The sequence below is a fragment of the Myotis yumanensis genome, unplaced genomic scaffold (assembly GCF_028538775.1).
Source record: "Myotis yumanensis isolate MYYU_CA2020_CCGP unplaced genomic scaffold, mMyoYum1.0.hap1 SCAF_10, whole genome shotgun sequence".
Taxonomy (NCBI): Eukaryota; Metazoa; Chordata; class Mammalia; order Chiroptera; family Vespertilionidae; genus Myotis; species Myotis yumanensis.
Genome location: NW_027223761.1, coordinates 78,556,044 through 78,810,916, shown reverse-complemented (window position 1 = coordinate 78,810,916; position 254,873 = coordinate 78,556,044). Strand labels below are relative to the sequence as shown.

Below are 254,873 nucleotides of genomic sequence, written 5' to 3'. Positions count from 1 at the left end.
ATCAATTCAGAAGAAGACAAAAACTGAGAGAAAAAGAAACACAGACCTGTCAGAGCAAATACAAAGTATAAATTAAGAAGGTCATTTATTAAAACAGACAAAAACATCAGTAAATATATGTAACAGCAGGATTGTTTAAAATAAAGTATAGTTAGCAGACAATATTATATTAGTTCAAGTGTGCAACATTTATATTCCTTATGATGTGATCACCACACAAGTCTAGTAACCATCTGTCACCATGCATAGTTATTATGATAATATGGTACTAGAGGCCCAATGCACGAAATTCATGCAAGAGTAGGCCTTCCTTCCCCCGGCTGCCAGCACCAGCTTCCCTATGGCACCCGGGACCCAGGCTTCCCTCCGGCCATTGGCAGGCACCCGGGACCTGGGCTTCCCTCACAGCCCTGGCTTCGTCCAGAAGGATGTCTGGAAAGATGTCCAGTCTAATCAGCATATTATGCTTTTATTATTCTAGATTGACTATTTTCCTTGTGCTTTGAATAGCAGCTTTAATCAACTTACTTAATGGACATACATAAAATGTTGCATCCAACACCTACACATTCATTTCTAAAATATAGAGGCCATTAATAATTACTATACTGCTCATAAAGCAGGCCTCAACATATTTCAAAGGAATAAAGTTATATAGAGTATATCCTCTGACCAATGCATTTAAGTTAAAAGTAAAAATTAAAAGATAACCAGAACAACCTTATTTGTTTGGTACTCATAAATAAACCATGGGTCAAAGAAGAAATCATATTGAAAATTATAAACCTTTTTGAACTGAGTGATAATAAAAAATACTACATATCAAAATGTGAAGCGAAGGCAGTATTTAAAGGGAACTCTATTTCTCAAATGTGTATACTACTAAAAAAGAAAGATTGAAAGTCTATGAGCTTATGAAGTTATGAAAGAACAGCAAAAAGACATATGTAGAAAGAAAAAATAATACAGAACAGAAATTAATGAAATAAAAAGCTAAGATACAATAGGGAAGATCAGCAAGGCCCAAAAGTTGGCTCCCCGAAAAGACTAATAAAATTCACAAGTTTTTGTTTAGAATGATCACCGAAGAAGAGAGAAGGCACATATACCCAATCTTAGGACTTGAAAAGGGAACCTCATGGCAGATGCTGCAGACAGTTACAAGATAATAAAATATTATGAATTACCTTATGCCAATGTATTGAAATTTTAGACTCACAAGGTCCTAAGTAAATGTATAACACTTACAAAACCCGAAGAGACCATCAAAGAATTTAAACTGAAAATTGTTCCTACATAAAACCTTCAGGGCAGATGGTATAACCTATTATATATACATATGCAGGCAGCCTACCATAGAATAGCTTTTATTTAGAATTCATAACCTTGTTTAGATCAGTGGTTCTCAACCTTCCTAATGCCGCGACCCTTTAGTACAGTTCCTCATGTTGTGGTGACCCCCAATTTCACTGTTACAAATTGAACATAATTAAAGCATAGTGATTAATCACAAAAACAATATGTAATTATATATATGTTTTCCGATGGTCTTAGGCGACCCCTGTGAAAGGGTCGTTCGACCCCCAAAGGGGTCGCGACCCACAGGTTGAGAACCGCTGGTTTAGATTAACCTGTGAACTCCTTTAGGCCACCCTACCCACATCCTGCAATTTGCTCAGAGTTTAACAGAAGGGCTGGGACTTAAACTTTCCTCCCTGACAGATGCCCTCCCTGACATTGACGAAAGCCAGACCTGTTTTTGTTTTGTTTTGTTTTTTCTGGGAGAAGCCAGGAGGATTTGCAGAACCGGGGGGCTAATCTGGCTCCAACCAGCCGTGGCTGCCCACAGCGGCCTGCAGGAGTCTACACTGACCTCTGCATAAACTTTTCTCATTACACCCTCATTACAATACCCAAGTCTCCCCCCCCCCGAGCAGAGGTTTTCCGCCGTTTCTGACAGGTGATGTTTGCATAGGCATGTTTCTAACTGCGCATGTGATGACGAAGTTCTGGACGTTTAGGCATAGTTTTCTTGGCTAGCAACTGCTGAGTAATTGGCCCGGTTCAGTTTGGTAACAATAGCTTCACAAATGAGTTCTGCCATATAGTCAAGGAACCAATAATTCTAATCTTACACAAAATCTTTCAGGGAATAGAAAAAGAGAAAACACCTTTCAACTAATTTTAGAAGTTTAGCGAAACCCTAATTTCAAGTTAATTTATGAGAAAGAAAAACTGTAAGTTGAAATCACTCATGAACACAAGTACTAACTTCCTAAATAAATTATTGTGTAGTCAACAAACTAGCAAACATGTACATGGGGTCTACTTTGTTCTAGGGACAGCCGTGGGCAAACTGCGGCCCGTGGGCCGCATCCGGCCCGTTTGAAATGAATAAAACTAAAAAAAAAAAGACCGTACCCTTTTCTGTAATGATGTTTACTTTGAATTTGTATTAGTTCACACAAACACTCCATCCATGCTTTGGTTCCGGCCCTCCGGTCCAGTTTAAGAACCCATTGTGGCCCTCGAGTCAAAAAGTTTGCCCAGCCCTACTCTAGGCACTGGTTTAAGCATTTCGGACTTATTCCTAAAGCTGACAGCAGTTCTGTGGGTTAGGTCCTATTGCCATCCCTGTTTCAACACATCAGGAGGCTGAGGCAAAGAGAGGTTAAGTAACTTGCCCAGGTCACCCTGCTAGATGGTGGGACAGCCAGGTTTCATAGGTCTGACTTAAGCGGTCTAACTCAAAGCCTATTCTTTCAGTAACTACACTATGACCACAGTGGGTTTATCCCAGGAATACAAGAAGACTTAACATTTAATAATCATCAATTAATATGTCATCACATTTACATATTTAAAAAAATACTTTTTGATCCAATCAATAGATATGTAGAGGAAAAACTCAAGTTCAACATCCATTCATAATAAAAACAGCTCTTAGTAAACTGAGAATAGGATGGAACTTCCTTAATGTGATAAGGATTATCTACAAAAACTTGAACAAACATCATACCTTATAATGACTCATTGTAAAGCTTTCCCTTAGACTTGAGGACAGAGACAAGAATGCTAATGGTTACCAGTTTTATTCAATATTCTATTATAGTCTGGCACAGCAGAGTAGATAAGGAAAATAAAAAATATAAGATTGGAAAGAGAAAAAGATAAAACTATTATGATAAGCAGATAACAATGATGGTATGTATGGGAAATAAAAAGTAATCTATAAATAAATTACTAGAATTAATATTAGTTTAGCAAAGTTTGTGGATATAAAATCAGCATAAAAATCAAATTCATTTCTAACAGGCAACAGTTATAAAATGAAATTTAAAACAGACTTCACTCAGAATGGCATTAGAAAATATGAAGTATCTACGAATAAATCCAACAAAATATGTACAAGACATTGATGGAGAAAATTGTAAAATTTTATTGAAAGACATTAAAGAAGACCTAAATAAATGGAGAAATATACCACTTCATGGATTAGAGTACTCAACATTGTAAAGATGTCATATCTCTCCAAATTGATTTATAGACTCAGTAAAGTCCCAATTAAAATCCCAATAGTTTTTTGTTGGAACTTGACAAGCTGGCTCTAAAATTTATATGTCAGTGCCAAGGGCCAAGAGTAGCTACTCTTGAAGAAGAAAAATAAGGTAGGAGGACTCGCTCTATCAGAAATAACACTTATTATAAAGCTAAAGTAATTAAGACTGTGTGGTATTGGCCCAAGGACTGACAAATAGACTAATGGAACAGTAGAGAGCCCATAAACACACCCACACCTTTATGAGCATCTGATATCTGACAGAGGTGATATTCCAGCTCAGCGGGGAAAAATACCTTTCAAAGGGTAGTGCTGCAATAACTGAGTATCCATAGGGGAGAAAATAGAATTAGAACCTCTCTTCACACTATACACAAAAATCAATTCAGGAAGATTTAAAAACTACATATGAAGGGCAAAACTCTTAGGATTTAGAGGGAAATATAGAAGACTATCTTTGTGAGCTTGGGTATAGAAAAAGATTTCTTAAACCAGATACAAAAACCAATCGTGTAAATACATGCTTTGTAAATTTGAGTATATTACAGTTAATGCCTGTCCAACCAAGGACGCATTCAGATTGCCAAGAGATAAGCCAGCGTGGGAAAAGATACTAAAACACATAAAACTGACAACGGACAAGGATCCAGACTCTATAAAGAAGTTCTGTGAATCACAGTGAAAATAAAGAACAACACAGAAGACCTGAACAGACCCTTTATCGGAAAGGAAATCCAAATGACAAACAAACCTATGGGAAGATGTTTAATCTCATTAGTGAAATGCAAATTGCCTCACAACCATGAAACGGACAAAAATAACATCTGAGCAGCACCACACGCCTGGATCACAGCTCTTCCCATGTCTGGTGGGCGTGTGGATCAGTGCACCATTCAGGAAAACGGCCTTAACTTGTGGTGTGGAGTCTGTGCACACTCTGAGCCCAGGGCATACCTAGACCGAATCGGCACCCACACATGAATGTTCTTACCATTACTGATTGCAATAGCCCCCACCCAGAAGCAATCTAAACGTCCAGTAGAAGAAATAAGTAAATTGGCGTATACAGTGATGGAAATGAGCCAATTATCACTATAGATATTAAAATACCTGATTCTCCAAATGATGTGAAGTGAAAGCAGCAAGTCATAAAGAAGACCTACATTTTTATTCCATCATGTAAAGTTCAAAACAGGCAAAAGTATACAATATGATTTAGTGAGGCATAAGCGAAGAGTAAACTGTCAAGCGAAACAATGAAAGGATTGCTTAGACATCAGGACAGTGGTTGCTTCTGGGGGGATGGGGTGTGCTCCACCAAGAACAGTGCTGCTACGATCTTTTGGGTTCTGCATCTCAGCTTGGGGGCGGTCACCTGGTGTTCACTTTACATTACTCTCCACACATGTTGTGAATGTCTTATGCTCGCTCCTTCACATATGAGCTGCCTCACATTCACAACAAGCTCCTGCCTGTGCAGATGCGGTCCCCTTTGCAACAAGCACAGATGTGACATCACGCACTTGATCACGGAGGTCTTCCCTCGTTTCCTCTGTGAGCAGCCCCGGCACCGCGCTTCCACTCACCTTTATCCAATGGGGTTAAAGGATAACCGAGTAGCTCAACAGAAAGGTGGCAAGGATGGCGGGGAGCCCGATAGAAACTGCCACTCAAGTTTCCCTCCCCGAGCTCCTCTTCCGGGCCTGGGAGAGGCTTTCTGTGCGCTGGGCAACCAGGTCTGCTTAGGTCAGGGGCCCGGGAGGTTCATGGGACACTCAGACCTGACTCAGACCCCAGCAGACAGCGGCTCCTCTGACTCTCCACGGCTTCTGCTTACCTCCGAGAAGGAAGTGTGCGCCCAGGCACACCCCAGCCAGCACAGGGAGAAAGTGTGCGCCCAGGTGAACCCCAGCCATCACGGGGAGGAAGGGCGCCCAGGTGCACCCCAGCCATCACGGGGAGAAGGGCGCCCAGGTGAACTCCGGCCATCACGGGGAGAAGGGCGCACAGGTGCACCCCAGCCATCACGGGGAGAAGGGCGCACAGGTGCACCCCAGCCATCACGGGGAGAAGGGCGCCCAGGTGAACCCCGGCCATCACGGGGAGAAGGGCGCCCAGGCACACCCCAGCCATCGCGGGGAGGAAGGGCGCCCAGGTGCACCCCAGCCATCACGGGGAGAAGGGCGCCCAGGTGAACCCCGGCCATCACGGGGAGAAGGGCGCCCAGGTGCACCTGGCGGTGGAGCCGCTGGGCCATCTCTCCCTGCGGCGTGGGGCCGGGCTCACACAGCACAGCACCTCCCCACCGGGCTTCTCCCCAGTTCTGGGCTCGCACCAGGCCTGAGGCAGCTGTGAGCCCAGGTCAGAACCCAAGGCCAAGCCAAACGAAGCAGCCCCTGGAGCCTGAGGACCCAGCAACGGGTTCCATGTGCTCAGTAATTAATAAAAAATAAACAAAAACACCAAGCCACGTGATGCCACGGGGCCTGCTCTAGATTTTAATGAATGCCGATGGCGCGTCCAGGGGACTCAGCGGAGCCTGATTGCAGGGAGAGGGGAGCACTTTCTGGGAGTCCACAACCCCTTGGCTTCCTCCTTTTCTTAGGCGTCCTGGCGGCTGTGGAGAAGAGAAGAGGCTGGGCCACCAGGAGAGGGCGCTGTGTGCACACAGCTGTGCTCCACGTGGCTCCCTCCAGCCGTGCACAGCCTCACAGAACGCTGGGTTGAACCCGTGGCCACACAGGTACTGCTTCAGCCAGAAACTCTAGTTACCTGGTTATGTACATGCAGGCGTCTCCAAGTTTTAAACTGGCCACCGAATCCACTGCCCAGGCCTAAGGATGGGAGGATGCTGAGGAGGAGAAAGAAAGGCAGGGCATAAGGTGGAGAACTGCTTGGCTAAAGAAGAGTGATGGGAGGAAAGAGATAGTGGGGGTGGGATGGCTAAGGGCTACTTGGAAAATAAGGCCAGTTCCATGCTCCCGCCAAGAGGTGAGCAGCCGCAGCCCACCCACCGCATCGCAGGTTTTCGAACTGCAGGGACATGGCATCAGGGCCTCTGGCGAGCCAGGAACGGGGCTTTGGGGTGGCAGGCGGCCAGCCTGCGGGAGATCAGAGTGTGCCCAGCAGATGTAGCAGCAAAACCCAGTGGGAATGAGCATCAGCGTGGAGCCTCCGCACACCCACGGGGCAAGGCTGAGAGCTGAGGTGGCTCCTGTGCTGTTTGGATGCTTTGCTTGGTTTCCTTCCCTGCGGGGTGGGAGGGTCCTTTGTCACATGCTCACTTACACTCAGGACCTGGTCCAGGGTCCACTGTTTTTTTTGTCTTGTTTCCTACTAGTCATTGTGGTGCTATCTTATATATATTTAGGATATTTGTGGCTCATAATCCTGTACAAATATAAGGATGATGCATTTCACTCTTTTCTACATCTGCTTATTATATATCTAAAAAGCATGTAGTGTTATGTTCTGAGCAAAAGCTGTTTGGACTAAGATTGGATCTTTTAATTCTGTTCCTCTTTTATTGTTTCGTGTAGTTGTTGAAAAAGCATGAGGTCAGGCAATGAAAAGAGACTGCGTCTGGAATGGGAAAAAGTTGAGGGTAGCTGTAGCAGCCGCCCAGGACTCAGCTTCCGGAAGGAGACTGGCCTCAGGCGGAGACTCGGAAAGAGGAAAGCGTAGGGCCAGCCTGCCTGGGGGAACGGAGCATTCATTCAACCCCCTTTTCTCTTCTCCCTCCATTTCCACTCTCTCCCCACCTAAGCTGCTGAGTGTCGACTCTTTATGTATAGCTTTGTAAAATGCGTAGTGTGGGTTTGCATGCATATGTTTTTATTTACGTCATTTCCACTTTGCTTTTAAGGCCCATTCACGCTGCTACGAGTATGTGTGGCCCACTGCTTGCCACTGCACATCCTCCATGGTGGGTATGTGTCCCCCTCATTGACTTATCTACTCCCCCGGGAAGGACACCCAGGTTGCCTCTAACTCCCCAACACAACGTTTCTGTAGCTATCCATGTCTCCTCTGTGTAGACCTGTGTGAGAAGTTCTACGGGGTATATTCCCAGGAGTAGAATTGCTGAGTCATAAGCTATCCATGTGTTTAATTTTAGTGAGGACCCCAGCAAGGCTGCATCAGTCTACATCCCACAAGCAGCACCTGTGAGCTTGGGTATAGAAAAGATTTCTTAAACCAGATACAAAAACTCCCCTATGGATACTCCTTATGGGAGTTCCTATATCACCACACAACCCTTTCCACAATTCTTGCAATTTTTCGCCAGTCTGATGAAAATAAGTGACGTTGTACCCTTTTGAAGTTTTGCCTGTCTCAGGTCGGTTTGGAACATCTAAGCATGGGCATTAATGAGGCAGGCTAGGTGATGTACCAAACCCCAAGTGTCAGGGGTTTTACAAAATAAATGCTTATTTTCCAGTTACATGCCCGAGGCAAGGGGCTGAGCAGTGTTTAGCTGTGTGCCAAAGAGAAGACATGAAAGTGGTGACGCGTTACATCATCTCTGCCGCAGAATATTTGCTAACTTTGGAGTTTTCTCTTCTGTTGGTTTTATCCATTGCAAACATTTCTCCCACTCTGTCTGACTCACGCAGGCATCTCACTTTTACGTGACCTGGTTCATCAATGTTTAGCCTATGGTTTTTGTCTTTAGAATTATATTTTCTTATTTGTTTACCATCTTAACCTCTAGACTCCTCCTGAATGAAACCATCACTAGCTCCATTGTCAGTTTCCCCATCAGTCCCCAGTTTGAAGGGGAGTCACTTGCGAAGGCCCAGGGAAGAGGAAGGTCCCCGAAGGGGAAGTCCCACCAGAAACTAATTGCTCAGCCGCCAAGTCTCCCCTTCCAGCATCCAGCTTCCCCTAGTCCTGGAGACCCTCGTCTGGAAGAACTCGGTTCCCCAAATCTCCTATGCAAATGGACAAAACTGTCCAGGAAGCTCTTCGAACTGCCCGCAGTGCTAGGCAAGAGCCAGACCACGGAGTGTGAGCCTATTAAAAGTTGCAACATTAAAGGTGTTGTTAGAACTTTGTCAGATGCAGAAACTTTTGATCTCCCTCCTATGTTGCTTTAAAAAAAATTTTTTTTTAAATTGATTTCAGAAAGGAAGGAAGAGGGAGAGATAGACACATCAATAATGAGAGAGAATCATTGATTGGCTGCCTCCTGCACATCCCCCACTGGGGATCAAGCCCACAACCCGGGCTTGTGCCCCGACCACGAATAAAATCGTGACTTTCTGGTTCACAGGTCCATGTTCAACCAGAGCCACAGCGGCTGGGTTGCCATGTTGCTTCTTAACTTGGGTCTCTTGCTCATACTGTTAGCCTTCTCTACCTTTACCTGGCTATACCCTTTTATCCTCAAGACACAACCTTAGCATTACTTCCAGGAAGCCCTCTCTGACTTCCCTCTACCCCAACCCGAAGTCTAGGTTAACACACCTCATCTGTGGTCCCCAATATCCTACACATCTCTCACTGGACTTACCACACTATATGGCAATGCCAGTGGCCATTTGATGGTGAACTTTTTGGAATCCACTTCCCCTTTGTACTCCTACTACTACAGGGGACCTCACACACGCACGGCCTTCCTAGCTGTGGACCTGATGGCTGGCTATGCCCCCTCCATTGCACTTGGCCCTCTTGCCCCAGCTTCCTGGGCTCTGGGGAGGTTTACACGACAGCAGTCAGGCCCAGAGAAATTCCCTCCGGGGGCCAGCCAGGGTCCCTCTCCCTCTGTCTGTTTCTCATCCAGGCTACTTAACAGCCGAGTCTCCAGCGTGGCCCTGGGGCAGGCAGATCTGGGCTAGCTTTCCTGGGCCTGACTTCCCTGTGGAGGGGAGGGGCCGTGGCTGAGTGGGGGGCAGTGGAAACCAGGGTGCTCTGTGCTGGCAGTGGCCTTCCTTTTCCTGACTCCCCCGTGCAGATTCCAGCTTGAACAGGAGGGAAGCCTCAGGCAAAGGAGCAGGAGGTAGACCAGCCAGGTTGAGAGAAGAGGCCCTCCCACGCTGGCTCTGCGGATTGCCAAGACCAAGGCTCTGCTGCCCCCTTGTGTCCAGAGAGAGAAGCGTTAGGGAAACATCAAACAGGTCTCCACTGGTCTGGAGGGAGCCCTCCATGGACTGCATCCCTCCTCCTGAAGAGCAGGCAGGGGCATGTGCTCTCTCTCTCTCTCTCACCTCACACACACACACACACACACACACACACACGCACACACACACACGCACACACACACACACACACCGAGATGCCTGCCTTGTCCTCTGGGATGTGCCACCCATCCCACTCATGCCCAGTATTCCCCCAGGTCTGAGTTCCTGGGGCCTTCTTTGGAACGCAGAGGGGGCGGCGGGAACATTTCCGAGGGCTTCCCCACGGGAGGTCCACAGGAAGAATGCAAACTGGCAGGGAGCAGCCCCCTCTCCCGCAGGTTCTGCTCCCAGGGGCCTCTCCAGGCCAGTGTTGGGGAGCACGGCCACAGGGAGGGCGGCTGCGGGCTTGGCCCCTGCCCAGCCCCTGCTCACACACCATCTGGTGTGCAGGTCCCGGTCTCACCTGCCCATCTCAGCACCTGCCAGAGCCACCGCCTATGTCCTCTGCCCTGCTCTCCATAGTATCACCCTGTTTATTTCCTTCTTTTATTAATTTTTTTTAAATCCTCACCCAAGGATATGTTTTTATTGATTTTTTTTTCTTTTTAGAGAGAGGAAGGGAGAGAGGGAGGGAAACATGGATGTGAGAGAGAAACATCCATCAGTTGCCTCCCATGTGTACCCAGCCGGGGATGGAACCCACAGCCAAGGTATGTGCCCTGGCTGGAATCGACGGCAGCCTTTGGTGTAGGCCCTACAAAATACCATGTGCGGGCGCGCACGTACAGTGCAAATGAAACTTCGTGGCCTATGCGCAGAAGTCGGTATTTTGTGGAAGAGCCGGTATTCTGAGCCACACCCAAGAGGCCAAAGAGCCGCATGTGGCTCACGAGCCGCGGTTTTCCGAGCCACAGTTTGCTGACCACTGGTGTAGGGGAACGACGCTCCAACCAACTGGGCCTTATTTCCCCCTTAAGGCTCCTCAGGCTCCGACAGTGTCCCTAGCTTGTCAACTCTCACCTGCTTCCCTGCTCCTCCCAAGTGGAAGGAAGGCAGGGCCTTGGTGGACTCCTCAACTGCACCCCCAGATTACAGAAGAGGCCTGGCACCGGGTGGTCACTCGGTCCATGTTTCCTGATAAAGTTCCCCCAACGTGCCTGGTGTCCTCCAGGGCTCCCACCTGGGCACTCGCCAGCCCACCCACCCACCCCCCTCACTGTCTGCCTGGTGCCCGGCACGTACTGTTGGTTTAAGGGCCCTTGAAACATGGCCTTTTTGTGAGCCAGTCTCCCCGCATTAGGCAATCCCTTCTGCGTGCCTCACCTCCCAGAACACTGCTGTCACCACTGCCTGTGGCCGAGCAAGGGCAGGGGTTGAGTCACGTCATGCTCACATTCCCGTGCTTGGCAGATGCTTAGTAAATATTTACTCATGAACTTGGATTACCCCCAGAGAGGCTCTCGGTGCCCAAGGCCCTGAGCTGCCTTCTATCCCCCTACCCCCTCCTCTCAGAGGGAGCCCACCCTCCAGGCAAAGGAAGCATCTCCACTCCCCCAGGTTTGCCCACGGGTGTGTTTTTGGCAATTCCCCCAGGGCAGGCCTCTCCAGCCACCTCCTCCTTGTTAACACATCTTGGCTGCCTCTTCCTCCGGGAACCATCCCCCGTGGTCCCCGTCACCGCTCCTCTCCCAGCACATCCGCCTGGTAGTGGCGCCCGGGCTGCTCAGTGGGTGCTTACAAAGTGTGTTGCTTATGACTTCAGCACATTGTGAGCCCTTTCTAGACGCCAGCCACGTCTCGCATGCGTTGGGTCTGACTCCCAGACACAGTGCCTCCTGTCGTCGACCCACAAAGTCATCTGGTAACTTGGATATCACATAGAGGAGCCAGTAGCTCCCCGGTGTGAATGCCTGTGTGACTCTAACAGGACCCCCGAAGCACCCACCCCAGGCTGCACCCACGCTGCACACGGGGCAGTGGAGCACTGGGCAGCCCAGCCCTGGGGGAGCACCTGCCCTGGCACCCTCCCTCTCGGCCCACCACCTGCTCCTTTGCTTATGTTTCCCAGCCCGTTCCAGCTTCCTGGCCACACACCCCGGAGCCCTCCTTGGACGGGTGTTGACACAGCTCTGGATCTACCTACTGCAGGCGGCTCCTGGTAGCGAACCCCTGATCTGATCCCAGCCTCCGGGAGGCAGCCTCACCTGTCACTCCAGTGGTGGGACTGCAGATAGGGCTGGCCCACCCTCTACTACCATCACACACACACACATGTGCACATGCCCACATATACGCACAAGAATATACACAGATGCACACATGGGGTACGATGTGATCAAGGGCAACTGTGTTTAGCGTGAGGGGCAGAAAGGTTCTGACACGCAGTCCATGCCCGCTTTGCTCAGGCATCAATAAATATTTGTTGAACGAATAAATGACTTGCTTTCCCATGTCCCACCCCCACCATTGTCACTGCTCGGGCACTCTCTGCCCACTTGGCACGCTGGCCCTTTTACCGCGCCAGGTGACCTGTGTGTTAGCAGTGCCCTCAGGAACAGGGGCCAGCCTTTGTACCCAAGCGTCCTCAGTTTTCTTTTTCTTCTTTTTTTTTTTTTTTATTGAATTCTCACTCAAGGACATGATTTTATTGATTTTAGAGAGTAAGGGGCGGGGGGCGGGGGGGTGTGGTGGAGAGAGAGAGAGACATCTATCAGTTGCCTCCCATACATGCCCTGACAGGGGATCGAACCAACAGCCTCGGTATGTGCCCTGACTGGGAACTGAACACACAACCTTTTGGCTTCAGTTTTTCTTGAACTTCACCAGACACAGCCTGTTGTTTCCCCTTGGGGTCTCAGCACATGCTACTGGCAACTCCTGCCCTTCACCCCACCCACCCTATTCCTCTGCCCGGCTTAGTCTTGGTCCCCCTTAGAGACACTCATCTGCTGCTCCTTCCACCAGAAAGTCTTTCCCAAGCTCCCCATCCATCCAAAACTGGTCTAGGTGGGCTGCATGGGACAAAAAAAAAGGAAAACCACTTCTCTACCTCTGTTTAGAATTGCTTGTCACATACATATAAGCTCAGCCCAAACTGATACACACAGCATTGCACATGTAGTTATTTACCAAGTGCATTCACCAAACCCTGGGGAGACGTGTTATTATTTCCATTTCAGAGTGGGGTGCTGAGGCTCTGAGATATTATGCCCCCCTAAAGGCACAGGAGCAGCTAGGCCAGAGAGCCGAGGATCAGCAGGGGTGAAGGCTGAGGGGTGAGCGAGCACAGAGGCTGGGCAGCTTCAAACTGCCTAACATAGGGGATCATGGGGCTCCACTCCCTTCCCTCCGTACAGCCCCAAGAAGCCTGCAAAACTACGGGTGGCACAGCTCTATTTCTCTGGTCCAACTCTCTTTGCCAACTCTGAGCTATTAGTGGAATCCTATATAATAAAAGCCTAATATGCTAAGTGTCCAGTTGTCTGGTTGGCCATTCAACCAATCAAAGTGTAATATGCTAATGATATGCTAAGGCTGCTCAACCGCTCACTATGACGTGCACTGACCACCAGGGGGCAGACAGTCAACAGGTCCACCAGCCTCTCTGATGTACACTGACGGCCAGAGGGCAGACTCTCTCACTGGTAGGTTAGCTTGCTGCTGGGGTCCAGCTGATCAGGACTGAGTGAGACAGGCCGGACAGCCCTGGGCCTTCCTGTGGTCCCTCCCCAGCTGGCCAACCTCCCGTGTTCTTCCCTGGCCCTGATCATGCACTGGTGGGGTCCTTCAGCCTGGCCTATGTCCTCTCACAATCCAGGTTGAGGGTCCTACCCCTTCCCCGCCCCCCGAGTGCATGAATTTTGTGCACCGGGCCTCTAGTATATTATAAACCCCTCTGTTTGAGATAAACTTCCCTATTTACCTGGCAATCATCTTTAATAATAAAAGTGTAATATACTAATTAGACTGGACAGCCAAACGACCATCCAGATGTCATTCCGGATAAAGTCGCTGCAGCAGGTGCCGAGGCAGAGGCAGTTAGGGGCAATCAGGCAGGCAGGCGAGCAGTTAGGGGTGATCAGGCAGGCAGGCAGAGTGGTTAGGGGCAATCAGACAAGCAGACAAGCAGTTAGGGGTGATCAGGCAGGCAGGCAAGAGGCTAGGGGCGATCAGGCAGGCAGACAGGTGAGCGATTCGGAGCCAGTGGTCCCGGATTACGAAAGGGTGCAGGCTGAGCTGAGGGGAACCCCCCCCCCCCCCCCATGCATGAATTTCATGCACCAAGCCTCTAGTGTATAATAAGACTCTAAAAGCCTTTGCTGGTAAGGGTTCTAAATAAAACCAACTAAATACAGAGGAAATCGAATGAGGCGGCACAATGACAGCAGGAGTTCTGCCCTGAGCCTCCTGCTCCTTCTGAGTCTGCCACCTGAGTCCCTCCTCTGGGCCATGAGGAAAAGCGTTTGTCCAACCTCCTCCCACAGGAAATTTCTCCCCCAGGGGCAGTGCAGAGACCTGGCTGTCCCCAGCCCTGTAGAAGCTGGCCTCAAAGCCCAGGTGGCCCCTGGGCCCGAGCAGGGTTCTGAGTAGCCCCAGGGCAAGGCAGCAGCCTGGAGGCACAGGGAGGAAGTGAGGCCTCCCCCAGGGGCCACTCTTTCCAATGTCACCCTTGAGCCCTGCAGACAGCCCCCTAACCACGTCTCCTGCTCAGCCCCCTTGTCTCTGGAAGAGGGAAGAGTGGCTTGGTCATGCTCATCACGTGAGATGTGTACATCACTCCTGGCCATTCTTTGCCTTTCACACAGGCTTCCAGAATGGCAAGCCACTGGTTTTATGGACAAAGAAACTGAGCCTCTGAGAGAGACACACCATGAAGCCAGTTGTTGACAAAGTGAAGCCTAGGACCTGCCTACCCTGTGGTCAGTACGCATTCCAGCCGCAGGCCCCTTCGACAAGGTGCTCCTGGTGTTCACCCTCTCTTTCTGCTAGGCCCATGCTGAACACAACCCAGGCAAGTGCAGGGAGACAGAGGGAGTCCACCTGGAATCAGCCAAGCTAGACTACGGAGCAGCTCGGTAGCCTTTCTGGCACATCCAGTTTCTCCATTTCCTCTCCCTCCCCGTCCATCCCCCCCCCCCCCCCCCCCCGCCCCCGCAGCCGTTCCACTCCACCTCCTCACTGCCTCAAATTCTCTTCTCACCTATACCTGATCTCAGCATGTGGGGCTCCTTCCTACTGAGCTATGAGGCAGGACTAGCACTTAAGGCTTCCTCTTTGCAGTTCTGTAGTTTAAAAGTCGTAGTCTTAAGCAAAAGGAATAGGACGTAATGGACAACTGCAGCCATCTTATCTAACTAGGAAGAGGGCTGTTTGGGGAGTGGAAGTGTTGGGGGGGACCTTCCTGGTGCCCTGACATCACACAAGGTAAGTAAATTCCGTTCCACCTGCGGGCAGGAGTAGTCTCAAGTCTACCCCCACCTGGTGTGATCCCAGAAAGATCCCACAAGTGTGGAGCCACCTGGAGGTTGTTACCGGAACAACAGGGGCACTAGCCAATCAGAATGGACGCCTGCCATGACCCACCAGTTGGCCGCCAGGCCTGGTTTACATCACGTGGGCTCACACCGAGGCCTTCTGGGTAGACTTTTGTGACAGTTCCCTGCTGGCTCCCAGGCTGTCTCTGGCCATCTATTCCTGGTGCCGCCTGTGGTCCTCACAGATCTCACGTCTCACTTTTCTTACTTCTTCTTCTTGGGGCCACACTGACTTTCTTCCTTCTCAGTCTCCATTTCCACATGAACCTCACAGAAAATGCTTGATGCAGAGAGGTCAACGAGCATCAGGAATCCATGGAGATCCAGCTCCAACAACACACCGACCTCCTCCCCCAAGCACTGAAAAATGGCGGGCCCGGAGCCAATGCCCATCGGGGCTTTTCTTCCCCATCCCCTGCTTTAGAACAGGGACATTCTAAACCATCAGGACCAAGGCTGGGCTCTGGGGCCATACTTTCCCAGGCTCTACTCTCTCCACCCCCCTTGGAGAGGCTGCAGGGAGCAGACCCCCTGGGCCTGTCACTCCAGGATGAGGACGCTGGCCTGCGCGAGCAGCCTCAGGCACCACTTTGCACAGTGCCCAGCACTGGGAGGGGGAGTTAGCAGGAGAGCCTGTTGGGGAGGGTGGCGTTTAGAGGGCCAGCTTTGTCCTTTCAACTGCCAGAGAAGGAAGCTGGCCACATTCCTACGGACACGGGTTTCCCGATTCCAAGCACTTTTCCCTGAAGTGCACTGTGGCCCGCGAGGCCACCTATAACGCTCCAAAGATCGGTCAGCAAATATTTCTTGAGAACCAGCTGTCTTTCAGGAAACTTGCTTGGCAGTGCGGGGGCTGCGGGGAAATGTAGGGCCTGCTCAGTGTGTGTGGCCTCCCCCTCCTGTCTTGCCTTCTCTCCAGCCAGGGAGAAACCAGGTTGACACGAAATATCCGTGGGGTTGGGACCCTGGCAAGGGGCTTCCCAGGTAAACAGCAAGACAGCGAGGGGAGGAGCTGGTGGGCCCAGGGGTACTGCCCAGCTGCCGACTTTGCCCGCTCATTTGGTCCTGGGGTCTGCTGCCTCACGGTGGCCCGTGTTTGCGGTGTATCTGTAGGGTCTGGTGGCAGATAAACTGAGGTTGACATCAAGAGTTTAAGAAAATGTGATAGCACAATATTTTAATGGGACATTCTAGCTATTGGGTTGTATTCTCCTGTGAAAATCATGGAAACACGCCCATTATTTGTTTTTTACGGTCCAACCTGCCTAGCACTAGTTTCCCTGGAGGCGAATCTGAGAGCCACCCCATCGCAGTGAGCCACGGGGTGGCGGGGGTTGTCAGGCCAAAGAACAGAGGCCGCCCTGACTTTGGACCAAGGCTTCCTACACGTTCTGGCGCCCCTGCAGCTTCTTTTGCTGGGGACAGGGGAGACCGTCCACCCAGGACCTTCAGAGACCACGGCTCTTAACTCTCTGGCAGAAGACAACCTTGACCTTGAAGACCTCAGGCACTTCGAGGGGGTCCCCCGTGCACCCGCCATCAGGTGTCTCTGAACCCTTCCTGCCAGGCAGCTCAATGTACCCCCAAGGTCCAAAGTGCCTGTCAGCCGCCTGGCCACCCCCACCCCAACCCCAAACCCACCTCAGGGTGGAAGGAGACCAGCATCTGATTTAAGAGCAGGAATTCATCACCCAAGGGACTCTGGCCCAACTCGAAGTGGCCCAGGAGAGCTGTGGGTCAGAGCCCACCTGACAGAGGGCGGGCGCCATGAATTCCCGAGGAGCCTGGAGAGCAGGGAGCTCTGCCCGGAGAGAGCAAGCAGTCTGGTTCCCCGGGCCCTTCTTCTCCATGGCCGCGGGCTCATGCCCCAGCCCTTCCCGATGGCCGCGGGCTCATGCCCCAGCCCTCCCCGATGGCCCCAGGCTCAGCCATGCCCAGCCCTTCCCAATGGCCCCAGGCTCAGCCATGCCCAGCCCTTCCCGATGGTCCCAGGCTCAGCCATGCCCAGCCCTTCCCGATGGCCGTGGGCTCAGTCATGTCCAGCCCTTCCCGATGGCCATGGGCTCAGCCATGCCCAGCCCTTCCCGATGGCCATGGGCTCAGCCATGCCCAGCCCTTCCCGATGGCCACGGGCTCAGTCATGTCCAGCCCTTCCCAATGGCTATGGGCTCAGCCATGCCCAGCCCTTCCCGATGGCCATGGGCTCAGCCATGCCCAGCCCTTCCCGCTGGCCACGGGCTCAGCCATGCCCAGCCCTTCCCGATGGCCGTGGGCTCAGTCATGTCCAGCCCTTCCCGATGGCCATGGGCTCAGCCATGCCCAGCCCTTCCCGATGGCCATGGGCTCAGCCATGCCCAGCCCTTCCGGATGGCCGCAGGCTCAGTCATGCCCAGCCCTTCCCAATGGCCGCAGGCTCAACCATGCCCAGCCCTTCCTGATGGCCATAGGCTCAGCAATGCCCAGCCCTTCCCGATGGCCACAGGCTCAGACACTTGGGTGAAGACCAGCCAAGAAAAGGCGCTCCCTGAGCCCTCCTCCCCTGGGCCATGCACCTTGGCCACAGGGCCTCCTCCCACCCCCTTCCCAGCTCCCTCCCAGCAGCAGTCACCAGCCTCTGCCCCACCCCGCCCCAGCTTCTCAGGGGCATTGGCTTGTCTAGAAGGGTTTCTGGTTTCTTCTGCTCCACTGTACCACATCCCCTGCTACAGTGATCTCGCAAATATTTAGAAAGCAGCCTAATTTTTATTTATTTTTTAAAAACATGGAAGAAGCCTTTAATTATACTCTGATTGCTCACATACAGTATAAAATATTTACTCTGCTAAATAAATACAACATTATTGCAAATGGAGCTACTCCCCCCCCCCCCCCCCCCGCCCCCCGTCCCCAGATATGCCCTCCTTAGCCTGGGGCTCCTGAGATTCGGTGCCAGATCCCCCAGCACAGACACGCCCTTGGGGCTGAGACCGTCAGAGGTTCCAGGAGCCACTCTGGCTGCTTCTGGTCCTGAAATAGCCCCAAAGAGAGGCTGTGAAGCCAGTGGGAAAAGGTGGGGGTTAGTAGCTCCTTCCTCAAACCAGCCCTAGAGAGAGCAGAGGGGAGTGGGGCAGGGCAGGCGGGGGAGGGGGGAAGGGGGGCAGGAGAGGAGGGGAACCGAGGGAGGCTGCTGAGACCAGAACCCCAGCCTCCGCCTTCACCCAGCTTTGGGTAAGAGGAGTTGGGGTGAGCAGAGTTTCTGGGTTAGGCAGTTTGGGGGCCAGACCAATCACCCCAGGCCACGTTTAGCCCAATAGCCAGCCACCTCAGGGGACCCAGTCGGTGGGGATGTCACCCCTAGACATGTTTAAAGGCCTGTGTCCCTGTGATGGAGACACAGGGGCAATGAGCCGTGTCCTGGTAAAACAGGGCTGGGGGAATCCGCGGAAAGGCGGTCTGTGGGCCAGGTGGTGTCCCCCCTCCCCTCAGAAACCTGCCCCCATACCTTCAAATCCTGTGGAGGAGTTTCACACTAGAGCAACACTGGGGGAACCTACAGGATATGGGGGCTTGGAGAGGGGAGCCCTGGCGGCTGGATTGCCCAGCTCCCCAAGGACCTTCTCTTGGTATGTCTTGATCAGCACCCTAGCTCTTACCCCTGAGCCTGGGTGACCCCGCCTGAGTCCTGAATTTCATTGCACGGTGCTAGCTAGTGAAGCACCCTGCCCTTCTCTCCCTGTAAGTCCAGACTTAGCCCATTTGGACTCAGCCACAGCCCTGAAGACAGGAGAGGTGGGAGGGAAGCCGTCTCTGTGCCGCTACGCACGTTACTGCCATGGGGTGGCAGCAGAGAGCCACACCACTTGGGCAGCAATAGACACTGGGAAGCCAGCCCCACAGCCTTATGGGACCCGTGAGGCAGGCCCTCCCTCAGTGGGTGGGAAGTGCTTTACACGGAGTATTTGGCCAAGTCATCCTTGTCAATTACTACCCATGTAGCAAAGTAGACGGCAATCAGACCCGGGCCTCGGCTGACAGGCAGTGACAGACTGGCCGAGCTGGACGATGGAGCCAGGGACCGGGCCACCTGGGGCAGCAGGAAGGCACTGTCAGGATGGCGAGGTGCAGAGGGAGCAGGCCGCTGCCTCCAGCACCCACATGTCCCCTGCGGGGAGGAGACCCGGCCGTGGGGCCCAACGGGAAGCTGGCCATCGGCTGCCAGCACGGGCACCCCCTCCGGCATCTCCTCAGCACGCGGGCAGGAACACCTGCTTCTCCTGGTGGCAGAGAGAGGCTGGCACGCGGGGCAGGATCTGTGGGCGGAGAGGTGAGCTCAGTGATGCCGAGGCGGTCACAAATCACACTGCAGGACAGGCGCGTGGCGCGGCCCCACACCGGCCAGATAGACTGCCCGGGTGCAGAATTGCTGCCCCGGCTGGTTCATGGTCCGAGGGAAGAGCAGTGAAGTGGCACACTGCATGGGCTGCCTGTCTGGACTCCTGCATCGCAGTGTCTCCCGGCCTTGGCGCCTGGCTCAGCCCTGGGCACACCCGGTACAGCCCCTCACCCACAAAGTCCATGCAAAACAGCATGAAGGTCATGAATGCCACACGGGCAGCAGTGGGTGGCCTGGAGGGACCGACAGCCCTTCTGCTGGCTCGGCTGGGCCCAGAGCTGTCTCCTGGGCCACAACAGCGCGGCTGCCACGCCAGTGAGGAAGATGAGAGTGAGCAGGCCAAAGAGGCACTCTTCCTGGGGGCCCAGGTAGGGGCCAGGGCGCTGGCGTCCCAGTCAGTGGCAGGCAGGAGGCAGCCCACGCAGCCCCGGAGGCTGATCATGAAAGCACAAGCGAGAAGGCCTGGTGACAGTGGTCTGGGTCCCGGAAGAGGTCAGAGAGCAGGGCCTCCAGAGGAGGGACGCACACCTGGCCGCAGGCGTCCAGCAGCCCCACGCCCAGGACCGGCAGTGCCAACCCCAGGGGCCGGGTGTCCGGGCACAGCAGCCCCGCCAGCCCGCTGGCCCTCGGGTGGAGGAAGAGGCTCAGCAGGACGCCCAGGGACAGGGCCCAGATGAAGGGCCTCCAGGGACCATAGCGCCCACGCAGTGGTCACTGGCTGAGCCTAGCAGCGGGACTGAGACCAGGCCCAGCCCTGGACAGATGCCCGCAAGAAGGGCAAGTAGTGTGAGCCAGAGGCTGTGGCCCTTAGGGGCAGGGGCAGGGGCAGGGAACCAACCTCCTTGGGAAGGATGGAAATGACCGTGATACTCTCACAGGGAGGACCGCTCCTGTCCTGGGCACCGTGCTGAGTACTCAGGGACTCTAATTTACTCCTCACAGCTGGGATCACTAATGCCCCTTTTTCAGACGGGGAAACTGAGGCATGGAGCGACTGATGAGTGACACTCGTGTCCAGGCACAGGGCTAGGAGGGCTGCAGGCAGGGCTGCGACAGGCGGTTGGACCCAGAGCCTGTCGTCCTGGCAGAGCCCCTTCCTCCTGGCAGTCGCCTGAGGCTGCCACTTGCTCTGCGGCTTTCACAGGATTCATCTGCGGCCGAGAGCCCGGCCCTGACCGCCAGGTGAGCAGGGGCCCTGGCGGGGACCCGCCGCCCAGGAGCTAGTGTGCAGCTGCTGGGCTCAGCCGACTGACAGACCCCGTTCTCTTCTCTGTGGAGCAGATGCCCGCAAGGCCTGCTGCAAGCGTGAGAGGTGATAGAGAGAAGTTAGAAAGGGCCAGCGAAAGGAGAAGGGCCATTCCTACGCTGCCTCCTAGGAGCCAGTCATGATGCAGGGCCGGGGGTATAGTGGGGACCAGGGCATGTCCCTGTACCCTTTTCTTCCTCTTAGGACCCACTCAGCCCAGGGTCACCTCTGTCCCCAGCAGACAGCCACCTCTCCCTCCAAGCAGCTTTCTGGGCAGAGGCACTGCTGCCCTGTGCCCAGGTGGCATGCATCTGGAACAGGAGGAGGTGGTGACCCACCCAGCACCATGGTCATGACCTTCTCTTCTACTCCCCTTTCCAGCAGCAGGGGTGGCACGGAGGTGATCCTGCGGCCAGACACACCTCCAGGCCGAAGGTCAGCAGGTTAACCAGCAGGAGCTGGTCTTCCCGATACCGCAGAATGTGGCTCCCCCACACTCTCTGGACCGTGGTGGGCCAGGTGGGTAGGACTCCAACCCGGTCACTCACTCCAGAACTGCTTCATCCCTGCCCCACTCCAGACACCAGGCCTCTCCTGGCTGCCACAGACTGCCGAGGACTCAGCCCGGAGCCCATTCCTGCCAGCCCGCCGTGCAGGCCAGCTTCTCAGCCCAGGCTGAATGCCTGCTGCCGGGGAGTGCCTGGGTGGGGACATGTCACTCAGATCCTGGCTTCGGCAAGTGGCTGTCACTGGGGCCAGCACGACTGGGGTCGACTTGGCTTCCCCCTGCCCTCATGTGCGCCAGCCGGCAGATTTTAAATCTCCAGGTTAAAAAAACAATTAAATATATGTTTCTATCAATTTCAAAGAGAGAAAGGAGAGGTAGAGAGAGATAGAAACATCAATGATGAGAGAGAATCATTGATCAGCTGCCCCCCTACTGGGGATCGAGCCTGCAACCCGGGGCATGTGCCCTGACTGGAATCAAACCGTGACCTCCTGGTTCATTGGTGGTCACTCAACCACTGAGCCACACAGGCCAGGCGCTTAGTTGGCTTTTAATCTTCAGCGTTTTTGAACTACACCCTGCCCCACCCAACACACGATCCTAGAATCCGCCCTGAACAACTGGATGTTGACAATATGTACTAAAGTCAGGGTGCGGAGGATGAGAAGATGAGAAACAGTGGTTTCGTTTTGAGCATGTTGGGAGGGAGGCTGAGAGATCTGACTCAGACACAAGTCTAGAACTCACAGGAGCTCTGAGCCGAGCTACAGATGCCTGGGCCGAGTGTGCAGGAAACACTCGTTCTCTAACCGAACTGAATTTCTGCTTCAAGTCCCATTCAAACGGGCGGGGACATCAAATCCCAACCTCTTAGTCTTCCTTCACCGGGAGGGCGGGGCAGGCGCAGGCTGGAGGGTGGCCCACCTGGTGCCAGGCATGGGGGTTGGCATTTGCCTGGCTGCTGGCACCTACTGAGATTACATTGTGTGATCTGGTTAATTGTATAATCGCTGCTTAACAAGTGTTGGGACACCCCCTTGACTCAACCTCCGTGCCTGTATCTCTCTCTCTGCCCTATTTCCACACTTCACCCTGGAGCAAAGAAACCCCGCTCCACCACTCAGGGCGCCCGGCTGGCGAGCACCACACTCGCGGCTCTGCTCCGGCCGGCGCTGCGTGATGGTAAGGACAGGCTGCCTCTCACACTTCCTAGCCCGTTCTCAGGGAGGCGCACAGGCTTCTTCTGTTTCTTGGTAACCACTGAAGTGTTGGCGGTCCCAGTGCCTACACTGTATGCAGCAACACCCTTACACGCCTGTCTGCACCCATCATGCAAGAAGGGATTCCCCACGCAGGCGCCAGAGGAGAAGGAGGAAAGACTGAACAGGCTTGTTTCTGGGGCAGAGGAGAGAAATTAAAACAAAACTTAATTCACGCGTGTCCCATGGGTGAGCGGGAAGGAGCAGCAGCAATTGTGGAAAACATATGAAACAAACCGCTTCCTCCATTCATTTTCCTCAGTAGGTTAATTTTTTAAAATATTCAAAACATTTATCATGGTTTTCATATTTTGAAAATGTACATTTGTAAGAGCGAGGGAGATTGTTAACTACTTCATGTCGGGCAGACCTTGCTATCCAGAACCCTCGTTATCCAGAACGCCTCCAGCCCACACATTCATGGTGCAGAGCACACATAAGTACCCACATGCACACACCCACACCCACACCCACACCCACACCACACACCTACATGCATGCACCCCCACACACACACCCACACCCACACCACACACCTACATGCACACACCTACATGCATGCACCCCCACACACACACCCACACCCACACCACATACCTATATGCACACACCCACATGCATGCACCCACATGCACCCACACACATGTACCCACACCCACACACCTACATGCACACACCCACACACACACACACACACACACACCACATACCTATATGCACACACCCACATGCATGCACCCACATGCACCCACACCCACACCCACACCACACACCTACATGCACACACCTACATGCATGCACCCCCACACACACACCCACACCCACACCACATACCTATATGCACATACCCACATGCATGCACCCCCCCACACACACCCACACCCACACCACATACCTATATGCACACACCCACATGCATGCACCCAAATGCACCCACACACATGTACCCACACCCACACACCTACATGCACACACCCACACACACACACACACACACACACCACATACCTATATGCACACACCCACATGCATGCACCCACACACATGTACCCACACACATGTACCCACACCCACACACCTACATGCACACACCCACACCACACACCTACATGCACGCACCCACACACCTACATGCACACACCCACATGTATGCACCCACACGCATGTACCCACACCACACACCTACATGCACGCACCCACACGCATGTACCCACACCACACACCTACATGCACACACCCACACGCACGCACCCCCACACACTGCCTTGGGGGCCAGGGAAGACTGAAGTTACTGGCCACACGCAGTTGGCCTCCGGTGAACCTGTCCAAATTGCTCCCCTGGAGACACTGCCTTCTGGTCTCCGCCATTACAGAGACCAAGGACCCTAAAGCATAGACTCACATCCGACTTTTCCCAGCAGGCGGCACTGTCTGAGCATGAGGGTAAGCAAAGTGGGAGCCGGGGAGCTAAGAACACCAGCACTTGTAGCTGGAGTTGTCTGTCACAGCAGGGGCCGAGGGGCTGGCAGCATCCACAGTGAAGGGGAGATGGCGCTGAGCATGGCTTAGGGTTCCCCCATAACAGGGTGGGACAGGAACAGGAAGTGAGGATTTGGGGGCGAGGAAAGGGCAATAAGAAAAGATATACATTTGGGATTTTTACTTTTTTTGCCTCTCTACACGGCGTCACTAAATACATCTGTGCACATCGACACACTCTCAGCCAGGGACGCTCCAGGCCCCCGATGCACACTCCCTCACCCGCCTGCACAGCCCCCACATCGGCACTGGTGCACTGGCCTCTGCAAACATTTCCAGTCACACTCTTTGTTTTCAGACTTGAGACAATATAAATCTTGTCCAAAATGTTATGGAAAAATATATATATCTATAATAATAAAAGTATAATATGCTAATTAGACCAGACGTCCTTCTAGACAACCTTCCCGACCAAGCCAGGGCTGCGAGGGAAGCCGGGGTCCCAGGTGCCTTACGATGGGCTGGAGGGAAATTCGGGCCCCAGGTACCAGAGGGAGGCCAGTGCTGGCAGCCGGGGGAAGGAAGGCCAACTCTTGATCAAATTTCATACATCAGGCCTCTAGCATATACATGTTTATTCAGGCAGGTTGTGGCAGGACACTGGGGGACGGTTCCTCCTCTTTGGGTGGCCCCATATCTGTCTCTCTATTTCACATTGTTTCTTATGCTTACATTTGCCTAAATAAATAAAAATGTAGAAGGAATAAAAATGCAATTAATAATATAAATTTGGCCCTAACCGGTTTGGCTCAGTGGGTAAAGCGTCGGCCTGCAACTGAAAGGTCCCAGGTTTGATTTCGGTCAAGGGCATGTACCTTGGTTTCGGGAAGATCCCCAGTAGGGGGTGTGCAGGAGGCAGCTGATCGATGTTTCTCTCTCATTGATGTTTCTAACTCTCTATCCCTCTCCCTTCCTCTCTGTAAAAAGTCAATAAAATATATTTTTTAAAAATAATATAAATTTGGTTAATTTATATATTGAACTCTGTAATCAAGAAAACAAAAGTAATGGTGTTTTTTTTTTTCCAGCCAAATACAGGCAGATTTTACTCCAAGTAGGGAGGAGTTACGCCAAAGGACGGCTTCACTGTAAACCAACCACAGGACATCTGTCGTGGAGGAGGCAGGAGGGGAGGTGACGGTGAGCACAGGCCGGTTCTGCCCCCAGGTGCATGACAGAAGCCCAGCTCAGAGCAAACACCGGGAAGTCCGAAGGCATGACCGCCTTCAGGCATGGCTGGATCCAGGGGCCAGATGGTGCCTTGGCTTCACCTCCAGTTCGGCTCCTCTTGGGTGTGACTTTACTCCCAGGTGGTTTTCCTCCGGGGAAAGGTGACCGCTAGCAGCCCCAAGCCTCCTTCCTTTCAACACCCATGGAAACGGCAAAAGTAATGGCTTTTTAAAAGCTATTCATAGGGCCCTAGCTGGTTTGGTCTCAATGGATTGAACGTTGGCCCATGGACTAAAGAGTCACAGGTTCAATTCTGGTCAAGGGTACGTACTTGATCCCCAGCCAGCCCTGGTAGGGAGGGAACCAATCGATGTGTCTCTCTCACCTCGATGTTTCTCTCTGTCTCTCCTCCTCCCTTCCACACTCTCTAAAAATAAATGGAAAAATATCCTCAGGTGAGGATTAACAAAAAAAGACAAAGAAAAAAAAGCTATTCATGGAATATAAAAAAACTGACTGTATATAAAACCACATAGAACACTGGCTCTCAACCTTACTAATGCCGCCACCCTTTAATACAGTTCCTCATGTTGTGGTGACCCCCAACCATAAAATTATTTTCGTTGCTACTTCATAACTGTAATTTTGCTACTGTTATGAATCGTATTGTAAATATCTGATATGCAGGATGTATTTTCATTGTTACAAATTGAACATAATTAAAGCATAGTGATGAATCACAAAAACAATATGTAATTATATATGTGTTTTCTGATGGTCTTAGGCGACCTCTGTGAAAGGGTCGTTCGACCCCCAAAGGGGTCGCGACCCACAGGTTGAGAACCGCTGACATAGAAATTATAAAACCTCCCCAAAGTAAAAATAATATAAAATAGCATACTTTGGACAGAAAGCAATATAATAGCTATTAATTACAAAACCAGAAAACAAAAGACTGCTACTCAGAAAGTTTAAATTATCTCCTAAACACTTTTGTATCAATGAGGAAAACAAACCAAAATTTAAAAATCTATAGAAAAAAATCCCATAGTTAAGAATCTATAAGACAAATAAAGCAGAGAATTCATGATCTTAAATGCTTATATTAATAAATAGAAAAAATGTATTAAGCATCCAAATCAAGAAGTTAATAAGGAATAACAAACACTTTTAAAGAAAGCATGAGGATGAAATCAGTGAAGCTAAAAGCCACATTAGTGAGTGAGGGAGTGAAATAACGAGTACAGAAGCCAGATTGGGGTGACAGAGTGAGCTGCAGGTGAGGGGGAGTGAGGTCGTGCAGACAGACGTAAACACTTCCCAAAGCTCGGCTGTGAAAGGGAAGAAAGACATTGGGCAACAGCTAGAAGTGGGTGAGCCTTTGATAGAGAGAGAAACACTATTTGTCAGAAGGCTGGGTGCCAATACATGTCAAATTTATAGGAATGAGTAGGAAGCTGAGAGTTCACAGCTGGAAATTGTGTTTTTCCTGAAAATAATGAGATTTGAGATTTGAGGTGAGAACCAACAGCAAATGGAAGGCAAAGATTAGGGAAATACAGAATTATTAGGAATTTTCAGAGGCCCCAAACCTGGAAGTTTTCTCCAGCATGCTTAAAAGTCTGAGTGAAGGAGAAGTGAAGACAGTGGATTGATGTGATGTTGGGATTTTCCTGTGTGAGTGGACCAGAAGGTAAATGGCCAACAAAGGTATAAGAGACAGTATCTATTTAATTATTCAAAATGCATTCCTTGAGCACCTATGATGTAAGGTGATAGGTTAAAGTTTAGGAGCATAGACTCTGCAGCCAAACTGCCTACACTCGAAATATAGCTCCACCATTTATAGATATATCTTTGGACAAGTTATTTATTTATGGCCTCCATTTTTTGTCTGGGACTCATGTGGACAATAACCTGCCCTCGCAGAGTTATTGAGAGGATTACTTCAAAGACTTTAGAACAGAAATGTCATTTATGGCCACTATGGAGTAACAAATACTGGGATTGCCTTTCACCATAAACAACTATAAACCTGAACAAAGTGTACGACACAACTGTTTCTGGGTATCAGAAAACAGGCAGTGCACTGCAATCTCTGAGAAAAGGGAACACATAAAGCAAGCCCAGCATCCACTCGCTGAGGACTACTTCCTGGTTACAGCAAAGATAGGTGGAGCCCAGGAAGAGTCCAGCAATCCTACTGAGCTGAGAAAACAAAGACCAGAGCTTGGAGCTGTGAAAGCAAATGGAACTCGTGGGGTTGGCTGCAGGGAGAAGGGAGTGATATAGTGAGGACCCCAAAAGTCCTCACTATATATGTGGATGTATATTCATTTTCTAGGTCTGCTGTAACAAAGTACCACAAACTGGGTGGCTTAAATAACAGAAGTATATTCTGTCACAGTTCTGGGGGCTGGAAGCCTGAGATCAAGCTATCAGCAGGGTTGGTTTGTTTTGAGAGCTGGGAGGGAGAATCTGTTCCATGCCTCTTCCCTGGCACTTGGTGATTTGCAGTCAATCTTTGACATTCCTTTGCTTGTAGATGTATCACCCTGATCTCTCCCTTCATCTTCACATGGCTTTCTCTCTGTGTACATGTCTTTGGGTCCAATTTTCCCTTTTTGTAAGGACACAAGTTATAATGGTTTAGGTTAGCTGAATGACCTAATTTTATTTTAAAGACCCAATTCCCATATAAAGGTCACATTTTGAAGTATTGGGGATTAAGACTTCAAAGTATATTTAAGGGGGAACACAATTTAACCCATAACAGAAGTTTCCCATTGGTTTTGGTCAAGAACTGGATTGCATAGGTACAGGCTCAACCTTGTAAGATATTGGTTGCTGGCAGAAAGGAAATATTAGAGGTCGCCCAGGGCCAGGAGTCCCTTCCAGCCAAAGCAGAGAAACCTCATTGGCACAGCACATATCATCTCAGCATTCACCTGGGGAACCAGAAAAGTTAGGCTTTGGGGAGAAGAATCCTGTCCTAGATAAAGGCGACTTTAGACTCATCCTAAAGAAGCCTAAAACCGAGATTCCAAAACGGCGGCAGAGTAAGTAGAAGCTACACTGACACAGTCCCAGGACCAAAGTGGAAATACAACTACAATAAAGAAGAACCACTCTGAAAAATCAACTGAAGACTAGCTGGAGAGAACCCTGATAACCAAGGACACAAAGTGGAGACCACATAGAGACTGGTTGGAGGGGCAGAGATACAAGAGGGCTTGCTGGGCTCCCATAGGCAGCAGCTAAAGTTCTGGATGGGTATCTCAGTTATGGGGTCTTCCCACTGAGAACTCTGGGGTCTTAAACCCCAATCTCGGCTCCCCAGCCCAGAGCACCAGAACTGAGAAAGGTGCACACATAACATCTGGCTGTGAAAAGCCAGCAGGGTTGTTGTCTGCAAGCAAGAGATGGATGGAAATGCAGGCACCCTCTTAAAAGGCAAATTCACAAAATTTGATGTGTAGCCACTCACCTTGGGCTCTGGCAGAGGGAGGGCAGAGTGGACTGGAACTGTGTGAGTAGAAGCCATGATTAAAAAGTCTGAGGTTAGAGTTTGGAGGGCAGCCACCTGGTTTCCTGTGCTGAGTCACTCCCTTACTCTGTGGAGGAAATCTTTCTCTGGTGGCAAAACTTTGCTATCCAGATGGTTTTTGCCTGGGAGGAAGGCAGTTGTCCCACCCTATTGGAAGGCCTTTCACCCCACCCTGTGGTCGATAGCCTGAGGCTATTCAAGTCTGAGTGTCAATAGAACTACAGGCAGAGGCAGGTCTCTGGAGGCTTTGAGTTTTTGCCTAATCTAATCCTGGGAACAGGGCTAGAAAAAGCAGACTCTGGTACACATCTTGGTCCTTTCCCCCAGCCCCAGCAGAGGGAGCCACAAGCTGTGGGTTGCTGATAGCTCCAAACAGGGCACTCAGGGCCAGTACCAAACAGCATCTGACATTGTCCTGCACTCAACATTGGGAGTCAAAGAACATCTACCTAAAACACAGACACAAACCCAATCAGGCAGCCAAAATGGGGGACAAAAAAAACAAGCCCCAGTGGAAAGGACAAGAGAATTCTCCAGAAGGAGAGATAAATGAAATTCAGATAAGACAATTTACCAGACATAGAGTTTAGAATAATGGCAAAGATGCTCAATAGCATGAGAAAAGATACAGTAACTATGAAGAATGACATGGCACTAATAAAGAACACAGTGGAAGAATATACCGCAGATTAGTGAATCCAAGGATCAGATCAGTGAATTAGAAGACAGGGTACAAAAAGTCACTCTATCAGAGAACAAAAAGAAAAAACAGGAGAACAGCTTAAGGGAGCTGTGGGACAACATTAAAGTGAACAATATTCGCATAATAGGTGTGACAGAAGGGGAAGAAAGTGAGCAAAGGATAGAGAATGTGTTTGAAGAAATAGTGGCATAAAACTTCCCTAACCTGGAGGCAGAAAACATCCCTAACCTGGAAGGAAAAAGTTATACAAATTCAAGAGGCACAGAGAATCCCAAGCAAGAAGAACCCAAACAGGCACATCATAATTTAAATGCCAAAAATTAAAAACAAAGAGAGAATCTCAAAGGCAGGTAGAGAAAAGCAATTTGTTACCTAAAAAGGAGCTCCCATAAGGCTGTCAGCTGATTTCTCATTAGAAACTCTATGGGCCAGAAAGGAATGGCATGAATTATTCAAGGAAACAAAAGGCAAGGATCTGAAACCAAGATTACTATATCTATCACTCAAAATAGATGGTGAAATAAAGAGCTTTCCAGACAAAACAGGCTAAAGGAGTTTATCACCACCAAACCAGCACTGTAAGAAAAGCTAAAGGGACTGCTATAATGAGAAGAATAAATATAGAGAGAGAAACCTAAGCATACAGAATTAAAGTGGCAATAAATAAGTACTTATCAATAATAACCTTAAATGTAAATAGATTAAATGGTCCAATCAAAAAGACAGGGTAGCTAAATGGATAAGAAATCATGACCCAACTATATGCTGTCTACAAGAGACCCACCTCAGAATAAAAGACTTACACAGGATGAAAGTGAAGGGATGAAAAAAAATTTTCCATGGAAACAAAAATAAGCTGGGATAACAATATTCATATCTGACAAAATAAACTTCAAAATGAAGGCCATTGCAAGATACAATAAAGGTCACTACATATTACTAAAGGGATCAATCCAATAAGAGGCAATAACTCTGGTAAACATATATGCACTAAATGTATAGGAGCATCTAAATGTATAAGAAAACTTCTAGAGGACTTTAAGGGAAAAATCGACAGCAATATAGTCATAGTAGGGGACTTTAACACCCTGCTGACTTCACTGCATACATTTTCCAGACAAAAAATTAACAAGGAGATAGAAACTCTAAATGACACACAGATCAGATGGATTTAGTTGACATTTATAGAATATTTCACTCCAAAGCTGCAGAATATACATTCTTCTTAAGTGCACTTGGGTCATTCTCAAAGATAGACCACACGTTAGGATACAAAACAATTCTCTACAAATTCAAAAAAACTGAAATCATCTCAAGCAATTTATCAGATCACAATGGAATGAAATTATAAATCAACTGCAGCAATATCACTCAAAAACACTCAACACATGGAAGCAAAATAGCATGTTAAGAAACAATGAATGGTTTAGCGGAGATCAAGAAAAAAATAAAAATTTTTCTAGCAACAAATGAAAATGGACACAACATAGCCCAAAATCTCTGGGACACAGAAAAAGCAGTCCTGAGAGGGAAGTTCATAGCACTACAGGCCTATCTCAAAAAATAAGAAAAATTAATAATAAACTATCTAACCCTACAACTTAAATAATTAAAAGGATAACAAAAAGAAAAGCCCAGAGTAAGTAGGAGGAAGGAAACAATAAAGATTAGAGGAGAAATAAATTACAGTGGCAAAAAAAAAAAAAAATAGAAAAAAATCAATGAAATCAAGAGTTGGTTCTTTGAAAAGATAAACAAGATGGATGAACTGCTAGCCAGACTCATCAAGAAACAAAGAGAGAGGACCCAAATAAGTAAAATCAGAAAGAAAAGCAGTGAAGTAACAACTGACACCACAGAAATACAAAGGATTATAAGAAAATACTATGAGCAACTATATGCCAACAAGCTGGACAATGTAGATGAAATGGGAAAATCCCTAAAAAAAATACAATCTTTCAAAACTGAATTAGGAAGAAAACCTGAATAGGCCAATAACAACTGACAAAATAGAAGTAGTAATAAAAAAAACTCCTGGCAAACAACAGTCCTGGTCCAGACAGCTTCACAGTGCCGTTTTACCAAGCCTGAAAAGAATAACTAACACCTATCCTCCTCAAATGATTCCAAAAATCCAAGAGGAAGGAACACCTCCAAGTTCTTTTTATGAGACCAGTATTATCCTAATTCCAAAACTAGATAAGAATACTAAAAAGAAAGAGAACTACAGGCCAATATCCCTAATGAACGTAGATACTAAAATCCTAAACAAAATATTAGCAAATTGCATCCAGCAATATATTAAAAAGATCATACACCATGACCAAGTGGTATTTATTCCAGGGATACAAGGCTGGTAAAATATTCACAAATCAATAAACATGATACATCACAGAAACAAACTGAAAGACAAAAATCACCTGATCATATCAATAGATGCAGAAAAAGCATTTGACAAAATACAACACCCATTTTTAATTTTTTTTAAAAAAATATCTCAGCAAAGTAGGAAAGAGGGATCATATCTCAACACGATAAAGGCCATATGTGACAAAACCATAGTGAACATCATATTTAGTTTCTATGCGCAGAAACTAAAAACATTTCCCCTAAGAAAAGGAGCAAGACAGGGATGTCCGCTTTTACCACTCATTCAACATAGTACTGAAAGTCCTAGCCATAGTGATCAGACATGAAGAAGGAAAAAAAGGCATCCAAATTGGAAAGGACGAAGTAAAACTCTCATTATTTGCAGATGACATGATATTGTACATAGAAAACCTAAAGACTCCACCAAAAACTACTAGATTTAATAAAGGAATTAAACAATGTAGCAGGATATAAAAGTAATACTCAGAAATCAATGTTCTTTTTATAACCAATAATGAATTCCCAGAAAGAGAAACTAAACAATCCTATACACAATTGCAACAAAAAAAATTAAGATACTTAGGCATAAACTTAACCAAGGAGGTAAAAGTCTTATACTCAGAAAACTACAGGACGTTGAAGAAAGAGATAGAGGAAGATATAAACAAGTGTTCACGAGTTGGTAAAATTAACATCATTAAAATGTCTATACTACTCAAAGCAATCTACCAGTTCAATGCAATTCCTATTAAAATTCCAACAGCATATTTCACAGAACTAGAAAATATACATCAGAAATTTATATTGAACCCAAAAAGACCCTGAATAGCTACAGCAATGTTGAGAAAAAGAACAAAGTTGGAGGATTCACAATACCAGATATCAAGTTATACTCCAAAGCCACTGTAATAAAAAACCCTGGCACTGGCACAAGAACAGGCATGTAGATCAATAAAACAAAACAGAGACCTTAGAAATCGACCCAAGCCATTACACTCAATTAATATTTGACCAAGAAGGCAAGAACATAAAATGGAGTCAAGACAGTCTCTTCAATAAATAGTGTTGGGAAAATTGGAAAGATACATGCAAAAAAAAAGAAAGAAAGAAAGAAAGAAAGAAAGAAAGAAAGAAAGAAAGAAAGAAAGAAAGAAAGAAACTAAATCACCAACTTACACCATACACAAGAATAAACTCAAAATGGATAAAAGCCTTAAATGTAAGTCATGAAACCATAAAAATCCTAGAAGAAACCATAAGCAGAAAAATCTCAGACATCTCTTGTAGCAATATGTTTACGGATACATCTCCTAGAACAAAGGAAACTAAGGAGAAAATAAACAAATGGGACATCAAAATAAAAACTGCACAGCAAAAGAAACCATCAACAAAATGAAAAGTGAGGCCCACTGTATTGGAGAACAGATTTGACAATGACATATCTGATAATGGGTTAATATCCAAAATATATAAGGAACTCATATAAGTTAACAAAAGGAAGACAATCCAATTTAAAAAAATGGGCAAGGGACCTAAATAGACACTTCTCCAAAGCAGACATACAGAAAGCCAAGAGGCATATGAAAAAATGCTCAAAGTCACGATCATCAGAGAGGTGCAAATTAAAATAGCAATGAGGTATCATCTCACACCTGTCAGAATGGCTACCATCAACAACTCAACAAATGACAGGTGCTGGCGAGGATATGGAGAAAAGGGAAACCCTAATACCCTGCTGGTAGGAAAGCAGACTGGTGCAGCCATTATGAAAAACAGTATGGAGTTTCCTCAAAAAATTGAATATGGAACTGCCATTTGACCTAGTGATCCCACTTTTAGGAATATATCCTAAGAAACCCAAAATACCAATCAGAAAGAATGTATGCACCCCTTAGTTCATAATAGCTAAGATCTGGAAACAGCCCAAGTACCCATCAGTAGATGAGTGGATAAAAATCTGTGTTACATTTATATCATGGAATAGTATGCAGCAGTAAAAAAGAAGGATCTCTTACTGCCCGGAGCCGGTCCATCCTTGCTGTTCAAGGGACCTGGCGTATATGGCATACTGTTCTTAATATGTTTGCTCCCTTTAGCACTATGTGTTTTAACCAAGGTCACCTCTCCGAGAAAGGTTGTTTTCCCAGGTAGGGATTTTTCCCTGAAGTTAAGGAGGGGATAAAACCTCTTAACTAAGTGCCAGGAGGGTAGTTAATCACTTTAACTACAAACAATCACCCTTAAGCTACATAATCTTTACTCCCTGGAATGGAGATAAGAAACGCCCTAACCTTTGCAATAGAAATTGACAGGATTAAAATCAACTGGTATAAATACAGATGTAACAAGACAACAAGACAGAGAACCTAGAGAGAGAACCAAGAGACAGGACTTGGCTGGAGATCCTAGACAGAACCTAGGGAGAGAACATGGCAAAAGATCCTGGACAGAACCTGGCTACAGAACTTTGCTGAAGAACCTAGACAGAACATGGCAAAAGAACCTGGTGACAGAACCTGGCTGGAGAATTTGGAAACCCTGGCTGGAGAACCTAGCAAGAGAACATGGCTACAGAACTTGGCTGGAGATCCTGGCTAGAGAACCCAACTCTGCTGATGAACTGAACACTGCCTTCATGTCATTCCTTCTTCGCCGACTCTGTCCACACCTTGGGGAACCCCTGGACCCGCTGGGGTTGGACCCCAGCATCTGGCGCCCGAACAGGGACCCCTAGGTAAGCTCATCTAGATGTTGAAATTAGCAGACTAGGACCTTATTTATTTATTTATTACCATTTTATTGTCCATATTATATACTATATATGTTAATCCTCACCTAAGGATATTTTTCCATTGGTTTTTAGAGAGTGGAAGGTATGGGGAGAGACACAGAGATAGAAACAATGATGTGAGAGACACATCACTTGGTTGCCTCCCTCACACACACCATTCATGTTTTTGAATAAGGCTTATTGTTCATAATTTTGATCTTCATTTCTTCTTCTTCTTCTTCTCCTCCTTCTCCTCCTTCTTCTCCTCCTCCTTCTCCTCCTCCTTCCCCTTCTTGTTCTTGTTCTTGTTCTTCTTATTCTTCAAGAAGACCCTTCAACGTTTCATGTAATACTGGTTTGGCAGTGATGAATTCCTTTAGCTTTTTCTTATCTGTGAAGCTCTTTATCTGACCTTCAGTTCTAAATGATAGCTTTGCTGGGTAAAGTAATCTTGGTTGTAGATCCTTGCTTTTCATCACTGAACATTTATCTGGCCTGCAAAGTTTCTGTTGAGAAATCTGTTGACAGTTGTATGGGCACTCCCTTGTAGGTAAATACCTGCTTTTCTCTTGCTGCTTTTAAGATTCTCTCTTTTAAGTTAAACCTTTGGCAGTTTAATTATGAGGTGTCTTGGTGTGGGCCTCTTTGGGTTCACCTTGTTTGGGATTCTCGAAACTTCCTGGACTTGTAAGTCTATTTCTTTCACCAGGTAGGAAATAGTTTTTCAATTTCTTGCTCCCCCTCTTCTCCTTCTGGCACACTTGAAGTTGTCCAGAGGCTCCTTACACTATCTTCGTAGCTCTGGATTATTTTGTCTTTTTGCTCTTCTGATTGGGTGTTTTTTGCTTGATCATATTCCAAATCACTGGTTTGATTCTCGGCGTCCTCTACTCTACTATTGATTACCTACAAATTATTCTTCATTTCAGTTAGTATATCCTGCATTTCTGATTGGTCCTTTTGCATGTTTTTGATGGTCTTACTGGTACTAAGTTCATTGAAATTCTCATGAAGTTCCTTGACATTCTCACTAAGTTCCTTAAAGTTCTCATTAAGTTCCTTGAGCAAACTTATAACCATTTTTTTAAACTCTGTATCTAATAGTTTGCTTGATTTCATTTCACTTAGTTTTTTTCCTGGAGATTTCTTCTGTTCATTCATTTGTGACATGTTTCTTTGTCTCTGCATTTTGACTGTTTCCCTGTGTTTTTTCTATGTATTAGGTATAACTGCTATATCTCTTGGAATGGTAGAGTGGCCTTGTATAGTAGGTGTCTTGTAATGTCCAGTGGATTGGCCTCTCTAGTCACTTGAGCTGGGCACCCCTGTGTGGGCTGTGTGCACTGTCTTGTTGTAGTTCAGCCTTGATTGTTGTTGGCCTCACTGGGAGGAATTGACCTCCAGGCCAGTTGGCTGTGAGGACCAGCTGTGACTACAGTGGAAGAGCTGCTGTGCAGGAACTGATCCAATGGAGCAGAACTCAGTGCAGCATTGCTTCAGTGCGGCTTTGGTGCTCACTGAGTCTGGTCCTTGAGTGTGTCTCTCATGGATGCATAGAGTTGTAATCTGGCATGGTCTGAAACTGTCTTCCAAGTGTACTGGCTCTGGGGCCTTGGGGATATGCAAAGCTAGCCACTGCCTGTGCCCTACCTGGGGCCACCCAGCACCAGCTACAGAGCGATCTGCAGATGCCTGCTACTTGTGTTGGACTTGGAGATGCCCAGGAGAGGCCAAGCTGTGAACCTTGGCAAAATGCTGCTAGAACTTGTCCTAGAGCCACTTATTGAGAGGTATGGGGTATGCTGACACCAGCTGCTGCTTGTTTGAGAGATTTTAGAAAAGCCAGAAGCCTGAGCCAGGATAGGCCATTCATATGGAAAAGCCACGACAAACAGCTTGGATGGGGCAGGTCTGAGGGAATCACCAGGGTGGGATGAACAGTGTAGACCTGGTTGATGAAGACTCAGATATGGCTGACAGTCAGTTCTGTTGAGGGGAGGTCCCAGCACTTTTATCTGGGAGAAAGCTGCCCCTGAATTCTTGCCCTAAAGCCAGACAACTTAGTTCCTCCTTGTATGTCCCTGGATCCTTTCAAACTGCTGCCTCAGTGGTGGAGCTCAGAAGGAGTGAGTTCAAGTAAGTCTATGTGCAGGCCCTTTAAGGGGAATTGCCTGGGACTCCAGCAGCCTCTGTGTCACTCAGCCACAATCCCCACTGGTTTTTACAGCCCAAAGTTACGGAGACTTCTCTCCCTGGCACTGGAACTCTGGGCTGACAGTTCTGGAGTGGGGCTGTGACCCCTGTTCCTCACAGGAGGCCTCCTCAGCAGACTAGAAGATATCTCTCCAGATTAAAAACATGACACATGTGGTGTCAGACCAGCCCGATTCAAGCCCCCGCCCCTCTTACTAGTCTCAATGTGCTTTCTTCTTTACTTCTCTAGTTGTAGGACTTCCAGTCAGCCAGATCTCAGGTGGTTCTGAATGATAGTTGTTCTGTATTTTAGTTGAAATTTTGATGTGGTTGTAGGAGGATGTGAGTACCAGCATTTACTTATGCTGCCTCAGCAAACTAGGACTTTAAAGCAGTTATAATAAGTGTGTTTGAGTTAAAGAAAAATATATTAACAATTTTTAAAAATTTATTTTAGAGAGAGAAAGAGGGAGGGAGAGAGAGAGAGAAATTGGTTGTTCACCTTATTTACACATTCATTGTTTGATTTTTCTATATGCCCTGACCAGGTATTAAACCCACAACCTTGGCTACCTGGCCTGGGCCAGGAAATATATATCTTTTCATGAGAATCAAACAGAAAATCTTAACAGAAAAACGAAAACTATTTTGTAAAATATATTTTTATTGATTTCAGAGAGGAAGGGAGAGGGAGAGAGAGAGAGAAATATCAATGATGACAGAGAATCATTGATTGGCTGCCTCTTGCACACCAATCGAGCCCACAACCCAGGCAGGTGCCCTTGACCAGAATTGAACCTGGGATCCTTCAGTCCGCAGTCTGACGCTCTATCCACTGAGCCAAACCAGCTATGGCTGAAAACTATTTTTAAAAGGAAATTCTAGACTGAAAATACAATGTCTGAAGTGAAGAATTCACTGGATGGCTTTTACAGCTGGCTGGAGATGGCAGAAGTAAGAGTCCATGAATTGAAAACAAAACCATAAAAACTTATCCAATCTGAAGAACAGAGAGAAAAAGGATTGAAACAAAATAAACAGAACCTCAGTAACATGTGGGAAAATATAAAGCTGTCTAACATATATATATATATATATATATATATATATATATATATATATATATTTAGAATCCCTGAAGGAAAGGAAGGAGAGAATTGAGTAGAAAGAGTTAAATGAAGATGAAATGGTCAAAACTTTCCAAATTTGGTGAAACACATCAACCTAGGGAAGCTTAGCAAACCCTCAAGCAAAAAAAGTCACATCAGGCACATCGTAGTCAAACTTCTGAAAATTATGAACTCATCCAGAGAAAAATGACATATTACAGATATGAGAAGAATGACACAAATAATGGCTGTGCTCTCATCAGGAACAGTGGAGGCCAGGAGATAAAGGATGACATCCCTAAGGTTCTATACAAACAAAGCAACTGTCAACCCAGAATTCCATATCCAGCAAAAATACCCTTTGTTAATGTGCCCTGACCAGAAATCAAACCAGCGACCGCTTGATGCAGCAGACAACCCCCAACCAGAGCTACATTGACCAGGGCTCAAGCATATTTTTAAAGAAGTAAAATAAAATTCCATGACTTTAGGTGCACAGCTGGTCTGGGAACCATGGTAAGTACAATGCATGAGGACTGACCTTCTCCTAACAAGCTTCAGAGGTAGCAAGAGGAAGAGGGAATCTTGTGAAGATGTGGGAGGGTTGTACAGATGTTCTGCCCACCGGGGGGGGGGGAGGCTGGCAAGTGACTAAAACAAAAGAAACAATGAGCCGATTTAAGGGTTCCTTTCAACTGTCATACCAGAGACCCTAGGAGAGGGAGCAAGGTCCCTCCCCACTGCTCTTGTCACTCCTGTGTCTCGAGCAGTAATGACGCCATCCTAATGCCTGAAGCAGCATCAACCAAACGACTCTACTCAAGTGGTCTCTTCAGACTGTTTCCTCCTTTTCATCCCCACTACCCAGTCCCCTTTTAGACCCTCGTCATCTCAGCTGAGTAGTTCATAATAATCACTCCTTCCTTCAACAAGTCAACAGCTCAGGAAGGAGACTTAAGAGAAATAACAGATGCAATGTGTGGACTTGGTCTGGCTTCTAATTCAAAGAGACCAACCAGGAAAATCTGAGTACGGTTGTGATGGCACTAAGGGGCCATTGCTTATTCTGAAAGGTGCAGGAGTGTCTTGAAATTATAGAAACGTTCATTTAAAATGCACATATTAAAGTATGAATGGCAGGAGGCCTGGGATTTCTTTAAAATATTTCAACAAAACAAAGGAAAAAGAAATGAAAGAAAAAGAAGGAAGAAAAGGAAGAATAGATGAAGCAAGTGTGGCAAAATCTTGATAATGTTGAATCTGGGTGATAGATTTTATGAGGAGTTTATCATATTCTTTTTTTTTCTCTCAAGAAAAATGATTTTAAATATAATAATGTTACATGTTATAAACATTAATATTTCAAGTATCATATTCTACTTTTGTGTATCTTTGAAATTTTTCATTTCAAAAAGTTTCCAACAAAGAACTAAAGTTGTGCTGGGTACACGGCATTATACAAGTATCGGCACATTGTCATAATGACTGTGTAGCAAGTAGCTGCCACCAAGACACATTTGCAAACAAGACCGAAGGACTGTGCTCACAAATGTTCCATGCACGGGGAACGGGACATAGGCCACCACAGGTACAAATAAAGAAGATAGAATCAGGTGGCAGTAAATGCTATGAAAAAATGAATGAGATGGAACGTCCGGGGGTGGCCATGTTTGAGTGGAGACCTGAATTATATGTGAAGGGGGATCCAGGCAAAAGGTTTAGGGTCAGAGAGCTGTTGGCAGAGGGACCAGCACCTGCAAGGCCTGTGCTGCTGAGGAGCAGGTGGAAGGCTGAGGCTGGTACAGAGGCAGAAGTGGGTGGAAGGAGGTGGGTCAGAGAAGTAGGCAGTGGCCACATTACTTAGGACATTTGCTGGCAGCAAGGAGTGCTTGGCTAGAAAAATGACTAAAACAAAGAGTCCCAGGGTAGGCAGGAATAACATATTTAGGGAAACTCTTGCAGTACCTTGAAAGGCAGACCAAGTACCCACTGGGCCATAGCTCTATGAGAAACTGAGAAAGAACCAGAATGTTAGTGTATGTTGATTGTTCTCCAGTGTCTGTAGCAAGATATTATTAGTAAGAGATGAACCCTGGCCAGGTGGCTCAGTTGGTTGGAGCGTCTCCCCATACATCAAAAGGTCTCGGGTTCAATTCCTGGTCAGGGTACATAACCAGGTTTTGTGCAAAGTTTCTCTCTCTCTCTATCTCCCTCCCACTCTCTTTCTTCCTTCTTCTAAAATTAATTTTAAAAACTTTTTTAAAAAAAGAGATAAGTTCAGGGGGAAAATGACAAGTTTCCAAGAAGAAGTGAAAGAAAATTGGGGGAATCTAGACATTAGTGTTCCCGTGGATATAGGAAAGCTGGCTGCTTCTCTGCCCTAAATTACAGGAAGTAAGACTGAAAAAGGCTTCAGGCAATATCCACATGGGACTCAGTCCTGTGGCAAACATCCAATCAAGAGAGTTGTCTTTCCTACTGAAGCTCCTTCAGATGCCCTCAGGGTAACCAACAGGAAGATGACAAAGAGGCTTGGATCTGAGGACGAAAAAATCAACAACAATAACAATAATAAAAGTAGGTCTGACAACTGTGTGCAGGAAGGAACTTTAGCTTTGGTTACGAGAACGAGGAACGGATTGGAAGCAAATCGGTCCAAAGGCTGTTTTAGAAGAAGTGGGATTGCCAAAAGACCCACACACGTGGCTAAATAAAGCCTTGGGTTGTTGGAGCCGAAAGGCACACCCGGTACCCCCCAACTTGCCCAAGTAGGAATCAGGCTAACGGTGGAAGCTGTGCAGTCCCAAGGGAGGCCCCACCCTCAGGATGTGGCCAGGACAGATGACAAGCAAGAAACTATTTCCTAGGGACTGGAGCTGGGGACTTCAGAGGACAATAGATAAGAAATTCCTCCAAGACAGATAGAGTCTAATTAAATGACTTTCTCTACTACCATGCACGGGTCCTCACAAACACCTGAGAACCAGCGCGTAGACTAGGGACTCGTACATGTGCCCCATTCTTCCCGTTGCCAAAGGGGGATTTTTATTGTACAGAGAGCTCTAGTATATTGGATAGTGTCTCCCAAAGATTCATGTCGGCTGTAACCTCAGAATCTAACCTTACCAGAAACGGGGCCCTTGCAGGTGTGAATAAGGCAAGGACTAAGATGAGAGCATGCTGGGTTGTGGTAGGCCCTTTACGAATGAGTGTCCTTAGAAGAGACAGAAAACCACACACACAGACATGCAGGGAAGGCCAAGTAACGCCAGAGACAGATGCTGCCACAGCAGGAAAACCAGGAGCTGGAAGCGACAAGAAAACATCCTTACCCAGAGTCTCCAGAGGGAATGTGGTCCTACCAAACCGTGGTTTGGGATTTCTGCTTTCTGCAACTGGGAAAGAATCAATTTCTGCTTTAAGCCACCAACTAGTGGTAATCTGCCATGGCAGCCTTAAGAAACGATGCGGGGGTATGTTGCCTCTTAAGGCCTTTGCCTGCCAACGACACACACGATTCCTGCTCACGCGTGATTGTTAGAAAGCAGACCCTGGCCACACTTAACTACAAGGAAAAGAATCTTAATTTGTCCCGAAGGAGAAGGGAAAACGGCTGCAGAAAGACGTTTTGTGAAATGGCTCACCATTGCATAGCATGGGCCATCCATCATTTTAGTAGTTTACTCAGTGGATGGGGGAGGGTGCAGATAACTTGCTCTTAGTTCACAGAGCTGATGGGGGCCTGCATGTCACCCGGATAGCCTACATTTTGGACCAGATGCAAGGACAGGATAGAGTTTGGGTCAGTTCTCTTTGGGAGCCAGCCAGGGAGACGGCAGCAGCACATGGCTGGGAGACGCCTGGCGAGTGAGTATCTCCAAAAGGAGCCAGTTACGTGCAAGCTGCTGGGAGATCAGGTACGACAGCAAAGCAGCCACTGTGTTCGGGAGGATGGAGCTACTGCCGCACTTGACAAGACGATTTCAATCGGGTAAAACAGATAACACCCTGGCCGGAAACTGCTGTAAGGAACACGAAGAAGACGGTGCCTCTACACAGCTCTGCCTAGAATTTTGCTGTCAAAGGAGAAGGGTTTGGATGGTAACTAAAGGGGGATGTGGGGCCAGGGGAAGGTTTGTTAAAATAGATGTGTGTATGCTGATGGGAGTAATCAGGCTGAGAGGGAAAAACGGATGCAGCTGAGAGAAGAGAAAAGTGCAGGAGCAAGAGCTAAGACATAGGGCAGTGGTTCTCAACCTTGGCTGCGCATTAGAATCACCTGGGAATCTTTTTAAAATCTGATTTCTGGGCCTCATCCTCTGGAAATTCTGTTTCTTTGTTACTCATGTTGTGGCCCCACCCCATAACAAAGAAACAGAATTTCCAGAGGATGAGGCCCAGAAATCAGGATTTTAAAAAGATTCCCAGGTGATTCTAATGTGCAGCCAAGGTTGAGAACCCCTGACATAGAGGGTGAGATCCAGAGCCCAAAAGACCTTCAGTAGGAGGAAGGCCACGAAATTCATCAGACAAGTCCCTGTGGGCCTCACTTCCTGGGCTCCGTGCTGGCTGGGATGAAAGAGGAAGGCAGGCAGAGACTGGCTGCTGTTCTGCTGTCCTTGCTGCGTATTTTCATTTGTTGTCCTTGATACCAGAGAAAGTGAATTCCGGTGTCCCAGCCTGCTCTCAGCTGTGCTCTGGGGAATCAGGTAAAGGCCAAGTACCAGAGGCTCTTGGGATAGGATGCTAAGGAGGAATGCTAATTGGCAAGAGACTTCAGAGAATAAGTTGACTATCAGTCAAGTCAAATTTGTGAGGTCCCGCCCCTCCCACCCCCTACTCTGCTCCTGCCACTTCCTGACTTCCTGCCTTCCCAAAGCGGGGTTTATCAGGGAGGCCCCTTCCTTCCTCTGTCCATCAGAACAACCTTCACTCATGCAGTCCCCTTTCTCACCAGCGGGTGTCATCAGAAGCCCACTCTAAGCAGCAGGCCATGCTGACCCGGGAGGGGAAACGGTGACTCCCTGCTCTGCAAAGAAGTGCTAGCGGGTGGTATGGAGCCAGAGGTACTCTTCGCTCTGAGGATCTTTGCAGTTGTCGAGAGTCAGAATCTTAGACGTTCATCGATGAGAAGGGTCTTCCAAACCACTGAGTTGCATCCATTTGAAATGGCTGGAGGTGCCAAGAGGCAAGAGAGAGACAAACGATCCTTCCTAAGACCGTTTCCACCCAACAGCCCTTAGGCCCACTGCCCACGGGAACGGGGAGCCCCCTGTCCCCGGAGAACTCAGGTGCTGGCTGGAGCATCCAGTGTGAGCAGCCGGAGGGGGGCTGTGGAGGGCTTGGGGACAGGCACGAGGCTCCCTCCCTACATTGGGAGCGAGTTCTATTTTAGAGGCAGGCTCTGGCTTTAGCAACCCTCCACTGTGGCTTTCCCAGGCTCTCAGAAGTTTCTCCGGAGGAAAGAGATGCTCCATGGCCTCTGGCCCCTCGGGTCACCTCTCAGGGCCCCCAGAGCCAGACTGGGGTGCTCTGTGTGACCCTTTCTCCATGGGCCTGCTCCTCTCCCAGCAGCAACACTTTTGAGGGGCTGGGTTCCATCTGAGGTTGGTCTTCCCTCAGTAATATGAGGCCCCAGGGATCCCTGGGGTCCGGCCTGGCTGACAGCAACTTCAAACCCAGCCTTTGGGGACCGGAGAAGCTGAGTGTGACAAGGCCAGTTAGTCCGGGGGGTGGGGGGGTGGGGGGGAGAAAAGGGTCAGGATATTAACTCAGGAGAACTTCTAGAAAGTCCGACTGAACTTCCTACCATGTGGTTTAAGGCGTTTCTTCTCTGGCATAAATCTGGACCGCCTTCTCCTCTTACCCACCCACCTGGTGTAGCAGGGAACCGAAAGGAAGATGTGCTTTCCCATTTCCAGACCCGGCTGAGTGGCAGGAGCACCTGCAGCCTGTGCCCACCAGGTGGCGACAGAGTCCCGGCGATGCCAGCAGAGGCCGCCTCCACTCCAGACCCCAGGTCCCCGGGTCCTGGCTGAGGGGCTCTTGCCCTGGAAATAAGTGTCTAGGCCACCACCTCCTCTCCCTGGCCACCCCTGAGCCTGCCGCCATTTACAACTGTCATGGTTACAGCACCGCGGTGTTTAGAAAGCTGATTCTTGTGCCTTGTGTTCCCGTTGGTGAGTGTCCTGAGGGTAGAAGGGCAGGCGTTCCTGCACCCATTGTACGGCTGAGGAAACAGAACCTGAGAGCGATCCTGAGATGTAGTCAAGGCCACACAGTCAGTGCAGAGCTGACCTCAGACCAAGGTCATCTGGATTCTGAGCCCCAGGTTTTCTCTGCCAGACCCCACTGCCCCCCTTTCCTTAGGAGTCACTCATGCTATTTCAACTAGAGTGGAGCCTGGGTGCTTGACCCCATGGATCCATCCGTGGCACCCTTCATGGGGCCCCTCTGGTCTCCAGAATGCTGTCTTGGCCTCAGTGCAGGGCCCAGCCCGGCCACGGGGCAGGAGGACACTGAGGAGGGGCAGTGCCTGGTTGCGGGCAGGCATGGCCCCTGGAATGAAAGCATAGGCAGGACCTATCGCCAGGAAGAGGGAGGTGGGGGTGTGGCTAAGGTTGGACTTGGGTCTGCCCCGGGAGAGGCTGCTGAGCATGAAAAAGGCTCCAGTACCTGAATTTCCAGCAAATTCTGGCAAGCATGTCAGCAAGGCAGACAAAGCTGGGGGATAGAGGTTTTGCTTCAACATGGGACCTCCTCCTGGCACAGAGCAGAAGCTATGAGAACGTACAACTAGCAGGCAGTGGGCAGACCTGGGTGGGTGGGGCCAGGAGAGGGCAGACAGCTCCTGGGCAGGCAGCGTGCAGAGAGGACAGACAGAGCTGTTGGAATTCAGTCTCGGCTGCAAGTCTCACCGTCAGCACCAACAGCTCTGGAGTCCCAGCCCCAGCCCCCCAGTCTGTAAGAGGTGTCCGGTGCGCACCCCTCGCAGACGCTGTGGGCGCCCAAGGGCGACTGCAGAGTGTGCTCCGCTGGGTCATCCTGGCGGGCGGGCTGGCAGAGAAGCAGCCCCCTCCCTCTGGTCTGGAGTCCGTGTGGACAAAGGCAATGATCTTCTCATTGTTGTCTGGCCCCAGGGACTCTGGCAGATTCGGGGGCTCTGTGCCAGGCTGCATCTCTGCACCCCAACTCCCTGGGGGGGTGCAGAGGAACGAGGTGCAGCCAGCCGGCACACAGGCGGGAGCAGCGGCGTTGCCGTTAATGTAGTCGGTAAATAAGTAGAGGAGGGCTTAAGCTCCGTGCACCGCAGTCAGCTTAGAGCCACAGGGCAATTAGCGCAGCGGGGGCTGCGGCTGCCAGGCAGGTTGAAATGAGTGAGTTCACTTTCACTGAGGTGCCTGGAGAGCAGAAAACACAGCCCAGAGAGGAGCCCGCCCTCCTGCAGCTGGGAGGGCCAAGGCCCGGGAGTGGGGATGGTGGGCCCAGACTGCCGAGACCATCGTGGCTGGGGACCAGGTGTCCGCATGCATCGTGCACACACACACACACACACACACACACACACACAGCGATGCCCAGGGAGCACCCTGCCTGCGATGAGCAGTGTCCTGTGCTGGCTGCTCCTCCCTTTGCACATGGCAAACACCGTTCAGATGTCTCTGTGCACTGACATGACACGTGTGAGGGAAGCAGGAGTGCCCCGCTGTGGCCTCCGCAGCCGGGGACGTGCATGCACAAGGCCTGGGCGGGCGCGGCATGTACCCAGAGTATCCGGTTCCACCATCCTTGGCAACTGCAACCTCAGCCCCGGATGCGCGTTGCCTCTCTCCTTCCCTCCCTCTCCATTCCCTTCTTTCATTTGTTTATTCAGCAAAGGGTTACTGGGTGTGTACCACATACCCGGCAGCGTTAGGCTCTGAGGACAGGAAGACGTTCAATGCACAATTCTTGCCTGCAGGAAGCTGCCAGTCAGGCAGTGACAACAGCTGAGAAAGCAGGTGATGCGTGCACAACAGCAGGTGCGGCCTGGAGGCACCGCCCAGCTCGGGCAGCAAAGGTTTCCCGAGAGAAAGGTGTGAGCTGCAACCTGAGTAACGACACGTGAGGTGGCCAGACGAAGGGAGGGGAGTGTGTGCGTTGCAGCGTTCCCCCCAGAGGACACAGCATGTGCAAGGCCCAGGGGGGCGGATCTCCGTGTCTTCAGAATCATCTGTGGTCCAGTTGTCCAGACCAGAGTAGGGGGTGGCCGAGGGACATGCGGGTGATTCTGAGAAAAGGCGGGGCGGGGAGCACAGGGCCCTACCACCAAGGGTCATGCCGGCCTCGTTAGGAGTTCAGATTCCATCCTGAGTGATGAGAAGCCACCGGGCCTTTAGCCCAAGGACCGATACGACGCTGTGTGCATTTTTGGAGGATCCCTCCTCAGAGAATGCAGAGGCTGGGACAGGGGCAGGCAGAGCAGTGCGGCCAGTGCTCCCCAGCCCGCTCTCCTGTGGGGGCCAGGGGAGCCTGGCAATGTTGAGCTGGATGGAGAAGGCCGAGGCCTTGGACTGCTGCCACACCGTGCTCAGGCCTTCAGGCCTTCAGAAAGCCTCTGCTGGCTCCCTGCTCTGGGCAGAGGGGAGCCCCTCAGAACGGCTGGAAGGAGAGCTGTTAAGGCTGAGAGGATGCGACCCCAGGGCCCACCTGAACCCAATCGGCCCTGGCCAGAGGGACATTGTGCACAGGGGGCTCCCACTTAATATCCTTGGAGACACGTTCAGGAGGAATGTGGCCCCTCCCCTGGCTGCCTGACCCCTCCTCTGACCCCAGCAGAGTGCCCTTCTGGCAAGTCCTGTCCGGGAGGAGGCTGCCCAGGGCTGCGGGCTGGGGCAGAGGGCAGCTGGGCCAGGGCTCCCGGGGGAGGGAGGACGGAGCGGGGCCACCGAGCGTTCTCAGGCTGGCCCGGCCAGGGCCCCTTTCTCTCCATGAGATCATATCTGGGTCAAAGAGCATGTAAAGCAGGCAGACCCTGGCAGCCACACAAAGCCCATTCAGCCGGGGCCTATTCACGCACGTCCTCTCCCCCCCAGCCTGCGCCGCCGCGACCCCAGCGCAGCGCCTAAGCCCCAGCTTTGATGTCCAAGAACAGAAAACGGCGATTAAATGTTGTTTTAAAGAGGCAGTGCTCCCTCCCTCCCATCTGTCAGGAGAAAGCGAAGGCCTAAGTAGGGAGGAGTGTGGGGGAGGGACGGGAGCCTGCGGGGGAGGGGTGAGGCCTGGGGAGCGCCCAGGACCAGAGAAGAAAGGGATGGATGGACGGCGTGGAGACAGGGGCTCAAAATCAAACCCGCTATGTTTTTTGGCAAAGGATTGTTTCCAAGATGAGAAATATGGGGAGAGGAAAATGAATGTGAGACAGAGACACAAAAGCAAAAACAAAAAGAGGACAACAAAAATTACACAAGAGAAAGAAGGAGAAAGAAGGAATGGAGACAGAGAAGAAAGATTAGGTGAAAGGAAAAGGGAGAGATGAAGGGAAGGGAAGAGGAGAGAGAGGAGCAGAGAGAAAAGGGAAGGAAGTAGGCAGACCGATAAGCCACAGGCTGGACAAGGGGACGAAAGGCCACTCTTCCAGTCCATGCCCGAGCCGGGCCTCCCTCACAGGCTGCGGTGCCGGAGGGTGCAGAGCGATGGCTCCTAGTGACCCCCAGTAACCAGGTCAGGTGGGCCCTGAGCACTGGTTCCCGCCCCCCCACGCCCCCCGGGCCTGCAGCCATCAGCGCGGTGTCCTGGGTTTTAGTGGAGATGGGTTATTGTGGTCGGAGCAGGGCAGGCAGGAGGCTCTGGGCAGAGGCACTGAGCCAGCAGGCCTCGGACTGGGCAGAAGTGGTTTCCTAGCTCGACAACAGGGCAAAGCTCCCAGCCCCAGGGAGGGGAAGGAAGGCCTCGAGAGGACGCCTTGGCCCAGAGACAGGAGCAGAGGCGGGCGGGTGCCCCCGAGTTCTGCGGGAGGGAAGGCTGCACTCATCCTGCTGCCGTGACGCTGGGCTCGCACACCTCCCACCTGAGCCTTCCCCGGTCCATCTCCCTTCGCCATGGGCTTGGCTGCCACGGACCCAGGGGCCTTACATGGGGTGGCAGCTTCTTGCTGAGAAATGTGTGGCGCTTGCTGAAGCTGAGAAGTAAAAATGTCTCTATTAATAAAGACCAGACGACAGCCCTGCCTCTGGAGTCCTGGAGAGACAAACCCAATTTGGTATCAGGAGGTTTGGATGCAAGTTCTGACTCTGCGACTCACTCATCAGCCGTTGTGATCCGGAGCAAGCTGTGCGGACACAAGCCCAGGGAGCCTCACGGCCACCAGACGGCCAGCTCCCCGAGGACAGGCACCCTGGTGCTGCCCAGCGCTGCTCCCGCCTCCCGCAGCCACCCGGCCGGGCAGCCATCACGGCCGGGCTGAAGGAACGATGACCCCGCGCCTGCTTCACACGCTGTGCCACGGGGCCAAGCGACAGCAGCGTCGTGCACACCGTTTCCTTACCAGTGTTAGAGAAATAAGTCGTGGGGTGGGTCTGTGCCGGTAAATAGGACACAGAAGTGACGCACGGATGAGGCTGAATGCGGGGCCCGGAGCTTTCTCTCCCCCTCCGCAGACGGAAATCTCAGTTCCTCTACGCCCCCTGCCCAAGAAACGGCAGAAAAGACAAACCAGTTCTTACAAACAGCGACACTTCGAGCCGGAGACAACTGAATTAACTTTATTCTCTTCTAACTGCAGATTCAAGGTATACAACTGAACATTGCTATTTTTCTTATGAGACTTATAAATAAAAATACAAAAAAATGTTCACTACAAAAAAATCTACTGTTAGTAGGATGTAAAAAATATTCTCTTTGCTATAGAAGGCACAACTTCACTTAGTGACACATGGAGAGAAGACCTGCAGCAGGAAATTCATTTTTTTTTCTTTTAAATGTCATCAGAACACTGGAATTACAAAGAAACGCATCCATCTACACGAAACGAAGGCAGAGGCGCAGAGCTCACCCAGGACCGCACAGCTTGGCGGGGACGGCTTCGGGGCAGGGGCAGATGGGGCTGGCAAGCACACCTGGGGTCCCCAGGCTGGGGCAGGGGCAGGGGCAGGGGATGGGGTGGGGGGGGGGGGGAGTGAAACAAACCAACAGAGATGAAAGGGGAGGGAAGAGGGACGGAGCAGGGGAAGGGAGAGAGAAGGAGAGAGAGAGATTTGTACAAAAAAGTAACCAGTATAATTGAAGAAACAAAATTGGGCAACCTCCTAAAATTAGGCTAAGAGGAGGTGCTGAGGTAGACATGAACTAGAACAGCCATGAATTAAAACACTATCTGTAACACAGAGCGATCGGACCGGCACTTGACAAAAGACAAGCCACGAAAACAAACAAACAACGAAACGCAACAGAAGACGCCCGCGCCGAAGGCTGGGCTTTGCTTGGTCCAGCAGGGCCGGGGCCCCAGTGCTTCGCTTACATACATATATATATCTCTATATATTTATCTTTATATAGACGGGTCGGAGGTCACGGCGCCCCGCCCCGGCACCGCCACCTGACAAAGGTCATGCGTGACACCGTGTGAACAAGTTCCAGGACACACGCCAGGGGGCGGGTACCCCGTCTGCAGAGCGGGCACCCGGGACTTGGGGAGCAGGGCTGCTGCCTACAGGCCGGTGGGGCCTGTGCCCCTCTCCCCAGCCTGTCTCCTGGCCCCTCCTGGCTGGCTCTGCCTCCCTCGCTCCCCCCGCCGGCCCCGCACCCATCGGTTTCCACGAAGGGTTCGCCTGGCCGTTTACTTCCTGCTGAAATATCCAGGCAGGTGCCGCCAGGAAGCTCCCCAAAGGAGGAAATGAGGCGGGAGGGGAGAACAGTGCCACAGGCCTCGGAAAATGAACGGACGGCTTCATCTTTTCCTGCTTCTGACGTCCCGCACTCTCACTCCTGCTGGGCTGGCCGGACCGGGCCACAGATCCGCCCCCTGCCGCTCACTCCCCTGGAGGAGGGAGCCCGAAGGCCCTCGCCCTCCGGGGCCTCCTCCATCCGCAGCCAGCAGCACCCCCAAGGGCACCACACACGGTGCAGAAAACTGCAGCAGGTTTTTTTTTTCCCTTTTTTTTCTTTTTCTAAACATGGAACACTGTTCAGGCACAAATATTAAACAAGTCCACATTGCATCCCTGGATTGTACTGAATCACTGGGTCCCCCAACCCCCTACCCACCCTGCACCCCAGACCCACCTTCCTCACATCCGTGGCCTCCTCCAGAGCAGCAACGATATTTACTATTTATATCTCTCTTGCTATATATCTCTCTCTATATATATCTGTCTATCCTACACACATAGGATTTTAATGCTTTGAGTGAGTGAAGGAGTGACAGGGAAGGAGCACGAGTGAGGGGCAGTGTCACTGGAAGCAGCGGGGACACGCCTGTGGGCGGGAACACAGGGGAGGGACTGTGACCAACCTGGACCCTGCAGACTGGAGAGCATGAGACGCTGGACAAGGCAGCAGCGAGCAGGGCTGTCCGCAGTCCACAGCCAAAGGCAGCAGGTGGCCAAGGGCCGGATGTCAGAGAGAAAGGGGAGTGAAGTCACTCAGACCTCACCTGGGGGGGAGCAGTCCCTCCCTCCCCCTGTCTCCAAGCCCCCTCTATCCAGACACAGCAAAACCTCCAGATAATCCCTGGCCCTCACCTTGCCCTTAGGCCTGGCCACGCGGCCCTGGCAAGATCGGAATTCTCACCTTCGTGAGCAGGAAGCCGGAAAGGAGGCGCGGTGGCCTCTGTCCAGGGTGTCTGAGGCTCTGTGGGGGCCAAGACACAGGTCTCCCACCCAGCGCCCGTCAGAAACCGCAGTCCGCCCCTCTCCCTGCCTCCCTACTGGGCTCCCTGGGGCCCGAGGTTTAGTACCATCCAGTGCTGCCCAGCAGACGCCACGCTGCCTGACCTCACACACCACACACAAGCAGCACACACACACACACAGAGGGACGTTTTGGTGGTGGTGGTGGTGGTAGTTTTTTTTTTGTCTTTTTCTTTTTCCTAAGCACATTACAAAAGGAAGGGCAAGGTCCTGCAGAACTGACGAAGGAACTGACAAACATTACAAAAATATCACAATTTGTAAGATTAGCTCCACCCTCTCAGCTTTTATGCAAAGGGGAGGAGACCCTGGCTGCTGGGCGGTGGGGCCAGGTGGGTGTCAGCCAGGTCTATGGAATAGTTTGATTTCTTTTCCTTCCCCACCAAAGCTCAATGACATCTTGCTGTTAACACACTGTCTCCTGGGACTTACAGATCTCGGGGCCTGCCAGTCCCCCTTTCTTCCCAGACTGGGGGGAGGAAGCCATAGTGCACAATGAATTCCTACAGACTGCTCCTCCCCAAAGATTTCCCTCTTCACATTATAAATAAAACTGCTCTAGTCACGGATTTCAAGTTTAGCTTTTTCCTTTCCCAAGCACTAACTCATTATTATAATTGCAAAGTAGCATCCTCCCTACTTGTCACCCCAATCAATAGTCCAGCGACACGGTCCCCCCAATGCTATACCCCCAACACAGTTTTTAAGGCCTTCAGATTGGGTGGGCAAGACTGGAGGGATGGGGCCAAGAGACGGGGTGGTCACAGCAGCACCCATCCCTCCGACGTCCCTATTCTCCTCACAATGCTTCTCCCCAAAACCGCTTCCCTAAACCACTTTTTAAAACCTAAGATAAAAACGCAGCCACAACTTTCTCCAAGAGAGAAAGGAAAGAAAATAACTTTCACAAATAAAGCATGAGACGAAACCGAGGGCCCATCCCACAGCGAACACAAACATGGCAAATGTGCTTTCCTAAGCTCGGGGCGGAGGCTGGGAGAGCGGGCAGCAGCGCCGCAGACCGGCAGGAGGGGACAAAGGAACCGGACGAACCTAAGAGGTAGCTTTCAGAAAACAACACCCCACCCCGGGCAACAGAACCCCGACTGGCGCATCTCTCGCAGCGGGGAAACAGACCGATTTGGGCAATGAAAATGCGCACAGAGGTGGGGTCGCACAGACACAAGGATCTGAATAGCACAAGCTCCCAGACCCAGCAAACTATAAGGAAGTGGGGGTCGTGTCCAGAGCGTTTTAGGCTGAACCGATGCTGGGCATGATGAGTTCATGCTCTGGGCAGAGCCAACACAGTGACTCCAAAGGCCCCCAATACACCCCCCTCCACCCACCTTCTGGGGACCTAGCCCCCCATTCAGGTCCCGAGGACTCGATCCTTCTGTGCAGCTCCTTCCAGCGGGGGAGCTGGTCGCTCAGGGATGGGGGGCCTTGGCCAGCTAACAGGTACTAAACCAACTATTAATTTACATAAGAAACAGAAAAGAACTCCCTCCCCATTCTTCCAACCCCCAACCAAAGAGAGAGATGCAGGGGTACAAAAGCTCACGAGGTCACGAAAAACTGAGGTAATTCAAGCACAACGTGCTACAGGGGATCCCGGACACACAACAGAAGTAACACAAGGCCGAAGCGCTTTCAACAACTCCCCCTCTTCCTGTGGCCTGGGGGGCGGAGGGGGCGGGTGGGGGGCGTGAGCCAGGAATTCTGTGCCTTCTCTGGACCTGGGTTTCCCACCGCGCTCACCGGGTCTGGGGTGTTTAAAAGGTCCCCAGAATGACTCAACAGCACCCCCTTGGCCAGTGCCCCGACTGCTGGCAGGTGCCCCCTTCTCCGGGGGAGGGCACCCCTGGAGAAGGACATCCACGTCTTCCCCGTGGACAGCAGCCCTTTCACGGATGCCTTCTCCCAGGGCCGGGACCAGGGGTGGCAGGGAGCCTTGTCCGGTGTTGGTGGGACCCATGTATTCGTATGTATTTAGCTGTTTTTCCAACTGGGAAGCAAGTCTCACTCATGGACAGGGCTTTCTGAGGGTGGGTCTTCCATTGGCTTTGTGTTCTCAGAGGCTAAGGGTGGGAGTGGGGCTCTGGGGTCGGACACAGATTCCCCATTAAGGAGCTGGGAGGGGGGGGGGCTGGGCACTCCCTGAACTGGAGGACAGGAGGCAGGGGGAGGCGGGGACCAGGAGCTGGGGGAGGGGCAAGAGCCTTGAGGCTCCTGGAGACCAGGAGGGACATGCAGATCGGCAGAGCAGAGGGAAGCAACAGGTGAAATGAGTGATGGGAGCGGAAGAGGCGCCCTTCCCCACACCAATCTGCCCCCAGCAAACCAGCTGCCACTCTCAGTGTCAGCCAGCGACCCAGTCCAGCCCCACCATCTGCAGGCCCCCCACCCGGGCCCCCCAGAGCCTCTATCTTCTGAGGAGGCTGAGGACGGCAGGCAGAGAAGGGCTCTGACCAGAGCACCCCTCGCCTTCTTCCCAGACTCCATTTCTGGACATAAAAGAGGGTCTGAGCAGAACAAAATCCCTTCCACCCCCACCCCAGAAATCCAGCCAGGAGAGGAGGGACGGAGGCCCGGGAAGGGGCCCGGCGGGGCGTCCTGGTCACCTGGAGCCCCAGAGAGACTCAAGGCCAGAGAGCTACCAGGTTTCCTTTTTCTTCCTTTTTTCCCTTATGTATAGACATGTATTTTTTGCACAATCCTTCCTCGACTTCCTCCTGCTCTAACTCCTCCTCTCGCTCCCGCTCCTCTGCCCCCGCCCGGCCGGCTTCACACGTAGCACAGGTACAGGTACGTCTTCTCTATCCTCCAGTCGGGCGGGATCTCCTCGGGCTTGTGGCCCTTCATGTGCTTCTGCATGGAGGACAGGCTGGGGCAGTACTCGGTGCAGATGGTGCACTGGTAGGGGGAGGCGCCGTTGTGCGTCCGCAGGTGCTTGATCATGGCCGAGTAGTCCCGGGAGCGCTGGTGGCACAGCTTGCACTCGAAGGGCTTCTCACCTGCGGGAGGAGGGAGAGCTGTGAGGGCCTTCCCTGGGGCACGCAGCCCTCGCCCACCCCGGTCACTCTTCCCAGCACCGTGGATGCACCTAGGATGGTAGCCCTAGTCACACCCGGCAGCTGAGCGGTTGAAATATGCCAGTGTGACTGGGGACTAGTCTTCAAGGTATTTCCTGTCACTGATTTAACAGCCGCATGCAGCCCACGGTGGTGGTATGCAGCACAGCCCTAGTCCCTGGCCTTCCTCTTCTTCATTCTCCCAAAGGAGCGGCATGGGGGTCTGGAACAGGGGCAGGGAGGCCCGAAACCTCCTTGGGGATGGCCCTTCAGCAGTTCCTTCCGGGGGGCCGGGCTACAGATGGTGGGGAGTAGGGGTGCGGTGAGATGAGGGACCTCACCCTTCAAACATCTGCATCTGGGCTTGTGCATCATCACAGGCTCTTAGAACCTGCGCCGGCCCCCGCCTTCCCTCTGGGGCTGGAATGGGGGACAGAACAGCTGGCGGCCTGGCCCCACGCTAGCTGGCGCCCGGCCTCCTGTTGGGAGTCCCCTGGAGCTGAGCCGAGGAGTGAGGGAACCTCGTTTCGATACAGTAATTAACTGGCCAGCCATCTCACTATCAATACTCCTCCATGCAGAGGGCCCAGCAAATAATGGAGTAATGAACAGCCAAAGTGATCTAACTATCGACCTGCTATTTACAATAGTCACTGCCAATGCATTTAATGATCCACCTGCCAGGCCCCATCCCCGACAAGGGCTAAGGAGGCCCAGGCCTCTGGGGACTGACTCTCTGGGTCACTCTGGTGGCCAGCAACGAGCACCCCATCTTCTCCTGTGGCCAATGCAAGAAGCAGAGCGATGACGACACGAGTCCTCTGCTTCCTGTCCCCTCTACCCACCCTCCCCACCCACAGAGGTCACCTGTCCCCTCCTCTGAAAGGGCAGCTACCTCCCCTCGTCACAGGAGGCTCCCCAGGTGGCGAGACGACCTTCCACTGCGTCTTATTCTCAGAGGAAGCCCTTCTGAGTGGCTACCTTCCCCCAACCAGTGATGGGCTGGTGACAGAACCTGCAACAACCGGTTCCGTGCAAACCTGGGTCTGTAGCATTTGCCATGGCCGCGCTGTGACTACTCCCACCATGGCCAATGCTAAGCCACCAAGGTGAGGCCACTGAACTTGCAGTTGGGAAGGGATGTGTCCCAGCACCCACCGCCCCCAGCTGGCAGTCCTGGGCACCGGGACGCTTCTGCTGGTCTGCCGAGGACCCCAGGGAAAAGCGTAGCTCATGTTTCTATTATGTAAAAAGGAACGTGAAGTCCCTTTGAAATGGCAAGACATTCTACACTTGGGTGTTTTTAATATATCTGCTCCTCCAAGCTCAGAACCCAACTCTAACTGATGACTTCTCAACCCGCATCGTAAGCCAACCCAATGCCCTCTAATTCCTACTCTGCCAAGTAAAAAACCATCCCAACCTTCACTCTCAGCTACTTGGGGAACCTAATCCGGGATCCACAGACAGACGCCATCCTGCGTGATCTGGGACCCATTGGCCGGGGCTGCCCGCAGGGCCGGTCTGGGCTCCCGGGAAGGGCTGTGGTTGAGTAGCAATGCCTGCCGCAGTCTTGCGAGGGGCAGTGACACGCAGGTCAGCACACAACCCTTAGCAGAACCTGCCCGACTCTTTCCTTCGGCCCTGACGTCTCTGGGAGCACCTGCCCGCCACCCCGCTCAGGTTCCGGAGCCGCTCCGTCCTGCTCAGGCCCTGGGTACCTGTGTGCACCCGGTAGTGCGTCTCCAGCTGGTGCTTGAGGCTGAACTTCTTGCCGCAGCCGTTGCACTCATAGGGCTTCTCGCCCGTGTGGATGCGCTTGTGGCTTTTGAGTGTGCTCTCATCCCGGAAGCAGCTGCCACAGAACTCACACTCGTACGGGTGGTCGCCTGTGGGGACAAGGGGCTGGTTCAGGGCTTTGCCTATCCCGGCCCCCACTTCAGGGGACAGCAGGAGGGTGAGTACCTGCCTTCACCACCTGCAAACGCCATTTAAGGTCAGACCCCCACCTCTGCCGGCCCCCAGGGCAAAAACAGGGAGACCTGTTCCCACGTGTCTGTACCTTATTGTGGCCCAGTGGGCACCCACGGACCAAGGGTCAGTCCCAGGGTAAGAGAGCCCATTTGCTTGAGATAAAAAGCAGTCCCCAGAGAGCAGGCCCCCACGAGGCTAGAGCAGGCATGGGGCTCTGAGACCTGGCTGTTCAGCTTCTCACGCTACCTTTCCTTCCTTTCCTCTAGGTCAGGGGCAAAAGCCACTCCCACCTGAGGACCTGCCCTTAAGAAATCCCTCCAATTTGGGAACAATGAGAACATTATTCCAAAATGCCTTCTGCCCCTTCCCTCCTCCACAGTTCTTCATGACTGTTCTCTCAGCTTGATTTTCTCTTCTCTCCCCGGAGAACTCCTAGTCATCCTGCAAAGCCCAGCTCAAAAATCACTGGCTTGGAAGCTTCTCTTTAGTCCCCTCCCCCAGCTCCCCAAGCAAAACGAGGTTTCAGTTTCTTCTCTGTCCCCAAAGAGAAAAAATAAGTCCCGCATTTTGTTCTTTTAGCAGCAGTGGCATAATTTTTATGACACTTCCTGATGAAAATGGCCCACATTTTTGAGCGCTCACTACTCCATGAAAACCTTCACGTGGCTCGTATCACGTAATCCCTACAAGAACATTACGAGAAAGGTACAGTAGGGCCTTGACTTACGAGTTTAATTCGTTCCAAGACCGAGCTCGTTAAGGAGCTCGTTAACTCAAATTACTCTATCAACTCAATGAAAAAATCGGCCGAGAGACAGCTGGTATCTCAAAAAACTCGTTAGCCGGGACACTCGTAAGTCAAGGCCCCACTGTATTACTATTATTCTCATTTTACAGATGAGAAAACCTGGATGCTTAGAGATGCTTAACCATGGTCCCCAAGGTCGAAGAGCTAGTAAGGAGTTGAATCAGGAGTCAGATTCCGGTCTGTTCCAGTTGGACATGGGACCGTCTCCGATGGCTAAGTGACAGGCTGTACTGACTCCACCGTCACGCCCACCAGGCTTCTAAATGGAAGCGCATCAGGCAAAGGGGAGCTCCGTTCACCCTGTGGCCTCAGTGCATCTCTGAGGACGACCCCGAGGGGCCCTGGGAAACGCTGGGCACACGAACCCCGGGAGAACTGCTTCTCCTCGCCTGGAATCCACGCCTGTCAGCCTCCTTCTGGGCATCCCAGGGTCCCCCCGAAGGTGAGAGGTTGGGTGGGGTTGTGGGGGTTAACAATTTTTCGTTTTGTACCCGAAGTGGGGGCTTTGGGGCTGCAAGGTGAAGACTCCAGCTACTTATTTATTACAGGAGCGAAGGCACAGACAATAAAGATAGATTGATCACCCCAGACTTTGTTCATGAATATTTAAATATCGCTGATTCGTCTTGTCACTGTAATTACAATTTCTCTGGGCTGCATCGCCAACAACCACAGTTTATGGTAAAGGATGGCCCACTGTATTTCACTTGTCCCCCTGCAGATGTGCGGGGCTGCCAACCGTGTAATGTCCTCTGCATTTCATACATTTTCTTCAGCTGCTGAAGGTTTAAGTCATCCACAATGACCTACGTTTTTTCATTATCCCCATGTCAAACTGCGTGCGTGCCTGGGCATAAATTGTCCCTCTCGTTATAGACTCGCATGCCTGTGCCTTCACTTCCTCTTTAAAATTATATTTTACTTTCTTCTCTCTCTCCCCTCCTCAGGCCGCTACCCCAAGCTCCCCCCTCTTGAATGCAGGCCCCTGTACCCACATAAATTCTCATCGGTTCTGATGGCTCTGAAGGGTTTTTTAAGGCTCTATGGGGAGTGGATGCTGCGGTCTGCCCACTGGCGAGCTCTCTCATGGGTGAAAGATTTGCAAGAAGCCCCCAGGGCATAGAGGGGAGTGGGGGTGGGAGGGGGAGCAACTCCACGGAGGAGCCGGATTGGAAAAGCTCAGGGACACAGCCGGCCTATGGGGCACGCCCGAGCGAGCAGGTCCAGTGAGGCCCTCGCACACAGACCTGGGCGGTTCTCAGCACCTGCCTGTCGCCAGCCGCCCGCCCCATCCGACCCAAGGGGAGGGCACGCCCACCCAGACCCTGGTCCTCCTTAGCTGGGTGAGGTCAGTCAGTGCCCGTGCCCGCGTGCCACTTCCTGTGCAGACGCTTCACATATCCGACTGCCCCTCCTTACTGAATCAGCAATGATTACGGCTTTAATCAAGGATTCAGAATCCTCATCAAGATATAAATAAATAAATAAATAAATAAATAAATAAATAAAGCCAGGGCCACGGGAGACTTCAGCCAGAGCCGGTAATTAAAGCGTACACCACAGCCACCCGGATGGGAAGCCAGTGTCTGCGCCGTCCCCTGCAGGGGGGGCCCTACGCGTTTAAAAACAGGGGGAAGACAGAGAGGCTTGTTTGATCAGATTTTTATGAATTTAATTATGAAGGGGATCACACGTTAAGTAAGTTTAAATAGGAAATCTCCAGAGTCAGCCAGGGAACAGAATCAGAAAAACTTAGAAGACACACACACACACTCCTTTGGGAACATGGCAAGGACCTGGTCCAAAATCCTTACCCTGAGAGTTAATTGTGACGGTGTTGCCATAATGTACACAAAACTGGCTTCACAACTCCAAATCCAATTTGTGGTGTGTTGATTAACTCTGTAGCCTCTTTAATGAGCTTGACATTAAGTACAGGACAAATGAGACTAATTAGGGCCCCCTCCGGCCTGCCCAGTGCACCTGTGACCTCAGCGGCCTGCCCTCACCTGCGGTTTCCCCGGCACCGGCAGGCCCTGCGTGATCCTCCCTATCCCAGCCCCTTCCCAGCCCCACCCCACAGCTCCTCGGGCCCCTCCACGCAGCACAGCTGAGAGCGTATTATATGACGAGCCGCGTGAATCAGGGATCCATCAATGCCAAGAGCGCGGCTGGACTAACTTACCAAACACAGCTGCGGATGCTAAACACCAGGCCCCAGCAGCAAACGGGCCAAGAACAGCGGAATATTAATGAGGCATTGTGTGGCTGTGCTCCGCTCCGCCTGTGTGCGGCTGTGTGTACAGGGCTCGCTGGTGGCCATCACTGAGTCTGTGCGTGTGCACAGGCGGTGCTCAGGTGCCATGTTTCCGAGATTAAGCAAGTGCTTCTCCCAAACGATGCCTCCTCCCCACGGGTCTGAGCCCCCAACGACACAGAAGCTTGCGACAGCTGAGAGCCAAGCTCTCTGAAGGGGCCTGAGCAGAGCTGGGCGTAACCTGGGTAGACTCAGTGGGGCTGGATGATTCAGGCACAGGAGGCTAGTGGCTGGAGGTGACTGGCCATCTTGAGACCTCAGTGGGGTGGTGTTGGCGGGAAGGTGCATGGATCTGCAAGGCATGCTTACGAGGCACCACACAGTCCTGCCGGCATTCCTTCCGCCTGAGCCCTTCTCGCCTGGCCCCACTCTCTGGGACCTCCCTGTCCTGTGCCAGCAAATGTGGTGATGCTCGGGCCACATGCTCCCCTGAACAGAGTGGCATCCAGAAGCGAGAGCCCAGGCAGGCTCTTTGGTGAGCATGCCCACGGCTGACAGGACCGGCTACTCAGTCCACGATAAAGAAAGCCCCTCCCTTGTCCGCTGAGCCCGTCGCCATGGAAGGCCTGGCCTGCACACGTAGTCCCGGGGCTGTGACAAGACTCGGGAGTGAGGAGAGAAAGTGCCCAACCACCTGTCTGTACACAGTTTTTGCGCCCTGTCCGACAGACAAGAACGTACACCCTGTCCCGATATAGAGCCTGCCTGCCTGTCGCCCTGGCCCCGCCCTCTCATCCCAAACCCAGCAGAGAACACACACAGCAGAGGCGTGGGCAGTCCTTTATCCAGTACGGTCAGCAGGGACCCGATTTTGTCTGAGAGAAAGGAAAGAATTTAAGTCACCCATCGCCTTACGATGGGATCCGGGCCGGTTGCAAGGAAGCAGACGCTCTTGGCCCTCAGGGACCAAGCATGCCACCCCCAAACCTACAGTGTGTAGCCTCGCTGACGGACAGCCTCTCCCCTCCCTGGCGTCTGGAACTGGCTAAGCAGAGACATGTCATGGCTTATCGTTTACTCCCCTAAATAAGGTTAAGGCCCCAGGATAGAAATGGCTTCTGTTATTGTGGAGCAATTGGGACCACTTCTGCAACATTCCCCTTGGAGCCCAAGGCTGACTTGGGGAACATGTGTCCACGGGGTGGGGGCCAGGGAGAGCAAAGGGGTGTGTGGCAGAGAGAACCAGAGACCAAGCAGGTAGGTTTTTCTGAAAATGTGTTTTGGGTCCACCTGCCTCAGAATCCCTTGGGAATATTTATTAACAACGCTGAAGTCTTGCATCTCAGCCCGTACACAATGAATCAAAGTTTCTGAGGGGGACCCGAGACTGCGTCTCTAATGAGCACACCCCTCTGTTGAGCAAAGAGAGACGGAGAACTCAAGTTCCCCAAGGTGGATGGGGAGAACCATCAGCATTTACCTGCACCGTGGAACCACCCCCAGCCCAATCCTTGAGCAAAGAGCTGGGGGCTAATTCTGCCCAGCACCTCCACTTCATGTGTTTGGAGGTAAAACCAGACACTGGTTCCCTGAGACCCTGGCCCACCCATCACCTGGCTGGCCTACCTGTGTGTGAGCGCAGGTGGCGCTTGAGGGCGGTGTGGCTGGGGAAGGTGCGGTTGCACTCGCTGCAGATGTAGCTGCGCACGCCCGCGTGGACCTCCATGTGCTGCTGGAGGGCGCTCTGCGCCTGGAAACGCTTCCCGCACAGCAGACAGAAGACAGCCATGTCTGTGCCTGCGGGAGACAGAGCCGGGAGAGCCTCAGGAAGCTGAACGCAAGGCCATTCTCTACCCATCGAGGCTAGCGCAAGGGCCCGCGTCAGGACTGGTGCCCTCAACCCCCGCGCTCAGGGGCAAACCCAGAGGCGGCCCAGGACAAGCAACGTCGATGGAGCACCCAGGATGTGATCCAGTGGGACAAAATCAACTCCCTCCCGGTACCATGACACCCAAAGTCTAGTGGAGAAAGAGAAGCATTGATAAAACATGTCGCAGTAGCAAATGGGAGTTGGCAGTTCTATGGAGTGCTGTCGAAGGCATGGTACCGAAACCACATCTACCAGAGGGCCTTTGCGGAGTCTGGGGCAGGAGGTGGGATGTCAGGGTGGCCTCTGTGAGGATAACAATAACGGAGATAACATCTGCCAGCCATTGCTCAGTTGTAACTAATTTAAAATCGCATCACCAAACCGTAGGCGCTGCATCCTCACCCTTCAGATAAGGAAAGCGAGGCGCGGCGAGAGAGAAGCGCTTGTCCCGAGTTCCATGCAGTTCCTGAGCGGCAGAGCCAGTGCACCCGGCACCGGGAGGGGGTCCCCTTCCCCTTCCGATGCCGCTTCTATCAGACCCGATGCTGCAGTCATTAAAGCACCCATCTTAAGGGTCCATTCACTCAGCAAAGACTATTTCAGTGCCTTCAACAGGCAGGGCCCTCTTTTTGGCACTGGGGCTGTCACCATGGAAAAGGATACAAAGCCCCTGCTCTCATCACAGATGCCACCCAGCACACGGGGGGCGGGGGGGGGGGGGGGTGGCGGAGACCATTCCTGGAGGACACAATAGTAGCGTGAACGCTCCAGGCTGGAGAGAAGCACGCAGGTCGGAGGACCAGACAGACGAGCGGGGCAGCTGGGAGGCAGGGAGAGGGGAGGGGAGCCAGAGCAGCAGGCAGGGCCAGGCCGTGTGGGGTCTTGAAAACCATATTAAGAGCCTTAGGTTTCATCCCAAAACCAAAGGGAAATTTTCAAAGGATTTAAGCTAATGAGGAACATGAGATTTTCGTTTAACGCAGTCCAGCCATTTCTGTGCGACCCGGGGCACAGGTAGGCAGGCACCCTCGGTAGGTAGGCCCTCCGAGACTGGCCGCCACTTCCTGTGTGTTTGAGCCCCTGCACAGTGCTGCTCTGAGCCACGGCCTCTCCGGGTGCAGCAGCCCCTGAGGAAGCTACGACCCGTCTGGGTCCTAACTGGTGGCTCACTGCCCACAGCAGGCATTCGCATCCCCTTTTTACAAATGGGAAAACAGGTGAAAAAAACTTGCCTAAGGCCACACAGGGAGAAAGAGGCAGAGCTGAGGTCTAAAAATGCCGAGGTCTGTCTGGTGTCAGAAACCACAGGGCTGGGCCCATGTCTACCTCTGAGGCTGCCACCTGTCTGCCCGGGCTTCTCCGGGAAGACAAAGCAACACCAGCAGCAGCCAGCGCCAGCCCGCGGGTCCAGGAGCTCCATGCGCCCAGGGCTCGCCCAGCAATGCTCAGGACCTGGGCGGGAGGGGTGGCTGGGGCCGAGTCACAGGCATGGCTCTCTGCTGGACCAGGGAGATGCTGAGGTCAACCAGAGAAGGGCACCCAGGCTATTGGGGGACACCAGTCAACAAGCACCCCGAGGACAAGGCAGGGCGGCCTCGAGAGGCTCTGAGGCGATCGGAGAGACTTTCTCAATGGCTCTGAAAAGTGAAGAGGATTGAGAAGCGAGGACTAGGAGGTGGGGCACTGGACTCGGGCTAAGGAAACAGCACAAGCAAATTTCAGGGCAGGCGGGGACAGGAAGAAAACGCAGCAGAGCCCCTCCCGGGGCCTCCCCACCCCCTTCCTGGGACATCCAGCAAGGCGTGGGGCTGCCTCTGGCCACTGATTACACTGCTCTAGGCCCAGAGACACAGACCAGGAGGCTCTCAGGCCCCGCATGCACTCTCCCCAGCCTTGTGTCTGGATACCAATAGCTGAAAGAATGAAAAAATATCTGAAAAGAAAAAAGGGCAGGGGAAATGTGGAGGAGACACCAGGAAAGCTGTCGGTGCAGCAAGTTAAAAATCGAGACCAGATCCGAGTTATTAACCAATTTGCTATAGTTTCTGCCTAGCTGGTTGTCCGCATGTATGATGAGTCAGGGCAGATTCTATTACACTGGGAGATTAAGCAAATAAATGCTGGCTTTTGGAAACACATTAAAATGTGGGGCTATGAAAATAAAATTATCTAGAAAATTATATTAGCAATTCATTAGCTGCCGGGTGATGTGCGGCGGGGCAGCGTCAGAACACGGCTCCAGTCCACGCGGGAGACGGAGGGGGCGCGGGCATCCTGGCTCTGTCACATCCTTGCCCTGTGACCTCAGCACGTCCCTGCGCTCCTCTGGGCCAGAGCATGCCCACCCCGTGCCCTGCTGCCCGTGGCTGCTGAGAGCATCCAATGAGATACGCGTGTGAAAGAGCTTTACAGCTATAAAGCGGTGGCAGACCGGTGCCAGCCCAGACGACGCCTCCGTCCGAATTAGCAAGTTGTGCCTCTTGCTCTGGGCAGACACGGATCCTCGCTCGCCTGGGCGCACAGCTCCGCGAGCGCAGCGGGCTGGATGCCAGCCGCCACCCCCTCAGCCCGGCGTCCTCAGGCCGCGGCCTACCTGGCCACGGCGCACGCAGCCTGCACCGCACACAAGCCCAAGTTGTTTTATCCACTCTGGGCTGCTTCTTCCAGGAAGCTGACCCTGCAGAAGGCGTCTTGGCCGAGTGGCACCATTTAGCACTCGGTGCCAAGAACACCTTCCTGGGAGCCCTGGCGCTGACAGCACGTAAAAACCCCGCATTGCATTTGTTTCTGACAGGAGGCTCTGCCTGTTTGATTGTGAGCCCTCTAAAGCATGAACTGTTCTCTTTATCTTTACAGAGCACAGGGCCTGGCAGAGAGCGGGCACTCAAGGCGTGCCAGGAGCAGGAAAGAGCGAGGAACTGTGGGGCGATCACACAAGGCAGAGGGGCCTGGGCGGGAGGCATGGCACGGAGGCAGCCGCTAGGGCTGGCCGAAGTGCAGACCCACTGCCGAGAGCTTCCAGCCAGAGCTTCCATTCCTCCTTGGAATGAGTAACGCAAAGCCACCCACAGGCGCTGACCGCTGGGGCCCCTCATGTCCGCGTGGTGTGCTGGGTCGGACGCCCAGTTCCGGCTCCACGTCTGACTCTACTGCTCAGGCCGCAGAAGGACGGGTTTTACATATCACACAGTGAGGCAGCGGGAAGCCCCTGGTTCCGGGCCCGGGGCGGCCCTCCCTGGCTCCGGGCAGCTGCTGCCGGGCCTCCTTCCCCCGTAGAGGAAACAACGTTTGAAACTAGCCAGCCCTTTCCAGCACCAACTGCTCAGTGCTGTGATGAGGCAACTGACGGACGTTTCTGGGTCCGCAAATCCTAGAAGAGAGTTGTTTCCTATCAATCTGTAAACTTCAGTGTAAATCAGATACGTAAGTTAGCCTTGGCCCCAGGAAACCATTTACCAGGTCAAACCATAGCACTTCCTGCGCGGGACTCCGAGGGTGTCTGCCAGGAGGGAAGCTGGACGAGGAAGAGGAAATGGGGGTGGCAGGTTGAATCAGGGGCTTCTAGGTGAGGTGGGCAGGGTCATGCAAATGCCCACCCCATTTGCTTCCATTCCCGCTCTGGAGAGGGCGGCCACCGCACTCCCCCCTCCCCCCCCGCCCTCCACGGGCAGCAGGCACAGCCAGCGTTGGCTGCATGGCATGTACGGCTCACAGACTCGCAATTGAAAACGAGTTTAATTTTAGCAAAAAAACATGGGAGAAAGCCAAGGCCCGGGTGGAAGAGGAGGCAGGAGGGGGTGACAGAGACCAGGGTGCTTATTTCACCCAGGTGATGACTGGGTCTGAAATTACGAGACACAAAACCCCTCGTGTTTATACACCTGTACGATTTCCATACCAATTAGCTCTCTCACAGGAAGGAAGGAGCAGGAGCAGAGGCACACAGCTGGGGAGAGGCTCAGGTGCTACACCTTGCAGCAAGGCTCTTATTATCTCCAGCTAGAAGCCGTTTCTTAATCAAAGGAGCAGAGGAATCTAAATATACTCTGGCTTTTTTTGGTAAGCCGGCAGTGACAGTGGTGTGTGTGTGTGTGTGTGCGTGTGCTGGAGCATGTGCGTGTCCATGCACGTGGACCACCACGGGCTTCCATGTCCGACCCCCCGACCTCCCCCACCAAAGGAAGAGCTGCTTCCCCGCCAGCCCAGGAGCTTCTCCTCCCAGAGGAAGAAAGTATCAAATTTAGGGGTGTGAGAAGATTCACACTGCCACCTCCCGGCTCCTCCCCGGGCACTGCTGTTAAAGATGAGGTCAAGACGCAGGCACTGTCCACTGCGTGGGAGAAAGAGACAGACAGAGACAAGCAGCCTGGGGCTGACTCACACTGAAGGCAGGAGGCTCTGTCTGCATCTCAAGAGAATGGGGAGGACAGGCGGTGTGTGTGTGGGGGGGTACTTGGGGGGGGGGGCAGGGAGGAGACAAAAATGAACCGAACACCCAGCCCATGACACCTGGCCTGCTGCATTTGGCTCCCCGTGCCATTACGTAGGGACTACCCGAGAAGGGGCCAAGAGCACCCCCTCTGGTTTTCCTCTTGGACATAAGTTGCGCTCCTGCACGTCCTCAGAAAGCTAGCTACGTGCACAGTGCGGGCCCAGACTGCCAGCCCAAGAAGGTGTCAACCCACTGACCCCTGGAGCGACGGTTGGTAGAGTTCAAGCCAAGTCCTGCTGTTCCATTACTGCCCACTGCCTCCCTCCCGGGAGGGGTAGAGAGGCCGAGCAAACACCTCGAGAGCTTGTCTCAAACCAGCTTAGCTGTAAGCCTGTGCATGGTGCCTGTCTCCTGCATACAGTCACTTACTGCTGGGCATTTTCCCATGCCCACCCTGATCGGGGCTCACACCTGCAATATGGCTGTGCCCCCTGACCGGGAGTCGAACCCGAGACCTTTCCGTGTACAGGATGACACCAACCAACGGAGCCACACTGGCCAGGGCTGCTGGGCACCTTGAATCAGTTACATCTTTCCAAACCAAGCCAAGAGCTAAAAACCTGAGCATTTACCCTTCTCGACAATTTCAGCCTTGTCAATGCCAGTCTCTTTACCCAACCCTTCCCACCCCCTTTTCCTTTCATTCTTATCTGCTTAGAATCTTGGAAGGCACCCTATACATGCACATAGCCTTCTATTTCCTCAAGGGAGAGGGGGTGGGAATGTGTTCCTAGGCAGAGAACTCTTTTTTTATTTTATTTTTTATTTTGATGTATATTTTTACTTTTTATTTATTTATTTATTTTTATTGCTTAAAGTATTACAAAGGGTATTACATATGTGTCCTTTTTTTTTTCCCGCCCTTGACAATCCCCTGGCTAGGCAGAGAACTCTTAATGAACAGCCAGAAAGGGGAAGAGTTGGAGCAGCTGATTCAAATTTGTTTTAATACTAAGCCTTGGATGGGTGTGTGATTACGTCTCAAAGCACACACATGTAGGCATGCAGGCGCGCGCGCGCACACACACACACACACACACACACACCTCAGTCTCTAGGGAACGGGGGCTCATCCTCAGGCAGCAGCTAGCGACTGGCTCCCAGAGACCGCATTTGTTTAGCAGCGAGCTGCAGGCACCAGCACTTTCATTACTCGGCACCTCCAGCTACAGTAAACAAATCTGTCAGCTCGCCAGCTCATTACGGTGCACCCGGACACGCGGGATTTATTGAGACCCGCACAATAAAATAACATGAATGGATTTGCTAATTTTGTCAATCACTCCCACAAACCAGCCAGGAGGGAAGAAACTGGAGGAGGAGGACAAGAAATGGGGTGGGAAGTCAAGGAAAGGGGGTAAGAAGGAGGGGAAAGTGGAGTTTGGTTCGCAGGAGAGAGTTCACGGTTAAGGTGGAGCCCGGTCTAGGCTTTGCTGCCCGGTTACAAGACCATCTCCCCAGTTCCACCTACTTCCAGCCAGGACACCTTTTTCAGGTGAGGGGGCAGGCAGCCCTGGCCGCAAAGGGGCCAAAGGCAAATTCAATTGGGAGGTGCCACACCCTGGCCTGGCTCCCTGGCCGGCCTCACTGATGGGACTAGCTCCTTGGGTCCTGTCGCTCTGCGTGCGGGGGGGGGGGGGGGGGGGGGGGCGACACACTAAGGAATCGAGGGTGGGAAGCCCCCCAGGGAAGCAGCAGCTCCTCCACATGAGAGACTAGCCTCTTGTGGTACCTCCCACCCACAGCCCCTTCCAGACACATTCCAGAATGAATCCAAACTTCTACCAAGAGAGCAAGGAAGGCAAGGGCGTGCGCGCATGCGTGTGCGTGCTGGAGGGGCCGGGGTGGGAAGTAAATCCGGAGAAGTATGCGGGCCTATGGTCTGTAACTTTCAAAATGACAGCAGGACTGGGGCAAAGGTCACGAGGTCCCAGGCCTTAAGCACCTCCGCCAGCTGTGGCGGTGCGGCCAGGAGCCCGCAGGATGCCCGCCTGGATAAATCAGCGGCACGCAGCACCCGCTGGGGCTGAGGACAATGGGCCCACTGGGGTTGGGAGGCAGGACAATGGGGCCCAGCCAGCGCGCAGGCCCGGAACAAATGTGCCCTGGCACCATGGGGCCCCATTTGTGAAACTAATTGGCCCACGATTGAAAGACTGGACCCACTTGAGCAGGTCCGGGAGGAGAAGGCGCCCACAGTCACCTAACCTGGCCTGTCCTGGGGATCTGCATCAGCTGCTGCTCTCAGGTAACTCCCTGTGCGGAGGGGTCAGTGCCTCTGAGCCGAGGCCAGTCTGGGAGAAGATGGCTGGGGGGTGGGTATCCTGCTATATTGGGGGACCCACTTCTCCTCCCAAGATGGAGAAGAGAACTACCTTCCTCAGAGTCTCTACGCTGCTTGCTCTGCAGGAATCAAGTTCAGAGGAGAGAGACCTGTCTACTTGCTGGGTTCCCAAGCCAATTGCTCTGCTTCCCTCATTGGGGGGAGGTGGGAGGAGCAAACAGAGCTACAGTGGGTTCCTTCCTCAGTGCCCCTCCCTGGCGTGTGCCCAGCTCCGCCTGTGGAGGGTGGAGGCCTACAGCCGCACTGTAAGGAACTGGGTCCCTCGGTCTCTGACTCAGCTGGTCCCCAGGCTTCTGGGGAAAGAACCCCGAGTGTGAGGTGGGCAGTCTGCCTGGCAGGTGAAAGGATCAGCGAGGGAAGTCATCCCGCTGCTGTCCTCTTCCCCGTCCTTGCCCGTGACCTTCACTACAGGCTCCAGCTGAAGGGGTGAGAAGCATGGAAAGCACTGGAGGCTTCAGCTGGAGACCTGCCTTCAAGTCCTGGCTCAGTGACTAGCTTGCTGTGCATTCTTGGGCAGGTTACTAAACCTCTCTGGACCCGCGTTTCGGCACTGGAAAAATAAAGGTGAAGGAAATGATTCTTAAAGGGCCTCCCCCAGGCACACTCCCGCAGCCAGTGGTTCTGGGCCTACTGAAGGGGGCGCTGAAGACGGAAAGGTCCTCTCTCCCACCGAGAAGTCTGCCTTCTACGGCCTTCCTTTAAAGAGAGACTTCAGTGGGAGCACCATCAAGCTCCCAGAGGAACAAAGGCAAGGCAAGAAAGATTGAACTTCTCTGAGCATCTGCTAGGGGCCAGTGGGGTCTCACTCCGGCCCTTCTTGGCAGCTCTGTGAGACAGGGGTTTCGGGAAGATGGAGAAAGCAAGGCTGGACAGAACCTGCCATGCCCTCTCTCCCAAGGAACCACCTGTTACCTGCTAGTACCTCCAAGAGCTGGCCATACACCCAGGACAATCCTTGAGTCTCGGGGTCTGAGGGTACTTGCTCCCCTCTCTGTGCTGGGGCAGGGCCTGGCTGCTGGGGTGGGGATGGGGAACAGGGGCTTTCTCTCTCATAGCCCCAACACCGGGGTGACAGACAAGACACCCAATGACCAGGCATAGAGGGTGAGCCGAGAACCAGCCCCTCCGAATCCAGTGTCAGGTCTTTAACGTAGTGCCTGGCACATAGTAGGCACTTACATTCTGAGCGGTGGGAGGGCACAGAGGGTCCCCCTGCAGGTGAGCTTCAATTTCCTTATCTGCACACTAAGTACCAGCAGGTCGCTCTCCTCTCTTGTACTGTGCACAGGGTATTTTCTACAGACACTCGCTGTCGCCGGTTCCAGGCACCCACCGTCAGCCCGAGGCCCCTGGGGAGGAACTGGGGCCCAGAAGAGGAGTCTTTGGGGGAAAAATGAGGCTGGGGTCTTATTTAAGATTTCTCGTAACCCCCAGTGTGTTCCCGAGACTGTGAGGTGAAGGCAGAGGGGGGCACATAGAAGAGAAGGGACAGATGAGGACAGACAGAGGCAGGACAAAGACCCCGAGACAGAAGAGGGTGGGGAAGGGATGGGATTGGGGAGATGGAAATTCAAAATAAAATGAAATACGGATTGTTTCAGAGCCATTTAAAGATCTGACAAACATTGGGCAATGAGAAGAAAACCTGCCCCCTATAAATATAACGCAACCAAACCAAAAAAACAGAGAAGGGCGTGTTCATTTTACTGACATTTTAATGGTTCCTCTCCTTCCCCCCCCAGAAGATGATTACAAATTAAGCAGCATTTAAACGCTTTTTACTGTCAACAATTAAAAGCAGGGCGGTGAGCCTGAGAGTGTGGTGGCCATTCATTCCCACGGTAACCAGGCTATCAGAAGCACCGCCAGACCTTCGCGTACTGTACCGCACACAATGGCCAATCGGGGAAAAGTGCGCACTCCGCTAATTTTGCAGGAGATTCGGAGCAAATTAAAATATGAAAAGCTCCCGCACAAAGGTTGGTACCAAGAGTGAGGGCAGGTCAGGTCAAGCTTGCAGAGTTCAAGTCTTAGAAGCCACCCCATTTAAGCACAATCTGACCACACCTGTGTATGGGGTGGGGGGGGGGGGGGGGAGAGAGAGAGAGAGAGAGAGAGAGAGAGAGAGAGGAAGAGAGCTCTAGGCCTGACCCCCGGCCTCAAAACTGGCCAGGGAGTGGGGAGGAGGACAGATACACCAGCCGCCCCATCCTGGGCTTCAACTGTGGGCCCCAAGTCCAGCAACATCCACCCAGGTGCACCCTGCCAGTAGCTATTTCACGGCCTTCCCTGCTGGGCCACAGGTAGAAGCGAGGTGATTTTAACGTCACTCTGCTCAGAGGAAAGGATTTCATTGTAGGGTGGACCAAAGGAACAAATTTAATTTTTCAGAAATCAACTGTTTTTTCACCGTCTACACGGTCACCACCAATTCAAGCCCAACCCTGCCCAACAGCACCAATCCTCACGTCTTTCTGAAAGAAAGATGTAACAGCACCCAGTCCAGTTACATCCCAGTACATTTTATGGCTAGGACTTTCTGTGAGCCAACTTAATATGGGTTCTAAGAACCCAAATCATCGCAGGTACCTTTTAGAACAATGGAACCATGAAATCTCACCCCCAGATAGAGGGGAGCGAAGGATTGAAAAGGAAAAGGAGCAGAGGGGGGTGCCTATGGGATGTAGCTACCAATTCCCTTTCCAGTTCTTCAGAGGGGAAGGTGGAAAGCAACAGAAGCGAGCGGGCTACCAGGCGGAGAGGGAGAGGCTGGGACTGGAAGCAGCGGGTGCATTTCTGTGCCGTAAAGTTTAATATGCAGGAGGGACGACGGAGAAATAAAAGAGACACGTCCCCTTTAAAAGGAAATATAATTTACAGTGTGCAGCCAGGCGGCCCATAGTTTCAATCTCGTTTACTATAGAGAAAACTCTGCTAGCTGTTCTCTATCCCACAAATCCGATTTAATCAGACAAGCCAGCCAGCGTGGCTTGGAGTAAAAACGGATAATTAGTAAACAGAGAGCTACTCCAGTGCTTCATTGGCATTCGAGTTGGGCTACTGTGTCGCATTTAAAATGCAGTCTGATGAAGTTTACAAAATCAAACCATTTGTTACTCCTATTGAAGAGGCTTCAGGCCACTTGCAATTAAATTGGAATTAGTGCTCAGAATGAGACACAGCAAATTCATACTAAAAAGGGGTCTGACTTTGAGACATTCGCCTTCAACAGTTTTCTGTGAGCGTGTGGGTGGGTGTTACTAAAAGACTCCTCGCTCACCCTGACTCGGCAGGGCTCCCCGACTTGGTGAGCTTGGCCCCCACAACCTTCCGCTCTCTGGGGCTGGCTGTGGGGGAGGAGGCAGCGGGGAGGGGAGGCCAGCTGACTGGGGAGCCAGGCCCTGCATCTCCCCGGGAAGATACTGTACCCGGGAGAATGTGTTCCACAAAGGACCATATGGCTTCCTTCTGCATGGAGCCTTTGGACAAGGGGGTGGGAGGGGAGTGGGAAGCTGCCAGAAGGCACCCTTCCAGGGGCACTGGCCCTGCCCCCCTCAGACAGCAGGCTGGCGGCTGGGGGAGAACAGGGGCACCTTCCCCCTGTGGTGGTGGTGGGGGGGGAGTCCTGCAATGCTCCTGCCTCCCCTCCCTCCACAGCCTGTGCACAGGGAGGGTTTGTGTCACCGAGTGCTACTCCTCGGTGCACTCCTGGCCCCGCACACGGTCCTCCCAGCAGAAAGGGTGGGCGAGCTCTGCCCCGAAGGACTTGTTAACCCAGAGCCCACACACCTCCCACCTGCCCAGGGTTAGGGTCCAACACGGCGGTGAACTCGAGGGAGAAATAATCACCTCTTTATTCCCACCAACCTCTAGCTGCGATTTAGCAGTTTCTTCCGCGGGGAATGAAAGCAGCAAACCAGTCATACAGCCTGTACTTGCGACTTGGTCATCGATATTTTCATACTGCATTGGAAAGGTTGCAAGTATCTCAGAATACCTATGCAAACCATCGACATCCGAGGAGCGGTTAACAGGATCACACATACTCACTACACATGAAAAGATATGTTGGTACCTGTAGTCCAGCTCTCCATTGACAATCACATGTCTTTCACTTTACATATTCGGAGAAATTACTCCGAGGAGGGGCTCACAGATTTACAGACCTCCCCAGGGCCCAGGCCACAGCTGCCACAAACCCTGCTCTCCACGACACAACCTGGTCTGGGGGCTGGGGGTTGGGGGTTCTTGTTTAATGGGTACAAAGTTTGGGAAGATGAAAAATGTTCTGTGGATGGTGGTGATAGTGATGGGATTGTACTTAATACTACTGAACTGTAATCTTAAATATGGTAAAATTGTAAATTATATGATACATATATTTTACCAAATTAAAAAAAAAAGGGATCCTTAGTCTGGTCAAAAGTCACTTGTACCTCTCCCACCCCTCTGCTGCCCACAGGTGTGGAGCCTGGACTCCCGTTTCATGGGGCTCAGCTTTTCCGCCTGCAGGGGGACAGCACTGAAGGCGGGGCTGTCCTGTGTGGGTCCTGCGGCAGGAGGCTGGGGGGGCAGGAGGCTGGGGGACAGCCAGGCGCCTGGGATCTGAACCGCCAGCCTGGGGAGGGGCAGTCGCTTGGAGGCCAGCGGTTATGGTCTCCTCCTCCTCCGGCATGAAAGGCACCTGAGAGCAGGGACCGCATTTCTTTTCCAAACCCTGTATCTCGTGGATCCGACAGGTGTTTGGTGAGTATTTCCCGGATGGAAGGACGCTCCAATGGGCAGAGGAAGGACTCAATAAAGGAATTTCTCTCTTTAGACCCCAATCTCATCTGTACCATAAAGAGGGGAGACTCTGTGATCTTTTAAAACCCCCTCAGCCCTCAGGGGCTCGCCATGCTCGGCCGCTGCCGCCCCTGACCCCGTGTGGCCCCCAGAACTAGACAGTGGGTGGGGTGTACACAGGCGGGGGACAGGTTGACTGAGGAATCCTGAGGGTGGGGCCATGGTCCTCAGGCCCAGGACTTCCCTGTGGACCTCAGGGGTGGCCGCACTGGCTCACAGGCCTCATCCCTGCCACCCCGGGAGGGTGAGCTGGGGGTGGTAGGGGTACCGGGACAGTGAGCGAAGATGCGCTGAGCACACGAGCAAGGAGAGGCGGCCACGGAGACCCAGACCCGAGGAGAGGCTTTTCCGTGGTGTCAGGCGGCCGGCAGTGACTTTTACCACCTGAAGGGGAACCTGCTCTTAGGGGGGCGGGAAAGGGAGGAATCTGAGGCAGCCTTTCCCATTCCCCCCAAATCTGAACCTTTCCCAGGGAAAGGAGGTGGGGCATCCGACAGGCATGGCCTGGGCCGCAAGGCCATGCAGGTGGGGGGTGCCCTCACACCACTGAGGGCACTGGCCCTCCCCTCCCATGCCTCACACACACACGTGCACACGCCCTTTACATTCTGAAGGCGAGTCTGAGAGAAGCCCCAGCCTCAGGCTCTAAAAAGGAAAGAAGCTAAATGTCCCCTAGTGGTTTGGGTTCTTTCCTGCCCTGTAGGTTTGGTTCCTAAGTACCTCCCCTTTCTCGTCCTCCTCTGGGGGGTCTGGGCTGCAGCCAGGCTGGCCCCAGAGCAGATGGGAAACCTTATGGTTCACGCTCTCATGCCACGTGCACCCCGCACCCTGGCCACAGACAGCAGCCAGAGGACACACCTCTGTTCTCTCTCCCCAAAACCAGGATCACTCGATTGCAGAACCTTCCGATTCTGTCTTCCCCTCCCACTGACCACGGACCTCCATTCCTCTCTCTGGGGGGCAGCACTTTTACTTCCCTTGGGAGATTGTACGGGAGTTGCTTGTAGCATCGCTCACTCACTCACTCATTTACACACCTAGCATTTCTTGAGTTCCAATTCTGCGCAGGCGTCAAATGCCAAGGCTACAATCTTAAGAAGACACTTCTCTCTTCCCCTCCCCCCCCCCAGAAGCTTACAGTTTAAAAAATATAGAGCAAAAAGCCAGGACTTTGAAACCAGACAAAACCTGGGTTCAGATCTTGGCTCTGCCATCTATTTACTAGCTACAGAACCAGATGCAAATTTCCTGCTATCTCTGTATTAGTCATAATATCCACCAGGCAAGGCTGCTGGGAAGATTATAGATAATATATGAAAAGTGTCTACCACAGCGCCAGATGGCAGGGGATCGAGAAATGGCAGCCATTTTCAACCTTTTTCATCTCAGGACACAAACTAATTACTAAAATTCTGCGGCACACCAAAAATTTTCCTTTTTGCTGATCTGACCAAAAAAAGGGGGGGGGGGTGTATAATTTTGATTTATTCATACCAGATGGCTATTGTAGTGTTGGCTGTTGTCATTTATTTAAATCTGACAATCTAAGGGAGAAGAGGTCAGTGCCCCTGACTAAGCAGGTATTGCACGTTGTGAAGATTCTGCGGCACACTGGTTGAAAATCGCTGATCCGGTGGAAGGGGCGAGCCGTGGAGTCAGGCATGTAGGAAGGGACCACGTGGTACTTGAACGCAGGTGCCTTGACCTAAACAGCCCCCTCCGGGAGGTGCTTCCAGAGAACACTCGGCCTTTCACCACCAGTGAGAGCAGCTCCTCTTCAGTATTAAACTTAAACCTCCTCCCCACCCTTCAAGTTCTCCCATGCAGTTACTCTCACCAGAACCATTCTTGGATTTCCTAACATCCCTCTCAGGCCCTTCCTTTCCTTACTTTCTTCATTCAGTCCATAGCTCAAGGCCCATGTTTCAACCGCCAGCGGCCGCCTTGTGGATTCCTGAACTTCTTGCCCATTATCCTTCCAATGCTCCCGTCCATCCTGCCAAACCCTAGCTTGGGTCAGTCTCACTCATCCCCTTCTCCACTCCTGGCTGCCCACACAGGTGGCCTTTGCTTCCCAAGCACTATCCACTCCCTCTGCCTTCCATGACCTCATTCCTGCTTCCATCCTTCCTCCAAGACCACAACTGTTTGCTCCGATAACCAGTGATGCCCATGTCACCAAATCCAATGAACATTTCCTAGCGTTCCTCTGAGAAGACTTCGCAAAGCATTAAGGCTGTTTCTTTCTGAAACCTTCCTTTAGCTTCCATGACCCCATGGTCCTCTCCTTCCTCCAGTGACCGCTTCTCCTTCTCCGAGGTGGGTTGTGATTGTTCTGGGGGCGGGGGAGGGGGAACGGGCAGAATCTGTTGGAGTTCCTCTGAACTCTGTTCTAAGCTCTCTTCTCTTTCTACACCTTCTTGTTTAGCAAACTCACCCGCTTCCGGGGCTTCACGGATCATTTATAAGCTGATGATTCTGAAATAAATACACCCAGCGAGTGTCTTCTGAATCCTACACATAACTGCACATCCACATGCCTCCTGACTCGCTCCTCACCGATGCACACACACCTCATCGTTGCCATAGCAAGACTGCTTCTCCTCTTAGCAGTGATAACAAAAAAGCTCTGCCTCTCTCTTGTTCCCACTTCAGGAAAAAGTACCCCCGTCACCCCAATACCCAGGCAAGTGAAGGGGCCATCACCTGGATTCCTTTCTTCCTCACCTCTCAGAACAGATCACATTTCTTCAGCCTCGTAAATGTCCTGAATCCTTCCCATTCCTTTCCCATCCCCACTGCAACCACACTGCTTCGAGCTACCATCACTCCTACCTAGGTTATGGCAATATTGTTCTAACTCATCTCCCTGCCTTCAGTTTAAACCCCTCCAGTCTATTCACAACCAAATAGTAAAAGTCCTTTTTCTAAAATATAATCTGATGTCACCCCCCTAAGACTGTGCATGGCTCCCCACTGCCCTCAGGAAAAAGAACTCCTTCCAGTAACTGTCGGGCCTTTCGCAGCAAGGCCGTTTCCCTCTTCAGTTCCAGGCCGTGGCCCCCTCCCCCACTCCCGTTTTCAGTGCCAGGACCTTGCCTTAACCTCTCCCAGCTCCAGACGCTCACCCATGCTGACCTCAGCTGGCATTCTTCCTTTTTTCTCCACAACACCGCACTCTGTACTGGGTAACTTTTTCTCATCCTTCAGATGACAACTTAGATGATACCACCTCCAGGAAGGCCTTCCATTCCCCGTCCAAGGCAGAGGCCTCCCGTGTGCTCTTGTAACATCCGACACCTCCAACATAACAATATTTGTCCTGCGTGTGACTTTTTTACTGACCTGTGTGTCTCCCTGTACGGCATAAGCCCCATGAGCACAGGGGTTCTGATTTGCTCACCATTGTATTCCCAGAGCTTAATATACTACTAGGTACATAATGGATATTCAATAAGTATTTCCTGAATGTATAGGTAAGTAAGTAAATAAATAAATACATAAACATTTAACCTATTAGTACCTCTTTGGCAAGATACGCTTTCTAGAGCCCAAGACGTTACTATTTGACTCTTACCAACTCCAAGTAAACACACCTCTTTGCCTTCTCCAGCCACCCACCACCAGCCCAGCTTCCCAGTGAGCTGCAGGCGCCGGGGCCCACAGGCGCCTGTACCCTTCACACGCGTGACTGTTAGGTGTGCACTCGTATCCACGTGCTACAGAACCAGGACGTGGCTCGCCGGAGCTGTGTCCCCTCCCACTGGGAAGGGCTGGTTCATGTGTACAGGACCACCCAGACATGTCTCCATGACGGGGAGCCATCCACACCCCGGGAGGGCTTCCGACTGCAGTCACCAGACATCACTCCATGGCCAAGCTGTGAGCCGGCAGCTGGCGAGCACCGGCAGTCTGGTGCCTGAGGTCAAACCTGGCCCCTCTGGCACCGGCAGAACAGGGCCAGGCTGCAGGTGCCTCTGCGGCACACGTCCTACCTTGTCCTCCTCCAAGACCACGGTGGGCCCTCAGCTCTTCCTGCGACGCCTACTGTGAGCTGCCCCCAGGCGCACAGGCTGGCCCAGCCCCCGAGCCCTCCATGCCCGGGAAATGGCTCCCTAGAAAATCACACTCTTGATGGGGTTTCCTCCCTTTCCAGGTAGTGATTACATATAATAGACTATTCGGAGATTCAATTTCTACAGCAGATGGAAAACCTCTAAAACAGAGCTGCTTCTGGAAATGCCCAAAGCCACGTCACCAACGTGCACGTAAACTGTGTCCTCCAGCCATCCTGCTAGGAAAATAAAGATTGCTTTTTCTTCAGGAGTTGAACAGGCTTTTGCAAGATTTGGGGCCAGTGTTGTTCTCGGCCTTGGCCAAAGACCCTACCCAGTTCTTGTGGATTTGGGGATGAGCTGTCAGGGGTGAATGCAGTGCAAATGTGACAGGACCGGCAGCCCCAGATGCGCTAGCTCCCATGCAAAGGCGTCCCAATGCTGCCCCTACCCATTTAGGTCCCTTCCTTTGTCCAAACACCAGGCTCACTTCTACTTGCCGATTCCCCATCTCCCAAGTCAAAGAACCCTTACAAATGAGAAAGGTAAGCAGAGTTTTCTCAATCATCTTTATGCCTCTTTCCTAACTTGTTTTTTGGAGGGGAGGGAGCCGTGATTTGTGTTTAGACCAGTACAGGGGGCCATAGAGAATTAGAACACACTGATGGTACGTCCTGTTCATTCTGGTTAGAGTAATTGGGTATTTTGTAGAGTGATTGGGGGGTTTTGGAAGAAGCCAAGAAAGTGGGAAATCTTCAAAATGTCCCCGTTGAGCCCAGATGGAAGCGCTGTGGAGTTTCTGAAGCCTCTAGAGTCGGTGTCAAACAAAGGTAAGCAAAAAGGACCCCCTCCTTCAGAAGACGCCTCCCTCAGACCTGCTGCCACCAGCCCTCCCCACACGGGGGGTGTTTCCCGAGTGTTTCCCATGCGGGAGCGTCAGCTACAACCTGCACAGACAGCTGTGGTCACGGCCACTTCTCATAACGGGCGTCTGCCCTTGGCACCAGTTCCTATTTCTCCTCGGCTCCTCCATCCTCTAAGCACTCCCCCGGCCACCATTCACCCCTCCCTCCTTCCCCTCTCCCTCCTGGTGTCACTCACTGCCCATGTTTTTCTGAAACAATGTCTGTCCAGAGAAGACTGGTTTCCTCCTAATACCAGCGTGGTTGTGGTCAGAGAACGCTAAGGCCACCTACCTCTTCGCCGGAGGGGCCTGGAGAACTGAGCACGAGGAAAGAATACCCCCAAACCTCCCCCTGGGGCGCTCAAGCCTGGGTCTTCCGAAATACAGGGAGGGCGGCAGAGTCCTTTGTTTAGTATGCACTTAATTTTAGAAAAATCAACTTCTTATTAATTATTATTTTAGTTTCACCCAGGGACAATTCCCCATTGTTTTTTTAGAGAGAGTAGAAAGGAGGGAGGCAGGGGGAGGAAAACATAGGTGTGAGAGAGACATACTGCTGTTGTCTCCTGCACGTGCAACCCAGGCACGTTCCCGTGACCGGAAATTGAATCTATGACCCTTCAGTGTATGGGCTGGTGCTCTAACCACTGAGAACACTGGCCAGAGCAAAATCAACTTATTTACTCTGAACAGCAGGGTCTGACTTGATTCCCCTAAAGAAGCTCATTGTCCCAAGGATCAAGACCCAACACGGGATCGGCAGCCACGTGCAGTCTGCGCAGACAGGACAGGGCGTTCATATTAATTAACGTCTTCCCAGAAAGTAAACTGCCTCCAGGGAGGATCTGCGTGCTCGCTCTTATTTACTCAGCGAGCCTAAGCGGCTTCTGCGAAGGAAAAGGAAACCAGGCAGCGCTGGACAGAGACGCAGGGCGAGGAGAGAGGCCTGGGCCTGGTGCCGCCTGGGCCTCCCTGCACAAAGGCTGCCCGGGCACTGTGACCATCACATCTGTGGTCCTACGTGCACGGCAACCTACAGCCAGGGACCAGGGCTACAGCTGCCAGGAAACGCTGGAGAGAAAGCCCCGCCGCACCCCAAACGTTCTAAGTGGCTGTGGTGGGGTGTCCCTACCTCCTCTCATCCGATCCTCCCAACCGTCCCCAGATGGGAGCCCTCTGAGGATACCTGGACTCTCCGTTGATTTACTTATGTACTAATTAGTTAATTAGTTTAACGAATGAATGGGCGGTTACCACACGGCAATAAAAATTAACATGTTGCTAGAGCTTTCTTCCCGTTTATATTTACTAAATAAGCACCGTTAGGAACCGGCCGCTGAGCGCCATGGGGCCTGGGGGGCACGGGTGACTCCGACAGGCACAGGCCCTGCCCCGAGAGCTTCCCACCCTCGGAGGAGACGGACTTAGACAAGCGACTACCTGTAAGACTCTCCAGCCCGGAGCTAAAGTAGAGAAGGGATGAGGCCTAAGTTCCCCTCACAGCGTAAACCCTTGTACACTCTTCTGGAAGAATCGGAGGCTATACAATGACATGTTTACACGCACGCATACGCCATCCCCGGTTCCGATACACACAGGAGGGAGATGAAGGGCTGCCGGCCGGGGCCGGGGCTGGGGCCAGGGCCCTGGCTATGTCCCTGCAGAACAGCGGGCAAGCGGTGGCTCCAACCTCCTGGTCCTGGAAGTCTTCTGCCTGAGCTGATTTATTCCAAGGACCATCTGGGCACAGCGAACAATGTGCTCTCCTATCTGAATGACCGGCCGTATTAGTCATACCCTCTTAACTCGACCCCTCCGTCCCCTAATCTTCACACTTTCCCTCCCTCCCTTTGACGGAGGCCAGGACGGGCTTTCGCGCCTCTCCCTGGGCTGGAGAAGTTCGCCCGGGACAAAGAGCTCTGCCCTGGTGCCTGGGGTCCAGCAGTCAAACCGGGACAGGTGGCATGAAAGGGACTTGCGGCCCTCAACCCCCGCCCCACCCCCACAGCCCAGACGGCCCTGGTTGGACATGGGATGGATCCCCCTGACATGCTCAGCCCAGCTTCCAGGCCCCAAGCGGGTGGGCTCGAGAATTAGCTTAAGACAGTTTACATCCTAAAAGCTCTCCCTGAACTGGAGACACCCCACGCGAATAACCCCACACTCGCTAGCACTTCTGCGGATGGCTCATACACCTCCACACCCCTATTCACACCCGCCTTCCACTGGCCTCCAGCTGTTTAACACAGGGAGCCTCGTATCTGTTTTATCTTCAAGATACAGTTCCTGCAGAGCAGGGAAGAAAAATGAACGTCTACTTTTATCTCCCGCACGCCTAGCATGGAGCTAGGCCCAGCGTCCCACTTGATTTTTGCAGGAGGAATTAATGACCCAGAAACCTGGGATCTCTGCCGGAACTAGAGGCTAGGATGCCGCTGCACCCACCCCAGCACTCACTCTCCCAGAAGGCGGGGCTTTCTCGGGGGTGGGGAGGAGCAGCACCTGCTCAGACCCCCTTGGCCAGCATCACGCACCTGCTCTGGAAATTCCCTGTAGAATTTCACCGGGATGCTGTAAGTGGCCGCTTATGTGGATGACCCGGGGGTTTTGTTGTTGCTCTGTTTTTAATGCTAAACTACAAAGAGTGAAGAAAAAAGAGAATTCTGATTCATGGGGATGGACCAGTCTTCAGCCCTTCCTTCCCCACCCGGGCTCCCAGGAGACGCAGCCCCTGTTGTCTCCGCCATTCCAATGAGGTGGGTCTCAGTGCATCTGCCACTCTGCCCCCACCTACCGCGCGTGCGTGTACACACACACACACACACACACACACACACACACACACGGCTCTCACTTTATGCCTCGCCTTGTGCCAAGACAGAATTGATGGTGATGAGCGACGGAGATGGGAAAAAACTCAAGCGGACGATTAGCTGTTAGGTTTATGGCAACAGGGAGCAAACATTCATTTCATGTTTTGCAGAATATAAAAGCGCTAAAACATTTTAATTTTAAATTCTTATCATTGAATTTACTGCTTTTCTCTCGCAATGATTTGTGTTGCTTTTTAATTTTTACAGTCTCCACAGAAGCCAGATGCGACTGCCTAAGGACAAAATAATAAAAGCCTACTGCAGCCATGAGTTACAAAACAAAAAAGAAGCAGGCAGTTGACAGAAGTTAATATCTCAATTTAACAGCGCTGCTTTGCTAATGATCCTTTGATATGTGTTTATTTAGAAAGGTCTGATCTTGACCTTGAAGGCAAACTCAACCACAAAGTCTTTATGAGAAAAGAAAAAGACTTTATTTATAGATTGGCTTTACGTCAATCATTCTGGCAGCTGGTCCCAAATGCCAGGCCCCTGGAAGAGGGCGCAGAGGGAGGGTGGGGCACGAGTCCCGGAGGAAGTGCTGGTGTGGGCCCGTGTGGGAGAGGGAGAGTGGAAGGAGGGCTTTTAGGGCAGGTGGCTTCCAAACAGGGCAGGGTCCAGAGGCCCTGCTCTCTCCTCCTCTGGAGGAGACAGTGTGCTTACACCCCCTCCAGAAAATAAGGCAGACCGGCTTGCGTACCTGCAGGGAAGGAGACACGCATGCAAAGGGCTGGAGTGCGAGGCCACGGGATCCGCGGGAAGTCACCTAGGAGATAGGCGTGTCTTCCAGGAAGGTCCTTCTCTAAGAACTTTCCGGAACTGCATGGACGACCGACCATCCAGGCCCCGAGAAGCAGGAGGGTCGACGTGTAAGCCCTGAAGATCCCAGCAGCCCTGAGGTTGCTCCTTCACCTGCCAGCTTCTCTCCTCCCACCCCAGGCCTGGCCCTGGCCGAGGGAGGTCCCGGGGGTTGAAGGCTGCTCAGAGCTGGGCCATCAGAGCACCTCTCGCCCGCAGAGCCCCCACCTGTCTGAGGGCGTCCCTGCAGCAGCCCAGGCCTTCAGGTTCTTCTGGAAAAGCCCTCTGCACAGAGGCCGGCGCTTCTGTCTGCGAAGCCGGAGGGCCTGACAGGCTGAGGCCCGTCTCTGCTGAACAGGGCCCCGCACCCCACAGCGTCCTGCCCTCCCCGCTCCCACCCCTCCTTCCCTGGTGGCCTCTGTTCCCAGGGTCCCAGTGACCACTCCAAGGCTAACACCACACCTCCAGCCACACTGCTCTTTTGAGCCCCAAATCCATAAGCCCAAGTGTCCCTGGATGTTCCACAGGCACCTGAAGCTCAATGTGTCCAAACCCAAAACCACATCTTCTGCTCCCAAACATGCTCCCCTTCCTGGATCTTTGTCTGTTATTAGCACCCACATCCACTCTGTCACCCAAGCCAGATGCCTGTGTCACCCCAGAGGCCCAGCTCCTCCTCCTCACATTCCAATCCGGCTCATCTTTTATTATCTAAGTTCTTTCCCTTCCTCCTCATTCCAGGAAGGCACTGCCGCGTCCAAGCCACCAGCATCCTCACTGGGATTCCTGCGAGAGGCTCCCAGACACAGCCCAGCCCCTCAGTGACCCGCACACAGCCGCCAGGGTGGCCGGTCGGAAACCGATCTGACCTCGTAACTGCCTTTCAAAGGCTTCTCAAGACTCCCCATCACTAAGAACGAAATTTAGGGGCCTCCCGATGGCCTAACAAGACTCTGTGGTCTGGGCCTGCCCACCCCTCCTCCATCATCCTCCGCACCTGCCTCAGATGTGATGCTACGCCATCACCACCGTTTCCGCTGCTGAGGTCTCCCTTCATTTGGCTAATTTCCGATCTTCTTTAAAAACCTCACGTTGTCCCCTTCTCCAGGAGGCTCAGCATTCCCGGGTGTCTGCTATGCACTCCCTTCCTTCGGGTCCCCACATACCCTGTGTACAAATCTCACCAGCACTGCACTCGGTGTTGTACATTATAACCCTGCCTACGTGTCTGACTTCCCAGCTCTGAGTGCCTGGAATCAAGACACCAGGATCCATTCATCTTTGTACGCCGGCGTTTAAGCACCTAGCAGGCTTGCAATGAATGCTGAGTGAATGAATGGCCAGTTATCCTGGTTCTTCTGAAAATAACAGGAGTGGGTGTCATTTAGTGACATGCCAGCTCAGTGAGATTCGGATTTGGGGTGTGTGTGTGTGGGGGGGGGTCTTATTCCCCTCCATCTCCAGCCTTTTGTAAGCCTAGGAACTGTGTGTGCTCCAGGCTGCCTTCAGTGTAGATATTTTGAGGCTGATAGCACCAAGTTTTGTCAGGTTTTTCTGAGGCCCAAGTAGATTTTTCCAAACCAGCTGAGGGGGCGTACCCTGCACAAGTCCATCCGTCTCCAAATGCCAGGCTACAGCGGTAGTCATCCTCCCCGTCCTTGTCACCAGCCTCCTCTGACCAAAGCTAATGGCCAGGTCAGAGCCCCCATCGGTTAACACCAGTTCATTAGCCGGTGAGGGTGGGACAAGGGAGAGGAAGGTCCGCCAGCCAGCCCAGCACAAGGCCAGCTGGGGCAAGACTCACATCAGGGCACCAGGAGTCCCAGCCCACCCCCAGCTCTGCTCGGAAGTGATGGCACCCACTCAGGGACACGTCTGCACGACCCCCACGACCCTCCACCGAAGCTGTCTTTACAGGAGCAGGTGTGCTCGAGGGAGGAAGGGGCCGGGAAGAGAGAGAATGGGGTTCCACAACTCCTCCTCTCAGCTCAGCAGCCCCATGCACAGGCTCAGGCAGGGCTGCAGGGCCTGTTCTTAGCCGCGACAAACAGGGGAAGGCGATGACAAGCGGATGCCACAGCCTCACCCGGGCCTTCCTTCGCCGACGCCCCCACACCCACCCTGCTGCTCTGTTCAAGGGCTCCCCTCTGCCAAAGCCCTTCCACTCCTGGTTGCTACCACGGGTGGGGGACCGGCCTCAAGTCCAGCCCCTGCCTCTGACTCCCAGGTGGGCAGAGCCAGCCTTTCTGAACCTGTATTCATGGATGATGCTTATGTTTTGTGTCCATCTATTACTTTTAAAGATCTGCAATCACAAAATCATTCAAATTCCACTTTTAAAAAAATAAAAGACGACGAAAATCTGTAAAAGCAAAGGGTGCATGTTTACATGCTCAACAGCAGCAGCTCCAGAGCTGAAGGCTCCTGTCTCGGGGACAGCTTCGTATCAGCAATTCTCAGCAGCATCTAACCCGAGCTTCCTTCTCTCTCTCTCTCTCTCTCTCTCTCTCATTGCCTCTTGCTGTTGGGCACAGATAAAAGGAGTTCGTTCTCACATCCCTGAACGTCTTCCTCTGCATTCCTGTTCTCTTCCCATCACAGCTGGCAACATTGAGGTGGGATCAGTTTCCCCCCTAGAGAGACTGAAATGAGCCGCCGTGTCCTCCTCCCGCTTCTGGGGAGAGCCGGTCCGAGAGGTGAGTCCTTGGCATCCTGGGTGGGCAGGCCAGGCGGCCCTCCTCCGTAACCCCCGAGTGCGGCCGGGACCTTCCTCTACCAGAGGAGACAGGCGAGGGGAAACACTACCCGGGGCCGCTCCAGAGGAACAAGACGGCAACTTTAACACAAGTTTTTTCACCGAGGGCAGCCAGCTGCGGGCCGGACTGAGTTACGAGTCCTTTGTGTTGAACTACTACTAGCTATCAGGTAAGTCATAAAGATCATTCATAAAATTAGGTCCACCACTTGTTTTTATAGCACTCATTAAGGGACATAAAAGACCGTTCTTTCCAGGATTTGGGTGCCGAATTATAAATTCAATGAACTGGACACGGTTAACATCACAGACCCAGAAATCCTTATATAGAGAGGCAGCTCCCGACCACAAGCAGAAAACCAAGGACTCCGGGCCCTGGTGCTCCAGGCCCCCCGGCCGCATTCAGGGCCTGCCACCTCGCTCACTCCTGCGTTTCTCCCTTTCACCCGGGCCTTCTCCTCTGCTTCGGGGAAGAAAGTGGGCTTTGAAACCAGGGGAAAATAGAAGGCTTTGAAAACGTGGGCATGACACAGAGCCCCCCGTTTACTCCGGGGGAATGATAGCCAGGGGACTGTAGCAAGGGCGAAATACTAGTACAGCCTCAGGTACATATACCCACTGAGCACCTGGCACCGGGTCAGCACAAAAGGAAGGGAGAGAGTTTTCAACATCATTTTCGTCAAACTTGCATTCCGTTCAACCCCATCTTCCCCACTAAACCTCCCCAGCAGTTAAACCAGCATGACGGGGACACCTCATGTGTACTTGGCCCTGGGAATGGAGAGAGGAAGGAGGAACCGGGCCCTCGCTGTGGCTTCCAGAGGTGAGACTCCACACTGTCCTCGTTAGCCTGTCCCTCCTCTGAATGCCTCCCCACACGCCACCTTGGCCGCCACCTGGTTACACAGTGGCCTTCTGCTGGCCGCCGGCTGATTTATATGTGTCTCTGTGTGGCGCCCAGCATGCTGATGTTAGGATAGTGGGAGAAGACCTCAATGTGAGCGCTGGCATTACAAAGCCTTGGGTCCCAGCCGAGCTCTGAAACCTAGAGGCGGAGTGTAGCACAGTTAAAGCGTGAACTGTGTAACCGTTCACTGTGGCTCGAATCCAGCTGGGCCACTTACTACTGCTGTGTGGCCTCAGGCAAGTTACTTAACTCCTCTGTGCCCATTCCATCCTCTGTAAAACCATGTTACTAACAGTACTGATCTCACTGGGGTTTTATGTGGATTCAAAGAGATTAACAATACCTATCATAAAGCAATGTTCAATACATATTAGCTATAATGGTTATACATACTCCATCTTCTTTAACTGGAACTAGAATGTTCACCTTGCAAAGCTGATATATGGACTAAGATGATCTCAGTACAGCATGGGCGCAGCGCATGGCACTCAGGAAATTCTGTAAGAACTCAGCACACAGTGGCCTCCCCACTCAGGAGCAAGAACCAGATCTCACACAGTTTCCGCATCTTCCTCACAGTGGTGCCCCTCAGTCCAAATGAGCATTCACTAGTTTAATGTGAAAGGGAATGGCAGGGACAGAATGGACTTAGGATTTCTAAACATATCCATCAGGAGAGGATTCTGTGTATTTTTTTTTTTTTTTTTTAGTGGGAAAGGTAGGAAGGCCAAAATCAGGAATCCAGGGAGTGTGAGTTTCACGTGACTCCGGCAAATAAATCCGTCTAGGAACTCACTTCTCTCCTCCTGGTTTCCACCCGTTTGAGAGCTGAGCGCCAGGGCAGAGCCCCCACCCAGGTCTCACTTCCCTATCCTGGGGCACCACCCAGGGAGGAGGAGCCTCGGTGGGGTTTTCAAGGATAAACACTCCCGGGTGGCTATGGGGGCGGTGGGGAGCAGCACTGAAGAATGAAGTGTCCTGGCCTGTCCCAGCTCTGGACTGTCCCCTACTGGTGACCAGAGAGAAGGCTCCCCTTCCGCCACGACTGAGCCGCAGGAAGTAACTGAGTTAACTGTTCAGGACATCCAGACGCTCAGAGCGACAGGATTTGGGCATGGGGTGCCGGTATTTCCTACAAGCAGAGGGCCTGACGCCCCCTCGCTCTGTGGACGGGGGCACAGAGCAAGTCCCCTGGGACCCAGGAGCTAGGGCTGCCTGCTCGGGGCAGAGGGATGAGCTGGGTGGTCCCTCAGGAGTGGTTCCCAAGTCCCCGATATCTAGGGCCTAAAATCAACAACAGTCACAGCACGTTTATCTTCACTTGGCGTCCCAGTCTTGGGACACAACGCCGTGTGCAAGACGGAGCACGAGCAGGCAGAGGGGGGCGGATCCTGGCCCCGACTTGACCACCAACTGGCTGCCGGACTCCGGACAGTCTCTTCCCCTGCTGGAGGCACCGTTTCTTCATCTACAATAAGCGAGAGTTGGACCAGAGGGACCGAGGTCCCTTTCTAACTGTTATGGCTAGGCCACAGTGAAGGACTGCCTCTTTCCTCCCGCTCCCCGGAGCAGGGGCCACACTCGGGCTCCGCGGAGCTTTGAAGATGTCTGGGGAGGGGGAGAGACTCAACAAAAACCCTTACACTCTTTTTCTGAAAGTCACTCCCAGCTTCTTGGGACACAAAAGTATCTGTTAAGGTAAGTTAAACCTTCTCAAGATGAATTTTCCTTCTACTTTTAATTAAAAGTTCTTTAGAATTAAAAGGACACTATTCAGGAAAGGCTGAAAAAAAATTTCATTGACACGCCCCCACCCCTCCCTCTTTTCCCCGAGGCAAAGAAAAAGCTGTTTTGTGCACAGCTCGCCCGTCCGCACTGTACAAAAGGAGGTGGACTGGCGGCAAGACACATGAGATGACCCTTTGACCCTGAGCCGCTGACAAGTCCTCAATGGCATAAATACCAGATAATCAATCACATGCCAGGAGGGCACGTCCCCCTGCCCTGGCCCGGGCGGGTTTATGAGAGATACACTGTAAATAGACACTGGCTTCTTAAGAGGCCCCCGGCATTCCAGGGCCGCCATAATCCTGGGGCTGGCCAGCCGGATCCTTGACCATCTCGCTTTACAGCTTTCATCGCGAGCTTATAAAGCGCTTCCCTCCCAGGCCCCACTGCAAGTTGGGCTCCTGGTAGGAAATGAAGCCAAGCGTTCCTCCCCCTCCCGCATCCACGGGGAGACTCCAAAAAGCACTGCAAGGGAAGCTGGGGAAGGAAGGGGCAGGGGATGGGACAGGCCACCAGCAAAGGCCCACGGGTGGGGTCTCGTAGGATGCATGCCTGAGGCAGGAGCCAGCCCGGACCTGGAGAGCGAGGAGAAATCAATAATGATGATACCGATGACCACAACAATAATAATGACAACAGTAGCCAGCAGGTGCTAAACACAGAGCGAGTGCCATGTGCCCTTCTAAGCGCCTCATGTGTATCCGATAGCAATCCTCGGAAAGCACTCCAAGAGGCGGCACTATTACTATTAGGCCCATTTTACGGATGAGGAAGCTGTGGCTCAGGTTTCCAATGACCTGCCCGAGGGAAAACGAGGAAATGACAGGGAGGATGGGACTTAAACCCAGAAAAATGACCCAGGTCCGGACACACCTCCACTCGACCCCAACCTGTTTGCCCTGCAGAGCAAACAGTACTTTGGGGCCACGCAGCAGATGGGTGGAAGGAGACATTAAAGAAAGTTCTGAAGAATAAATATCACCACAGCCTCTGAATAGACTCCAGTTTCCAGCACAGCCGAGAACGAGGCTGGGTCAGAAGAGAGAGCGTTTTAAAATCCAGCCCATAAACTCCGGCCCCACTGCAGGGCCCGGTTCTGCCTCTGCCCCCGGCCCACCTGGGACCAGCCCGAAGCCCCTTAGGCAGCAGCATGCTTCTGGACCCAGGCTCTTACTCAGAAGAAGTTCACCAAGATGCTAAACCAGCGCCGGCCAACAGGGACAAGGGGGTGGGGAGAGGAAGACAGAGCCTCTTGGTGACTAATTTGGATAATGCTTTTGTGTTGGGGTCAAAGGTTAAATATGGCCACACTAATCTGCTTCTTCCAGAATTAACACACCAGAGAGACTTTCTGTAGCTTAGCAAGAGGGCTTTTTTGTACGGCTGGGGAAATGGTACCGACCAGGTCCATGAGACACACACTCGGTTCATCTGGACCGAACATCCCGGGCCGTGCAGTTAGAGTTATTTATTATTAGGGCCAAGGCAAAAGGAATGCCAAGTGGCACTTTAAAAAGGTAAGAGTCCCTCGGTCACCTCTCACCCTCTTCTGAACAGTGCGCCCTGAAATGCATTAGGAAAAGGAAGAGGGGAGAGAATGCTTGGCAAGCCCACACTCGGAATGGTGGGCTCACACCCAAGACGCAGCCTCGGCTTCGGGGGAAGCAAGCCCGCACGATGCGCCACAGTGCATCCACAGCCGCTCAGGAGTTTGCCGCGGTGCCAGGAAGTCAGTGTAGTTTTTCAACCCCCGTCCACCAAAGGGGAGACTGACCGTCTACCAGGGCAAGCGACCTGCCCGAAGTCTGGCACTGATCCGCCTAAGCTACGCCCCTAATACGTAGCAGCGCCAGGACTAGCGATCGTCTCTGCTCCTGTGGCTGCAGGAGACAGACAGGCATCCTCCCTGGAGACACACGGGCTCCCAGGAGAACATGGGGAGGGCGTGCTTCTGAGCGGACAGGTGAGAGGAGTGAACTGTGGAGAACGCTGGGGAAGCTAAGCTGCCTGGGGGGCTGAGACTGAGGAGCCCCCTCCTAGCCTCCCACCCTGGCCGAGAGCTAATTTCCCTCCTCCCTCACCACCCCCCTCCCGGCTGGGGGAACAGTCACCACCCCAAGGCAGAGAGAACTCCCGAGGGAGGCAGTTGCCTTGCAAGAAATGATTGTCCAAGTGTCAACAACCTGCTGCTTCCCAGAGCCTCGGGGTCAGAGGCCAGGATGGCGCACAATGGCCTTCTGGAGCTGAAGGGTCCAGGGAGAGGGGCCCCTGGGGGGTCTCTGGAATGCGGAGGCTCTGAGTCCAAGCACCGAGTCTCCTGTCTTGCCCTTTTATATCCTCCCTCCCTCCCTCCCTCCCTCCCTCCCTCCACAAAGCCAGGCATCACTAGCCCAGAAACAGGAACCCAAGAAAGGAAGGGGATTAGTAACACACAAAGGTTCCTTCTACAAGACTCGCGCAGAGCAAAGCATTCACCACCCCCACAAAATAAGTGCACCCCAAAGCAGGAGAGACGAAGGTGAGAAGCAAGTTCTGTTTGAGCCTCCCCTTCGGCCTCCAAGCCTCCCTGCATGCTACCAGGGCACGCCTGTCACAGCCCTCTTCCAAGTCTCTGCAAGCTCGGGGGGGGGGGGGGGGGGGGGGGGGGGGGGGGCGGGGGCAGCAGGCAAGGCAGGCCATTTTGGATGCTGGCACCGATGCTCTCGGTTGGTGCTCAAATCCTCGCTGACAAATGAGGAAAGAGTGATCTAGGGAATCTCTTCCTTCTGAAACCTTCTCCACACGAGAGGTTATGGACATGGAATGGTTTGCAGGTGGAGGCTGTCTCACTGTCCTACCCCGATCACATTTAACCAAACATCCTAGGATACCCCTCCTCCAAACTTCTGCCCATCAGGTGACTGGATAGTTAACTACTGAACGGACCAACCTGCTTCCGTTTATTTCCTCTGTAACGAACAATATACTATAATGCTTTCAGACAGCATTCCTTGTATGTGCAGGGGCGCACGGCAGGTGCAACAGGGGAAGCCAAAGAAGGGGAGGGCCTGAGAGGGCAGGGAGGGAGGCGGTGCAGAAGGCACAGGCTGGGGGCACTGCATAGTCGGACATCTGGAAGCCACAGCCCCGAGGGCATCAAGAGACATCGCCATTATAACAACACCTTCAATGTCACTTGTACTTCACACCTTGCAAAGATGTTACTTCTGACCAAGATCGTTCTGGCCCCCACATCCACCTTTGAGGTCTATAGATAAAGTGTGGTGCTCTAATGTTTCAGACATGGAATGCGAACCTTGCAAATGTTGAATGGATTGTCCAAGACCACACAGCTGGCTAGTAAAGAGCAAACATCGGAATTCAGACGAGAACAGATTCCACTTTCTTGCTTCCAACCAGGAAGCTCCCTTTACTGCTTTGGTTAAACTCACACAGATATTTATTGAGTGACTACTTATTCTAACACAGTGCAAGGGCTCAGGGACCAATGCTCTGGACCCCAAGTCCTGGAGCAGCAAGATGGCCCAGTGCTCCAAGTGGGGTACATTCATGGTTCGGGTGACCAAAGGAGGAAACGCATTCCGATGCTTAGTTGTGGGGAAAAGTGACCGAGAAGGACACGGTCTTGCTCTGCTCCGGCTGCTGTAACAAATACCATGACGGTGGCCTAACCAACGGACCTTTCTCTCTCACAGTTCTGGGGGCTGGAAGTCTGAGATCCGGGGGCCAGCGTGGTTGGGTTCTTGGTGAGGCTCTCCTCCTGGCTTGCGGACAACCACGTCCCAGATGTGTCCTTGCATGGCAGAGAGAGAACGCTTTAGGTGCTTCCTCTTCATATAAGGGCACTAGTCCACTGAGATGGCTCCCCCCTCACAACCTCATCTCCATCCGCCTACAGGCCCCACACCTGCAAATCCATCCCACTGGAGGTTAGGGTTCAACATGAATGGAGGGGAGCGGGTCCAAACACCAGTCCGTCACGGATACAACTGAGCTACGAATATGGCAGGCAGACCAGGCACATGAGAGAGTGGGGTGGGGAAGACATGGAGGAGACAACAGACAACATGGAGGAGACAACAGACAACAGTAGCAAAGAATGGGAAGTTGTACGTGGCTCTTGATGAACACACTGTAGGGGGCGGCAGAGATAAGGCCCAACTCTGATTGTGACACACTTTCGGGGCCACACAGTGGCCTCCGATCTCCCCCATCAGAAGTTCTCACCTGGGCCAGACGCCGGATCTCCCGGGAGCTGAGAAACACCGCCTCTCGCCTGGGGCCAGATTCTGACTTAACTGGTTTGGGGTGGGAGCCCTTGGTTGTTTTTTCAAAGCTTCGCCAAAATGATTTCAATGTGCAGCTGGGGTAAGACAACGAGGGATATTTCGAAGGATAAGCGTAGGAGAGGCAGCACTGGTTGGGCACATAAGATGCCAGCGACATCTGTGCCTAGAATCTAGGGCACGAGGCCAAGCACTCACCCTGCCTGGGCCCACTGAGTTAGCATCCACCCTCCGTGGCCACCTCGGTCTGGTGGGAATGAGGCGGGAACTGGAGACAATGGGCACTGCACGCCACCAGCCTGGGGTCTTAAATGTCAAATAAACCTGTCATCTGGGGCCCTTTCCAGAGTCAGCTGCCTTCAGACCAAGGCCGCAGCCATCCAATGGCAGGTGCCCAGGTGATCGGCAGAGATGCCAGGTGGGCAAATGTGGGACCAGGGGTTTCGGGCGGCAGAAGGATCTCAGGTTGACAAAGGGACGTGTCCCACTACACTAACCCCCACCGCACGCCATTTTTGGCTGTCCTGTAGTATTGCTTATCTTTTTAGGTACATTTGTGTTTTCCTCCCTGGCATTGGTTAGCAGTCTGAAGGCAGGATTTGGGCCTGATTTTCCTATCCTATCTAATAAAGAGGGAATATGCTAATTGACCCTCACGCTGTCACAAAGATGGCGGTGCCCATAGCCAATAAGGAGGAAATATGCTAATTGACTGTCCCGCCCTCAAAGATGGCGGCGCTCACAGCCACAAGATGGCGGCGCCCAGTCCCCTCAGCCCTGTTGGGGCTCCACATGCCTGCCTCCAGATTCCCCCAGTCCCCTCAGCCCCCCAGCCGCCCAGGGCTGCCCGAGGCTCAGGTAACCAGGGCCGGCCGAGGATTGCGCTGCCGGCAGTGGCAGCAGCAGGGGTGTGACGGGGCGTCACCTTCCCGATTGCTGGGTCGCCTCCCGCCCTGAGAGCTCCCGGACTGTGAGAGGGGGCAGGCCGGGCTGAGGGACCCCCCTTCCAGGGCATGAATTTTCATGCACTAGGCCTCTAGTTTTGAAATACTTCAGCGTGCTCAGAACAGCACGGCTGGTAGACAAAGGTCTGAGGTGGTTGAGTGTCAGTATTGGACTCGCTCTGGGCTCCTCAAGCCCGCAGAGGCCCTGGCGGCGCTCTCTTGGGGCGGACCCTGACTAATGGGTTGCCAAGGAGACCACAAGGGACAGCATCTCCTACTCTGGAGATTTCCAGAAAAGATGAGGTTTATTGTCTGGGGGACAGGCGGGATGGTCCAAGACCAAGACTCCTGGGATCCAGTGCACAATGTGTCTCTCGAACTTGCGGTGTGACCCTGGACAAGTCCCTGGACCTCACTGAAGCTCAGGGTCACCCTCCCTGTGCCCTCTGCTCCAGCCATGAAGTCTAGGAGCCTCCCCATGTTAGAAGCCTAGACCATGAATTAGTCTTTCCCAATCTGAATAGAGCCCAACACCGGGCCTGGTATATGGACATGATCCTTCCAGGTGGAAGGTGGATGAGCCAAGTCCTCTGAGTAGCACCAGGCCCCCTCCTGGCATCCAGGAGCATAAAATGGGAGCCCCAAAGTATTCCAGAACGAGAATGCAAGCTAGGGGGCCTGCTGAAGTCAGGCCCAGACCCCGCCTTCTAGACAACCTCTCTGGAGCCGGAGCCATTTCAAAATAGAAAAACATTGGGCACTCATTCATTTGTCAAAAGCCTCAAGTGTGCTCCCCAGAGGAGGGAAGTCCCAGCGACTCTCGGGCCCAGGGGGCAGCTTTCAGATGCCAAGTCCCCCCCTTTCCAATTCCTGTAACTAAAATGAATATGGAAAAGATAATTACCTTTAAAACATACTTAATACTCCAACACATTATCTCTACCTGCAGAAAAAGAATGCTATCTGATGGGATCTCCCCCATAAGCTTAATCAAATTGCTATCTTAAAACTCTCTGGAGTCCTGTGAAACAGTAATAGAAAATTCGAGCCGGGCTGGAACATGTTATATTTGTTTGGTTGAGGGGAATGAGCATCCCATCTGACAACGGGCACTTAGAGACAAAGCCATTTCCAATCTGAAATAGATCTTCTCCTAGTGGGGAGCAGGGAACATTGCGTCTGACCCACACCTGCAACCCCTCCGTTCAGTTACTTTCCCTAACGTTCAGAGAAGGGAATTCGGAAAGAAAAGCCCTTTCCTAACACCTGTTGGGTGTCCTGCCGGAGAGCTCCCCTGGTTGGGCCTGGGACACTTAGCATATGGAGATGCTTAACTTGATACTTAACTCTGGGTTTGAACTTGGCAAAGAAATCGATGGGCGTATTTCAGGCAGTGCCATTCCTTAGGTTAGCAGAGGAGATGAATTAGCTGCCCAGGGCGAGTGGCCATTTGCAAGGCTGGAGAAAACCACAGGGGAACAGAGTCTATGAAGATGGAGTAGGAGGACCGGGTACATTACCAGCACCTCCAGCTTGCCTAGAATGGCCGCGTGAACGCTGCCTCCAGCGCGCCCGGCCAGCACAGTTGGTCTTGTGGACAGAGCAGTGGCAGGTAAGAGGTGGTATGGTGCTGCCTCTGTGAGTTTCCGCTCCTGCCTGCAGTCCCTGGCAGGTCCTTCAGACATGAGGCCTAACCCCCCGCCCCCCAAAGCATGGAGGGCAAAGGGGCGTCCCAGCACTCAAGTAAGCACTCCAGGCCTACAGAAAAAAGTGAACGGGGCTGGGGAGACGGCTAGGAAACCTCTAAAATACACCAGCAAGGCCCAGGTTTGGTGGCACTCGAGGAACAGATTACAAAACAGCGATCACCTGAGTTTTGTTTATGAAAAAACTGAAAAAGATGGTGGGACTTCAGGGGACACATTTCTTCTGTTTGCATGTACTTTCTACGTTCTCTACACGAAACACGTTACTTGGGTGAGGGATTCTTTTCTTAAAACCGGCCCAGACTGTCCCGTCCTGCCTTTGGCCAGAGCGCTCCGCTCTGAGGAGGGCTGGCTTTTCTCCCTGAGACCTACGTGTAAGGCAGCTCCTGCCCCCTGGCTTTGCGGACGTCAGCGGCACATCCTTCTCCGGTCTATGGTCCTGACTGGTTCGCTCCTCCTTCCCAGCTCTGAAAATGGAGGACTGGGGTACCTGAGCCACCCTACTTCTTGCTGCCTGTGAGGACAGACTGGTTCCGAAGGCCCCATACTGGCTGGAACGTCACCCCCGGTACACAAACCGCCCCGTCCAGGAAGTCCTGTGGTGCAGCAGCGCTAGGGTTAGGGTCAGGCTTGTGCTGAGTCTGTGAAATCCAACAAATACCTAGAATCTGTTTATTTTAGTTGAAATACAATTCACAAATCATAAAGTCCACCTTTTTAAGTAAAGTATATGGTCCAATGGCTTTGAATGTGCTCACAAAGTTGTACAAACACCAGCAACACTAATACCAGAACATTTTCACCCCAAAAGAAACCACACACATCCGTTGTCACTCTCCATTCTCCCTCCCCTCCACCCTAGCAACTACTAATGTGCCGCATCTCTAGAGCATTGCCTCCTCTGAACATCTCATACACATGGAATCATATGGTACGTAGCCTCTGTGCTCAGCTCCTTCCATGTTGGTTTCAACATTGGTCATGTTGTAATATGTATCGGTACTGGGCTCCTTTTTATGGCTGAACTAGAGGCCTGGTGCATGATATTTGTGCACTGGGGGTGGGGTTCCCTCAGCCAGGCCTGCTCCCTCTCGCAGTCCAGGACCCCTCAGGGGATGTCCGCCTGCTGGGAGCTGGCCTAAGTCAGCAGGCGGGCATCCCTTGAGGGGTCCTTAGTGCTGCCGCAGAGGTGGGAGAGGCTCTCGCCACCGCCACTGCGCTCACCAGCCGTGAGCCCAGCTTCTGCCTAAGTGGTGTCCCCCCCTCCAACCCCGTGGTCAGTGCATGTCATAGGTACCGGTCTTTCTGCCCTTGGGTCGATATGCATATTCGCCTTTTATTATATAGGATAACATTCCATTGTGTGGATAGACCACATTTGTTTACCTGTTCATCAGCTGATGGAATTTGAATAGCTCCTATTTTTTTTTTTGTCGTATTATGAACCTATGAACACTCAGGTATAAGTTTTTATGTGGAAGTATGGTCTCAATTCTCTTGGATTGGAAGTTGCTTTAAAAATAAAATAAAATCTTGTTATTAGGTTGTCATTTGTCTTTCACATTAAAAAAAATACAGGGTATTTAACAATGATTTAAAAAATCTGAGACTTCCAACTACTTGGGTTCCCAGTAACTGAGAGTTGGCTGGCTTTGTTGCACCCCAATCTCATACACATACTTTTACTGCAAAGCGTTATTCTATTGCAAAGTTTTCTACTCCTCCGCCCCTCTACCCGGGCTCTACCATATCCCCACCCTTACCCCACGGTCCTCTACGCAGGAGTCTGAGCTGCAGCATATGAAATATTTAAGGTGCTTTTCTAAATATAAACATATTTAGCTTACAGTCTATAAAATATTTACCTTGTTGCCCCTTACGGCCCCAAACACCTGCATTATTTACAGGACCATCATGGCAACGGTACGCCTTGCTCCCGGACTTGCGCACTTTCCCGTCCCTGTGTCCCTGGTGTGCACCAGCCGTGAGAAGCAATTAGTGAGTTCTCTTTGCCCAAGTCACAGAACAGGCCCTGGGATGCAGGAGAGAACATGGTGTCCACAGCCAGGCAGACAGGCCGCAGCCACACCTGCCGCCCACATGGGGCCAGGGGACCTACACCACAGAATTTCTGGGGGGTAGTTTTAGATGCCAAGCTCCGTGACATTTGGCTGCTCCCAGAATCCCCCATTCTGAGGAGTGGGAGCTCACTGCTCTTTACCCCAGGCCTGTCACGTGTCCAGGTGTGACCTCAGGCCTCACTGAGGGGTAAGGACAGTCTCTGCTGCCCACTCCCTCTGCCAGGCCCTCGGTGAGCCGGGACAGCTGCTGGGACCTGGGAATGCTGGCACGGGCCCATCCCCAGGGCACTGAGTCCTCCCTCTGGCATGTACCTGTCCTCACAGGGGGAAACTGAGGCGCCTGCCAGTGGAACTGAGATATTAATGTGCTGGAGCTCTCTCTCAAAATCTCTCTAGTTGCACTTGTAGCCTTTTCTTTTAAGAAGTCCATCTTTTTTCCATTTTTTCTCATGGAAAAAAATGAGACTCAAGGGTGATATTTTTCTTATTTATAGTGTGAACTTGCTTTTTAAATTTATATAAATGATACATGTCTATAACTAATGATTATATAACAAATAAAAATAAATACCTATTATTATTTTTTGGTGTTTTTTTTTAAGCCCCACTGGAGGATATTTTTTCCATTGATTTCTAGAGAGAATGAAAGGGAAGGAGGAGAAGGAGAAAGAGAAGCATTCATGTGATAGACATATTGATTAGCTGCCTCCCGCAAGGGCTGGGGAACCTGCAACCGAGGAACGTGGCCTTGACCAGGAATCGAGCCCGAGACCCTTCCATCTGTGGGCTGACAGTCTAACCACTGAGCAAAACTGGCCAGGGCAATAATTATTATTATTATTATTCAGAAGTAGCTCAAGCAAAGTAAAACCCTCTTTGCTCTATAATTCCATTCTCTAAAGATAATCACTGTGAACAGATACAGAGCCTTACATAATCTTACAGGAAGGCTCCCGTATTTTATATAACGGAGTCACACTATGTAACCTGCTTTCTCTAACCAGCTTTTATCACCCAAACATCATGGGCATCTTTCCAACTCAGGTACCATAATGAACAGATTCCTTACCTTTGGACACGTGGGCTGTTCTCAATGTGTTGTAATTACGTCTCATGTTGTACTCAGCATCCCTAAGGGAAGCTAGAAAATTCGTCTTTGGTACCTGAAGGCCAACGCTGGGAATGAGAGGACCACCAAGGAGTTCTGGGCACCTGCCACACGGGCCCAGGGCCGGCCCAGCTCTGCAGCACACCCCTGACCTCAGACGCACCCGTGCAACGCCAAGACGGAAACCAACCCTCACCTCCTGTGCTCCCACTCAGGAGGGGCTTCCCTCCTCCTCCTCCCCTGCCTCCTCCCACCACCTCCACCCCCTGGTACCTCTACTTACCCTGCGTCTGTTTTGAGTCTCTAAAATGATGTGACAAGTTAATGATGGTACAATTATCTAAATGTTTAACAGACATGTTATCTAAGTGAGTGGGAGCGAGATTCCATCCCGCCGACAATAAACATCAATGGCGGAGCAGAAAGCGATAGGCAAATTATAGCAAACCCTGCAATTTCAATGCCATTAAATTTGGAGGAATAACAGCCTTGAGGCCTGTAAACTCTGAATAAAATAGGCCCTTGTGTTTGTCCAACTATTAAATCAAAATGCTACCAACATCCTAGAAAAAACAAGGCGATTTATGGGTTTTCAAGTTTCGGTTACACATTGGTTTTTATTAACTCCTTTCTGTCACGGGGCAGCAGTGGTGTCTCGAGGGAGAAGGGGGGCAGCGGGGAGGAAGGGGCAGGAGCTGGAAGGCAGCGGAGAAGGGAGAAGGGGAGCTGCGGGCCGGGCGTGGGTGCGGAGAGCGGAGCGGGCTGGCGTCGGACCTGAGGACAGATGGGACTTGGGGCCAGGACGATGCTGAGAGGGAAGGAGCAGCTCTGGACAGCGAGGACGATGGGTGCCCAGGAAGTCCCACTGGACTCACCACTGTCCCCAAACCGGGAGCCCGCTCCTTCCGTGAGCCCCCCGGCCGGCGTGGCTCAGTGGTTGAGCGTCAACCTAGGAACCAGGAGGTCGCAGTTCGATTCCTGGTCAGGGCATGTGCCCGGGTTGGGGGCTCGATCCCCAATAGGGGGTGTGCAGGAGGCAGCCGACGATTCTCTCTCATCACTGATGTTTCTCTTTCCCTCTACCTCTCCCTTCCTCTCTGAAGTCAATCAAAATACATAAAAAATAAAAGGCAAAAGATCTTCGTCTTTAATCCCTTCGTCACATACAGTGTGCACTCCAATTTTTACTGAAAAAGCTTCTAAATACAGTGAAGCAAATACTTACCTGTTGAGGAGGGACAGAGACTGAGACATTAAAAGTAATGACGGAGCAGCCGCACTGAAGGCGGGTGAGCTGCCCCCAGCCGCGGGGCTGAGCTCTGTCCACACGTTATTTAACGCGGTCCTCATAACGGACACACACTGTTAACATGGTTTACAAACGTGAAAACTGAGGCTGAGAAAAACGCAGACCATCCACACAAGGTCAGGATCTCAGGCGGTGCTTGGAACCACAAAACCCCCACACAGCATTTCCCTCATTCCGACACCCAGCATTTGAGGGGCAGATAAAAGTATTTTGTCCCACGTCCTAAAGCAGGCCTGTGACAGGGCCAGGGTAAGAACTCAGTTCTCCTCCTTCTCCTCATTCATCACTGTTTCCAAACGCCGCTGCCCCCGCGGCAACATTCGTGTCACTTCTGCTGCGAAGGGCGTTGGTGAGGACGCGGCTGCTGGACCTCTGACCGCCCAGCACACGTCTGGCGCAAAGCAGACACTCGTTTCTATGCGAGCAGGAGTTACAACCTTTTCGTAACCAAACCCGCCTGGGGCCAATTTTCCTCCCCAAACCACCGATGCCCAAAGCAGTGACGCTTCCCATAAAAACCACTGGGGTGGTGAACAGAGCAAGGAGGGTGTTCAGGACAGCGGAACTATTCTGTAGGATGCAACTATGGCAGGTACAAGACGGAACCATAACGTAAACTATCGACTTAGGGGGGGAAGGATGTGCGGAGGATGCTGATGGCAGGGAGGCTGGGCAGAAGTGGGGCGGGGCCTGAGGACTCGGCACCTTCTGCTCAGCTTTAGTTTCCCACACAGGAGCAAACTTAAAATTGCTCTAAAAATAAAGTTTATTCACTTAACAACAGCACTAGGGACCCATCCAGAAGGTGGCTAGAAGGGCCTGGGAGCCACTAGCATTTGGGCCAGGCCTTGTCTGGGCCAGCAGGTGACAGCTGGGCTGTCCGGACCTGCCTCGCAGCAAGCAACTCAGCAGAGCCGAGCACCCCATGCTGGGGAAATAAAAGTCTATATTAGGCATGAAGCATGCCTGTATGGCAACAGCATCAAACGAGGTCAGGACTGAGTCTGCGGTGCACACGGCCGGCAGCACATGACTCTCCCTCCCAAAGCGCCTCTGACGTCCCCCGGCCGCCCCGGAGCTCCGGCTTTCTCAGGTTCGATTTCTTGGCGCACCACATGAAACGCTATACAAATCACCCTTGATATTTAGAAAAGTCAAATGCTATTATGCTTTCAATGAGGAGGTCACGCCGACCTGCATGGAAGTCCACGTGTCTACGGATGACCTTGTCCTCCGGCACGGGCAGGGGAAGCCCGCCCTGCCTTTTTCTCCGCGTAAAGTTTTAAGTAGATTAACTTGTTTCTCGTCCGCTGGCCCCTCTCCCTTCCCCAGCTTTTCTGGGGCCGGGCACCAGGAGGCTGACCTTGGGAGGAGGGGCCAGAACAGTTGCTGGTTTTCCTCCTGCTGTGGGACCGGGGCCAGCCACCCTGAAGCAGTTGCTCAGTGCCAGGGCTGCCCCTCATGCCAGGGCCTGGGCAGGAGAGGAGCAAAGGTGGCAGCCACGCGGAGGGAAGGAATGCTACTGCTACCCTTTAAGTCCCCTCCCGCCTGCTGCTCCTGCCACCCCGCCCTGGCTCACCTCCACAGAGAGTCCTCCAGGCAAGGACTTCACTCTCCACTCTGGAGTTCGGGGCCAGACACTGGCCGTGTCAGGAGAGAGGGGGGTAAGCAGGTAGCGCCCCACAGAGTGGGGTGCAGCTCTGCACCTTCCTCGGGGCGGTCACACAGCTGTGGAGTGTGTGCCTGCCGCCTCCTCCTTCCAGGGCTGCGGTAAGGGCCTCCCAGCCTCCCTCGCAGGGGAAGGGTGAGGGCCCCGGGCAGGCTCCCTCCAGCCCCTGCTCCCTGCCCGAGGGGCAGCAGATCCCACAGCACAGCTGCTGGCCCTCGCCAGGTGTCTTCACTGTTTCTGGTCTGCAGGACCCTCTTGCAGCCAACAAAGAGAGGGGGAGAAGCAGCACCTCAACATTTGCATCTGCCTGAATGGCTTCCTGTGTGACACAGGATTGTGGGGACTCAGCAACTTTTTCTAGGCCAGTAAAAGAAAGCCCTTACTTTGTAGTCAGGGTGGAGAGACTCTTGGACTGGAATAACTCATGGGTCCTAACTCTTGCTCGGCTTGTTCTTAACCCCTTTTGCAAATATGGGCTTCTGAGCCCTGGTTTCCTACCTAGACTGTTGGCCGGGCAGAGTTGACCCCCTGGTCTGCACATTAGGTTCAATGCTCACACCCCATGGGGAGGGATAACATGGGCTCTGGGGTGCAGGAGCCCGAGACCACTTCCTAGCTCCCTCCTGGGCTGGCCTTCCTTAACATGTCCAGGTCTGTTTTCTATAGAGAATAGGAAGAAGAGTATCTATGTTTTAGGGCTGTCGTGAGGCCTTAATAAATTGTAACTCCTAAGTGTCCATGAGAGTATAGCTATGCACTATCTGTTCCCAAGGCAGGGTCACCCTGCACGGTCATTTCCCTCACAGCACTGTAAACCTCGGAAAAGCAATTTTGTTCACCATTAGGTATTGGGTTTACCAAGTCCCTTGCACATAGTAGGTACTTTGAAACTTGGGAAGTAAGTGAATGAGAAATGATGAAATGAACCAGCTGCATAGCCTATTCTGATGGGCAGCAAATCCATGTCGCTAACTGTGGGCCAATGGGGCAAGTGAGGGGCTGGAGGAGAGAGCGGAACTGCTTTGGGGCAAGTCTACTAGAGATCCAGTTCCACCCAGTGTCCGGGGACTCCAAGGTTTCCCTGAAGATTCCTGGCCCCAGAACCCTTAACCTGGGGTGACTTTAGCCATCTGCCTCTTTTCCTCACCTGGGCACTAGGGGAGAAGGCAGGAGCCTCAGAACACACAGGTTCCTGACGGTCACAGACACAGGCCAGGCACCAGGGAAGAGTCAGGATGCCTGAGCCTTCCTTCCAGGGCACCACCCGAGGCGGCCTCCTGTGAGACATGCTTCCGGAGGGCAGACATCTGCTCAGTGCTGTGCTGATCCCAGCTCCTCAGCATGTCTGACCTGGGTGTCTAAGGCATCGGTTTGGGTGTTGGTAAGGGGTGGTCCCCCTGGGCATTCCAGGCACCAGAGCCTTAAAATAAGAATCTACTCTGTGAGATTGTTCAACCTGTAGAAGAACTTCATTCTGCCCTCACCTCTCCCAACTGCACGTGGATGGGTCCGGTGGCTGTTAGGTCTGTGGGCACAGGGGAAATGGCCCAGTCAGAGGACAAGACAGGGATCCTGGGGGAATCCCACCGATCCTGTTCCTCCACCACCATTGCCACTAACCTGGCCCCTCACACTCCCGCCCCCGGTGGTGGGGAATGGGTGCCCTCCAAGGCCGCCAATGAATCACGATGATACCACCACACCAGTGTTTACTCTGCACCAAGCCTACACTGAGCGCTTCCCATGAACTATCCAATTAACCCCCACAATACCCCTTACAGGACAGACGACATCATTGCCCACGTGACGAAGAGGAAACCAGGGCTTAGAGAAGTTAAGCCACCTCCTCAAGATCATACAACGTGAAAGTGATGGGGCTAGCATTTGCCTAAATGAGGTACAGGCTCCCAAGTTCTGGGTGTCCCCACGCACAGAAAATGTGAACTTCACACTCTGACACCAGCTCCTGGGTCCCTCTTCCCTGAAGCCTGCAAGACAAACCTGCTCTGCCCCATTAGGGCCCAAACTTGTCCGGGAGCAAAGCGCTCTAGAGACCATCCTATCCACTCCCTTCCTTTGGGCCAGTCCATCGTCCCCCAGGAGCCGTGTGCACACCTGTCTCTCCTCCTCCATGGGCTCTGGCCTGGCCCACCACCAGCACTGGCCCATCTCCCCATGTTCATATCTCAGGAAGGTGGCTGCTCTGAGTCACCTGCATATGGGTTAAAAGAGTTGAAGGCTCCTACAGGTCACCCCCAAGGCCTCCTCATTGACCCCCCCTCCCCCACCACACAGGGCATGCTGAAGATGGCCCCAGCACCTCACGTTCACTCAGCAGCTAAGGGAGCGCCCCTGCCCTCTAATTCATGCCACTCAGTCCGTCTGCTGCCCCCAGGTCTGTTCAAGTCCCAAAAGGGGATGTACAGTGGCCTAGACAACGTTATGATTTGTAAAAACCACTCCTCATTAGCTTGACTTTGAATAAAGAGGGTAATTATTTTTAAATTTATTAACTGCTGCCTGGCCAGAGAAGTTTCCAGATCAAATGACATGGAGAAGCTATTTCTGTGCAGTGATGCAGCAATTTATATTACTGACCGGTCATTAAAACCTCTGGCACAAACCCACTTGTGTTTCCTGAGCCAAGATAGTGTCCATGTGTCAAATTTCAAACCCAGAGTATAAATTAAGCCATTAATGGTATTTATCAGTTTATCTGCACTTAAAGAACTCCTTACTAATTTAAGACCTTCCTGATATAGCATCCAAGTGGTGCCTTGGGCGTGTGTGTGCGTGCGTGTGTGTGCGCGCGTGTATGTGTGCTTTCTCACTTTTTATTTTTCTGGAAAGTGTAAAAAAGTTCTGATGTGTGAATGAAGTACAAGCATCTCGGGAGCTGCGTAGCTGCTAATTCCTCGCTGCTCTGCCACCCAAACATTTTGGAAGCAGCAGTGTTTTGCAATATGTATTTGTCATAATATAAAAGGTGTAAAGTGATCTCTGTTTATCTCCTCAATGTCTTCCCTGTACCAAAACAGAAAACCGGAATGTGGCAACAGAGCCTGAGCCCAGCCCAACCACAGCGTGGCCTCCCAGGGCCCCGGCTGGAGCTCACCAAGATCCTGGAGGGAGGAGACAAGGTGGGTCACACACCGTGACACATGTCCAGGCTAGGTGGCGTCAAAAGGGTCAGATGTTGGCCCTGGCCGGTTTGGCTCAGTGGATAGTGTCAGCCCTCAGACCGAAGGGTCCTGGGTTTGATTCTGGTCAAGGGCACGTACCTGGGTTGCAGGCTCAATCTCTGGGGCCACCTGTGGGATGCAACCAGTCAATATGTTTCTGTCTCTCCCTCTCCCTTCCACTCTCTCTAAAAATCAATGGGAAAAAATATCCTCAGGTGAGGATTAACACAACAACAACAACAACAAAAGGGTCAAAAGACGACAGTTTTAGAGCCATCAAACCTCAGAGGGAAGGTAGGGGAGGGTGGGGGTAAGCAGGAGAGATCAACCAAAGGATTTATATGCAAGCATATAGGCCTAACCAATGGACACAGACAACAGAGGGGTGAGGGCATGAGTGGGATGGATGGGGGGTAATGTGGGGATAAGGACACATATGTAATAACTTAATTAATAAAGAAATTTTAAAAACCCCAAAAATGAAAGATGGCAGTCTTTTGGCTAAAATGGAAAAGGAAATACTTTTTACTAAACTCACTTTCCAGTGTCAAGAATACCTGTACAGCCCACCATCACCCACCTGACAATGCTACCCTAGCTCTGTGACTTCCCCCGACGCCGGCCTTAGGCAGGCAACTCCAGACCCGGTCTGTTTCAGGAGGGGGACATGGGCATCAGGGTGCTGAGGATTCTTTTTTTTTTTAAATCCTCACTCCAGGATATTTTTCCATTGATTTTTTAGAGAAAGTGGAAGAGAGAGGGAAAGACAGAGAGAAATATCGATGTGAGAGAAACATTGATTGGTTGCCTCCTGCACACACCCCAATCAAGGCCCAGGCTGGGGAGGAGCCTGCAACTGAGGTACGTGCCCTTGACGAGAATCAAACCCAGAACCCTTCCGTCTGCAGGCCCTCGACACTCTATCCACTGAGCAAAACAAGCTAGGGCAGTGCTCAGCAAACTGCGGCTCGCGAGCCACATGTGGCTCTTTGGCCCCTTGAGTGTGGCTCTTCCACAAAATATCGACTTCTACGCATGGGCCACGAAGTTTCAATCGCACTGTACGTGCGCACCCACACGTGGTATTTTGTGGAAGAGCCACACGCAAGGGGCCAGAGAGCTGCATGTGGCTCGCGAGCCGCAGTTTGCCGACCACTGGGCTAGCCATGTTGAGGATTCTTAATCAAATGGACCAGAGATCAATGAGCTAAATGGTCTCTGACATGTTCTCTTTAAACAGTAAATCAATGTGCAGGCAGCTGAGGCGTCATGGGAAGAGCACTGAAGTTGGGTCAAGTTCCAGCTCTCCACCTCCTAATGGGTGGCTTCTAGACCTTCATTTTCTCATCTGTTAAATGGGTATAATACAGGAAGGAGTTTTATAAACTGCGGTGTCAGAAGTGTAAGGTGACACTGCCATTACTTTACTCTCTGGGGTCCCGATTCCTCCTTTTCAGAGCGCGCTCCCTGCTCTCTTGCTGGCTCTCCACAGCCCGGGCACCCGCTGGCGCCCCCTGCGCTCCTACCAGCACTCCTCACATCAGGCCTCTCCCGCCGTGGGGTCCCTTTCTGAGAACAGAGATGACAAGCGGATTTCAGTTGCGTTCGTCCAATGAGTGGTCATAGAGAAGCCGGAAGCCCCGTGTGGGTTCCGCGGAAACAGCGCTAGAAGTGAGCGTGTCAGGCAGAGCCGCCTGGGTGCCAGCCCTCCGCTGAAGGTGAGGCTGCTTTTGCACCTCTGCCAGGAGAGCCCAGCCCGGTGGCACCGGGAGGCGCTCCTCTCTGCTGGGGGAGCTTGCCCACCCTCACACCAGGCAGGGAGGGCGCCTTTCTCAAAGCACCTGCCTTGGTCTCTCGTCCTTAATTGGGATTCAACTGTTTTCCCCTTTCAGGAGCTCCAAGTACTCAGCTTGGAGGAGCAAAAGCAAGGCTAGGTGGGCTGGGCCCTACCTGTGCCACAGGAGGGACCGCACTGGGCTCCTTTCGCAGGTGAGGGGACTTGAAGGGCAGAAAGACGAGTAACAAGGCAAGGTTACTCACCTATGGAGTTAGAGCCCCACCCCAGACTTCTGGCTCCAACTCCAGGCTCTTCCAAATCATCTCTCTCTAAACAGTCAATCACCCTTTTCGGGAAAGGGTTGACCTCTGTCAAGTTCTCGTTACTTCATCAATCCTAGAAAGTCACTGGTAGAGGACACGTCCTGACTTTCAAAGCCAATGCAAAACCCAAACTCTGAAAACAGGCCGGGGTCATTAATATCACCAAATTGTACAATTAAAAACGGTTAAAATGGCGAATCTTATGTTGCACATGTTTTACCACTGCCTTAAAAATTAACAGACTAATATACCAAAACCGCTGAACTGTACACTTTAAACAGGTGAGCTGTACAGTGAGTTACATCTGAAGAAAGCTGTTGGGGGGCGGGGGGTGGGACAGGGAGGTGGCTGTGTTGGTCACGGTCATGGCCCTAGCGAGTGCCAGGCCAGAAGGTGTGGGGTCTGCTTGCGAACAGAGTCCCCTCTGCTCCCCCCGAGGGACTGTGCCTCTTCCCAGGCCTGGCTGAGTGGCAGCTCGCTCCCTGCTCTGCACATGAACCTGATGGACAGAATGAGCTGCCTGGCACACTGGCCCGCACGCAGCCTCTCAGCCCCGGAGCAGTTCCAGGGTGGGATCCTCGATGACGTGAGGTCTAGAGCTGGGCCGGGGAGATCTCCTCTGGCTCTCAAGACAACCAGCTCTGGGGCCCTGAGCACAATCATCTGGTCAAGTTCCTGTCTCCAACGCCGGCAGGAGTGCCAACTCGCCTAGAAGGCTCTCCTCCCACTGCCACAGGCCAACGCCCCTGGCACCAGCCCGCTCGGGAGAGCAGACCTGGTGAGGAGGCAGGACAAGGACATACCTTCGACAATAACTGTAACGGCAGCAGCGCACTGGGCTCCCTCTCTCTTCCATTGCAGTTCCCTCCCCACCCCCATCCGCCCCGGGGTGGCTCAGCCCTGAGACTGCCATCAGTTCCTCTTCCTGTCTGCCTGCCATCCCTCCCAGAAGGGACTCTAGTCGGCCGCCCGGAACCTGGGCTGACCTGTGCCTGCTGTGATCACTAAAGCCTGGCGGAGCGATGCCGCGTCCCCGCCCAGCTTCAGGGGGGCTGCCCGGCGCTGTCATGAAGTCCAGCTACTCGGCTCTGGAGGGCACATGGGGGAGCGCCGATAGCCCGAGTGGGGCCGAGGAGGCCACTGGACACCCAGGCCGGTCGAGTCTGCAGAATACCCCAGGCAGACACTCCCGACTGCAGCCCCACGCGAGGCCCCAGGTGAAAACTGCCCGGCTGAGCACAGTCAACCCACACAACTGCCCAAGAAAAAAAGACACCGTTGCTTCAATCAACTGCTGTAGAGCAGCTGACAACGGAAACCCTCCTGTGGTCCCGAGCAACCCAGGGCCCAGGGCACTCGCCCAGACACATAAGTTGAGTCAGGCCACCCTCCCATTCTAGCCCTGTGGTGAGCTACTGTCCCCTTCTCTATAAATGTGCGTGCACGTGCGTGTGGTATGCATGTGTATGCAGCGTTACTGAGATATAATTCGGGTACCACACAATGTGCAATTCATGTTTTTAAAGCACAGCTAACCTCTGACCAATGGGGGATTCGGGGCGCTGGCCTCCCATGCAGTTGAAAATCCGTGTATAACTTTTGACTCCCCCAAACTCAGTTGTCCCTCAGTACCCACAATCCTTAAGTCCCCTATATAAAATGGCATAGATCAATGCATACGGCCAGCCCTCCGTATCCGCGGACTCCCAACCACAGAGCACAAACAGTACAGGTATTTCCTGAAAAAGATCCGTGGGTAAGTGGACACGCACAGTTCCAAACCATATTAAGAGTGACTGAAGACAGTTCAATCGTTTCTAATGCATTCAGAGTTGTGGAGCCATCACAATTTTAGAACATTTTCACTTGAAACGAACCCCCATTTCCTTTCTGTGTATGGATCTGCCTCTCTGGGTGTTTCCTGTAAATGAAACCATACACCGTGAGGCCTTTTGTGTCTGGCTTCTTTCACAGAGCGTGAGGTTTTTAAGGTTCACCTATGCTGTGGAATGTATCAGCACCTCATTCCTTTCCGAAGCTGAATAATATTCCATGGTATGTTCATCCATTCGTCAGTGGGCAGACGCTGGTTAGGGCTACCTTCTGACTACCATGAATAACGCCGCGATAAACGTGCGTGCAAGTTCTTGTGTAGCTGCATGTGTTCATTTCTCCTGGGTACATCCCTAGGAGTGGCACTGCCCTGTCATACGGTGACTTCGTTTAACCTTTTGAGGAACTACCAGACTGTTTCCCAAAGCGCCCGCGCCATTCCGCACCCCCACCAGCAGCGTGGGGTTCTGACGTCTCCACATCCTCGCCAACCCTTCTCGCAGTCGTATTTTTATTACAGCCACATCCTGCCCCGGGTGAAGCAGGACCTCACTGAGATTTTGATCTGTATTTTCTGACGGCTCACGATGCCAAGCCCCACTCCCTGTGCTATTTGTCTATTTCTGGAGAAATGTCTATTCAAATCCTTTGTCCATTTTTAATGTTGGTTGTTTGTATTTTTATTATTGAGACATAAGAGTCCTTTATATTTTATAACTCCAAGTCTCTGATCAGCTTATGGCAGTGGTTCTCAACCTTCTGGCCCTTTAAATACAGTCCCTCATGTTGTGACCCAACCATAAAATTATTTTCGTCGCTACTTCATAACTGTAATGCTGGCTATTGTTATGAATCGTCATGTAAATATCTGATATGCAGGATGATCTTAGGCAACCCCTGTGAAAGGGTCGTTCGACCGCCAAAGGGGTCGTGACCCACAGGTTGAGAACCACTGGCTTATAGTCTGCAAGCATTTGAAAACGCTGTGCTGCTCACTCCCTCCCTTTAGGACTCTGCTCAGATGCCACCTTCTCAGAGAGGCCTTCCACGACCATCTGATTAAAACTCCACTTTCCCCCCTCACTCTCTACCCTCATCCTGCTTTATTTGTTCTTACCAGCACTTACTATAATGTAGCAGTGTGTATTAGACACCTATTTGCCTATACTCTCGCCGTTAGGATCACAGTTCCATGAGAAGCGCTGTCTGTCACCTATGTTACTCTACCTAAATGGCCCAACAGTGCCAGGAATGTTGTAGGGACTCAACACATACTTATTAAATTAAATACATCTACTACTATGTATTGAATGCTTACTAAGAGCCAAACATTCTGCCAATCACCTCAAATAAAACATCTTATTTAATCCCTACAACTCTCTAAGCTATGAGGTAGGTACTATCATTACTCCACTTTTCTAACAGACGAGGAAACTGAAATTGAGGGAGTTTAAGTAACTGATCCATGGTCCCGCACACAGGAAGTGGCAGAGCTAAAAGGTTAGCTGGGTTTCATCCCAAACGGTCTAAGCCAGGGGTGGGCAAACTTTTTGACTCGAGGGCCACAATGGGTTCTTAAACTGGACCGGAGGGCCGGAACAAAAGCATGGATGGAGTGTTTGTGTGAACTAATATAAATTCAAAGTAAACATCATTACATAAAAGGGTACGGTCTTTTTTTTTTTTTTTTTTTTAGTTTTATTCATTTCAAACAGGCCGGATCCGGCCCGCGGGCCGTAGTTTGCCCACGGCTGGCTGTACCACTCCCGTGCTCACTCACTCAGGCAAGTCACCTTCTGTCCCCCGTGCCTCAGTCTCCTCATCTGTGACATGGGAGTCGCCTCCTACCTTACACGTTTACTGAGAGACAGGCCAGGTGAGGTCAGGGACACTGAGACCAGTCTAAGGAGTGTCCAGTGGGCGGGAGGCACACCCATGACAAGGACAGTGCCGAGCACAGTGATGAGATGATGCTGATGCTGTGAAATCAATGCTTTGAAGTCAAATAACATGATATCGTTGCTTGTTCACCCTGTGTGCAGACTGCTTTCTTTTAGACTATGACTCTACCCTCGAAGATGGGGGACCAGCCACGGGCCACACAAGGGTGTCAGAGTTGGTCACAGGGGATAAAGGATGTCCTGACCCTTCAGAGGAAGGGGATGCTTAGACAACATCCCGGACTTTTAAAGATCCTGACAAGAGAAGACGGACCTCGGTGGCCTGTTAGAGACAGATTTAGGCCTGATCCAGGGCAATGCTCTTGGGGAGCAAAGTCACACCTGCCCAGCCACCCGCACTCGCAGGTCCCCAGGAGATGACTGGATATCGCCTTGCTGAAGGGGTGCGGCCAAGATACCTCCCATCCATGTGCTACCACACTGTGGAGGAGCTGGAGAATGGGGATCGAAGCCGACTCACCTGTATGGGTCTGCCTGTGTGTCTCCAGGGCATCCTCCTTCGAGAACTGGGCACCGCACTGATCGCAGACGAAGGCTTTGGCGCCCGCTGAAAGAAAGGGGAGTCGGTTACTAACTTCCCAGAGTGACATTCCATTAGGAGGCGGGGTCCTGGGCCCAAACCGTGCAGGTGGACCTGGGGCAGGAGGTGAACACCTGTGACGTGTCAGGGAGAATCCAAGGCCCCAGCAGCCAGCCCAGCTCGGCCCTCCTTCAAGGGGTAACCACCACCCACATGAGCTCCAAATGCCCCGTCCAGGGCCCTCCCAGCGAGAACAGGCTCCCGATGAGACGCCTGGTAAGAAGGGACTTTGTGGGCTGCTCCAGGTGCGGGATGGGAAGGAGTGAGTGATGCGTGCTCTGCTGCCTAGATTATGCTTCAAGGAATTACTGACATACCTCTATTTGGATAAGCCCCTAGCTCCGTGTGTCCAAAACTAAACCACAGTTCCCTCCAGCCACCTCCTACAGCTGACCATTCAAAAACCGGAATGACTCCCTAGTGCCTTCTGGGTAAAGTCCAAACCCCTCCTGATAGCTCACAAAGCGCTTTTTTTGTTTGTTTTGTTTGCCTGTTATTTCTCACCGAGGACATCCTTTCCCTTGATTTTTTAGAGAGTGGAAGGCAAGGAAGGAGGGGGAGAGAGAGCAACAGTGATGTGAGAGAAACCCATCAATTGGTTGCCTCCCGCACACTCCCTGACCGGGGCCAGGATCGAATCTGCAACCCAGGTACGTGCCCCTGACTGGGAATCAAACCACGTGACCTTTCAGTGCCCTGGCCAGAGCTCTAACCAATGAGCGACCGGCCAAGGCACAAAGCGCTTCTCGGTGTGCTTAGCAGCGTCCCTGCTTTGTCTCTGCTTCCTCACTCCTGCTCCCCAGGCTCCAGCCCTGTGAGGAGCTGCTCTGGCTGCGGGAGGAGCCGCATCTTCCCTCACCACCAGGTCTCTGCACACCCTTCTGTACCTCCAGTCTCTGACAGTCTTGCCCCTCACCCTGGCCCCTCGGTACAGCCGGTCTCTACTCCTCATTTACGCATCCGCTTCCTTACCCTTGTCCCGCTGTCTGGGGGAGGGAGCCCTCCTTTCTGCTCTGGCGCACCCCATACGGTCCAGTTCACAGCCGAGCATGCTCCTTTACCAATGCCTGTGGGTCTGTCTCCATCTCCGGACACTTGGCTACCGAGGGAGGGAGCAGGGCATCTGCTATGACTACATACTTGTGGAATAAACTAATCAATTCAGTGCAATTCAATTTGGTAAACTTTTTCAGAACCACTATTCACAAGGCTCCAAGCGACAATTTCACAACGTCAAGTTAAACAGGACGACTTCTTACCGCTTACTCATCGTCTTCAAGATGTTATCTCATCCAGGGAGCACCTGTGTGAGCCCTGGCGGTTTTCTTTCAAATGTCTACTAGATGCTTCTCTTCCTCCGCATGTCCCTAATCACTGTCCCAACCAGGCCCTCGTGGGGGTGCGCCCAGGACACCTAAGACCCAGGACGGCCGCCACACCACCAGCTGCCCTCGGCGCCAACCAGCAGACGCAGGCCCCTCGTAGGTCACGTGACTCCTCACATTTCCTTGCTCAAGAACAGGGGTCCTCAAACTTTTTAAACAGGGGGCCAGTTCACTGTCCCTCAGACCGTTGGAGGGCCCGACTATAGTTTAAAAAAAAAAAACTATGAACAAATTCCTATGCACACTGCACATATCTTATTTTGAAGCAAAAACAAAACGGGAACAAATACAATATTTGTATTTGCATGTGGCCTGCGGGCCGTAGTTTAAGGACCCCTGCTCAAGAAGATACAGTGGCCCTCACTGGTTCTCCATTCTGCTCCTCAGCTTCAAGGCCTCCTCAGGGGGCTGTCCTCACTGGCCGCTGTGCAGCACTCGACCCTCCCTGAGTCTCTGGGCTTGAGTGATGCCTGGTCTCACTCCTCCTCTATTCCAGGCCCTTTCTATTTTCAAAACTGGAGAAAGCATGCACCGATCACCCCAGCCCTCGCGGCTCTGCCCTCCCCCGCCGCTGCCTCTGCTCCCCTCGGCATGACTGAGCACCTCCCTGAGGGTGCCTGTGCTTTCGTTTTCTATCAGCGCTCACAGAGGCAGAATGCTGTAGCAGAAACAACCCAGTGCGTTTTCAAAGCCTCTCAGATTTCCTGAGACTTTATCACACACTGCAGGACGCTAAGTCCTGAGGACATACCATTGCATTTGATCCTGAAACCCTTTTAAAGCGCTTACCATTCCTACCCCCCTTTAGCATATGAGAACCTCAGGCTCGGGCAGGTTCAGCAGCTGGCCCAGGGTCCCACAGGAGCAGCAGAGGTGGAGCCGAAGCTGGCAGCCGATGTCAGAGCCTCTGCTCTGCAGCCCAGTGCCCTCCAGCCTCCTGGTTCCACCCGCAGAGATGCCTCCTGGGTAGGCTGCCGTCTCTCAAATCAAAGAAGTGAAAATCCAACTTACCCCCTTGAATGCATCAAGGTTTTGTGTAAAATTCTATTTGGAAAAAATGGTTCTACTGCTCTTTAAAAGTTTAAAGTATTAGCACACCCTTAAGGGCTAGAACTCAGAATGTAAGTTGTAGCATCAGGCTTCAATTAAACACCAATGACCAGTTCTCACCAGGGAAGGGGATAAGGAGCCCAAGTAGCCTGGGACTGTCCGGCCCTACAGGGCACTGACCTTTAGTAGGTGCTCAACAAGTATTAGTTGGCTGACAGAATAAACAAGTGATACAGTGCCCCAGGAAAGATACGAAAGAACTTGCCCTTAAGTGCTTTACAAGCAAGCACTGCCATCTGTTCTAGGTGGCTGGAGCCGAGTTCCGCAGGAGGCAGGGAGAACAGCTGACCCCTCTGGGTTTCCCTTCAAGCTGGAGGGCATCCCTGGGCTCCAGGGCCTATGAGGGGCTTACAGACCTTTGAAGAAAGCCAGGAAGCCTGACGTCCACACAGCCACCCTGTGTCACAGAGGTGGCAGACATTGACCCTGGAGGTGCAGCGTGAGCCTCAGAGAGTAGACGGGCCAGAGCGGGAACACCGGGGAGGGGCGGCTCCGGCCCTTCACATAGAGAAGCTGCCCCAGCCCCAAATCGTTAGCCACGATGATTTTCTGTGGGTCTGTAAGGGATCTGGTTTTAATTGTATTTCTTTCTTTGGTTCTATCAGTTCTCATGGCTCCCTAGAGAAGGGGAAGGGGCCTGAGGAGGGAAGTGGGGACTAGAAAGAAAGGGCTCCCTGTAGGGCTGGGAAGCCCCAGGAAGCCAGAGCTCCGCTTCAAAGGGATGTGGTAGGAGGAGTTCCTAGAAGACAGCCCTGGATGTGGTGTCAGGGCGGCTTTAATGGCCGAGAGAAGGGAAGGAGGCAGGTAGGACATCAAGGGCCGGATGTGTGCGCCAGACAAGCGCAGAGGAAGACGGCACATCAGCACTCGCTGCCGAGGCAGCTGCTGGCTGGGCTCAACCTGACCACAGCTGGTCGTCCTCCAAGCCCGTCCCCTCCAAGCCTGTCTGGCTGAAGTCACAAAATTGAGCCGAGGGTGTGCAAGTTCCTGTCCTCAGCCACTCGGTCAGAGCCTTCCTCACACATGGATGCCCCGGACATCAGCTCCCATTCATCGAGCCCAGCACACCCCACCCCAACGCCAGCTCCCCCCAGGGTAGCCCAATAGCTCAGGCAGGCAGTCCCAGGACACACGAGCCAGCAGAGACAGGCAGCAACCCCCTCTCCCAGGGGGACATGCACCTTTAAATTGTCTCTGTAACGGCTGGCTCAGAGGCAGAAATATTTGGCATCCCTGAAATTAAAAGTGATAAATTTCCTCGGCCAGCTCTGATCGATAATAGAGGCCTCATCTGTTAATCAATAAGACAGTCTCTGCCTGTTTACAGTGCACATGGTGTTCGCTGCTGCCTTCGGTATGATGTCAGGCTTGCATTGAGAGCAACTCGGGTGTCTGTGAACCACATGACGATTCCCAAAATGCATCCCGGTGACATCACTCAGCCACTCTTGCATGGACACAGCCTCACTGTGAAGGTGCTGGGGGGAGGGAGGAGGTCGTGCCCGCGCCACACAGCGGGTGCATTCACCCCCACAGCACTGCCGGGGGCTCCTCCTGGAGTGGGCGAACTCCCAGGCACGGCTCGGGGATGGCCACTCCTGGCCACATCCCCCCTATAAGCAGGGGATGTGTCTTGGGGCCCATGGAATATATGCCAAAGGGGAATTACAGTCACGAACGGAGACAAATTCCTGTCTGCAAGGAGCTTACATTCTAGAGAGGAAGGCACATTTTGTAAAGTAAAAGAAACAAAAATAGGTGGTGACGAGTGATAAATAAAAAAGAAAAATAAACTAAGTGAAGAGAGACCAAGGTGCCGGGGGTGCCACCTCACACGGCGTGGCCAGGGAAGACCGGTGTGAGCTGATGGTGATGGAGAAGTGCAGGCAAGGGACACACGCACGCCACTGCACGCCACTACGTGGGAAAGCCCATTGCAGGCACAGGCAGGGCGAGGGGGCCGCTGGAGGGAAGGGAGCCGCTGGGAGAGTGAGAGACGGGGTGAAGTCAGGGATGGGCTGCAGAGAGAGAAATTAAACAGGAAGGAGGGAGAAGCACAGGATGAGGCGGGCTAGACCCCTGCTCTCCTCCCTGGCAATCGCAGAGCTTAGTGAACGAAAGGAGATGACAGCAAGTTCTGGGTGGGGAGGGCTGGGCCCCAGGCCCGGCTCAGCCGTACTGCTGTGGACACCACACTGGTCATCACACTTCATGAACTAGCTCCGTCCGTAAGAGGGATGGCCGTCCCTGCCCGCCCTGCTCGCAGCTGGGGTACGGATGGCAGGAGGTCACGAACACGAGTAAACACACCACACGGTTCCTCCCAAGCACTCGCAGATGTAAGAGCCCGGTGTCATTTCTACCTCAGGAAACAGCAGAGTCTGGCTAAGGTCTCGGATTCAGGTCAGACAGATCAGAGTTCAAATCCCAGCCAAGCTCACCACCAGTGTGAGCCTCAGCCAGGGCCCTCATCTCCACGGGCTGTCGCTTCACCTGGGATGTGGGAGCAGCAGGAATCAGCCCCAGAGGGCTGAGCGAGGTGGGAAAGGGCCGGGCTGTCTGAGGGCTGATGTGCAGAGCCCGGAGCAGCAGCCCTTCTGCACCACAGGGCGCAGGGCGCACGGCTCCTGGGAAGAACGCCGCTCTGCACGACTGCTCCATGGACACTCGATGTACCGTTATTTGGGGGTCATTTATCTTCTGTGAGGTGAGGCTCACATTTGTAAAGACATATTTCACTATAATCTCTCACACACACCTTGTCCTCTGACTTAAAGGTGAGCGGCTGTCTTGTTGAGGGAGCAGGAGTATCTGTCACAGGACCAACCTGTCAGCACTGGCAGCTCCTCAGCACCGGCCACGAACAGCGCCGAGCCTGGGAGTCCCTCGGCCGCCCTGCCTGCTGGGCTCCGCTCCAGCCTCCCAGCCTCCCGGCAGACGGCAAGCTCCCTGAGGCCTGGCCCCTGTCATGCTCGCTCTCTACCCCCGGTGCCCTGCTTCATGCTTAGTTTCTGCCCAATAGTGCCTGATAAACAAAGAAACCCTCAGCCAGGCTCCCGGGAGCAGAACTGATCAGGGAAGGGACAGTGGCCATTCCGGGCACTGCCAGGCTGTCCCCTAGGGGGTGGCAGAGTCCTTCTTCTACACACTCTCCCGGGTTCTCTACTGCCCCCTTCTCACAGCTCAAGGTCCACAGCCTCTGGCTGGAACCCAGGCCATTGAGCAGAGAAGAAAGGAGAGGCTGGGAAGTGGGGCCGTCTGCCTCGTCTGGAGCAAGACCTCCCCCTCATCAGCCCCTGCCCTACCCCCCCCCCCCCCCCGCCCGCCCAGTTGCCCAGGACTCACGCCCTTGCAGCAAAGAAGCAACCCCTCCCTCCAGTACACGCAGGAGTCACCTGTCCAAGGAGCCCTCCTGCAGCCAGAGTGGACCCTCACCTGGTGGGCTGGGGGCTGCTGTGACCTCCACTCTCAGCCCGGGCACTGAGTTTCTCTGAGAGTCAGTGTTACAGAGACAGGCAGGTGGCTCGGTTGGCTGGAGTGCTGCTCTGAGCACCTAAAGGTTGCAGGTTCGATGCCCGGTCAGGGTATGTATGGGAGGCAACCGATCGATGTTTCTCTCTCTTCCCCCTCTCTCTCTAAAAATCAACAAAACATACCCTCAGGTGACTTTTAAAAAAGAGACAGAGAGACATCTTTGCCCCTGCCAGCTCCCAGGGGTCTGCAGGTGAGGGCTCAAGCGCTACACTGGGGGGAGCAGGCACCACCTGACCAAGTGCATTTCCTAGGCTGCTACGTCTCCCTTGACTTCCTGATGCTTCCAGAAAGCTAGACAGGGGCTAGAGGAAGGAGGGGGTCCCAGCAGGTGAAGAGGAAGGAGGCGGTCGCTGCAGCCCACAGCGAGACTGGAGCTGGTCTAAGGCCTCCTTGTGTGGCAGCCGCGTTCACGCCGGGCTCAGGATCACCCGACTCGCAGGAATCGGAGGGACAGGCCAGGAAAGCACTTTCAAAGCCATAAAGCTTTCTCTAAATGGCCAGCATTCCAAGGGCAACAGAGCTGAAATCCAGCAGAAGGCGGGGTGTCGAGCTCCCCGCACACCCTCCCCGCACACTCTGGCCTCCCCTTCTTGGCAAAGGACAGCGTCCTCCTCCTGCTTGCTTCCCCACTGGAACCGGGCGGGGAGGGGGGGGGGTAGCCAAACATCTAGGAAGGGAGAAGATGCTGAACGCAAGCAGATGTGGGCCGCTGACTCTCTATAATAAATAAGGCAGAAGCCAATGAGAGAAGAAAAAAAGCTCAAAACCCCTCCCTCTCCAAAACCTTCCCCTCCACCCACCCCCCTAATAAAAAGGGGCGGGGGAACCACTAAAAAAAAAAAAAACACCCAAGGTCTGCCAGCATCTAATGTTGAGTAATGTGTCCCTTTTCTTTTAATTCCTTGAGATTTTAAAATAAACATCTTGAATGTTCTGATGAGATATGCATGCCTGCTTACATAAGGAAGTACAGAGTGTACCAAAACAGCAGACCCAAAAAAAGCATAAGCTGTCAGAACAATGAGTACAGACACGGGCATTCTGCGGCGGGCCGCGGCGTACAGTTTTATTTACAGTACCTCTTATCAGACAGAACACCCGCCGGCTGCCAGCTCCAGCGAGGCCGGCACTGCGTGTTCTTTCACGCAGGGAGGCGCGTGCCCCGGGAGGAGCTGGGAGGCACGCTCTCCCCGACACACCCCTCTCCTTTATCAGCAAAACAAAAACTGATCAGGAACCAGAGTCTCCATAAGGTACACACATTTGGGGACAGGGGAGAGGGAGGCAGGCAGGCAGGCAGACGAGGGCTGAGTGGAAAACAGCCGGCCCTGTCGATGGGCCCAGGATATGGTTGACAACAGAGTGGGAGACAGGCCCGCGCCTGGCCTCCCTGCGGGACGGAGGGCGACGGCGCTCAGGTGCAGGGCCCCCATCAGAGGCAGGACTGAGAAAGCCGCCCGGACAGGCTCGGCCAGCCGGGCAGTAGAGATAGGGAGTCGCCGGGGCTGCAGGCGGCAGGGTTTCAGATCTCTAGAACCGCATTCCCATCAGGGAACCGGTCAGTGGCTGGATACCTCACCCTGGGCGGAATGTCCATTCTGTAGAAGATAAGCCCTTGGAATGGATCAGAAGACAACACCGAGGCAGCTCTCGTGTGAGAGAACATTTCTTACCCAACCTAATAGCCCTCGTTCTACCAGGCGGTTCCGTGCTGCCCTGGGGCGCTGGCTATCCCTGCTCTCCTGTCCCACAGAGAAAACAGAGGCCCACCTTGTCCCTGGTTCCTGCACTCAGTTCTCAGCCCGGAGAGCCTTGGGGAGCTCCCCTGTTCCCACTTCCAGCCCCAGCAGTGACCCAATCGGCTTAGGGACACAGCCCTGCCAGCGCGCCCTCTCCAGCAGCACCGGCAGGAAGCTGAGAATCCTCCACTCAAACAGACCTGGGCTCAGGCCCTGGGTCCAGCATTTCCAGCTGCCGCCCTGAGCAAGCTCATTCTCTTCTCTGGGCCTTTCTTCACCTGTCAAATCGGCGCACAGTAGGCACTTCCCAGGGCTGAGTAATGACGAATTCCAATAGCACATGTAAAGTCCTTACCGCCGCGTCTAGTACACAGTACCGCTCACTAAGTGCTAGCTGTCATTAAGGTCATCATTGCCACTACCTTCTCCCCCAGTGTCGACGTCTGAGTCCCTCGTGGCCATAAATGCGTGCAATAAACACAGCATTTAAAACATTCTCACCACCCCAGCCAAACCACAAAGAGAAAAAGAAGGGAGGCAAGCCACCACCCTGGACACGTCTTCGGCAGGTCTCCTCTGGGGGTGGAAGCTAAAGAAAGGCAGATGACACTACAACTGCCCCCCCACAAACACCTGTGCACAAACCAACAAGGCACAAGTAAAGACGGGCCCGCGCACCCTGCCCTGGCCTTGGAGGAGATAGAAGAAATGACACCTCTCCAGCCAGCACCCAGCACTCATGGCCAAGTCTTGATGGCATTATCCTCCTACTGAGATGAGTCCGAACCTATCTAAGGTGAATTATGTTGAATAAAATACAAGTAGGATGGTAAACTTGTCGCAGTGAAAACAACAACATACAGCCCAGCTGGTGTGGCTCCGGTGGTTGGGTGTCATCTCAGGCACCAGGAGGTTGCCAGTTTGATTCCCAGTCAGGGCGCATACCCGGGTTTCAGGCTCCATCCCCAGTAGGGGGCATGCAGGAGGCAGCGATTGATGTTTCTCATATTTCTCTCTCATCAATGTCTCTTTCTCTCTCTCCCTCTCCCTTCCTTTCTCTGAAATCAATAAAAACATTAGAGAGAGAGAGAGAGAGAGAGAGAGAGAGTGAGAGAGAGAGAGAGAAAGAGAGAAAGAACACACAACATACAAATCTTCCTGAGGTCTGAGCACTGATTTGGAGGGTCTCCTTACCACTGCCTATACCCATCTCTCCCCAGCTACTTCTGTGACCAGCGAATCAGGGCACTGTGGTATCAATGCCATGGAACAAAACCTCTTACAATGGGATGAGCCCTGCGTGATGGACTCGGCTGGCTCCCGGACACTCTGGCCAACTTGGAGACCTCCCCGAGAGGAAGTCCTACAGCGGCTTGGGCTTCTGCCATGGGTGGTATGGCCCTGGCACCAGCTTTGTGGCCTCACTTCTTCTTAAAATGGGGTTATGACTCCTCAACAGTTTAAACAAGAACCTATATGAAGTTCCCAGCACATACTAGGTGCCTGAATGGTGATTACGAAATAATTTCACTTCATCAGGTTGATAAGCTCTAGGAGGCCAGCCTCCAGCCTGAACTCCAGCCCATAATACCCCTGCCCCACAGCTCCTGGGGAAAGGTCCCCCCGCAGTGAGTAAATGGCCGGGGAGGCAGGAGCGCCCGCTCCAGGGCTCCTGTCCCTGTGTTATTCAGCTGTCTGGGATGACAGAGGGGTCACCGTCAGAGGAGGGAGGTGGACACCTGGCTCAAGGAGGGCTCTGCTCTAAGGAGCACCCAAGAGTTCCCGAAGCACCAAAAGGCTCAGCGCCCCCACCCACCCACCCACCTCCACCCCTGCCCGAGAGTGTGGCCTTGGCTGAGTCAATTCACCTCTTCATCTCTAAATGACAAGCTTTAAGTCGGGACAACTCTAAAGCAAAGATGAACGGTGTTGTGTATGAAGGAGCTGGAAGCAGGCGACGAAGACGGTAACAGCGGCTGTACAGGAGCTCAGGGGCTCGCAACTGGGTGATGGGAAGGCGCTGGCTGGACCGCGGGGCCGGGCTCCTGGCTCAGCAGGGATTGCTCTCAGGCAGGCAGCGGGGAACAGAGTCCAGCTGCTGGGGATCCTCAGCCAGATGAGCCACGCTGAGCCCAGGACCTGCGGCAGAGGCCGGCCCTGAGCTCCTGGGAGCGGTGACAATCTCCGGTCTTCGCAGCTTTGCTTTGTTTAAAAAAGGTGGCGCTTGGCATTTGAAAGGAGACTAGGTTAAAGGGCCAGGAAAGCCCCAGGCGGGGCTGCTGCCATGATTTAGTGGGACATCCCCTCAACCCATGGGCACCAACAATCCTCTCCCTCCTGGTCGAACGTGGGATTCTCAGATGAGAGGTTCAGCATGTAGCCGTCTCCAAGCTGCTTGTTACCTGAGCCTCTGGGTCCCCTCCTGTCCACCGCACTTTCCCTGCTCCTTTCTCCCCAAGCACCTCAGAGTTCTCTGTCACAGGCCTTCCCTGGAATTGGGGGGGGGGGGGGGGGCTCCCACATGAATATTGAACCGTGGAGAAAAGCAAAACCAGGCTGCGGGGGTCGGGGGGGGGGCGGGGGGCGTAGAGGGAGGAAGGCCAGAATCAAAACCCTGCCAACCCACAAAATTCAAGCTAATGTCTGCCACTGCCTGGCCCCTAACATCCCCCAACCCGCTTGCCAATTGTTTTCACTGGAGGCATCTGCAGAGGGAGGGGGCCAGTCCTTCCCCAGCCCACCTGCCCTCTGGGACTCCCTTTCTCCCGGCAGGAGCCTCCTCCCTCCTGCTCACTGACCAAAGGTGTGCCAAGTCTCCTCCCAAGACTGGGATCTCTCTGGGGTCCCTGTGGTGACAATTCCCCCCTCCCCTCTTCTCAGAACCTCCTGCTCTCTCTCCTGTTCCTAGCACGTCTCTTTAATTCCACTTCCAACCATGGGTGTGTGTACTTTGTCTTTAAGTTGAATCACCATAAGTAACCATATGTCTTTCTTTTTCATTTTTAAATGTTAGTTTCCAATTAATTGGACATAATTTCATGTTTGTTTCAGGTGTACAACATGGTGGTCAGACATTGATATAATTTACAGAGTGGCCCCCGATTCTAGTATCCATGTCACTTTTCAACAAGTGACAAGAAACCAAGCGTTTCGGGGCCTCAATGCTGTCGCGCGTGTGATGACAAGTGCGCCTCCTAGGAGCTGGGAGCAGGGGTCTGCATGCCGTCTGCTGGCCGTTTCTACGGCTGTGAGCAGACAGGAGCTCCTATGCCTGCTCCCCCGGGAAGCCACACGCAGCCCCCTCCCAGACACCCGGGCCGGGCTGCTGGCGAGAGGCAGGGCCCTGTGTCAGCAGAGGAGCCTCACAGTCAAGCCCATCGCTGGCTCTGATGTCAACAGATCCAAGATTTCAGCTCAGAGACCCACCAGCTACATCAAGAGCGTGAGCAAGCTAACCGCTCTGAGCCTCGGTTTCCTCGCCTGTAAAGAGGTAATGGTGCACTTCCCCTCTCCTCCAAGTGGGACTTGGAAGCTGCACAGCTCCAGAGAGCAGCACTCACTCAGAAACGAGGCCGCAGGTTGTCAGGGGGTTTAAATGAGGAGCCGCACATGAAGGTGCCTTACCATGGGAACTGGCAGGAGTCTCTGCACCTTAACGCTTTCCTTCCCAGGGCCCTAGGGGTCCCACAAGGGCTGCCCTGTGATGAGGATCAATGCTGCTGCTGCGTCGATAGTAATAATGAGTATTAATAATATGTATTGAGCATTTATTATGAAATGAGAACTGCCCTGCTTTACACACAATATGCTATTTAGTTCTCCCATTAATTCTAAGGTTACGCTCGTTTTATAGATGTGAAAATTGCTGTTGGAAAAGCTTGGTTCACTTGTCCGAGGTGTCATAGATAGTAAGTGTCAACAGTAAAGAAACTAACTCAAACAGGTGGAAGCAGGGGCAGCCCAGCTAACTAGAAGGCCCTTTAATTATATAAAAGGTTAACGAGTAAGAAGTTCATAGTAAGGGGAGTAGGAAAAGGTCCCGAAGGCAGTGTGCCCGAGTCCTCTGCTGTTCTCCACACTCGGGCTCACTCCTTGGAGCCAGGGGATCATTCCCCAGGCTCGGAGGCCACCCTCCGCAGTGTGTACCCTCTTCTCTGTGCACTTCACTACTCAGAACTCTCGCCTCTTGGTCCAGGAATGTAACATCACTGTCCATGAGAGAGAGTCTGGACTGGAAGCCAGCAGCACAGGGTCTAGATCTGGCTCTGCTGTGCACTTTGGTGTCTTCCAGAATCCTGCTTTATTGGCCTCCATTTATCCATCTGTAAATTGGCCATCATTTTCCTAGCCACTTCCTACCACCTAAAGCTGTTATGGAGAGGAATGAGTTCCAGGACATGAAAACATGTAGGGCTTTACAGAAGAAAAGACACAGTCAATCTTCAAAACTGACTTACATCACTCTCAACAGTGGATAGATAATCCAAATAGAGAATCAATAAGGAAACAGCAGATCTGAACAACACTATATAGATCAAATGAACCTATTAGACATATATAGAACATTCTATCCAACAACAGCAGAATACACATTCTTCTCAAGCACACATGCAATATTTTCTAAGACAGACCATATGTCAGGCCATTAAACAAGTCTCAACAAATTCAAGAAGACTGAAATCATACCACGTATCTTCTCTGACCATGATGGCATGAAACTAGAAACCAGTAAGAGGAAAACTGGAAAATTCACGAACACATGGAAATTACACAGCATGCTTATGGACAACCAATGAATCAAAAAAGAAATTAGAAGGGGAAACAAAGTTTCTCGAAACAAACAAAAATAGAAAAGCAACATTGCAGCAAAATTATGGGATGCAGCAAAAGCCGTTCTAAGAGAAAAATTCATAGCAATAAATGCCTATATTAAGAAACAAGAAAGATCTCATATAAACAACCTAACTCTATGCCTTAAGGAGCTAGAAAAAAAAAACAAGCCCAAAGTTGGCAGAAGAAAGGCAGAAATAAATATTAGAGCAGAAATAAATGAAATATAGAATAGAAAAGATTAACCAAATTAAGAGATGGGTATTTGAACATAAACAAAATTGAAAAACCCTTAGCTAGACCAAGGAAAAAAGAGAGAAGACTCGAATCAACAAAATTATAAATGAAAAAGGAGACATGACAACTGATACCACAGGAATGCAAATGATGATAAGAGGGTACTATAAGTAACTACATGCCGACATACTGAACAACCTAGAAGAAATGAAAAAAATTCTTAGGAACATACAACTTACCGAGATTGAATCAGGAAGAAACAGAAAATCTGAATACACCAATTATTGTAAGAGGATTGAATCAATAATAAAAATTCTCCCAATGAAGCAAAGTCCAGGACCAGATGGTTTCACTGGTGAATTTTACCAAACATTTAAAGAAAAATTAACACCAATCTTTATCAAACTTCCAAAAATTTGAAGAGGAGGAAAAATTCCAAAACCCATTTTACAAGGCCACTATTCTGATACCAGAACCAGAAAAGGACACTACTAGAAAAGAAATTACTGGCCAATATCCCTGATGATATAGATGCAAAATCTCTCAATAAAATACTAACAAACTGAATACCACAGCACATTAAAAGGATCATTCGCCATCATCAAGTGAGATTTATTCCTGAGATGCAAGGATGAATCAACATATACAAATCAATCAATCGGATACATCAAATAAATAGAATAAAGAATCATATGATCATCTTAATAGATACAGAGAAAGCATTTGACAAAATTTAACATCCATTCATGATGAAAACTCTTAACAGATTAGGCACAGAAATAACATAATAATGTTATCTTAACATAATAATGGCCATATATGATAAGCCCAAGCTAATATCATATCAACAGTGAAAGGTTGAAAGCTTTCCTTCTAAGATCATAAACAAGGCAAGGGCACCCTCTCCTCATTCCTATTCAACATAGAACTGGAAGTCCTAGCTAGAGCAATTAGTAAAGAAAAATAAATAAAAGATATCAGAAATGAAAAGGAAGAAGCAAAATTGTCTCTATTTGCAGAGGACATATAAAACCAATAAAATACTTAGAAATAAATTTCACCAAGGAGGCGAAAGATCTCTCCTCTGAAAACTGTGAAACACTGATGAAAGAAACTGAAGACACAAATAAATGCAAAGATACCCTGTGTTTATGGACTGGAAGGATTATATTGCTAAAATGTCAATACTACCAAAAGCCATCTAGAGATTCAATGCAATCCCTATCAAGATTCCAATGGCAAGTTTTACAAAAGTAGGAAAAAACACTCCTAAAATTTATATGGACCACAAAGGACCATGAATAGCCAAAGAATTCCTGAAAAAGAACAAAACAGGAGGCATTACATTCCAAAAACGGACAAATAGATCACAGGAACAGAACTGAGAGCCAGAAATAAACCCAGGCATATATGGTCAACTAGGATTTGACAAGAGAGCCAGTAATACTCAATGGGAAAAAGACAGACTCGTCAATAAATGGTGCTGAGATCATTGAATATTCACATATGAAAAAATGAAACTAGACCCTTATCTTACACTATTCACAAAAATTACCTCAAATTGGATTAAAAAAAAATAAGACCCAAAGCCATGGAAAAAACAAAACAGGAATAAAGCTCCTTGACATGGGCCTTGGAAATAATTTTTTTATATGACACCTAAAGCACAAGCAAAAAAATCATAATCAAACACTTGGGACTACATCAAACTAAAAGCCTCTGTACAGCAAAAGAAACCAGCAACAAAGTGGAAAACAACCTACAGAATGAAAAAAAAATATTTGCACACCATGCCTCTGATAGGGGATTAATACCTAAAATATATAAAGAACTCATACAACTCAATAGCAAAAAACAAAAAAACACCCAATTTAAAAATGGGCAAAGGACCTAAAAGAAGAGATATGAAAAGTCACAAGTACATGATTGGTGCAGCCCCTATGGAAAACAACAGTATGAGGTTCCTCAAAAAATTAAAAATAGAACTACTATATGATCCAGCACTCCCACTCCTGGCAATATATCCAAAGGGAACAAAAGCCCTAACTTGAAAGATATCTGTGCTCCCATGTTCACTGCAGCATTACTTACCACAGCCAAGAGATGGAAACAGCCTAAGTGTCCGCCAGTGAATGAGTGGATAAGTAAGGAGGCTGTGGTACACACACACACACACACACACACACACACACGCAATGGAATACCATACAGCCATAAAAATAAGAAAATCCTATAATTCTCGACAACATGGATGTAACTGGAAGGCATTAAAGACATGTGAAGTAAGTCAGGCAGAGAAAGACAAATGCTGTAAGATCTCACTTCTATGTAGAATCTAAAACCAAACTCGTAGAAAAACAGCTTAGACTTGTGGTTACCAGAGGTGGAGGGTCGGGGAAGGGGAAACTGGAGGAAGGTGGTCAAAAGGTACAAATTTCCAGATATATGATAAATAAGTACTAGGGATGTCATGCACAACATAATGACTGAAGTTAACACTGCTGTATGGTGCACAGGAAAGTTGTTAAGAGAGTTCTTGGCACAATAAGAAATTTATTTTCTTTTCTTCTTTCATCTCTTTATATCGAACCTATATGAGATGATGGATGTTAGCTGAAGCTATTGTGATAACATTTTACAACATACGTAAATCAAACCATCATGCTGGCCCTGGCTGGCTGCTCAGTTGGTTGGAGCATCGTGCCATACACTGAAATGTTGGAGGTTCGATTCCTGGTCCGGAAGCACACGGGATTGATGTTTCTCTCTTACATCAATGTCTGTCGTTGCTTTCTCTTTTTTCCTCTTGAGTGAGTATAAAAAATAAAAAAAAAACCACATCCTGCGGTATGCCTTAAACTTATACAGTGACGTATGTCAATTATTTTGCAATAAAACTGGAAAAAATATACTTCCAAAGCAAAATACAATGAATTCTTTTTGCTCACACACATACAAAGACTGACTTACAACAAAACCCCAATTAAGAACACCCTTCCATGACTGGCTCTCTGACTTCTAAGCAAGCATCTATCACAAAAAAACAATCAATTGTATTCACTTAAAGTAGAAAAAATGGACCCTCATATTGATGAATGACAGCAGACTACAAAGATTGAAACAGACAAGGTTCTTGGTTGACCTTCAGGTAACCAAAAAGTCCCCCAATTCTGCTCTCCTGGAGCAGCCTAGCTAACCATGGGTTTGCAGAACAGACACTCAATGGGCTCTGAGAGTCTCCTCCCTTCCCCACCTCTCTCTGTAAATGCCCCTTATATCTGGCCTTTACTCCTGCCCAAATTGGACCTCTCTCCCCAAGAAGAGCCAGTAAATATAATTACTTTGGGGCGAATATGTAAATTTTAGGCTGAGGTGTCCATCCTAGTCTATTGCGTTGTCAGTTAAATTCATTAATACACACACACACACACCCTGGAGGTTTCTTCAAACTGAGGCAGAAGCGACCCATCCATAGCTTCCACTGACACTCCATTCTTGATGACAGCTCTGAAAGACACCCGTCACCTGGCTCGCTGTCACATCTACCAATCACCCCACCTCACTCAGACCCAAGGGACCCGCCACCTCCCTCCCCTCCGCGGTGGCACCTCAAGGCTTCGGATCGCTCCAGGCCTGCTGTGGCTTTCTGAAAACAGAGCATTGCTATTTTTAGCCCTTCTCTGCCCAATAATGCTCCCCACACCCATTCAGCTTAATCACTTTATTGAGGACAAGAAGCAGGCGCTGCAGCCTGGGCGCTTCTGATGTTAGGAAGTAGTAAAATGTTCAAACTGGTTAAAAATGACACTCATTGGCTTGCCTTTGGTGTTTCTGAAACCGTAATTGTGGCTCAGGCTGTGGATCTAAAGAACCTCGCAGGTTTCGGGGCCTTTCTTTCCTACCCCTGCACCGTAATTGAGGTGTTACATTACAGCTACAGCACTGACATTTTCAGGTTCAAATTTCAGAAGCATTAAGACTCCACACTTTTCAAAACAGAAATACTGCCTGTCACGTGTAATGCCTACTCTTAGCACGAACCATCCTGTCCGCGGAAAACAAAAACAAAAAACTGATCTTTTCTGGCTGACCTCAAGCGAAAGACTTCCCCATGTTAAGCGTTATTAAAGCGCATCTAACAACTAAGATGACATTGGATAGCTGCTTGGAAACAGGAAGGTCTGTCTGGTGTAGGTACGGGACCAGAGAGCAGGTGTGTGCAGAAAGTAGTCCGTGAGCAGGTCTTCTGCACGCACCTTTGAGGCATAACTTTGAAAGCTTCCAGGTGAGTGTCTGCAAGTGTGCACTGTGCCTGTGGGCTGCCTGGGAAGGGATGGAAGCAACTCTGCCTCGGGGTGAAGACCAAGGGCTTTGGAGGCAGGCAGCCCAACTCTGCCTCTTACTCGTTGAGGGATCTGGGCCAAGTAAACTCAGTTTCCTCATCTGTCAAATGGACACAGTAACACCAACCTTACCGAGGTCTCGTGGGGATCAAATGAGACCATGGGTTACAGCGCCTGGCACCTATACAGGATGGAGAGTGACAGGTGCGGGCTTTGGAAGCCTGGGAACAGCTGACCGGGGGCAGGGAGACTCACAGGCCAGTGTCATCGTATTTGACCAACACGCTGAGAGCAAGGGGTACAGCGGCACTCAGCAAATGTTAACTGCAGTTGTAGTTGTTCTCTTTGGTCTTCTTTCTGCTGTGGAAGCCTTCTGAGGCTGAGAGTTTAGTCTTTGTGTCTTCAGCTTTACACAAGACAAAAGAGGAATCTGCGGCTCGCATGGCCAACCGTAGTCAGTTGCCTGCAGCCTCGAGAAGCCCTTGGACATGGGGAGGGAGCTCCTATGGCAGTGATGGCGAACCTATAACACGCGTGTCAGAGGTGACACGTGAACTCATTTTTTTGGTTGATTTTTCTTTGTTAAATGGCATTTAAATATATAAAATAAATATCAAAAATATAAATCTTTGTTTTACTATGGTTGCAAATAATCAGAAAATTTCTATATGTGACACGGCACCAGAGTTAAGTTAGGGTTTTTCAAAATGCTGACACGCCGAGCTCAAAAGGTTCGCCATCACTGTCCTATGGATTCAAAGTGATTGATGGAGGCTGAGAGCAGAAGCTCTGAGGGGATGACTCCTCAGGTCCTTCCAGCTGAGCAGCAGGCCACAGCCGGTCCCAGGCCTGCGGACTCCCGGCACGGAGCTCTTCCTCATGCCTGGCCACTCCCTCCAGTCCTCTCCCGTCTCAGGCACGGTGCTCGGAGCACCTTCATAAACTCCCGCTCTGCGGAAGGCAGAGGCAGGACGCCTCATTAACTCCCCTAGCTAATTTTACAATTTAACCAAACACCACATTCCCGCCTCAATGCAGCCAGCCTCTGACTGTGACAAACTTTTATAGTTGTGAGATGGAGGTAGAAGATGGCCCAGCAGAGTCTTGGAGATTAAAGTGGGAGGTGGAGAAGATTAAAAAATAAATAAAAGGGTCACCTTTTTTAAAAACCAGCTCTCCGTGTTTTCAGAGCAGAGTCCTGGCTGTGCAGGGCGGAGAAGTGAGGAAGGAAGCTGTGCGGGGTATGAGGCGGCAGAAAGATGGAGTGCTCCCTGACAATGACTCCTCTTGTCACCCGGGCCTGGGGCTATATCGGGAAGCAGTTACATGCTGTCCTCAAGGGGCATGATTCAATGCTGATGGGCGGCAGGCCAGAGGCCAGGCAGGGCCACCCAGAGGACATGTTGGCTTGGCAAGTCCCTAGGGCCCCTGCCAGAGGGCGCTGAGAGGCCCTTGCCCAGCCACTCTGCTCAGGACCTCACCCCCTCGACCCCCTTCTCCCCATGGTAGGTTCAGGCTCCCATCTTCTGATTCTATGCTTGGGGGGAAGGGGGGAGGATAGCATGTGTAAGAGAGTGTCACCATAAAGAGTCCTCTGGGATAGACAGGAGCCCCAGGAATTGTCCTGGTCCCATGTTTAGGCCCACGCCTCACCCACCCAGGACGGACAGTTCCCAGTGGAGACAGAACGGGTGATTCTGGCCTTGTTGCCTGTGGTCAGGCCTTGCTCTAAGCGTGTTGGTCAAATACGATGACACTGGCCTGTGAGTCTCCCTGCCCCCGGTCAGCTGTCCCCAGGTTTCCAGAGCCTGCACCTGTCCCTCTCCATCCTATATTCCAGAGCGTCTGGCTCTGGACTCCAAATCTCAATCAATGCAGAAGTGGCCCAGCATGGCTCTCCCAGGTGGCCGGCTTGCTCCCATCAGGCCCTAACAGAGGGAGCAGGAGATCCGGGCCGTTCAGGCAGAAGGCCCTAACGGACAGCAGCCTCCTGGTCTCTGGGCCTTTGTCTGTCCTGGGCTCCTATTAACGAGACGATGGAGGAAGACTCCAGCAAATCCAGAGTTTCAGGGAGTTCTCTCTGTACCTGGAGTTACCTTGTTACTGCAAACGACTGTGGCCTTGCATAATTACTCCAGCAAAATGTTCATTGCAGCCGCCAATGAGCTCGCGGTGCTCAATTAGCTTGTAATAGTAAGAGCTGCGGAGGTTTCATCCAACTACCCCAGAAGACTTCTTATTCCAACCACCTAATAAAAAGTGTAGGGCTTGCTTTCTTTTTTCTTTTCCCTGGCAAGTGAAAGAATCCCAATAAAAGTGGGGGTGGGGGAGCATGTTAACAATAGGGGAAAAGTCTAGAAGGCGCGTCCTTGTCAGGTTGAATCAAGGAGAGTCCAGGAAGGGAGCCCTAACTACAGAAGCACCCACCCCTCTCCCTGGCTTCCCACCTACAGGGAAGGTCCTTCATCAAAGACAGACCCAGGGGCTCCATTCGTGTGGTCCAAGAACATGGCCCGGGGCCCTGAGTGTGCCAGCCCTCCTGCCCCTCCATCTCCCTCCAGAACAGCCAAGTCCCAGGCCTCAGCCTCACCCTCACCAAGGCGCTTCCCTCAACCTGGCTTCGGGGAGCCCTGGGCACTCATGACATATCTTGGGGTTCATCAAGTCATGGATGAGAAAGGCTAATAATAATACTCTGGATCTACATCTAATTTTAAGCCTCACTTTCCCAACTGTTTGTCTTGTGGACACCTCACAGGGAAGGGCCAGCTGTGGGCCACTGTTCACGCTGAGGCAGTGTTTGTGAACCTGCAGGCAGGGAGGGTCGGACCTCCTAGAGCAGTGATGGCGAACCTTTTGAGCTCGGCGTGTCAGCATTTTGAAAAACCCTAACTTAACTCTGGTGCCGTGTCACATATAGAAATTTTTTGATATTTGCAAACATAGTAAAACAAAGACTTATATTTGTGATATTTATTTTATATATTTAAATGCCATTTAACAAAGAAAAATCAACCAAAAAAATGAGTTCGCGTGTCACCTCTGACACACGTGTCATGAGTTCGCCATCACTGTCCTAGAGCTCTGAGGACTCAAACACTGGGCTCCGCCTGGGCAGAGGAGCAGGAGCAGCGAGCAGACGCCTGCCTGGCTGACTCCAGCTCAAAGAAGCTCTTGCTCCCTCTTGTCCAGGAAAGCAGGTCCCTTTCCCACCACAAAGCTCCACCTGGGCATTCTGGCCGGAAAGAGCCCATCAAAATCCCACGGAGCTCCCGGCCCGCATCACCCGTCCGGGAAGTTCCTCTTCCCTGTGAACTCGGCGGCACTCCTTCCCCTGTGAGGACGGTGAGCTCACCCACCCTGGCATGGTCCTCCCCTCGCCGGGGGCTCACACCACCCGCTCAGCCTGCCCACAGCCCCTGGCAGGTGAGGGCCCTGGCTGGCCGCAGCCCGTCTGTCCTGCCTGGCTTTGCCTGCCACTGGCCCTCAGTTCATAACTGCTAACTGATGAATTCATTCGTGGACAGTTTTCCCCCCGGAGAGCCACATGGAGTGACCCCGAGCAGTCATCGAGGTTGCTCTGCTGCCCGACCTTCCCCATCTGGCTCCCATTTGGTGGATGACTTGGTCCCCAGAGAAGGCTCCAGCATCCCCAGCACTTGTCTGGGAAGATGCGGTTGTTGGAGAACAGACGTATGAACCTCGTGTCAAGTGGTCCATCTTCACTGGGCAGCATCCACAAGGTCAGGAAGGCCGCGATCCTTCTTACAAGTCTTACTCAGAGGCATTGGAAGTCTCGGGAGCTAGTGACAACCCAAGCCGTCCCGGCGCCCACATTCCTGGGACACAGCAGCCCCTTTCCCTCTCGACTCAGCACCACAGACACCCCTTCCCCCCGGAGCAGAGCACCCAGCTGGGTCACCAGGCAGGAGGGACCACGGGCACCATCTGGCCCTGCCCCTCCTCCCTCAGGGACAATGGTGGGGAGCAGGAGTGGGGAAAGGACACAGCCAAGCTCTTGCCAGGGTGAGAGGGCCAAATACTCACCCACAGACCCTCAAGCAAAGCTCCCAGAATCATCCTACCCGGCCCTACAAGGCAGAGGGGTGCACAATGACCACAATGTGAGCTGTGAGTGAGCAGCTGGCGGAGCAGGAGAGGCTAAAACATATACAACTGCTCCTGGTGGCCCAGGTGCAAGGCCCTGAGCACTGGCCGAGTGCTGCACTGCCCCTCCCCGCCCCAGGACCTTCTCTGTTCTCCCTCAGCTCCCCAGTCTCTGAGACATGAGCTATCGCTACATATAGAAGAGCAAGCATTCGGGCCAGGTTCAACAGTATGGCATACCAGGAAAGCAAGAGAGCGTGGGGGCAGAGAGCCCTGGCCATGAGCTTAAGGAAGTTACTTCAATTCCTTAAGTCCAGTGTCCTCACCTGCAAAATGAAATCAACATATCTGCCTCCTAAAGTCAATGTCAGATTAGGTTAGTTCAGACATGCGGAGCGCCAAGCACCATGCCTGGAACACAGGAGGCAACCGGTAAACGTAAGGGCACCTCCCTCCTTCCCTCTCCCTACTGTCCACCCCGAGCCATTCATTCATTCTGCAGATGGTCCCTGAGAGCCTGCCTGTGCTAGGCTGTGGGCATGCACCAGAGCACGCTGCCAGTAAGGCCCTGCCTCTGATCCTGGTCTTCCCAGCGGACTGCTGACGCCCGGGGCTGGAAGGTAGTAGGGGAGCGCTCCAGAGCTAGTCCCTACCAGGTGCCTATCCACACACTCACCCCCTCACCCCCTCACCCAGTGGTTTATTCAAAAAACGACCGAGTTATAACACCCTGCAGGTTACTCTGGTCTGGGGGAGGTGGGAGTAAGTCATGTATTCTGAGGAAGCTTAGACCTAGTAGGCGAAAAAGGACAAGCAAATAAACGGCATGACACAAAGAAGGTGACAGGTGCCATAAGAGCAGGTAGATAAATAGCTACGAGCCATCAGATGGGGGCGGCCCCTTTTTCTGTCCAGACAGATGCATCCACAGTGAGCCGGCCGACTTTAAAAAGAGAAGAGAAAAAGGAGCCCTCGCCGCCGGCGCCCGCCCTCGCATGGGAATCGGGCAGATCTATTTAGACCGACGAGAGGCACCTTTCCTGGCAGCTCCCCGCACTCGTGCTTCCTCGAGCTGACTGGGTAGCTGGGCAGAACCAATCCTGTCAAAGTCCTACAGATCCGGATAAAAGGGCCCGGCATTCGAAGGGTCCGGTCCACACTGGGAGGAAGCGGGGCTGGTGGGGCAGAGGAGGGGGACTCCGGGAAAAATGGGAAACGCCCCCAAAAATGAATGAGGGCAACAAGCAAAGAAAATGTATGGTATGCATCGTCGCTGCCTTACTAGCTAATTAATTCAGTCATTTCAAAAACAATTTTATTTATGTTCCATTTACCACATCAAAAGTAGAAAAAAAAATCGTACTGATGCTAAAATAATACCTCAAGGCATCTATTTATAATCAGTTTGGGGAAGGGGGTGGGGTGAAAAAAAAGCAGCCCCGGTTTCTATACAACCTCTCCCGGGCAGACCACCAACCCCAGAGAGAGGGAGAGAGCACAGCCAAGCCTCTCGGAGCGAGCGAGAGAGCCTTCCTGGCTGCTGAAAACCGAGCTTGTCAAAAAAAACAAATCCATAATGGCCCGAGGCTCCTCTCCAATCTATTTTCTGCTCAGCTGGTTTTAAATGAAGTTATTATGAGTCATTAAAACACCCGCAAGCCAGTGGAAGTCAGCCAATTACAATTTTAAATTTAGCCTGTTCTCTGCCCCATTCTCTTGTTTTCTTCCTTTGCCCACAGAATGCTGCTGCTGCTGCTATTTCTTCCCTCCCTTCCTTTACCCAAAGTGAAAGAGACAGTTATGAAAACGCAGAGTACTGCACAGAACACAGGATCATTCATGGGAAACTCAAATCACTAACTTAAAAAATGCAAAACTTCAGCCCCCTCCAGAGTCAACCCGTGTCCACCTCCGCGCACTGGACTCCTCGGGAACTCCAGATGCAGCCCTAGAGGTCACCGGGCTATTTTGAAAATGAAAAGGTTCTTCTGTGGGGTCCTGCTGAAAACATTCCCATCCATCACACAAAAATCAACATGTTCATGGTTGAATCCAATAAGGGGAATTGCACCCCCAATATCTGAGAATTAATAACAATGAAGTTGAAATTCAAAGGTAACATGGGCTTTGCAATCAAGCATGAATGTCGGTGGAAGTCGCTAGATATGATGAGCTCATTTAGTTTTAAATCTGCAAGGTAATGGTCTGTGCGGGGCCATTACCGCAAAGGAACAATTCTGAGTACTTCATGTAAACGCTTCTTCACACTCCCTTTTTCGCATGCGTGCATACACCAACACGCACTCACACGCACACAGCCACCCCGCGGTTCTAGGAACATAAATCTCAGCTTTTCCGCACCTTCCAGGGAGTAAGTAGCGTCCTTCCCAAAGAAGTATCCAATCCTGCTTCCTCCGCTGACTCATTAACGGATGAGTCTGAATCCGGAAGCTCCGGAGAACAGGCCCTTAGAAGTCTACGCACACTTCCCATCACCCCCAGGACCCCTCGCCAAGACACACGCACACACACACGTGCACACACCCGGAGACTAGTGCTCTGCCCCCATCAAACAACTCTATTGCCTACAGACCCAGGCAAGGGGAGCACCCAGGAGAGGGGTGGATGTTGAGTGGGTTTGTGGAGAGTCACGGAAGGCCAGTGTGGAGGCCCAGATACTGCCATGTGTCTCTATCCGCCGGTGGCTCAGGGGAGAAGGGGCCTCGGGTCTACCCGTACTGGCCAGCTTTGCTTCCAGGTCCACTGGAACCAGCAGCAGTTTCCCACAGTGGGGTGGCTTGTCCTGGCCCCAGTAGAAAGCAGGCCTGAGGCCTGTGGACAGGTCTGCCCCACACTCTGAGGGCCCTGCAGTGAGCAGATGTCCCCATGGCATCCAGCTGTGGGGCCTGCACTGGCGGCTCCTCAGGTGGCTCACAAAGGCCTGTTCTCCCTGAAGGTATCTCAGTTGGGGCTCCAGGCCCCGCCCTTACACCAGCCCACTTCCTGGGAGGGGCTCTAACGCTGGACAGCCATTTTCTTTTTCTGAGAGAGGGCACCCGAAATTGCTTAAGTCTCCGAGCCGACCAAAGTATGATGTGCCCAGAGCGCAAACACTTCAGTAAAGGGTACTCACTTATTCAACAAAAACTTACCAAAGAGCCTGTGTGCCAGGCACTGCCAGGCATGGCATGTGACGGTGAAGAAAGCACGTGGTGCCAGCAGGCTCGGCGCTCTGCTCGGTATAGACCTCCTTGAACAAGCGCCACAAGACATGCTTTTCAGTAGCAAAGGCCGACAGGACCTTGCAAATCTGAGTCCTGCTCATCCACATGACCACATTCAGCTCGACTTAAGGAAACTAGGGACCTAGAGCCAAGCCAGGGAGCCCCGCTCTGGTCCCTGAGAGACAGAGGGACAGAGCACACAGGCCGCAGGTGCTGGGAGCTCTCAGGGTGTTTGCTCAACAGTACCCCGCCCGCCCCCAACGGTGACATTTCATTCCCCATCTCAATCCCCACCCAACTTCCAAGAGAAGAACCTGAGAGGGGTGAGAGGGGAGAAGACCAACCGTGACGGATGGAGACTAAGACACATGAAGACCTAAGCAGGAAGGTGGGACACACACAGGGGCATAAGGAAAGGCCTAGGTTAACCGGACCAAGGACAGGGGCGAAGAGCTGGAGTGAGGTGCCAGGAGAGAAGGGCAACGCTGACAATGAGCCCCTGCCGCCACAGGGAGCTCAGAGAAGGTGCCAAGGATGACTGCCGCTGCCAGCAGCTGTGGGTGGCTGGATCTGGTCTCTGGGGCACAGCCCCGCACACTGGGGCCCAGGCACGGCCTGGTCAGGGGGCCGGCGCACGAGGGCTGAGGAGAGAAGAGGATGACCAGCAAAGAGTCGCGGTGGGTGCATGTCTGGGAAGCAAAAGGAAGGTGAAAGGCCCTGGAAATAAGAAAATGGCCCTACCTTTGGGCGGGTCCTACACAAACATCCCACCTAGGGCCTCAGGAAAAACAAGAGCAGCCAAGCGGCCAGAACTGGGGAGGATGGGGAAGCCACCGGAGAGGAAAGGGGAGAGAGGAGAATAAGCAGCTGATACACAGAGCCGATTTCTCTAGAGCCAATCATTTCCTGATAATAATGCCATCATCCAGCTCCACAAAATCATATGGTGGAATGACAGGGGGTGGGGATGGAAGAACCAAAGGAGGAGCGAGGCGCGCACACACACACACACACACACACACACACACGGAGGGAGACACACAGAGACACAGAGAGAGAGGCAGGGAGACAGAGAGGAGAGAAGGTTATTACATAATTTCCACTTTCTTCCCTCCACCCTTAAAGTAATGTTCTATCAGAGAGACAGGCTCCTCTCTGAGGGGGGAAAATGACAAATCCAATCCAAAATTCAACAGCCTGTGTTCTGCTCAGAGAGCACACAGTGTACTGTACAGCCCATAAAACTCCAAACAGCCTCCAGACACTGCCGCAATCGTCCTCCATCAAAACACTTTGTCTTGCATACAAAAATAAGATCCAGCGCTGAACAGAATACGAAATCAGCCCATTACAGTACAGGGAGACTGCTACTTAGCAACGAGGGGGCTCTAAAGCCTCGATGCTCTACAGGAAGCAAAATCTGTCGAGCCTGTTGGGCAAATGATAAACATTAGCGGTATTAAAAACACAAGAGCCATGTAAATGGATAGACATAATGTGGGAACGAATTTATAGAATAAATGGGGCTGGGGGACTTGAGTGTAGGGGGAAAGGCTGGGATCCAGAGGGGTAGAGGCAAGGAGCTTCCCCAACCCCTGCTAAGGCACCAGATGGAGGTAGAGACGTGTATTGGGGGGGGAGCTATGTGAACCCCCTCTTCACACGGGGGTTGTATGTGAAGGGGTAGGAGGGAAGTGGTGGAAACACTGTTTAATACAATGACCTGCCGTGAACTTTCCAAACTTTCTCTGCTCGCTGGCCTGACGCAAGTGGAATCTTCGGGCGGGGTTGGGGGCGGGCACACACCTCCAGCAGCGGGGGCGGGGGAGGGGCGCCTTCTGCCCTGGGTGGGCAGCACAGCCAGCACCAGCCCAGAACCTGTCCCTTGCTGTAAACAAAACCCCTGGCCAAGAAAGAAAAGTTAAAAAAATAAAAACCCAGATAACAAAGCCAGAGCCACCCCATCTGGGCTGGGAAAATCAGTGTATTTCATCAGGTAAAGGGGAAAACTACCCTGGCTGCGCACCAGCAGCAGGGGTCCGGATCCCAGCCAAAACAGGAGCGAGAAAGCAAAACCGCGGCCTCCTGGTCTCCATGTAGGTTCTGGAGGCAGAGAGCGGGAAGGGTGGGGTGGGGGCGGTGAGCGGGGTGGGGGTGGGGGTGTATTTTTCATCAGCCGGTGTATAATTTATAAACAGCATTAAACAGTTTTTGTTTTCCTTCTCCTCTCCCGCGGACGGCTTGGACAGCAGTCAAGCCTGCATTAATTTCTGCTCTGGGTACAGTGTGTTCTTGGAGGCACATCTGCAAGCGATCATAAACTCTCTGGAATGCTGGCAGAACATCCAGACCTGCCGGCAGGCCAGTGACGACACCGCTCTGGGAAAAAGTTCGGGAAGCCGGCCAAAGTCAGAGCAGGGAGGGGAGAGGGAGAGCGCTCCACGCGAGCCCCGGAGAGCGGCTGCTCCTCGCCCTGTCCCCTCGCCACACCTGGCATCCACACGGACCAAAGGGGAGGCGGTGGGGCCTCTGAGCCACACACCGCACCGCACACTGCCCTTCTCCATCCTGCCCAACCCCCCATCGTGCCCCCTGTAGGCGTGCGGGGGGGTGGGGGGGGCAGTTAAAGGGCCTGAGGAAGGTTCCTCCTGGCTCTGCCCGGAGGGGAAAGCTAACCAGAAGGGAGCAGTGACATTCACTGGACAGAGGGCATGAAGTGACCACGGCTCGGCCTGCCTGGACAGCCCACAATCTCTTGCTCTCAGGAGACACCTCATCTGGGAGGAGAGAGGTAAATGAGAGAAGGAAGCTGCCGGTCCTGAGAGCCTCCTGTGCACCCTGAGGGGCTCCTCCAGCTATTCTGCTCCCCCCACCTTCCTTGACTTTGGGAAGAAGAACCCTGAACCCCAAATTTACGTGTTCCAAAAACAAGGAAAAAGGGAACAAGTACGATCCACACATCTTTAACATTTTGTAATTTTCTTTCCAATCGGAACAGGGGAAAGCAATCTGGTTTTTGGCCCCAACCTCCCCTGCCCCTTCCTGCCCCTTCCTGCCAGATGGATGACCCAGGCCCCAGGTGGTGTGCCCTGGCGCCCCACACTGCAGCTGGCATCAGACAATCATCACCCGGCTCCATGTTCTGTCCCAGTGGCTCTGGCTATGGGAAGGGGGTATATCAAGGGAGATTTCTCAATAGCCATGGCTGCTTACAGTGGCCAGAGAGGAGCAAGGAGTAGGCACAGGGGACAGGCCCCTAACAGCACTGGGCTCTCAGGCAGGTGTGTGCCTCCAACCAGTGCAAGAGGCACCGGCCTCTCTATACTCCAGCCATGCCCCCAGATAGCCTGCCAGTCATGCCATCTCTCCATGGACTCTTATAAACCTTACACTCCTGCCTAGTCTACATCAAAAAGCCCACAGTCCTTCCTATTCCAGAGCGGGGAGGGCTTATTCCGTCTTTCAGTGACTTTCCAGGGATGCAGGTAAAATGCATATCGTTTTGCTACTCAAGGCCCTCCATAACCTTGCTCTATCCCTTCCTTCTCCCACCCTCACCACACAGCCTACACTCCCCAACTCCATGCATATCACTCTGGTGAGCTGGCCTTCCCCATCCAGCTCCTTTCAGAATCCCCTTCTCACCACCCATTAAGTCTGCCACCCTCCGCCTCTGAATGCCTCCCAGAACTCTTCATGGTTCTCTGCACACTCTACCTTCTTTCCCCACTGCCTTCTAGTCAAACATCTCCCCTGCTGGACAGGAGTTGTTCCCTGAGGGCAGGGGTGCTGTGGCTTCTCCGGGGTAAAGTACATTTGCTAAGTAAATGTCCGCTGGCTCCAAAAATGAAGGGCACTCCCAGAATACAAGCCGGCCACAGAAATATGCAGGCCTCTAAATAGTGCACAGCCAAGTCTAAAATAGGGGCCAGCAGTTCTGGGTGTGCTCACTTGTAATCCACCAGGATGGTAAGCCAAGCCGTGGGAGATATTACCCAATCGGAAACCATACACTAGCGAATCGCAGAACCAACTGCAGTCACCGCCCGAGGCTGTGGCTTCGCATGGACACCCCAGAGCTAGGAATCACCTCTCGAGTGAGAATAAGGCACGCGCCCAAGAAACAGCATCCACCCTTACCGCTTCCGCGGCGGTGGGGCAGCCACGTGTGAGGAAGGGGACGGCAGAGTGACCCTGGGACCCCAAGGGGCTGGGCTCCTCCCCGCTCACTGCCACAATCCTGTACCCAAAGTTCATGCTGTAGGAGGACCAGCTCCGCAAAGCATAGGGGTGGCCACTCTTCTGGCCCCGGCCCCTTTCCCAGTCCTCAAACCCTCCTGGAGCCCCCAAACTGCCTCTGAGAATTCGGGGCCTCGCCGGATCAGTCTCATTAGTTAATGAGTGAGGTTAATGTTGGTTCATTTAAACTTATTGTTATCATCAGGTACATCTTGCAAACACTTGACTAGTTAACACACTCAAATCGAAACCAAAGCTTCAATTAAACTGAACATTCACTACTACCATTGAGGGTCTCAGAAAAGAAAAAAAGGAGGAGAGTGGAAGAGAGAGAAAGAGAAAGAAAGAATTGTCTCTAGGAAGGGCCTCCTACAGGGCAAACTTCTAATTAAACAAATTGTCAATTTCCACACAATGAAAACTGATTTAGGAATGTAAATTTAGCAGTCTAGTCACTGACAGACTCACACAGGCTGATTTCCGAGGCTAAGGAAATGGAGAGAAGAGGAGAGAGGGGGGAAACGCTGAGGGATAAACAAGCCAGAGCCATCAGCCTTCACAAATAACAGCTCCACGGATTCCATGTGGGCTCGTCTCAAGCATGGGAGACACACTTTCCTTGCCTCCTCCTTCACCCCACCCCTTCCAGATTAGAAAAAAAAATTAATCGTGTATGATGACAAACTTGGCTCAGCACTCACTGTACACACTGTACCCACAAGGCTGGCTCCCAGCCAGGCCTGGCCCAGTGCCAGAGCTACAATAACAAACACCCCCATGCTAGCCAAGAGGGGGTGGGGACAGCTAGCACACAGAGCAAGGGAGAGTGTGCTGTTCTGCTCTGCTGAGCAGGAGACAACAGGAATGTGCCCGTGCAAGAGACAGCAATGGCATTCAGGGGAAGCCAGGACACCACGGCCCCACCCGGGCCCCAGGCTCACTTCTCCATGACCTGCCCCCTTTGGAAAAAAAACAGTCCCCAGGGTTCTGGAGCCCCAGCCCTTGGGCATCTTCTGCAAAATGGGTCTGCATTGCAGCCCTCAGGGAACATTCTTGCTGTCAGCTTCCTGCATGGAGCCTTCAACACAGGCAGCAAGAACATCTTGCACGTCTCCTCTACACATCACACGGTTCTGTTATCCAGTAAGGAGAGCAGGAGCCAGAAGATGGGAGACCCGACTAGTGCCACCAGGATCTGAGGGAGAGATCCAACACACACACCACCACCACCACCGCCCCCCCCCCCCCCCCCCCCCCGCCCCGCAATGCCAGGTTTCTGCCTTCACTGTTTAACAATTTAGCAAGTGGTCTTGCCTCCCTAAGCCCTCGTTGCTATTTTATTTTCAAGACATCCCAGCGAAGGGGTGAAAGGTCTGTGGGACAGACCTGTCTCTAAGCAGCTCACCGTCTGTTAGAGAAGCAGAGGGAAGGGCAGGCTACCTACGCTGAGCACCTGTCACGCGCCAGGCACGGCGCTAAGAATCTGATGTGAGCCACAGCCACTCAGAGGCAGGCGAATGCTCACCTTACAGATGGGGACACGGTGGCTCACAGAGCTTACATCTCCTACCCAAGGTCACATGGTCAGCACAAATTCCTAACCCTGACTCCCAAGTAGAAGAGATAAGGCAAGTCCATAAGTAGCCATGATATGAAGAAGAACGAGTGTGTCCAGAGATGCTCCAGATAAAGACATGGCGCCCAGAAGAATGTGCAACTATCCTGCTGGGGGTGGGAAGCGTCAAGGGCGGCCTTGCAGAAGGGACCTTGAAGGTCTGGGAAGACGGGGAAGGTGATTCCACACAGAGGGAGCGAGGGGTTTGCAGGTAGAGCAAACCCAGAGGTCCAACAGCCTTGCTGGCAGACAGCTCATGAAACCCACCCACACTGAACCCTAAGCAGCGCAAAAAGCTGAAGGGAAGCAAGAAGACAGACGATGCAAGTAACAGAAACAGAACAAAGGAGTCATGAGCACCGGGCAGACGCTGAGTGCGGGGACACCTGGACTCGGGGTGCCGGCCAACATGGGACAGGCAGGCAGGCGGCACGAGGATGGGCAGTGGAGCCAGGTGTGGGGTGGAAAGGCCAAGGGGAAGGAGGAAGGGGACACACAAAGACAGGCGGACGGAGGGGACATGCCAAGGCAGACAGCCCCCTCAGTGTAGCCCGACCCCTGGATGTGGAAGAGGGAAGGACAGGGAGAAGGAGTGAGGGCCCTTCAGGCAAGGCAGTGAGCCGAGGCACTGAAAACCACCACGCGGCACCTACAGGACTGCCTGGGCGGTAGATGGAGTGAGGACAGACTGCAGCCCGCCACCGACCGGGAGCTCCGGAGCGCGGTGAGAGGAACACGCCCCAGGTGACATCACAGCTGGGGCAAAGAGGAAGGTGGAAGCAGAAGCAATCACCGTTCGTTACACAGCAACTGTATGCCAGGGAGCGAGCTACAGACGCCTTTAACATACATTCTACCACCTCATACTACAAGGAAGTATACGAGCGAGCAACACCTGCATTTACAGATGCGGAAACCGGGGTTCAGAAGGCATATCTGCCCAAGGTCCCACAGTTAGCACATATCACAGACAAGATGGAACCTTCATCTGCCCGACTCAAAGCCTATGCTCATTTCACAAAGGCTTAGCTGCCTGGGGGCCAGCCGCCGAAGCAATCTGGGGGAGAGCTGGCAGACGCTGACCGCTGTTACGAGGGGAGAGCAAGACCAGATGAGAAGGTAGTCCCTTCCTCTCCCCCAAAATGTGCCGCCGATGCTGAAGGAAGCATGCACAGGCCGGGCAGGGGACCGGGCGGGGCGGGGCGGGGCTGGGCTCTGCAACTGAAGCGGTGACCCTGGGCCTCCAGCAGCACCAGCGGGGCTGCTGTGTCCTTCCTCCCACCAGGAACACCCAGCCCCCCTGGGTCAGGGCTTCTCCCCTTTTTAAACCGAATGGGGCAGAGCAGCTTTGCCCAAACACGAGAAAAAATACCAACAGCCGCCTAGGCGACCCCACTGGAACGGGGTAAAATTAACTTGCAAAACACAGCACGCGTAACTAGCTCTGTGTTCCAACCTTTCTATATCTATTTAATTAAAGGCTCCTGGATAATGTGAACCCAATAGTCAGATTCATTAGAGAGCGGGAACCTAATTCCACCACTGTTTTGCTAATGAGGCTGCATTCTGCTTTGGAAGGTGGAGCACAGCGTCAGGATGGACTTTCTGCTCCATGAACCTGGAGGGAGCACCCACGGGACAAGGTGGAGCCAGGCCCGGCGGGCAGTGGGGACGTCCATTCTCTGAGTGGAGGAAAGAGGGCAGGAGGGGGCTGGCGGTGCGGGGAGGGGCAGTCGAGGCCTCCGTGCCTACCTGAGTGAGCCAGTAAGTGCATTCTCAGTCGCAAACTATCGAGGAACCGCTTTCCGCAGAGCTCACACCCGTACGTCTTCATCCCGCTGTGCAGTTTCCTGTGGGAAAAGGAGAAGACAGGTTGCCGCTGCTCTGGCTGGACAGGAGGCCCTCCCTCGGGCAGGTGACAGGAGGAAGGAGGTGCGGGAGTGGGAGCTGGAGCTGGGCACTGGTGGAGACAGATGCCTGAAGGCCCCTCTTCCCTACAGACCCCTGCAAGGAAGACCCTGTTCCTGGTCCAGGGGGTAGGAGGACAGGACCCCCGTACTGCTCACTCGCTGGCATATACACCCAAAAAAAACACCCCAAAATCGGATCCAACTTCAGAGGGTGGGAGGAGAAAGCCCAGGACAGTCAGACAGGCTGGGCCTCGGCCAGAGCACTGCCCTCGCTGTGCTGCAGCTGTGCAGGGTCCAGCTATGCAGGGCCCGGCTCCCAAGACGGCTGGGCCCAGGAAGGCTAGACCTGCACCTTGCCTCGCTCCAGCTCCCACTCCGGGCTTCCAGATGTTCTCAGAACCACAGCGGCTCTCCAACATGCACACCTTCCCCTAAGCCCAGCTTTAGGTCTTCCCGATAGTCTTGCTGCAGGGTGGGCCCTCACAGAAAGAGAGGCTTCGAGAAACCAGGGAATAGTCTATGAATGAAAGGTGATCATGGTCATGTTTGGTTTTCCAAAGGACTGTCCTACACGTTACTGCGTTGGACCATCGCTGCAGTTCTGAGGGGCGGGTGTGGCACATGGGATCGCCCCAGGAGACAAGTGACTGCAGGCCCAGCCGACAAGGCGCCCTGCCCCTACTCCCAAACCCAGGGCCTTTCCCACCAGCCCCATGGCCCCATCAGGAGCCAGCAATGGAGCCACCACGACACAGGGAAGCAGGCGGGCTAGTGGGAGCCGAGCACCGGGAAGAGGGCCCGAGCGCCCACGCTGGGCTCTGAGGGGCTGGCTGGTGTGTGGGCCATCTGGCCCAGAACACGGACTTCCCTCCCACCCACACTCCTGTTCTCAGGCCTTTCCCTGCCTCTGCCAGGATCCACCTCGACCCACCTCTGCCCCTCACCTGCCCAGGGGCCTGGCCCCAAGGAACAGGGTGGACAGCGGCAGCCAAGGGCAGGAGCCAGGTTGGTGGGGCCGGCAGGAGGCACGCAGGCCCCTTAGAGACAACACACTATTGCAATCGAATGTTGATGTGTTAAGGCCATAGTGAAAGGCGGGAGAGAGAGCTGCTGGTACTGACTCTAGATAAACGCGGGCGGGGAGGGAGCGTTATACACTCGAGCCAGCAGCGCGCAGTCTGGGCCTCTGGGCCCATATCATGGCAACTACACTAAGCCACCCACTGCCATCGCCTTCCAAACCCCATAATGAGAACCCGCAGTGTCAGAACCCTGGGGCCCAGGTGAGCCGCCTCAGCCCAGTCCCTGCCTGAGGCCTGGGTGTCCAGTGTTCGCGCGCCCACAGCAGGCACGCCCAGCCCCAAGCAGGGCTCTTTCTCAATCACAGCGCTGTTGCTGGCTTTCCCTTTACTCCTTGCCAAAGCCAACAACTGATTTCTCAATCACACACACACACACACACACACACACACACCCTCGTCCATGACAGTGTAGTGCACCCCACCCCCATGTTATCTTTCTCCGGGCCACGATGATCCGTCCCAATTGAGAAATAGTAACAGTACAGAACATTTTAACTGAACATTCTTGACTCTAAGTGTATTTCACAATGCTGGGCACGGGGACATGTCTTAGCAGCATTCTGGACAAAGCATGTTCTGGAACACAGTAGCCTAGCCTCCCTTATCCGTGAGAGATTTGTTTCAGGGGATGCTGAAACCGACAGCGCCGAACCCTATACTATGTACTATGTTTTCTCTCTATACACAGAATAAAGCTTAATTTGTAAATGAGGCAAAGTAAGTGATGAACAGCTATTAATAACATAGAACAATTATACTATAATAAACGTTATGGAAATGTGGTCTCACTTTCAAAATACCTCCCTATATTCTACCCACCATTCTTCTGATGGTTAGATACATCCCTACGTGGTAAGATGAAGTGAAATCAACATTGCCACACGGTGTTAGGCTGCTGTTGACCTTCTGAAGATACGTCAGAAGGACGGTCACCTGCTTCAGGTGATCCTGGATCACCCAGCCATGACGATGTGAATAGTTGGACGTCAGGAGCAGATGGTGTCGGTGGCTGGAAAAACTTAGTATTTTAGGACCATGGTTGTCTGTGGGTCCCCGAAACCGTGGCCAAGGGGAGACCACTGTACAGCTCCAGGCACACGAGAGTGTACACACATGAGGAGCACGCACATGCGTGATGACTGAGTGTCCTGTCGCCTGCTGGCATGACAGATATGTGCTTCTCTAACAGGCAGTCCAGGGAGTGGCCAAAGCTCTAGTCACATGTGGTTCAGCAAGTGAACCTCTTGCCCACATTCATGGTCAGGGTGGTGGCTGGCAGAGTCTGAGTTTCAGTCTTATTTGTGTTCATCCTTCCCTTCACTAGTGACTTCCTAGCTCCCAGAGGTGCCCGCTTCCCAGGACGTGGCTGTCAGGAGGAAGAGGGAGGACAAGCACCATTCGGCTTTATTTTCCCAAAAGGTCTCTAGAGGACCGGTCTTCGGTTTCAGCAGCCACTACCCTCTACCGGCCCTTGGACTCCCACCTCCTTTTCACATCAAGTTCTTCACCAAGATGAACACTTCCTGGGTAACTCCCTGCCTTTTTTCCAGATGAGAATATCTGAAGGGCAACTGGTGGCGGTGGCTTTCTTGGCCGACTGCACTGGGGCTGTGTGAGAGGTGTCGTGCTCCAGGCCTCCACTGCACAGGGGCAGGGGCAGGAAAGGCTGCCTGGCGATCAGCCCCAGGACCTGGCTCCTTATCCCGACTTGGCCATGAACCTGCTCATGACCTTGGACAAACCATGCCATGGTGACCTCTGCAGGGTCATCACCTGTAGAGTGATGTGGGTGACAGCTAAGGTTCTGGTCCCGCCTGGAGCCAAAGGTTTATTCTTGAAGAGCCACATGTCCACTCGGGTGACGTCCCACGACACCCACGCAGTCGGCATGGGAGAGCCTCAGCAAAAATCGCCACCCAATCGCAGAAACCTATTCACTAAAAACATCCTCATACATGACCTCCTTCCCTCACGTGTGGTCTACCTTTCGGTGAAAGTATCTCCCAGATCTCATCACCAGCCTCTCTTCTGGTGCCGCCCCCTCGCCTGCCTTCAGAGGCACAGGTGTCCTACCTGTCCAGTCCTTGGGGTAAGGGCACCAGCCTGCAGGCCTGCACCTGACCCACTGACTCAGTGCCCCACACAGCTCCCCAGAGGCGCCCATGTGACCCCACAGGAGTGTAAGAACAAAGGTCCTTCCCACGGCAGAGGGACCAGGGCCAAGCACAGAGTCCAGGAGAGAGAAGGGGACGCCTCCCAGGCCTGGTGGCTCCGTGGAGCCCAGCACTGGTCTGCTCGTAGCTTTCATTGTTGTTCAGACCAGGGAAGACTGTGAGGAAGTGGAGCCTTCTCCTAATTCAAAGGAAAAGAACTTGGGTTCATTCAAGGGACTTGCGGCTGACAGATTCCAGGGCACAGTCTGCAGAATGGCCAACGTGGAACTAGAATTCCAGCCGGCTTTGAAGGAGAGTACACATTTGTATGAGCTCACAGTCTGTCACTCTTCAGACCACAGCCCTCACTGCCATGACCACATTCAGCAACTGCAAAGCATTTTGATTAAAATGGAAATTCCGTCACCTCTTTTCTCCTTACCACGCACAGTCCTATTTTCCCAGGCTGGTCCTGTCCTTTCACAAAGTCCAACTGCTCCTGGCCACGGGAAGTCATCAGGGAGGAAGGACAGCAGGGGACATCTTGCTGAATATTGCTTGGTTTTCACTCTCCTCTAGGAAGCAACATTGCCCTGGCCGGTGTTCCCAGTGGTTAGAGCGCCAGCCTGCGCATGGAAGGCTCTTGAGTCCCTGGTCAAGGGCACGTACCTGGGTTGCAGGTTCAATCCCAGGCCTAATTGGAGTGTGTGCGGGAGGCAACCAATCCATGTGTCTCTCTCTCACATCCACGCTTCTTTATTTCTCTCCGTCATGCACGCACGATATCTCTCTCTCTCTCTCTCCCCTCCCCCTTCTTCTCCTTTCTTTCTCTAAATATCAATGGGGAAAATATCCTCAGGTGAGGATTAACCAAACAAAACAAAAAAGAAGCAGCAACACTGCTGAACACCATTTTGAAAGTAGCCCCGTTCCAGGGGGCCCATGCACCTCCACTCCATACTCAGTGCAGGATCATTCTCAACGATACGCTCAGGTCCCCTCCATCCACTTTGGGGAGCAGGCTCAAGTTCTTTCCACCCCTAGCTCTGCCCCTTCGCAGACCACACATGGCCCATTGAGTAAGCTCACCTTGACTTCCACAGATTTACATTTCTATCCAAAAAGACAAAGAAAAAAATGAACCTCTAACAGGTTTCTAGCTATTTGCTCAAGAGGACTGCATCTTTATGAGAAATTAAGTCTGAGCAAGTCTGAACCTTTTAACAAGTAACCAGAGAAAAAGGCTCATTCCCTCTCACAATTCTCAACCACACAATTCTCACCAAGGTAGCAAGTCCACGCTCACCCAAACCATTGCAGTACTGTTGTGGGTCTGAAAATGTATAGAGATTTCATCTGCTTTAACCAGCAAATGATATAATGGCAGAATATAATGCTGATGTACAAGCGGTATAATGTTTACTTTTCCTCTTCTTCGTGGGCCTAGTTTAGAAGGGATTGTTCAGTTCTGCTAAAGAGGTTCCTCTATCTAAGGTGGGGTCTAGGCACCCTCCTCCCATCCTAACAACATTCCAAGTACAAGAGCCTCCTGGGCAGCCCCCACCGAGTGCTGGGCCCTGTCCGGTGGCTCCTGAGGTCCACACAGGGAAAGGCGATGGCTCTTTCATCGCTGCCTAAAGCCTGAGCTTCAGACCTCCCCCAGGCCACCTGGAACAGCAGCTCAGTGAGTGGCAGCAAGGAGAGACCCATCATCCCCCGCTCAGCCTCCAGGCACAGCTGCTCCCTAAGGGGTGCAGAAGGGGCTCGCCCATCTCTGTCCCCCACAGCCAGGACCAGGGGGCAAGGCTAGGAGAACGAACAGCAGCACCTCGCACCTGAGAGCGCGGTTCAAGGCCCAGTGCCTCCCATGTTCCATTTTCTCCCAAGTTCCTCTGCCCAGAGACGCTTAGAGCAGACCAATGGGCAGGGGACGGGGGCCGGGGGGGGGGGGGGGGGGGGGGGGTCGGTTCCAGTAACCTAAGGGCTGCCCTCCTGACTCTCCTCCCAGGAGCTGAGGTTGTCTGAGCCCTGTGGGCAGACCAGCACAGAGATGCAGGAGCTGTCCCTGGGGAAAGCAGTGGGACCACCCACCTTTAAATGAAATAAAAATAAAGGAGGAAGGGCTTCGATAAGGTCATGTTTTCCTTGTTCTCAGTTTAACTGACTCCATGCCCTGGACCAGCATCCAGCTCCCCGGTCTGAGGGCTCCACGTGCGGAAGTCATCCGGGGCCTGGGGCTGTTGCTTCCTGGTCCCGGACCCTCAACGTGACCTCACAATGCTTCTAGGGGTACTCAGCACCGACATGGACGAGACAGGACATTCTGTGAACCAGATCCACACCAAAGTCTAAATGACCCCCTTTTCGAAAAAGCCTGCTGCTGTCCTTGCCAGTTTTGCTCAGTGTTTAGAGCATTGGCCCGAGCACCAAAGGGTGCCGGGTTCGAATCCCGATCAAGGGCATGTATCTGGGTTGCAGGTTTGATCCCTGGCCTGGTCGAGGCACGTGCAGGAGACAACCAATCAAGGTGTTTTTGTCACATCCATGTTTCTCTTTCTCTCTTTCTCCGCCTCCCTCTCTTCAACTCTCTCTCTCTAAAAATCAATGTGGGGATGCCCTAACCGGTTTGGCTCAATGGATAGAGCGTCGGCCTGCGGACTCAAGGGTCCCAGGTTCAATTCCGGTCAAGGGCATGTACCTTGGTTGCGGGCACATCCCCAGTAGGGAGTGTGCAGGAGGAGGCTTATCGATGTTTCTAACTGTCCCTCTCCCTTCCTCTCTGTAAAAAATCAATACAATATATTTTTAAAAATAAAAAAATAAAAATCAATGTGGGGAAAAAAAAATCCTTGGATGAAGCTTAACAACAACAGCAACAATAAAAATTCTGCTGCTGCCCAGAGGTGAAAACACCCACCCCCTCTACACACAGCAACACCCGGGAGCCTCCTACTCCTCTCTGAGCAGGACCTGGCCGAGTGGCCCTGACCGGCCGGGGCCCCTGCAAGGCGCGCTGCCTCTCAAAATGCGCTCAGTCTCCAAAGCGACTAATGACTCATAAACCCAGTGGGAAGAGAGGCTTCCCCCGGCCTCGCTCACCTCTCCAAGCAGGAACAGAACTGGAAAAGGGACGAACGGACATCCTTCGGCAATGGACTCACTCTTTCTCCCCAGACCCTTAATTTCGAAATATACCTTCAATGTCTATTTGCCTTTCATTCAAATGACAAGAGGGAGGCCAGATAGTCTGTGACACTCGTTATGCCCAGCGTCATTCTCCTTCTGTACTTTCTTGGAATATCAAGTCCATGATTCAAGACTAAGCCAATTATAAATTCTTCCCAGCACACACAGGCACACACAGGAGAGGCTGCTGATGGTGCTATCACCCTCCCCAGGGCAAAGGGCTGCCTGACTGAAGAAACCCCACCTGGGACCAGAGTGGAGGCCTGCCTCCTCCGGGAAGGACTACGAAGGGATGGTCCTAATCTTGGCTGCAGAAGGGGTCACCTTCATTTTCTCCAGGCATAAGGGAAATTATCCGTCCCCCCACTTTTTCACGTGTTGAGATTATAGATAGTCATTATAAGCTACAAATGCTTAGCTGGTATTACCACAAATTATCCTTCTAGCAATAGAGTTTGCTGCTCCCTGACTTGTCAATATTAATAAACATTACCAAATGCTTTTACAACACAATTTATTTTTTAATACAGCTCTTTATGTATGCCATAAAGTAAATTTACCAATAAAAGGCAAAGATTTCAAGCAACGGATTAAAAAAAGCAACCAGGAACTGACAGTGGCGGTTAACACTTTACGTGCTGCAGGACGGGGGACGGGTTGGGGGAAGACAGGCAAGCGCCCTCCTGCTGGCATCCGGGTCAGTGCAGCCATGGCTATGTGGTTGCTTTGGAGCCTGTTAAAGGACGGGGAGAGGATAGCAAAGAAGGCACTTTCTCAAGGGTCACCTAGAGCAAAGGTGTGACACTAACTGAAATACTGGGCGGAGGGCATGAGACTCGGTGCTCACCCAGCTCAGCCATGACCAGCCAGTGACCTTGGTGAGACCACTCACCCTCTCATGCTCTCACTTCACACCTCTGTGACACTGCAAGGGTTGAGTCCCTTCCAATCGGGTGATGACACAGAGAGGCTGTGGGGCAGATATGGGCCTGTGTGAGCCAGGCCATAACCTCCTCCGAAGGAGCCAACCAGAACCATCCCCTCAACCTCTGGCCCTGAGCCCAGAACAGGGTGGGACTCGGTGCATTGTTGTTGAGTGAACGAGCAAACATGAATGGGAATTCGAAGGGGAAAATGCAGAGGTGAAAACTTCCACCCCCTCTACACACACCAACACACAGACACACCCCAGTACAAGAACAGCGGTCCCCACTGCCCCAAAGCAAAGGCCTGCACGGGTTCTTAGACCGAAAGCTGTGCGACCTGCCTTGGCCTGGGATCCAGGCCAACCTGAGCTGCCCGAAGAGGGGAAGGAGCTGTCCCCAGCTGTGAAAATAGGAGGAAGGACAATGGCATTCCCCGCAGCCATGGCCGCACCGAGTACAGTGCTTTTAGATAAGGCTGCCTGAGTGTTCAAATAAGATGGCAGACGTGACAAAGGCCGGCTAATCTCCCCGCAGCAACTGCTCAAAGAAGGATCTTCATGGCTGCTGAGCACCGGGAGGCCTGGGCTTCTGGCGGTGACGTAACTGGGCCTTTGTTTTAAAACGCCGAGTTCTTCTAAGTCATTTATTTGAAATATCTCTATCAACAAATTTCAGCAAGAACAAAAGTTTTTCATTTGTGCGCTGGGCTTTAGGATGATCTTATCGCACACAGTCTCATACAGTCTCTTTCAACAAGGTTTTAGCGTGCTTATCTGCGAAGTTCCTGGTAGCCAAATATGATTGAAATGTTCTATTTATGCTCACTGGATTAAGGCGATGTTGCAAAACTGCACAAAACCTGGCAGATGTAAGCAAGGTATTACAGCCTGGCCAGTTAAGATCTGAGGGAAAGGGATCAATACACACTTTTGTAGTTTTCTCTCTTTCTTTTTTTTTTTTTTTTTTTTTTTTTTTTAAGAAACCAGAAAAGTTGTGCTTGTAGGAAAGGGAAGAGAAAAAATAGTAAAATGCCTTCAAGATTTATAGCTTCTCAGAGCTTTTTCCAAACCCAAAACAGAGCACCATGATGCATGCTTGATGATGTCAGCCCAAGGGAAACAAAAATAAATCCAGAATTCTCTCTCCAGGCCCTAAAAGGCCGGGAAAGGGAAACGAACGATGGTTATTGATGAACGACGTTTTTTGGTTTTTCTCTCTCACACCCAGATGAGGCATCAAACCAGCACAAATAGTCAATTTCTGAGGAAACAGTTTTCAAAAAGCTACAGATTCCTCCTTTCTCCCCGTTTTGCCTGCTGTGAGGAACGTCATCTCCTGGTTGTCAGGCTCGTCTTTGCATGTTCTCACTTTAGCCAGGAAGCCCAGATGCTACCTCACATCCATCCCACAGACCAGCCAGGATCCCCAGAGGCTGCCGAAGATAACGGAGGCCCCTTAAGGACCCAAGAAGGAAGTTCCTGTGATTAAATCCATCTGAAAACCTTCGCAATGCAGACCGCCTCACTCTGTCAGCCTCCATACATTGAAAATTACACTCCTTTCCTATGAAGATTCTGAGCTGTAGAGCCATCATCCTAAACAACCTTTATGAACACAAAATAAGAGGTTGGGCAGATTAACCTATAGGGACACCAAATCGCACTGTGAAAGTTGCCATTTTAATAAAGGAAAAAGGTAAAAACCAAAGAGATCTCATTTCTTGTTGTTTTTTCCTTTTAGCAACAATGCAAAAAATAAATAAATCTAGTTCATTGAGGTTTTATAGTAATAATGCTAATACATTTCTACATGACATGTGCCTTTGAAAGGACTTCCTGAGGATCTTATCAACCTCCATGTGGTTGGGGAAGAGAGTGCTGTCCCCATTTTGTGGATGAGGAAAACTGAGACTAACTGACTTCTGTTCCATGTAAGCAGGTGGAGTCTCCAGGCTTTTCACCTCAGGATCCATTCACATTTCCCCACCTGAGGAGAGACTATCCACCCTGTCCATAGTGTCCTCCCAGAGCTGCCCTCTAAAAGTCACAGGAAAACCACCAGCAAGAAAGGATATATATATATATATAGAGAGAGAGAGAGAGAGAGAGAGAGAACGAGAACACACCTGGTATTCCCCTGATCCCAATCAAAGAGAAGCTCAGAAGACAGGTAAGCGCTATGATGGCACCCAGCGTCCATGGCCAGGCTGAGACTCCAGGGGACTAGATAACCTCCTACAGGGAAGGCACACTGCCTCGTCCCCTACTGCTGGTTGCTCACTATCTATTAAGCCCTACTGTGTGCCAGGCTCTGGGAAGCAGACTGCACGTGAACTGCAGTCTAAGTAGGTTCTACATCAACACTGTTCTCCATTATTGCACTTTATTGACTTCCCTTCTAACACTAACATAATGTACAGGTGCATATTATTGTTGTTTTTTACTAGAATTCTTTCTCTCTCCTAGACTGCAGCCTACATGAAGGCAGAAACTGTCGTCTGTGCCCTCAGAGTCTGGAACAGTGCCTGGTACAGAGTAAGCATTTAGTATATATTTTTAAGTAACAGGTTTACTGAGATACTATGCACATACCATAAAAGTCACCCTAGTGAAGTGTGCCACTCTGTGCTTTTCAGAGCTTTGTAACCATCACCCCTATCTAATCTCAGAACACTTAGCAGTCGCTCCCTATGCCTCTATCTCCCAGTCTCTGGCAACGACTCATCTAACTCCCTCTACATATTTACCTATTCTGAACATTTCATATCAATGCAGTCATACCATACGTGGCCTTCTGTGCCTGCCTTCTTCCACTTAGCACAATGTTTTCAGAGTTCATCCATGTTGTTTCTACCTTTTGGCAATTATGAATAATGTGTCTATGAACATGTGTGTACAAGTTTTACCTGTGGACGTATGTCTCATGTCCCTGGGTATATGCCCAGGCCTAGTTGCTGGGTCAGTGGTAACTCTGTACTTCACCTTTTAAGGAGCTGCCAGGCTGTTTCCGAAGGCAGCTGCACCACTTTACATTCCCATCAGCAATGTGTGAGGTTCTGATTGTTCAATACATTTTCGGACTAAATGAATAAATGAATGAAGATCCTGCTGCTGGGAGAGCCCACAGAGAAGGGGATAAATTTCCCAGGCTCCTCCGGTAAACTCGCATCTTCATCTGTAGACATGACATGCCACTCTCGTGTTTACCAGAAACCCCTATGTTTAACAGAAGGCTATTTATGTGTAGTTCATCCTAGAGAGGGAAGCAAATGGAAAATCAAGACAGGAAAGGAAAACCCCAGACAGCTCAGAGTGGGCACTGCCTTCGCATGTAATTCCAAACACCCACCCCACCCCATGTCCAGACTCTATAATGTAATGGCGCACAATCCTCGAGTAGATTGAGTTGAAAAATACGAGCAGGATCCCAGCTTTAGTGCAGCTGACTCTGATGTGGTCAGCAATGAGGGGAGCTTTATTTGACAGCTCCGCTGTCTCTGACGGGAAGTTTGAAAGTATATTTAATAATCCTTAAAATAAAAATACATAAATATCGCAGGCAAACCCTAGGAGAGGGACCCATGTTGTTGAGACAAGGGCCGGCCAAGAGCAAGGCTGGCTTCTGTCCTGAGCTCCTTCCAGTGGGCGGGTGTCCAGAGCAGGCTGCAGGGAAAATCGCGATTAGGGGTCCCCCAAACTTCTTTTGCCCCCTCTTCTTTCTTTGTATAAAAAGGCCACCGTATTCCTTTCTGCACAGACTCCTTGCAAAGAACAAACAAACAAAGGCTGGGACAGAGCAAGGCCCCTCGCAAGCTGCGGGTAATTAAAACGGCCTGTAAATGCCCCAGCAGAAAGCACTTCAAAGAGACAGCAATTCCAGCGACGGCCAGGCCAGGCTCTGTGGTGTAAAAATTATGAGTTTTCCCCACGGGGAGCTTTGAAAAGGACAGGGGTTGGTGGCAAAGGGAGGCTGAGCCACACAGAGGAGGCTTACAATTGGTGTCTACACCCCATGTACTGGGGACGGCGTGCGTGTGTTTGTGCGTGTGTGTGGCACGCAGGCGGGCAAAGAGAAAGGGGGGCAGCGCGCGTGTTTGCGAGGGCACCCATTTATCAGCGCCAGAGGCTCTGAGCGTGTGGGCATGGAGATAAAAGGAAAAACAAAATAAAAGCAACAAATATGCATCCTCTCCCCCTGCTGGGCTGGCTTTCACGGGGAGAAGGACCGACGGGCGGCTTGCGTGCTCCTCCAGCTCCACTTGCAAGCCTGGGAGCTGGCGGGCATGAGAGGCCTGATTGCAGCTCCTCAGGCCCAGAGCAGCCAGGCCCAGCGGCTCTGGATATGCTGGGCCTTTCCAACGCAGAGACATACCTGGCGATGGCACGCCGCAAGCTGTGTTATCTTAAAGTGGAGGATGGAGAATAGAAGGAGATTCTTAACCTTGACTTTGACTGCCTTCGTTAAACCCTCCGAGCTGCCTGCCTGGCGCCCCTGCCCCCTGGGACGCGATGACCAGGCCGTGGCACGGAGCTGATGCACAGAGAACAGAGTGGCAGCCTCGGAGCACAGGGACTCTGGCCTCACTTACAATAAACGACGCAGAAAAACCACCTGACCACATCAGTGATCACCTGACCATACGCGGCACATCTTGTGAAAAGCCTATCAGTGGTGTATTTGTTCTGTATTCTCTAAGGGACCTAATACCCACAAGGGGGACATTTCGCCAGGCAGGAGAGTCACTGTCATCGCTAGAGGCCTCCCCGGACCCCTCCGCCCCCAAAGCTAGTGCGCTTTAGCCCGTGGTGTGTGTCTGCCGCGGCGATGGCACCAGGGCTGCCTCTGCCTGCTGGTCTGTCTCTCGCAACTCGATGGAAAGCTACCTGAAGACTGAGCGCTTCCTCACTTCTGTGTCTCCAGCCTCGAAAAGGCCATGTGGGTGCTCAAGACATGATGTGGGTGAGTGTGTAGCACAGGCGTGTGCCTCTTGGCCACACTGCAGGTAACAAGTCAGGACTGGATGGGGCCATACAGCACAGTGCCCCAGGCCTGGTTCCCCACCCTCGCCCTCACCCTCGCCCTCACCAGGTAGCCGGCAGTGCATGCGGCCCACAGGAGCCTCGGGCCTGCCAGCAAGCCCAAGCTCGCTGGCCGAGGTGGCAAAGAAACCTCCGCTGGCCGCTGGCTTTATTTCCCCATAAACAAAATCCTGCTCGGCCTCCCTCGCAGCCGCACTCACTAACTCCTCCCTGACATCACTGGCTTTAAGCCCGCACATAAAAATGTCCTTTACTATTTTTATTTAATGAGCTTTCATTTTCCTCCCCTTCTTTGTAAATGAGAAAGGAAAGCCCACCTCCTAATGGGGATGGGGGAGAGGAAGCGAAGTGGGATCTTTTTAAAATGGGCCATAACTCCATGGAAAGCTTTCTCCCGGCCCACCCCCACCCTCGGCAAGTCCTCCCTCCTCCCCGCCCCCTCCCTTCTCACATTCAAAACAAGATGCATGGATTTTAGACATTTGATTACTTTTAAGTATATATTTTCTCCTCAAATAGACTAAATACAATGGTTAGGAAATGTGACAGAAAACTATTCGGAGCCATTTATTGCCTTAATACCCACCTTTGTCCAACAGGCAGTTTTGACAACAGCGATAAATTCCAAATTTATGTCAACAGAGCATATGTTGGACACCTCATTTCTGAGCTAAAGCGGCATGCTGCCTTATAAATCACCGTTCTGTTTGAAATGAAAGTAGATTACAGGCCTGTGTTATTGAGCAGTTACAGCTATAGCCATATAAATCAGAACTTTTAACTCTAGGCAATCCGTTGTGCAATTAACTAAAGGGTGCTTTGTCATTTCAAGGCTTCTGCACAGACTTGGCAGGGCTCAGAGCTACCGGCGAAGGGGGTGGGAAGGAAGGGAAAAAGTTTTTAGGCTACAGAGGGTTCTCGATTGCAGCGTCCATCACAACCCACAAAGCCTGCGGCCGAAGCAGCCGAACAAGAGCCTGGACCGTACACTGGCAAAGGCGAGCTCTTCGTCAGCAGCTGCCACAGAGACAACATCACGCCGAGCACGTGCCACCCAGACCCCTCCGCAAGCCCAAGTGCCTTCTCCTTCGTTAAGGAGGCATTTCCTGAGCACAAGCCGCGTGCGTAACGTTGTCTCAGGTGCTAAGATGATGCCAGAGACACAGAGGTAGTAACAGTAATTCAAGCAACAGTATTAAGATGATGTTGAGAATGGAGAAGAACAAATCTGTACAAGACATAACACCATGTGCCAGGCACTATGCAGTGCGTGTTCACGCGCTATCTCATCCAATCCTTGCAACAACCTTATGGGGCGGCGATTATTTTTATTTCTGTTTTGCTGAGGAAGACACTGAGGCAAAAAGGAAGTAAACAACTTGCTCAAGGTCATAACGCTTGCAGGCGGCAGAGCCTGGTACAAACCGAGTTAGTAGAGGAAAGAGTTGAAGAACTCAGACTGAGACCAGCCCTGATTGCAAATTCCAGGTTACAATGTACTAGCCTTAACACGCAGGGGTTTTGTCAACCTCAGTTTTCTCACCTGTCAAGTGGGTTAATAATATTATTATCTTGGAGGGCAGAAAAATGAGACTGTGCCCGTAAAAAGGCAGCACAAGGTTAAGAACAATGTGTGAAGTAAACAATGAGCTAAATGAGGCTGCAGAAAAAGAAAGACAGAACCTTGTCCCCTGGCCAGTTTATAACCTAGCTGGTGAGAAACAGAGGCAGATGGGGTCATGTGCCAAATGTCAACAAGTAACCAACACATGGGTGCTCAGGAGAGCAGCAGGTAAACAGTGGGTGGGTGTCTAGAGGTGGCTTGAGGCTGAGCGGTCCTTTCAGGGGCTGTGTAAGCACCGAAGGCCTCTATCGACTTACCCAGGTCAGGGGAGAATGTCAACCGAAAGGCCTTGGATAAGGGAAAGAGTTCCACGTGATGGCGGCATCCCACGAGCCAAGACTTGCCGTTAGGAACGAGCAAGTCATTCCAGAGGAGATTGGCCTGGTTTCTGCAGACTGGCCAGGGGGCAGCGTGGGCGGGGCTAAGCGTGCAGAGGCCTCAGCGTGGCTGGGGTGTGGGACGTCCTAAAGTGGAGGCTGACTTTGACCTCAGCACTGCTGTCCTTGAGCAGCCACCCAGGTCCTCCCTGGAGCAGTGGAGCTGTCTGGGAGTGAGGGGCCGGCTCCGTGCGGGCAGGGGCCACTGAAGGAGAGGGACAGAGAGAAGCATCCCCGTTCTGTACTGAGGATGTGGACATGTCCAAAGACAGCAGTTAGGTCAGTCTCCCAGACAAAACGCCAACACGATGTCCTTGCCAGGCGTCAGTGAGATACTTGTGCTTCCCGAGAGAAAGAGACGGAAACCAACCACCTCTCCTATCTGCTGCCCAGCACAGGTGCCTGGCTCCGTGGAGTACGGGCCCCCGGGGCGGGGAACCCAGAAGTGCTGCCTCTTCTGTTTGCTACCTGGCAGCAATCCACCAATCAAACAGGCCCCGCCCACTGGAGGACGCAGGTGGCAGCAAGGGCGTGCAGTGGAGGAGCGACGCTGCGATACTGCTTCCCTTAGTCACCTGGAGCTGGGGAGCAGGATATCCGGGGCCCCTCTCTCTCATGAGCTCAGGCAGATTGAGAATCACTTGTGCCTTTACTTGGCAAAGTGAAATATACACCCAAAGCAGAGGGCAACACCCCGTCGCCCTAACTCTTGGCATCTAGCTGGAGAGAGAAGACAAACACAAAATCATACAAAGTAGTTCTCCCTCGTGTGCTCAAATGTCAGCCCGACTGCCATCACCACACCCAGAGCAGTGGGAACCAGAAACTCAGAGGCCTCCCCGGGGAGGCGGCCTCCAGGCTGAGCTCACAGGACACCAAGGGTGCAGCAGGGAGAGCAGAGAAGACACGTCAGACGAGGGCGAAGCAGGCCCGAGAAGAGCGTGGTTCCTGCGCGAGGAGCAGCCAGCGCAGAGCAGGGGAGCTGGAGCAGAGGCGAGTACGGTGGAGCCACGTGAAATGACTTCAGACCAGCACGCTGGTGGGCAGACCAGCAGGCACAGAGGGCCGCACAGGTGTGGGACAGAGGGAAGGGGACCCAAGGAGCGTGGTGGCACCAGAGCAGCGTCTGGCACGCTCTAGAAGCCTTCATGCCCACCCGTCCGACAGGACAACGCACTGAGGAACAGCTGGCCGGACACTTGCTCTCCGGCCTTCTCCACCCTCCCATTCACGACAAGCGGATGCCTCACAGGGATATCAGGCGATGGGCCTTCCTGCCACCCTCTGCATCTGGGCACTGGTCAGGGTGCTCTGTCTTGTCTGGTGGCTGGATGCCAACAAGGCAAGAAAATGCTGGACAGAAACCAGCCACCGTGCGCGTCTCCTGCTCACACACGTGGATGGGCGGGCACGTACCCACAACACACCATCCATCACCATCTGGCTGAGCAAACTGCTGGTGTCTGAGGAAAAAGGGGGTGGGGGGGAGAAAACGTCTTCCAGATATTTGTTTAATATCTGAAAAGTGGGGAGCAGATGAAGTACACGAGTTTAATTTAGAAAATCATTGAGGAACTATTATAGTAAAATGAGGCTTCCAGTTTCTAAATAAAACCGAAACAATCCCGCTGAGCAGACGGGCAGAGCTGGCGGGTGAAGGCGCTGTGGAGAGGAGCGGCAAGGAAGGGAGGAAGTGCGATAAAAATAATGGAAGGGAGGAAGTGAGATAAAAATAATAACTGGAGGCAGAGAGGAAAGCGTGAGGCCCTCCCCTGGGGACAGAGGGTCAGCTGGACCCGTGAGCAATGGGAAGTGCACGAGTCAGAGTGCCAGCCTGGAGAAGGCCCCCTCCGTCTGCAAAAGTGTGGTCTCCACACTCCAGTGACCCCTCGTTCCCACGTGCCCATCGCCACCTACAATTTTCATCGTATAAACCTTCACGAAACCCCTCTTAGGAGGGAGAGGCTGGGGTGGAAACTGGGCATGGGGACAGGCGAGAGCAGCTCTCCTCAGGGGACGGAGCGGGGAGTGGCCATCAAAGCTGACACACAGGTGCTGCCTACTACGTGCCAGGCACAGTGCTGGCCACTGCGAAGAAAAGATTCAAAGAGCTGGAACACACAGGCTCTCCCTCACCGACCTTACCACTTAGTAGGAAGCACAAGTCATCTGCATGTAAAGATTAAACACCAGTTCCAGAGTAACGGGACAGCAAAGGACGGGAGGGCTAACCACTAGAACAGCACTGAGATTTGCATCCAGGCCCCAAGCAGCCAAGCAGGAAACAGCCCCTTCCCCATCCAAGGTTTCTTGCTCACTGGGAACCCCACACCCATCTCCACCCCAGGCCTCCCTCCTGCGGCTCTTCCATCCTGTCCTCGCTCTGTCGCAAATGTCTAAGTCTGTCAAGCTGGAAATACTCACCCCACCCACTCTTCAGTCATACAGCCCCGGGGTCAAACCCCACAGCAGCCTCCTGTCCTCCTATGCCACCTGCTTTTCGGTCCAGCGTGGGAACGGAGGACTGGGGGGCGGGCTTGTCTAGCTCCCAGGCACGCTCTCATCCTGGTCTCTGACGGGCTGCTCCCCTAAGGTCCTCCAGGTCACTCCTCACTCGCGGCCTTCCTCATGAGCCAGCGAGGAGGGCAGTGCTCACCTGAGTGTCCCCTCCGCACTTCTGGCCAATGCAGGACATGGGGCTCAGCGCACCCAGCACCAGCGGGGGCAGTGTGCTCAGAACAGCCGGTGTGCTCAGAGCAACGCCACACCACTCCCCAGGGCTGAGGGAGACCATCTGAGAGCAGGTTTCTGCTGCACTTGTTTCTCCACAGAATCCCCCCCCCCCCCCCCTTACTCTGCCCAAAGCCAGGGACATGGTCGACCTTAATGAAATAATAGAGTGGGCAGCGGACTTCATCTCCCTTCCAGAAGACACAATCTAATTCATGCACTAATTGTCTTGCTGGGGGCCTCCAGGCCTCTCTGCACATGCGCTGGATGGATCGGGAAGTATCATGGTCTGGAAATCCTCGGGTCTAGTCATACAAATACTTACTTGCTTGCCATCTGAACATCCACATCGTGTCACTTCGGTACACCCAACGAGTGGAGTGTGTGGCCAAGTTCCTTCTCCAGTGAGGGTAAGAGAAAGTCCTACTAGCAGCCTTTTTATCTTTCTCATTTACTCCCCAGCTCCCTTTTCTTCCCAAGACACCTGCATCTTGGAGAGGCCAGGAGAACTGGGGAGAGGGGAGCAGTAAGTGTGAGAGTAGGGGCAATGCCTTCTGCAACTGGCTATTGGTTGTGACCTTCGTCATGACAATGAGGTTAGTTTCTCTTTGGCAGAGAGATGAGAGCAGCAGACTTAACTGGTAGATAGGACACCCTACATGCAAGAAATAAGAGAAGACACAGATGTGGTGTCTGTTTCCATAATCGTTTAACCTTCTAAGAACCAGAGAGCTGAGAGGGCCTGGGAGGTCCTTGAGCCTTCTAGGCATCCAGGAATAAGTATACTCAAGCATTACAGACAGAGCACCTAGAATAAATATTCCAGGTGACCCCCAGAAAAGATATGCCACATGGAACACAGGGAACTTGTGGAGATCTAGGGGGCAGGAGAATGGGATAATAAGACAGCGTATAGCACATGTCACCTAGCAAAAAGAGGTAAGTCACAAACCCCAGATTCACCATGACATGCCCCTCAAGGAGGCTGATGCCCTTCAGTTAAATCTACTTTGAATCTTTAAAACAAAACTGAATCACCCAAGACAAAGGCATCTTTGGTAGACATTATGCTCAGGTTCCCAGATAAGGAGTAAAACCTCCCAAACCAAACCCTTTGGGAGGCGATATTCTGCCTGATGATTAGTTTCATGTATCTCTTCCGGGGAACTCTGGAAAGATGATCTCTGCGCCTACCACCACAATTCACCCCAGCCCCCAAACTGACAAGAGATAGCAAGAACCTCAGAACATTCCAAAGCCAGTACGGCAAAGTTGGCAGGTGGCCTGAAAATTGTGAGATCTTCCACAGACCATCTGAGCCCTCTAGGCCTCAGTTTCCCCACCTACTAGTACAAAATAAGGATGTTCTTTCCAACTTTGACAGCCTATAGACACATCTGTCATCTATGAGCTCATGAGCCCCTCTCCCTTATGGGGGCAAGATCCCATCTCCACAGTTGCAGGGCACTCCTACCCTCCAAACAGTGGTAAATAACCTTCGAAAAATGTCAAGGCAGTACTTGAAGGCCAATTGCTATTTTTAGCTCTTCCTGGGAGAATCTACTTATTTTTAAAACTTCACCCAGGTTGTTTCCACAAAGAAGACAAGTTAAAAGAAGTACCTGAGCAAGGGAAGGTGCGGAATGACTTCAGAACCCCAGACCTCATCTCACCGGGTCCAAGCCTACAGTTGTCTCCCAAGACAGAAGAATTTCTGTTGAGTTCCATGCAATCTTCTTCCCTCATTTAGCCAGAGCCCTGCCATGAGCTTCATACCCACACAGGGAATTCACAGCACTGCAGAGAAGAGAGGGGCTGTCCCCCAAGAAGGAACTGAGGTACAGGGAAGAGCAGAGTGGCTCTGTGAGCTACACCAGAAGCTGGGTCAGTGCTGCCTTCTGGAGGGTCTGGGTGAGCATCTCTCCCTGACCTTTTTCAGCTTCTAGACCAGGGGTGGGCAAACTTTTTGACTCGAGGGCCACAATGGGTTCTTAAACTGGACCGGAGGGCTGGAACAAAAGCATGGATGGAGTGTTTGTGTGAACTAATATAAATTCAAAGTAAACATCATTACATAAAAGGGTACGGTCTTTTTTTTTTTTTTAGTTTTATTCATTTCAAGTGGGCCGGACGGCCCGTAGTTTGCCCACGGCTGTTCTAGAGGCTGCTCTCATTCCTTGGCCCGTGGCCCCTTCTCTGTCTTCAAAGCCAGCAAAGATCAGGCTGGGTTTCCGCCAGGTTGCCATCTCTCTGCCTCTCTGCTTCCATCCTCACAGCTCCTTCTCGGACTGACGCTGACTCGTCCGCCTCTCTCTTCCACATTTGAACACTGTGATCACATCAACTGCACGGGACCACTTGGACAATCCAGATAACCTACCTTAAAGTGCACTGATTAGCAACCGTGACTCCCCTCTGCCAGTAACCAAACACAGGACAGGCTCCAGGGATCAGGATGCGGGCATCTCTGTGGGGCCAGGATTCTGCCTGCACACTCACTAACCACACATCTTCAGGAGCGAGTTTTCCTGCTCTCCTCTTCTGCCTGATGCCCCGAGGCTGCCCCACCTTCCACCAGGGCAGCCCGCACGGCTTTGCTGAGGAGGCAGAATGTCTCCCCTCACTTTCCTGACACCCGCGTCAGGGCCCTGCAAATTTCTGGAGCACTGGAATGTACAGCTTGCACTGGCATGACCCACAAGCGGTATCCACCTCTGTGTATACACATGTGTATATGTGCACATGTGTATAACTTTCACAGGGTGTGGTCTCAACCCTTGAGAGAAGAGATTACATATATGTTCTTGAATCTTCCATGGGATCTGGCACAAGTCTAGACACCAAATGAGACACTCAACACTGGTGGCTTATCTGCTCCTAGGACCAATAATCCCATCTATGGATTATGCAGGTCCCAGAACCAGGCACTTCCCGAATCTCAGCTTCGCAACTGACCTGCAAGGTATTGATTTAAAAACGCACAGCACTGTCTACTGTACAACAGGCGCTTAATAAAAAGTTCTCTCTCTTCTCTCTCTGGTCCCATTTCTTTGATCCATCTTCACTGTTTACTTCACAGATGGGGAGGGCGAGTTAAAATACGAGTAAGGACCAGTAATGCAGCTTTGAGAACATTGGAGGATTTTCAATTCTTTGAGCCTCGCCTATGTCCCACCAACAACTGGGTGGTCAGAAGAACCCTAAATGCCATCTGTGTTAACGGCCCTAACTGTGTGGTCGATCCCAATATAAAACGCTGTGCCTGATTTCTCCAGTGAGCCATCGGCTAATCCCACTGCCATTTGTTGAAAATAATAAATAGCCCTTTCCTCACCTTGACAACTGCAGACACGACTAAGCCTTGCCTCGCCGCCTGCCGCTGAGCCCAGAGAGCAGAAAGTAGGAAGGTGCGGGCGAGCAGGCAGAGCGAAGCTCGGGACAAAGGTGTAGCGAGGAAATACAGCTCCATTTGGCAGGAACACAACCAGAGTGGGGAGATGAGACCAAAGCCGCCGGAGGCCTGCAGATCACTGTCCCTGTGCCCACTCTGACACAGGGCGACGCCAGAGGCAGACGGAAGGCAACGCGGGACACTGCGGAGCTCCCAGAACACCACGGAGCGCAGCGGGGAATCCATATTCAGAGTAGGCCACGCATTTCTCATAGACAACCCCCCCCACCCCCGCCCCTGCTGAGGAAGGGACTGTCCTGAGCCAGTGACAGCACAGCCAGCTCTGCTCCTGTGCGTCTCAGAAGCTACACTTCACGCCCGCCATCCCCCCCACTCCACACCAGTATAAAGACCCAGGCCACTGGGCCCACGTCCGTGGGATGCCTCAGTGGGGGCCTCTGAGGAGCCCGGTGTTCTCTGACTCGGTAGTCCGGCCGTGAACAGCTCTGTGCTACTGCTGTGGTTGTAACAGGCTCCTGAGCACCACCAGGCCGGCCCGGCAGAGCCCATGCAGGGATGGCCCCGGCCCTCAGAAGAGCCGTTTCCATGGATGCTGATGGCCAGGAGACCCATTTCCTCACTTACAGTCCTGGACCTCCAGCCGGAGCCAGCGCTGCTGGCCCCGCTTCCTGCCATAACACAGGGTCACCGGAAGGACCACGTAACAGGCACCGACAGGCAATCTCCGCGGCTCTGTGCTGCCCAGGGGAAGCCAGCCCGAAGCTCCGGCCTTGCCAGGGGAAAGCTGAATGGGCTCGGCCGGGCTCAGGCTCCCCTACTGCTTTTTAAAATCAAGATCAGGATAGACTTTGGGAAGGTTGGGCCACGTCCTCCCATGGCTACTGGGCGCTCCGCAAAGCAGGCCTGGCAGCAAGTGCAGAGACACCCAGGGGCATGCTGCCAGGACCACGCTCCCAGGCTGGCCAGCACCACAGGTGCCAGCAGCGGTGGGCCGGCCTGGCGAGCAGCCAGCTCCCCTTGTCCAGGGCATTCATTAGCCTGGAAACTGGACCCCACAAATTTTGTAAATGGACCCATTCACCACAAGAGCATGGGCACACCTCAGCAAGGCAGGGTACCGGCGGGTTTCTGTGAAGGAAGGAGAAACTGACAGGCAACAATTTGATTTTGGAGATTTCTGGAAGGTTACCAGCCTATGAGTAGCTGCACTATAAAAAGAGTCAGACACTAAGTATTTCCTTTCCCATAAAATATTCATTGCCACATGGAAGAGCCAAGAACCCGAAACCTCAAGCATTGCTAACTCTGTCCTGCAGTGATAGCGGAGTTTTACAGGAGCCTCTGATTGTATTGATACCAGGCTGTAAACACACGTCCACCTCAGACAGCGGCGAGGAGGCACCGCGAGCCCCCCAGAGTGCACTGCAAGGGGAAGACCCCAGGTACACCCACAGCCATGGAACGGCAGACGGAGTGACGGTGACACCAGCCCTTAAGGAACGCAAGCGGAGAGGCTCTGGCCTCTGCAATGCTGGGGATGCTATCCAAACCTGCTTTGCAGATGGTACTGCTCTGGCTTAACAATGGGCCTTGTGGGGAGTGCATGATATTTACTCAGCTCTGCAATTGGCAGAGTGCTTTTCCATCCGAGATCCTGAAAACAAGCCTGCGGGGGGCCAGGGGCGGTGGATGCTGCTGTCCCTAGGAGGTGGCTGTCCGAGAGGTTGGCAATGTGTCCAGGTCACACAGCTAGAAGGCAGCAAGGCCGGGCTGAGAACCTGGGCCGTCTGACTCCACCTCCAGTCCTCTTTCCTGGCGGCCACCTCTACTGATGTACACAGTAAGGCAAAAGTCTAAAGCAGATGTGAGAGATGGACCCTGCTTCGGCTGCACAGTTCTACCCTCGGTGGCTGATCTGTAAGAGCCGTCAGCCTTGCCCTAGCTGGTTTGGCTCAGTGGATAGAGTGTCGGCCTGCGGACTGAAGCGTCCTGGGTTCAATTCCGTTCAAGGGCACATGCCTGGGTTGCGGGCTCGGTCCCCAGTTGGGGGCATGCAGGAGGCAGCCAATCGATGATTCTCTCGCATCACTGATGTTTCTATCTCTCTATCCCACTCCCGTCCTCTCTGAAATCAATTAAAAAAAAATTTTTTTTTAAAAGAGCCGTCAGCCTTGCAGGGGCAGTTCTGGCCTTTTTAGTTTGTATGAGATGATGGCTTCTGCCAGAGGTTACCACGGACTGGCAAGCTGGACATTCAACCAAGCACTGAATGCTCCCTAACTGCTCAGGCCTTCCCCTGGCACACGGATCTCCTTTCACTGGGCTCTTCTACAGAGTCCTGGGCAGAAAGGGTGTAGGTGAATGAAATGATGCCTGGCAGTTCCAGAGCATTTGACACGGAAGTTCCATGTGAGATTAAGTTCCCAGTAAAGGGTTTTCCTTTATCCTACTGAAGGAGGCCCTCCAGTCTTCCTAACGCCCCCAAACCAGTTAGATCCTGCCTGGAAGAGTGGTTTAGTATGTGAATCACTCACTGCCTTGCAGTGATGCCTTTGAAGAGAAGTCACAGATGCAGAGTGCAGGCCTCCCCAGCTGCCCTCGGGTGCACTCATCACACTGAACCCAGAAGGATCACGCCAAAGGCTCGCTCGGGGCGCTCAAAGCCAATGAACACATCTACAGGTTCTAGAAGCGCTTTGAAGGGTCTAGGCCCAGGCCCCTCTAACCTGCACTGAGCAGAACAAACCTTGTATCATCAGAAAGTCCTGTTGGAAGACCCTGACAATATAGTTTGGGTTACAGAGACAAAGAAAAAAGAATAAACTACAGTCCCCTCTGGGATTAGTTATTCTGCTTCGTTCAATTTAAAGCTACGGTGGCCCTAATGGTTTCTAATGGTCCTAAATGATGCAATGAATCTGGGCATTCACTGGCGGGCCATCTGGGGACAGGCCTGCCTATCTGCAGACTGGCAGCTTCCCTGTTTGTTCTGTGCGACAATACATGCCAATGAATGAGAGGCCTCACTTATTCAGAACATTTCCAGCACCTGACTCTTATGAAAAACCAGGCCAGTGAAAACAAAATATTTTGTGTGCAAGAATTGAGTAAAATTCTGTGGGCAGAAAATTTGGAGGATAGATCCTAAATTGGGTTTTTTTTAATCCCAGCAACGCTGACATTTTAGGCCAGTGTTTATCTGTAATGGGGTGAGGCTGGGGAGAGGGGGTGTCCTGATCATTTAGGGAGCTCAGAAGCATCTGGGGCCTCTACCCACTACATACCAGCAACCAACTCCCTCAGTTGTGACAAACAAAATGTCCCTGGGGGACAAAACTGTCCCTGCTTGAGAACTACTGTCCTAGAGTAAATATTAATTCAAGCCAGGTCAACACCTTCCATATGGCATGTGCAATGATAAGTGATAACTCAAATACTAGCTGTCATGTGCTGCAAGCTCATGACATGTCCAAGGATTCAATTATTTCACTACCTGGTGCTTACATTACAAAAGCAGGAAAATATAACTATTGTGTTTTGCAAAGCATTTCAGCAGAGCTTATAACCAAAAGGGTTTTCTGGTTAAGCCTCCATTGGCCAGAAAATGTAATGAATCACACTAGCTTCATCCTCAAATATTCGAGTTAACTGAGTTTTATTGCATGAGCTACCCATACACGCTCAGCATCACCTTAAGCTATGCTTATTTAGCCCCATAAAAAGATTCAACTATCAGCTCACTCCTTGGATCGAATAAAGGGCTGAAAGCATCTATTTTATTTAAGAGCAGTTGGGAGAGGGAATTGGGAAAGCAATTGCAGAGAAGAGAAAATGAAGTTTTGATCACCTCACTGGATACTGGCCCTTTGGTCATCTAGAGCTCCCTAATAAAAGCCAGCGCAAGCCTGGAGACTGCTGTCTACCTGCTTCCACACCCACCTCATACATGCCTCACAATGATCCTTGTATGTGTGTACCTGCAAGCACACAAACAGACCAACACCCACCCACTGGCGCTGAAACATGAATGACACCTGGTCAGGCACACTGCCCTGGCTCCCGTGGGCACAGCATCAGTCCTGGATTCACAAATGCCACATCTTTTTTTAAAACATATTTTATTGGTTTTTCACAGAGAGGAAGGGAAAGGGATAGAGAGTTAGAAATATCGATGAGAGAGAAACATAGATCAGCTGCCTCCTGCACACCTCCTACTGGGGATGTGCCCGCAACCAAGGTACATGCCCTTGACCAGAATCGAACCTGGGACCCTTCAGTCCGCAGGCCGACGCCCTATCCACTGAGCCAAACCGGTCAGGACACAAATGCCACATTTTAACTAACCTGACAAATGAAGATGGAAAGTGGCCTGGCCAGGGGGAGGGTCTGAAGATCACATGCAAATTCATCTGCGCACTGAAGACGCTCCACGCTGCTAGGCGCACGTGGCCTTCTGTACTCCCGCGAGTTTCTCCAACGACAGAGTAGCTGGGGACGTACAGGTGCTAGTTCTTCCCGAAGAGCCAGGCCCTCTCGGGGACAGCACAGCCCTCTCTGAGGTTGTTCACCCTCTGGCGACATCTGCTCTTGCCTCCCAGGGAGAGGGGAAGCCTGTAACACAGAGGACCCTCTCCCGAGCAAACAGGCAGAAACTTGTCCAAAGTGAAAAAAGCGAAGGCTGCTCCCCCCTAGGAGGCCCGACTCTCCCTAGAACTACCATTAAGAGACACCTGATTTCTATACACGCCTGGCTCGTCCCAGGAAATCAATATGAAAATCAATTCATCCACTGATATATTTTATCAAGATACATGTGGCAATGCCACATTTCATTTACAGTGCAGCGCTCGGGGAAGCCAAGGTCACTGGGTAGAAAGCGGGCTGCGGCCGGGAGGGAGGGGGAAGCCCATGTTCTGCGCTGGCCGCAAATAGGAAAGTGAATGAAATAGGAACGGAGATAGATCAGGGAGCCTGGGGATGCAGCAATCACTGTATGTAGGAGGCGCGGCGCCCGCCCAGCTCGCCAGCTTGTTTAAATGCGAAATTGTCGGTAGGTTTAGAATCCGAAGTGTTTTTCTTCTGACCGTGGAAAACAAAACAACAAAAAATGGCTTCACTGGTGTGCCGGTCAGTAGGATATAAAATAGTTTCATCAGGAAATGAAGAGGGAGAAAGGAAAAGGGGTGGGGCAGAGCAGAGGGTGGGAGAGGCAAGGCAGAATTGGCCACCAAGGCCGAGACACAGAATGGAGGGGCTGGCAGGAGGCCCAGGAACGTGCTGGGAGCCAGTGCATGGCGGGAGGCAACCGGGCATTTCCACAGGCCTCCAGGAGGGAAAGTAAGGTATCGGCGTGGCTGCGAAGGGGCGTGTTTTCAGTAAATTCGGAAGTGATCTGCCACACACGGCCCCATCCCCCTCGGCGGGCTCTCCGCCGGCTCCGGTAGCTGCTCCGTGGATCAGATGTACTCCGTAATTGCAGAGTCACTGCAACCCTCTTACCTCCAAACAGAGCAGATTAAAATAGCATGAACAGCTACAATCACAGGTTTGGGACTCAGCCTTTTACAGCCAGAAAAACGCTTATGGAAATAAGGATTTGCTGAGCGGAGTAGCCCCTGGAGCTGACAGTGAGCTGTGTGCCTGGTCCCCCGGGCCTGGGCCGCGCGTGCCACCTCCCATGCAGCCAAGGCTAAAAATACAGGCTGAGGAACAGACTCTCGGCCGTGCACACGGGGACCTGGTCCTCTCCTGCCCACCCCCGACACTGGGGCCTGTCCCTGCCCCATCCCCCCCTGCTCCAGGGCTCCAGGTGCCTGCTGTGTACCCCAGCATGTGTCTCGGCCTCCCCCCTGGCTGCTCCAATGCCCCCAGGAACAGAGCTTGGGTAGGACACGTGGCACTCAGGGGGCAGATGACAGGTCGTGCCCACTTCTAAAGAAGGCAAAGCCAACTGACTGCAGTAGCTCAGAGCCCTCCTACACCAGCCCAGACCCAACCCCGACGCTGTGTGCTTTGGGGGCCCGAGCTTCCCTTGACGAGCGGATGCATGCCTTGGGAACACAACCACCTTGGCCGGCGCTCACTGAGCGCTTGCTGTGGGCCGGGTGCTAATACGGGTTCTTGGCTTCCCTCACCCAATCCTCCGCTCACACCCTAGGAGCTCGCTGCTGGGTTTAGCCATTTTGCAGGTGAGAAAACCAAGGGTCAGATGGTGAAGTCATCTGCCCAGAGGCTCTACGGCCAGCAAGTGGAAGTCGGGACTCAAACCCAGTCTTGTCTGATCCCAGAGGCTGAGCTTTCCTGCCCGCCTCACTATGCCCAGGTGGTGGCATCACCCTTCCTCAGAACTACGGCTCAGCCACCTTCCACGTGGCCTCAGAAGTGGCTGGGGGTTGCCGCTGATGGAGCAAGAACAGGCTAAGGCGCTGACCGCCCTTTCTCAGCCTGGGAGGGGTCCCTGAAGAGGAGCTCTGGGTGCCGATGCCGTCGCAGCACCAGCACGCGGGCAAGTTGACAGTGCATCACTCAGGGCATCACCCTCCAAATTACCAACACCTGGGGGTCCCCCAGGCTTTCCCAAGGAAGCCACGCAGCTCCAATGGGTTCTCACTGCCCCTCGTAGCCATGGACACTGCTAAAGCCAGGACCAGATGGATGGGAGTAAGGAGACTGAGCTCCCAAAGTTGGAAAGAAACTTTCCGAAGTCGGACCAGAACTAAGCAAGAAAGGCTTAGATCCAGGCGGGCCGGACTCCCAGCCCGGTCCCCTCCCCATCAGATCTTGAGCTTGCCTCATGCTAGTGCTGCAGTTAGGATGCTGGGGTGGAGGGAGGACTCCCCTACTCTAAGCACCCCGTCTCCAGCCTTCCGTGGAGGCATCTCCATCCTAGACACCTGCTGAGCCGAGTTCTCAGGTGCAAGATTAATCCCATAACCCCTCCCAAAGCCCCGATTCAGGGCTGCCAAGGAAGCACATGTGACATATGAGAGTCAGATTCACACGGCCGCGGCCGCGGGCTGGCCACGTGCATGGCGGCCTCAGGCTTCCCAGAGATGGAGCGGCCCCTCCCTAAGCCCTCTCCTCCCCAGCAGCCCACAAGAACCCCTTTTCCTGTCCTTCCCCCACTAACCCCTAATACAAGTCCTAGTTGAGCCCATGTGACCCCACACTCAGGCTCCTCCTTCCCACCCACAGAGGCCTGGAAGGCAGAGAATTCTCAGCAGCCGTTGGTGGGGGGGGGGGGAGGTGTGGGGAGGGAGAGGGGGGTTTCAGACCAGCCCACTGGTCCTCTAATTCAGGGCACATCAGAATGATCTGAAGAGCTCACTTAATACAGACTTCAGCTCTCACTCCAGGGATTCTGATTCCAGCCCATCGTGTGGCCAAGGTACTTCCCCTGAGACCCGTGGCTCAGCAGGTCTCTTTGGGAACCCCTTGCCCCATGGGCTGCAGCGGAAGAGAAGAGCACCTAAGATAGGCTTCTCGTGAAAGGAGCTGCACCAGAGGGCACAGCGCACACGAACGGCTTCACACACACACACACCATGCGCACACACCCCCACTCCCACCTCGCCATTATCCTGAGACAGGGCTTCACTCTAGGGAGACACTGCTATCACCAGCCTGTGTGGCCCAAGGAGTAGGCTGAATTACAGGGGGCGGGGGTGCAGGGAGGGGAGCAGGTAAGAAAACGCTGAGCAACCCTGACTTGGAGCCAGGGAGGGCTACGTGGCTGGTGGAGGGCGGGGTTGGGGGCGGGCCGGAGCCAGCATTCCCTGCCCCTGCTGCATAGGAAGGAGAAAGGATGGTCCTGGCCTTCAGGACGCTGCTGATGGCCCACCTCGGGGAGAGGAGGCATTCACACTGGACAATCCAGGACTACCACGGCTGCTCTCAAAATACTAGTAAATGTCCTTTAGTGGAGCAGAGATTCTGCTGCGGGTTGGGAGGTGGAAAGATCAGGTGGCACCTGATCAGGCACAAGGAGCTCACTGGGTCCTCAGGCCAGGAGAGGACCCCTGCCAAGGTCATATCCCCTGGGCCTCTGGCTTCGACTGAGGACACCCAGGGCCTCCCTCCCGTGTGTAAGATCTCCAGGAACTAGCTTTCAGAACATCCCCCAAGAGGCAGCAACGTCTGGCCACTGCCCAGCGCTCACCTCACTGCTATTGCTGCAGAGCAGTCTCCAGTCCTCCCTTGACAAAGAGGAGGCCAGGCCCACTCTTAACACTCAGCTCCCTCAAATCGGATGGAGGGGCTCACTACCTCCCCCTTCCCAGGCTACATCGCCAGCTCCTTCATGACCACATTTCCCAGGACCGTCCCACAGGACCCAGACTTACATCACACCAGGGCCCCTAAGACGGCCCTGCCGTCATCCCCTCAGAGAGAAATGAGGCCAGCAGAGCTCTACATGGGTAACGGTGCAGGGAGAGGGGCCACAAGGCACCTGGTTCCATGGCTCCCTTCTAGACATTCCAATACAGAGCACGAGTCACCTCGTTTCAAGACCAGCTGGGCAGAGCTGACATCAGATAAAAGCACTATTCACGCCCGGGCCAAAGGGATGGATTCCAATGAGATCAGAGAAGCAAACGGTTCAGAGCCAGAAAGAGCCTGGAAGTGGCAGGACCTTTGGGCACGACGTGCTCCAACCCCTCCACCCAGGAGCTCACCTTCAGCGGGGCTGGAGGCCTGGGGTATAACCGAGGACTCGTCCTCTCCCTTCAAGGATACATCAGTCCCCAGAGTCTGAGTGACAAGCCCAGGTTGTCAAAAGACACCGGCAATTTCAACTCTCCGAGGGCAGGGCCGCTTTCTCGTTCTGTCCTGTTGCCCATCCATGGAAAGCAGGTGCATTTGTGGAGTGCGCTTCCTTGACACAGTTTAGGTGGGTCCTGAAAGACCTCGTCTGGCTGTCCAAAGCAAAGAGGGTCTGAGGCAAGGTACCCCTCCCACAACAAGCGGCACCTGGACCCCCTCCCAGCCAGCCAGTCTGTCCCCCAGGGAAGCCAGACAACGGAGGAGATGGAGCTCACTAGTCGGGGGGAGGGGGGGGCTGGGGGAGGATTTGCACCTGCTCCTATTCCGTAGCATCCCCTCCCTGGGGAAGAAATGGAGGCAGTCTATTTTTTAGCCAACCAATATCTATTAAATAGTAATTATGTATTCATAGTATCCCAGGATTCCCAGTTGTCTGACTATGTAGGTGGCTAAGCTCTTCTCGTTTTCTTCTTTTTTCTTTTTATTCTATTATTTTCAGCTTTATAAAGGCATAACTGACAAATCCTCTATAATAAAAGGCGAATATGCAAATTGTCCCCTCCACTGGGAGTTTGACCTGGAGTTCGACCAGGGGGTGGGGCCGGCCAGGCCCCACCCATGCACAAATTCGTGCACAGGGCCTCTAGTACAATTGTAAGATACTTAAAATGTACATCCTGATGACTTCATATACATACGCACTGTGAAAGGATTCCTCCCACTTGGTTAACACTTCCATGACCTCACATATTTTCCCTCGTCGGTGAGAACATTTAGGTTCTATTCTCTTAGCCGATGTCAGTTATACAACAGTGTTCCCAACTGCAGTCCCATGTTGTACTTTAGCCCTCAGACCTTACTCATCTTTATAGCTGAAAGCTTGCATCCTTGTACCACCTCTGCCTCTTCCCCCACCTCCCGCCTCTGGCCACCACTCTTCTTCTCTCTCTGAGTTCGACTAGAAGTCCTAGGAGGAAAGACAAAAACTGAAACACAAGTGACGTCCCGGGGAAGGTGCTGGAAGCCTGCCGTGCCACCTGAGAGCTGTGTGACCGTCGGCACATTGCTCAACGGCGTGGGCCCCGCCTCCGTGTCTAAATGGAGGAGAATGCCGCCTGCCTCGTGCCTCGTACCACCGAAGGCGGCCTGTGGGTAGGTTGGATGCAGAAGAAACCCAGCAGGCAAATGGCAAAAACTGGTAAACACGGAATCAAAGCTCTGTATTTTCCTTGAAACTTTTCTGTAAGTTTGAAACTATTTCATAAAAATAAAACACATACTAGTGTCCTTAGAGTAGGGTTGAAAAGCAGGGGGATGCAGGATATTGTTAGCTCTTCACATATCTTCGTATTGCTTCATTTCTTAAAAGGTGTATGCTATTGTTGTCTTTTTTGTAAACTCCAACAAAAGTCTGGAGGAAAACAGTTCAAGGGTCTAGGATCTGAGCCGGGCACAGAGAAGAGGCCCCTCACCGTGCGTGCCCTCCCACCCCACATGCTGGGCCTGCACCTGCAGTGCTGGGCGGGCGGGAGAGGGACACGCCCGCTCACAGGTCACAGGTCACAGGTCACAGGCGAGCTCCCTGCAGACCCGCTGGCCTCTCGGTTGCTCCGAGCCTCCCTCCTGCACAGCCCCTCTCTCTGTGCGGCGTGCGGCGTGCGGCGTGCGGTGTGCGTGTCCCCACCAGCGAGGACGAGTGAGAGGCTGGAACAGGTGTGCGGCGGAGTCACTGAGGACAGGGAGACAGCGCCTGCCTTGGCTTAGCTGTCTCCTCGGGCAGCGCTCAGGTTTCAGGGGGGTGGCCAAGAGACGCGGACTGGCCGGCGGCCGGAATGGCCAGGCCTCTCTGCTCCGGGTCCAAGGGGTTAATGTCCGAGTGCTTGTCCCTCTCCCACCATCCCATTTCCAAATGCCTGGCCCTAATCCCAGAGCCAGGGAGGCTGAATTCCAGAGCACCTCAGCTCAGACCTTGTTTGGTAGGAGGGACCTGGTTTGGTAGGAGGGACCTGGTTTGGTAGGAGGGACCCAGTTTGGTAGGAGGGAGGCTGGGGGAAGAGATGAAGGGAGATGCTAAGAGACAGGAGCTGGCGGGGAGGCATCTGGGTAAACCTGAGAACTCTGCTCAGACTTTTCAGCCAGCGCCGCCATGGACACGTCCTCCGGGAGGCCGTCTTCCCTCACAGCCTCTGCTGTAAGCGCTGCCGACACTGACGTATTAAAAAATAAAGCAGGCGGCCGGCTCCGTGAGCAGGCCTGACCCGCGGCGATGTGCCTCGCATGATACTCACGGCGACTGGTAAATGAGCAAACGTGACATGGATGTCCTAAGAGTCACAGGGAGAATCGAGCTGGACTTTGCTCCCCGTCATCCCCAACCTCTCTCCAGAGAAAAGTGATCTTAAAAGCAGAGCACATTGGCTGAAACCCTGTCGAGATTATTCCCATTCTGGTTGCTAATTCAGAAATAATCTGTGGTTCATGGATTCCAAGTTTCAAAAATACTCATCTGAGCTATACACACAGACACACACTTTACATGGCAGAGCCACACCCCAAATGCAGTGCGTCGACAATGAGGTGCGGATTCTGACCTGGCATGTGGCGTTATCCTGGCATTGTGTCCAGCGTCCCATCTCCTGGGGGCCCCTTCCAGTCCACAGGACTCAAGGGTGAATCCCAGCAGCCATTTTATACTATAGGATTCTGTAGACTGTACTGTGTTCCCCCCAAATTCATATGCTGAAGCCCTAACCCCCCCGTGTGACTATATTTAGGAGGTAATTAAGGTTAAATGGGGTCAGAAGGGTGATGTCCTGGCCCAACAGGATTCGTGTCCTTATAAGAAGAGACACCAGCGAGGCTGGTACATGCACGCCCCCACCGCCGTGTGGGGACACGGGAGAAGGCAGGCCAGGAACTGAGCTCTCCCCAGATGCAGACCAAGCTGGATATCGATCTCGGACTTTCCAATCTCCAGATTGTGATAAATAAATTCTGCTGACGGAGCCGTCCAGCCTGTGGCATTTGTTACGGCCGCCCAAGCTCAGACAGGGCCCTCACCAAAATGCCCGCAGCCAGTGGCTGGCCGGGGCGGACGCCTGCGCAAGCTTCGCCAGACAGATTCTTCCTCCTCTTCTAGAAGCTGGGGCACGAGCAGGGAAAGTGCGATCAGTTCTTGTCACATGGGGCCCTGGGAGTCCTGGGGTCATCACTTTTAGACTCTGGTCTGCAGAGAGATGAACATGAAACCGGACGCACAGGCTGAAGGAAGGATGAGGACAGGAAGGCACATATTGCTGGCTGGCTGCTAGGTCTTCGTTCCCCTCACTCCCTTTCGAATGAGGCTGCCTGCCTGCCCCTGGGCTCCGTGTAACACTCCCACGTTATGGCAAGTCCTCTCGTTTAGTTAAAGCTGGCACAGATTGTTTTTAGTTTTTATTGACAATAAAAAAAAAGCTCTCAGTAATATACATGAACGTAGACTTTGAGATCTTTATGAGCCAAGATAGTGTCTTCTCCATGTTCATTTAACTGCCCTACCCCCCCGCGGTAAGTGTCCACATTCTATAGAAACTGGAGGGATAAACATCCATTGAACTGAAACCAACAGGTGCATCTGCCAAAAATGTTCCTTAAAAAACAGAAACTAAATACGTACAGCCCAATTCAAGCTCCAGACAAAAATCAGTCTTAATTAAACAAGTACCTCTTCGCTGGGCCACAGATCTTACAGATTCTAGGATGCCATGCTTTCCCTCTTATGTGCCTCACATACAGGGTGTGGATTCCGCACGTGAAGAATAAAAGGCCGTTTCCATTTCTGATCCCACCTTCTGCCAACCATACCAGGCACACATCTGCTAGAATACATGGTTGCCATAGAAATCACCATTTTTGGAACAGGAAAACCCAGTGTCTATGAAGAATGCAGCCATATCAGTCCTCGGTGAAATCTGTAAGCCTGGGACTCAGAAGTGTCTTATTAGAGGACAGCCAGTTCCTTGCAACCAAACTGACCAAGGACGGGGTCATAACACCTCGCATCTCAGAGAATCTACCTTGACAGTCCAAAATGAAGAGCTGCCATCAGGAGCTGAGGTTTTGCTAGAGGGCTCTCTCTTGGGAGTCAAGTCACACTTGGAGACGTCTGTGATACGTTATAAAGCTGTCAGTAGAATATAGTGGGTGAAAGCTTGGGATCTGGGATCAGACAACCCTGGTTTCAAATTCTGGCTCTCTACTTAGAGGCTCTGTCACCCTGAGCAAGCACTTATCCATCTGTGTCTGTTCCTCATATGTAAAATTGAGAGAATAATGGCTCCTATTGCATGGGATTATTGCAAGATTCGATGAGATAATGTACATAAGTTTTCAAGTAATGACAACCGTGTACATAGTAAAGGTACTATGTAACAGTACTTACTCCCCACAGTGCTGGCAAGAATCAAGAACCACACATAGGAAAGCAGAGACAATGAACAGAGCCAGGGTTTTCATGTTTAGATTTGGTGAGGAATTCATCTCCCTCATTGTCCTAGCAGCCCAACTAAGGACCAGACCTCCATTCTGCAGTCTGACTAGGCTGCGTATTCCACTGCTCGTATTCAGGGGCCGTGGTGTCCCAGGGCCAGCCCACGCCACGGGACCAAGAACTGCAACGGGGCACCCCGTTGGCCCACTCTTTTTCCAATCTTTGAACTATGGAGACTGGCCCTGTCCACGGAGGTGCAGCTGGAGAAGCTAAGGCCATGTGAGTTCCCAGCAGAGGGGAGAGTCCTGAGGGGCCAGGAAAGATATAGAGATGAAGGCCAATGAGGACACAGGCACCCCAGGTCCATGCTGGCCCTTCCCCTTTCCACCGTTTTTGTTCAACTCCCAGCACTTCACCCCAATTCCAGACCAATCACCATCACCATCATCTCCAGAGTCAGACAAAAGCCCTCAGTCCCTGGAACTTGGTTCCCAACCAGCACTGCCACCCTCTACAGCCTGTGACTGAGTTGAATACATAAAGCTCCCCAAGAGTAAGAGAAAGAACGTCAAGGAACTCAGACCCAGCAGTTCCCAGGGGTGAACGTGGAGCCTGTACCATGAGGGAGGGCAGGTGAAGAAATTGGGCAGCTAAGATTGATTCTTGCCAGCACTGTGGGGAGTAAGTCCATTGGCCTTCATCTCTATAGCTCTCCCACTGCAGAAGACAGCACGTTTAGATATAAAGAGAACCCAGTGTTATTTATTTTTAAAAAAATATTTTTATTGATTGTTTACAGAGAGGAAGGGAGAGCGAGTTAGAAACATCGATCAGCTGCCTTCTGGACGCCCCCTAATGGGGATCTAGCCTGCAACCAAGGTACATGCCCTTGACCAGAATCGAACCCGGAACCCTTCAGTTTCCAGGTCGACCATCTATCCACTGAGCCAAAGCGGTTAGGGCTAAAGAGAACCCAGTTTTAAAGGATGAAATATAGAACGGACTGCAGAAAAGCAGGGGAGAAGGGAGATAGAGATGAACGAAGCTGTAGGGAGCTTAACGGAAGTGTGTGGACGGAGAGCCTCCACCCTGCTCCCAGCCTGCCGCCTGCATCCCGTCCCCATAGTTCATTAGAAGTGCTGGCTCTGCCTCCAGAGAGGAGTGCTGGGAGGAGGGGCCACCAGGCTCTCTGGTTCCTAGGAAAGCCTCACTGGCCTCTGGTGCCCCGACGTGATTGGATGCGGGGCCCCACCCTTCCTCTTACACTGTTCCCCCAAGAGGCTGCCAGCTCATTCCTCCGCCTCCAAGACCCTCCACCTGTGCCCACAGGACTCGGTCCTTCCTGAATCAGTAGAGGAAACTGTAAGCTTTCCTGGGAGTAATCCGGCCTCTGAAGAGTGAACCACCAGGTGATCAGAGCTTTCCTCACGGGCAGCATCCCAGGCAATGGGCCAGCCGGGGCATCACAGTCAAGATCCCAGCGCCACCACTTCCTGGCCGTGTGACACCAGGCAAGGCACTTAACCCTCCGAGTTTCAGTTTCTTATCTGTCCCCTGATTTAATGATACCACAAACCTGCTGTGATGATTAAATCAAATGTGGCTGCCAGAGCCGAACACAAGGATGACATAGAGCAGAGCTCACAGTGGAGAGCTGTCGCTCTGGTTGTAAAACCCACACCCCCATCACCACAGAGACCCAAACCAGTGTTCTCTCCAGGTGGGACCAGAGGAGTCCTCCTCCATGCTGGCCAGCTCTCAACTTCTGGCCCACCCCACACACAGCACCTTGGAGTCACCTCTCTCTAGCCCAGCGGTTCTCAACCTGTGGGTCCCGACCCCTTTGGGGGTCGAACGACCCTTTCACAGGGGTCGCCTAAGACCATCGGCAAACACATATATAATTACATATTGTTTTTGTGATTAATCACTATGCTTTAATTATGTTCAATTTGTAACAATGAAATTGGGGGTCACCACAACATGAGGAACTGTATTAAAGGGTCGCGGCATAAGGAAGGTTGAGAACCACTGCTCTAGCCTCACAGAGAGAGAGACTTGTGCGTCCTTCAGAAGAGCAGTGGATGTGGAACGAAAGGGTCCCTAATGGGAATCCTTCAAAGGAAACCTTACAATTAAGTCCCGGGTGGTGGAGAGTGACCCTGTGCACCCACACAGACACACACACTTTCTCTCACACACATACCCTACCCCCTGAATTCTTCACCACAAAGGTCAGCCTGAAATGTTAACTGAACTCCAAGACACTGTCCGGGTGATTTGTGCACCCTATCCATTGCTGCTCCAACCCCAAGTCGGTTACATTGAGATCAGTAAAACCATGAAAGCCAGAACACTCTCATCACAGACACACCCACCCTCCTTTTATTAGAAACCCTAGAGGCCCGGTGCATGAAATTCGTGCACGGGTTGGGGGTCCCCGCAGCCCAGCCTGCACCCTCTCCAATCCGGGACCCCTCAGGGGATGTCTGACTGCCAGTTTAGGCGCGATCCTGGGGATCGCGCCTAAACCAGCACTTGGACATTCCTCTCACAATCCAGGACCACTGGCTCCTAACTGCTCACCTGCCTGCCTGCCTGATCACCCCAACTGACCCCCTGCCGGCCTGGTTGCCCACCCCCCCCCCCCAGCCTGCTGTTCAGTCGTTTGATCGTCCCTCACTAACCCCCCTGACGGCCTTGTCGCCCCACGCAGCCTGCTGTTCAGTGGTCCATTCGGTTGTTTTGGTCGTGATGGCCCCTGGCTTTTTATATATTAGGATTGCTCTCTCCCTCACCCCTCACTGGTGACTGATTCTCTTCAGGCTCTTCTCCTAAGGGTGAGAGAGAACTGGACTGTGAAGCAGGAGGCCACACTTCCAGCCCTTCAGTTCTCAGGACCTACGCTTCCCCAGGTAAGCGAACTGTGTGATCGCCACGTTCCAAGATTCCGTACATCTGAGAATTAGCCAAGACTATAAAAAATAAATCTTCCCCAAAACCCTGGGCCCGTTTTCTCCAGATTCTCTGGATTTTATGGAATAATAAAATATACAATAGATTCAACACACTTATTTCAGACACACACCTGAGTTCCTGCGATAAATACAGTTTTGTCTATACAGCCAAGGATTAAAATTTCAGAGTCTGGTTTCACCCATCACTGACTGCAGAGGATTGACTAGGAATGAGGGAAGAGCTCTTGGCCCAGGAATCCAGACCTAAGGAAAGTATCTATCTCTACTCCCCAGATGTCAGCACACACATGAGCAAAGGCCTTTGATGAAAACACTTTTCATTATTCAGGGGACTCCAAAAATACTTCTTTCTGCTATGGAATTAAGATACTTCTGATTCCTGTACACTCTAAAATGTCATCAAAAGTCAATGAACACGCCCTAGCTGGTTTGGCTCAGTGGACAGAGTGTTGGCCTGTGGACTGAAGGGTCCTGGGTTCAATTCTGTCAAGGGCACGTACCTCAGTTGCAGGCCCGATCCCCAGTAGGGGGCCTCCAGGAGGCAACCCATCAATGACTCTCTCTCGTTGATGTTTCTCTCTCTCTCTCTCTCCCTCTCCCTTCTCCGAAATCAATCAAAATATATTTTTTTAAAGTCAATGAACACAATGGGATTGGTAGACAGAGAACTTCTGCTTGTCAAAATAGCTTGACCCCCTGCAAATACACAGTTTTTCCAAGATCTCCCTCAAACAGCAGGTCTAAAACACAGACTTAACGATTTCTCCACCCAGAACTTTTATATCCCATCCACCAGCTGAAACTCAGGAGGCTCTCTCAACTCCTTCTCATAATCCTCCCACTGGGTCAGCGAAACCTAACCCTTCACCCCTGGAATCTACACCCCACCCCCCACCTTCTTTGCGACTGCCATAATTCATCATCCAACCCACTCAACAGGCTCCTAAGTGCTACCCTCGACTCCAGCATGACTCCCACATATCCATTCTCAATGCCACACTTGGAGTGCTCTTCCTAAAATGTACTTCCTATTATTTCATCCATCTGATGAAAATCTTTCGGCATCTTGCCCCAAAAGTATAAAATAAAATTTAGGTCTCTTTGCTGAGCAAGCAAAACCTTCCTAATAGGCTCAATTTCGCCTCGGACTACCACCTCTACCTACCTCTTTACACATCTCAAGCTCCAGTGAAACCAAACGGCCTGCTATTCTCTGCTCCTTTCTGCCCCTGGGCCTTTGCACATGCTGTTTCTTTTACGTGGAAAGCCTTTCCCTCTTGTCTAACCAGTGATCTTCTCTCATCTTTCAAAACCTTGCTCAGATGTCACCTTCTCAGCTCAGCCCTGTCTGCAGTCCCTCCCAAAGCATAGCCTATCACAGCTTTGCCTGATTCCCTCTATTCCATGCTGGTCACTTCATTACCACTTTTATTATACTACAAGGTATTGTTGTGTCTGTGGCTTTGCCTCCCCGTTAGCTTAAAAGATTCTTCCGGGCAAGGACCACATCTTTGGATTCCTTATCTCCACTGTCTGGTGTATAGTAGAACTCAATAAATACTTGTTGAATGAGTAAGTCAGATATGACCATGCCCTTCTTGGAGCTTCCAATGCATTTTCTAATTGTCTTGGGGAACATGTCTTAGCCTATCTTTTATTGTAGCCATTTGTGTACTAGGACCAACCCCAAATTAAGAGCCAGAAAAAGAGGTATGCCTCACCATTACTTCTCCATCTGAGCCAGACACATCCAGTAGGTATTCAGTAAATATTTGATGAATTGAATAGAGTTCAAAGCTATTCCCCAGTGGAGACCTAGCTTTCAAACACACACACACACACACACACACACATATACTGCTCAATCACCTACTTAGGAGGCCCTGAGAGGTTTCCAAATGCCCAAATATCTTCTGAGCTGAGGGTTACAGAAGGTCAGATTCCAACCTAAGAATGAGAAGTTCGGCAAAGCTGAAAAGGAAGACTGACCATTTCAGGTCACTGGTTCCCAGGTATTAATGTCCCCATCACCCCTCACTTCACCTAGAATGTCCATTAAACACACTCAAACACATGCATCCATACTCATTTCTTTCTTCTAGCACCTTCTGCCAGAGATTTCAGCAAACCTTGGGGCTGGAAGTTAGAAGTGGAAATTTTCTCAGCAAATAAAAAGAGGAGGCCAGGTAAACCACGTCCGGTGGCTATTGTCAGTAGTTTTAATCCCCTGCTGGGTAGACAGATCAGGGCAGGGTGCAGCCTGCAGCCCACCACTCAGAGCAAACCGTGAAAGGCAACATGGGAACACACGCATGAGGCTAGGGGCAGGCGTGGCGATCATCCTTAGAGCAGCGGCCTGCCCCTCTGTCCCTCTCCCCTCCCTCCTCCAGGAAAGATAAATTAGCAGGCGGTCAGCAGAGGACAGCCGAAGCAGTTGTGTTTCTGTAAAGGGGCAGTGGAAGTGTCTTTGATTAATGAAACCTTAACATGTGGCTGTTAGACAACCTCTCTTCAGGCGCTCTGAAGGAAGACAGATCCCTAGACAGGCTTTAAAAAGATGGGGAGAAAGTCCTGGTGCACACCCACCACCCCACCCAGAGGTCGGCACTGGCATCGGGGACTCCTGCTCCCACTGAATGAGGGGAAGAGGCCAGGGAGGAATGTGGGACCACTCGCTCTCCTGGAGGAATGCAGGACTCTCGCCTGCTCACTAAAACCAACACCTGCCCATGTGCTAAGAGTCTTCTTGAAGTCCCAACAAAAGACATCAAAGCTGGTGTTTGGAAGTTGAGATAACAAGAAAGGGAGTAAAAAAAAAAAAGGAAAAGACTGGGGAGGAAAACAACCCCAGCAAAAAGTCTGTCTCACCTTTCACCTCTGGAGAGACTACAGACCCCAAACACTTTAAATTGTGCTGGAGGACGCATTCTCCGGGCCCTGGTCACACCCACATATGAAAGCGAGGGCTCCTTTCCCTAGAAGGGCCTTTCCAGAGGGAACACCGCAGCTCCTCAGATGCAGACAGAGCAATGAAATGAGCCCACAGGCTGCAGCAACACCCACCCTCCCACACCCGCGCTTCCTCCCCTGAACAAGAGGAGGAAAAGACGAGGCCTCAGGACTGGCATTCCAGGGACCACCTCACCTTCCACCCTGATCTCCGTCCCAGGTACTAAGAAGTAACCTACCGTATTTTTCCATGTATAGGACGCTATTTTTTTTTTTCTAAAATTGTTAGACTGAAAATCGAGTGGCGTCTTATACATGGAAGTCAGCTGAGGAGGGAGCCTCGTAAGTACGTAGCTGCCCATACCTTGTCAAACAGGCTTCCTCCAATCACGGGCTTTATTGTTACTGACGTCAACTGATTCTGTAATTGGAGGTGGAGGGTGCTCAGATGCAACAGGGACCAGAGCATTTTGAGCCCATAAAGATGTCAAAACATAAAAAGACAAATACCAGTAAGTGATTGTCTTACTCTGCTAAATTCAAACTGAATGTAATCAGCTTTGCAAAAGAGCATGGAAATAGAGCTGCAGAGAGACAATGTGGACCTCCTCCCACTGAGTGTAGGATCAGACAGTGGAGAAAACAGGAAGAACAACTCCTAGGAAGCCAAAAAATAAGAAGCCTTGAGAGGAAAACCAGCAAAATGTTTAAAATATTGATTTCTTCATTTTGGGTTGGAAAAGTGGGGGGTGTCTGATACATGGAGGGCATTGTATAAAAAATATGGTATGTTCTTTCCCAGAAAGAACTCTTAAGAACTGAAGCAAACGTTTTTTTCACAAACACTACAGCTTAAATATGCTCCCTCTGTAGTGCTCAGGCTGGACCAATAGCAATCAACCAGGTGGGAAAATAGTGAGAAATTTTAAAAATGGTTTAGCTATTCAAAAGGTCTAAAAATATTACAACAAACCACCCATACACACTGCAGCCCCCGGTGTGCACCTCCCCAAGCAGATTCCCGGCCATACCCTTGCCCCAAAGTAACTGCTCTCATCAAGACCTACCTCCGGTCTTCATTCACTATTCTGTTTCAGCAAACACTTACTGGTCCCTACTTTGTGCAGATATTGTGCTGAGAATCAGTGACACATTCCCCAGAAATCATCTCAAATTAGAACATCAGGCTAATTCTAGATCCCTAAGAGAAGAAACCAGTATTTCTACTTATTTCCTAAAGATATGTCATGGAAACAGAAATAGTACTGTTTCCACTGAATCACCTGGAGTTTATAAGACAGCCCTTGGGCTGAGGTTTCCAGTAACAATTTTATCCCTGTCATCCATTATTTCCACTAATAAATCGTCATTATAATAGAAGAATAGTGGGAGCTTACGTACTTAAAACTTGACTAAGATAGACAAGACTGATTGAACAAGCTTGTGTTGAATGACTGACTGAATGAATAAGTGAATACACACAAATAAAGGAAGAAATGCCACGTTTCAGTTGAAGACTAACGAGATGGCTACAGAATTAACTCGTGGCTGTCCCCCCATAAGCTCAATAGAGTTGGTCTTGGAAAAGACAAGCCCCACCAGCTTCATTTAGACAGGAAAAGAGAGAATAGGTCATCAAAATGGAATGAGGGATAGCATGGAAGGGTCATTCACAGAATGTCTGTATTTTTTAAGTCCCATTTCCTGAACAAATCCCAAACTATGGAATACTTCACAGGAGCAAAGACCATGTCTTATTTGTATCTGTGCTACATCAACTCACTCAAAGCAAAACACTTGTCAGGTATTCAGTAAGTATCTGTTGAATAAGCTGCCACCAACTCACCTCTGGGGAAAAGGTCATGATCAAATGCGTTTTATATTGGAATATCCTAGCAGCTCTGGAATTCCTTCTTCCCTGGTTCTCTCCCCTTTATACTTCCCAGAACTCCATCCAGTTTCTAATACCTCTAAGTCAACCTTATTTATGCAAATACATGCAATGTTGGACATCAAGGCCCCAAATACCTCTTTTGAAGGATGCAGTGGTCTCAGAAGAATGTATAGAGAATAAGAATGGGTGAGAGTTGATCTGATTGGCATACTACCCATTCATAAATGATTATTATACACTGACTGCTACAGACAGTTCAGAAATCAAAGAAGAGTAAGACAGTAAGGTCTTTGCTCTCAAAGAAGGAAGGTTAGATATGCAAAAATATTTCTGCCATGAGCTAGGATGCTTTGAGAGGTGAAAATGAAGTGTATGGAAAGAGAGATGGCTTTATGGAGTTTTCATGTAACTGGGTCTTAAAGGCTGGGGAGGACTAGAGCAAGAACAGGATGAGGCTGCCTTCTGTGACCAGATAACTCTCGTAGGGTCTCTTCAGAATAGCAAGTCTTAGTGCTGCACGTGCATGTAAAGCACCAGAGCACAATCCCCTTAGAGGAAGAGACAGGTCCTCAGAAGACAGTGCACTTCTTTACCGGAGGGAGGGGGAACCAATCTTTTTTCTAAAACATCATTCATTAATTCTTTCCTCTTTCCTCTCACTCCCTCTCTCTCAATTTTCTGAATACTCTTCCCAAATTCAAACTGTAAAACACGACCATTAAAGGCTTTATGCCATCCATTCTACAGATATCACTGTGACATTTTAAAATTAAATAAATTATAAAATGTGATAAAAACATGATATAATTTCAAATAAATTATAAAATAAGAACCATAATCAGAATTACAGGACAAATGATAGCCTGGAAAAAATACTTTCTATGGATTCAGTAGGTAAAGAATTAACGTTTTTGATTTATATAGAAAGAGAACCAAAAAACATGTAAGGAAAAAACAAAACTCCAATAGAAAAGCAGGCAAAATGTTTGAAATTTTTTATGTAGTCAAGCTTATCCATCTTTTCCTCTATATACTTTGGGTTTTGTAATGATTTTTAAAAATATATATTATATTGCCCTAGCTGAGTTTGTTCAATGGATAGAGAGTCCGGCCTGCAGACTGAAGGGTCCCAGGGTCGATTCCAGTCAAGGGCACATGCCCAGGGTTATGGGCTGGATCCCCAGTGCGGGGCATGCAGGAAGCAGCCAATCAATGATTCTCATCATTGGTGTTTCTATCTCTCTCCCTCTACCTTCCTCTCTGAAATCAATAAAAATATATTTAAAATAAAGTATATTATTTAAAATCTGTATTTCTCCCCAGACACACCCAAGAAAACACACGTGACAAATGCTCACAAGAGAGATTCTTTCTTCACTGAAGTAGGTCTGGAAGCTTCCAAAAGGAAGAGAGAGTAAAATGGGAAGAGGAAAAATGTGTCTCAACAGTAGCCAACAAAAACACTAGAGATAAATAAATTCAGCATCTGGCATCTGTGAGCCCTGAAAACCTAGACCACAGATTAAATTAATTAGGAAAACCACCCACAACAAACCAATAGCACTGGACAGGGAGCCGAAGGAGAAGGAAGGGCTGAGTGCTGTCAAAACAGAGGCGTCAGAACAGCGCGTGTAAAATCACTCCCCGAGGAACCTCCAGGCCTTCATAGGACACGGTGGTCTCTAGCTCATTCATAATGTTTGCCTTGGCTGAGGTTCTAAAACCACAAAAACATCTGTGCAGCAGGAAGCAAATGATTTCAATGAAATCATTCTGGAAACTTTTCACATGTTTAGAGTCATTTCGTGAGAGGACAATGCAGTTAATGTCACACACTGGAAGGACGACCTTGTGGTTAGCAGCACCGGCCAGTTTCGCTCTCTCTGTCCACTCCCTGCTGGTGTAGAAATTAAAGGGAGAGGGAAAGGGGTGGGGTGGGTGGGTGGGTCAGAGATGGAGAGGGAGGAGATAAACAGTTTAAGGAGCACAGCCAATTAAATAGGTTGTTTTTAATTTTGAGACTAGTGCTTAACTACCAACGGTATTGCCTTTAGCTCTCTGGAAACTACAGTGTAATTAGGCTCACCCAACTTAAAACATGACCAGTCATTAACATTTTTCCTGATCCAGCCAAGTTACTACACACACACACACACACACACACACACACACACATCTCTAAGCCAAAAGTACATCAAGTCCCCAAGAAACAGCAAAAACATGTCATTGCTTTCCAGAAACCATGCTCGGGTTTCATGACCTGCCTTAAAAAAAATGTTCTCACGATTAATTAATTTATGAATAGTCCCTCCCCCCAACATGCACAACAGGTTCCATGCAAATTCTTAAGCTTTTAAATTATACTGTTAATGAAAGCAAATAAAGGCAGTTAAAAGGCAATTTGCTCAATTGGTGTTAATATTTAAGCACAGCATGTGCAAAAACAAGATCAAAGAATTCCGTTTTTACCAAGAAAACTTTAACCCGACTTCATTCCCAAAAGATCAGACACATTACCAAGAATCTTTTTTCCTTCCCTCTACCCTTCAGCATCAGGTAATGAGGCTTTTTATTAAGTTAATATTTCACATTAACCGTATCAGTTTCTATGACTTAGAAATTCCAATCTATAAAATCAGATCTGCTTAATCATGCTTAGATTAGATCCCACATTCTGAAGGCGAACTAAATTGTTTACACCTTCCCTCTCCTCCTCCGCACACTCCAGCACCGAGATTCTGAGATGCCAGAATAGGAAGGTTCGTGCTGTGGTCTCCCCTGATGCCGGACCCCCAATCCTGGAACCCTCACCAGTGAAACCACAGGCCAGTCCCTGCAGCCTTGCCAATGCTTTTAAACCAGCTTCACACCAAAGCCCTGAAAGTTGACTAGCCAGGCACGAGTGGTTGCTGTGGCTTTGCCTGGAGTGCGCCTGAACTCCCTACCAAACAGAAAACTACCCAGGGCAGATTAGCCACGTGGAACTTACCCTGGGTGACCCCAGAGTACTGCTTTGGCAAGGAGGGAGGGGTATACACACAGGTTGCTGCAGAAGGCCACTCTGGGCCATCCTTCCACCTTAGGGTGTGGGTGAATACCCAGATTCTCCCAGAACCCGAGCCCCTCCCTCAAAGGAGAAGAAAAGGAGTCTAGTTTCCTCAAAACATTGTGTGCCAAAGTGGTACAGTTTTGACTATGATGCTGAAGGTCCCCGAAGTGCTTGAATTAGTAGGCACGCCCCAGAAGTCCTCGTGCGGCCCGCACCAGCTCTTCCCCAAGTCCTGGCTCTTCCTGAACACCTCAGTTTCCCTCTCTGCTAGTCCAACTGCTCAATAAATCACACTGTCTAACAGAACCAGCCGGTCGGCACTACACCAACTCCGGAAGCAAGTCCCTGTCCTGCACCTGCCTGAGACCCCACTGGGAGAACAGGCCCATATCATCCAACCTCCGCCCACCCCCCGTTTCTGAATTTAATCGCTAAATCTCTCCCCTCCGTCTGTCTCTTTCTTCCCTGCCCCACCTCCAAGCCCACTCATCCTCAAACCACTTCTATTCTATTAAGGGGAGTGGCCTCTGCAAGGATGTTTACATCAGGCTCACTTCCAGGCCGTAACCCGTCCTAAGGGAACACATTCCTGATCAGGGCAATGGAAAACCCATGCAAAGCATCTGGGCCTCCCTATGCTCCCAACTCCGGCCTAGGGAACTCCATCAACCTCCAGGTCTCTCCAAGAGTGAGCGGCACCGGGGCGTGGGGGACAGGGCCTGGCTTCAAGGGTCAGGGTGGCAGACACTGTCTGTCCAGCCAAAGATCTGGCAGGGAACCAACCACAGACCAGCTATTACTCCTGGGGAACCAGCGTCTTCCAGGCTAGTCGGCACTGGAACAAGGTGCCTTAGGCAACTGCCACATTCAAATGGAGAGCTACCCAGAGGCCAACAGGAGTCCCGGTCAAGAAGCAACATCTCAGTGACACCAACGTCTCAGTGATGGGGAGGTGCCCCATAGGCCCCCTCTACCTCGCTCTTCCAAAAGCCACCCCTTCTAAGTGCCAGGTCTCGGCTCAACTATGTCTGTCGTGGGTTAGGACCCCGTGTGCCCCACCTCCCAGCCCCCAAATGGGACTGAGCCCCTGAAGAAGCAGATGCTGGAGGTAGCCAAAACCGGAGCTTGGTGGAGCCAGTTCTGTCTGGGTGCCCTTGTCTACCCATCAACGCTGAAGCCAGTCTATCCCAACACCCAGAGGAAATCCACAAAGGTGGTAAGAGCCCTGGGTTTGATTCCCAGCTCCCAACACAAAAGTAGGGGCCAAATAGCAAACCTCTTTGAACTTCTCCTGCGTCCAAATGAGGCCTCTCATCTCTAACACCAAAGGCCTGTCCTGGGGATTGAATGAGGTCATGTGTACCAACGCTGGGCTCAGAGCCTGCCACACCCATGGGAGGCACCGACCCCACGCCTAAAGAACTTGGCCACCACCATCTACCCTCATCAGCTCCTGCTGGCATTTCCCTGACCGCTTAGGTGTCTTTTAGAGAGTTCAGTGGGGAAGGGGAGACGAGGGGAGGAAAAAGAGCTCAAAGTTTCCCCGTGATGTTAAAGAGAAGTCCTTCCAGAACAGAAGCCAGAGAGCCGTGACTTCGGACAGCCGCGTGCAAGCACAGGGACATCAATTCCACTCTCAGGTCAGAAACTGTGACCGACCGCTTGTCTGTAACGGAAGCTGACTGACCAATTCAGGCTGGGCTTCTTATGACAAGGAGGGAAGACAAGGAAAAAGATTCCCAAGAGGCTGGAGACCATAGGTGTTCCAGCTCCTGCGTGCCAGACTCGAGGCCGCTTGCTAATGGCAGCGAACATTTAGCACGCTCAGCTGCTCCGTGCCCTGTGCCAGCCTGGGGTCTCGGCGCTGACGCTTGCACCAAAAGACCATCCGGCTGCCGTCTCACACACAGGAGCTTAAACAGCTCACTGGATGAACCCAGGAATTAATGAATGATGAAGCCGTATGGTCCCCATCAACCTCTCCTCACAGCAGCACTCAAAACCCTGGCAGCGTCTTCTACAACGGATGCTTCCGAAGAATAAAGCGATGATGGCAATAATACCAACAAGAGGGATCCCATTACCAGGAAGGCAGATTTTTAAAAACCTAGACCCACCTCTCCTGCTACCTTCTCTATTCATTCCAGGTTAATTTGAAAATCTCTCTCCCCAAATAGAACAGAAAACAAAACAAACAAACAAAAAAGGGCTGTACTGCACACTGTCCCCGAACTCCAGCCGTTCCCGCTAGCTCTGTGCCTGTTTGGGAAACACCCGCCTCCCAGGTCATTCTTACCAACACGGCGCAGAATGGAGAGCACACGCTCCTCCCCAGATGCGCGTGTACCCACATCAGGCAGCTGAGAAACAGCGTACACACCCACCCGCAGGGAAGAAGCCGTCCCATCACTTCTGGAACTGTCTGGTCACTTCTACACAACGGTTTTCCCGGGTGGGAACTTTAGCACCGCCATGACTTCGGGAGGCTCAGAACTCGTGCCCTTTGGAGAAGAGACACCATGGGAGAGAGGATCCCTTTGAAGAGTGACCTGCACCGAAAGACAGGCAAACCCTCGGCCGACTCACTGGATGTCCACTCCAAACGGCCGAGTGCTCCATGGCCAGGGAGGCCGGAGCCTGAGAAAGCAGGTGAATCGAGAGAATTAAGTCAGATCCAAACGGAAAGTGTTCTATAGTGCGTGCGGCGAGGTCTGAAAGCTCTTCCGCGGACATCATCAGAAACAAAATATGAGGGGCACGCAAGCAGGCTTCCAGGCCGGTGAGTGAGTCACGTGACTCCCGGGTCCCTCCCAAGACCTGATCATAATCCACCAGAGAAAATCCACGAAGGGAGCAGGCGTACAGGCTAACCACAGCCCCGCGAGCGAGCTCATCCCCGCTCCGACCTCGAGGCAGTGAGAGGTCACTGGCCCTCGGGGGCGCCATGCTTATCTCATCTCCAAGTCCCTCCACCGTAACACACGTGTGTCTCCTTCTGTGTGTGCTCCTGCCCCTCCCCACGCCCACTGGTGTCGATAAAATTTGTCAAAACAACCTCCCTTTCAAAAACCCGTCTCCTGGGGACTCGCCTAGGACGGCTGGTCTGAAGGGTAAAATTCTGGCTCTCAGAACCTCCAACAGAGCAGCAGACAGACCAAAGACACGAGGAATTCACCACATTTCTGGTGGTGGCGATGGAATAAGGGGTGAGAAAGAGCTGGGTTTCTTTTCCCTCAGAAAAGAGAAGGTGGTGAAATCATCAACCCTCAGGCCAAGGAGTCAGGGCCAAGTGTTAGGGTTTTCTTTCCTTTTTCCTATAAAAGCCATCATAATGATCTTTGGTTTTTTCCTGTCCTCACCTGAGGGTATGTTTATTGAGTTGAGAGAGGGAGAGAGAAAGAAAGAAAGACCGGTCAGTTGCCTCCTGTACATACCCCAACTGGGAGTCAAACCAGCAACCTTTCGGTGCACAGGACAACGCTACCACCAACTGAGCCACCCTGCCAGGGCATCGTGGTCTTTTTGGAGGGGCCTGGTGACCTCACAAGAGGGTAGAATTAGCCATGAATCAAGCCAAGGCAAACGGGCGAGCCCTTTCTCTTCACCGACGACACAGGACATTCAAAAGGAGCGGGGGCATGTCGCTGTTGAGTACTCAGGGGCAAGTGGGGGCCGATGGCCCCTCCAGACCAGCCTTCTCCTCCCAACACCCCTCCGCGGTGAAAGGGTAACACAGAGTGGAAGGTTGGGGTGGAGAAGGGAGAGAGCAAGGGGAACGGGAAACATTATGCAATGCTAGAATGCTACTTTTATTTTAAAAGCCATCATGTGTAAAGCATTAGTGTTTTTGAAATTGCATTCCTGAGTTAATTAAATGGACAATCTTTTATACATAAAAGTGAGAGAAAGCAATTAAAAGCTAAACGAAGAAAAACTGCCTTCCCCGGGTGATGTGGGCTACCCCATCCCTCTGTGTTAACACAGAGCAAAGACAAGGATCCCGGCACCACTGTCCCCATGTCTCTTTTATGGCACCCTCGGCGGCAGTTTGAGAAGGATTTGTCTTCTAAGTTTACCTCTGAGGCTGTCAGGGTAAGAGGCAGAGAGGGCAGGAGAGGAGGAAAGGGCCTCATTGAAGCTGGTTTATAAACAAACAAGGGAGCCCCGGAGAGGCCAGATCTGGGCCTGAATGAAACCTAAATAGCTCCCGCACCTCTTTACGGTCACCTACACCAAAAGCAGCCACACCCAGGGCTTCACCCAGAGAAACAGTTCAGAGTTCGGGGCTGTGCAGCCAGCCTCAGCTCACAGGTTTGTCGTAAGAATCCGAGAATATTCTGATTACAAGAGAAACTGAGGTTGGTTATCAGGAGGAGCTTCCTAAATATACCGCCATGTCCAACCTAGCAGGTGCCAAAACACCCACTGGCCTCATTTTTGACAAACGTGTCTTCCCTGGATGGGTGCATGGCGACGGGGAAGGTTGCTAGCTCCCCGGGTGACAGCCACCCTGAGCTCAGGGGAAACGGGAATGACAAACGCCCCTTCTGATGCCCAAACAGACTCGATCCTGCCACCCTCAGAGACTGAGCTTACCCCGGTGCCCTGACCAGAACGTTCCAATGACAAGAGGCACCACCTTTCTCTTTGGCGTCAGCAAGAAGGAAAGCATGAAGTCGTCCATGTCCATTCGACAGAATGGCTTTTCAACGGAGACGTGATGCAGAAGCTAGAACGGTGTTCTCTGTCTTGGAGACCAAATGGGCTGAATTCCACACTGCGTTGCTCCCAGGCCACAAGGTCTCCTACCTCTGGGCTGAACAGCAGCAATCCCAACCCCGCCCACCCTTCACCCCAGTAACGGTGCTGCCTGCTGGCTGTTCCCGGGTACTGTTCTGTCTGTTCCCGCATTGGGGCAGGGAGAGGTAGGGAGAGAAAGCACAGCAGGATGGCCAGGCCCAGGGCGAGTGAGGGATGCTTATGTCTCGGGGGCTGGCGTGAAGGCTGGTGGCTTTCTTCCCAGCTCGTAGCCGCATCTGCAGGCCAGCCATGCCTGCTGTTTGCTCCCAAAGCCAGGCTAAGCCACTCTCTGCTTCGGTGCCATCACTTCTACCTTCAAAGGAGGAACTCTCGTGGGGCTGAAAGTAGAACATGGTTAGTTGCCAGTTTTCTATGCGTGTTCATCCTGGGATAAGACAGGAAATACAAACCACCGCCAGTGGTTCTCAACCTTCCTAATGCCGCGACCCTTTAATACAGTTCCTCATGTTGTGGTGACCCCCAACCATAAAATTATTTTTGTTGCTCCTTCATAACTGTAATTTTGCTGCTGTTATGAATCATAATGTAAATATCTGCTATGCAGGATGTATTTTCATTATTCGCAACCCACAAGTTGAGAACCGCTGAAAGTGCGTCAGGGCAGAGAAGGGCTCACGCAGCTGCAGCAGCCCCGAGTCTGGTGTCGGCGCCCACCCCTGAGCACCCTTGGCAAATGGGCTCAAACTGAGCACCTTGACCGAAATGCTGGTCCGAAGGGAAAGGACGATGAAAAGAGAGAAGAAGCTGGTCTGGCTATCCCACAAATTCAATTATTCAGCCCCCACACAAGAAGGAATCGTTTTTTAACTTTCTCTTTGATTCCGCAGGCTCCAAACCCACACACTGGTGTCGGGTCGTGGTGGGGGGGGGGGGGGGATGTTAAGTAAGCCCAGAAACGAAGCTCTCGGTGCCACCCCACCACAGGCCCACACCTCCCTTTGAGATAGAAGAACCAGCATCGTTTGCTCCAGCCAAACCCTCCCTCTGTCTGTGGCTGAGTTCATCTCGGGCCCCTACTCTTGAAAGGAATTCAGGATGGGTTAAACGTTACCTCTATCTCCGCCCAGCATCTCCTAAGCCATCTGATAAGCGCTAGAGAAAACATCCTGTGTACAGAGGCTGCCATGCTGACACAGGGTGGGGGAGCACCAACGACGGGGGGGGGGGGGGGGGGGGGGGGGCAGGAGGAGTTAATCCTCCGAGAGATAGGGGCTCACTCTCTGGAAAGTTCAGAGAAAGCAAAGAGAAGAAAGATTCCACCGACTGTTGCATGTGGTCACCGAAACTCAAAGCAAGTAGAGCCTTCCATGTCCCAAAGTTGAAAAGAAGAAAAAAAACAACAAAAACAGCCTCCTCAGTGCCAGCCGACGGTGCACCCTAACAAAGAACAAAGAGTGTTGAACAGCATCTCAGCCACCGCAGGCTGCTTGCCCTGCCCTCTGTGCCCTGCAACTGTGCTCTGGTCTCAGGCTGGGGGTGAGTTGTTGGGGTGGGGGGTCCCCTTCTGAATTCCAGGCATTATCCAATTTTCCTCCCTGCACAGTCTTCTGTCTCCTTCCCTCAACACAGGGCCTGGCCTAGAGGCAAGAGAATGCTCTCATGACCTCCAGGCTCTCTGGATGCCTATCTTTTGGCCTCAACAGCCCAGTGTTATGGCCTCGAACAGGAATAACTCCCAATGCAGCTGAGGTGCTGCTTCACAGGGCTCCACTTTCAGCATCCCTGGTACAGTAGGTCTGCCTGAATCACACCTTCTCCTGTTCCCAGCAGCTGAGAGGAGCAAGACATGATGGTTTGGGAGGCCCCCACATTGGACGGGATCTGTTAACATGAGTGTGTGAAATGAAAGAGCTGTGGGGGACTCCGGTCCCCGGGCTATTGTAAATGTCAGGCAGCATCAAGGGCTTCAGGCCCAAGAAGGGAGTCACAGGAGAAGCTCCAGGACTGGCTTTTCTTCTAGAACTGCCCTTGGCTCTTGTGCCTGTAAAATTCCCCAGGTACCCAATAAACAATTAAATCACTGTTTACCTCTTCCTCAACCACACCTCGGGGATGGAGGACCAGCCACAGGGCTACCGCCAGAAGCATCCCTCTTCCCACATATGCCAAGATCATCCCAGAAACAACGACCCAGGCATTTCCCAACTGGCTCACTTCCAGGGAGTACCCAGAAGGGAAAGCACCTTGTCCCTCCACCTGCTCTCACTGCAGCTGTGATGGACGAGGAGCGTGATGATGAGCGACCAAGCTTCCTCCTGAAAACCCCGGAGCGAGCAGTTCACCAAGGAGCCCGAGGACAGCCCAGCCCGCGCCCCAGAGGCAAGAGCGTGTCAGGAGTAGCAGTTGCGCGCCTCGAACCCCAGGAAGATTCAAACCCCAGCCGGCCTGCCAACCGTGCGCCAGCCCATTAAAGAACACCTTCCCCAAGTATTTGAAAGGGTTTCTTTTTTCCAGGAAAGGGAAATCGCAACTGAGAGCAAGTCTGCAGGGTGAGGCAGCTGGGGCCGAGTCTCAGGCCTGTGAGGGAGAGGGAGACCAGCATCGGGGTGCTCAGTGCCAACCCCAGCAAGCTCCCGAGACCCACACAGCTGCACAGACACCCCGAAACCAAGGAAGAGGTCCCTGCTGCTGAGTCCAAGGCAAGGAGAGACACGACCACCCGGGGGTTTCTAGCCCAGGAGGCAGCCCCAGTTTCATAAGGAAAAGCAATAAAAAGCCACTGGTCAAACCCTGCCTGCCCCTCCCCCCCATCAGGGTGCCACCAACTCCTTTCTCGCCACCATGATGTATATAAAAATGAGCCACGGACACAGGGATGTATCTCCATTGTGGGCAGTGACATGAAAAACACAAATGGTCCTCTTCTCTCAAGAAGAGAAAGGAGGATGAGGAAACATGTTTACTGGGCACTATGATAACAACAACGAGATCGACATGTTTTTCATTCATTGGCAATCCCATCAGCCCCCTTCCACAGGAGCCTCAGAATGTGTGACATGACGTGTCTAAGGACACACAATTTAAAAGGCGGCCAAGCTCTCAACCGAGGTCTCTCCCAACTCCGTATTAAGGCTCTTTCTACCACATCATGTTCCTTTCTTCAGTCGCTCAAGTGGCCAACGAACCTCCCAAGTAAACCGGATTCAACAGACAACTGAACCAGCCGAAGGAAACACGCCTCTGCGGCCCCAGACGGCAGTGAGAACGAGAGTCCTGGGAGGGCAGGGACACAACTGAGTGACTATTCCAAAGCCCTCACAGGAGGTCACTGCCCAGAATAAACAAAAGGAAAGACCCGGTTTGCAATGTTCCCGCAGTAAGGGTCCCCCTCTGGATCCCCTGAGATGCTGCTGACGTGAATATCTCATTAAAAAGCTTGCTAGGGCCCTGGCCCGTGTGCTCAGTGGTTAGAGCGTTGGCCCACACACCGAAGTTCAATTCCCAGTCAAAGGCATGTACCTGGGTTGTGGGTCTCTCTCTTTTCACTCTCTCTGCTCTCTCTGAAAAAGCAATTGAAAAAATATCCTCAGGTAAGGATTTACAAAAAAATAAAAATAAAATAAAAACCCACACTAAGGTCTCTCACTATCCTCGGAGTCCTTCCAGATTCCCACATCAGCATTAAGTTCTGTGAAAGCAATAAATACTTGATCTTTCAAAGTGAGGAATCTGACAGCTGTTGTCTGGCCTCAGTCTACATTTATAATCATCTCAGTCTTATAAAAGGTTAATCTATACTAATGAAAGGGTAATATGCTAATTAGATCGGGAGACCTTCCGGACAAAGCCATGATGGTGGGGCTGAGGCAGAGGCAGTTAGGGGCGATCAGGCCAGGAGGGGAGGGCAGTAGGGGGCAAGCAGGCTGGCAAGGGGGGGCAGTTGGGGGCAAGCAGGCTGGATTGGGCCTAAACTGGCAGTCGGATACCCCCCGAGGGGTCCCAGATTGGAGAGGATGCAGGCCTGGCTGAGGGACACCCCCCCCCCCAAGGCACAAATTTTGTGCATTGGGCCACTAGTAATTTCATAAAGCTAGTATGCCTGATCTCCCAAAAGGATCTATCAGAAAGGGCAGGCCCAGCCAGCGTGGCTCAGTGATTGAGCGTCAACCTCTGGACCAGGACCAAGAGATCACGGTTTGATTCCTGGTCAGGGCACACGCCCAGGTTGTGGGCTCGATCCCCAGTGTGGGGCATGCAGGAGGCAGCTGATCAACTATCCTCTCTCATCATTGATATTTCTCTCTCTCCCTCTCCTTCCTCTCTGAAATAAAAAAAAAGAAAAGAAAAGAAAGAGCAGTCACTTCCGTTCTCACCATTGCTTGATGATAAAACTCTCTGGGAAAACTAAAATCCTCCTGCAGTTTCATCCTTTTCTGTCTGTAGTGAGTAAACTCAAAAGGAAAGAGGCCAGCTTGCCGATAGCCACAAATTAGCACACTGTGCTATAACCGTACCCCCCGACAAGCAGGATGAAACCTTGAATCAGTCTTGGTTTAAACACTTTCAGCATTCAGCCAGGCCAGAACCGCAAACATTAAATAAATATCAAATATGCACTAGCCTCCTCAAAATAAGGCAACAATCACACCTACTACCTTATTGGGGAAGAAGGGCTGGGGAGGGCAAAACAATGTTTCGACTTGAAAAACGCGATCATGAACCTTTCAATCAGCTGCGGAGACACGGCTTCAGCCCCTACCCCCCCCAGCACCCCCGGAGTTTGGGCTGGTGGGGCGCCACTCACCAAGCACTCCTCCAAGCCACCTCCGTCCAATTTGGAGTCACCTTGGGCTGAGCCAGAGCAGAGACTGATGGTTGGATAAGCCCCTTACCATCACATGGGAAACAGAAAGGAAAGCAACACTTTGCCCCTAGTGATTAAGGGGAACCCGGCAATCTGGGTTAAAAGCCACACAAACAAAAATCGGGTCTCAGAATAGATCAGTGTCATTAAGAGATGGACTCCCCAGTTCACAGGAATCCAGCGCAGGGCACCAGCTCAGCCCAATAAGCAAGCTCATGTTTCTCTTTAAACCTTTAACTCACTTTTTGGCAAAACAAAGCCGAAGTGACTGTTTATGTGTCAGTCCATTTGAAGCCACGGAACACTGGGGGGGGGCAGCTGAAGACTTCTCAGAAAGGTGCAGAAACACTCCGAGGAGGGAGTGTGCTGCCAGCACCCCACGCACACCAGCACAGCAAGGTTTCACACCGACACCCAAACGTGTTTGGAAATTTATTTCATACTACTGATTGTAAGGCAGCGACTTTCTGCCTTCCCATCTCGAGGCACATAAACTAATTACTCAAATCCTGAGGCACACCAAAAACTATATGCCATTGTTGGCCAAACTGACCAAAAAGGTATCATTCTGATTCACTGACACAGGACGGTTACTGTCCTGCTGGCTGTTGTCATTTTCTAATTGGACAATCTAAGGCAGCCGTGGGCAAACTACGGCCCACGGGCCGGATGCGGCCCGTTTGAAATGAATAAAACTAAAAAAAAAAAAAAAAGACCGTACCCTTTTATGTAATGATGTTTACTTTGAATTTATATTAGTTCACACAAACACTCCATCCATGCTTTTGTTCCGGCCCTCCGGTCCAGTTTAAGAACCCATTGTGGCCCTCGAGTCAAAAAGTTTGCCCACCCCTGAAGGGGAAAGAGGTCAGCGCCCCTCACTGAACAGCCAGGTACAGCCAGTTTTAACAGTTCTTGCAGCACACGAACGAAAATCGCTGCTCTAAGGCTATTGCTGCTGCTCTTTCCCAAAATGGACAGCCAAGGGGATCAGCTGCCTCCCTGGTCTCTCCAAAGCTGACTACCTCATGCCCCCTCACCCCCATTCACACTCACACACACGCGCACTCACACTCATACACACACTCGCTCACTCACACTCACACACACTCTCACACCCATACTCAGACACACACTATCACATACTCGCTCACACACACACTCAATCACACACACTCACACTTGCTCCCACTCACACACACACACACACACACACACACGCACGCACCCATACTCACACACACATTCGCTCACTCACACTCACACACACACACACACTCGCTCAGCACACACTCTCGCTCACTCCAGTTGACACTGCACAGCTCTAAAACCAGTGAATCACTAGCAGGCTGGGTCCCAAGACAATAGTATCATCCACTAGTTAAAATAAAACCCCACTGGAGACGTAGGTTCAAAATGCTTGTTTACCAGCTGTGTTTCTTGTTGCTTTGTGTAGTTGTTGGAAAAGCACTTATCAGGGAAGATCAGGAGTTTGGTGGGAGCCAGGTACCCGGAAAAGAGATCAATCTAAACAACACCTCAACTTCCTTATTATAAGCTACACGCCTTCTTTTACTGACCACATCATAAACATTGTAAAAGAGATTTATGATACGCCTACATTCAGAGTCTCGGAGCATCAACCTCCCCTCCTCGAGGGGAAACAGCATCCCAGGCTGAGACCACTGTTCAGAAGTGCAATCCCACACTCGGAAAAACTAAAATCAATATCTGCTGTAGCACCTCTCTCCCCAGTAAGATCACCGTTGTTTCAGGAGGATACACGCTTCTGAAACGCAGCCTTAACAAACAGAACATTGCTCAACTGTTCCAGAGGCAGGTGTCATAAACAAGCAGCCACATGGCAAACATATCGATTTCCCAGCCCTTATCTCGCAGCAACCAGTGCTCAGTTACCAGGCTACTTTAATATGTAATTTACTGCAGGGAGAGGAGAGGGGGCCCGGGATACCTGAAATATTTACTGGAGAATTCTGGAGGCTTCCCACAAGGGGGGCGATGTGCAAGCAAAGAGGAAGAATTCTGGGCTGGAAACCACAAATGAGCAGGACCAAACTGTCCGATGAAAAGGCCAGACCCACCTCTCTCTCCCCAGCCAAGAACTCCTAACTCTGGCAGGGATCCACAACTGCTTCGACGCCATGAAAAGTCCGCCTCAACACCGCCATGATTTAAATACACGTGTTTAATTTCTGCCAAAACAGCACAAGGAAATTACCTCCATCTATTCTGTGGGTTACATCGGACTCTTCAACTTATGTCTCAGCCCACCTGACTCGGATAAAAACAAAGAGAACAGGGAAGTTAGAATTTTAAAAGCTCCCGTGCTGGCTGGCTTCTGCGGGACTCGTGAGAATGTTGAGAGTTTGCTTTTTTTTTCTCTCCTATTTTTAAAAATTTAAGTCAGACTTTTTATACATCCCAAGCTGCAAAACACCACAAGAGAGCCAACACTAATTAAAAGCAATCGATGTACAGCTACATTAAGTGGTAAGGAAGCTCCGTGTCTGGCGTTAAAGGTTGTCGGTTTAAAATTAGACCTAGAAATGCCAAAGTTAAGCTTTTGCGGACCAGCGCCAAGGCGCCCACACGCCTGGTACTATATATACGGGGAGCCCCATACCTTCCGATGCTGCCCATTAAACCCTCAGCAGCACAGACAAGGCTGCTGGGGCGATGCCACCACCAGGCAGAGGAAACTTCCCGCTCCGGGACTTACATTTCCATCTTGAAATTCTAACTTATTCGGGCATAGAGTTTCGCTTTTAATGTCCTTAGCAGTTTTTTAAATAAAAACCAAGCCCTCGCTGGTTTGGCTCAGTGGATAGAGTGTCGGCCTGCGGACCGAAGGGTCCCGGGTTCAATTCCAGTCAAGGGCACTTACTGCAGTTGCAGGCTCCTCCCCGGCCCGGGCCCTGGTCGGGGCATGTGCAGGAGGCAACCAATCAATGTGCTTCTCTCACATGGATGTTTCACTCGGTCGTTCCCTCTCTCTCTCTTCCACTCTCCCTAAAAATCAACAGAAAAAAAATATCCTCGGGTGAGGATTTGAAAACATTTTTTAAATAAATAAATAAATGCCAAGCTATGAGGAAGGAAGAAGAGCTGAAAAGGTTTCTGTTCAGAAGCTCCCAGAACCCCTGGCTACGCCTGCCACCAGCTGCAGGGGCCAGGCCACCACAGACGGCGACCATCAGCCTATGGGAACCTGACCACGAGGGACCAAGTCTGAACACAGCAACCGCTCTCCAATCATTTTCAGAAACTCTGCAAACCGACGATGAATTTCCCTCCTCACTGAAACCTCCTGTGCTGTGCAGCCGCAGTCACTTTTGAAATCATTTAAGTGGGATGAACATCAGAGTGGAAGATTTTCCTGACTTCCCTCTAGGAAGAGGTCAACCAGACAGGATCTCAAGACCCAAAGAGGGGGAGACTTTCTAGAGCAGTGATGGCGAACCTTTTGAGCTCGGCGTGTCAGCATTTTGAAAAACCCTAACTTAACTCTGGTGCCGTGTCACATATAGAAATTTTTTGGTATTTGCAACCACAGTAAAACAAAGACTTATATTTTTGATATTTATTTTATATATTTAAATGCCATTTAACAAAGAAAAACCTACCAAAAAAATGAGTTCGCGTGTCACCTCTGACACGCGTGTCATAGGTTCGCCATCACTGTTCTAGAATCATATTGCTAAAAACACACAGGGCCTCAACACGTAATCATACCACTTGAGAGGCAGCATCGGATGAAAAGAACTTTACGTAGGTGCCGGTAATGATAGGTTGATGACTGATACTCAAGGCTATAGAGGTAACTGGGTTTTTTAATTTAGCAAAGGGCTGTTGTTTTCAACAGTACGGTGTTCTAAGTATTTTCCAAGAAATCTGTCTCAAACAGCATCACAATTAACATAAAGTGCTCTCAGTGGTAAAATAGACCTAACATAAGACGTACTTGCTATTTTAACCATTTTTAAGTGTACAGTTCAGCAGCATTAAGTACATTCACATCATCCATCACAGAGCTTTTGCATCATCAAAATTCTGCACCCATTAAACACCAACTCTCCACCCCTCTCCTCCCCAGCCCCTGGTGACCTCTATTCTATTTCCTATGAATTTGCTTCATATAAGTGTAGGTGCCTCAAATAAATGGAACCATACAATGTTTACCTCTCTCATGTGTGGCTTATTTCGCTCAGCATAATGCCTTCAAGGTCGGTCCAACCATGCTATAGCAGTGTATGTATGTCAGAACTTCATTCCTTTTTAAGGCTGATTAATATTCCATTCTATGTGTTTATCACATTTTTATCTACCCATTCATCTGTCAGTGGACATTGGTGGCTTCCACTTTTTTTGTGGTTGTGAATAATGCTGCTATGACCATAGGGGTACGAGTAAGTTACCTGCTTAAGTCCCTACATATTTTTGTTCCTTTAAAAGCAATTCATTGTTTGCATTTTTATCTAACACCTTCATCAGACCCCCAAAAAGGAAAAAAACAAACACAGAGAATTAGGTTGGAAAAGTAATGTCTGCAATGTTGCTGAAGCAGAAAGCCACACAGAGAGAGTGCGTATGTGGCCGCAGCAGTGCCTGTGAGGGCTCCCCTACCCCACACGGGGCTGCAGCCCAAAGCCCCCACTTCCTTTCTTGTTGGGGGGAGGGCGCAAATTTTGAGTTCAATACCAGAAGTGCTTGTAGGGGAGAGGTAATGCAGCTGACCAGCTTAATGGCGATCTGAATGGGCCGTTACTGCCTGGCACCTTTGTGAGCCAACAGTGTTAAAAACAGGCGTGTTTTTTTGACGCGACCTTCTTTAAACCTGCTCGGTCTCACTGCGTAGGCAGCAGGTGACCTGTGGCTGGCATTTTAGGACCTGCAAGCACACAGGGACCACAGGCCTGTTTTCCCCACCTCCCAACAGCTTCATGTAAAACGCCAAGAGAAAAACTGCATGCGTGTCTTTAAGAGAGGCCTGTTTAGAAGTTTACGTCTCACCACAAATCAGAAATAACAGATAATATGCACCCTGCAAATGTAATGAAAGCCGAGACCACCACCGCAGCTTTGCACCACCCAAAGCCTGGCAACTGATGACTCAGAAGTTCAACTGGAGATAAAAACGGAGACAAGAAAAAAGGCAATTTTAGGTCTGCAGCTTTAATACTAAAATGTCCCTGCGATGCTTAGACCATGAGGGATTTACTTTTTCATAGAATAAACTTTTCTTTTAAACTCCTTTTTTTTTTTTAAATATAGTGACTTAAGTAGATCTTTTGGAATTTACAAGATAAATACTAGTAATTTGATTCTTATCTTCTCTAAATCCAATTCTAAGCCAATTTTGTGTAAAGGACACTAATTATAGCCTACAGGGAGAGAAAAGGTAACCTATCAGAGAGAATACACTTGAAACATTTAAAAGGCTTCGGGACCCTGAAAGTTAAATAGATTTCAAATCTATTGGAGTAAGAATAATAATTAGTTAAATGGAAATGATTCTCAGGCCCTGGCCTACTTACCGTGGGCCCTCGGAGTCTTGTCAACAGCATCCCAATGGGCTCAGGCTAAAGGGACCTCGCGTTCACTCTCATCCCCCAGGCCTTGGCCAAGCAGTTACTTTAGAAAGCCCCAGCCCTGGTGAGCAAAACTATGAGGAAAGGGCGGGGAGAATCGGCTCTTCTTTTCTCGCAAAGGGCTGACTTCTGCCTTGTTAATGGGTCTCTTTCCCCCGGCTCCATATCTGTGTAGGCCAGTGATGGCGAACCTATGACACACGTGTCAGAGGTGACACGCGAACTCATTTTTTTGGTTGGTTTTTCTTTGTTAAATGGCATTTAAATATATAAAATAAATATCAAAAATATAAGTCTTTGTTTTACTGTGGTTGCAAATATCAAAAAATTTCTATATGTGACACGGCACCAGAGTTAAGTTAGGGTTTTTCAAAATGCTGACACGCCAAGCTCAAAAGGTTCGCCATCACTGGTGTAGACGGAACTGGATACGTAAGAGGCTGCGCTTTTTCCAACCTCAACCCTGAAGACTGCAGTGACGGTGGCTGCCGTCCTCCCTCACCACCCCTGCCCCTTGCCTGTTGTCTTTTCTTGGCCCTGGTCACAGGAGATAGTTACGCTGAAAAGATGCCCTAAACTCCACTTGATTTTCTGGCAGCTTTCGCGAGGGCAGGACGGCATGGAGAGGCCCTTGCCTCCGTGGAGTTGAGCCTGCCGCCTGGTGCAAGCGCCCTGGGGAGCTCTGGGTTCACGGGAGCACACGGGCTGGTGAGGGAGCAGTGAAACAGATGCCAGGAGGCCTTGGCCTTCGGAAACTGTCACTTCACCCACAGACACCCAGTGAGCTGATGGTCAAAACATCTCACCAGCCCCTGGCTCGTGTGCTCAGCTGGTTGGAGCATCGCCCCATCCACCCAAAAGGTCATGGGTTCGATCCCTGGTCAGGGCCAGTGTGGGAGGCAACTGATTAATGTTTTTCTCTCACATCGATGTTTCTCTCTCTCCCCCTCCCTTCCTCTCTCTAAAAAAATAATAACAACAACAAAGACAATCTTTAAAAAAAATCTCACCGGAACAGCTTTCATTTAAGGCTCTCTCTAACCACTGTGTACCTGATTGAGGGGCAAGCAGGTCTGAAGTCCAGCCCCATCCTGCTCACCGGTCATGGGTCCTGGGCCCAGCCAGGTAGGAGCCACATGCTCCCACAAGAAGGGGTGCCTTCTCTAAATGACACAAAAGTGCCATGTGGACCAATAGCAGCCGTGCTTGAGCCCACAGAAACTTCCAGAGCAGCAATGGGTCTCTGTGGAGGCCATCACCTCCTTCCCGTTACCTTCATGTCCAAATTTCCCAATGACCCCAGAAGCCAGTGTCCGAAAAGCCACAGCATTGCAATCCCCAGGGCAGCCCAAGCCCTCACCAACGAGCGAACCTTCCCAGTGGCTTGTTCCAATATCCCAACGGGGAAATGAACCAACCTCTCAGAGTATCAGTGGGATCACTTGGTTTTGTGTTACCAGAGTCCAAAAAAAAATTTTATGGGCCTCTATTAAAGACACTAACCAGAGAAAGGCTCCAAATCTGAAGCAACGATGTCATCACCATTTCAAATGCAGAAAGAAAAAGCATCACTTGAGAATGCAAAAACCACCCAGAACCAATCCTTGCCAATGACACACTGCCCCGAAGAGCTAGTGTGAGGCCCTTGCTATAAGCCATCTACAAATGGACATGGGTTACATGGTGGGAATCAGGTCCTCCTAGAATCCCAGAGAAACGTGGCAGCAGAGAAATCAGTGCTGGCTAAAAGGGAAAATGCCCTTTGCTGCGTCTTCCCCATCTCTGTACAGGCTCTGGCTGCTTCCAGCGGCTGGGCCAGGACCCAGAAATGGCGTGAGGTGAGTACATGGTAGGGATCTTCTGAGACTAATTCTGCACTTCAAGCCAACGCTCCCCCATCCTTATCTGGACTCGCGTCCTTCCAGGGGTCTTCTACTCGTCCACTGTTTATTAACGGCCTCTCTGGAAGACGGGCAAGGACAAGGGCAGGGCTGCTCCTCAGGTAAGATGGGCGGGGGGAGGAAGGGGGGGGGAAGCTGGAGGACAAAAGGCCGAAAGGCAGACCAGCCCCTCTGAGCTGGGGGTAGCAACTCCCATCACCTCCCACAGCAACCGCCCAGGGCTTCGCGACGGCCCACGTGGGATGGGTTGGAATTTCACCTTTCTGTGCCACTGCTAGTCTGTGGCCCTGATCTTCGCTTCTGAAAATATCGTCTCGAAGATATAATTAAGGGGTGAAGACAAAAACACGCGAGGCTTCACCACCCATCGGGTCTCGGCTGCCGGAAGTCAGTGAGTCAGGGAAGGGTGTCAGCCAGGTCGCCAGGCCCCGGGCTGTTTATGTTCTTTTAAAGGACCGTTTTGGGGTGTGCTGTGGTATAGGAGTGTCTTCGTACATGCTGCGCCCTCCGACTTTAGTCCTTTGAATGTTCTTCTGGAAAACTTCTCTTCCCTTCACCACATAACGCAGATCAGAGGGGGACAAGTACAAAGAACCCCAAGAGCCAGGGAAGGCTGGAGGAAGATTAGGGGCACCACAAAGTGGAGTCCCCAGTTTGGCTCCTCAGACTCACAAAGGGGCCAGGGCCTGATCAGCTGGAAGGAAAGGAATCCTGTGCAAGCCAAGCTCATGTGCTCCCTGACCGAGTCCTCACAGCAACCTGTATGTTAGAGGCAGGTGCTGTCACCACTGCCCCCATTTTAGAGATGGGCAAACTAAGGCTCAGAAAGGTAACACAGGGAGAGGAAGGACCAGGAAATGGCAGCTGTAAGGGCCAAAGAACTCAGAAGTTCATCGCTGACCATGAAACTGCTCTTTGGAGAGAGGAGAATGAGGGAGGAGAGTGGGGACCCCTCTCCTCTTTACCCCCAACCGCAGCTCAAGTGAGGACAACTGGACCCTCAGGAGGAACATCAGGCAGAAAGGACTCATTTGCTTAAACCAAGTAAGAGGATCAAGACAGAGTGCCCCCCACCCACCCACCCCAGAACCACAAAATTCGTTTTAAGGAGAAGCTTTGAGCTGCCCACACACACGCATGCTCACAACCCTGGCAGTGGCCCCTGCACTCCTGCCCTTCTTCCACCCCGAGCCAACTGCCAGTGACAAAAAGCCCCCTCAGGCTCCGGGCGCTCCCCCTTCTGCAGCAAGTCCTGGAAGGCCTGAATGCACAAACACAGTGCCCTTTCAGGGCAGCCTGGGCTCCTGTTTCCCGGGGCTGTGAAAGGGAGCATGGTAAATGAGAGGCTGTTTGACCTGCCCTCCAGCCCCCGACCCCTCTACTGTACTCCAACAGCTGCTGGTCAACACCGCCCCAGCGGCTCTGCTCGCCGCGGCCTGCGCCCACTGGGCATCAGGGGCCAGAAGACAAAAGGCTAAGACAGTGGACTGTATGGGCCTGGTCAGCCCAATGACTTTCAAGCATTTAAACACTTTTACAAATGGTTCCAGGAAAAACCACCGCAGCAACCACTGCCTGGCCGGTTTCGGAGATGGGGGAGGGGAGGTCATTTGCCTTTGTTCTCTCTGTCCAGCCAACTGGACAAAAACAAGGAGAAGGGGAGTGGGCTGAGTGACTGAAGTCCACCCTCAATCGCAGCCACCGGTCACTGTCCCAGCAAGCTGGAGAAGCAGACAGGAACTACGTCACACTGGGCGTAGCCACATACTTTAAAAAAAAGGAAAGACAAGGAAGAAGGAAACATGATTGGAGGAAAGAAAAAAGGCACAAAGAAACGCACAAGTAGCAACTCAACTCGCATACACACAGAAAACGTAGGCTAGACTCCCAGGTCCACTCGGCCACCTGCCATCCACTCAGCACTGGCATTACCGAAGCTGGCGCGCACAGGTGTTTGCGTATCGGTGGTCCTGTTGGGCTCGGAGGGGCGGAGGACAGGGAAAGACACGAGATTATGGTGAAAGGTTCTTTATTAAATGTCCGTTGGCTGTGCTCTCTGCAGCCAGTGGGGGGATACACGGACCTTTAACCACCTCGGTGCCCCAACGGTGATTCTCACAAATGCCACCTGAGGGCGGGCAGGGGTGGGGGAGGATGGAATCTGAAACTTGGAGGAGAAAACAAGTAAGCAAAAACACGGGGCCAAGTACATTTTTCTTACATTTCCTACGAAGATAGGAATTCTACAGAAAGAAACAGAAACAATCCGAGAGTTTGGTAGAGATGTTAGTATTTCATGAGAAAGGGCATCTGGCCTCGGGCACGCCCTCCTGGTGGGAAAGCAGAAGTGGTCTGGGTCCTCTCCCAGTGACAGCCCAGGGTGGCCCACAGCGGCCCAGAGCATGCAGTCCTCTGGGATGTTGTAAATGAGTTTCCCTGGATCCAGGAACAAAACGCCTGGGTCTCTAAACCACGATCGGGAAGTTCTCACCCAGATAAGGCCTCACAGCACCGACCCCAAAACTATCTTCTCGCCCCCAGAAATCCCAGGCATTTCTGAGATGTGGGGTTAGAGAGGGGAGCCTGGGGGCGCTCTGACTAAGCTAGGCAACCTTACTTTGCTTCCCAGGTCACCAACAGCCTCCCAGGGCTAGCCAGACAAGGCCTCAACGCGAGGAACCCCAAAGTCTTCCCACCACCCTCCCTGCATTAGCAGGCCACTAGGAATAAAACCTGACCCGCTAGGAATAAAGCCTGACCCTCTCGGGCCTCAGATGCCTGAGTGACAAGAATGGCCTCACCCCCCAGAAAACGCACCTCCCTCACCCCATCATCCGAAGCATATCCTGGCAGGAAACAGAAGAGAAGTTCACAGGAGCCACACTGAATGACCTGAGGGCCCCTCTGTCACTCTGGGCCTCTGTTACTTGTCCATGAAATGATGCCACTTTTCTGGCCTGAAAGCTGTGTGCTGAACTGGATGACCTCCTCATGTGCCCTCCGATTCTAAGTTCCTTGTTATAGGAACAATCTCAGCGGCAAACGAGAGCAGCCAAGTGACCCAGAATCTGCCACTTCCTGCCCCGAGCCTGGCTGCTGCCCCAGGGAGGCCCCGAGCAGAGTCACAGACCCACATCTGCCACCTGGATGCCTGTAACAGCCGGCACCCGTCGCCTATACGCTGCAAACCCAGTGGGATTTACCTGCAACGCCTACAGGGGGAAGGGGAACAGCAGGCCTCCCTGCCCCTCTCGTCTCCAGATCGGGCTCATGCCTGCACCGGACCGGGTTCACAAATCCTACCGGGAACCCACAGCACTCCGCAAGCACGGCTGCAAAAGGGTGCTTCCCAGTGGGGACTGTAGGCTGGGGCAACATCGCCAGCCCCTCTGCCTCCCGACCAAGCCCAGCTGGCTCCCTCTCTCCAAGCCCAGCTGGAAAGGGGATGATTTCTAGGGGCCTACAGAGGGCAGATTCCTGAGTCCCAAAGGCCAGAGGCACCTCTCCGATTCAACCCACTAAACACACCATGGATCGTTATTGCCCTGTGCTCCCTGCCAGCAGGCACTGGGACAAAGAAAAGACAAAGCCACAGGCCTGGCCTCAGAGAGCTCCCAGTCTCGCAGGAGCATGGCATGGCTATAAACGCACGGGTGTAGCCACTGCACTGGCCAAGCAGAAGTGCCCGTCTGAGTCCGTGCCCTTGGGACCTGCCTCTCACAGGGCCTTCCATCCAAGGAAAACCCGGTGGTGAGACCAGCAAATGTTCGTTTCGCCCCTTAAGCCAGGCCACCCCCTCTGCAAAGCTCCCCCTGACGGCTTTTCCTCAAGAGCTGTTTCTCAATGGGACGTGGCTCAGCAGAGTGGGTCCTGGGCTGGAGGGCTGGAGGGCGGGAAGGGGACGGAGGATCCAGCTGCAGGGCCCTCGGTCCTAGGCCCAGGGAAGCCGGCCCGCGGCTGCCCGCCCAGTAGGCCTGCGCAATAGGCTCTGTGTGCATGGCCCCTGCCCACCTCCCTCACTCAGCATCACTCCCCAGCTTCCCCCTCTTGCCTGGATTATCCCAGCCACAATAAAGTTGCCATTTAAAACAAATTTTCCACTGATAATAGAGAAAAGAAAGATAAAAGAAAAAGCTCCAAAGCACAGATGGTTCTGCTCTGACGATATCAGAGGCTGGGTCCCTTACTGCCAGCTCTGCCCTGGTGGTTACCACGCTGCAGACTCAGGAAGCCGGCCCAGCCCTGCTGCACGAACACTGCTGTGCGCAGACAGCCTCCGATTCCCCCAGCCCACGCGATCCACAGATCCACGTCCAGGGCACCGAGTGGACTCGGGAGGGAGGCGTGCAGAGGGATGGATGGATGCAACTGAGAAGGACCCAGATCCTACCCACAAAAGCACAGTCTGTCACAGGAAAGACGTGAGAAGAAGTAACCATAATAAGAGATCACATTTTCTCTATACCTCCTTGGCATGGGAGTTCAAAGGACGGAAATATTATTTCCGATTGGAAGAAAGAGAAGGAATGCATCAAGACGGGCTCTGAGAGGAGTGAGCACTTCTGCTGGAGCCGGAAGCTTTGCCTCGTTTCTATGCGTGGGGGAGGATATGGCACGTGGAGGAAAGAATATGCCCTTGACCGGAACTGAAATGCCCACAGTGCTAGCTAGCATGGCATTCACAGAGCTCCACGGCCTGGCCCCAACTCACTGGGCTCCTCAATGGCTCTGAACACCGAGCTGAGAATTTCCTACTTGATTCTCTGGACCACGTAACAGAGACCCGCTGCAGCCATGGTCAGAGCTGCTCCGGAGGACGGGTGAGAGCCAGTCAGGGCCACTGCAGGAAGCTGGGCAGGAGCCCGGGACAACCAGGTGGCAGGTGAGAAGGAGGCAATAAGGCTGGGGAGGCAACAGCGATGGGGAAGGCAAAGTACTGCAGGGCCCGAGGACACCAGGCCTGGGGAGAGGGCAGGGCCTCTGGCAGAACCTGAGGCACAGAGGAAGGTGAGAGAGGAACAGGGTGGAACTCACTTGACACACACCATGTTCTAGTTTCTGGCAGGACTGGTGTACCCAGCAGGCGGGAGGGGGGGAGGGAAACTGTAGAGATCTGGACGTCATCACAGAGAGGTCAGCATGGGAACCATGAACTGCCCAGAAGGAGACCGGAGAGCGAGGAGAACGGGCAAGGACATCTTCCTAGGAAGCACCCTCACTGTGGGATGTCAGGGTCACATTCCGAGTCAACTGACTCACTGACAACCATCACCTTCCCTGTGAAGAGAAACTACCAGCATTTTGCAGATGAGGAAACAGGCTGGGGCCAAGGTGCTGGCCGCTCAGAAAGAGGCGGCACCGGATTCACACCCAGGTCCCGCAGAGCTCCAGGCGCCAGGTCGCACTGCCTAGTGAGAGCGTTTCAGGAAGCACCAGAGGCAGCAGGACGGGGGATCAATGCTGGAGTCCAGCAGGAGCTGCTTTCTAGACCCGGAGGTCACAGCGGCCTTGGAAAGAACCAGAGGAGAACCAGACTGCAATGGACTGAGGAGCTCCTGGGGCAGACGAAAGTCCAAGGCTGGGAGAGGAAACTCGTGAGCACCCACCTCCGGGTGGCTGTGAGGATGAAATGTGTGCATGCAAAACAAGTGCTTGGTGCATAGTGAATGCTCACCTCGCTGCTGTTTACTGAGCACCTACTATTTGGGCCCCGCAGGAGGAGGAGGGATGAAGCACAAGCACTGTCCTCAGAGAGCCCCTGCTTTTAGGGAGGTGAAAAGGAAGCTCCAACAGTGTAAGAAGAAGGCGGAGCGCTCATCATCAATGAGGCACACTGCAGATGCTGCAGGACACGGGGCCATGCTGTCCACGGAAGCCTGCCCTGAGGTTGTGTTGGCTGGGGCCAGGAGGCCAGGGAGCAGGGGAAAGCCAAGCGGGTGGGGGTAGGGAGGGGGTTGAATGCCAACAACAAAAGCACTCATTCCCAACCTGCTCTGCTGGAACTGGCCGGCTTCTCAGAGGCCCGGGGTGGAGTGTGCACTGCTGCCGTGTGCACAGGCAGAGCGTGAATGTGGGAAAGGACAGGCGTGTGCCGAGTCTAATGTGTCCCCCCTCAATTTTGCTGGCATCCCCCTAAGTGGAGCGTGACATGCGAGCAGGCATTTGGACGGGGGAGGGGGGGGAACTTCAGAAAAAGAGCAAGCACCCAATCAATCCAGGCAGCTTGTAAAGTTCTTTAGCACCCCTCTCCCACCTCCACCCCCTCCGCGACCACCACATACTCAGAGAAGTTGAATGACAACAGAGAGGGATTCTAATCAGCTGCACTGCCTTGTCTTCCAAACCTCAGTTATCCAGCCTCCAGCCAACCAAGCTGGCAAATGCCCACAGTGCTGGCTAGCATGGCATTCACAGAGCTCCACACGGCCTGGCCCCAACTCACTTTCCTGCCTGTGTTCCCATCCCACCCATGCCCACTCCCCACTCCACCACACTGTGTGTGGGCCTCCCACCCCCATTCATACACGGCTACATCTTTGCTCATCTCCTAGCTAGAAATGACAGCTCCTACCTCCACTTGTCTAAAGCCTAGCCTTCCTCCAAAGACTGGCCAAATGCCACCTTCTCCATAAAGCCCTCCTGAAGCTCCAATCAGAAGCATTCAGCCCTCCCTGGACTTCACTTACATAACTGAGCACAGGATGATGCACACACACACACACACAGCCATATGCAGGGGATGTATTAATATCTCTGTGCTGCCCACAGTGCTTTGCAACTACCCAGCACACATTAGGTGCCAGTACATGTTTTCTGAACTGAATATCCATGGCGAAGGCCTCACGGTATTGGGGTGTTCTTCAAACTGTGGGTGGCAGTCCATCAGTGGGTCTTAATTAACATTTTAAAATAAAACAGGCCCTAGCCGGTTTGGCTCAGTCGATAGAGCATTGGCCTACGGACCAAAGGGTCCAGATTCAATTCCAGTCAAGGGCACATACTGTGGTCGCAGGCTCCTCCCCAGCCTGGGCTCTAGTCGGGGCTCATGCAGGAGGCAACCAATCGATGTGTCTCTCTCACATTGATGTTTCTCTCTGTCTTTCCCTCTCTCTCCCACTCTCCCTAAAAATCAATGGAAAAATATCTTTGGGTGAGGATTAACAAAAAATAAATAAAAATAAACAAATAAAACAGGAGGCAGAACAGAAGAGAAACTATCAGAGTCCATAGCATCTATTAAGTGATTTCGCTGAACCTTTGCTCGAGGGGTTTTTGTGTGGGCCCTGGGTTAGGATGAAAACGCACTGTTCACTGTAGGGCACAGCCTCCATTCTAGGAAAACCCACAAATAAAAAACTTGTGTAGAAACCTGGGGGTTGGGAAGGTCACTACATGCCCTGTTCATTTGCCGATACCTCCCAGCTTCAGAACAGAACCGTCAAGGAAGGATTTTTTGGAATTTGGACTAGAGTCCTCACTCACTGATTATTCCCGCAAGTCCCCAGACACACTGACCATGGCAGGACAGCACAGAGCTCCGTGGAAGGTGACCACGCAGGAAGGCACAGAGCTCCGTGGAAGGTGACCACGCAGGAAGGCACAGAGCTCCGTGGAAGGTGACCACGCAGGAAGGCACAGAGCTCCATGGAAGGCTCTCTGTAACTAGCTTTATGACCAATGGGGATGCAGACGTTAACCCTTGGAACCAGACCATATTACTGAGTTAATCTAAACATTGTATTTAAACCCAGAAAGCAACATCCCTAGAAGATCCAGGGCAAGGAAAGCTGCTCCCAGGACTGCTAACTTGGGGACCCCTCTGGGAAGGGCATCTGATCTGGGTTGGCTGCACGGGCTCTGGGGTGAGTCCCCTTGCCTCGCCTTCCTGGCCAGTATCACTCCTATCCATCCCTCACCTCTCATCACCTCCTTCCCCCAACCTGTTCCCCAGGAATCACACAGCCTGGGCCCAAATATCTCAATTGGTTCAAAAGCCGCCCTCCTCATGAGCTCTTATCCTTCTCAATAATGAATTCCCCAGCTCTAAGTATGCAAAGAAGAGATGATACACATTTCTCTGTTGCTTTAAGTTACAGTTAGTTAGACACCTTGAGGGAAGAGCAGCCTCTAGCTAAAAGGTCAGATAAGCTAAAATCAATATCAGCCGCCGCCTCCTCAATCTCTTAAATCACCGCCTTTCCTCCCCTGACCATCCCTGAGCCACAACCTTGCAGTGGGCCTGGCGCAACCTCCAGGCCTGCAAATGACCATCCGCTCAGGGAAATCTGAAGAGTGACCATCTCCTGATTCTTGTCACCCCTCAGTTCCTTTCCCAGGTAAAAAAAAAAAAAAAAGATTAATAATAATAAGTAAAATCATTGCCATCTATGACAGCGATCAGAGAGCCAAAAACAAGGAAAATAACGTCAGAGCACACAATGGAAGCAACAGAAGGGAGGTTCTCGGGAGACACGATTAACGTAAGTGCAGCATCTTAAACAACGGGGTGGGAGTCTGGATCTTCTCCAGGTGGGTCGAGCCTACCTGGTTATGCCACTGCAGATAATCACCCTGATGAGATCCCATCGACAGCGGCATCAAATGTACACATCTGGAAGTGTCTAAAAGAGGGTGAGAGGACCTGACACTGTGGGCTAGGAGAACCCACTGCCTACATGCGGACTCTACGTAGCTTCCTTACAAATATCTCAAGGGCTATGGCTCAGTGTCCGTGAATAGAGAGCAGAATCAGTGGGGGCATTAGGAACTCTTGGGAAACAGAATTAGCTGCTCAGAAAACAGTACTGTCCCTGGTGTTGGGGGGAGAGAGGTCCAAGCAGAGGCTAGGTGGCACAGAGCACGTGGAGGCCGGCCACAGACGTCCCTTCTAGCCCATCCTCCACCTAGGCAACACCAAAAGCCAGGGTACTGGCCCATCACCCCTAAAAGGGCAGGGGCACAGCACGACGGCTCAGCTATTCATTCTGAAAGGGAAGAGTGGGAAAGATGGAAGGAAAAAGGTAAACTAAGTACAAAATACTCTTTACTGTCACTCCCTGGACCCAGCCGCTGGGATATTAAAATGTTGGCAAAGTCTGGCTGGCGTGGCTCAGTGGTTGAGCATCGACCTAGGAACCTGGAGGTCATGGTTCGATTCCCGGTCAGGACATATGCCCAGGTTGTGGGCTCAATCCCCAGTGTGGGGCGTGCAGGAAGCAACCAATCCATGATTCTCTCTCATCATTGATGTTTCTATCTCTCTCTCCCTCTCCCTTCCTCTCTGAAATCAATAAAAATATATTTTTTTAAATGTTGGCATTGCCGGCTGGCATGGCTCAGTGGTTGAGCATCAACCTAGGAACCAGGAGGTCATGGTTCGATTCCTGATCAGGAGGGCACATGCCCGGGTTGCGGGCTCGGTCCCCAGTGGGAGGTGTGCAGGAGGCAGCTGATTAATGATTCTTTCTCATCATTGATGTTCTATCTCTCTCCCTCTCCCTTTCTCTCTGAAAATCAATTTAAAAAAATTTTTTTAAACATTGGCATGGAGTTAACATCCCAGGACAGGGGCTTCTAGCCAAGACCCACAGTCCCCCAAACCAACTTGCAACGCCGGCCTCTGGGGACCAGTGGGTGTCAAGCAGAGGAGGATAACGTCTCTACCGCCTTTGAGTTGTAACTGACATGAGGAATTGTTTGTTTTAGGTTGTTTTGGGTTATGGGTGGCAGTGGGTGCCAAGCAAGACTGTCCCCCTTTCAGCTTCTCTTTTTTAAGAAAGACAAAGAACAGAGAAAAACAAAACAACCAAACACCCGCAGCCCAAGCCCCTGTCTGTGCTGTGGGCGGCCGACATGAGTTTCCTTTATCCAACCACAAAAAGGCATCAGTGAGCCGGCGAGGGGCCCTGGAACGGCCTTGCCAAGCCAGGGCCTGCCGCTCCGTTGAGGTTAGCAGTTACCCAGGGGCCAGAGCCACGGGGCCAACAGACTGGCTCCCGTTGCACAAGGCCGGCCTTATCTCGCGCCACGGTCGGTTTGCAATTGCGCAGCGCGGCAACCACAGCCCAGACCCGGGGAGATAGCCGGCTCCCCGCCTGCTATCGCGAGGCCAGGGGGCGTCCGGACGGTTAGCCTGCCTTCAGACCGTCGCCTTTCTCCTAAGAGCGAGTCAGAGCGCCGGGAAACGGTCCAGTGGCCGGCGTCACAGCGGCCCTTCCTGGGAACCTGAGGCCGAAGGCCCTCCCCAGCCCACCTCCCTCTCCCAGGCCCGCCACCCAGTGAGAAGAGATGGCAAGGGTCCATTTCGGGTCAGGTCAGCAAACCTTGGTAGAGCACCAGGTACAGGATGGGGAGAGGGGCTGGTGGGCACCCCTGGACCCCTTCTCAGACAGGCTGTGGGCGGCGGGACAGGCTCGGGACCCTGTCACCGTGGGAGCGCCGCCGTCACTCCTCAGGCGCCTTCCAAGCCGCCCAACTGCCCCAGAATAAAGTCTAAAACTAACAGCAGTGACAGTTGGTGCGCAGCGGCCTGGTTCCAGGCTCTGGGCAGACCATAGTATGGCTGTGCTCCCTGAGATCCCTCCATGAAACCCTCTGGCTGCCCCACACAAGCACCGTTCGGGGCGAGGAAAGCGTGGCTCACGGTGCTGAGGTCATGCAGTCTGAGAACCTGCCCATGGTCTCCCCACTTCCGCACGCTGCCATCCCCCCTGCCCGGTCTGGCATTAGGGCACCTACCCCCGAGCCCATCCCACCATTCCAGCATCAATCGTCCTCATTCCAGTCAAAGGAAGGGACTGTATCAGGGATCCCAGCCTCATGGTAACTGTCATTTCGTTGGGTTGTTTTTTTTTTGCAGCACTGCTGGCAAAAGCTCTCTCCCCTGAGGAAAACCCGCAGGGCAGAAGCCCTGCTTGACTTGCTCGTCACTGAATTTCCAGGGCCCAGCACACAGTAAGTGTTAATTTTTTTTAACTAAAAAGGAATCCCTCCAGGTAGAAGGCATTGCATATCCGAGTGTCTTGTGCTTTCTCTGTATATCTACCAGAATCTTTCCATTTTCTACTTTCTATCAGAGTTACCGACATGCGCATACACGTTTTAAGTATTGTAACGTCTCTGTTCAAATTTAACTTCTCTGCTCCCTAAGAGTTAAGTTCCATTTCTTACTCATCTTTGTCTCTTAATCCCCCTCATACAGTGTAACCTGTAAACCTAAGGACCCAGTACATTAGCCGACTCCAGGTGAGCAGGAGGCAGGTTAATGAATTCCCAAAGAGGTAAATCGCCATGCCCAATTCCACCCAGCGCCCCTCACCCAAAGATCTGAAACTGCTCTCAAGTCCGTCACTCCTCCTACCTCCTCCTCGGCGGAAGTGGGGAGCAGCCCTGAGTTGTCATAGACAAGTCTGTGAGGGAGGAATGAAAGCAGGCAGGGAATGAGAAGCATGGTGCTAGTCCTGGTCATGCCAGTAGTTCGCTGTGTGACCTTGGGCAAGTCACAGAGCCTCTCTGGGCCTTCACTTACCCACCCCCCCTCCATGAGCATATTGAAATGAACCGTCTGATGGGCCCTCCCAGCTTCACCATTCTACGGTCCATGGTTGAGAACCCATACAGAGCAGGTGGCGAGCTCTGCGTGCCTCCTCCAACGAGTGGTAAGAAGAGGGGAGAGGGCACCTAGGTCCTCCCTTACACGGCTCCTCAACCCTCCGAACCCCTGCCAGTGAGTAAGCCAGTCGGTCCCCCTCATTAGGAAGGACGACAACCGTGATTTGAACATGGATCTGAAGTAAATAAAAGGGAGAGAGCAGAGACTGAAATGGGTTTTCAACAAATAACCTCCCCTCTAGTTAAACCTGAATTTTTCCCACATACGTAAACTTTCACAGATCCAGTTTGGGGGCATTCAAATTAACACAACCTGGTCTTAAATACCGTGCAAAACACATAGTAAGCATTTTGCTTTTATTTATGTCATCAATGGTTTCAATGGGAATGAGTCACCCTTCCTCTTTCACACTCTGTTCTAATATGGTTACTATAAATACTGCGGGGAGGGGGGGAGAGAAGGAAAGAGATAGGGGGCACAGACTCTGGGCGACTGAGCCCTGGGCCTCTGCACAGCAGGTCACAAAACATCCAGGTCTGACAGGCAATCCCAAGGTGAATGGGCGCTCACCTGGCAGCCCAGGGCGCTATCATCAAGAGGAAAGGCAAACATTGTTCCTTCCACGCTCCAGGTGTTCAGGGCACGTTAGAAAAGGGACTAATACATACGAGGAGGGCTCCTTTCACCTCCCCAAACCCTCCCAACAGATCCAGGAGGGATCAGATCAGGCCACCGTGCCCTCCATGCCTTCCCCACCCCCTTAGAGTCAGTTCCTATGTCAAAACTCAGGCCATTCTTTCTGAAGCCAAGCCACATCTACTGGTCTCGATTTTTTTTAAACAACAGAAATGCCCCTCAGGACCCCAAACTCACAGGAAGCCAAACCACAAATGCAAAGCCATTTCGGGAGTAGGAGGCATCTGCCCGGGACCAGCCCTCGGTAGCAGCGATTCCTTCCAACTGCTCTGGAAGCACCAGCCCCGTGCCTATCGGCCTCCCATCTAAGCAGTGAGGCCAATGTTCCCCCGGGGGCTGCGCCGGCAAGTCCTCTACAGTTCTTTCTTTCCAGAATCTACCATCAGGTTCAGACAGGCATTCCCAGTCATCATCACTCTATTCACCAGATTTGTCACCAAATTATTGTGACCATTTCCAACAGCCTAATCTATCCTCCCAAAGGAGAAGGCAAAAGAAGGAGGCACCGACTTCAGAAAAGATTCCCAATCAAGATTTCCAAAATGTGTGGGGCCATGGCCACAGCACTGGATTAAGGGTCACTTATTCGATACGTAGGCCTCCTCAGAACAGCGGCCACACTTCACAGACAAGACCTTTGTGCTCACGATGTACTTAACATTATTCATCTACCATCTCATCTGCTGGCGGTGAGCACAGGGCTAGTGTATTATCCATGTACACAGTGCCCAAAACAGAAGCTCTCACTAGTTCCTTTCAGAGCTCTTCCCCTGGGCCAAAGAAACAGGCTTCGAAGGGTCTGTCCACAGCTCACGTGTGCCCGTTTACCAAGGATGTCCCTTGTGCTGTGCACTTTATACATATTTTATTCACGTAACCGCCTTAAAGGTGGTGGCCTCGTTTTTCACAGAACAAGGAGACGGGCTCAGAAAGGCTGAGAACTTGCTCAAGGCACACGCCATGCCCGCTGGGCCTGGGTTTTCAGCCAGGATGCCTCGCTCTCAAGCCTGTGCTCTCCTGATCAGTTCGCACACTGTCCCTAGAAACCAGCACCTCCCAGAAAGCCTCTCCCGTGAGCGAGGGCGCCCCCTCCCCAACAGGGCCTGGGCTGGGACCCCTCCCCTATCTGCAGCATCGAGTGGACTTTGGGCGAGCTGTTTCAACTTGCCGGTAAGTCTATTTCAGCAGATACTCCTGCTCTAAATAGCACCTCCGTGATCTGCAAACAGTACAAGGACATCAAAACAAAGCTATCAGCTGTGTTCCCAGCTTGAGCCGCCAGTCCAAACTCTTTTGTTTGATTCTCAGAAAGCCTATTGACTAGGTGATGGGGTCAGAAGTTTTCCCTGCACCTAGCCTCTCCCAGAACCAGGCACCCTGCTTGAAGAAGCAAATTCAGGGCAGATGGGAAGCGTCCACCCATTTAAGATTTCAGATTTACAGACTTTTGGGGTAAGCACCCATCACTTACAAGCCAACAACTTGGGGGAGTGGGAGAGGGTTAAGGGAGAAAAAGATCGGAACTAAAGGAGCCAAGATTACCGACATCCTTTCCCCTCTGGTATTAGCACAGGCATCCGCAACCCACTCAGCGAAACGTTCTCAGACTGTGCATGTCCACATAAAGGGGGAGAAAAGTAGGTGAGGGCAGGAAACTGATGAACTGCGCGATAAATGCAGCTGCTGTGTTGTACAAGGTACCTGTTTCCTTCCATCAGGTGCTTTCACACATCTCCACCCCGATCTGCAAGAGGGTCCTGTCCTGCCTGCCCACCTGGTCCCTCCTTCCCAACACACCACCCCTCACCCTGACCCCAGCCGTTTATCTTTGCATATTGGAAAACCGGCATTTATCAAGTAATCTACTCCTCATAGATTGTTAAACAGAACACAGGGGTTATCAGTGGAGTTGATACAGAAAGATAAACAGCAACCCCTTATGCAAATAGCACTAAGAATGTGGGGCTGGCCACAGGACAAAATCGGAACTCGGGGGAGCAGGAATCGTAACAGTTTTCCTCGGTTTCAACCCCGGAAACCCGCAGGAACCTGGAGAAGATTCTCTGGGTGGGGGTTCCTCTTCCTCTCCGACCGAGAGAGGCAGGTGCGTGTGTAGGCCCCACCTGTTTTGCAAAGAAGAGAGGTGGCTTCATGTCTAATGGGACCCTTTTCTGTGACTACAAGCTTCTCCTCCTCGCAACAGCCGTTTCATTTCCCTGGGCTTTCAGGCCCACTGGAATGTGCTTTGTTCACAGAGGGAGAAAGGGGTATTCTCCAAATTGGGAGTAGAGGTCAGAGGGCATGGGCGAGAAAAGCCATGGAAAACCAGGAGCTCTGGGTTCCGAAACACAATCCGCGTGACCAGGACGCGCGCCTGCTCCTGGGCCCTGCGGGGCTGGCCCTGCCCCTGCGCAGGAAGAGGCAGGTCTGGTGGCACCTTTTCAAACTCTTCTCGTAGTTTTAAGGGCAAAGTCACATCAAGAAGCAGGAGGTGAATGGCTCCAAGTGACAAAAGAATTGCACCCAGAGGGACAGACAAGCTGCTTCTCACACCAGGCTGCGGGCCGCCGGGAGGGGAAATGGGAGAATGACAGAACCCAGGGCTGATGAGAATGAAAGACTGAATGGAATAGGCTAATTTACACAGGAAGCAAGCACTTACCAGACCCTTCATCTCAACACACAAAACCCTCTGCCATATCTGGAAGCAATTACATCCAGTTAACATGATCTGCTCGCCACTAAAATTAACTGCAAACAGAAATATTTTTCACTTTTGCAACAGGGGATGCCAAGGTCTGGCCTCTCCCCTCCAGCCACCCTCCCTGCCTCATTGAATCAACTGCTGGGGAAGATTTAGCAGCTCCTCGGCTCAAACAACAAAAATCACTCCTGCGGCTGTCAGAACACAAAAAGTAAAATAGTGGATGATCACGAAGGGGGAAAGAGGGGAGACGTGGCCATGAAAACCACTGCGTTAAAAACTGAGGGGAGGAGAGGCACACGGGCCCCTAGGGGTCTGCGGCGCTCACACGGCCGGCCCTGGGTTTCCAAGGACAGAAACTTGTTTTTAGAGTCGCTCGATTTAGCAGCCGCTTCACGTGGTTTCTAGGTACCATCTTTTTCCCTTCTGCCGAGGGAAAGGGGAAGGGGGAAGTGGGGAGGTAGACTCACACAGGTTAGCAGGTCCTTAATTTAGCAGAGCATTTAGGGGACAACTGTCATGGTTGAGTTCTGCACTGAACATTTCCGATCCCTACTCCACCAATGCTTCGAAGCAACTTTCAGCTGCTGTTTAATCAAGACGTGCACCGTTTTTCACGTGGAGGATAAAGAAACGGCTGAGAGGAGGTGAGAACATGCTCCCCTCCGGTGTGTGTACCCTGAAATGGGCCAGTAACCCGTTCTCCAAAACTCGGGGTCCAGCTGCCTCGACAGGCTGTCCTTTCCCTTGCACCCAACCCTGCAATCAGATGATAACACCCTCCCACCCCCAACAACTGCTGGCGATTCCATAAACACGGGAGACAGATGGGCAGATCTGTTTTCAAGTTCCTAAAGGAGGTGTCATCTCTCTGGACCACACTCTGCACGCTTCCCCGAGTGTCTGGTTCACTCCTTTGTCACCGGGGCCTTTAAAACAGCAGCAGCAGCAGCAACAGCAGCAAAAGTAACGCATCCGCTCGCCAGACAACTCACAAACACCTCTCCTTAGAAAGGGTGAGGCAAAAGCTTCCCTCACGAAGATGGTCAAACACTGCTGTTCTCTGCAAAATTCACATTTAGAAACAGTACTCACAGGCCGCAAAAGAAAAGAAAAAAAAAGGAACAACTTAAGTAGCCTTTCTTTAATGACTCTAAGGCTACGATGAGGAAAAAAAAATGGTCTCGGTAAATTAAACAGGAAAAAGTGCTGTGCCATACTTTCCAATGTTTAAAACAAGTTTATGTTGAGAAAAATAAAAGCAACAGGCACATCCTCTCAAACGCTATAACCCGACACCACACAGCGTTCCGAGCTGGGCCACATATTCCGTAGGCATCACCCTATGGACAACGTCACGGCAACACTACAACGTCGAGGCTGTCACTGCCCCTCCCAGACGAGGACGGGGGCGCTTGGGAATCTTGCCGCAAGACAGAGCTTGCAAGACGCAGAGGAAGAATTCAAACCCAGGTTCAACGTATGCTTCCTAGTTTCCCATCACTGTGACCAACACCCCCAGAAAATTTTGAAGCTGCAGGAATGCAAAAGCAAGCAGATCATGACCGCCCCCCCTCCAGGGCCCCCCTCGCAGAGATGAGCCCTGCCAGCATGACTCCTCGCACACATCTAGGCACGGACACTCGGCTCTGTCACCGCACAGCCGTCCGGCATGGCAACAGTTAAGGGGCCCTCGGCAAATAAATCAAAAGTTCAAGGCTGCAACATACCACAGTGATTCCCGCTTTACATATGACAAGAACCAGAGAGGGGCTGAAATCCCAAGCATCCTGCGCGGGGCTCCCCGGCCAGCACAGGTTACACCGCCAGGGTCAGGGCCGCGGACCTTTAGCAGCAACATTCATTTCCTGAACAGGACAAGTTCTCCTGACCATAAAGCTAATAGGAACTTCCTCGCACGGCGAGCCCCGGCTGACAGGGCTACTTGTCACTGGCCACGCAGGAGGAGAGCGCTGGTTCCCATTAGTGGGTTATGATGCCAGGTGCTACTAATAAGGTACATCGGCAAGAAACAAGGGCCTGCTAAGTTGTCTCTCCGACTCTGGAAGTCATCAGGAGGGGCCTGACTTGAAGAGAGGGGTGTGGGGGCTGGGCAGTTCAGCCGCAGTAGGCCCTGGGCAGCATCTAACCTGCTGAAGGGCTTAAATCAATACGTTTCCAACACTCCCTCCACGTTTCCCCCAGCTACCATAAGAGACTCCCCCAAATTAACACTCGTAATGTTTCCCCCGGCACTCCAGGCTGATGGATCACCCAGGGCCATTACGGCCGGCCACATCTGCTTCTCACTATGGCAAGGAGAACTGTGCCAACAGGCCTAATGACATTAAGATCACAACGCTCGGCTAATCCGCTTAGAGACCAGCGCTGGGCGAGGGTGTGAGGCTCAGAGAGCGACTCCCTGGTCAGGAGTCACTGGAGAGGCGGGAGGCAGCGAGGCGGCCTCACGCGGAGTCCCTGCTGTGTGCGTTATGCTACATGGTACCGGCACTCACAAGTTTAAAACCACGCTGAGAGGTAAGAGGCTACCCTCACCTCACAGGAGAGGAGCCTGACAGTCACACAGGTGGAAGCGTTCCCAAGTTCACAGCGCAGCTCTCGCATGCAACATGGACCCAAGGCCAGTCTTCATGCCTGGCCCCACTTCCCTCGGGTCTGGGGGTACACATGGCTTGTTCCTGGCAGGCCTGCTGGTGCTGGTTTGTTTGTGTGTCTAAGTCTTTACTTATTATATCGGGAGGATCTAAAAGACCCTAAAGCAGGGAAAACTCTAAAAACCATTTCCGACTGGCCCACAATTCTCCTCTTCCTCAACATTTCCGTGACCAAATCTAGTAACGTCACCACTAGTCCTCCACTATTTCGGGAAGTTCTTTCTCTCTTCTAACTTGGATTCTTCCTGCTGCAAAGCTGAACACAGTCTCTTCCTGGTAAAGAAAAATCACGCCTTGAGGACAAGAGTCAAAAGTGAGCTAGGAATTTAGAATTAAGCAGGTTTTTCAAGTTTTCAGCCAAAGTTTCCGTGCTGACAATAAAGTACCGCAGATTCCCTCCTAGCAGCTGCAGAGATAAACCTCACGTAGGCAAAACCCAACCATAGTTTTCCCAGAATGAGCCGGCATAACAAGCACACCGGGGCTTTTAAGGGGAAATGGTAGCAAGGGGGGTTTCTGATTAGGCTGGCATGGAGTAACAGCATGGAATTTTCATTTTTGTGAGTGGGTTTCTTTTTCTCTCCCTTTTTTGTTTTTTGGTGTTTTTTTCAGGCAGCACAAAAGGCCTCTATCTGGAGAGGCTGGTCTCGGTGTCAGTAAGAGACAGTGTAGTAGAGGCAGGTCCTTGGGCCTCGCTGGCCCCGACCACCACACACCTGGACCCCGGGCAGAAGCAGCACGCTCACAGCTCCGCTCCGAGGCAGCCCGAAGAGGCAGCCGGGCCGGAGCAGGCCGAGCAGCATGCCGCCTGGTCACTGGCTGCAGGGAGCGAGAGCTGGCCGTCCTGCATTCCCCTTTCCTTCTGATCCCACCAGGGGCGGGAGGGCTAAGCAGCACGCGATGGAGAGAAGGGTGCAAGTAGAGCCAGAGGCCTGGGCACAAGCCCTGGTGCCACCCTTGCCTGTCTTACCACAGACAAGTCCACTGACCACTGTGCTCCCTCTGCCCATCTGGGATGCAAAACTAATATCCACCTTAGAGGGTGTCTCTAGGGTTTGGGAAGATTCTGGCGACGGATGCCAGAATTCTGGCTGATCTGTATCAAGCACTCAAAACAGCATTTGCTGAATTCACCCTTAGAACCCTGCTGCCCCGGGGTGGGGAAGGGGGGGGCGCTCTGGAACGCGCAGCACCCGCAGCCCGGACTTCCTCAGTGGGCGGTGCTGTGCCCTCGTCTCTGCACGCCTGGCCATGCGGGCAGGCCACAGGACACGGCACCGTGAGCCGCCTGGGCACGGGGAACTGGGGGTGCTGGAGCGTGGCCCAGCTAAATTTAAATGAGAACGGCAATGACTCATCAGGCCTCGGGTCAATGGGACAAAGAGTACCCTGGCCACCAAGGTACAAGAGATCAATTTCTGGGGAAAATGCCGGTGCTCACTGTGTACCAGCCCCACACAGGGCCCGAGGCAGCAGTTTTTTTTGGTGCTGAAGGAACCAACCAACGCCTCTGGGGAAAAGTAGGACCTGGACCAGCACAAACATGTCTTTCACCTTGCACCACCAGTGTCCCCCGCGTCACAACAACGGCAATAAAAACACAGCAGCAGCCCTGGTAGGTGGGCTCAGTGGTTAGAGCGTCGGCCTGCACACGGAAGGGTCGTGGGTTTGAATGCCCCGTCAAGGGCATGTACCCGGGTTTGCGGGTTCAATCACCGGCCCCAGTCACGGTGCATGCAGGAGGCAACCAATCGATGCGTCTCTCTCATATTGATGTTTCTCTCTCTCCTTCTCTCCCTCCCTCCCTTCCACTCTTTCTAAAAAAAAAAAATCAATGGAAAAAATATCCTCAGGTGAGGATTTAAAAAACACACAAAATAATAGCAAACACATGTGGAGCACTCACCCTGTAACACATTCCTTGCACTTTACAAATATTTAGTAATTAGTCCTTATAACTAACCAAGTGTTTGTTATTATTCCCATTTGACAATCAAGCAGGCACAGAGAGGTTAGGTAAGGTAACCAGAGTCACACAGTGGCAAATAGTGAAATTGGGGTCCTGAGCCAAAAATAGTCTCATTTGCTCAAAATATGCATTTACTCTGTATAAAATGTGGGGTGGCCCTGGCTGCGGTGGCTCAGTGGTTGAGCGTCGACCTATGAACCAGGAGGTCACGGTTCCATTCCCGGTCAGGGCACAGGCCCGGGTTTCGGGCTTGATCCCCAGTCATGCAGGAGGCAGCCATCAATGATTCTCTCTTATTATTGATGTTTCCATCTCTTTCTCCCTCTCCCTTTCTAAAAATCAATAAAAATATTTTTTAAATAAATAAATAAAACGTGGGGTGGAAGGTGGGGCAGTAGGGATGCCCACCGTACTTTTTCCTTTCTATCATATCAGAATAACTGCCATCGCGTCAGGCTCTCACCGAACGTGGCCAACACAGAACCTAAGAAAACCTCCGTTACTGTGGAAAACTCAGAAACCCTCCATGGGGCAAACGGAGACACACCTGTATTTATTTAGCGGGACTCTGAAGTCTCACACTTGGGCTTTCCCTGGGACATGTTTTAAAGTCATTAATTTACAAAACTGAAGTGATTGGAAATGTTTTTCTCCAGAATTAGCAACAAATCAACGAGTTGTGAATGGGGTTTAATTTTAACAGTTTAGGATAATCACTATCTTAGATTCATAAATAGTATTCTTAGAGCAAGCGGGAGGGAAAGTGTTGCTGAGCTAAAGCTGTCTCCCCACTCCCTCCCGCAGCTCGCGGCACCAGCCAACGGTGACAGCAAATCAAACTGGAACTTCTCACTGAGATGAAAGAGCATACAAGCTTCCTCCATTGGAAATAAAGTACATCATCTTCAAAATTTCCCAGCGTTCAGCCTCGATCCTAGGTGACTCAGTAACCCTAAGCAGGCTTCAGGATGTAGAAATGACGTCAGAGCAGACAGACTCGGATCTAACTGGCCCCTATGTTAGCTGGAATCCAGATCCAAACCAGAGCAAAAGTCAATGAACCAAGAGGACTTCATGAAGACGAAAGTGGGTATACAGGTGGTAAAAGAACTACGCAATCCAGAAACAGTTTGTCCAAGTGCCTAAGTTTACAAATGAAGAAATTAAAGCTCGGGATGAAAAAAAGACTGACAATGGTGACCAGAGTTTTAAAAAATAAAATAAAATAAAATAATAAAATAAAATAAAATAATAAAATAAAATAAAATAAATAAAAATGAAGGGCTGGGCCTCAAGGCCTGCCTCTCGGCAGCTGCAGACCCCCCACACAGTCTCCTATCTGTACACCCAACGTCCTCTCCCAAAGACTGGATTTCCAGGAGCTCAGGAGGTTATAAACTTGAGCCATTCATCACCCCCAAAAGGATACTTCCTGGAAATAGAAATGGATTCAGAAAGGATTTGGGCAAATCTGTGAATGACAGAACAGCCATAAATAGATACTAAGAGGAGCTGGGCACCACCTGACCTTTAGGATTGACGTCAAGGAAGATAGCTGTAGCCTCCTATGGTGGCATCTCAGGGACAGGGTTGGCACCCGAAGACTAGGTCAGATGGAACTGACCCAAAACAGCGTGCACATGTTCTTATATGGCCTGGCGTGGAGCACCCGGGGCTGTGCCTTAGGTGGGGCTGGTCCTGTCCATTTATAGCTATGCAACCTTGGGCAAGTCACTCACTGGCTCTAAGGCTCGTTCTCCTCATCTGTGAACTGGGACTGCTAATGGCCCTCAATCCCTCATCCAAAACCCTGAGGTGCTTCAGAAACCCAAATTGTTCAGATTCTACAAAGGAACTATGGGGCTGATCGTGTCTGCCCAGTCCCAGAGGAGTCTAAGGAAGCACTCTGTAATCAAACACATCAATATTTTTGCAGCAAAACAAATGAATATTCAAAATAGACAGGATAAATATAGCCTCACATCAGTTCAGATCAGGTTTTGCCACTAAATGAGTTTGCTGCAAACTTACAAAGAACCTATCCGCAGCTTGCAGAGTTCTTCAGACTTCACCATCACAGATATGGAATGATGGGCCTGCCTCCCCTTTGGGGAGGACTGAGGTTAAGAAACACAAAGTCAGTAAAGATGCTTTGCAAAGGAGAAAGTGCTACAACTGATAAAAGGCATTCATAACATTATTGCTGTTGCTACCATTACTCCACAGCATACTCTTTTCCAAGCAGAACTTGGTTTGGCCTCACAGGTGCCTAAAGCTGGTAGAATGATCAAAAGGGGCCAAGAGTTCAGGGCAACTTCTAACCTCCCCAAACTGGCCAAAACCAAGGTCAATGGCTATTGGCCCTCTCCATGGTCAACCACTGAAAACAGAGCAACTGGCCACCTGAGAGAGACCGAGGCAAAGGGCCAGGCAGAGCTCTGACATCTCAACTATATGGCTCAGGCACCCAGAGCTGCGTCTAGGGAGCTGGCTGAGACCGTTCCTTTTGGTTCCTGAGTGTCTCTGCAGGAGCCAGGCAAGAGACCCTACTCTGTGTGTGCAGGACACACACTGTCGCCGGCCTGAAGGTTTGTCTGTAGAAGATCCAGCATCCTAGGAAGCCAGATCCCATGCTGATCCTGCAGTATTGAGTTCAGAAACATCTTACGACCAGGCTGTATGAGCCTGGGGAGGCTGAGGGCTATCAATGACGACTGTGTTCACACTTAGGTGAACATACATATCACATACGTATGCCACTCTGAGAATGAGAAGGTGCGTCTGGCCCACGGGAGCCGGTCCCCAGAGCAGATCCAGACACGCCTACGTGCAGAACTGCTCCAGCCTTTCAGAAGAGAAAGAGAAGGAAGAGACTGAGCCTAGAGAGAGATTCCAGTCTTCCAGAAGCTTATTGTGGCCCTCCCAACATCACCCTCCCTCCCTCAGTCGTATCTTCTATAATGTGGGCCTCCTGGGGAAGGTGTGGGGGCCCAGAGCTTGCTCCTCCGTCTGCCTGAGAATGCTGCCGATCAGGTCTTCTAACTGTTCTGACTTCCTTCTGGACCCTTAGGGAAGTCAGCCCCATTTGATTTATTCAGGTAGTGTCTTTGGCCTTTCCTTCCATCCAGGACTACGTTTAACATTGTTTTTACACCTCGCCGTGCACTGTAGGGACCACAACTTCACTAGGTTTCATTCCAACTTTCTTTTTTTTTTTTTTTAAATATTTTATTGATTTTTTTACAGAGAGGAAGGGAGAGGGATAGAGAGTTAGAAACATCGATGAGAGAGGAACATCAATCAGCTGCCTCCTGCACACCCGCCACTGGGGATGTGCCTGCAACCAAAGTACATGCCCCCGACTGGAATCGAACCTGGGACCGCTCAGTCCGCAGGCCGACGCTCTATCCACTGAGCCAAACCGGCCAGGGCTTCAATCCAACTTTCTGTCATGCTAACAGGCTCCTCCCTCACCAGCTTGGGGCCCAGTCAGGAGGAATCCTACTGATGGCATTCCATAACAAGCTCTCCTTCCTGCACCACTTCCCAACAAGCTCCCCTTCCTTCCTCTCCATGCCCTTCTGCTCCCCAACAAGTGCAAGGGACTTAACCTTCACCAACACTCTAGCCTATGGGCTTAAAAACAAAATGGGGGTGGGGGGTGGGTAAGAGATCAACCAAAGGACTTGTATGCATGCACATGAGCATAACCAATGGACACAAACAGTAGGGGGGTGAGGGCATGTGCTGGGGATGGGAGCGGCCGGGGAGAGGTCAATGGGGGGAGGGAGGAGACTTATGTAATACTTTAAACAATAAAGATTTAAATAAAATTTTTAAAAAGATAAAATAAAATAAAATAAAACCTGCTCAACTGGCATGGCTCAGTGGTTGAGCCTCAACCTGTGAACCAGGAGGTCACAGTTCGATTCCTGGCCAGGGCACACGCCGGGGTTGTGGGCTCCATCCCCAGCCAATTCAGTGATTCTCTCTCATCATGGATGTTTCTGTTTCTATCTCCCTCTCCCTCTCCCTCTCCCTTCCTCTCTGAAATCAATAAAAATATATTTAAAAATAAAATAAATCTGTCGCCTGTTATTTCACTATGTTCGTCACTGTTATATTTCAGCCAATTCCGTCTGTGATGTCAGAGTCTCCCACTGGTTGTTTGTGTTGCTTCTCTGTTTTTGCTGGTAGCTGGGATGTGGGGGAGGAACAGAGAACAGTAGGAAGTAGGGAAGTAGCACCTTAATCCAGGGGCTCTGAGGGAGAGAGAGAGGGGCAAGGCCGTCTGACCAGGAGCTGCGGGCTGCCCGTCTGAGGAGGGCTGGGCTGCGCAGGAGCATTGTGTCCCCTCCTTGATTTCTTTAGACCAGCGGTTCTCAACCTGTGGGTCGCAACCCTTTTGGGGGTCGAACGACCCTTTCACAGGGGTCGCCTAAGACCATTGGAAAACACATATATAATTACATATTGTTTTTGTGATTAATCACTATGCTTTAATTATGTTCAATTTCTAACAATGAAATTGGGGGTCACCACAACGTGAGAAACTGTATTAAAGGGTCGCGGCATTAGGAAGGTTGAGAACCACTGCTTTAGACCCTCATGGCTTTTCACCCTGGCACTGCCCCAGGCCCTTGTTTCCTGGGTTGCAGCAGCTTACTCTCCACCCTCAGTCAAAGCACATTCTCCATGCCAGCAGCCCACTGCGTGACACCAAGGGTCCAGGACCAGCGCCTCAGCACCCCAAGTCCACGGGGACAGGGCCACTCCCCACAAGGCCTGCAGCCAGCACAGCCCCAGGACGGCCGCGCTGTGGACACTAGCACTGGAGCTCGGATCCAATGGGGTTAGGCAGACGTGAGACCCAAACAAATCGGGGGACAGAGGGTCAGTTCTTCACCTTCACAGTTATTGGGTACTGTCACAGCTCTAGGGACTTCTAGCTATTATTTCATTAATTCAGCACCACACCCTGCTAACCACCTCCATTTTTCAAAGTAACCCAAGAAAAATATTTTTTTAATAAATAAATAAAAAGTAACACAGGGCTCGGAAAGGTTTCCTAAACTCCAGTTTCACCACCTCGCTCGCTCACTCTGTGGAGTATCACACCGCCAGGCCCCAGCCCCTCCCAGGGGGACCCAGGGTCCCACAGGACAGGAAAGCAGGACGGGAACGTGGAAGTCCTGGGCGGGTGGCGGCTTCGTAGCCCTCTCGGTCAAGAGAGGCAGCCGGGCCCGAGACAGCCAGCAAAGCGTTTCCTTCCCACCAGAGCCCACTTCTCATAGCACGACACTGAAATCATTCACATCCGGAGAAGACGAGAAACCTACCTGGTCAAGTTTGAGGAGGGGGTTTCCTCTTGAGGAAAGTTTGAACAAAAACAAACACAAACTCGGTCTACTTCTGAGCGGCACAAGCATCAAGACACACCTTAGCGGTGGTTATTTTTCCGCACCCGCCGGAAAACTCGGCTAACATTTAGCTCAGCAACACTTTCCACGAGGTAAGTAACCCTCAGACCCACGATTAGGTACTGTCACTGTCGGAGTCCGCCTCAGCTTGGGGTCATCAGACAAACCTCCAGACGCCTCCCCCTCTGCCCACACCCCCTCAGTCACATCCCCTCCTACACTAATGAGAAATGGAGGAATGGGGTAGACAGAGGGGTGCAAAAGTGGGGATCCCCCAGGAACAGACAAAGAGCAGGCAAGAGGGCACACAGGCAAATGTTCTCACAATGACGACAGAAACTGGACTTCTCCATACCACTCATCAGACCCGGGGGCTGATGGGCATGTCCTTATGACAGATGCAGGCAAACACCAGACCCTACTGATGAGGAATCTTCAGAACTCTCTGTGCTAGGGGCACAACCCTCTTCAGGATTGAATGACTCCAAAAGGCAGCAAAGGGCCCTGGAGCTGAATTTGAATCCAGCTCTGCCTCCTACTTTCTCTGCGATCCTGGCAAAAGGTCTCCGTGTCTTCCCATGTGAAGGGAGCACCTGGCCTATCTCAGAGGCCCTAACAAAAACGTGACTCCACAGCAAGCACTTAGTATTGGAGCAGACAGGTCCTAAGCGCGCAATGGTTATTTCACAGAGAAGGGACAGAAGCCAGAGGAAGCCAATGCTGGCCCCAAGTCTCTCATACCCATCCTTCCCCCTTAATATGTAAATCGACTCCTTCTAAATGTGTTTCTGGAAACAGAGAATGGGAAGGGAGAGAGGAAGCCACGTTCCTGGTGATGAACGTTCACCAGGAATGACGTTCGGACCGGCAGCTGCTCTGGCGCCCTAAGCAGCGTCCGGCCCCTCCCATCCTCCTGAGCTGCAGACCGCCTGCCTCGGCAGAGACCACTGATGGGAACCGAGTACCTGAAACCTGGCAGCATGGCCAGATCCAGGCCGTGGGACACCTTTTCCTCAACCCCGCCTTTTCTTCTCCCTCCCTCCACGTTATCAGCCACTCCAGGCCAAAGAGAACAGGTCCAACAGCAGAACAAGCAAATGGGAGCCCGAAAGCAGAGAGCGTCAAGAGCCTAGTAAGATCTGGGACCATGCGTTCCCCAACACGTAGGAAACACCCTAGGCCCCTCACCACACTTGGAAGGCATACCCCGGTCCCAAGACTTAGAAAGACGTGCGTTTTTTACAAATAGCAGGGAGGACAGGGGAGTCGGGCCACAGGACTCGGGGGCAGCCAGGGATGAGGGCAGGCTGCCAGGGCCAGAGGTTTGGGCCGGGTGACACTGGGGCTGGCGAAGGACCTACCTGTGCTGCTCCACAGCCTCGTTGTCAGGAAGATCCACCCCACACACGCTGCACGGCTCCCCGAGGGTCCGGCTCTCCGACTTCATGCCCACAGCCAGCTCACCCAGCTTGCTGAACAGCTCCCTCTGGATGAAGCCCTGTGGCAGCAGGCTCCCGTAGGTGCTGAAGTCCATGGACACAGCCAGAGCGGGCTGCACCTGTACGTGGAGCCCGGAGGACACCGAGGACGGCATGTTCAGCACAGAGTCAGCCTTGTGGTTGGGCAACACGGAGTAGACGCCCAGATGTTTCTCTGCAGTGGGCGCTAGGTGCTCCTGTCGGCCTGGGGGACCCTGGCCGGCCTCCGCGGGGGTTGGCAGCTGCTCGGCACTCTCCTCGCGCCCATAGTGCAGCTCCCTCGCACTGGTAATGACGCTGCTCCGAGTTGGGGTCCCGGGCCCCTCTTTGCCCCTTTCCTCAACCTTGTCCCCCAATCCGCCTGAAATGCTGGACTCTGCTGCCCCAGGGCTGTCCTGGCTGGGCACCTCGTCCACCTGCATCATCTCTGTCTTCACCTCAGCTACCGCAGGGAGCCGCCCAGCCCCAGCCAGAGTAGGTTCGTCAGGCCCTGCAGGGGGCTGAAGAGTTCCCTGCAGGAGAGACTGTCCTATGGTCATCAAACTGTCCACTGCGGCCTTGGTGGGACTCATGGCTGAAAGTCCAAATGAGGTGGACATGGACGGGCTCTGGTCCGCCATGGGCCCAGGGAGGCTCTGCGCAGCCACGCCGGCATACCCACTCTCCTCGCTGGAATGCTTCGAGATGAAGATGTTCTTGAGGTACCGAGGCTTGCGGTCCTCTTCTTCCTCCGCCCCGCCGTCCGCCATGGTGGCCTCCGTGTCATTGTCGTCTGTGGCCTGGATGGTCTCCAGGATCTTCAGGCACTGCTCCTCCAAGTACTCGATCTCCAAGATCTCGGCGGCGTACAGCAGGTCATCCAGGTCCTCCGCCTTGGCCTGCAGCGTGGCCGTGTAGGCATACTCCAGGATCTGCTGGAAAGTCTTTGGCGAGAGGAAGTCCAGAGTGTAGTGCTGGCTGTTGCGGTGGAAGAGGATCTCAAACATCTTGCTGGTGCAGGCCAGCACGGTCCGGTGGGCATGGAACTCCTGGCTGTCCACCATGATGACCACGTCGCACAGCGTCCCGGCCAGCCGCATCTGGTTGGCCTTGCACAGGAGCCCCGAAGGGTGGCTGGGGTTCTGCAGCTGGATCATGCCCATCTTTGTCAGATCCATGGTGCTCCCCGCGGCTTAGGCATGAGGCTCTCTTTCCTTCCGGGCTCTGCGTGGTGGGGCGGGCTGGGTTTCCTGGGCCTACGGAGAGGGCTAGAAGGGAGAAAGGGGGAAGAGGCAAAAGAGATGACAGAATAAAAGCTAGATTAATCAGTGTCCCTAAAAGAATTCAAACAATACAACCCCACCCTCATTCAGCTAGCAAGAGCATCCTGGAGATTTTAACAGAGGGCAAGGGGCTTCCTAGAAATCTAGGAGTCTGCCTTTATAAGCCCACCAATGAGAGCAAAGATAAATTTCTGCCATAACATATGCCTAATTCACTGACAAAGTAAAATGAAAATTACAGTGGAGTCTTCAGAGCCCTAGTCTTAAGTCTAAGGGGGGGGGGGGGGGCCTGTGCAAGGCCAACATGTTATGAGGAGGTGCCCAGCACTTGCTGAAAATCAGTAAGAATTGAGCCACTTCCTTTGGTCAAGTTAAGCCCTGAGTTTCACTCTCAGCCCCCTGTGCAGCAAACTTCATCTTCAAAACAACGTTTTTTCTGAACCCTGCTTCAGTGTGGGGGCCCCAGGAGCAAAGCCAAGCCTCGCTGGGGCTAGCAGCCTGCAGTCTGGCCCACAGACATCCAAGGGCAAGGGCTCTTCTTCAGGCCCATCCTAACACATGGGTGCACACTTACCCCTGCCCACAGGGCCCAGTGGACAAGAGGACCTATAAAATGTAGAAGGACAGGTCGTGGAGGACCTAAGAAGAGAGGTCACAGGAAATATGGACCCTCACGGCCAGGAGTGCAATCTAGACATATGAACTCCCAGTGTGTCCCGTGGGCTCTCTGGAGTGGGCAAGTCCTGTGACCAGGAGCAGCAACTGCTGCTGGGCATGGCTCCCGGTGCTAGAAGTGACGCTGGCACCAGCATCTATGGTGCGAGTTACAACCAGTATGAAGGGAAGACAGGGCTGGGAGACAAAGGTCTCCCCCACAGCAAGCTGTTCAGGATCAATAACAGGGCCCCCCCCCCCTCCCCAGCCGTTTAAAGACTTAGAAAGACCTCGCAGGCCCAGTACCCTCTAGCCTCTGCCTTGCTGTGGTCAAGAAATGAACTGGGAGCAAAGCGGAGCAAGGGTTCTCTCTAAATCTCCCAACACTACTTGCTTCTGCCCCCAGAAGGAGCCCTACGGGTTCCAGAGCCAAAAGCGCCCGCAGGTAGGGTAGCAGTGTGTCTCATCAAGCCCTTTGGCTGCCCAGCCTGGGGTGGGGACTGAGGCCATTCATCCTCGCCTATGGCTTTTCCACAGACTGCTTAGGGGTTTCCGAGAGCAATGCAACGAAAGGAAGCTGGGCTACTGAATTCCTTCCCGAAAACAAGCTCCTTGGGTCCTAAGGGAAATCTGGGTGCCCTCAGTCAGCCGGGCCTCGGGCCCGCGGCTCAGCGCGGCGATCCCGGCTGCGCCGGCTGCAGCGCCCACCCCGGCGCAGCGGTGGAAAGCTGGCGCTCACCGGCCCGAGCTCTAGGGATCGACCGCGCTCTCACACACCCCGTTCCCAGCCACCCCCACGGAGACTTGGAGACGACTTCGGCAAACTTGGAGAAGCAACTTTTCCCGGGGATCCAGACGGCAGAAAGGAAGGGAGCCGGTCTAGGGAAAAGGAAAAGCAAAAAGGGACCCGGGCGAAAAGCTAGAGTCCGGGAGCCGGGGCAAGAGCCAGGACAAGAGCCGGGAGGTGGACCGCCTCGCCGCTAAGGGGAAACACAAAAGCCCCACCGAGAGTTGTGGGAGGGAAGGCAAGGAGGGATCGGCCGGCCCTCCCTCTCCGACCCAGGGCCGTGACCCCCGGGAGCGAAGGGCAGGATCCCCGGCCGCGAGCCGGCGCCGCCAGCAGCGGTGTGCCCGGCCCCGGCACCGTGCGCGCGTCCCGGGGAGCGGGCGAGGGAGTCCGCGCCGAGGACGTCTGAGCGCTCCCGCGGGTCCGCAGGCCGGGAGGACCGTGCGGGTTTCCAACGCCCGCGGGAGTGTCCCGGGGCCGAGAGGGCGAGCTGCGGGCGCGCCGGGTGGGAAAGGCGCCCGAACGCATCAGGTGCAGAGCCTGGCACCCACCAAGTGCGGCCGGGAGCGCACAGCCAGTTCCGGCGTCACGGCCAGTCCCGCCGGGCGCCGAAGAGGGCCCGGAGCCCTGGGCGCTGCGGAGCTCCGCCACGGCCGCCCACCCTCCTAAAAAGAGGGGACCAAGTCTCACCAAGAAAAAAGGGCCCACCACGTTCTCCGAAAAGAAACAAAACCCAAGCGAGTCCCAGTCCTGCTCCCCTTCGCCCCCAGGTCCACTCCTCCGATCCTCCGATGATAGCTTCCCAGCCGGCCGGCGAATAAACACACAAATAAGCCACAACCCTCTCTCGCGCCCGCGCACCGGTCCGCATACATATGAGCACCCACCGCTCCCGGCACCTCCAAGCCTCGTGAACCCCAACCCTCCGCTCGCGCCCTCAGTCCCCGAAGACCGCTCGGCCCCCACCTCTCACCCCGACCGTGCCCAGGAGTGGAAAGGTTGGGGTGGCAGCTGTGCCCAAGCTGACAGCCGGGGCTCCCCCTTCTACCCGACCCCAACTGGCGGCGGCGGCGGCGGCGGCTGCAGCAGCAGGAAGGGAACCAGCCGAATAAAATCAGGCGCAAGCCCAGCGGCCGAGTGGCCGAAGCGAACGCGCCCCCCAGACCTCTGCAACCCCGGGCGCCTCGGCAGAGGCTTCCCCTGGGCAGCGCGCCCCTCCCCGGCCCCCCAGCTCACCGCGGCCGCGCCGGGCGCTGTGGGGTGGGCGTGCGTGCCTCCGGGGGTGTGCCAGTGTCGGGGAGCGGGGCTGCGGGAGAACTGTTGCTCTCCGTCTCACAGCGGCAGCGGCGGCGTCGCCCGGCAGTTCGCAGTACCCGCTCTCATCGCCCTCAACTCCTCTCTGCTGTGAGGTTAGCAAATCACCACCGGCTTCGGCGCCTCCGCCGCGTCCCACGTCAACGCCGAGCCCCCTCCCCTGCGAGGCCCCGGCGCCTCTCCATCTTTAGTGCTGGCGGCGGAGCCGGGCTCCCTGCCCACAGCTCCCCCCTCCCTCCCCCCCTCCCGCTGTCCCCCGGGCTCAGCCCGTCCCCACCCCCCCCGCACTGGGCGCACGCTCCCGCCCCACCCCTTCCCTCCCCTCCCTTCCGCGCGCGGCGCTCCGGGCTTCGCCTGACATCTAGCTGCTGCTGGGGCGCCGGCGGCCGCCGTCACCGGCCAAGCAGGGAGGAAAGGAGCTCATGGAGCAGAGTGCCAGGGGCTCGGAGCCCTTAGCGGGGCAGTAGAGATGAGGTGCGGGGGCCAGCCCCGCCTTCAACCCCCAGATTTTTCATTTCCCCCGACACGGTTTCCCCCCTGCTGCTCCAGGAGGGGAGTTTCGTCCCGGGCTCCAATGTTTGCCCCAGTTCCGTGCGTGTCATCTCGCCTTTCACTTTTGCTCCAGGCTCAGGGCTGCGTTCCCTGTAACCCGAGGTCGGTTTGGGAAGGTCGCCTTCCCAGCCCAATCTCAGGCCCTGCGTGCCTGCCGGCCGCCGTGTGCCTCTGGGCGAAGAGCAACCGAATTGGCGAGCCAAGTGCCAGAGGGTCCGCGGGACCCGTCCCTGGAGGCAGACGTCCCATTTGGGCAGTCGCGATCCCTGGGGACTGAGGTCGAAGCCTGGGAGAAACTTTCACCCTTCTCAGTCTTACGCGTGCCCTCGGCTGTGCCCCCCAGGTGACCTGGCTGGAAACCGTTCCCGAGCGCTGCGCCCCGCTCGGCGCAGTCTTCAGGGGGCGGTGGACGCTTGCCCAAGTCCAGGCCCGCAAAGCGCCCCCTCTCGGCGGGCCGCTCCACTTCAGAGTGGAGATCACTAACCTGGGGGCAGAGCAACCAGAAGGAATCTGTCCTCCTCGGCGGCGGGGAGTCCCCTTCTGCCCCTTCCCCTGGCGAAGGTAGGGGGCCAGAGAGTGGGAAGCGCGCAGCTGCGTGAAGGCAGGGGTGACCCACTAACGTTCAGGAGCAGAGGCTGGGGGTGGGGTGGGGGGCGGCGGGGAGGGCTATCTGTGGGTCTGTGGACAGTCAGCCCCCGAGGTCATGCAAGTCTTAGCAAAGCCGGGTCTCAATCAGGGAGTCCTGAGCCTCCGCATTCTGCCCCTGGCACGCGGGCGGGTCAAAGGCCTTCCGCAATACTCAGGATAATCGCCTCCCGATGTGTGCCTCTGGCACCGCGCCAGGCCGAGCGTCCGGCCCAGGAGCTGTAGGGTCAAGGAAGGTGGCAGAAGCCAACTAGAGGCAAGAATCCGCTTCCGGGTGCGAAAGGCCAGAAGGCAGAGTTTACAAATCAACTGATCTGGGTTCCCAAGAGTTACTAAGGGGGTAGTCCCCGGACAGGCCGCTCCAGCCCAGCCAGCACCGCTCGTGCCTCTCTCTCTCTCTCTCTCTCTCTCTCTCTCTCTCTCTCTCTCTCCAGGGCAATGCTGGGACCTGCAGGGTCCGGGAAGGGGGGAGGGCAGCCGGGGGCAGAGAAGCCGCTTGGAACCGCAATGCCCACCTGGTGCCCGGAAAAGCCCAGGCCCTGGGTGTTCCTTTTCATTAACAACAAAGAGCAATCCTGTCATAGACGACTTTTCTAGCCAAAGACTATGCAGTCTGGTAAGAGGAAAGGGATGTCAAGAAAGTTAAGAAAACTGGTCTGCAAGGAGAGCAAGTGGGGAGAGATGTCCGAAGAGGAGAAAGGGCCCTCCTACCTCCTCACCAGGGAAGTAGGGAATCCTTACACTTGTGTTCCTAGTGTCTACTGAAGGCTGCGGCCTGGCTGTCCACACCACTGCCAGCCGCTCCCAAATGCAGTGGCAGGAGAAGCACAGGCTTCGCCCTTGGTCCTAGGCCTATTAATCCTCACATCAGAGAAAGAGAACCTCTGGGAACAATGGGAGAGAAAGAACAATTCCATGGCTCGGACTCCCCCCACCGCCATACCATACTCACTCTATGTGAAAATCTCCCTTGCTTCATAAACTCTGCCATTAAAAAGCCCAGCCCTTGTTAGTAAGTGTTAAAGAGAGATTAATGTCTGAGTTTAAGAGGTGGAGAAGGTAACAAAAAGGAGGAAGGCAGGCTGCGTGCCAGCGCTGGGCTCGGAGCATTTCCACTTAGCACTGGAGACTGGCTGCACAGCAGTTTGATAAGGTTTATTGGGCCCAGATAACGCGGCGGCAGCTCTACCACCAACACCAGCACCGTTTACAGCCAGAGCTACGTCCTTGGGGCCCAGGAAGGCTGATGAGAATCCCCAGTTCAGAGATTTCATATGGCAGCACCTAAACAAGCAGAGTGGAAAATTACAAGTTCTCTCTCCCTCTCTCTCTCTCTCCTCTCTCTAATATATATTTGCACTGATTTCTTTTTCCATTTGAGAGAGAGAGAAACATGGATTGGCTGACACCGTACACGCCCAACCGAGATGGAACCCGAAACCTGACTTTGTGCCCTGGCCAGGAATTAAACCCCCTACCTCTTGGTGGTGGGGACCACACCCAGACCAACTGAGCCACACCAGCCAGGGCTTTCCTTTTTGTCTTGAAGGGTAAGGGAAGGGAAGATGGGACATCCGTCCTAAAAATAGAAGCGCCCTCAGTCTGGAGGGAGGTCATGCTGTAGACAAGGGAACAGATGAGTTCACCTTTGGATGGAATTCCATTGCTAAATCTTCCTCTTTTATTCATATACCTCCCACTGGTAGCAACGGGCCAGAGCTGGGCTTGTGGAAAAGGAGGGTGTGTAGGTCTAAGGCAGTGGTTCTCAACCTTCTGGCCCTTTAAATACAGTTCCTCATGTTGTGACCCAACCATAAAATTATTTTCATTGCTACTTCATAACTGTAATGTTGCTACTGTTATGAATTGTAATGTAAATATCTGATATGCAGGATGGTCTTAGGCGACCCCTGTGAAAGGGTCGTTCGACCGCCAAAGGGGTCGCGACCCACAGGTTGAGAACCGCTGGTCTAAGGGATCTTACAGGGAGGAGACAGTGGGAACAGTAACTCATTCTGAGCACTGACTAGGAATCTTAACACACCTTTGCTGTTCTATTTCATGCATATAACAGCCCTATTCAGGCAGGCACTGTTATTTCCCCAATTTCTGCTGATAAGAGGCTCAAAGAGATGGAGTGTGTTATCCAAGACTATAGAATTTATGAAACATCAGAGCTGAGGCTTAAAATCCGGCCATTCTGACTGCGAAGTTCTTAACCTTAGATTATACGGCCTCCGATGGAGAGAAAAGGGGAGCCAGGGCTTTTAATGTCCTTCTCCTCTTCTCCACCAAGGCCAAGTGCTGTGCGGCAGAGGACCAAACAGTCCTCCGTGGAACCAGGCCCCCAGGTAAATAGACTTGCATCCGCCAGGATCTCTGCTGTTTGCCTCCTTCCTCAAAATCTCAGGCGGAAGTCAAGGAGGAAGTTTTGAATTACAATAAAACTTGCCCTAAACAGATACCCAGGAAGAAGGCTATAGGGGTGTTTTGAGTATTCTGATTGAGTATTAATGGAATGCAGCAACTCATTTTATTCCAGCTCCTCATTTGGAAAACAGTTTTGAAAGAGGTAAGCTTTCTTACCATGATAAATAAATCAAGGACTCCTCCCTTTGAGGAGAAAAAGCTACTTTGCATTTCCCCAAACCTCGTGATGAGTGAGTGGGGCGGGAAGCACTTGCAGAGAAAGATGCCGGCGGTGGAGCCGGAGTGAAGGCAGTCCCCACTACAACGGAGAGGTGACCACTGGGGGTGACCTGGCGTTGTCGGTGCTCTCAGGTCACCTCACTGGTGACCCTGCGGGAAGACACAGCAGACCTTTCTAACGGCAAAGGACCTTACAGTACTTCAAGGTCATCACTGCTGATATCTCCTAGCTAGGTGCAGAGGAGGTGAAAAATTAGGCAGTCTGCCCAGTGTGGCTCATGGGTTGAGCACCTCCGGTTCGATTCCAGATCAGGGCACATGCCTGGGTTTCGGGCTTGATCCCCAGTAGGGGATATGCAGGAGGCAGTCGATGTTTCTATCTCTCCTTCTCCCTTCCTCTCTGTGAAATCAATAAGAAACATTTTTTTTAATTAGGCAGAGTCCTGGCCGCTTGCTCAGTGGTTAGAGCATCAGCCCGTGGACCAAAAGGTGGCAAGGTTCAATTCCGGTCAAGAGCACATACTTCAGTTGCAGGTTTCCTAGCCCCCAGTAGGGGCACATGTGGAGGCAACCAAACCATGTGTCTCTCTCACATGAATGTTTCTCTCTCCCCCTCGTACCTCCCTTTCACTCTGTCTAGAAATCATTGGGAAAGATATCCTCAGGTAAGGATTATTTTAAAAAATTAGGCAGAGTCGAATTTGCCTTCAGTGCATATCGGGTGGGGCAAAAGTAGGCTTACAGTTGCTCATATGGAAAATAATGCAAGAATAAACTGTTTCATGTACTCATAACTGTGAACCTACCTTTGCCCCACTCAGCATGTTGATAGGTTTCTTTGGTGTTTGCCTTTTTTTAAATGTTAATTCTTTTTTTTTCCCCAATATATTTTTATTGATTTCAGAGAGGAAAGGAGAGGGAGAGAGAGGGGGAAAAAACATCAATGATGAGAGACACATTAATTGGTTGCCTTCTGCATGTAACCCGACTAGGCCCAGGGGGTGGAGCCTGGAACTGAGGCACATGCCCTTGACTGGAATCGAACCCAGGACCCTTCAGTCTGCAGTCCGACGCTCTATCCACTGAGCCAAACCAGCCAGGGCTAAATGTTAATTCTCTTAAGTCACTTCCTTAGATCCCCTCTCCAAAAAACAGAGGAGGAAATAATCAAATGACTTGTGGATTCTGGTTGGTGGAAGCCCAGAAGACCAAATAAGAAGGTGATTTCTTTGACTGATACTAGCCATCTTTTCCCCCCGTGGAGTCCTGGTTAGCGGTGTTACAAACGTGGGCTTCTTCTCCAGGTTCTAAGTACACCCTTCCTCTCACCTTCGGGGCAGAGAGTGACCTTTCAACGGGAGAGCAAGAGGAGTTATTGCTCTTAGCCCCCGAGGCCTTGGGTTACTGCGACCCCAGATCTTGTGCTTGAGGAAGAGAACGCGTTTTCTACCCTCTCTCCCCGGCATATTGCAAATGGAGTTGGGACCTCATGTTGTCAACTCACGTAGCAAATCTGAGCTGTTATTAGTGCAAAGATGCCCTGAAGGGGTAGGCAGTGTGGATGAAATCTGCAGCGGATGTTATGGGGAAGTGTGTTTATAATTATCATGGAAGTTAATGTACACGGGGACCAGATGATGGCAGCCATTTAAAAAAGAGATGCGTAATAAGAGAGGTCCCTTAATGACAGGCAGCAGGGCTCAGGTTGTTATGGAAGAAGCACGGAGTTTCACTGGGTGCCACAAACCTTGGGCCAGGGCTCCTCACAAAGCTTTGGGGTGAGACGGAGCAACCATTGCAGCCAGCGGTTGGGCGTCATGTCTTCATGTTGTCTTTGAAAGGTCATCTGCACGGAAGGGAAAGGCATTTTCTCCCTTTGCATACACATAAGCACCGACACGCAGATCCTGGGCCAACATTTAGTCATTTTTGGTGATTCTGGAAATCTGCTTTGCTCTGAGAAAGTCAGCTTCACTTTCAAAACTAAAATTCTGCAGCTGTCGAGGGGCGCGGTTCCATACAGTGTGTGTGAATTGGAGCCCCCAGGCACCGCGCGGAAGATTAACCCCCAAGGCCTCAGCAGAAAGGGGGCCTTTTCTGACACTTTGGCGGGTCACTGTGGAGAGTCCAGGAAGAGGAAAGTTGTAACGTTTTCTTAGGCCGGTTAACTTTACATAGCTAACTGTTTAAAGGGTGAGGTGTCTAAAGGTACAGAGTCCAGTCCCTATAGATTTCAATCGTGGCAGCTGTGTTACAACAGGAGTGCCACAGTTGTGTGCAAAGCCTGGAGGGACGTGCAGGGGAGTGTCACACTCATTGGAGGTACCACCGGAAGCACCACGGTCCATAAAGACAACGTGTGTCTCAGTTGCACTATTCTATATATTTCTCCCCTGACGGATCTGACTGCCCTATGTACCTCCTGACCACCCCCTGCACTGTGGGTTTCTGGAGGACAATGTCTCCATCTTGTTCAATTTAGTATTCCCATCCCCAACCCTCAGAGTAGAACATGTATCTGCTCTGAATGAACTAATTTGAATGAATGAATGAATGAATGAATGAATGAACATATACACCAAGTGTTTCAGAAATTCAGGAGAGGAGGTACTATTCTGTACCCCAATATTTAAGGCAGAATTTTTTATAGCTATGTGTTTTTTACTCACCCATGAAAAATCAATGGGATATAAGTAAGGGTTGGGGGAGGCTGTTGAATTGTATACAGCTCCTTGAGGCTATAACAGGGTTCTCTTTCCATTTATGTCTCCTTCAGGGGCCTAGGCCAAGCTTTTCTCAGTATTCTAGGGACATTAATAAATACTTATTAAATGGCATTGAATAAAATGAAGTGATTTGAATTGCACCACTCATTACTCTCACAGGGGCCTTGTCCTCCAGCCTCACGTAGCTATTCGTTACCCAGACAGGCCTGAGAAGGACACCATGGGTGTAGGACTGCTGACCGGACCCAGCACCAGCCTATGAGACATGCATGTGCACAAGTGCGAGCGATTAGCTCTGCTGTTGCCAGGTGTGGCAGAGCCTGGCCAGCGGTCTGCACATGCCTTCCCCAGCGCACAGTGGGTTACGTTTTCCAGTTGACCTTGCTGTTAGGGACAAGCCATGTGACTGAGTTCTGGCCAACGTACGAATTGAGAGCAGATGTCCAGTGTGCCACTTCCGGGACTGGTCCACAAAAACTCCCCCGTGGAGCCCTCCATGCCCTTTCCCTTCTGTGACTTGACCCCATGACCATAAAGATAGTTACCTTGGAAGTTCAGTGATGAAGATGGCAGAGCCACGATGGAAAAAGCCTGGATCCCTGAACTGCAATTTGGATGACAGCTGCTTGCCTACTAAGAACACCCATTGCGGACTTTATATAAACAAGAAACAAACCTTCGTTGTGTGGAGTAGGGTTTGCCAAATAAAACTCAGGACACCCAGTTTAAGTTTAATTTTAGACAAATGATAAATATTTTTTTATATAAGTATGTCCCAAATACGACACAGAGCGGTTACACTAAAAAACACCAAAAACCAGGAAGAAAACCAAAAATGGCCTCTGAAATAAAAATTTAAATTGGTCTTTTTAAAACATCTGGCTATCCTAGCTTTTTAGCTGTTATATATTGGGGTTTGTTTATTGTAGGAGCTAGCATTACCTTAATGATCACTTCGTTTCATTTGACAGAAGCAGCAGGGCCACCGGGTCTGAGCTGGAGTTTGGTTACACATACGGCAGGTCCCTCCAGAGACCGGAGCATCCTGTGTGGACAGGGCCGAGGTGGAAACTGGGAAATACCCTCACCGCTTCTATGAACCTGTCTGTCTCCACTTGCCTCTTCCCCCTAGAGTCCAGGGCCTAGACCAGTGGTTCTCAAACTTGGCTGCACATTAGAATCACCTGGGAATCTTTTTAAAATCCTGATTTCTGGGCCTCATCCTCCGGAAATTCTGTTTCTTTGTTATGGGGTGGGGCCACAACATGAAAGAAAGGTTACCTGACGTCATTGCTAAGAACAGCTAACATTTTCAGATCTTCTATTGTGGGCCCTGGGGCATCTTCCTGGCAAGTCTAGTGAGGTGGGACCGCTACTGTCCCCAGAACACAGATGAGGACGCCACAACTCAGGGAGCTCAAGTAACTGACCCACGATGACCCAGGACCAATGAGGGGGTGGTATCTGAACAGAGACCTATGCGAGTGAGTCAGAGCCCAGGCTCTCAGCCTTTACGCTGCGCTGGGTGTTTGAGGACAAAGGAGGGAGTGGAGGATGAGAAGATCACTGACTTGACAGTGTTCTCAACAGTTGTAACTTGATTCCCTAAGGTCTTGGAGAGATCCTCATTCAGATGCCTTCCTAGCTGCTCTCCCATCACCAACAAAACTCGACTTTTACCCTGTGCCAAGCACAGCAGACACAGAGGTAAAACCCTTGTCATCCTGTCCTCACAGAGCTCATAGTCTAGGGCAGTGATGGTGAACCTATGACACACATGTCAGAGGTGACATGCGAACTCATTTTTTTGTTTGGTTTTTCTTTGTTAAATGGCATTTAAATATATAAAATAAATATCAAAAATATAAGTCTTTGTTTGACTATGGTTGCAAATACCAAAAAATTTCTATATGTGACACGGCACCAGAGTTAAGTTAGGGTTTTTCAAAATGCTGACACGCCGAGCTCAAAAGGTTCGCCATCACTGGTCTTGTGATACATTTTAAACCTTTTTAAGAGTGAAAGGTGATCTGTGAGTATTGACATAATCGGAGCTTTGAGCATCTGTTTGTGGCCTAATTCTCCCACTCTTGTCCCCTTCATTGGGTTGGGATGAGGCAAACAGGCAAATGCAGAGGGAGGCGGGGAATGCAGGAGGTGGTGGTAATTTTCACCTTGTAGCATGACGTGTTTATTAGTGTGTGTGTGTACGTTAAGCACAGCAGCCTGGTTTCCTTGCGTTAAATAGCAGTCATGCCCAACTGGCTCTCCATGTACCGTTACTCCAAGTGATTGAGCCAATTTCTCTCTCTGTCGTGAGTTTAAGTTGTAAACTTCTCAGCCAGACGGGGGGCAGTGCTGGGCTGCCTCTTGTGGTCATTATTAACCTGTAGGGTTATGCTTACAAGACCCGGGGGTCTGTGGAGAAGCCAGGATGAGGCAGGTGTGGACTGCGGACTCCCCACCACCCCCGGGTCCAGCCTCCATATGTGTGTGTGCTCTGGCCTTGCAAAGAGGCTGCAGCCTGCCAGCCGGATGTGTGGTCCCTTGTGAGGGGGCCTGGTGGTATGCTGGTGTCCTGTGCTCCGTTTGGCTGGAGATAGGAAGGCGAGTGGGGAAAGCTGGAAATGTTATAAAAAGCTGGGTGCCTCGATACTCAGAAGTCATTTGCCAGCTGTGATTTTGTCTCTTTTCCATATATTTATTAGCCAGATCTTAAAGTATCCAGCGAAACCTGCAGGGACAGTGGCCACCTCCTTGTTGCCCGCTAATTCACCCGGACCATGTATATTTTGCATAAGATACAGGGGAACCAAAAGTGACAGAGAGCTACCGGGCTGTTAGAAAGCGGATATGGGTCTCAGATCCCAACCTGTCACTTCATAGCATGTAAATTTGGCAGATTTCCTAAGGCTTGGCCGTCATGAGGATATCTAGGATACCGAACGTCTCTGTAACCACAAAGAAGTTAAGAAACTTGGCCATGATCCCACAGCTCCTAAGGAACAAAGCTGGCATAGAAACCTAAATCTATCAGATTCTGAAACCTACCTCTTTCCTGGGTACCCTTCTCCTGCACCTCATGTTTAGGGGAGCAGGAGGCAATTCCCAATGAGGAACGTGCAACTAGGACTGGAGAGGAGACCCACATCACCCCGTCTGTGCTTTTTAGAGAAAGAGGAAGGGAGGGAGAGGGAGAGAACTCGAGGGGAGGGGGGATATCAATGTGAGAGAGAAACATCGATTGGTTGCCTCCCACGCACATGTTCCTGCCTGGGACCACCGAACCACACCAGGGTGTGTGCCACAACCTGGGTGCGTGCCTACCCAAATGGAACCAGTGACCTTCTGGTGCACGGGAAGACGTTCACCAACTGAGCCACACCAGCCAGGGTCCAGTGGTGCTTTCTAAAGCCACGTCTTATACCCTGTGTGGAAGAAGCAATAGGCTAAGATCACATATGATTTCAGTGAAATCATGTTAGATTTCAGTAAAAAAACAAAACAAAACAACTCCCACTCCTTTGCCCATGTCTAAAATTAAAATGCCAGAAATGCTACCAGGAAGAGAAATTCGGTGAAAAGCAGGAAAGACAATAAGCTGAGTGCAGGCCAGGGTTTCTCTGGTTGACTGAAGCCCCATTCCGTAGGCGCTCCAAGGGAAAGCGCTCCAGTAAACTGTACAAATATTTGAGTGTTTAGAAGCTCTTTTCAAAGACGCAATATCTTCCCAGAAAGAGAATTTTCCTCCTATTGAGTTTACTGCCTATTGAGTGCCTGCAGTAACAAAAAAAAAGAGTCATCATGGAAGATGGTCATTTTTTCTCCCCCAGCATCTCTTTGGAATGTTCAGGAATGTTTACCTATTGATTGATTTTCTGTTAGGCAGACTGGAGAGAACATGGAGAAATCATGAAAACGCTGGCTTTCTGGTCAGAAGACCTGGATTCAAGGCCAGCTCTGCCCAAACTTCCTGTCTAAGTAACCCTGGGTGAGTGCTCCCCTGTTACAGGGGGAAAGTTTCTAACCGTTTCTAAGTGCTTGCCCCGCTTGCTCTATGAGACAAGCCCTAAGGCCCGTCTCCAGTGTCCTGACTGGCCTGGAGCGAGTTGCTTTCCCGCTTGAGGCCCAGGTACCTTGTGGAAAACATGGAAATACTGGACCAGCTTATGGCCACGCCCACTCTAGCTTCTGACATTCTACAATGCTCTGTGAACTCTGTCAGAAACACCAGGATCAGGTGTAGCCCCTTCTGGTTGAGGGAAGTTCTGATGTGGGTGTTTAAGGTAAGTGGTCTCCCCCTAGCTGGTTTGGCTTGATGGATAGAGCAACAGCCTGCAGACCAAAGGGTCCCAGGTTTGATTCTGGTCAAGGGCTCATACCTTGGTCACATACCTTGTTTCTCTCACATCGACGTTTCTCTCTGTCTCCCGACTCTCTCTTCCATTCTCCCCAAAAATCAATGGGAAAATATCCTCGGGTGAGGATTAACAAAAGAATTTTAGAAAGTAAAGTAAGTGGCCTCTCTTTATTATAGCTTTGATTCCTGTCACGAGGGAACCGAAGTATTGGGGAACCTCCTACATCCACACAGGAGCAAGCAAAGTGGAGGAGGAAAGAGAGAGTGCTCTGGACTTCAGCTTGGGCAGGAAATGGCAAGGTGCTTCTGCCGGGGAGGTCTCTCTGTGGTTCTAAAAAGGAAAGGAAATATCAGTGGTGAAGCCATGGCCAGGTCATAGAGGAAGGAGGGGGGATGGGGCATAGCAACTGTAGTTAGGGGAATGTTTAGCTGTGACCCAAATAAGGTGTCCTGGGTACAGAGAGTGGGATGGAGAATTAAGTACAGATATAGAGACAGATACAGACATGCCACTTTGAATCAGGTCTAGAGACGCATTTGCTCCTCTGGTTCAGAAATCACGTCCAAAATTGTACACCTGACGCTAAGCAGATAACATAACTGAAGGTTGCCGGTTCCCACCTCAGGGCCTTTGCACTTGATGTCTTGTCCTCCCCCTCCCACCATGCAAATCTCTCCTCCCAGAGAAATCCTGCAGCCGCCTGGGCTGAGGCCTCCTGCCCCCTGGAGCCTCTGGGGGGAAATTGTTTCCTTTGTTTATGGACCTGCTTGTTTGTTTCCTGGAGCCCTCCCTGGAGCCCCCTAGCTTCCCTCTGGTTAATCTAAGTTGCATGAGGGCAGAGGGTGGGCCCTCTCCCATTGGATCCACAGCACCTGGAATGACTATGCTTGTATATAGTAGACTCCTAACAAGTGTCTGTTCAAAAAATGAAAGAACAAAACAAGGGAGATGTTTAAACAAACAGGCAGCTGCTGCTGGGAATGAGGGATCTGAGCCCAAATAAAGAACAGGCTGGGGAGTGAGGAGTGTGTCCTTCTCCAAGCTCCGAGGTGCCCATGCTGATGGAGCTGCACCTATTTTTGCTGCTGCTGCTTCCAAAAGAAACACAGGCAGCGTGACGTCCGCTCTCTGGGGACGAGCCAGCCAAGGCCAAGGCAAAACAAGCCACAACGCCTGGAATGTGTACAGCCCTGTACCCAGTACTCTCACATCATTTTTACGGTTTTATAGATGAGGACACCCAAGCTCATAAAGAGTTAGGACCTAAGAGCGTTGACCTGAGGACTGAAGGGTCTCGGGTTTGATCCCAGCCAGGTTAGGGTGTCTCTCTCATGTCGATGTTTCTCTCTCTGTCTCTTCCTCCCCCTTCCGCTTCTCTCTAAAATCAACAGAAAAACATCCACAGGTGAGGATTAACCAAAAAAGAGGAGTTAGGACTCAGATCCAGGTCTGCCCACAGCTAGTGTTCTTGCCTTTGCATTTAAGCATTTTACCAATGGACACAGGCTTGCTGCCTCCTGGGGCTGGTTCGCAGGCCAGGACTCGGTGAGGCAGGTGAGGCACCCAGGGTGCAGAGTTTGAGGAGGCATCACCTCTGGGCATTTGCCTGGTTCTGAGAGTGGCGCCTTGTTCGATTTTGCACTCTAGGCACCACGTTGGCCCTGCTCGTTGGAGCGTCCTGCACATTTCCTCTCGTGTCATATGGTACTTCTTTGTCTAGAAATAAGGCAAAATAGCTAGAAGGTGGATTGATCTGAGGAGGATTTGGCGCACTTTGTCTATTTGCTTCTAGCTCAGCGGTTCTCAACCTGTGGGTCGCAACCCTTTTGGGGGTCCAACGGCCCTTTCACAGGGGTCGCCTAAGATCATCGGAAAACACATATATAATTACATATTGTTTTTGTGATTAATCACTATGCTTTAATTATGTTCAATTTGTAAGAGTGAAAATACATCCTGCATATCAGATATTTACATTATGATTCATAACAGTAGCAAAATCACAGTTATGAAGTAGCAACGAAAATAATTTTATGGCTGGGGGTCACCACAACATGAGGAACTGTATCAAAGGGTTGCGGCATTAGGAAGGTTGAGAACCACTGTTCTAGCTGCCTCTTAGCAACCTTTCCTTCAATGGCCACTGGAATTATTTTTCTAAAAGACAGGTCTGTGTCACTCCCGGAATGAAAACCCTTCCGTGGTTCTTCTCGTGGCCTACACTTAAGAAAAGAAAGGCCTTGGCGTGGCCCTAAGACCTTTACAAGTGGGCACCATGCTGCCTCCTGAGCGACGTCCTGCCTCCAGGGCTTGGGGCAGGCTGTGCCTTCTGCCCTTTCCTGTCTGCCTGAGACAAAGCCATCACCCTTCAAAGTCTACTTTCAAGGTCACCTGTGCTCAAGATGGCTCAGGAATTAGAGCAAAGCTGATGTGACCTGAGCTCCTCACTGGTGGCCGCATGGGCAGCCTGGTCCAGGAGTGTAGTCCAAGGCTGGAGGCTGAGACCTAGCAAGTCAGCCTGGCCTCCCAGGGCTGCTTCCCCCATCCCTGCACTGAGGGTGGGAAGGCACCTTCAGAACCCAGCCGGGTGGTGCTCTCTTTACAGCCCGGCTACGTGTGACTCCCGCCTTCGAACAACTGGTTTATATTTCCCTGTGACAATGTGGCTCCGTGTTGCTGGTAATGAAATGAAAGCAGCTTCCCAAGTGCCCTGAGACCTCCCCATCCACCCAGGGCCTGTTTGTGGATTTTGTCCTTCGTCCTCCAGGCTCCCCAAAGCTGCCCGGGTCAGGGATGCGGAACTGTTTAGTAGCTTTAACAAGTGGGCTCAGCCCGGCCTTCCTCCTGGCTCTCCTCCTCGCTTTTGGTCGAAGTCAGGGGTGGGGAATCTTTTCCTACCAAGGGCCATTTGGATGTTTATAACACCATTCGCAGCCACACAAAATTATCAACTTAAAAATTAGCCTGCTGTATTTGGTCAAACATGTCGTTAACTCACTCCGAATGCCTTGGCAGGGCCAGACCAAAGGATTTTGCAGGCCTTATATTATACAGTCCTGGTCTAAATTCTCATCTATTCGTTTTCCTTCCTCTTCTGTGTCTTAACTTATCTGTCTCCTTTGCATGATCTTGAGAATCAAGCCACATCTGGCTGACATTTTGGCCCGGTCTCCCCAAGGAACTCAGATCTGAGATCTTCATACCTGGAAAGAAAATTTACGTACATGTTTGTTTGGGAGAGGCATTCGCGAAGAAAGAATATGCATCTATGTTGTAATAATAACTATAATAATAAATAATGACACCCACATTATGTGCTAATTTTTTATGCTTTTTCTTATGGAGCCTCCCAACAATCCCAAAAGATAGGTAATGCCCGGCTGGTGGGGCTCAGTGGTGAGCATCGACCCATGTACCAAGAGCTCATCAGTCCAATTCTAATCAGGGCACAAGCCCAGGTTGCAGGCTGGATCCCTGAGGCCATACAGGAAGACATTTCTCTCTCATCGATGTTTCTATCTCTCTCTCCCTCTCTCTCTAAAATCAATAAAAACATTTTTTTTTAAAAAAAAAAAGATAGGTAGAGGCTGCTGTAGACCCATTTTTAAGTGATTCTTGTTATACCCATTTCCAAATGAGAAAGTTTATGCCCAGAGCATTAACCTAATTAGCCCAAGGAGGGCTGGTGTCCAGGTGGGTCTGACAGGCTTTAGCTCCAACTACAGTGGGGCCTTGACTTACGAGTGTCCCGACTAACGAGTTTTTTGAGATACCAGCTGTCTCTCCACCGATTTTTTGCATTGAGTTGACAGAGTAATTTGAGTTAACGAGCTCCTTAACGAGCTCAGTCTCGGAACAAATTAAACTCGTAAGTCAAGGCCCCACTGTACTTGGAAGCCCTGAACTAGTCATTTCACCTCTCTGCACCTGTGACAGAAATAAGAAGAGACAGCCTTCTTACTTTATAGGATAGGATGGATGCCTAGGATAAGGAATGTGAAGTGCTCTAGTATGAGTAATTATCCTTATTAAATATTTTTTAAAAATATATTTTTATTGATTTCAGAGAGGACGGGAGCAGAGAGAGAGAGAGAGAGAGAAACATCAACCCAGGCATGTGCTCTGACCAGGAATCGAACCATGACCTCTTGGTTCATAGGTTGACTCTCAACCCCTGAGCCACACCGGCTGGACTATCCTTATTAAATCTGAAACCCCATGAGATCTGGGATAGGAGAGAAATACATAAGACATTGGACTTTTTTTTATGGGTGAAACTTATTTATTCTAGTATGTGTCCTTGTTTTAATTTGAGGCTGTATTTTGCATTTGGAGAGATCCTTTATATTCTAGGATCTTTGGTTTGTCTGTGGAACTTTATGCTCCTTCAAAGGTTGTTCTTTTTGAACCTCTGACTACTCAGGAGTTAGGCAGACAAATACCTTACCCCCATTCTGCAAGCAGAAAAACTAAAATAAGAAGTTGCTGTCAGGAGATTGCTCAGAGCGGGGATATCCTGACATCTACTCTGGTCCTTTTGCATTCCTTCTGCTTTCTACTGGGGCACCTGGGCCAGGGACAATGAGTATAGATGGGTAGGGCCAGGTGGGGTGGGGATAAGGAGCCACTCCCAGTTCATCAGAATATGCATATGCCCCTCATTAAACATCCCTTGTATCCAACTCCTTAAGATGTGAGCTGCGGTTAACTACTTGTCATAATGTGTGTTGTTGTCATTTAAATAACTGGTTTTAAACATTTTAATTTTGTCATTTTCTCTTTGTATTTTGGAGCCAATGCAGCCTTTCAAATGCCAAACAGTTTCTGAGACCTCTGTTGGCCCTCGGGCACTTTGCCTGGGAACGTCTGCAGGGAGAGTAATGCCATTACCTTCTCTTTCGTTTTGAGGTGGCGTTTTGGAGCTTTGGCTAGACAGGTCTGAATTCAAATCCTCTCTCTGTCACTTACTCTATAACTCTGTGTCCTGGGAAATTTGTTTAAGTTCTCTGACTCATTCACCCAGCCGGCGTGGCTCAGTGGTTGGTCTATAAACCAGGAGGTCACGGTTCGATTCCTGGTCAGGGCACATGCCGGGGGTGCCGGCTTGACCTCCAGTGGGGCATATGCAGGAGGCAGCCAATCAATGAATTTCTCTCATTATTGATGTTTCTATCTCCCTCTCCCTCTCCCTTCTTCTCTGAAATCAATTAAAAATATTTTTTTAATAAATAAATTCTCAGACTCATCTGTAAAATGGAGAGGGTGATATATGTGTGGCTACTTTTCAGTGTTGGTATCCGTTTTAATGTATATTAAGGTGCCCAGTCCAATGTCTGCAATGAAGTAAGTGCTCAATAATTGAAGTTATTTTACTGTGGCTTTTTGTCTCCCCTCTCCCTCCACCCCCCTGAGGGGTGGCCTGTGGACAGTGTCTTTGTGAGAAGGGAGAGTGGGCTGTGGAACTCATCCTTGTCCTGTCTCCTTGGAGTGGTTACGAAGAGGACAGTGGCCAGGTGAGTACCAGGCTGCTGGTTGAACTTTAGGCCCCAGGCTCCTCTCTCTCCTCTGGCTGCCCTAGATCCCTTCATTCCATTAAAGGCCAGGCTAAAACCTGGAACCATATCCACAAGAGCCCCAAGTTCAGCCCATAAGTCAAGTTCCAGAATTCCACACAATCATCTCCTAATTGGTGGGATAGGGGCCTGGCATGTCCTGCCCCCTGGGATTGGTAAGGAAATCAAGGAAAAGAGTAAATAAAATAGGGGGAGAAAAGAGAGCTGTGCATGGAGAGAACCAGACCAGGTGGAGCAGAAGAGAACCCTGATTCCTCTCTGCTGGAGGCCATGACAACTCCCAGTGTTGTGCCCAGATTTCAAGATTCCCAAGAAACCACATCAGGGAGCCATCCAATCCGATGCAAAAGCATAAGAATCTGTATTTCAAGCTAACTTGAGCTCTCCATCCACCAGACCCACCGACACATCGGCTAGCCAAGTGGCCAAGAGAGACCGAACCCCTCCCAGAGACCGGTTATATAGGGGGGTGTTGGAGTAAGGGAGGAGAAAGGACTGTGCTTTGCCGATTGGCCAGGCACAAGTCGATGTCCCGTTCCTGGGTGTGGCTAGCAGAGTCTTAGACTTCCGTGAAGAAGCTCCTTGCCCAACACGTGGCCAAGGTAAGATGGAGGACGTAGCCCTTACCCTGGGGGAAGGTGGAGGGCGTAGCCTTCGCCCTTTCACCCAGCATGCCTTGCTAGGGGGACAAAGGGACAGAAGCCCCTGTGGTTGCATCGAAAGCTGCCCTGGCCTGTCTCCCTGGACTCCCCCCGGGGACAAGCCCAGCCAGGAAGTGGGGGTGGGACTGGGGAGGGGAAGGCTCCTCCCCCTAACCATTCAGAAGCACCTGAGGCACTTGTCAAAAATGCCTGCTCCTGACTCCACCCCAACACCTACCCAAGCACTGCCTCTTGAGGTTCAGTAACCTGCATTTTTAACAAATTTCCCCCAAATTTTTTAGGGTTAAGTAGGGGGGGGAGTGGTCTTTGGGACAGAATAGAGAAGGATCTTGAAAATTTTCTTTGTGGGTTGATTTTAAATACTAGTCAAGATAATATTGGCAACAAACATTTTTAAAAATATGTTTTTACTGATTTTTAGAGAGAGAGAGAGAGAGAGGAATAGACCGATAGAAACATTGATGAGCGAGGAGCATCATCAATTGGCTGCCTCCTGCATGCCCCTACTGGGGATTGAGCCCGCAAAGCCACCATGTGCCCAGGCCGGGAATTGAACCTGTGTGCGACCTCTTGGGTCCTGTGTCGATGCTCAACCGCCGAGCCACACTAGCCTGGCCAAACATTTTGATTTGACCTATGTCTATGGCACACCTTCTATGTGCCAAGAACTTATTCTTCCATCAGGTAGCCTGGCAGTTTAGAGGGGAAGGTGGACTTTGTAAAGGGCAATCGTGACCCCGGGTTATGGGCAGTGCCAGGGGCACGCATGTGCAGCGCCCCAAGGTTTGCATGGCAGGAACTGGGAACCAGGAGTACAACAAGGAGGCCTCCAGTTTTCATTTTTGAAGTCAACTACCGTCAATACCTGCTTTCATTTTTCTTAAGCTGAAATGTAGGAAAGCTTCCTTTTTTCTGCCCCTGACATTCTTCTGGGAGATGATGAAAGACTGAACCGCTGGCTCACTTCTGTGTGCGCATCTGAAATTTGGGCTCTGCTGCGTTCCTTACGTGTGCCACCTCTCAGCCAACGTCAAGGAACTCGCTGCTTTACTCTTCTCCAGCCCAAACAGCAGTGAGTCAAAATAAACAGCCCTTGAAATCCAAACGCTGGCTTGTCCCACGGAAAAGGCAAAACATTTCTCTCTTCTATTGATGTTGGCCCCCTAATTGCCGGGCACGGCGTGTGCGCACAGGGTACCTGGCAGTGACCACGTGGGAAATTCTGGTGCCGAGAGGCGCTGGCTGCCACAGGCCTGGATTGTGAGATTTTATTGGGGATACTTTTTAAAAAGCATGTAAGTGAAGTTGACTCTGGCTCGCAGGCCTGGATCCTGCCAGCAGGCCGCCTCCGCCCCCGTCCCTCGCGGTGCCCGCCCTCTGTCCGCCAGAGCCGGCAGCAGCGAGGGCAGGGGCCGCCGCTCACCCAGAGCTGGGCGGGGCGGGGCGCTCTGAGCCGGGGCCACCGCGGCCACTTCCCCCAGGCCCTGCTGACCTCTAGTGGTCACAAGGCAGAACTGACCAGGACGCCGGGCGAGGGCGGGAAGCAGGGGTGGGGGGCTCCTCTCCCACCTCTGCGGTTCCCACCCTGGCTTTGCATGTTAATTAGCTTCACCTGGGAGCTTGGACAGTACCCCTGTGCAGCCCCACCACAGTCCAGTTAAGTCAGAATCTCCACCGGTGGGACCTTGACGTCGGCTTTATTGTTAAAGCGCTCCAGGCAGATTCTAAAGTGCAGCCAGGAGGATCTAGAGCCCTTGGTCAGAACCAGCACTTGCTGGCTTCTAACGTGCATGTGCTGAGTGGACAGCGGGTGTGTGTGTGTGTGTGTGTGTGTGAATATGGCTGAGTCCTCAGGTGTGTCTGAGCCCCTGTTTGGGCTTTCGTGCCCCCACTCCACCCCCAGCCTGTCCCTGATACCAGTGCCCCTGTCTGACTTGGTGGTGGGTGCGGTGAAAGCAAGGGGCCCCGTCAGCATCCCTCTGTTCCTAAGAGTAGGAGGAGACGGCTGCTGCAGTCTCTGTCCCCCATTCTCAGAGATCACACTGCTCCTGGGAGTTCTTCCTGTTGTCTCACTGCAGTCCCTTCTCAATAAGAGAAAGGTCTAGAGTCTAGATTTAAAAAAAACAAAACTATTTAGTTAAGTCCACCTGGGGCTGCAGTACCCAAGGCTGCTTGGGGAGGGAGGAGGGGGCTGGGCGATCACTTGGGCTCTGCACGCCTTCGGGCCTTCAATGCAATGGGTGGAGAGGGAGAAGAGCCAGCACCAATGGTTAAATTAATCTCCAGCAGCTGCACGGGATTGAAACTACCCACTTCCCTCTGGTCTCTGTCTAATGTTCCTGAAAACAATCTCCCGGTCCTCTCCATGTTTCTCTTCCTCACAGCCACAGCCTTCGGCAAGTTTACTCCGGATTGCTCTGCCCTTCCTCCCTCCAGGCTGGGCTGGAGGGCACAGTCCTGGAGAGACCTACCCCAGGCCTGACAACCTTGATTCTCCCCTTCCCAGACTCTCGAGGAGGGAGTTCCAGAGGAGGGGGTCACTGGGAACAGCATGACCCCCAGGAGTGGGGCAGGCTGGGATGCGCCTCAGCCTGGAGTTCCCAGGGAATGTGGAGCCTTCCTTGCACACCCCATGCCTGCCCGAGCAGGGAGCAGAGGAAAGGCAATGCCCTGTGTTAGAAGGAGCACCAGACAGAGTGAAAGTGCTGCTCGAATGCCCGGGCTCTCATGACCCAGCTGTCTCCTCTGAGCCTTCATCTTGTCTTCTGCAGAATGGAGGAGAGACCGCGCTTACAGGTTGTTGTGACGGCTAAGTGAGATCCTACATAGGAAAATACATAATGTCGATAGATAGAGCCTGGCCCATGGTAGATGGTCATACATGATACTAATGGTTCCAGTGATCGCTAGCACTTACTGACAATGGCTTGAGCTTTTCACATGTATTGTTTAGCCATCACAGCGATGCTCTGAAGCGACTCCTTTTTATTTCCCCATTTACAAATGGGAACGTGAAGGAGAGAAGTCGTGGGAAATGTGCCCAGAGACACTTGCTTTGTGCCAGCTGCTGTCCCGGCCCAATCGGGGGACCTGGCAAGTGAAAAGAGAGCTCCGGTAGCCTGATGGCCTGTCCTGGGAGAATTATCACCTGGCGGTGCACATACTGAGGCTAGTATTTGCTTGTATCTGTGCCTATGGTAACGTGTGCGCGTGCACCTTTGCATATTGTCACTGCATAACCCCAGGCCCTACACTTTTCCTCCTAAAAGAGTTTCCCCGAGGGGGCCACCTCTTGGAGAAGCAAAGGGGGAAAAACTAGTCTCTGCAACCAGTAGGAGCAAACCAGCAGGAGGGGAAGCCAGGTGCCTTTGGACAGGGAGAGAGTCATTGGACAGGAGCAATGCTACAGGGCGGGTACCGTTATATCCCCGTTTTACAGATGAAGACATTGAGCAACCTGCTGGGCCGACAGCGTGGGCAGGAAGTCACCCACGCCTGGCACTGTGAAGCAGGCTGGTGGGAATGGAGAGGGCTTCCTCTGAGGATGTCCTCGCCCGGATTAACCTGTTTCTTTCAAGGGACCATGCCCAGCAGGTAGGGCATGAGGAGCAGCTCTCCTGCGGCTGCCCTCCCGCAGGCAGCTCATCCCAGACTCATCCGATGAGACCAGCAATGGGTCCAATGCTTTCTGTGCTTTGCA

General features: G+C 51.8%; 1 protein-coding gene and 1 pseudogene across 3 annotated transcripts; both read right to left on the bottom strand.

Moving 5' to 3' along the window:
- Nucleotides 1–19,441: 19,441 nt before the first annotated feature.
- On the bottom strand, nucleotides 19,442–24,042 carry LOC139018523 (solute carrier family 45 member 3-like; annotated as a pseudogene).
- Nucleotides 24,043–48,725: 24,683 nt separating this feature from the next.
- ZBTB16 (zinc finger and BTB domain containing 16) lies at nucleotides 48,726–234,209 on the bottom strand. Of its 3 annotated transcripts, none has more exons than XM_070426081.1 (7): nucleotides 233,928–234,209; nucleotides 229,872–231,235; nucleotides 141,510–141,607; nucleotides 109,275–109,361; nucleotides 60,631–60,801; nucleotides 55,687–55,854; nucleotides 48,726–53,908 (listed from the first exon to the last, which is right to left on the bottom strand). In XM_070426081.1, the coding sequence occupies exons 2-7, from the start codon at nucleotides 231,143–231,145 to the stop codon at nucleotides 53,679–53,681; spliced, it is 2,028 nt and encodes a 675-aa protein (XP_070282182.1). In that variant the 5' UTR covers nucleotides 231,146–231,235; nucleotides 233,928–234,209; the 3' UTR covers nucleotides 48,726–53,678. The 3 variants fall into 3 exon arrangements, with proteins under 3 accessions (XP_070282182.1, XP_070282183.1, XP_070282184.1); XM_070426082.1 differs by lacking the exon at nucleotides 233,928–234,209 and adding an exon at nucleotides 233,658–233,728; XM_070426083.1 differs by lacking the exon at nucleotides 233,928–234,209 and adding an exon at nucleotides 233,382–233,423.
- Between the last annotated feature and the right edge of the window lie 20,664 nt (nucleotides 234,210–254,873).

Excerpts from the sequence above, each read along its gene's own strand:
- ZBTB16 (XM_070426081.1), bottom strand. The coding sequence starts at position 231,145 with ATGGATCTGACAAAGATGGGCATGATCCAGCTGCAGAACCCCAGCCAC. Across the intron at positions 55,855-60,630 it reads CCACCTGCGCTCACACACAG|GCGACCACCCGTACGAGTGT; the intron begins GTAGGCCAGCCA and ends TTGTCCCCACAG. Across the intron at positions 53,909-55,686 it reads GCACTACCGGGTGCACACAG|GTGAGAAGCCCTTCGAGTGC; the intron begins GTACCCAGGGCC and ends CTCCTCCCGCAG.